The sequence below is a fragment of the Crinia signifera genome, chromosome 11 (genome assembly GCF_055691185.1).
Source record: "Crinia signifera chromosome 11, ASM5569118v1, whole genome shotgun sequence".
Classification (NCBI taxonomy): domain Eukaryota; kingdom Metazoa; phylum Chordata; class Amphibia; order Anura; family Myobatrachidae; genus Crinia; species Crinia signifera.
The window spans coordinates 91612303-91900660 of record NC_139227.1 but is presented as its reverse complement, the minus strand read 5'-3'; the positions used below and the strand labels follow the sequence as shown (position 1 = coordinate 91900660).

Below are 288358 nucleotides of genomic sequence, written 5' to 3'. Positions count from 1 at the left end.
GCGCTGAACAATGTGCAACTAACTTTCAAGGTTTTAAGTTTATCACATGCACCCTAGATTGAAATGAAAAAGTATTTGAGTTTACACTAAAAAAAAAAAAAAAAGAAGGGTTAACATAAAATGTTCCAGAGTTCAAATTTATAAGTTAGGAATAATGGTTTACACCATAGTTCTTAAGTTTGATGTTTTTGTTTTTTTCCCTATGCTAAAACAATATTTACCATATTGGGGGAAATGTGTTTTTAAATGATTACCAATAAAGTTTGAAGGTTTTACTATTTGGGAATAAAAGAAATACGTACCAAAGTTTTAATACCATAACCCATGATGAGTTGAAAGGAGTCTTTTCACAGGTTAATACTACAGTTTAAAAGACTTTATTCCGGCTATAAGGAAATATATTCCATTTATCGATTCTCAAGTACAAATCATATGGATACCACCTTGGCAAATATCTATACGTATGGAAATGGTGGTTATTTGGACAATCAACAAGAGATTATTGACTTTGCACAATTTCTGGACAATGTTACTAAACTTTACAGGACATTTTTATATATGATGGACATGATCTAAATGCTAAAAGCAATTGACTATTTAACAATACAATCCGGAGAATATTGTTTAAATGTTTGAAAGTAAATGTTGTTGTAACTATTTGACTGATAATGTTACAAGTTCCTGATATGAAGGAGAAACATAGAAAATGATATAATGATAGAATACTATAAATGATACATGATAGTCATGGGTAGATCATAGGCCATGTTTCCCAAGAATAGAATAATGATGTTCAGTGACAAAGTTTATTCTTGTGATAAAATACCAATTTTGATAGTGATAGGGAACATGTACACTATAATGTCCCTGATCAAAGGGTGGAATTGTTAAAGGTATATGATTCAAGCCATTCTATAATCATGTATCTCCCCAGCTCTGGATCCTGGTGGACCAGATGACATGCATCTTTTAGTTATCTAATGAAATCCAGATGTTCTGTTGAAAACAACAGGATATGTTATGTAATACTTCTAGAACTTTCTTGGGAACTTAGCCTTTTGCACACATACAGATAAAATGGACAAATATCCATAATCTGTGCCAAACTTCTCTACACGCAGTTAAAATTACCTTACATGGACATGCATGACGAGCTAGCTGTAAGAGTGTCCACCCATATCCTCAACTTATAAAACTAGTCACAACTGCACCCAAGGTTCAGCTTGTCGTATGGTGGTCGTGGGTGTCACATAAGGAGAGGAGTTGAGCTGTGATGGGGAAGCCAAGACGTGAAGATGTCTTGTTATGTGGTATTGTATTGAATTACATTCTTGTGTATGATGATGAATAAATATTTATATCTTTTATAATACTTCTGGTAAATGTCCTTCTTGCATGGGGATGGCAAGAGCACTATGTGGGTTAAAACCACGCTTCAACAGTTTTAGGGTATATGAAGGGAAGGACCCAAGAATTGAACCGCCAGAATGCCCCCCCTCCCTCGTAGGTGTTAGTGGAAAGATTGTCTGGGATTTGGTTCAAGAGGTACAGCAGCTTGCGGTACTGTGCGCAAGAACCAAAGAGGCCTCCCAAAAACGCACGTTGCCCAATTACTGAGAAAGGGTGAAAGCAGGGGAATATGCACCGAAAATATGTTGTTGGTCAAATATAAGGACAAGAGGGATGTCCTTATACTGACAACAATTCACGGAGACAGTACCACCTCCGTCCCTGTACGAGGTACCAGTACCCACACCTCAAAACCTATTTGTATCCTAGATTACAATAAGTACATGGGCGGAGTGGATCTTTCAGATCAGGTACTGAAGCCGTACAGTGCCCTGCGGAAAACAAAAATATGGTACAAGAAGCTGGCCGTGTATATCATCCAGATGGCACTGTATTACGCTTACGTACTATTCCGTTCTACCAGCCAGACGGGGACATTTATGCACTTTCAAGAGGAAGTCATAAAGGGCCTAATATTTGGGAACCAGCAGGCAGAGGGCCCCAGTACTTCTAGTACTGGCCCCAGTACTTCTAGTACTGGCCCCCGTATTGTATCAGGGCAGCATTTTCCAAACGAAATCCCCTCCACTGGAAAAAAGGGCAGGACACAAAAAAGGTGCAAAGTTTGCTATAAAAAGGGAATACGAAAGCAAACTATTTTCCACTGTGAAACTTGCCCTGACAAACCCGGCCTATGTATGAAGGAGTGCTTTAAAATATACCACACATCTATGGATTATTAGGTTCATAATTTCACCGTGCTTCGGGGGTCTTGCTAATGCGACATAGCACCCACCATTCATTCCACCAGAATCTGTGCTGCAAAATCCAAATATCACTCCTTCCCTTCTGAGTCCTGCCATGCACCCAAATGGTATTTTTTGGTCACATATGAGGCATTGCCGTACTCAGGAGAAATTGGGGCACAGATTTTGGGGTGCTTTGTCTCCTTCATTCCTTGTGAAAATGAAAACTTTTGAGCCAGAACTGCATTTTTGTGTAAAAAAATGTAATTTTTCATTTTCACAGCCCAGTTGTACCACAATTGGTGAAACCCCTGGGGGTTTGAAATGTACACTATACCCCTAGATGAATTCCCTGAGGGGTGTAGTTTGCAAAATGGGGTCACTTGTGGGGTGGTTCCACTGTATTGGTGCTTCGGGGGTCTTGCTAATGCAACATAGCACCCACCATTCATTCCACCAGAATGTGTGCTGCAAAATCCAAATATCACTCCTTCCCTTCTGAGTCCTGCCATTTTTGGTCACATATGAGGCATTGCCGTACTCTGGAGAAATTGGGGCACAGATTTTGGGGTGCTTTGTCTCCTTCATTCCTTGTGAAAATGAAAAATTTCGAGCCAGAACTGCATTTTTCTGTAAAAAAATGTAATTTTTCATTTTCGCAGCCCAGTTGTACCACAATTGGTGAAACCCCTGGGGGTTTGAAATGTACACTATACCCCTAGATGAATTCCCTGAGGGTGTAGTTTGCAAAATGGGGTCACTTGTGGGGGGTTCCACTGTATTGGTGCTTCGGGGGTCTTGCTAATGCGACATAGCACCAACCATTCATTCCACCAGAATCTGTGCTGCAAAATCCAAAAATCACTCCTTCCCTTCTGAGTCCTGCCATGCACCCAAATGGTATTTTTTGGTCACATATGAGGCATTGCCGTACTCGGGAGAAATTGGGGCACAGATTTTGGGGTGCTTTGTCTCCTTCATTCCTTGTGAAAATGAAAAATTTTGAGCCAGAACTGCATTTTTGTGTAAAAAATGTAATTTTTCATTTTCACAGACCAGTTGTACCACAATTGGTGAAACCCCTGGGGGTTTGAAATGTACACTATACCCCTAGATGAATTCCCTGAGGGGTGTAGTTTGCAAAATGGGGTCACTTGTGGGGGGGTTCCACTGTATTGGTGCTTCGGGGGTCTTGCTAATGCGACATAGCACCCACCATTCATTCCACCAGAATCTGTGCTGCAAAATCCAAAAATCACTCCTTCTCTTCTGAGTCCTGCCATGCACCCAAATGGTATTTTTTGGTCACATATGAGGCATTGCCGTACTCGGGAGAAATTGGGGCACAGATTTTGGGGTGCTTTGTCTCCTTCATTCCTTGTGAAAATGAAAAATTTTGAGCCAGAACTGCATTTTTGTGTAAAAAAATGTAATTTTTCATTTTCACAGCCCAGTTGTACCACAATTGGTGAAACCCCTGGGGGTTAGAAATTTACACTATACCCCTAGATGAATTCCCTGAGGGGTGTAGTTTGCAAAATGGGGTCACTTGTGGGGGGGTTCCACTGTATTGGTGCTTCGGGGGTCTTGCTAATGCGACATAGCACCCACCATTCATTCCACCAGAATCTGTGCTGCAAAATCCAAAAATCACTCCTTCCCTTCTGAGTCCTGCCATGCACCCAAATGGTATTTTTTGGTCACATATGAGGCATTGCCGTACTCGGGAGAAATTGGGGCACAGATTTTGGGGTGCTTTGTCTCCTTCATTCCTTGTGAAAATGAAAAATTTTGAGCCAGAACTGCATTTTTGTGTACAAAATTTAATTTTTCATTTTCACAGCCCAGTTGTACCACAATTGGTAAAACCCCTGGGGGTTTGAAATGTACACTATACCCCTAGATGAATTCCCTGAGGGGTGTAGTTTGCAAAATGGGGTCACTTGTGGGGGGGTTCCACTGTATTGGTGCTTCGGGGGTCTTGCTAATGCGACATAGCACCCACCATTCATTCCACCAGAATCTGTGCTGCAAAATCCAAAAATCACTCCTTCCCTTCTGAGTCCTGCCATGCACCCAAATGGTATTTTTTGGTCACATATGAGGCATTGCCGTACTCGGGAGAAATTAGGGCACAGATTTTGGGGTGCTTTGTCTCCTTCATTCCTTGTGAAAATGAAAAATTTTGAGCCAGAACTGCATTTTTGTGTAAAAAAATGTAATTTTTCATTTTCACAGCCCAGTTGTACCACAATTGGTGAAACCCCTGGGGGTTAGAAATTTACACTATACCCCTAGATGAATTCCCTGAGGGGTGTAGTTTGCAAAATGGGGTCACTTGTGGGGGGGTTCCACTGTATTGGTGCTTCGGGGGTCTTGCTAATGCGACATAGCACCCACCATTCATTCCACCAGAATCTGTGCTGCAAAATCCAAAAATCACTCCTTCCCTTCTGAGTCCTGCCATGCACCCAAATGGTATTTTTTGGTCACATATGAGGCATTGCCGTACTCGGGAGAAATTGGGGCACAGATTTTGGGGTGCTTTGTCTCCTTCATTCCTTGTGAAAATGAAAAATTTTGAGCCAGAACTGCATTTTTGTGTACAAAATTTAATTTTTCATTTTCACAGCCCAGTTGTACCACAATTGGTAAAACCCCTGGGGGTTTGAAATGTACACTATACCCCTAGATGAATTCCCTGAGGGGTGTAGTTTGCAAAATGGGGTCACTTGTGGGGGGGTTCCACTGTATTGGTGCTTCGGGGGTCTTGCTAATGCGACATAGCACCCACCATTCATTCCACCAGAATCTGTGCTGCAAAATCCAAAAATCACTCCTTCCCTTCTGAGTCCTGCCATGCACCCAAATGGTATTTTTTGGTCACATATGAGGCATTGCAGTACTCGGGAGAAATTGGGGCACAGATTTTGGGGTGCTTTGTCTCCTTCATTCCTTGTGAAAATGAAAAATTTTGAGCCAGAACTGCATTTTTGTGTACAAAATTTAATTTTTCATTTTCACAGCCCAGTTGTACCACAATTGGTAAAACCCCTGGGGGTTTGAAATGTACACTATACCCCTAGATGAATTCCCTGAGGGGTGTAGTTTGCAAAATGGGGTCACTTGTGGGGGGGTTCCACTGTATTGGTGCTTCGGGGGTCTTGCTAATGCGACATAGCACCCACCATTCATTCCACCAGAATCTGTGCTGCAAAATCCAAAAATCACTCCTTCCCTTCTGAGTCCTGCCATGCACCCAAATGGTATTTTTTGGTCACATATGAGGCATTGCCGTACTCGGGAGAAATTGGGGCACAGATTTTGGGGTGCTTTGTCTCCTTCATTCCTTGTGAAAATGAAAAATTTTGAGCCAGAACTGCATTTTTGTGTAAAACAATGTAATTTTTCATTTTCACAGCCCAGTTGTACCACAATTGGTGAAACCCCTGGGGGTTAGAAATGTACACTATACCCCTAGATGAATTCCCTGAGGGGTGTAGTTTGCAAAATGGGGTCACTTGTGGGGGGGTTCCACTGTATTGGTGCTTCGGGGGTCTTGCTAATGCGACATAGCACCCACCATTCATTCCACCAGAATCTGTGCTGCAAAATCCAAAAATCACTCCTTCCCTTCTGAGTCCTGCCATGCACCCAAATGGTATTTTTTGGTCACATATGAGGCATTGCCGTACTCGGGAGAAATTGGGGCACAGATTTTGGGGTGCTTTGTCTCCTTCATTCCTTGTGAAAATGAAAAATTTTGAGCCAGGACTGCATTTTTGTGTAAAAAATTTAATTTTTCATTTTCACAGCCCAGTTGTATCACAATTGGTAAAACCCCTGGGGGTTTGAAATGTACACTATACCCCTAGATGAATTCCCTGAGGGGTGTAGTTTGCAAAATGGGGTCACTTGTGGGGGGGTTCCACTGTATTGGTGCTTCGGGGGTCTTGCTAATGCGACATAGCACCCACCATTCATTCCACCAGAATCTGTGCTGCAAAATCCAAAAATCACTCCTTCCCTTCGGAGTCCTGCCATGCACCCAAATGGTATTTTTTGGTCACATATGAGGCATTGCCGTACTCGGGAGAAATTGGGGCACAGATTTTGGGGTGCTTTGTCTCCTTCATTCCTTGTGAAAATGAAAAATTTTGAGCCAGAACTGCATTTTTGTGTAAAACAATGTAATTTTTCATTTTCACAGCCCAGTTGTACCACAATTGGTGAAACCCCTGGGGGTTAGAAATGTACACTATACCCCTAGATGAATTCCCTGAGGGGTGTAGTTTGCAAAATGGGGTCACTTGTGGGGGGGTTCCACTGTATTGGTGCTTCGGGGGTCTTGCTAATGCGACATAGCACCCACCATTCATTCCACCAGAATCTGTGCTGCAAAATCCAAAAATCACTCCTTCCCTTCTGAGTCCTGCCATGCACCCAAATGGTATTTTTTGGTCACATATGAGGCATTGCCGTACTCGAGAGAAATTGGGGCACAGATTTTGGGGTGCTTGTCTCCTTCATTCCTTGTGAAAATGAAAAATTTTGAGCCAGAACTGCATTTTTGTGTAAAAAATGTAATTTTTCATTTTCACAGCCCAGTTGTACCACAATTGGTGAAACCCCTGGGGATTTGAAATGTACACAATACCCCTAGATGAATTCCCTGAGGGGTGTAGTTTGCAAAATGGGGTCACTTGTGGGGGGGTTCCACTGTATTGGTGCTTCGGGGGTCTTGCTAATGCGACATAGCACCCACCATTCATTCCACCAGAATCTGTGCTGCAAAATCCAAAAATCACTCCTTCCCTTCTGAGTCCTGCCATGCACCCAAATGGTATTTTTTGGTCACATATGAGGCATTGCCGTACTCGGGAGAAATTGGGGCACAGATTTTGGGGTGCTTTGTCTCCTTCATTCCTTGTGTAAATGAAAAATTTTGAGCCAGAACTGCATTTTTGTGTAAAAAATGTAATTTTTCATTTTCACAGCCCAGTTGTACCACAATTGGTGAAACCCCTGGGGGTTTGAAATGTACACTATACCCCTAGATGAATTCCCTGAGGGGTGTAGTTTTCAAAATGTGGTCACTTGTGGGGGGGTTCCACTGTATTGGTGCTTCGGGGGTCTTGCTAATGCGACATAGCACCCACCATTCATTCCACCAGAATCTGTGCTGCAAAATCCAAAAATCACTCCTTCCCTTCTGAGTCCTGCCATGCACCCAAATGGTATTTTTTGGTCACATATGAGGCATTGCCGTACTCGGGAGAGATTGGGGCACAGATTTTGGGGTGCTTTGTCTCCTTCATTCCTTGTGAAAATGAAAAATTTTGAGCCAGAACTGCATTTTGTGTAAAAAAATGTAATTTTTCATTTTCACAGCCCAGTTGTACCACAATTGGTGAAACCCCTGGGAGTTAGAAATGTACACTATACCCCTAGATGAATTCCCTGAGGGGTGTAGTTTGCAAAATGGGGTCACTTGTGGGGGGGTTCCACTGTATTGGTGCTTCGGGGGTCTTGCTAATGCGACATAGCACCCACCATTCATTCCACCAGAATCTGTGCTGCAAAATCCAAAAATCACTCCTTCCCTTCTGAGTCCTGCCATGCACCCAAATTGTATTTTTTGGTCACATATGAGGCATTGCCGTACTCGGGAGAAATTGGGGCACAGATTTTGGGTGCTTTGTCTCCTTCATTCCTTGTGAAAATGAAAAATTTTGAGCCAGAACTGCATTTTTGTGTAAAAAATGTAATTTTTCATTTTCACAGCCCAGTTGTACCACAATTGGTGAAACCCCTGCGGGTTTGAAATGTACACTATACCCCTAGATGAATTCCCTGAGGGGTGTAGTTTGCAAAATGGGGTCACTTGTGGGGGGGTTCCTAACTTTTAGCATCTTATGGTGCCTAGAAACCTACATGGTGCCAAAAAAATAATCTCATAAAAAGGAGGCTCCAAAATCAAGTAGGTGCTCCTTCTATTATGAAGCCTGTGGTTTGGTCAACGTGCACACTAGGGCCACATATAGGATATTTATGAAAACAAAAGAATTGGGGGAATCAATTTTTAGTCACATTTCTCTAGTAAAATCTACTGTGTTCCTTAGAAAAATGTATTAAAATTGAAAATCTGCAAAAAAAATGAAATTTTGAAATTTCACCTACACTTTGTTTTAATTCCTGTGAAACACCTAAAGGGTTAACAAACTTCCAAAATGATGTTTTGAATACTGTGAGGGGTGCAGTTTTTGAAATGGCATCATTTATGGGGGTGTCTCACATAAAAGTCCCTCAAAGTCACATCAGAACTGAACTGGTCCCTAAAAAAATCAGTGTTTGAAATTTTCTTGAAAATTTGAGAATTTGCTATTCATATTGTAAGCCTCCTAGTGTCCAAAAAAATTAAAAGGAGGTTGAAATAATGATGGAAACATAAAGTAGACATATGGTCTATGTTAGTTATTAACTATTTTGAGTGGTATGATTATTTGTCTCACAAGCAGAAAATTTAACATTTTGAAAATTGCTAAATTTTCCATTTTTTTACAACATTTTGGTATTTTTCACAAAAAAACACAGACTGTATCGACCAAAATTTACCACTAACTTGAAGTACAATGTGTCACGAGAAAACAATCTCAAAATCACTGGGATAAGTAAAAGCAAAAAAAAGTTATCCCCACTTAAGTGATACATGTCAGATTTGAAAAAAAGGGCTGTGTCAGGAAGGCAAAAACAGGCTGTGTCGGTAAGGGGTTAAATGCCACAAGTGGTGTCGGATTGCTGGGTGCATTGTCAACATGGAGGACGAGGTGGCCGAGTGGTTAAAGCGATTGACTGCTAATCCATTGTGCACTGCATGCATGGGTTCAAATCCCATCCTCGTCGGCTTGATATATTTTTAGAGCTGATATTTTTGTCAAGATCTTAAATTCCTGTCAATCATGTTATAAAGTCTTTCTTTAAATAACAGACATGCACAGCACACTTTTAGTGTAACTCTAGCATTGCTTTTACAGTAGCAGTCGTGCTATTGGCCAGATGTGACTTGCCATCAAGCCTTTGATAGTGATCAGAACACAGTCCAAATGCTAGAAATAATTGACTTTAAAGTAGGACAAGTGGTGTCAGAAAGTCGGGAACAGGAGATAGCAGAAAGACGAGGTGGCCGAGAGGTTAAGGTTATGGACTGCTAATCCATTGTGCTCAGCACGCATAGGTTCATATCCCATCCTTGTCGGTTTAATTTACGTTGTCTGGACATGCTACTTTTGCGAAGAATGCTTGAAGCCAACACTTGAAGCTTGCACATAACTGTAAAAAAATACTTTAAATTAAGAAATCTATTTCAAGATCAGAAAAAGATGCCGAATGAAGCTTAAACAAAAATATCAAGATATAAACCAGTAAAGTCAAGATTATGAACAAGATGCCATTTGAAGACAACACAAAAATTTCAAGAATATACCAGTCAAATCAGGAATTCTACTTCAAGATCATGAACATAATACTCTGTCTTACAATTGGATCTGAAAGTATTTTCATTTTACAAAATCATTTATTATTAAGTAAATAAAGTCTAGAACATTCTCTAGGTATTTGTTAAACTTATATGGGCTGCTGATAGTTATGACAATACAATCCACAGAGGTTTCAATTATTGACTTTTAAATACCACTAGTGGTGTTGGATTGCTGGGTGCATTGTAAACATAGAGGACGAGGTGGCCGAGTGGTTAAGGCGATGGACTGCTAATCCATTGTGCTCTGCACGCATGGGTTCAAATGCCATCATCGTCGGCTTGATATCGTTTTGGAGCTGATATTTTTGTCAAGATCTTAAATTCCTGTCAATCATGTTATAAAGTCTTTCTTTAAATAACAGACATGCACAGCACACTTTTAGTGTAACTTTAGCATTGCTTTTACAGTAGCAGTCGTGCTATTGGCGAGATGTGACTTGCCATCAAGCCTTTGATAGTGATGAGAACACAGTCCAAATGCTAGAAATAATTGACTTTAAAGTAGGAAAAGTGGTGTCAGAAAGCTGGAATTGGGAAATAGCAGAAAGACGAGGTGGCCGTCAGGTTAAGGTTATTTACTGCTAATCCATTGTGCTCAGCACGCATGGGTTCAAATCCCATTCTCGTCGGATTAATTTACGTTGTCTGGACATGCTACTTTTGCGAAGAATGCTTGAAGCCAACACTTGAAGCTTACACATCACAGTAAAAAAATACTTTAAATCAAGAAATCTATTTCAAGACCAGAAAAAGATGCCGATTGAAGCTTAAACAAAAATATCAAGAAATAAACACCAGTAAAGTCAAGATTATGAACAAGATGCCATTTGAAGCCAACACAAAAATTTCAAGAATATACCAGTCAAATCAGGAATTCTACTTCAAGATCATGAACATAATACTCTGTCTTACAATTGGATCTGAAAGTGTTTTCATTTTACAAAATCATTTATTATTAAGTAAATAAAGTCTAGAACATTCTCTAGGTATTTGTCAAACTTATATGGGCTGCTGATAGTTATGACAATACAATCCACAGAGGTTTAAATTATTGACTTTTAAATACCACAAGTGGTGTCGGATTGCTGGGTGCATTGTAAACATGGAAGATGAGGTGGCCGAGTGGTTAAGGCGATGGACTGCTAATCCATTGTGCTCTGCACGCATGGGTTCAAATCCCATCCTTGTCGGCTTGATATATTTTTGGAGATTATATTTTTGTCAAGATCTTAAATTCCTGTCAATCATGTTATAAAGTCTTTCTTTAAATAACAGACATGCACAGCACACTTTTAGTGTAACTCTAGCATTGCTTTTACAGTAGCAGTCGTGCTATTGGCCAGATGTGACTTGCCATCAAGCCTTTGATAGTGATGAGAACAAAGTCCAAATGCTAGAAATAATTGACTTTAAAGTAGGAAAAGTGGTGTCAGAAAGCCGGGATTGGGAGATAGCAGAAAGACCAGGTGGCCGAGAGGTTAAGGTTATCTTTTTGTCAAGATCTTAAATTCCTGTCAATCATGTTATAAAGTCTTTCTTTAAATAACACACATGCACAGCACACTTTTAGTGTAACTCTAGCATTGCTTTTACAGTAGAAGTCATGCTATTGGCGAGATGTGACTTGCCATCAAGCCTTTGATAGTGATGAGAACACAGACCAAATGCTAGAAATAATTGACTTTAAAGTAGAAAAAGTGGTGTCAGAAAGCCGGGATTGGGAGATAGCAGAAAGACGAGATGGCTGAGAGGATAAGGTTATGGACTGCTAATCCATTGTGCTCAGCACGCATGGGTTCAAATCCTATCCTCGTCTATTTAATTTACATTGTCTGGACATGCTACTTTTGCGAAGAATGCTTCATAAGCCAACACTTGAAGCTTACACATCACTGTAAAAAAATACTTTAAATCAAGAAATCTATTTCAAGATCAGAAAAAGATGCCGATTGAAGCTTAAACAAAAATATCAAGAAATAAACCAGTAAAGTCAAGATTATGAACAAGATGCCATTTGAAGACAACACCAAAATTTCAAAAATATACCAGTCAAATCAGGAATTCTCCTTCAAGATCATGAACATAATACTCTGTCTTACAATTGGATCTGAAAGTGTTTTCATTTTACAAAATCATTTATTATTAAGTAAATAAAGTCTAGAACATTCTCTAGGTATTTGTTAAACTTATATGGGCTGCTGATAGTTATGACAACACAATCCACAGAGGTTTCAATTATTGACTTTTAAATACCACAAGTGGTGTCGGATTGCTGGGTGCATTGTAAACATGGAGAACGAGGTGGCCGAGTGGTTAAGGTGATGGACTGCTAATCCATTGTGATCTGCACGCATGGGTTCAAATCCCATCATCGTCGGCTTGATATCTTTTTGGAGCTGATATTTTTGTCAAGATCTTAAATTCCTGTCAATCATGTTATAAAATCTTTCTTTAAATAACAGACATACACAGCACACTTTTAGTGTAACTCTAGCATTGCTTTTATAGTAGCAGTCGTGCTATTGGCCAGATGTGACTTGCCATCAAGCCTTTGATAGTGATCAGAACACAGTCCAAATGCTAGAAATAATTGACTTTAAAGTAGGACAAGTGGTGTCAGAAAGCCGGGAACAGGAGATAGCAGAAAGACGAGGTGGCCGAGAGGTTAAGGTTATGGACTGCTAATCCATTGTGCTCAGCACGCATAGGTTCATATCCCATCCTTGTCGGTTTAATTTACGTTGTCTGGACATGCTACTTTTGCGAAGAATGCTTGAAGCCAACACTTGAAGCTTACACATCACTGTAAAAAAATACTTTAAATTAAGAAATCTATTTCAAGATCAGAAAAAGATGCCGATTGAAGCTTAAACAAAAATATCAAGATAAAAACCAGTAAAGTCAAGATTATGAACAAGATGCCATTTGAAGACAAGACAAAAATTTCAAGAATATACCAGTCAAATCAGGAATTCTACTTCAAGATCATGAACATAATACTCTGTCTTACAATTGGATCTGAAAGTGTTTTCATTTTACAAAATCATTTATTATTAAGTAAATAAAGTCTAGAACATTCTCTAGGTATTTGTTAAACTTATATGGGCTGCTGATAGTTATGACAATACAATCCACAGAGGTTTCAATTATTGACTTTTAAATACCACTAGTGGTGTCGGATTGCTGGGTGCATTGTAAACATGGAGGACGAGGTGGCTGAGTGGTTAAGGCGATGGACTGCTAATCCATTGTGCTCTGCACGCACGGGTTCAAATCCCATCATCGTCGGCTTGATATCTCTTTCTAGCTGATATTTTTGTCAAGATCTTAAATTCCTGTCAATCATGTTATAAAGTCTTTCTTTAAATAACAGAGATGCCGATTAAAGCTTAAACAAAAATATCAAGATATAAACCAGTAAAGTCAAGATTATGTACAAGATGCCATTTGAAGACAACACAAAAATTTCAAGAATATACCAGTCAAATCAGGAATTCTACTTCGAGATCGTGCACATAATACTCTGTCTTACAATTGGATCTGAAAGGGTTTTCATTTTACAAAATCATTTATTATTAAGTAAATAAAGTCTAGAACATTCTCTAGGTCAGTGATTTTCAACCTTTTTACCTTGCGGCACACTAAATACGATTTTAAAATTGCCGAGGCACACCATGAGATCCCCACAGGGCAAAACACATTGGCCCCCACAGGAAAAAAACAAACCTATTAGCCCCCATATAAAAAACAAGCACACTGGTAACAAAATAAAATACATTGGCCCTTTACATGAAAAGTAGAGACCAGTAAATAACAGTTGAACTGGTGATTGCTGTAAACTGGGTTGGGCATCTCAAAATCTGGGGGCACACTTCAGAACAGCTCAAGGCACACTAGTGTGCCACGGCATAGTGGTTGAAAAACACTGCTCTAGGTATTTGTTAAACTTATATGGGCTGCTGATAGTTATGACAATACAATCCACAGAGGTTTCAATTATTGACTTTTAAATACCACTAGTGGTGTCGGATTGCTGGGTGCATTGTAAACATGGAGGACGAGGTGGCCGAGTGGTTAAGGCGATGGACTGCTAATCCATTGTGCTCTGCACGCATGGGTTCAAATCCCATCATCGTCGGCTTGATATCTTTTTCTAGCTGATATTTTTGTCAAGATCTTAAATTCCTGTCAATCATGTTATAAAGTCTTTCTTTAAATAACAGACATGCACAGCACACTTTTAGTGTAACTCTAGCATTGCTTTTACAGTAGCAGTCGTGCTATTGGCGAGATGTGACTTGCCATCAAGCCTTTGATAGTGATGAGAACACAGTCCAAATGCTAGAAATAATTTACTTTAAAGTAGGAAAAGTAGTGCCAGAAAGCCGGGATTGGGAGATAGCAGATCATCATCGATTTAATTTACGTTGTCTGGACATGCTACTTTTGCGAAGAATGCTTCATAAGCCAACATTCGAAGCTTACACATCACTGTAAAAAAATACTTTAAATCAAGAAATCTATTTCAAGATCAGAAAAAGATGCCGATTGAAGCTTAAACAAAAATATCAAGAAATAAACCAGTAAAGTCAAGATTATGAACAAGATGCCATTTGAAGCCAGCACAAAAATTTCAAGAATATACCAGTCAAATCAGGAATTCTACTTCAAGATCATGAACATAATACTCTGTCTTACAATTGGATCTGAAAGTGTTTTCATTTTACAAAATAATTTATTATTAAGTAAATAAAGTCTAGAACATTCTCTAGGTATTTGTTAAACATATATGGGCTGGCTGAACGGAGAGGTCGCAGGTCCGTGGAGCTCCCTGTACACGGAGCTTCCGACAGCCTTTGGAGCCTCCCTGCCCACCGCTAAACCCCCAGACTGCCTCTCTTATCTCCCGCCACCCTGTGTAGCGGTGCTGCGGAGCCGGGAGACAATCCGGGAGTCCCCGCGGGTTGCGGCCTACGCACAGGGGTGCAGCCGGGACCTCAATTTTCAGGCCGCTCGCGGCTCTGGTGCCGCGGCTGAAGTAGCGGCGATCGCCAGACAAAAGAAGCTGGGCATTAGGGGAGGCTTCCCCCGTTGGCGGCGGAGCCCCGTTGGTGCCTGGCAGTGACACCTGGAGCCCCTGGAGAGTCGCAGGGGACTCCTGCACGCCGGGACTCTCTACAGGGGAGACGCAGCGGCCATCTTAAGGAGGCGAGATCAGCAGCCTCCCATGATCTGGCTCTATCCCTCACCTGCCTGCCCAGTCAAGACGCCTACATAAGGACACAGTAAGTGGACTTGGGTACTCTATTACAATCCACCTGCCTGTCGAGCCTGCAACACTAGACAGAACTGAAGTTTATTAACTCCTACCTGGGACACTAATATAAATACAGCTTGGAAGGGGCATTTACCCTCAGCTCTCCCTGCTCCCCCAGGGGTAGATGTTCTCCTGGCTCCCCCTTTCTGACATAATGACCTAGGGGTTGCAGACTTTGCAGGACACTTCTGGTGCTAATACTGGTGGGTGCTCTCCTGCAGGAGCCCTGCTGAAACTGGACATTTCTCTCCTCATTGCTTCAACTTTGGTCCTACATCGCCATCTTGCGGCAAACATTGGCTTAACACCCAATTCTCTTATTTAATTACTATACTGCCTAGCACCATATTTCAATAAATAACCCCCACAAGTACATTACATATTATTCCATCTCTGCCACGGTTGGGCAGACGGGATTAGATGGATACAACCCACCTGGTCTGTACAACATTGTCCTGAAATACAGAAGGGGAGGCTGACCTCTGGAGTGTCCATGAGATAACGGCCCCCTCGGCTTGCGGGCCATGACCCCCTAATCACCCACGCAGAATGGGGAGGCGTGGACGTCAATCCCCCACCGGACTCACACCATCATGAAGTATCTGAAATGCACTGTTAACCTTGTTGTGACTATTCATCCACATCTCACTTGCTAATGGGGAGGACCAAGAGGGGCATACAGACGCCGGGGCCCAGACAGTCGGGCGAAAGCCAACCACAGTCCAATATATTTCGCTATCTTACCCAAACCACCGAGACCAACGCCGAAGATATTCAAACTTCCTCTGATTCTTCACAGTCTCCAAAAAATCCTCACCAAATGGAGTCTATTCCGATCTTATCCCCACCATCAAATTCGGAAGTCACGCTAACTGAGGTCCTATCCTACCTCCGTACCCTACCTACCAAAGAAGATCTTCCATCTAAAAAACACTTCCTCGACCTGGAACAATCTCTGCGAGAAACAATTAAGGTGGAGGTTTCTGCGATTCAATCAGAACTGAATCAAACAGCCCAGCGTGTTTCTGAATTAGAGGAACACACCGGAGAGGCGGCGAAATACCAGACCAAGCTGTTTGAAGTTTCATCCATACATGCCCAGGAACTAAAACTCCTTCAACGCCGTATTGAAGATCTCGACAACAGGGGGAGGAGAAACAATTTAAGGATACGTGGCCTCGCTGAGGACATTCAAGGACCTGGCCTTCTCGATGCCCTCACTAAAATCTTTAATGAGATAACTGATGCAGCCCCTGACAACACCATCTTGTTCGACCGGGCTCACCGCGCCCTGCGTCCCAGAGGTCTACAACCAGAAAAGCCAAGGGATGTTATTTGTCGATTACATTATCACAAGGAACATGAGGACATTTTGAGTAAGGCCCGAAAGCTGGAAGCTATTGAATTTAATGGAGAGAGGATCCAAATATTCCCTGATCTCTCCTGGAGTACTCTCCAACAAAGGCGTCTGTTAAAACCCCTCACTGACATTTTGAAACAAAAGAACATAAGATTCCGATGGGGCTTCCCGTTAAGCATCCAAGCGTCTCATGAGGGCAAACTAGTCTCGCTTCAGGACCCAGATGACCTGGACTCATTTTGTTCGACCCTTGCAATAACCAAACCACACCTCGCCGACTGGATTCACCTCACAACGCGCCTTGACCCTCCTCACCCTCCGTCTGGCCCCATGCAGTGGCAAACAGTGGGAAAAAGAACCAATGCCTCGCCCTCTTTCGGAGCGACCCAATCCGCAGCGGTGACCTGAGTCTTGTCTCCTCTTGATAGACAGACCCATAAACAATGAGGAAAAGGGTTTGTCAGGACTGTTGAAATATTTAATAGTCTGTTTAGTTTAAATTGTCTAGATGGGTTTCTTACCCCCACTCAACACCGACTCCCTGAGGAGTTATACCTCCTTTTTCGGGGTCGCATAGTCAATGGGCTGTTGGCCTGGAGGTGGGGACCAATGGGTCCTAAGCAATATTAAGAAGTTAGCTCAAAGATAACAAGACATGGTATGCACAAGTCTAAGTTTCGTTACCTATTATTAATATTGTTGACCATGCCATTTGAATGACTATATTTGGTCTTGTTGTCCTTCCATAGTACATTCTCAGTTTACCTTTTTCTGTTAGGTGTTCTTTTATTTATTTTTTCTTGTTTTCCACTGTAACCTGAGTTTAGCACCTTTTTACAGGCTAGTTTAAATAACTACAGCGCCTAGGTCCAAATAACAACAGCCACTCCCTCACAGGTAAATTAACTTTACCAAAGTCCATTCATCTGAGTAATTATAGTTTAGACAGTAAGGAGAATGGTATAGAGTATTCTATATAAGAGACTTTTTCCCTTTTGTTAAAAGTAACTATAATATCACACCTAGAGATGAATAGTTCCTGTCACACATTGCCCCTCTCATTGGGCGCTTACTCTTACTATAATATGTGTAGGAAACGCATTAGATCACGCTTTTAGTTCCAATTTCTTAGCCCGGTGGCTGGTGACACACGCCAACCCCAGTTAGGGTGATCCACATAGTCTTTGGACGTGATGCACAGTAAGGCATCACTGGCTCCAAAGGTGGTTTAGAATTTTTCTTGTTAAATGTTCGTACCTTGTTAATTTTTCATGATGTTCTTTTCTATATACCCCCCTTCCCTGCTCTTTTCCTCTCCCACCCCTCCTCTCCCCCAACAGGAGATCACGCCCTCTGCATTGGCCCGGACAAGACTTGGTTGTGGCTCTGTCATATTATAGGTAACCTCCTAACACCTCAGACATGACTCCAGCCAACACTGCAACTCTTAACTTTTGCTCTTTGAATGTAAAAGGTCTCAATATACCTGAGAAAAGATCTACGCTATCAAGAGATCTCAGGTCCAAAAGGATAGACGTAGCTTTTCTACAGGAAACACACTTTAAACTGGGAGCCTCACCTAGACTGAGTAGCCATTATTACCCCCTAGTTTACTCTAGTAACAATTCTGAAGGCAAAACTCTGGGAGTAGCCATACTGCTTTCCCGCAGATTACAACCAAGTGACATCTCGCACCACGTTCTGATAGAGGGACGCTGCCATGTTCTTAAATGTTCAATCTTTTCACAAAAATACACATTTGTTAATGTGTATTTTCCTAATACTAAACAACGACAGTTTCTTGGAAGAGTTATGCGCCTTATCGAGCCGCTTAGAGAGGGTTGTATGGTACTGGGAGGGGACCTAAACTGGTCACTGGACCCGCTCCTTGACTGTAATCCTGTTCCAAACTCCCCACGAATACGAGACCACCGCAAAATTAGGCAACTCCTTTATAACCACCAGTTAATAGACTTATGGAGAATTCAGCACCCCTCAGTAAAGGATTATACCTTTTATTCGACACCACACTCCACTTACTCACACCTGGACTACTTTCTAGTAGACCATAGATTCTTACAACACTTCACACATAGTGAAATCGGTCAAGTCACCTGGTCCGATCATGCCCCTGTTTATGCCACAGTGAATATACCCTCCTCCCAACCACGTCCGTGGTCCTGGCGTTTCAACGAACTCCTCCTCTCTGACCCCAGATTTAAAAAAGATCTATCCTTAGCAATCCAAGAATATATTTCCAATAATGACAATGAACAATCCTCTCCAGTAATAGTTTGGGAAGCACATAAATGCGTAATCAGGGGGAAGTGTATACAGCTGGGTTCGATAATGAAAAAAGAAAAGGAGGCTAGGAGGACAAAACTTCTAGAACAGATAGCATCCTTAGAATACTCCCATAAGTCCACCCTCTCACCAGATGTTTTAAAGGAACTAACTGAGGCCAGAGCGGCGCTCAACCTGCTTCTGCGGGATAGAACTAAGCTCGAACTACGTAAATGCAGACACAAATATTACCTCTGGGGAAATAAGCCTAGCTCAATGTTAGCTAGAGCTTTGAGGACACAAAGAGCTCAGACCTATGTCCAAAATGTTGTAGATGCCACGGGAAGACGGGTACATACCTTTACCCAGATAGCAAAAACCTTTGAGGAATATTACACCCGACTCTATAATCTAAAGGGGGACATACCCCCTCCAGATAAGCTCTCACTCAAGCAGGAGATTAATAGTTACTTGGCCTCGGTCAACTTTCCTCGTCTGTCAGAAACAGACTTATCTTTACTCGAACAACCCTTTTCCATATAGGAACTTGAACAGGCCCGGATGGTTTCCCGACAAGTTATTATAAGTCTTTTCAGTCAATATTAATGCCCCTCTTCCTAAAAGCTTGTAATGCGGTTTCTAAAGAGAGGCTATTCTCATCCCAAAGTCTCGATGCCCATATCACCATAATTCCCAAAGAGGGAAAGGACCCGGCCCAGTGTTCAAGTTACAGACCTATCTCACTCTTAAATGTAGACCTGAAACTTTTTGCTAAGCTGCTTGCCATGAGACTAGGACCCCTTCTCCCTGAGCTGGTTCATGGGGACCAGGTGGGCTTTGTTACCGGTAGAGAAGCCAAAGATAATACCACAAGAATAATTGACCTGATCCACTTTACTAAACTCAGGGAAGCCCACGTGGTCCTCCTGTCCACTGACGCAGAGAAGGCCTTTGATAGGATAAATTGGACCTTTATGGAGGCCCTTCTTGAACACATTGGGCTGGGTTCTAATTGCCTTCATCGTATCCTAGCTTTATATAGTACTCCATCAGCCCGAATCCGTGTCAATGGCGCCCTCTCAGATCCTTTCTGCATTCGGAATGGCACGAGACAGGGCTGTCCCTTGTCACCCCTAATATTCGTGTTATGCATGGAGGCCTTAGCTCGTGCGATCCGCATGAATGAGAACATCAAGGGTGTTAAAGTAGGCAGAACTGAGCATAAACTAGCTTTATATGCGGATGATCTTCTGGCATCCATATCTAGCCCTGCCACGTCTTTACCGTCTTTGATGTTGGAATTTGGGAGGTTCGCACACTTATCCAATTTTAAGAATAACTTCACAAAATCTGTTGCCTTAAATGTGTCTGCCCCAGACAACTTAGTAGAGGGACTTAAAAAGGCCTTCCCTTTTCACTGGCACCCATCGCATATTAAATATTTAGGGGTCTTACTATCGAGAGACAACTCAAACCTTTTTCAACTAAATTTTGCACCACTGTTGACTAACTTAAAAGCGGATTTTACAAAATGGTCTTCACTTCGACTTTCCTGGTTGGGCAGAGTCAACACGATTAAGATGAATATCCTCCCTAAGATACTCTACATGCTTCAAGCCCTTCCTATCACGATACCCCTTTCGTTTTTTAAAGAATTACAAAGCTTAGTGGGTAAATTTATTTGGGGGAACCGTAGACCGAGAATATCCCAAAAAATTCTTGTTCAGAGCCGCGAGAGGGGCGGCCTGCAACTTCCCCATTTTCTCAGTTATTATCATTCTGTTCACATTACCAGAATTGTGGAGATGTCCAGACCTGTCCAATATAAGCTATGGCCTTCTGTCGAAGGCCACTCAGTAGGCGTATCTCCCCGGGTCATACCATGGCTCCGGAAGATCCCCTCAATACGGCAACCCACCCTGTCTCCAACACTCAAGTGCTGGGCTAGATTCAGGCATCTCCCCTATCTCGACCCAGGCACCACACTCCTCACACCTTTGATCAACAACCCGGAATTCCCTCCGGGATTCAATTTAAGGAACCTTCCAGGTCTTATCTCAGCGGATGTGTCCTACCTGGGTCGACTGGTGGACAGGTCTGGCCTACGTCCCTTCATGGTTTTACGAGATGACATTGGTCTCCCGGCAAGTTCCTTTTGGTTCTACCTCCAGGTCAGACACTATATTTCTTCCCTCCCCCCGCGGAGGCAGAGTTGGGATCCGACTCCTTTTGAATCTCTACCCCTCTCTCAGGACTGTCCAAAACACCTGATTTCTAAACTCTACCAAATTTGCCTGATTAATTTCTCAAACTCAAAGCCTACTTATACACTGGCCTGGCAGGAGGAACTGGGCCATGAACTGTCGGAAGACCAGTGGAACCAAATATTTAAATTTATATTTGCATCCTCCTCCTCAATTCAGACACTGGAAACTCAGTATAAGGAATTGTCTCGCTGGTACAGATGCCCTTCCACATTACACCAAATGAATACAGCATTACCTAATCGCTGTTGGAGATGCGATCAATCCCCAGGCACCCCCTTGCACATCGGGTGGTCCTGCCCAGTCCTCCAGGGCTACTGGCGCCAGATTCATGCTATCTCCGAGAAGATTACTAGCTCTTCACTCCCCTTCAGCCCTGAGTTCTGGTTATTTAATTTGATGGATATACCCATCTCGCGCTTTAAAAAATCATTACTCAGACACCTGATGAATGCAGCGAGAGCTGTCATACCCTGCCATTGGAGGGCCCCCACACCCCCTCCTCTTTCCCATTGGTTTCGCAGAATAGACCTTTATATGTCCATGGAGGATCTTACATCCTTTCTAAAACACTCCACCCAGACCTTTACTGTTACCTGGCTAAATTGGCTTACTTTTAAAGAATCACCTGATTACTCTATACATGTCTCGTCCGATAGGGCCCTTTCCAACACGCAGTGACTCCTAAACAAATCCTCCCCCACTCCCTCCCCACCACCCCCTCTCTTTTCTTTATCTTCCTCCCTCTCCCCCTTTTTTCTTCTATTAACCTCATGCAATGCCACTCTTATGGTTCTTTCTACGCTCCATAATTTACTAATATGTGTGGTATGAGTATTATGTCCTAGATTTCAGGGTTACGCATAACTACAACCTGATGTTACATTCAAAGATTTGTTGCACTTTAGATAACCATCCTATTATGTTATTTTCTTATTGTACGTGCATTATTTGATTTTACATTGATCTTCTGTAACCCTGCTTTACACTCAATAAAAATTGATTGCATAAAAAAAAAAACATATATGGGCTGCTGATAGTTATGACAATACAATCCACAGAGGTTTAAATTATTGACTTTTAAATACCACAAGTGGTGTCGGATTGCTGGGTGCGTTGTAAACATGGAGGACGAGGTGGCCGAGTGGTTAAGGCGATGGACTGCTAATTCATTGTGCTCTGCACACATGGGTTCAAATCCCATCCTCATCAGCTTGATATCTTTTTGGAGCTGATATCTTTGTCAAGATCTTAAATTCCTGTCAATCATGTTATAAAGTCTTTCTTTAAATAACAGACATGCACAGCACACTTTTAGTGTAACTCTAGCATTGCTTTTACAGTAGCAGTCGTGCTATTGGCGAGATGTGACTTGCCATCAAGCCTTTGATAGTGATGAGAACACAGTCCAAATGCTAGAAATAATTTACTTTAAAGTAGGAAAAGTGGTGCCAGAAAGCCGGGATTGGGAGATAGCAGAAAGATGAGATGGCTGAGAGGTTAAGGTTATGGACTGCTAATCCATTGTGCTCAGCACCATCCTCGTCTATTTAATTTTTTCTTGTCTGGACATGCTACTTTTGCGAAGAATGCTTCATAAGCCAACACTTGAAGCTTACACATCACTGTAAAAAAATACTTTAAATCAAGAAATCTATTTCAAGATCAGAAAAAGATGCCGATTGAAGCTTAAACAAAAATATCAAGAAATAAACCAGTAAAGTCAAGATTATGAACAAGATGCCATTTGAAGACAACACAAAAATTTCAAGAATATACCAGTCAAATCAGGAATTCTACTTCAAGATCATGAACATAATACTCTGTCTTACAATTGGATCTGAAAGTGTTTTCATTTTACAAAATCATTTATTATTAAGTAAATAAAGTCTAGAACATTCTCTAGGTATTTGTTAAACTTATATGGGCTGCTGATAGTTATGACAATACAATCCATAGAGGTTTAAATTATTGACTTTTAAATACCACAAGTGGTGTCGGATTGCTGGGAGCATTGTAAACATGGAGGACGAGGTGGCTGAGTGGTTAAGGCGATGGACTGCTAATCCATTGTGCTCTGCACGCATGGGTTCAATTCCCATCCTTGTTGGCTTGATATCTTTTTGGAGCTGATATTTTTGTCAAGATCCTAAATTCCTGTCAATCATGTTATAAAATCTTTCTTTAAATAACAGACATGCACAGCACACTTTTAGTGTAACTCTAGCATTGATTTTACAGTAGCAGTCGTGCTATTGGCCAGATGTGACTTGCCATCAAGCCTTTGATAGTGATGAGAACACAGTCCAAATGCTAGAAATAATTGACTTTAAAGTAGGACAAGTGGTGTCAGAATGCCGGGATTATGAGATAGCAGAAAGACGAGGTGGACGAGAGTTTAAGGTTATGGACTGCTAATCCATTGTGCTCAACACGCATGGGTTGAAATCCCATCCTCGCCGATTTAATTTACGTTGTCTGGACATGCTACTTTTGCGAAGAATGCTTCATAAGCCAACACTTGAAGCTTACACATCACTGTAAAAAAATACTTTAAATCAAGAAATCTATTTCAAGATCAAAAAAAGATGCCGATTGAAGCTAAAAAAAATATCAAGAAATAAACCAGTAAAGTCAAGATTATGAACAAGATGCCATTTGAAACCAACACAAAAATTTCAAGAATATACCAGTCAAATCAGGAATTCTACTTCAAGATCATGAACATAATACTCTGTCTTACAATTGGATCTGAAAGTGTTTTCATTTTACAAAATCATTTATTATTAAGTAAATAAAGTCTAGAACATTCTCTAGGTATTTGTTAAACTTATATGGGCTGCTGATAGTTATGACAATACAATCCACTGTGGTTTAAATGATTGACTTTTAAATAAGACAAGTGGTGTCGGATTGCTGGGTGTGTGGCAAACATGAAGGACGATGTGGCTGAGTGGTTAAGGCGATGGACTGCTAATCCATTGTGCTCTGCACGCATGGGTTCAAATCACATCCTCGTCGGCTTGATATCTTTTTGGAGCTGATATTTTTGTCAAGATCTTAAATTCCTGTCAATCATGTTATAAAGTCTTTCTTTAAATAACAGACATGCACAGCACACTTTTAGTGTAACTCTAGCATTGCTTTTACAGTAGCAGTCGTGCTATTGGCCAGATGTTACTTGCCATCAAGCCTTTGATAGTGATGAGAACACAGTCCAAATGCTAGAAATAATTGACTTTAAAGTAGGACAAGTGGGAGACTTCCACTTGCGGTTTCATGGGAATGGCTGCCTGAGACCGCAGCTCCGGGCTGATCCCACCAAATGGTCATATAGGGGGACATTCACCTTCCCCCGACCACCATTGCCTGACTACACAGCACCCCCTGAACGAGCAGAACACTCGGCGAACAGTGGACCCTCTCCGTACCCGGTGACGTCACCGCCCTCTCCAGCGCCATTACAGCGTGCTACAAACGGAGACAGATCCGAGTCCCCCCTGGCCTGCGAAACGCAGTGGAAGGAGAACTTGAGTCCCACACCAGCCACCAAGCCGGGGAGACAGCTGGCGCAACTTGGACCAAACGCCTACCCTACCGCAACAGCGACACGCGCCCATCCTTCACCCGGCACCATCTTGGGCCAACACACGCTGGGCTATTAAGCTGCAGAGGTCACAGAAACATCCAGGTACTGCTCAAGCCTCGACCTATCTGCCGCCCCACCGCACTCCCACAGGGCAGTGAGACATTACTATACCCCTTATACAGAGTGGCAGATGGTTCCGCCCTCCCCCCCCCCCCCCTGGGCATTATAACCACAAAGGGTAAAATCAAGGAACTGCGCCTATATTATCATTGGGGATTACCCTTGTCCCTGATTTAGCAGAGAGGACCCTGCCTCCCCCCAGCCTCACCTTGGGGCACAATTTCAAGCAGTGTCACTTGGCTGACTACACAGGCTAAAGCCTAAGTACAAGGGGCTCATTCTCATTCATATACCCCATCCCCAGATGGATCACTCCCACTCAACGGGGAAGCAGACTAGGCATACCCCAACCAGGAATGAGAAACATAGAGCTGAGCACACCATGGCATCAGAAGAGGAAGATGATATTACCCCTCTCTCACCTGCTTCCAAGAAATCCATAGTGAACTCAGGAAACTCTGATACAACACAGATTTCCAAAGACCTTGACTCCCCTGTAACTTACAGAGACATTGAGGATGCTATCCACCATGGCCCCCCTGCTAACCAACGCAGTGCAAGAAATATCTCAACAATTGCAGCAATTAACCACTAGAGTCTCCACTAATGAGAACAGGATAGGAGCTCTCTCTCATGATATGCACACAGTACAAAACGATATGATCAGACTCCAGAAAGACAATTATCATCTTTAGAATAAAATAGACGAGATGGAAAATCGGTCAAGGAGGAATAATATTAGAGTAGTCGGCCTCCCAGAAATCATCAAAGGCCCGGCTCTAACTGACTTTGTCACCAAAAAACTACCTGAGCTCCTGGGAATAACAGGAATGCAAGGACCTAGTGGTGGAGAGGGTACACCGTTTAGGATACACTCCCAAACACAATGACCCGAGACCCAAGCCTATCCTGTTCCGATGTTTAAATTATTTACATAAAGTAGCGATTTGGAGAGCATCACGCAAGATCCAGAATCTTATATGGGAGGGAAAGGATCTACGATTGTTCCAGGACTTCTCGTGGAATTCTCCAAACAGAGGCAAGCCTTCTCCCCTATCTGTACCCAATTAGTTGAAAGAAAACTGAAGTTCGCTCTGATGTATCCAGCCCGTCTGAGGATCTTCATGGATGACACCCAATACGACTTCTCTGACCCTGACAATGCCAAAGGATTCCTCCGAGAGAAACTCTCCTCACCTTCAGCAGATATTACGGATAAATGATATGATTGAGATGCGAAGTACTCTCACCTTTCAGAAGATTCCTAACCTAAAGTGACTTCACTTATTGACTATGATTGTTGGTGATTATAACCTTCTACAAAATCTTATTTACTCCTACCCCCCTACTCCTTTCCGCCTCTTTTCCCTTATGTCATATCACCCCCCCCCCACCCCCCCCTCCCCCATCATCATTCTTCTCTTCCTAGGTCAATATATCACTCAGGTCATAAGGGATCCGTTTTAGTTCTATTAGTAGTTATATGGCAAAAAAAAAACAAAAAAAAAAACATGGGATTATGCCCGGTTATATATTTCCCATGTCTCGTATCTATATTGATATCAGGAACCTTGATATAGGGTTCACTATTCTGTCTTCTAAATTTAATTGTTTTCTGCAGAATGTCTATGTTTTGGATGGCTCATTGAGTGCGTGGATCGCACTAGCTTGCATTATATGTTTGTTCTCTCCCCTGTCTTGTGCATCTATGTCTCCCTCCCCTAGTCCTCCCCCAGTGTTTTCACAGGTTACCAGAAGTACTGATGAGAATATGAGAAACCACGTTGGTCTGATGTTCTTCACCCCAGTCCACCCCGACTCCCATGACTGAAATCAAAATAGGCTCCCTCAAGGTGGGTGGTTTCCATTCGCCGGCTAAACGCCGCAAGGTATTGGTCTATTTGCAAAAGCAGGCTCTAGATGTTGTGTGTCTCCAGGAGACACATCTATTACCCCCAGAAGTGCTAAAACTCCAAATGATGAAATGGAGAGTCTTGGCCTCAGCCCCTTATAATTCTAAATCAAGAGGTATTGTGATCCTGGTCTCTAAGTCCCTTCCGATTGAGGTCACATCGGTACAAGCAGATGCAGAAGGCAGATATCTAATAGTGGAAGTCAAAATCAATGACAAACCATATGTCATATGCTCAATTTATGCTCCCAACACATATTCTAAAGTCTTCTTCAAACAAATTATAGCTCTGCTCACTCCGCACATCGCCTCATCTTGAATTGTTTGTGGAGACTTTAACTTTACAGCTCACCCCACCCTAGACTGATCTAATGCCAATGCCAAAACAAGACATCCCCCCAGGATAAATATACCTTTTCTATTAAACAGCCTCCAACTTACAGATGTATGGAGAGACCTCCACCCAACCCACAGGGAATACACATGTTTGTCGGCTGCGCATCATACCTTTTCGCGCATCGACTATACTGTATCTTTGTCTCTACCAGCCTTCTCCCCCAAACTACTGCAGCGAAAATTTACCCCATTATCATATCAGACCATGCATTGTTACATGTCTCTTTACAGACATCCAAAGAAACCTCCCAGTATAGGTCCTGGAAATTTCCCTCCCACCTCTCTAAATCTCACCCCTTCCGAGAGCACCTAACAAAAGCTTGGGAAGAGTATCATGCCAACCATAAAGAATGCCTAGCAACTAACTCCTCACTCTATTGGATGGCAGCCAAATCTGTCTTGCGTGGCTCAATCATGAGTTTTGAAAAAGAACATAAAAAAAGATTATCTCAATCATACAAATCAGCTCAGAAAGAACTAGAGAAAACATACGCCACTTATCTTACAAACCCTACACATACGCACAAATCTAGGTACTTGCAGGCAAAATCATCATTAGATGACATACTTCAAGCTATGACTGACAAAAGCCAGTTTATCGCTAATTACAAGTATCATAGGACTTCCGTTTCCGGCATCCTGGAGTGAGCAGCTCCTCCGCACAGCTCCTTCACCCGCTCGGTCCCAGATCACCTGCAAGCTGTCTGCTCCACGCAGAACCCGATCCAGATCTCCCCGACATTGTCCTGCAAGTATGGACAAGTTTCTGGGTCCACCTCCATCTGCAAAACCTGCTTCCAAGACGCCGCAGACGCCATTGTCGCAACGCCATGAAAAACGGTGCGGAGAACACAGCTTGGCGCTGGAAGCGGACAACGCCCAAGGCACCCCGGCGGCTAAGAAACCAATTTCAGAGCTGGATCAAGATGGCGACCTCACTAGAAGGGTGGCAAGTAACGTAAATATAGCGTACCCCGACTTGGTAGCTGCTATTAAGGAGACTATATCCCCTTTGCTACATAATGCAGTAACTGAAATAATGACACAGATACAGGGACACTCTGAACGCCTTTCCATAGCTGAAGTTCAGATAGGAGACAATACTGACCAGATACAGGCCTTACAAAAGGAGGTTAAACTCCTCAAAATTGATAACAAAAGACTGACAGACTCAGTTGAGAATATTGAGAACCGCTCGCGCCGTAAAAATATTCGCATAATGGGCCTGCCGGAAACATTAAAAGGCACACAACTTGATCGTTTTGTACATGATACCCTCCCCAAATTACTGCATATTGAGGAAGCATGCAAAGACATTGTACTTGAAAGAGTACATAGAATTGGGGCTTTAAAACCGAATTCAGACACCAGACCGAGAGTGGTCATAATAAAAGTCCTGAACTATTTACATAAAAGCCTAATCTGGTCAGCCTCCAGAAAAATTAACCCCTTGCTATGGGAGGTAAACACACTACGTATCTATCAGGTATATTCACCTGAACTAGCAAAAACCCGACGATCCTTTAATAATGTGTGTTCCATGCTGGTAAAGGATAACAAGAGATTCCACATGATGTTTCCAGCCCGACTGCGAATTTTCACAGCCACGGGATTTTAAGATTTTCTGTCTCCTAATGAAGCAGAATCCTATTTAAAGAATGACCTAACAATGTTGGAGACAGAAAGCATTGCAGATGACCCAAAAAACTAAGATCGGTACTTATGTAGTATCTGGGCTGCCGATTTCTAAATCGGGTCGGATCGGGCACATCGCATCGCATGCGACCATCGGATGCGATGCGATGCGATGACCCGATTTTTCCATAGGAATCAATGTTAAAATGGACTGAGTCCATTTTAACATGGAATTCAATGGGGAAAAGGGGTCCTTTTCATACCCCTACTATCCAAGTGGGCATGGAGTTGGATATAAACCTGTGGCGAGCGTAGCGAGCCACCGAGCCCGAAGCGTGGCGAGCGTAGCGAGCCCCGCGAGGGGACACAGAATACCGTCCCCTCGCGGGGCTCGCTTCGCTCGCCACGCTTCGGGCTCGGTGGCTCGCTACGCTCGCCACAGGTTTATATCCAACTCCATGCCCACTTGGATAGTAGGGGTATGAAAAGGACCCCTTTTTCCCATTGAATTCCATGTTAAAATGGACTCAGTCCATTTTAACATGGATTCCTATGGAAAAATCGGGTCATCGCATCCGATGGTCGCATGCGATGCGATGCGATATCGCATCGCATCGCATCTGATTGTATGCCTCAATGTCTTTGCATGCTTCCTCAATATGCAGTAATTTGGGGAGGGTATCATGTACAAAACGATCAAGTTGTGTGCCTTTTAATGTTTCCGGCAGGCCTATTATGCGAATATTTTTACGGCGCGAGCGGTTCTCAATATTCTCAACTGAGTCTGTCAGTCTTTTGTTATCAATTTTGAGGAGTTTAACCTCCTTTTGTAAGGCCTGTATCTGGTCAGTATTGTCTCCTATCTGAACTTCAGCTATGGAAAGGCGTTCAGAGTGTCCCTGTATCTGTGTCGTTATTTCAGTTACTGCATTATGTAGCAAAGGGGATATAGGGCCTTATTCTGGTTGGTGCGGCCGGGCCGTACGCGTACGTTCCGGGGTTTTTCATGATCTGCGCATGCGTACATTCGCTAATGCGCAGGCGCGAACACTCCACAACGCTTACGGACGGGTCTCTCCGTGCGAAAAAACCTGTACGCGAGAGTACGGGCATTGGGGGCGGCATAGGGGCGTGTTGAGGGGAGCGGCCGAAATAATGAGGGAAAATGGGCGTAAACATGGGCGTACACGGGGGTGTGCACCAAAAATGAACGGTGCTACTACCGCACGATCGCCTAAAGCACCGTTCATTTCGGACACAAAACAGGCGGCCGCCAACCGCCACCTCAGACCACCCCTACAGATACCGCATGCCTGCGTGCGCCTGGGTTTGCTAATTTACGCTGATTACTACTCAAACACATACACCTGAATGTAATAAGCAATGCTGCAGTCTATTAAGTCAAAACCATGATTTCACTACCTGCAAGCCACACACAGCACTCAAACACATTGGAAGCTTATCTTTCTATACTTCTCTACATTTAAAGGTTTGTTTAATTTAAGGTAAGAATCTTTTTAAGACCTGCTTATATATGCTAAGGTAGCTATTTGTTGAACAGTTATACACATTCACTACGTGCTTTCATAGACTTTACACAGTAGCACACTCAATCTACACAAGGCGACATGTGTCAACGTGTTCACTCTAATACAAACATAGGTTTTGTATTTATGATACAATAACATAAACCACATCTAACACCTACAAAGGATGTTTCAGCAATGTTTTAAGCCCATGCCCACTATTTTGCACACAATCTTTGTATAGTACCCAAAATACAGAACTGTACCACTATCTGATCTGCTATGAATTGGATTTTACTACACTCTGGATGTAAGATGCCACCAATCACATTATTGCACTCACATCTCTCTAACAAAGGATTCCTACATCTGCTTATGACACTGTAAAATCATATATATTTAAAAAGTTATACATGTTTGTTCACAAGCAATTTTCTCATGTTTGGCCGATTCACACATCTTTTTTTAGGGAGGACACATATGCATTCCTACACAAATGTACCTTTTGACCCTTGTTTGTCTGCCTCACCCACTCCATGAGGAAAGCATTGTTCTGGACCTGCTTTTACCTACTACTGTAGGAGCTACCTCACCTGCACACAAACTGCTTTCTCACCTATTAAGTTGCTCTGCACATGTGCTGACACAAACTAATTAGCAGGGAAAAGTTGGATAGGAACATGGGAATGGCCATGGAGAGGGTTACACATGGGAAACTTCTACCACACTTCAACAAATGTTCAAAAATACCCTGGTCAGTAAGTACACATAAATGTAGTATTTGTTTCACACAAGAAATTACACATACAACAATTTTGTTTTAATTGGTAAAATAAATGTATTTGCTGTTCAGCATCACAGCTTATTTGACACTTTAATGTCATAAATCAAATAAACAAATAAAATAGACACAAAAATAAAAAAACAGCCAGAACAAGAGGTTGCATATCTCCAAACATGTGTTACCCTGCAAATGCAATGGTGAAAGAAATGGGGACACCAGAATACGTACTGCAACAACCAGGGTGAATACTAAGCAAGATAGACACCACCAAAAATTTATCCTGCATTTGTAGAGGTCAAAATAAGAACTTTAATGCCCATGGCACGAAAATGGATCGATGGCCAACTCAGGAAGTGGATGTCCAGTGCAATTTAAACATTTGGGGTCCAACCACAGAGGAAGTGAACCAGGTCTCATTATTTGGGCCCTTTTTTCCCCCTTTTAGATGGGGCCTTGGGGACAGGGGCCTTTGGCTCAGATGGCTTGCGGCGTCTTCCCCTAGTGGACACAGGAGGGTCAGCAGAGGTGGAAGGTTGGGGAGCAGCTTGGGGTGGGCCAGCAGATGGGGGTTGTCCCTTAGGGACCTGGCGGTGGTCAGCAGCTCCGCAAGAATTTCATTCTGGCGGCTGAGGTGTTGGCCAATGCTTTGCATGCCAGCCGCCAGAGTGTCATTCATGCGGTTGAAGGCCTCACACTGCTGCCTGTTTGTGGCCTTCCAATCTGTCAGAAATTCCCCAACCTGCTGCTGACGGATCGCAGCATCCACCCCTTGCTGCTCGATCCTCTCCAGCATCACCATCACGCTGGCATCCCATGTCTCCTGTGGCTGGGGGTGTCGTCTTGGTGGAGGCTGGACCACTTGCTCCACCTGTGGCTCTGCAGAGGAAGATGCTGCCGGTTCATCCTGGGTTTCTGCTTCTTCTAGGATAATAATTGAAAACAATGTCACCATCACATACGCACAAAAAAATATCTTTCAAAATACAATGCATTACTGTGACTTACCATCAAAAGCAGCAGCAAAGACCTCCGCCGGGAGCTCACTATCCATATTGGATATCCCCCTGACCTCGGCCACATCAATGACATCCAAGGTGTCCTGCTCCAGGGGGGTATACTCCAAATTATCTGGCATAGGCCCTCTCCCGGTGGACATGCTGTGGTTGTACCGGTCAGTCATCTTCCTCTTCAGTGTCGTTTTGAAGTCTGTCCACCTACAAGTTTAAAAATACAAATATCACCATGAGATATGTGCACCACTGTGCTACGTGACATTTCCTAGTGTGGGTGATCTTATGTTTTTTAGCCATATGTGTCCCACACACACATTAATGTCTCCATTAGGAGGCATTTCAGTGTCTCATCTCATTCATTAGGCCACTAAATGCACATACATAGATCACTATGCAGAAATGACATCATCCATGGCCAAATTATGCACCTCCACCTGTTGTGAAACTACACATTCCACCATAGCTTGACAGTGTGGTTATTATGGAGTAATTTAACTATGGGATGGCATACTGGGATGTGTAGTTTCTCACCAGCTACATGTGCACAGTTTGGTCATTCTTGTTTCAGTAGCATCATATGGAACATGTTACAACAACTCTTTCAAAAACACACTTTACATGAGCAGAACTGTGCCCATAACCTCACATCACACCAATGGTGCATGTTTCATATATCAATGTGGGTTATTAGACATGGTTGTGTTCACATGTGACATTGAAGTGTAGCACTATCTACAAACACACCTTTCTATTATTCTCAAAACATACATGTAACATATGTACACACATATGACATTATCAGGGGGACAAACACACTTGCCTTTTCTTCACCGCTAGCCAATCTCTGACCACTGGTGACACCTGGTTCACTTCCTCTGTGATCTTGTCCCAAAGGTTTCTCCTTGCACTGGCACTCGGCTTCCTGGTTGCCAATTCTATCCATTCGCGTGCCCTGGGCACTAAAATTCGCAATTCTGACTCTACAAATGCAGGGTTTCTCTTTTTGGTGGTGGTATCCTGCTCAGTCCTCACCCTAGATGTTGCAGCTCGTTTTCTGGTGGCCCCAGTTCTCTCACCATGCACCTGCTGGGTCACACCTGTTTGGAGAGATGCAACCTCTTGTTCTGGCTGGTTGCTTGGCCCTTGTGGAGCTGGTGCAGTTTGAACAGGGCCTGTTAGTGAGGGGCCCGCTTGGTCTTGCAGGCTACTTCTCTCTTGGGCCCTCCTTCTACGCTCCTGTTCCCTCTTCTGCAAAGCTTCAAGCAGGGATTCTGCTGTAGCTCTCTGTAGAGCGTCCTCAGCTGCGGAATCCTCTGAGCTAGACATGTTTGCAGCAATTCTGGCCTGCATCTGACTGAATATTTATATGGTAATCTCCCGCCATGAACAAGGGGGCGTATATTTTTCCCCGCATTGTAGTTGCTAATTTACGCCGATATTTCCCGCCGATAATTCCCGCTTAAATTACGCAGGTCTCAACGCACCTGATCAATCACCTGTATATGCACATACACAGGTTGTGGAGCATTGTGTACTACATCGTGAAATGTGTGCACCTGTCATTCCAATGATGAGTGTTGTCAGCTGGTATCTGTTGGAGTTCGTGTATGCTTTCTGAGTCACATTTCAAAACATCACGTTATAATGCTTTCCTTACATATGTAATGAGTATGAAATTGTCATACGCCAACATGTTGCATTGTGTCTTTTTTATCAGCGTCTTTATTAGTAGACGGTTGCGTGTATTATTTTCCGCACACTGTATATACAGTACGTCTCTCCATGGAAATCGGTGTATTGTGCCCTTTTATCAGCGTATTTATTAGTAGACGGTTGCGTGTATTATTTTCCGCACACTGTATATACAGTACGTCTCTATACATTGAATGCATGCTGTTGGTTATGGTGTGTGTATATCGGAACGGTCCGCGTAAGTTTATATTCGCATCCAGTTTGTTAATGTAAGAAGGATTAATAAAGTTAATACTAAACAAACAATATTTTACACCAATCAGCAAGCACCAAAAGTGATATATGTACCTGCAATTATTAACTGTGCCATTGCCACTATGACTTCAACCAGGGCTAGGGCGTTTTCGACCCAGGAGCTGGTGGCCTTGGTTGAGGTCATGGACCGTCGGCTGGGGCCCAGGGGCCCATATGTGTCCAACATGGACAAGCGGCGGGCGTATAATGCTGCCCGCCGCCTAATATACACCCGGACCGGCATCCGCAGAAGCCTGGGCCAAGTCGAGCGGCGCTGGTCTGACCTGCGCCGGCGCCAGCCAGTCATGCTGAGTTGCATTCGCCGCCATATTGCCCGATGTAAGTTTTTATTAACTAGTATGTCTGCGTTTTTTTTCAAATGATTTCTGTACTTTTAATAAATATGTTCCTGAGTATGTGGGTGTATATGGGTGTATAGGGGGTGTATAGGGGGTGTATATGGGGTGTATAGGGGGTGTATATGGGGTGTATATGGGGTGTATATGGGGTGTATATGGGGTGTATAGGGGGTGTATAGGGGGTGTATATGGGGTGTATAGGGGGTGTATAGGGGGTGTATATGGGTGTATATGGGGTGTATATGGGGTGTATAGGGGGTGTATATGGGGTGTATATGGGGTGTATATGGGGTGTATATGGGTGTATATGGGGTGTATAGGGGGTGTATATGGGGTGTATAGGGGGGGGTTTAAGTAGTTGCTCAGTTTTTGGGTGTAGCATATCAATTAGTTTGCATGATAAATGTCTGAAATATAACAGCAATGATAATTTGGAAGGTTATGAGCATGACTAATGTGAATTTTTCTTTCCCCCTTTTTTATGAAACCCAATCTTCGATTTCTATGCCATCAACATGAACATTTCAGCACGGGCAAGGGCACGCATAGAAGCCCGGGAGCAGGCAGCCCGGGAGCAGGCAGCCCAGGAGCAGCCAGACGAGGAGGAGGAAGAGGAGGAGGAAGAGGAGGAGGAAGAGGAGGAGACAATGGGTCCAGCTGGGGCCCACCAAATTTCTACATCCCCTTCCACCAGCCACTCCCCTACCCCCTCCCCCTCCCCAACCCCCACCCCCTCCCCAACCCACACCCCTACCCCCACCCACACCCCTACCCCCACCCCCTCCCCAACCCCCACCCCCACCCCCTCCCCAACCCCCACCCCCTCCCCACCCCATTTCCAACCCCCCTACACCTCTCCACCACCCACCCCCAAACCTCTCCAATCCCCACTCCAACCCACTACCAGTATCCCAAGTCCTATCCCATCCCCCTTGCTCCTGACCCCCCCAACCACCGCACACCCAACCAGCGGCGAGCAGGATGGCTCAACTAGCCGTAAGTAAATAATGTGTCTAATGTTTACCTACACATTTCTACACATAAACAATCACAACAACCACATATGTGTATCCAACATCAACATTAGTTGCAACATATCACTGCAGGGCGACCATGAGGTGTGGCCTGTCCTTCTCCAGGAACAAGGGTCCCCTTGGCGTTTTTTTTTTAGTGTGGCCATGCCTCACCCCTTGAATAATTGACATAACAGTACATCCAATGACATATCCGACATTAGTGGTGTTGTAGTTATGTGGATCCAGGTGTTGTGTAACTCCACTTCCCAGCATGATGTGCAACATAAATTTATAGATTGTTTTGTTAATAGTGTGTGAGGCCATGCGGATGCATGCTTTACAAACATAGCTTTAGGCCTATAATTTGTACAGCAATGTCCTAAATTTTAAATAGTAAGGAGTGCTTAAGCCACAACAATGTCATAACCCTTAAATAGCACAGCCTAATTGTGAGGTTAGAGGTGAGTCCCCCAAAACAAAACTACCAATTGGGATACAGCATACATCCATCCAAGAAGGAGTAATTAATTTAATGTTATGTAATATGTACAGTATGTGTGTGTCAACATATACATTTTTAGTACTGTGTTTACAGCAGACCCATCTTCAATGTAGTTGAAAAATGTATGTGGCCTTCACACTTAACTCACAACTTGGTATTATGTTAAAATACAACAAACATTTGTGTATATTATATATTAATTATTTTTTTTTTCCTACACTACAGACACTGAACAGCACCAGGAGGAGGTGGCACAGATTATTAGGGAGATCTTCCTGACCCTCCTCTATTTACATATACTTTTTGCCCAACTGGAGGCCCGCATTTAATTTGTAAAAAAAAGTTTTAATGTTCGTTAAAAAAAAAAAAATTTTATGTACAGTTAGAAGTTGCCTGTGTTGTTAATCATAAATATGTTATAGGGTTTGTAAGGGCAGGTACAAACAGATGTGTAATGTAAGTTATATTTGTAATTTGAGGTGAGGGGTAACGATTGCTGTGTGAATGTGTGTGTTTTTGAGTTAAATAACACATAGTGAAAATGCATGAATGATTAATGTTGTTAGATTAAAACATCACACATAACATCAGGGTAGGTATACATGTTACACATTTTGGACAAACTAATTATGGACATAATTTAGTACATACACACAAACACCAACATAAATTTATTTAAAAGTAAAAGCAATGTGGGGACACATAGATAGTGATTAAAATGCCACATTAGAACATAACAAATATACATGTAATGAGGGTTAAAATGTTGTTTTATTAGGGTCTTTATTAAGGTAAACAATTGAGTTAATAGAAAACAATAATTGAATAACAATTAGAATAATTAATTAATTGTCAGAAGTGTAGTTGAAAGGCAAGATTCGCAGGTCCATATATGTGAAGGGTATGCCAGCGTGCACGGACGTACGCTCACTCTCACGAGCGGTGACATAAGCTGAGTTTTCTATTGAAAACAATAGGGACCCGTCCGTGCAAGCTGGCGTACGCTCAGATAGCCGCAAGAAGTCGGCGGGAAGACGGACGAGAGACGTCCGTAAACGGTGGCGTACGCTCTGTTGTACGCTAGTTGTCGGAGTGTAAGGGCTGGTCCGTCCGTATACGTTGGCGTACGCTCAATTGTACGCCACTCCCCTTCGACGTTGTTTCTGGCCGTACGTATGCAGCTGATTTGTGGGTGGACTTAACCCCAACGGCCGCGTACGGATAGCGTACGTTAATAGCGAACGTACGCACGTTTGGCCGCTCCGATCAGAATAACCTCCATAGTCTCCTTAATAGTAGCTACCAAGTCGGGGTACGCTATATTTACGTTACTTGCCACCCTTCTAGTGAGGTCGCCATCTTGATCCAGCTCTGAAATTGGTTTCTTAGCCGCCGGGGTGCCTTGGGCGTTGTCCGCTTCCAGCGCCAAGCTGTGTTCTCCGCACCGTTTTTCATGGCGTTGCGACAATGGCGTCTGCGGCGTCTTGGAAGCAGGTTTTGCAGATGGAGGTGGACCCAGAAACTTGTCCATACTTGCAGGACAATGTCGGGGAGATCTGGATCGGGTTCTGCGTGGAGCAGACAGCTTGCAGGTGATCTGGGACCGAGCGGGTGAAGGAGCTGTGCGGAGGAGCTGCTCACTCCAGGATGCCGGAAACGGAAGTCCTATGATACTTGTAATTAGCGATAAACTGGCTTTTGTCAGTCATAGCTTGAAGTATGTCATCTAATGATGATTTTGCCTGCAAGTACCTAGATTTGTGCGTAAATCGGGTCGGATCGGGCACATCGCATCGCATGCGACCATCGGATGCGATGCGATGACCCGATTTTTCCATAGGAATCAATGTTAAAATGGACTGAGTCCATTTTAACATGGAATTCAATGGGAAAAAGGGGTCCTTTTCATACCCCTACTATCCAAGTGGGCATGGAGTTGGATATAAACCGAGCACGAAGCGTGGCGAGCGTAGCGAGCCCCGCGAGGGGACACAGAATACCGTCCCCTCGCGGGGCTCGCTTCGCTCGCCACGCTTCGGGCTCGGTGGCTCGCTACGCTCGCCACAGCTTTATATCCAACTCCATGCCCACTTGGATAGTAGGGGTATGAAAAGGACCCCTTTTTCCCATTGAATTCCATGTTAAAATGGACTCAGTCCATTTTAACATTGATTCCTATGGAAAAATCGGGTCATCGCATCCGATGGTCGCATGCGATGCAATATCGCATCGCATCGCATCTGATTGTATGCCTTAACTTAAGGCATACAATCAAAAAATCGGCAGCCCAGATACTACATAAGTACCCTAAGATCTAACTTTAAGGAGTTCTCGTCTTATGCTTCTTTCCTGAGACTGGGAATAGCACATGATGTTTAAATGTGCATGTTGGTTTTTATTCCACAGTTTGCAGTATGGAAGCGGTATTATGCTTCTACATATTGTGGACTAGGTTGGGATTTATATTGTTTTCTAGTAGACGGTTTATAGTTTATTGTTTATAGCATAGTAAAATGCAAATCTTTGGGCCTTATTCTGGTCGGTGCGGCCGGATCCGAATATGCGGCCAGGACCGTGCGTGCGAAACCCCGCCTTCCATACGGATCGCCAACTCCGTCCGTACGCGGTAAGAAGCTGGCCAAACGGACCGCACGTGTATTTTTCATGGAATACGCCTCCCCCATCTCCTTCGCAGACCATCGAATGCAGGACCGAGTGGTCCACCAGCTCCCGCAGCCTCAGACCACATGGACATGTTTCCGTGCAAAAGCAGGGATCTGGGCGGGCAGCTGACATCCGGCGATGTCATATGTCCGCCCCCTACACGTGCGTCACGACTGCATTACCATACGTACGCCCAGCGTTTGCATGGGAACGCCCATGAAACGCGGGGCGTATGCATATGGTAATGAGCCCAAATAGCCCTTCACGCCCCTCTCCACCCCTTGTTCGGAGTGTTCACATTTCATGCGGGATTTGACCGTACTCCCCGCTCGCACATGCGCAGAGACGCCTCTGCACATGCGCAGACACAAAACATCGGCGGCACGAACGCACGCAGATATTACCGCACCAACCAGAATAAGGGCCTTTGTGGGTAACCAAGCGGGAGCCAGGGGCAAAGCCGGCTCTCTTTTGTTAACTTATGAATGTTCTAAATAAGCGTATAGTACAGGTGACATACGCTTCTTTTCAATATCGGAAGTCAGACTATGTAAAGATTATAGCTGCATTATTAGATTTAGATTTGTTTTGCTGTCTTTTATGTCTCCTTATGTGTCTTTCCACCCCCTCCTTTTGCACTGCGAGAATACATGAGAGTACGTACCCCCCTATATTGTTTAACGATGATTTCTATAGGATCTCTTAATATAAGAGGCATACACACTCCTTGTAAGAGACGTAGACTGTTAATGTACTTGGATAAACAAAAAATCGATTTGATATTTCTTCAGGAGACGCACTTGATGAGGGATGAGGTAAAGAAATTAAAAATGTTGAACTGGTCAGTATTAGGATCAGCATCTTTAAATTCAAAATCGTGTGGAGTGGCTATTTTAGCAAAAACCCATCTTAATACTCGAGTTATCTCTGAAAGTGTGGACCCTGAAGGTCGTTTCATTATTCTACAGGTGTAAATTGAAAATAAGGCTTTGACCAATTGCTCTGTTTATGCTCCTACGACCTACGCAGTACAAAAAATCATTTTTTGTTCAGTTGCTGGCCAAGCTACATACATATGACCCGAGTTCCTTGATAATTGGTGGTGATCTTAACTTAATATCTTCACATTATATGGACCGATCTCCCCCTCAAAAACATCAGAGGCCACTTCCGAAGATAGGAGTACCGTATATCCTACAGTCTTTAAATTTGATTTACTTCCTTTCCTTAAAGCCTCTAATATTTACCCACCTTTGTTGTCAGATCATGGATTAATAACTGTTGACATTGTTTTACAGAAGGAACAAAAAGCTCCGGGACATTGGAGATTTCCCTCTCACCTTTCTCAGTCTCGAGACATGTGCGATACACTTCGGAAGGTATGGTCTCAATACGCCACAGAGAATGATCATTGTAAACTGGAAAAGCCCATCCTTTACTGGCAAGCAGCAAAAGCTGTTTTGAGGGGTGAGATGATAGCCTATGTCTCGAGAAGGAAGAAACGTCAGATGTCTAATTATAAAGATCTTCAGGTAAAACTAACAAACTCTTATCAAGACTTCAGACTAAATCCTACCTTAGAAAATAAAAAAATATACCAGTTAACAAAAAATAATTTTAATGAATACCTTAAACTCCAGGGAGATAATTATTTGTTTAATATAAATGCCAAGTTTTACAAATTCGGCAATAGAGTTGGAAAATTACTTACAAATTTACTGCAGGGATCTAGGACACAAAATATAGTCAGACTGCTGAGAACACCTGGTGGTTGCCTCTCTGATATACAGGGGTGGGGTCCTGGGGTGCACACCAATTGAGAGGTGCGACCCTGCGGAGACCTTTCAGTAGAACTGCATACAAAGTCAAAGGTGCAGGTGCACAAATTAAACTCCCAATTCAAAAATTTTTGCAATAAAATTTTGCATTTTTAGCGAGGTTCTTCGCTTATTTATGGCCATAAGTAACGGCTTGCCCACCGCGTCCAGGTGACCTCATTAGTCGGGCAAGTCCCTAACATTTTGGGGGGTACAGATCTAGGGCACAGGGCACCCCAAAATGGTGCAGCCGAGTGACCCCAGGGCAACACAAGACTGAAAGAAATATATAGTGAAACAAAGTGAGGATAGGTTAGTGAGAGAGGCTGCTAAAGATAGCAGGGGTAAGTAAGTGAGAGGTAAAAAAATGAGAGATAAAGTAGTGAGAGGTGAGGTAGTGAGAGGTAAAGGTTAGAAATGAATTACATTGAAATAAAACACACAATAGGGATGAAAGTGAAAAAGAAAATAAGTGTTAATTTGTGTTGCTCCTGAGGCCAAACAGCCACACCAGTCCAGGGGGGAACACAACCCAGAAATGCACCCCCCCCCCCCATCTGATAATCCATTAAACATTTGTGCAGGTCTCACCTTGCTCTGCATGCAGTCTAAGAAATGTCAGGAACCTAATTAAAACCAATATATAGGACAGGTGGGCGTGGGTGCTACCACCAGGCGCAGAAGGGGTCTCTGGCCTTCCAATGTGTATGGAAATACACGGCATTAGATATACAGGGGTGGGGTCCTGGGGTGCACACCAATTGAGAGGTGCGACCCTGCGGAGACCTTTCAGTAGAACTGCATACAAAGTCAAAGGTGCAGGTGCACAAATTAAACTCCCAATTAAAAAATTTTTGCAATAAAATTTTGCATTTTTAGCGAGGTTCTTCGCTTATTTCTGGCCATAAGTAACGGCTTGCCCACCGCGTCCAGGTGACCTCATTAGTCGGGCAAGTCCCTAACATTTTGGGGGGTACAGATCTAGGGCACAGGGCACCCCAAAATGGTGCAGCCGAGTGACCCCAGGGCAACACAAGACTGAAAGAAATATATAGTGAAACAAAGTGAGGATAGGTTAGTGAGAGAGGCTGCTAAAGATAGCAGGGGTAAGTAAGTGAGAGGTAAAAAAATGAGAGATAAAGTAGTGAGAGGTGAGGTAGTGAGAGGTAAAGGATAGAAATGAATTACATTGAAATAAAACACACAATAGGGATGAAAGTGAAAAAGAAAATAAGTGTTAATTTGTGTTGCTCCTGAGGCCAAACAGCCACACCAGTCCAGGGGGGAACACAACCCAGAAATGCACCCCCCCCCCCCCCCATCTGATAATCCATTAAACATTTGTGCAGGTCTCACCTTGCTCTGCATGCAGTCTAAGAAATGTCAGGAACCTAATTAAAACCAATATATAGGACAGGTGGGCGTGGGTGCTACCACCAGGCGCAGAAGGGGTCTCTGGCCTTCCAATGTGTATGGAAATACACGGCATTAGATATACAGGGGTGGGGTCCTGGGGTGCACACCAATTGAGAGGTGCGACCCTGCGGAGACCTTTCAGTAGAACTGCATACAAAGTCAAAGGTGCAGGTGCACAAATTAAACTCCCAATTCAAAAATTTTTGCAATAAAATTTTGCATTTTTAGCGAGGTTCTTCGCTTATTTATGGCCATAAGTAACGGCTTGCCCACCGTGTCCAGGTGACCTCATTAGTCGGGCAAGTCCCTAACATTTTGGGGGGTACAGATCTAGGGCACAGGGCACCCCAAAATGGTGCAGCCGAGTGACCCCAGGGCAACACAAGACTGAAAGAAATATATAGTGAAACAAAGTGAGGATAGGTTAGTGAGAGAGGCTGCTAAAGATAGCAGGGGTAAGTAAGTGAGAGGTAAAAAAATGAGAGATAAAGTAGTGAGAGGTGAGGTAGTGAGAGGTAAAGGTTAGAAATGAATTACATTGAAATAAAACACACAATAGGGATGAAAGTGAAAAAGAAAATAAGTGTTAATTTGTGTTGCTCCTGAGGCCAAACAGCCACACCAGTCCAGGGGGGAACACAACCCAGAAATGCACCCCCCCCCCCCCTCATCTGATAATCCATTAAACATTTGTGCAGGTCTCACCTTGCTCTGCATGCAGTCTAAGAAATGTCAGGAACCTAATTAAAACCAATATATAGGACAGGTGGGCGTGGGTGCTACCACCAGGCGCAGAAGGGGTCTCTGGCCTTCCAATGTGTATGGAAATACACGGCATTAGATATACAGGGGTGGGGTCCTGGGGTGCACACCAATTGAGAGGTGCGACCCTGCGGAGACCTTTCAGTAGAACTGCATACAAAGTCAAAGGTGCAGGTGCACAAATTAAACTCCCAATTCAAAAATTTTTGCAATAAAATTTTGCATTTTTAGCGAGGTTCTTCGCTTATTTATGGCCATAAGTAACGGCTTGCCCACCGCGTCCAGGTGACCTCATTAGTCGGGCAAGTCCCTAACATTTTGGGGGGTACAGATCTAGGGCACAAGGCACCCCAAAATGGTTCCCTCTCTGAGTCTAACCAACAGACCGCGGCAGTTTTAAAAGATTTTTATGAAAAACTTTATGCCCACCCTGGGGGAGCTCTGGAGGACTCGATCTCTCAACCCTCTCTACTCCCTACATCCCACTACTCACAAGATTTTTGGCACTCTTTGACTTTCCCCAAGATTTCGGACTCAGATATATATCCAGACTATAGCCAGAACCCCCCCACACACCCCAGAGTTTAAGGGCCCTAGGCTGAAAGCTGAGGGTCCCCTTTTTCCATGGGTACAAGAATTTTAAAATCCAGCCCTTGGGAACCGGAGATATCTGACTTCAAAGCAGTGGTCCCATCCAAGCCTGTTATTTGCTTTTCCCAGTCAGATATTCCAAAAGCTGGGACTCTCCCCCTTTGAGGGACACTAGTAGCTTGTCTCTACTGTTCCCAGAACCAGAGATATCAGCCTTCCAGCAGCAGGTTACTGCTCCAGCTCCACATACCTGGTATGTCATTTTATATTCTCATTGGCAGATTGCTCTGCCTACTGAATTCTGATCCCTTAGTCCCCAATACCATTTGGTAGGTGGGATTCTCTAGCTTTTAATTCCATTAAAATCTAAGAAATCTATTTCTGGGAACTGGAGATATCTGCAGTCAAGCAAGCTGTCCTCCCACCAGAAAATTATGAATAATAAGCCCACTCCACTATACACCCCTCCTCTGCATATTAGACATCCTCTACCACCCTGGAAGTTATGTATCAGGGCCCTTTCATTCAGCCCAATTTTTATTATTATTTTTATTATTATTATTATTATTTATATACATTTGGTCTATCTATAATACTTTAACTGACCCGGCATATACTGTACTGGGTCACCTAAGTGTCCATCTCTGTGCTTTGCTCCACCCCTCTGGAAACCCCCTTCTGAAAATCCTGCGTTTGCCCCTGGTAGGGTCAGACTTACTCCAGGGTCGCCTACCCTCCTGGATTGGTCAGGAGGGTAACAGAAATTAGGTCACCCTCTCGGATTCCCTGGAAAGGTGGGCAATACTCCAAGGTTCCACCGGACCCCCGCATCTCCACAGCCGCCTCATTAAATTACAGCGATTTGCAGCTTTTTGGGGAGAGGCAAGGCAAAATATGCAAATATTGTCATTTATCATTGCCCCCTCCTCCCCACACAAATTGAACGATTTGCGATACTGGGGATGGGGATTGATGATGTCTACATCAGGCCCCGCCCCTCAAAGTGCTGCTAACATTCTCATGTATGATTCATGAAAGTAGACAAGTACTGTATGGCCCATACACAGTGGGCCATACAGTGGGCAACTTTGAGCTGAAAGTCGCCTATAACAGCATGTTTGAGCGTCTTTCAGCTCAAAGCCGCCCAGTGTGTATGCCCCAGCGATTAAAAGTGAATGCTGCTGCACGCTCTCGCATCATCGCAGGTAAAGCTGTACATCTGCTGCTATTACCAGCAGATGAGCAGCTTTGAGGATCTTTTTGCATAGCGCTGCACTATGCAAAGCCATCCTCTCCCCGCTAACGGCGCAGGGCAGGGTATGCACTGAGTATGTATGCAGTGTGTATGCACTGAGCGACTTCCCCCCCCAGCGATGATAGCAATCATCGCTGTCTATACACGCTGGGCATAGTCGCCAGTGTTTATGGACCTTTACTCACATTTGTACAGAGTGGAAAAATCATTTGATGGTTCGTGAATTGCGTGTGTATATATATATATATATATATATATATAAATAAACAAAATAGATACAAGGGGTTACCAGGTGCAAAGTCCTCTGAGGTTTGTAAAAGTACAAAGTCTGCGAGGAGGACACCGCTGGATACGGCGCCCACGCCGAATAGATCTCAACCTCCAACGCCGACCACACGCAGGATACGCTGGATTCACGCCCAGCGTGCCAGAATCCTGCCAAGTGTGGCTGTCCTGTCAGAGGCTCTCCAGCGTATCCTGCATGTGGTCGGTGTTGGAGGTTGAGATCTACTCGGCGTGGGCGCCGTATCCAGCGGTGTCCTCCTCGCAGTGTCCATCCATTCACCACGCTGATGTGCCCAATTACTTTTATTGCTGCCAAGCTGACAATTCCTTTACTCGATGTATGTGAGCATATATATTTTTCAGTAAAGTGTTACTTTTAAAATACTCACTGGAGCGCTTTTTCTCCTTTCTCTCTTGCAAATATATATATATATATCTGTCTGGGCAGTCGCTATCTATTCGCAGTCAACTTTACAGATGAGTGATCAGCCCTAGGCCCTTTCAGCCTGATTCAGAATTGATCGGACGGGGACGAATTAATCCCCATTTCTGATGGTGGGGGACGGCACATGCTCGGATAGGTGCATGTGCAGACCCCTATGCGAAAGCCTCCGGCGAGTATCACACTTGTCGACGCATTCGCACTGACAGGGGGCAGGCAGGGGCAGACAGAGGACAGCAGCTGGGGAACGCCCAGCATTTAATGAGCATCCCCATACAGACAACCATCAAATAATTTCTCTCCCCTTCGGCTGTGTGCGAGGGGATGTGTTCTCGTATACATCCCCTCGCATGCTAGCCAGGGCATGCAGGCAGCACGGGTGGCGGTTGTTCGGCAGGGCGGCAGCCACACTGAAATGTTTGCTATGCTGCGAGTATACAGGCCTGAATCAGGTCCCTTATGTGATCATAAACTGCTGCATTTTGCCACTAGATGTCAGTGTAACACCCATTATAACTGAGCTGCAAAGGGTCAAGTCAGGTGAAATATTGAGACAGACGCTGAGGGCGATACGTAATAGGGTGAGATTTTTTAGAACAAGACAGAAATCACTTGCGATTTCTGGTGATTTTTTTAGTAATGGGAATGTGCGGCCTTAAGTAAAGGTGCAATTTTGAGTAACGGGAATGTGCGATTTTCGATAAATGTGCGATTTTGGCCATTTTGACCCAAAAAATTGCACATTCTGAAAAAATCTCTCACTAATACATCTCGCCCCAACTGTGTATTCTTTATCATTAACGCACCGCACTGATTACAGGTGTTAGAGTTCCCTCTTTCACCCAAATTCTAAGGCTTTTACAAGCCTAACATTTCAGAGACAAATCTCATATATTTAGCCAGATCTGTCACTCATCCCCTGTGTATATAACGTCAACCTAATGCTTGTGTGGACCTTCTGACCCTGTAGACTATAGCCATGGCAACCTATTTCATGTCGACCTAAGCCTTGATGACCTTTAGTGGTCGACCTAGTGTATGTGGACCTTCATACAGTCAACCCTATGAGCCATACCCCCATAAAGTAGGCAAGTAATGAACCCATACACTACAGTGACTTTACCTATACAATATACTGTATTATATGATGTCCTTTTGTATGTGACATATCGCATGAGATCCAATTGCCTGCTGCCGGGAAGCTGTCCGAGATGGGGGTCAGAAGTGCAAGCAGGTCCGATCTGCATCACCAATCCGTCACTGATGCGTACTGGACCGCGCTTTGGATCTAATGTTGAACACCTGTGATTTTGCCACTTTCCACCTGATTTCTTGGCCCCATCCACTGGAATGTGGTGAAAAGTGGCCAAGTGGATGACCAGCTTAAGGGCCAGATGTATCAAGCTTCAAAAAGTGATGAAGTGGAGAGTGATAAACAATCAGCCAATCAGCTCCTACCTGCCATTTTTTCAAACCCAGCCTGTAACATGGCAGTTAGCAGCTGATTGGCTGGCTGTTTATCACTCTTCATTTCATCACTTTTTGAAGCTTGATACATCTGGCTCTAAGTCTTATTTGGAGTTGATTGACTTGAAGCAACTGTCATTAATGTTGTATCAAGTCATTGTGTCATTTAAAAGTTTGTTTCATTTACAGTAGCTAAATTAGTGAAGCACAAAACAGTATTGCAAGTGGCCATCGATGGTCGCCAATTATGGAATTGATTACTATCAATGTTTTTAACAACTGACGTTGGACCAATCAGAACCTGGTGTTGGTGTCCTTTTCATTGTGGAAATGTTCTGATCCTAACCAAAGTCACTCAAGTCTTTGCTGCATTGGGACAGCCCTGCTAAGTGGAGACTGTCTCGCTCTCCCTCCTGTGGGTGGCAGTGTCCCGCAGGCAATGGGGCAATTGGGGGGAGACAAAGTTTGCTGAAGGGATGCTGTGCGCATGTATGCATGTATGAAAACAGGGGGTCATAGCACTAGGCCACACCCCCATCTGTTCAAGGCCACGCCCACCTGGCATGTAGCTCCACCTCCTCGGACTGGCCTTCTGCGTTGCACATTCCGATTTTTAAAACACAAAAGTTAGAAAGTATGGTCGTAACATTTTGACATGAGTATATCTAGCTAGTTAGCGTTTTCCAGCTGTGATCTTAATAAATAAATGCAAAGTATATTACAGACAGCGTTAAAAAATATTGGTCATTTTAATACTTCTACATGAAGGTAATGTGGAGGATCCGGTCCAGGCTCTAGAGCAGCAGCAGCAGGAAACCTGAAGTGATCAGGGTTAGGATGATTAGCAGCATCTGTGCTTTCCTGATATAAGGGTGTGGACTACAGTAGGGACCACTGGAACATACTGAGGAGTTTGTACTATGCTGTGACACCTGTATGCTGCAATGCTGTTACCATCCTTGCCTATGCTGTTTACCTGGTATGCTGTTTACCTGCTACAAAATAAAGACCAAGACTTCATCTTATCCAGTGTATGTGATTCCTTGTCACAATACATGTGTCATAATGTCATTGGTCCAACATCCTGTTGATTACATTTGCCTGATATTGATGAAATATAAAGGTGACTGTATGACTTTCCCAAGAACTGACCTAATGTCAGGTGACCTATCTTTCTACTGACCTGCGGTTATGGATCAATGAGTTACAGACTTGCTTACAACAAACCAGCTATAAGCTCACAGTCACTCAGCACGCAGGAATAAAGGCTTATACTTGGCCTGTTTAGCCTGTACGCCGTGCTACAAGGAAGTATTCTGGTACCACAATCGGATAAGACTCTCAGCAGGGTGACATGACCAGAGCCGCTTCTGTCTCCTCTGTCTCTGGATTTACAAGAGAGCGACCTTTCCCCTACTTCTGCCAAACCCATGTGACCATTGCCTGTGCTCACAGGGGAGTGTCTGCACTTACACAATGCTATAGTACTCTGCTGCAAACCAAATGCCCTTGGAGTGACACAGCAGGGATTCCACACACATTGTGTAGCTCTCGCTGGCAGACGATGACATTGGAGCTACTGTATTCACTTTCATTTTCATTCTTGCATCACTTTTATTTCCTCTGCCCATTTTCAGATTTTGAGGTTAAGCTCAGCTCTGAGATTTTGCTGAGTGATGTCATGTTTACCAAACATCCTGGTCAGTGGGCTTTAAAGTTGGGGGTTATGTATATAAACAGAAGCTTTCCAGCATATCCCAGGACCCCACAGTACCTACCTACATGCACACCCCTGCCGTGGATACCACCTTATTAACATAAAAACACGATGGTACATTTTATGTAGCATTTTTATGTTATACTGGGCCAGATGTATCAAGCTTCAAAAGTGATAAAATGGAGAGTGATAAACAGCCAGCCAATCAGCTCCTAACTGCCATGTCACAGGCTGGGTTTGAAAATAACAGTTAGGAGCTGATTGGCTGGCTGTTTATCACTCTCCACTTTATCACTTTTTGGAATTTGATACATCTGGCCCAGGGGGAGCTGTACCAAAAGGTGGGGAGAAATAAAGTACCAACCAACTGCCATTTTTCAAACACAGCCTGTAACACGACAGGAGCTGATTAGCTGGTACTTTGGTGATAATTCAGACCTGATCGCAGGACACATTTGTTCCCAAAATGGGCAAAGCCATGCTGAACTGCAGGGGAGCAGATGTAACATGCAGAGAGAGTTAAGGCCCACATATACTAGTCTGGAGAAGTCGGACCAATATGCCCTTGAGCTCCCCCAGCAGCTCCCTGGGAGGCTCACTTGTGATTTGGCACTTGATGTGCCATTTTTACATGCAATAAATCGCATTTGATTTATTGCATGTAATGACTCCCGGCGAGCTGCTGCAGCAGCGGTGAGGGGTGGGATGCGGTCAGCGAGGTCCTGGCAATTGGTAGCGGTGGGGTCCAGCCAGCTGGTAGCTGTGGGCAACGGCAGTTTCGGGCTGCAAAGCCGCTGCTGAATTTAAAAAAAAATATTTTCAAAAGACTGGCCGGCCAGTTATTGGCTGAAAGAATTCTCTTGGCCAATCAGCAGCCTTCCATCAATTCCAGCCATAGCTAGCTCCCCGCTCCTACACTTAGGTGTGTGTCAGCGGTGCTTTACTGCTGGTACACACCTATGGATTGGACCCAACACATCGTAGGTGCTGAAAATGCAATGTGCCACTGATGGGTCCAATCCAACAGTTTGAACCTCTAGCAGGTTCAATCTGTAGGGTCCGACCTGATGTGCACGGTACCGCGCATCGGGTTGGAGGAGATGTCAAATGCATCAGATTTGAGTTGAATTCTTGGCCCGATCCGTTGGGATCGAGTGAAATCATCCCAAATCAGATAAAGTGTATGGGCACCTTTAGATTTGGGTGAGTTATTTTGTTTCTGTGCATGGTAAATACTGGCTGCTTTTTTTTTTACAAGAGATAAACACAAGGGTGATAAAGAGTTATAACATCCAGCCATCAACTGCTAACTGTCATGTTACAGGCTGTGTTGAAAAAATGACATTTAGGAGCTGATGTTTCCCACTATTTATCACCATAGCAGTTATTTCTTTTTAAGGCTTAATATATTTGCCCCACAGTCTGTAACATGGCAATAAGTAGCTGATTGGTTGGAATTTTGGGGTAATTAGGACCTTCTCGCTAGGCTGTGTACAGAGGAAAAATCATTCCACATCACTATGCCAAAATGGCCGTCGCGCCATAGTGTTCAGACTCTACTGCGCTCAGTGTGCTAGGTGGAGGGTGGGCACTGTGGCTGGGAAAGAGGAGGGGGGCTACACATGGGCCTCCTCCTCTCTTAAAGTGCTCCTGTATAGGGCCTAGTGATGATGACTTGGCATATATACAGCAGAAGCAGAGGTTCACGCACATTAATATATGTACATACATTAATATATGTACAGCTCTACATAAGTGCTAAAGGGGTAAATTCAACTGATGCCGAATATATTCCGACATTCTTTTGCCGGAATGGATCCTGCATCCATTGTTCAATCTGATTGATGCTCACCCAGCTAGCGCGGAGACCAGGGGAGCACAGAGACAGGAGAGGGCGGAAGGCAGCGGGAGGCTGGACAGGGCCGGGTGAGCTGCTCTCACCAGGCTCGGCGGCGGGACAGGTGAGTGCGGTGGGCCCAGTTGCACACCCAGGGGGGGTTTCTGAGTACCCAGACACCCCCCCAGGAATCTAAGACTGAAAGCTGAGGGTCCCCTCTTTCCATGGGTACAAGAATTTTAAAAATCGGCCTTGGGGAGCTGGTGGATATCTAACTCCAAAGCAGTGGTCCCCATCCAAGCCTGTTAATTGCTCTTCCCAGTCAGATATTTCAGGTTCTTTATGACTTAGAGTTTTTCTGAGGGTATATTCCAAAAGCTGGGACTCTCCCCCTTTGAGCGACACTAGCAGCTTGTCTCTACTGTGCCCAGAACCAGAGATGTCAGCCTTGCAGCAGCTGGTTACTGCTCCAACTCCACACACCTGGTATGTAGTTTTATATACTCGTTGGTGGATTGCTCTGCCTCCTGAACTCTGATCCCCTCATCCCCAGTAGCATTTGGTAGGTGGGATTCTCTAGTTTTTAATTTTATTAAAAGCTAAGAAATAGTTCCGGGAACTGGAGATACCTGCAGTCAAGCAAGCTGTCCTCCCACCAGAAATTTATGAATAATAAGCCCACTCCACCATACACCCCTCCTCTGCGTATTAAACACCCTCTACCACCCTGGAAGTTATGTATTAGGACCCCTTCATTCAACCCAATGCCTCCTTCTCCCACCTCATCTCCCACCATTTGTGCAGTAATGGGGTAATTAGTGGAAATTACTGATCTAGGCCCTACACGCTGAGCGGTTGATATAATACCCCCTACCACCCACGGGACATCAAAGCTTCCGCTCATAGCACCCACCCAGCATATACTGGGTCACCTAAGTGTCCATCTCCATGCTTTGCTCCGCCCCTCTCTGGAAACACCTTCTGAATATCCTACGTTTGCCCCTGGGGCCGGGAACGGGCAGCGACGGGAGGTGGCGGGAGGATGTGGGTGGCGGTGGACAGGAGGCCAGTGCCATGTAGACTGCTGCTGCTCACCCGGCACTGTCCTCCCTGACTCAATCCGGCATGTTTTCATGTTGGATTGAGATTGCCAGAAACACGGGCAAAACCTTTTCGGTTTTGGCTGTGTTTCTGGCAAAAGCAGGTGGATTAGCGTCTATTCCATCAATCCACCTGGTTATTGGCTGGTCGGAACATTTCAACTTGCCAGAAAAAAAACAGCTAGGATTAAATAGATCGGAAACCTTCTGATCTATTCATATCGAAAACTGACATATTTTCGGTAAGACGGCAGTTTCGACATCAATTGAATATATACCAAAATCCCCTATTTATAGACGAACACTTCTTTAGAGTAATATACTTTCCCCATACTTCCAACTTCCCTTTAAGTTCCAATGTTACATTCATTTTCTATTCCTTTTTTAATAGCAAACCTATATATATAGTTGCTTGTAAACCATCCGCAGGTTCCCGGAGGTTACTTGGTTTCCTTTAATATCTGCTATAAAAACATTTCTTGGAATATAACAAAAGCAGTGCAAGGAGTAGCAGTAACTGAAATACAGGCCTGGCTAACTGCAAACAAATAGCTATGTAGTAGCTGGAATTGTTAAGAGAAAGGTGAAAGTGGGCGGCCGGTCCAACATCTGTTATGCCATATCCAAATATTGTTTTTGGGTTTGTTCTTCTTTCATATGAACTTGAAATGAGGAGATTGTTTGCTGGAGGTTTGACTTGCTTCTGCTTTACTGGGAACTTGGCTGCCACAAATATTAATCCTCTTAATATTTATTTAGCAGATTTATGAATGATAATTTTTAAGAGGCTGAGATGGAATGAGACCATACCGGATGCTCTGCAGGATAACTGGTCAAGCTCTGCCATCAGAAGCAGTATATTAAGAGTTGAACAGGTATGGGGTCTCTGCTCCTCTGCGTGCTTGCTTGCTGGGTGGTCCTGCCGCTGCCGCCCATCGGATCTCATCCAGCCCAACAACAATCCTGCGACTTGCTGCTGGGATGAGATGGCTGCATCACGTGGGGCAGAGCAGCCAGCCTTTCTCCGGACCGCGGGAGCCGCTGTGTGCGCCTGCGTATGTGCACCAGCCCTTCCACAGCCATTTTAACTGTGGGACAATGCAAGGCTGGCCGCGGCCATCTTTAATCAGGGCACGGTGCACGGAGATGCTGCGGCCGGCCCTGTTAAGGAGGGTGGGTGGCCGCTTCCACTCTAAATTATGCCGGCCCACAGGGAAACAGCCCGGTTTCCCGGCAGGGCCAATCCGCCCCTGTGGGGGTGCATCAGGCACTCCCATAACAGTTCCAGTGTACCTGCCCATCATTGCGGCGTCATATTTCCAGTTTCAAATACGGAAAGATTGAGCATGTATAAAAGAAAGGGGTGTGGTATAAATCACCGACAGTCGGGATTCCGACAGACATTACTCAGATGTCAGAATCCCGACTGCACAGCGGGGTGAGCGCAATGAATCCCCTTGCGGGCTCGCTGCGCTCACCACACTGCAGGCACGGTGGTGAGCTGCGCTCGCCACCTATTTTATTCTCCCTTTTGCAAGTGGACCAGAATCAGGCCCTTGGTGTGTTTATACTACATGGAGCTATTGTTATTTTTTTTTTTTTTTACTAATTGTTTCATTATTTATTAAATTCATTATTCATTTTGTGATTATTTCATTTATTTATATAATTAAATTAATATCTTATACCTTTTGGCTCATAATTAGTGCCATGCTGGTTTTTTTCCTTTCACATGGTATGTGAGTGCTGACATCACACTAATGCTGACACATTTAACCTTTGTCCTGTGAGTGAGCTGGAGTTATACAGAAAATGACTTGTAATCGCAGCACAGGGATAACAATTGCATGGGTGCACCTACCTTTGCACTGTGTTGCCACCACAACATTGCCTTTTGCAGTATTTTTTGTGGTGAGAACAGCCCTAATCCAGCAAAGTTTCTTCCAGAGAAAGTCTTCTCTCTATTTAAGAAGCCATTTGGTCATCAAACATCTTCTTTCCACATATATGATCAGATGCTTCCCAGCAGCTGCATCTCACTGCACATGTGACTTCTAAACTGGGCTGTAACCCGGAAGTGCAGCCATTGCAAACTGTCAAGACTGCCATTTGTCTTGTTTGGTCTGCAGTACCTCTGGGTTGCCAGAGGTGCTGCTGTTGTTATATTCAGCTTGCAGTGTGGCCAGAGGTGCTGCTGTCATTTCTTGGTCTGCAGTACCTGTGGGTGGCCAGAAATGCTGCTGTTTCTGAGAGCAGTTCAACTGTGCGAGTCTTTTCTGAGAGGCAGAGGTGTTGGGGGCATAGCCAACAGCTTACACATGCCCCATAGTGAATCAGAATGTAGGAGTGGTCTGTGATCACTGCATCCTCACAAGGCCTCACCCCCTTCAACATAGACCATGCCCCTTTCCTGGGCTACACCGCACAAGCATTCCGATCCTCCATTTTTAAACATTGGGAGTGATGAATTAACTGTTAGCAAATGAGCTGTTCCTGTTGATGTTGTTATGTATGGTTATTTTTGTGCGAAGCTGAACTTTGTGGTGATTTTGAGAGGATTTTTCCTTTAGTAAATAACTGATTGTAAAATGCATCACCAAATCACCTCACAATAGACTAAATATACCCCATGGAGTGTGAAAATGACTCTATTTGGCCCTTTCTGTGCACTTTTGTGAACGTATTTGTGTTTGGAACAAGCCATATTGTAATACAAGCAAACATACTGTATTTATAATTTTTCTATGCAGCATAAATACTGGCTGCTTTTACATGTACATGATTTGATTTGTACCATGTACCTCCACCCCCACTGAATGCAAAGCCTGTATGCTGTACCATCACTGGTTGCTAGGGTTGCCACCTCACTTGACATAGATTCCTGGAGATACACCTTCCTTGACCTAATGCTCCCGGATAAGTGGGCGTGGCCACACAAAGTGGGTGTGACCTGCTCCCAAAAGTGGGCGTGGTCTCTGTACACCAGATTGAAATTATAAGAAATTATAAGATTTATGTATATATACACACACACACACACACATGTATAATATACATATATATATATATATTATACATGTATAATATACACATATATATATATATATATCACATGTATAATATATATATATATATATTTATTATACATGTATTTATAATTATGTATATACATGTATAATATATATATATATGTGTGTTCAATAAATGAGGATGTGGCGACTATTGCTCTTTAGATATATATAATATAGATACTGCAATCTGCACTTAATAAAACAAGGTGTGCTGGTGTTTAAGTAAGGACCTGGAACCACGATAAGTGGCTTCTAGCACTAAAATTAGCAATATTAAAAACTATGAAAAATATGCCAAAGGCGTCGCTATATAAAGGTAAAAATATAGGTAAATTTATTTAGACAGTAAAAAAGGCGATATATAAAAAACAGACAAGTAAAACAGCTCCTATCCTAAAAAAGCAGTGATGAGGCTCTTAAAATGAAATCTAAAAAATGTATTCAAAGTACAAAAAATTTATATAAGGTGCTTATCTTTAGATGAGGCAGGAGGGCTAGAGTGTCCCAACGCGTTTCGTCCTTCTGACTTTATCAAGGGATGCCTATATATATATATATATATATATATATATATATATATTGTATGTACATGCACACTGGACACAAATTGCACTCACAGTGTGGTTTGGCTGGGCAGGGCAGCTGAAAGGTGGCAGGTCGGGCAGAGCAGGACTCGGAGGCGTGTCGGGCAGCCAGATGACACAGGTGCTGGCGTGTGCGTCTGACGCTGCCCGGCACGCACTGGGGGGGGAGAGAGCGGAGGGGGGTAAGCGGAGAAGCTGCGGCGGAGGGGGGGTAGATAGAGAGGCTGCGGTGGGCTTTGGCGCTGCGGCCGGCGGGGGGAATAGAGCGGAGAGGCTTTTCTAGACACTTTGTGTTTGGAACGAGCAATATTGTCATACAAACAAACATATTTATAATTTTTCTATGCAGAGTAAATACTGGCTGCTTTTACATGTAGCCTACAAATGTTTGATAACTTTATTTTGATCCTGCAATTTATATTTCAGTGTGCTCACACCTCACCCAAATGTAAATCTTTCTGCCCCTTCTGCAGTGCACATGGTTTTGCCCCGTTGCTTTTTTACTTTACTTCCCCACATGAATCAGACGGGCCTTAAATTCACAAATACACAGTTAAGGTCCATACGTACACACTATACGTTTTTGCCCAGCATGTATGGATGACGATGATGGGGAAAATTGCTGGTCTGAAAAACGCTCAGTGCAAACACATTGAGCGGTTTTCTGCCATTTTAGTGGCTTTCACCAGAGTGGCCGACTTTCCGTAGCAGTATGCTATGAATAGCCGTCCACTCCGCCACTCACCTGCTTGTTAATAGTATCAGTGGCGTAACTTGGCGGGGGGGAGCAGGCGCCACCGGGCCCAGGTTCACAGTGTTCTTCCCCGTCGGCCGACTGGTACACAGCATTGTACATTCGCCGCCTGGGAGCCCGGAATACACAGCAGCGCTGCGTGCAAGCTGGAAGGGCAGCGGGCATGGTGGAAGGGGGAGCGCTCTCTGGCTGTCTGTGTGAGGGCGCAGTGACAGGTTCACTGAGCAGGACAGCGCTGAGAATTGACAGTTTTTCCGCCTGCCTCACCGCTCCTGGCCACAGCGATCAGATATGCTGTCTGATGATCACTGTGGCCAGGAACAGCGCGGCAGATGGAAAACGGGGTAAGGACCTGGCAGGACGCGCTAAGCAGGGGGGGGGAGAGAGCGCCAAGCCAGAGAAGCGCTCACCTCCGCTGGCTATTATCCCCTGCCGGGGGATGTGTCACACGTGTCAGTGTCTACTCCGCTCAATCCCAGGTGACTGCTAGCATTTAAAAAAAATGGGGGGGGGGGGGGGGGGGGCAAAATTTCTTTTGGCAGGGGGGAGCAAAATTGCTAGTCACGCCACTGAATAGTATACCAGCAGGGTATTCACTGGGTGAATTTTGAGCTGAGATGAAACAGCTGCTTTCAGCTCAAAGTCCCCCAGTGTGTATGGGTCTTTACACTGCCTATCAATGTAAGCTTGTGCAGTTATTCATTGACAATGCTTGTGACTGTTGGATAGCTCCATTTCAGAGCAACTGTCCCAGTATTGGGGCAATACTGAATTGCTCCATTACATTTGCTTGTGAGCTGGATAAACGATTAACCTTGAGCCATTAGTACTTAATAATGAATCGACCCCTCAATCTACAGTATGTACTGTTTGTCCTCCTTCAAGCTTTGTTGCCCTAACACTCTGTAAATATTTGACACTCTAGTTTAATTAGACATGTAGACATGGACATTCCCTATCACTAGAAATACCTGTGCTACAGGTTATAAATTACAACTCATCTGTGAAACCAACAAAACACAAGAGAAAGTCAAGGGTGAGTGTTGTGTTGTGTTTGTGTTGTGTTTGTGTTGTAATAGAAGGGTTGTGAAAAGGCAAAAGGTAAAGCAACAGCTAAAATTACACTGAAGTTGTATAGTAATAAAAACCTCCCTCTACAGTATATAATATTTTTCCATTATAATGTCACACTCAGAACATTTATAATGTAAACTCTGAATAAAGGTATTCATTCTCTTGTATAGCATTCTCGGTACTTGTTTCCTAGCACGGCGCCCGTCGGGTTGATCGCATGCCTTAAGTTTAAGGTACTTAAGGCATGCGATTGACGCGATGGACCCGATTTTATGTCAATCACCAGTGTATTTGCCGGTGAAAGAGAAAATCCCGTTGATCGGGTCCAACGCGGCCCATTATAATGGGCCGCGATGCAACCGACGCGATCAATGCGATTTTCCCATAGAGAATAATGTTAAATGATTTTTAAAGTTAAAATCAGGTTGATCAACCCAATTTTACATAGGGAACAATGGGAAATGGGCCAATATGGCCAATTTCTCATTGTATATGGTTAGAAAGTATGGTTAATGCCCCCCCATTGTTAATGCAACCCCACTATTGACGACAACCTGAAGCATGGCGAGCCTGCGAGGGGCGGCGGTACGCGTCCTCCGACCTTTTCATACACCCACTATCCACGTCGGCGTGGAGTTTATATAGTGTGGCGAGCGCAGCGAGCCACCGAGCCCGGAGCGTGGAGAGCACAGCGAGCTCCGCGAGAGGGCGCGTATACCTGTGAAGTTATGCGCGTCCCCTCGCGGGGCTCGCTGCACTCACCACGCTTCGGGCTCGGTGGCTCGCTGCGCTCGCCACACTATATAAGATCAACTCCACGCCGACGTGGATAGTGGGGGTATGAAGAGGTCGGAGGACGCGTACCGCCGCCCCTCGCGGGCTCGCTGCGTTCGCCACGCTTCAGGTTGGCGTCAATAGTGGGGTGTCGTTAACAATGGAGGGCCATTTCACCCATCAGGGGGGGTTTGCTATTAAAATGGGGGGTTTTGGGGCTCTTTACATTGAATTCAATCTAAAATTGGGTCTCAGGGACCATTGATTCCAATGTAAAAATCGGATGCGATGCGATCGACGCAATTTTTCCAACTCGATCAATACAATCAAAATCGTGGGCGCTGTGCTAGGAAACAAGTACTGCATTCTCTTTAATATACCACCTTTGTTAATTACAAATGTATATATATACATATATATATAGATAGATAGATAGATAGATATATATATATATATATATATATAGATATCTATATATAGATAGATATATACAAGAACTTGAGGAATCCGCACACCTTGCAGGGGTTAATTTGGGTGCCAGGTCAACACAAAAACATAAGAAAACTGTGTATCCAGAGATACATAGAAGACAGCACTCCTTGATCCTTTTTAAAGTCCAGAATGACACAATTTATTGATCCATAAAGTTGAGCATCAGACTTAAATGCAAAATATGGCAATCTTTTGCCTCTTAGTAATAGTGGGGGTCACAAGCATAATCACCCATCCTTGCAGCTTATGATACTTGTACTTGTACCATCCGCCTTGATGTCGAACACCGCTAAACAGGTTGGGCTATAGGTGATCTTTAACATGGACAAATCTGTTCTACTTTCTCTAATTTAGAGATGCGGGAAAAACAATAAACAGACGGTTTGAGAATGTTAACATGTAAAATCATCGTCATCAACATCATGGGGTTTATTCTGGTTCACTCCTTCGGGCAAATTTCTTCTTAAATAGAAAAAAACATGTGCACTGCACAGTGGCAAACGCAGGATTTTCAGAAGGGGGTTTCCAGAGAGGGGCGGAGCAAAGAGCGGAGATGGACACTTAGGTGACCCAGTATATGCCGGGTCAGTTAAAATATTATAGATAGACCAAATGTATATAAATAATAACACACACACACACACATATATATATATATATATATATATATACATATATAACACAGCAGTGTAGACCCCTGGGCATAGCAGTGTATTGGGGCCCCTACCGATCCTCCAGCGGTAGGGGTGCTATTAGCGGAAGCTTCGATGTCCCGCGGGTGGTAGGGGGTATTATATCAACCGCTCAGCATGTAGGGCCTGGATCAGTAATTTCCACTAATTACCCCTTTACTGCACAGATGGTGGGAGATGGGGTGGGAGAAGGGGGCATTGGGCTGAATGAAGGGACCCTGATGCATAACTTCCAGGGTGGTAGAGGTTGTTTAATACGCAGAGGAGGGGTGTATAGTGGAGTGGGCTTATTATTCATAATTTTCTGGTGGGAGGACAGCTTGTTTGACTGCAGATATCTCCAGTTCCCGGAAATAGATTTCTTAGCTTTTAATGGAATTAAAAACTAGAGAATCCCACCTACCAAATGGTATTGGGGACGAGGGGATCAGAGTTCAGGAGGCAGAGCAATCTGCCAATGAGAATATAAAACTACATACCAGGTGTGTGGAGCTGGGGCAGTAACTAGCTGCTGAAAGGCTGATATCTCTGGTTCTGGGATCAGTAGAGACAAACTGCTAGTGTCCTTCAAAGGGGAAGAGTCCCAGCTTTTGGAATATATGCTCAGAAAAACTGTAAGTCAGACAGAACCTGAAATATCTGACTGGGAAGAGCAATTAATGCCCCTTTAAGACCGCACTTTAAAAACGGTATATTGCCGTTTTTTTACCGTTTTAAAACGGTAATGTGTGCGGTCTGAAAGGTGCAGGACCACTTAACCGGTTAGAAAAAAACGTTTTTTCTAACCGGTTAAAATGCAGGGTCCTACCCGTTTCAGAACCGGTATTTTAGGCTCAAAATCGGTTCTGAAACGGTATTTAGGAACCAGCCAATGAGCTGGGTCCTAAATTCAGCACAGTGAATACTTAATGAGCGCTCATTAAGTATTCACAGCACTTAAGCCCCCCCCGCGCGCGTGTCGACACCCCCCCCCGCGCGTGTCGGCGCCCCCCCCCCCGTGTCGACTTACCCCGTGCCGGTATCTCCGTTGTGGTTTCCGGCACTGCAGCTCAGTATGCTCGGAAAGCACTTATGAAAAAAGTGTCTTTCAGAAAATGGCTGCCCCAATACGAAAGACAGTTTTTTTAAACTGGGTTTTCTATGGGGCAGCCATTTTCTGGAAGACACTTTTTTCATAAGTGCTTTCCGAGCATACTGAGCTGCAGTGCCGGGATCCACAACGGAGGTACCGGCACGGGGTAAGTCGACACGGGGGGGGGGGGGGCGCCGACACGCGGGGGGGTCGACGCGCGCGGGGGCGTCGACATGCGCGGGGGGCGTCGACACGCGCGAGGGGGGGGGGAGCTGCACGGAGGGGAGGGCTGAAGGCTGCACTGGCTTTGACCCTGTATTTGGAAAGTTTCCAAAAACGGGTCTGCCAGTGTCAAAAAATCGGCACTTAAACGGTAATATACCGTTTAAGTGCTGCGGTGTGAAAGGGGTTTTATCTGGCAGACCCGTTTTTGGAAACGTTTCCAAATACAGGGTCAAAGCCAGATATGCGGTCTGAAAGCAGCATAACAGGCTTGGATGCGGACCACTGCTTTGAAGTCAGATATCTCCGGTTCCCCATGGCCGATTTTTAAAATTCTTGTACTCATAGAAAGAGGGGACTCTCAGCTTTCAGTCTAGGGCCCTTAGATTCCTGGGGGGGTTTCTGTGTACTCAGAAACCCCCCCTGCGTGCGCTACTGCTGCAGGGGGGCAGGTGTAAAATGTGCAGAGAGAATTCGATTTGGGTGAGTTATTTTGTTTCTGTGCAGGGAAAATACTGACTGCTTTATTTTTACACTGCAATATAGATCTCACTTTGATGTAAAACCCCACCCAAATGTATTTCTCTCTGTACAAGTAACATCTACCCCACCTGCAGTGCATATGGTTTCGTCCATTTGAGAAGGAATTTGCCAGAAAGAGTGAACCAGGATACCCCCCCATATTTCTGGGTGTGCCCGTTTTTGCATTATATCGTTTGTCCAGGAGATCCACGCAGTTTAAGAGAAAATTGTTAACGATATTGTTCAAGGACGAAATTGCCTAATGTGTACCCAGCTTTAGGCAGCAGAAGGGGAAGCAAGTGTTAGGCACTAGGGCTAGAGTTAGGAGCAGTGGTAGTTTTTTCTACGGGCTGCAAGCCCATAAGTAAATTCCGTCACATTAGTGAAGCCAGATGCAGTCCTTGAGACTGCACTGGCTTCACTGTGAATGGCTGTGACTTCCTTTTGGACCTCAGACCTGTCAGTCACCCAAGGCAGTCCCATTGGCCCCTTCGGGGCTGCCTCTTTGGTTTGTATGGGCTACAGCAGAAGCAGCCCATAGAACCTGGGGTATGCACATGTGCAGTACAGAGACTGTTACTGTGCATGCACGGTTTTGGTGCCGGTCACCTGCATTGTACAGATGCCTGGGTCCGTGATTTGACTTCTATGTGCTGCAGCCGAAACAACCCATAGAAGCTGGGGGTATGCGCATGCGCAGTACCAAGGACAATACTGCACATGGTCAGGTCTCTGTGCCTGTCACCTGCACTGTACCAGCTCCTGAACCGTGTTGAGGAGCAGCAGCAGTGGCGGGGGGTTGGGACGGATGCCAGAATCGCGGACAGCTCCCTGCACGGCTGCCAATGGATGTTTTGCATTAACATCCATTCGCAGCCTTGGGTGTGGGGACCAAATCATTTGGTTGTAGCCAACCAATGAATGATTTGGAGAGTACACGCAAAACTAAGGCACTCTCAGATGCCTTCCTTTTTTGTGTTCCCTCTATGGGAACAGGGCGGGCAGCTGACATCTGGCAGTCGCGTCACTGTCGAACGTCCATGGGAAAGCCCAGTGTTTTCATGGGAACTACAATGAAACTCTTGGCGTTCCAATTGGCACCCCCATCACCACCGCCCCACACACCCCGCCCGCAGTGGTGGGTACCAACGGGACAGCGAACTAGCAGTTCACCATGCCCGCTCGCACCTAGCATATGCACATGTACATTAGCAAAACATTGGTCCCCTGTGCGAATGCGTGGGGGACTGAGTAAATCAGAATTACCCCCATAGTGTATTTATAGTTCTGTTTAAGACACAAGCAAGGACATTATAAGATTGAGCTCCCACTTATGCTGACAGTTTGAATGTATCAGGAGTATAAATTATAAGACAAGTACTGCCACCTAAAGTATAGAGGAGGTGTGACCTCCCGAATCTGGAGCACTCTCTCCCTTCTAATAGTGCCCTATGACCTCTCCTCACTGTAATATTAGCCTGGAATCCCTGTGACATCTCCTCAGCTGTGCCTGCTCTGGCCATCATGAAGACTATCTGCATAGAACACAGCATTAGTATAAGAGGAGGGGGGGGGGGGGGGGCAGTCATTCCAGGGTAGGATGCAAAGTCCTTGGATAATTAATATCATAAATTAATAGCAACAGAAATCTGAAATCATATTATAGACATTTCGACTTGTCAAACCTTTCTTCTAGTGGGTGAGAAAATGATGCTGGCACATGAGAAGCCAGCCAGTAATAACTGATCTTCCTGCCTGCTACAGGTTAACATTATTGAAATTCTTCAAATAGGACAACAGAACAGATGATTCCATCAAACTTCCCCTGTGTGACAGTCGTGATTAGAGGCGGAATGGCCGTATACCTTACGGGGAAGATTCCCGGGAGGCCAACGCACCTAGTCGGTCAGTGACCTTCTTTTTTTTTTTTTAAGATGAGGCCCTGTACAGAGTAGTGGCCCCATCCCCCGCCTGTCTTCCACACAAGCAACCTTTGCCTGTTACAGAGCAGAGTACTTAACACGGCAAATGCTTATCTAAGTTTGGCGCCCAGCTATATCCATTTGACATCTGTTAAAGGGACAGGAGTGGGCACTATCTGGGTGTGTAACAATTTCTGGGGTGTTTCTGGGCTGCACTGGGGGAGGGCGTGGATATCGGTAAAATTCAGGGTATTATGGTAATCAGAGCCGGCCCTAGGCATAGGCAAACTAGGCAATTGCCTAGGGTGTCTGCAATGCCTAGGGGCAGCTCATGTTTACATTGGTGGTTTGTGGGGCATCCACTGGCGCTACCTGCCTGAGCTGAGATTTCCTTTCCTCCCGCGATCCCTGAGCAGTCAGCTCCGTCACACTTCCAGCGACCACCCTGCTCTGAGCTACATGATTATTACTGGCAGTGAGTGGAGCCTCTGCACTAACATCTCCCGGAGCTAGTGCCGAGGCTCCACTTGCTGCAGTAATAACCATGTCGATCTGAGCAGGGCGGCCGCCGGTAGTGCAGCCAATACGCTCCTAGACCCAGCAGGAGGCTCCCGGGGAGCAGTAGATGCCTGGCGGCAGGTCAGCAAGAGCCATCCACGGAGCAGCAGAACCCTAGTGGCCTGGGGCGCAGGAACAGCACAGGAATCAGCACACGCTCACCAGCCAGGGAGCAGGAGCTGACCGGCAGGAAGTAGGAGACAGTCATCAGCCAGGGAGCAGGAGACGGCATAAGAGCAGTAGGCGATTGATGGCCAGGGAGCAGGAAAGCATGCCACTGGGGAGCAGGTGTCCCGCCAATGATGGTGAGCAGACCTGCCTCCTCTTGCCACTCTCTCTTCTCATCCTGTCCCCTCACACCCCCGTCAACTTACCCCCTTCCCTCTCTTGCCCCCATCACCTCACTCCCCCTCTCTTGCCCCATCACCTCTCCTGCCCCCTCACCACCCTCTCTGTTGCCCCGTCACCTACTGGGGGGTAGCTCACAAGATTATTATGTGGTGGGACCCAGAAACAGTTCAGTAGAACCCCAAATTTATAAAGTGAGGGTTCCCTGGGATGCACACATTTTTGGTGTGTCAGCATGGCGGGGGACAGCTGGAAGAGTTTACTAGGGGGCACCAGCGAAAAATCTTGCCTAGGGCACCAGATTGGCTAGGGCCGGCTCTGATGGTAATGAACTGTTTGTTTGCTTGATGGAGATTTGGGGTCTATGGTTAATCTCAGTGGGGGATGGAGATTTGCAGTTTGTCACAGCAGCTTAAAGGTCTGGGGACCACTAGACCAAGCATACTGAAACCAACGACTTCCACACAGGTGTAGTGATATATTAATCCCACCTATTTTGGTGTTGGTTCCGCCTATATTTGATTTGGTGCCGCCCAACTGAGGCCAATTCTACAAATTTTTACAGGGCCACTTTTAGTTCCCAATCCGACCGTGGTAGTGATGGATGCATAGGTTCCTTGCAATGGAACCTGGAAAAAAATAGTGACAACCAGTGGTGGTTTATAACTATGGGTGGCAGGCCCCCCAGGTAAAATCCGCTACTGTGTAAAACTGTCTCACTGTCTGCGAGACTGCACTGGTTTCACAGTGACTGGCAGTGACTTCCTATTGGAAGTCGGCCCTGTCAGTCACCCAAGGCTATCCCACTGGGAGGTGTTCCTTCCCTCCAGGAAGCCTCTGCTGTGTGGCAGTCCTTAAAAAATGGATTCTGTGCACACGCAGTACAGAGGACAATAATGCGCATGTGCCGGACCCGGGACCTAGATTATGCATTTGTGGACTGCTGCCGAAGCAGCCCATAGAGGATGGGAGGCAACGCGTGCGCAGTACCGAAGAAACGACTTCACATGTGCCGGTCCCGTGGTGGGGGTTGGGAGCGGAAGGGGTGGGGACCAGCATGCGGTGGCAGCAGTGGGGAAGGCTGGCATCGTGGCAGCCCCCTCCTCCACAGAGGTTAAGGTCACCGATGGTGAGAACTGAAGAACTAGCAAAACATTGATTTTGCATAATTAACACGGAAAACCTGTATTTCTCCTTTTAGTTCCTGTGCTGATTTGAGCAAACTCTTGGGATACAGATGTGGTTGCAAGGGCTGCATGTGACCTCTGCCAACATTCAAATGCATCCTAGGGGTATGGGTCATAGGGTCCACTCAATAAAGGGCGACATTAGGTTGACCACTGAATATCGACAGGGCTTAGGTTGACACCTGAAATAGGTCAACATGGCTAAGGTCGACAGGGTCAGAAGGTGGACACAAGCATTAGGTTGACAATGGTTTTGATTAAATGGACCAATTCTTCCCAGTGCTCTATAATTTCAAGAGCTCAGGACTCCCTTGTTTGTACCTCACCCTGATATCCAATTAGGGATTGGGCTAAATCCCACAGCTTTAGCGTTTTCTCAGGATTCAGTTTAGCGTGGTGTGCTAATGATGGGGAGAAGTGGGTTGGTCTCCAGGATGGATTACCCCGTCAGCTGGCCAGTAAAGGTGCTCAACGCGTTTCCCCGGTTAGGTAAGCATCTGGCTTCCTCAGGAGCAAGTGCTCACCCCTCTTCCCCTGAGCTGGCTGCCCTCTCCTGGAAAGGGCAGCCAGAAAGTCGGTAAGTATGCTCCCTGGCCATCAATCGCCTACTGCTCTTCAGCCGCCTGCTGCTCCCTGGCTGATGACTGTCTCCTACTCCCCGCTGGGCAGCTCCTGCTCCCTGGCTGGCGAGAGCGTGCTGATTCCTGTGCTGTTCCTGCGCCCCAGGCCACTAGGGTTCTGCTGCTCCCTGGGCGGCTCTTGCTGACCTGCCGCCAGGAGCCTCCTGCCGGGTCCAGGAGTGTATTGGCTGCACTACCAGCGGCCGCCCTGCTCAGAGCGACATGGTTATTACTGCAGCAAGTGGAGCCTCTGCGCTAGCTCCGGGAGATGTTAGTGCAGAGGCTCCAATAACTGCCAGTAATAACCATGTTGCTCAGAGCAGAGTGGTCGCCGTAAGTGCGGCGGAGCTGACTGCTCAGGGATCGCAGGAGGAAAGGTGCACAGCTGTGTGTGCTGCGCTGCTGGCTGCCCGCTGATCTCAGCTCAGGCAGGTAGCGCCAGTGGATGCCCCACAAACCACCAATGTAAACATGAGCTGCCCCTAGGCATTGCAGACGACCTAGGCAATTGCCTAGTTTGCCTATGCCTAGGGCCGGCTCTGCAGCTACAGATGCATATGCTCAGGTGAAAATACATGAAATTCTGCACACAAGCCTCATTTCCTTCCCATCAGCAGAATAAAGCAGCAGGGGAACAATACAGGGTTTCATAAGCAACTCCTCAGCTCAGCCCACTTGTTAGTTTGAATGAAATTCCATCCTTGCTGCAAAAGGAAACCTCAGCACTGAGCAGTGAGCACTGCCTGTGTATAGCCAGTGTGTAACAGGAAACAATGCTCGCCCCGCCTTCTAGTAGGAAGGGACTGGGCTGGGCTGGGCCAGTGGGCTGACCCTCCATTCTGTTAGTGTTGCAGGGGAGACTCGAGAGAGGTTGGGGATTTTCAGAGCTCCTGGCTGCAGCTTGTGGAGAGATAAGTAAAGACAGGTAACAATGTCCTTCCTTCCTTACAGTGTATGGTCCTGCATCTATTGCTGGCTGTGCATGTCTGCTGTGAGAGCCAAGGCTGCAGCTTGCTGACACCATGCACTATCTGCAGGTGACAGGGTGACTGACACACTGGGGTCACACTGCAAGAGCAATCTGCATGCTGTACCCACAGCAGATGAATTACAGGCCTCCAGTAATGTCAGGTGTGGGCTATGCCAGCAGTGGTGTTCTGTGTAATGTGTCTGTTATGGGCTCCTCATTATATGCAGATCAGGTTGTAGGTGAGGTGCTTATACTTCATTCTGGGCTTGTGCATGTTGGCATGTCAGGTTGGTGATGCAGGGCACACTACATACCATCATCAGTGCTGGCATGTACTATCCTCACTTATAGTCTATATATCAGAGTATATTGGTTCTGTATTGCTAGGAGATCCTACTGCAAAGACTATAAACTACAGAAGGCTGTCACATGCAGAGACTGCATCCATTACAGCTGCTACATCTGATTGCAAGCTCTTCTGCCTAGCACTTTTTTTTTTAAATTTGCATAAAACATGGTAGAAGGAGTATACTAATGACATGTGAATGGTAGCAGAAGAGTATAATGATGACATGGTGACAGCATTGCCTTTGGGAGTAGCATGTGCCTCACAGGGGGGCATCATATGGTGATTTTGGTGTGACCGTAGATGTGATCTGCAGAAATGCGTGTGGAGTCCATTGAATGAGGTCCACGGATTGTGCTCCCTCCTTGCAGAGCATTGGCGAAGCCAGCACCAGCCTCCTATGGCAGCAGCAGAAGCACACGCTGCAGAGCTGTGACCTTTTACCTACTTTCTCTCAGGCAGCCGTCATGTGGTTTAGTTTGAGGGGGTTGGTAATGTGACGTCACCCCGAGGGCGGGGCCTGTGATAGGAGTACCTCATCATAAGCTGCTGCTGTAGTCAGTGGCAGTGCTGTGTGTGTGTGTGACTGTGTGTCCTTGACTAATAGGAGGAATGTGTGTGCCTGGTATGACATGAGGACATGGGTTGGGATGGGATAATGCAGGAAATATACACATGTCACCTATCAAGGAGTAAAGTCCTTGACTGTCCCAGTGTTTTTATCAATGCATGTCTGCTCCATTCCCCCAGCCTATAGTGCTGCTGTATAATAATGTTGCTGCTCTACAAATGGAATGTATACTGTACATGTTATCCTTATCCATGTTGCAGGGTGGGGGTCCCCTCTGTATTGTATGGTGACAGGGCAATATGGTGGCTGTCTGAACATGAAACTGAAGTTTTTTTTTTAAAATAAAAGAACAGGTGCAATACAGAGCAATTTCTGTCTGGTATATGATGTGACAAGTCACCTCATCTGACCTATCCAGGCTATACTTACCAACCCTGGCCCCTTCTGATGGTGGGTGCCTTCAAGCTCTCCCTGTTCATGATGGAGATGTGACAGACCACTCTCTATTTTATATTTGTATGTCAGTGTAGTGCTCATTCTAGCACCCTGCCTCCTTTCACAACCTGTGCAGTTCTTCTCCCCTGCCTGGGGTGCCAATTTCTGCTGTGATTCTAGCACAGGTCTGGTCTGCAAATCAGTGCTTAAATACAGACCACATTGTGCTAGAAGCACCACAGCAGAGAGTGACACTCCAGGCAGGGAAGAGGAACTGTATGTTTTTTTAAAGAGGCAGGGAGCTAGAATGAGCACTATCGGAGCCTACACATGTAGCGATGTGTGTAGTGAATGAATGCCTGTGTCCAGCATCCATTCACCTGCGCGGATGGGGGGGTGCACGGGAGCTGGGGGCAGCCCAGCAGCTTACCTTGGTCAGCACGTCGATCGTAGGTCCGGGCAGGGTGTTCGGCTGTCCCGGCGCCTGGAGATGATGTCATCTCCAAGCGCCGCCCCCGTTTACACTGTGGTTCGGCACCGCAGTGTAAGTGGTGCAAATCCCGGATCCAACATGGCTTGGAACCGTGTTCCAAATAGCGGGTCAGATCCAGGATTTGTGTGTAAACTGGTTTTATGGGATGTAGTTAAATTAAGTAACAGTTCTCAGAAAATGCCTGTATATCACTGTGTGTAGGGCCGATAACAGTGTACACCCATGTCACATTACATTGCATAGAGTAGTTTTGTTTGGCCCAATTGTATTAGTAGTATTGGGCAATAATCCAGTACACAGGAACAGCTTGTTAGCGTGCCTTGTGTTATGACACATTGCAGTAAATTACACACCCACCCCAATAAAAGCAGATGTGATATCACTTTTCTGTTCTGCAGGAGCTGGCAGGATAGTGTGTTGTATTTACTGTTCTGCAATTCATAAACTTGTGTAAGCGTTCCCGGTCATTGTAGGTTAAGTACAGTGTTTGTGTTAAACACAGTTACAAGCGGTTAATAAAAATAAAACCAAATCGTCCAAACGCCTCTCAGTTGATTTATTACAACTTATTTTGTACATGGCGCAAAGTGTCCCTAGATACATCTTCATTATGCAGGCGCAAAAGTAGTCTGTGACTCCCTTCTCTTCCAGTTCTGGGTTTGTGGCACAATCAAGCCCAAGGGCAACATATATCACGATACTAAAGCTGGGTACGCACTTAGGGCCAGATGTACTAAGATTCAAAAGTGATGGTACTTGTTTCCTAGCACGGCGCCACCGATTATAATTGTATGCCATCGGGTCCGAAAAATTGGTTGCATCGCATGCGACGCGACCGACCCAATTTTTACATTGGAACCAACGTTAAATGCCCCCCAGACCCCATTTTTAATTGTATACCCACCCTGATGGGTAATTATTACGTGAAATGCCCCCCCATTGTTAACGCCACGATCAACGTCAACCTGAAGCGTGGCGAGCACAGCGGTACGTGTCCTCCGACCTTTTCATTCCCCCACTATCCACGTCGGTGTGGAGTTGATTTTAGATCGTGTGACGAGCGTAGCGAGCCAATGAGCCCGAAGCGTGGCGAGCGCACGCGCATTACTTTACACGTCCGCTCGCCTCGCTGCGCTCTCCACACTTTATAAAATCAACTCCACGCCGACGTGGATAGTGGGGGTATGAAAAGGTCGGAGGACGCATACCGCTGCGCTCGCCACGCTTCGGGTTCACGTTGATCGTGGCATTGCATTAACAATGGGGGGCATTTGACATAATAATTAACCATCAGGGTGGGTTTACAATTAAAAATCGGGTCTGGGGGGCATTTAACATTGGGTCCAATGTAAAAATCGGGTCTGTTGCATCGCATGCCATTATAAATGGGTCGGTCGGGTCCCATCGCATACCTTAAGTTAAGGTATGCGATGGGACCCGACGGGCGCCGTGCTAGGAAACAAGTACCGACGTGATAAAATGGAGAGTGATTTAAGGCCCCCATACACTAGGGCGACTTGTCCTTAGGACAAGTCGCCCCCGACTTCCCCCTGAGCTTCCCCGGCTGCTCCCCGGGGGAGCTTGATTAGATTGGCACTTGATGTGCCATTTTTTACATGTGATAAATCGTCTCGATTTATCACATGCAAAAAACCCGGGGAGCAGGGGGGGGGGCCTACAGAGGTGGGAGCAGGGGCGTGGGGACGCTGCGGGGGACGCTGCGGGGGACAGCGTCTGTGCGAGGCGGTAGGGGGGGCTGGGGACGCTGCGGGGGACACGTCTGTGTCCCCCGCTGCTGGGGACAGCGTCTGTGCGGCGAGGCGGTAGAGGGAGCAGGGGGGGCTGGGGACGCTGCGGGGGACACAGGCGGCATAGAGCAGGGCAGGGGGAGCCGGCCGGGAGCTGTCAGTAATGAATAAAAAAAAAAAGCCCATACAATGAATGGGCAGCCTGTGATTGGCTGCTGAGCGCTCTCTCAGCCAATTGCTGACTGGCTGAGAGAGCGCTCAGCCAATCACAGGCCGCCCATTCATTGTATGGGCTTTTTTTTTTATTCATTACTGACAGCTCCCGGCCGGCTCCCCCTGCCCGGCTCTATGCCGCCTGTGTCCCCCGCAGCGTCCCCAGCCCCCCCTGCTCCCTCCACCGCCGCGCCGCCCCACTAGGTCCCAAGTCGGGTGGTCGGACGTGCAGCAGGTCCGACCACCCGACGCAGATCCGATGCGCACGGGACCGCGCATCGGATCTGAGGGGACATCAAAACTAGCCGATTTTGGTCCGATTTCGGCCAGATCCGACTGATCTGGCTGAAATCTGACCAAAATCGGCTAGTGTATGGGGGCCTTAACAGCCAGCCAACCAGCTCCTACCTGTTATGTCACAGACTGTGTTTGAAAAATGTCAGGCAGGAGCTGATTGGTTGGTTGTTTATCACTCTCCATTTTAACACTTTCGATGCATAGTACATCTGGCCCTAAGTGATATATCTTCAACGGTATGGATGAAATCTGTGATGATATTGTGTGTGTGTGTGTTTCAAATACATTGGCAAAACCATTAGGCAGGCAAAAATCCGGATCCAGGAGCATATGCGGAATATAAAAAACAAGGTCAAAATACACAGTCTCCCTAGACATTTCTTGGAGAAACACAACTCGACAGTGACCAAGGACAATTTCTCATTTACAATTCTTGGGAAAAATGTTGTCATTATTAAACCCGGAAGTGATGTCATTCCCCCAGTGCTATATATACTGTACTTGCATAGACACCTATCCATTCATTCACTGTATTGGATTCAAGCTGTATGCACCTATTACCCTGAACACTCTGTAAGTATTTGATTAATTGAAGTGTGTCATTGGACCTGTCTTAGCCTTTCTAAACTTGCATATTCTGAGTGTATACCGCTTGTTTTGCTAAAGTTCAGTCAATTCTATTAATAGATATTTGTGGGTTCCATTCTGCTAATCCTATTTGAAGAAAATCTGAGCTGTTGGTATGTACAAGCTCCGTTTTTTTGAAGTTATATCTGCAATTTTGTGAAAACCATATTCTGATTTTCTTTTAAATTTATGTATAGCATGTTTTTGGATTTTACCGAATTACTTTGAGAATATTACTCTGGATTCCCTTTGTTTGGACACACATAGGTATGTGTCTGTTATTATGTATCTTCTTTATCACCAGTTGGTTATCTGTGACACCAAAGGTTTATTAAGGTGATTCACCAATCTTGTTTTTTTTCCTCCTCTCCATCTCCAACCTGTTCGTGTATTTGTCTTTTTTCTACAATAATTCTTATTTTAAAAGGATGTACTCATTGTTTGGTGTTATGATTTGCAGTTGTATCGGTACTTTATTGCCCCTGATGAAGTCATAACCATGACGAAACGCGTTGGGCCTTCTCTACTGACCGAACTGACCGAACTGATCAACCCACCAGAGTTGTACATGCATTTGTGATCTATCAGAATCTGTATACTTGTAATACCCTAGTAAGGGTTTTTTACTTGATTGTACATTTTTTACTTGTTTTATACATTAAATATCAATTGATAATTTAAATTGATCTATTATATGAGCGCCCTCTAAAACCCCATTCTTTTGTTTCTCTATCCCTTGGATCCTGTCTAACAGAGGATTCCTTAGAGGTGCTGCTCTCTAGAATTTCTGAGCGCAGAGAGGGGAATAAAATTATATATATATTTTAGTATTCTGGAACAACACTCTCATCTGAAGTGAAAACAGTGGCAATGGTGCCCTCACAGCTTCAAAAGAGCAATGACAGGTGCGGCACTCGTCTCAATCCAATGAAATAACGACAATACTGTATCTTTTTCAAGTCAACGTTTCAGTACTCTTTCATCGGCACTATAAGAAGCTATAAAGGTTAAAACAATACATTTCACTTTCAGCCACATGAAGCAACCACTACCAGATCTCCTGGGTCCAAGTGGCCTCTTCCTTTCCCAGAGGCTCATGGATCTTAGGGTCAACATGAATTTCCATATGTTAATTAGTAGGGCCATGTAATTGACCAAGCATGTGCTGAGTAGGGAGTAGTCTGTGCCTTCCCACTCCGGATTCGATGGAATCTGGTCTAAAAAATAATTTAACGTTTTTTTTGCATTGTCTAATCTCCCTTCTATCTCAAGAAGCGAAAAGACTATTTAATACCCGTTTTCCAACAAAAACCGGGGACCAACCTGGGCAATTGAACACTGTTTCAAGGTGTGTCAAAGTGGCTTGAAACTCAATTCACACTGCATGCTGGACCAAGGTTGCTAGAGGGTTTACCCCTGCCGGTGCTAGGAGATGACAACATCCCAAGCCAGCTTTCAGCTTGACCCAGGTTGGATGTCTCGGTCATCTATTTATGCCACAGGCTACTAAGGCATACCCTTCAACATGGCCCATTCCATTAGGTACAAAATGCTCTTTTTCTGGACTTCCCTGCCAGTGGCAGTTACAGATGTGAGCCTGCAGCACAGTATAATATTCAAAAAGGGGAGCCACACCAGCTGCCACCCCAAACATCACTGTCCTGGACTCACTGGCAGTTGATGTGACCCCACTCTTTGAATTCTGGACTGTGGTGGAGTCCAACCTCTGTAACTGCCACTGGCAGGGAAGTCCAGGAACAGAGCAGTTTGTACCTAATGGAATGGGTCATGTTGGAGGGTATGCTAAGGTCCTTCACGGGTTCGACCTTGTTAGCTACCAGGGTCGTATTCCCGGATAACTGGACAACAGTTATCATGCAGATACACTTTTACACCAAACATTGACCTAGGGTGCAGAGGCAATAAGCCGGGTTATTTGTTTGGTGGAAAAGAGTTATAATTGTGCCCATAGCTTTATGCTTAAGTGCAGGGAAACGCCTAGTTCGCCTGTCAAGGCTTCAGGAAATAGCTAAGTAATTATTCTACTGTGGGTTGGCCACCTGTGGCTGTAGCTAGAATTCTTTCTTGGCTGCTCTTGCTAGAGCCATATGCTTCTGGATGAGAAATACTTTATTTGCAGCACATTGATGCTTGTAAGCAGGGCAGGCGCCACCACTAGGCAGCTTTAGGCATTTGCCTGCCGGCCACTGGATTGCAGCACTTTCAAGCAGGTCAGCAGTGGCGCCAGGAGCCTGGTGAGCGGAAGATGCAAATTCCCCCCCCCTCCACTGGAGCAGGTCAGCGGCGTCCCTCGTGCGACTCGGCTGTAGCGCTACATACATACATACACACACCCACACCCACCCCCGGACAGGTCAGCAGCGGCTGCGCCCCCTTCCCCAGTGGGTGAGTGGCGGGGCTCCCCCCCGCCTGGGCGCTGATGTTGTTTGCACCGGCCCTGCTTGTAAGTAGATATGATCATCCCCCTCCCCCCCCCCCCTTATAAATCAGGGGTGACTTCATTTCTTACAATATTTATTACATTAGCCCTTCCTAGTATCATAAAAGTAGTTATTTGAGACCCAGCGGAAGAAACGTATTCCAGTTTATTACGTAGTTTAATTGAGGTTATCTCTACAGTTAATTATCTACACGGAAGAGAACATATTGTATTTGATTACATCTCCTCTCTCCCTATATCAGGTTAGAATCATCCTGTTCAATCTGTTGACGTGGCCTAATCCAAGCAAATTGCTTTGATTGATTTTTGTAGTTATATTTTCCCCAATATCCTGTATATCTATATAAATCTATAAAGGCTAACTACTCCTCACCTCTATGCGGTGACGTTACGCCAGTGACTACTAGAGGCCACTCTAAAAGATGTCCTAACAGAAAGTGAAAGCAATGTTTGCAGGGACACTGCTCTGTTTCAGACTTGCTGGATATGGAGAGAGGGAGTTGTGAAGACAGAGATTGGGGGTAGGAGCAGATAGGGACTGGGGTTGAGAGATTTTGGGATAAAAACAGTCACAGCTCAAAGTGAAAGTACATTGCATTTGACGAGCTTTTAACAAATATTTCAGCACGCTGCGATATTAAATGCAAGATGTGAATGCAGCTAGACTAGCAGGGACGGATTTGTGCCTAGGCCCGTGAGGCACGGGCCTCAGGGCGGCACCAATCAAGGGCGGCACAGCGGGCTGCCATTCTTTTAAATAGCAGCATGGCAGAGCGGGTGGGAAGTGGCAAGTGACAAGCGGCGCCGCCGCTGACACGATTCATCATATGTCAGCGGCGCTCGGTACCCGCCGCTACCTTTCCTGCTCTGCCATGCACACAGTACATTGTTCACACCCGGGCCGACTGACAGCCGCCAGCGCCAAGGGAGGCTATAAAACAGTGCCTGTGTCAGCTGGGCGGGCGGCGTGATAGTAGAGCAGCCTGGGCGCTTCCCGTGATCTGCCTCCCCGGGATCATAGCAGCTTCTTACTGCTTCTGTCCCAGCCAGGGCCGTGCGTAGTGTTCCAGCAGCTGCTGCAGTGTGGCCTGAGCGGCTGCGGCTCCGGGATGTATGTGTGCGCAGTGGCATCAGAACAGGGGAGGTAAGGGGGCAGCTTAGTCGGCGCCCGGAGTTGCAGAAGTGGTACTTGCAGACAGGGACAGCGCAAGCAGCGCGGCTGTCCTGTGACTGTTCATCAGCAGTGTGTGCTCCGGTTCCTGGCTCCAGCATGACTCTACTGACATCCTGTCTCTGTGCCAGCACCAAAGTAAGGGCCTTGCTAAGGCTTACTTTCTTAATTTACTATTACAGTATACTGGCAAGTTAGGACTCATACCTTAATAATGATTACATTCACACTGCAGGGCAATCCTATCGGCAGTTTCTGGATCAAGTGCTGATTAAGCTCACACCTCCATAGGCTGCTGTCTCCTTACCATAATTGGCCATTATAAGCAGGGCAGCCGAGAGGAATGCTGGGCCCCGGTAAAATGTTGGGGGCATGTCCTAATTGCGGGAGGTGTGACCACCTCCTGTGATTAGGCCATGCCCCCAAAACGTTTAGGGGGTGAAAACCCACTTTAAAATTGAGGGGGGGGGGGGGGCAGCTCTGATTATAGCCCTCTCGGCAGCCCTGATTATAAGTGCATATGTCTGCAAACCTTTTTGTTCATTACTTTCATAAATAAGCTCGTTACCAGCCTGTCAAAAGCGGTCAGGAGCTGGCGCTTTGTATACCAACACCGGTATCCCGACTGCCGTCAGAACTCCGGTGCCGGAACGTTGAAAGGGATCATGATGCCGACGCCAGAATTCCGAGAGCTGACATCCCAATGGGTGTGTATGCAGGGAGCGGTAGCATCCGGCTGGCGAAGGGCGGATTAGGTTTGTGGGGAAAATTCGGGTTAGGCTGCATTTTATCTAATCCGGGTCAAGTTATGTATCTAATGGCCTGCTGCAAAGGAGGAGGCAGTGCTTAGAGCTGGCGCTGCTCCAGGCGCTGCCTCCTCCATAGTGTGAACGGGAAATGGGTCGTTTAACCCATTCACACTGCACGGCAACGAACTGGTAAAAACTCTGATTTTTTTTTTTTACCAGTTCTTATTGCCCTGTTTCTACCCGTTTGCGGGACCCGGTAACCCCTTTCACATAGCACTAATTACCGGGTCGAACCGCCAAGAAAATGGCTTGTAACGTAATGAATTGCGATGTGAAAGGGGTATTAGTTTCTTAATATAGTGTAGCACCTGAGCAGCACTGCAAAGTAGTGAAAGTCACATTGCCAGGAAGCAATATGGAGTAATGATGTACTGGATCATTGCAATTGTAATGTAACAAGACCCCAGCGTTGTCCTGTCTGTTGTGCAGCACATCACATGGGACAATGGAACTATCCAATACATCAAATGATAAATTGGGTGGATGTGAGGGTACACACTGTTGCAGATCGAATATGTATAGTGCGTACACAACATTAGTTTCATAGCAGTCATGTCAAGAAGTGGCATAAACGGAAAGAAAGGACAAAGTCATTCTTGGAATGCGGAGAGCCTGATTCAGATATATACGCATACCCTATTTCTTTTGCATTTGAGCAATTTATTGGCTATCTACACAGTCATCTTAACCCCTTCCTGACACAGCCAGTTTTTGCCTTCCTGACAGAGCCCTTTTTTCAAATCTGACATGTATCACTTAAGTGGGGATAACTTTTTTTTGCTTTTACTTATCCCAGTGATTTTGAGATTGTTTTCTCGTGACACATTGTACTTCAAATTAGTGGTAAATTTGGGTCGATACAGTCTGTGTTTTTTTGTGAAAAATACCAAAATGTCGTAAAAAAATGGAAAATTTAGCAATTTGCAAAATGTTAAATTTTCTGCTTGTGAGACAAATAATCATACCACTCAATAGTTAATAACTAACATAGACCATATGTCTACTTTATGTTTCCATCATTATTTCAACTTCCTTTTAATTTTTTTGGACACTAGGAGGCTTACAATATGAATAGCAAATTCTCAAATTTTCAAGAAAATTTCAAACACTGATTTTTTTAGGGACCAGTTCAGTTCTGATGTGACTTTGAGGGACTTGTATGTGAGACACCCCCATAAATGATGCCATTTCAAAAACTGCACCCCTCACAGTATTCAAAACAGCATTTTGGAAGTTTGTTAACCCTTTAGGTGTTTCACAGGAATTAAAACAAAGTGTAGGTGAAATTTCAAAATTTCATTTTTTTTGCAGATTTGCAATTTTAATACATTTTTCTAAGGAACACAGTAGATTTTACTAGAGAAATGTGACTAAAAATTGATTCCCCCAATTCTTTTGTTTTCATAAATATCCTATATGTCGCCCTAGTGTGCACGTTGACCAAACCACAGGCTTCATAATAGAAGGAGCACCTACTTGATTTTGGAGCCTCCTTTTTATGAGATTATTTTTTAGGCACCATGTAGGTTTCTAGGCACCATAAGATGCTAAAATTTAGGAACCCCCCCACAAGTGACCCCATTTTGCAGACTACACCCCTCAGGGAATTCATCTAGGGGTATAGTGTACATTTCAAACCCCCAGGGGTTTCACCAATTGTGGTACAACTGGGCAGTGAAAATGAAAAATTAAATTTTTTACACAAAAATGCAGTTCTGGCTCAAAATTTTTCATTTTCACAAGGAATGAACTAGAAAAAGCACCCCAAAATCTGTGCCCCAATTTCTCCCGAGTACGGCAATGCCTCACATGTGACCAAAAAATACCATTTGGGTGCATGGAAGGACTCAGAAGGGAAGGAGTGATTTTTGGATTTTGCAGCTCAGATTCTGGTGGAATGTTGGTGGGTGCTATGTCGCATTAGCAAGACCCCCCAAGCACCAATACAGTGGAACCCCCCCACAAGTGACCCCATTTTGCAAACTACACCCCTCAGGGAATTCATCTAGGGGTATAGTGTACATTTCAAACCCCCAGGGGTTTCACCAATTTTGATACAACTGGGCAGTGAAAATGAAAAATTACATTTTTTTACACAAAAATGCAGTTCTGGCTCAAAATTTTTCATTTTCAGAAGGTATGAAGGAGAAAAAGCACCCCAAAATCTGTGCCCCAATTTCTCCCGAGTACGGCAATGCCTCACATGTGACCAAAAAATACCATTTGGGTGCATGGCAGGACTCAGAAGGGAAGGAGTGATTTTTGGATTTTGCAGCTCAGATTCTGGTGGAATGTTGGTGGGTGCTATGTCGCATTAGCAAGACCCCCCAAGCACCAATACAGTGGAACCCCCCCACAAGTGACCCCATTTTGCAAACTACACCCCTCAGGGAATTCATCTAGGGGTATAGTGTACATTTCAAACCCCCAGGGGTTTCACCAATTTTGATACAACTGGGCAGTGAAAATGAAAAATTACATTTTTTTACACAAAAATGCAGTTCTGGCTCAAAATTTTTCATTTTCAGAAGGTATGAAGGAGAAAAAGCACCCCAAAATCTGTGCCCCAATTTCTCCCGAGTACGGCAATGCCTCATGTGTGACCAAAAAGTGGCGAGACTCAGAAGGGAAGGAGTGATATTTGGATTTTGCAGCACAGATTCTGGTGGAATGTTGGTGGGTGCTATGTCGCATTAGCAAGACCCCCAAAGCACCAATACAGTGGAACCCCCCCACAAGTGACCCCATTTTGCAAACTACACCCCTCAGGGAATTCATCTAGGGGTATAGTGTACATTTCAAACCCCCAGGGGTTTCACCAATTTTTAAAAACTGGGCAGTGAAAATGAAAAATTACATTTTTTTACACAAAAATGCAGTTCTGGCTCAAAATTTTTCATTTTCAGAAGGTATGAAGGAGAAAAAGCACCCCAAAATCTGTGCCCCAATTTCTCCCGAGTATGGCAATGCCTCACATGTGACCAAAAAATACCAGTTGGGTGCATGGCAGGACTCAGAAGGGAAGGAGTGATTTTTGGATTTTGCGGCTCAGATCCTGGTGGAATGAATGGTGGGTGCTATGTGGCATTAGCAAGACCCCCGAAGCACGGTGAAATGATGAACCTAATAATCCATAGATGTGTGGTATATTTTAAAACACTCCTTTATACATAGGCCGGGTTTGTCGGGGCAAGTGTCACACTGGAAAATAGTTTGCTTTCTTATTCCCTTTTTATAGCAAACTTTGCACCTTTTTTGTGTCCTGCCCTTTTTTCCAGTGGAGGGGATTTCATCAGGAAAATGCTGCCCTGGTACAATACGGGGGCCAGTACTAGAAGTACTGGGGCCCTCTGCCTGCTGGTTCCCAAATATTAGGCCCTTTATGACTTCCTCTTGAAAGTGCATAAATGTCCCCCTCTGGCTGGTAGAACGGAATAGCACGTAAGCGTTATACAGTGCCATCTGGATGATATACACGGCCAGCTTCTTGTACCAGATTTTTGTTTTCCGCAGGGCACTGTACGGCTTCAGTACCTGATCTGAAAGATCCACTCCGCCCATGTACCTATTGTAATCTAGGATACAATTAGGTTTTGAGGTGTGGGTACTGGTACCTCGTACAGGGATGGAGGTGGTACTGTCTCCATGAATTGTTGTCAGTATAAGGACATCCCTCTTGTCCTTATATTTGACCAACAACATATTTTCGGTGCATATTCCCCTGCTTTCACCCCTTCTCAGTACTTGGGCAATGTGCGTTTTTGGGAGGCCTCTTTGGTTCTTGCGCACAGTACCGCAAGCTGCTGTACCTCTTGAACCAAGGGCCTTAAACAGGGGGATGCTAGTGTAAAAGTTATCCACATAGAGGTGATAACCTTTATCCAGGAAGGGGTGCACTAAATCCCAGACAATTTTTCCACTAACACCTACGAGGGAGGGGGGGCATTCTGGCGGTTCAATTCTTGAATCCTTCCCTTCATATACCCTAAACCTGTGGGTGTACCCTGAGGTGCTCTCACACAGCTTATACATTTTTATGCCATACCTTGCCCTCTTACTGGGAAGGTACTGGCGGAATTTAACCCTTCCTTTAAAATGTATAAGGGACTCGTCTATGCAAATGAATTTATCTGGGATGTACATCTCAGCAAATTTGGCGCTGAAATGATCAATGACCGGCCTGACTTTAAATAGCCGGTCAAAGGTGGGATCATCTCTGGGTGGGCACTGTGCATTATCGTTGTAATGCAAAAATTTAAGGATTAACTCAAAACGAGTCCGGGTCATGGCCATACGGTAAAGTGGGGTGCTGTACAGAACATCTGTACTCCAATATTGCCTAATTTCTGGCTTTTTTACTATGCCCATATGAAACACCAGACCCCAAAACGTCATCATCTCTACTGCATCTACAGGGGTCCACCTAGCAAATGATGACGTGGGGTTTTGAGCAATAAACTGCTGGGCATATAAATTAGTTTGGTCCACCATTAAATTTATAAAATCATCAGAGAAAAATAATTTGAAAAAGTCAATTTCTCTGAGACCTGTGGAATCAAATTGGATTCCTGGGATGGCCAAAAACTCAGGAACCTGGGGCTCAAAATTGTCTGGTGGTGGGGTCCATACGAGATCAATTATTGGGGGGGGGGTCTCAGCTGCTCTACGGGGGCGTCTTTGAGGGGGTCCCTCATCACTAGAGGAGGAAGAGGAGCTTAAGATGAATCCTTCAAATTCCCCGCTTGCCTCACTGGCTGTGTCAGAGTCAGAGGCAAGCATGGCATATGCCTCCTCCGCTGAATACATTCTTCTGGATGACTGGGATGACATTTGGGATGACATTTGGGATGTCATTTTTATTTTTGTGTTTCTGGTAGTGAAATGTTTCAACACGTGTATAGTGTAGGGGGGGTACAACCTTTATTTCAACACGGGGGGTGTGTATGTAGTGCAGAAAAAAAAATACTTTATACAGGAATTTGATCCCAATAAAAAAAAAAAAAATTGAAGGGGTTAAAAAAAAAAAAAAAAAAAAGGTCCTGCGCCAAAAATTGAGCACAGATGTTGGTCAGTAACGTCCGTCACTGAACAGCGCTCAAAGGCAACAGGAATTTGATCAAAAAAAAAAAAAAAATAGATCAACCCTGTGCCGAAAAAGCTGATCAGTGATGTACGTCACTGATCAGCGCACAGTGGCCACAGGACACCCACAAAATCACAGTGTGTGCAAAAAAAAAAATTAAAAAAAGACCCCACAGCACCCTCAAAAAAAAAAAAAAAGGTGATCAGTGATGCGACACTGATTACCAGTGAGGGGCAGCAGGTGCACAACCTTTGGTGCAACTGACAGTGCAACTGGCAGCAACTGACAGGTATATATAAAAAAAAAAAAACCCTGCACCCCCAAAAAGTTGCTGATCAGCACAGATATACTGATCAGCACAAAAGGGGGGGTAGCAGACACAAAATATAGCACTCTCTATCACTCTCTGTCACTATCTCTCTATCTCTCACTATATATCACTAGCTATCACTCTATGACACTGCAGCAGCAGCACTGACAGTTATATATATAAAAAAAAAACCCTGCACCCCCAAAAAGGGGGGGTAGCAGACACAAAATATAGCACACTCTATCACTCTCTATCTCTCTCTATCTCTCACTATCTATCACTATCTATCACTCTATGACACTGCAGCAGCAGCACTGACAGTTATATATATATATAAAAAAAAAAACCTGCACCCCCAAAAAGGGGGGGGTAGCAGACACAAAATATAGCACTCTCTATCACTCTCTGTCACTATCTCTCTCTATCTATCTCTCTCTATCTCTCTCTATCTCTCTATCACACTGCAGCAGCAGCAGGAAGTCACAAGAAGTCAGATCCAGGAAGCATCCAGCACGCTACAAGCAGTGATCAGGTGATCAGGTAAGTATTTTGCAAGGATCAGGTCAGTATATCACGGCAGATAGGTACGGTGACCGCACTGCACGCAATTCCAGACCGGAATGGCGTCTGCAGTGCAGTCACCGTTAGTTTAAATCACCCTCCATGGCTGTGATTGGTCCGTCGGTCCGGCGAACCAATCACGGCCTTTGGGGGCGGGTGGGGTGAGGTGGGGTGACACCAGTGTCACCCTTACACCCCGTGGTGATTGGTGCTGTACTTTACAGCACCAATCACCACCGATCCCTGTGTCACCGGCGAACGTTATTCGCCGGTACACAGAAAACGCTGTAATTGGCTGTTCACATTTGAACAGCCAATCACATCGATCGCCGACGGGGGGGAGGCATCGCCACCCCCCCTGGGCATGCAGGGACATGTCTGCTGTCAGGGACAGCAGACATGTTTAAACTGTCACCGCGTCTATAGACGCGGTGACAGTTAAATGGCATGACGTACATTTATGCCATGTGTCGGGAAGTACATCCCGGCCATGACGTAAATGTACGTCAAATGTCGGGAAGGGGTTAAGGCCCCCATAGGTTACGCATATGACACATTGTATGTGGTTCTTTTGTATACAGTGCATCATATGCAATCCCAGTCATGACTAGGGGATACAACAATTCCTTGTGGCAGCCATGACGATCTCCGGATCCAATCCAATGCGCACGGAGCCTTAAGTCGCGCTGCACATGTGCTGCTCTAGTCTTACGCCAACAGGAGCAGAGAGGATTATTCTCAGTGGTTGACAAACAAGGAACATTTGGGGGCATTAAAAGGGAGTGGTTTCAAAACCGCAGGTGTATAGTTACCATGTTGGTGCATGTTATGTGGTTCTAGTGCTTCTTGTGTCTTACATGTCCCGTTATGCTGCGCGGTCATAGGGATACTTAGAACTTCCATAATGGAATGATCTGTGACAGATGCTGCGTCTTTGCCCCAGCTGTTGGTGGGGCGTCTGGGAACAAATCCGGTTGCGACATTGGTATATTTTGATAGGGCAGCTTTTACACATCTGCAGCTGTGAAGACATTCTAACTATAACATCCTTAACCCCTTACCTGCCATAGTCATATGGGATGCAACTGCATCCAGCTGGGCATAACGGTACCATCCCATGTGACCGCACCGTCTTGCTGCTTTCCCCATCTGCTATGGTGGAGGTCTGACACCGCTGCCCAAAAAGTGCACACACACTTATCGTCAGTCAGTCCCCACTGCCCAACGCTCTGCAGGATAGGGGGGTGGTAAGTGCCCAAAGGGTGTGCAAAGCTTTTCTAATATAATGGTGTCCTCAAGTAGCAGCGAGACCGTGGAGAGGTTGGGTGTGTTGTCCAGCCCCCAGAAGGACAAAAAGGGTGTGGCATACAGGGACATGACCCCTTCTCAAACAAACGCGTGCCAAAGATCTTTAACAGGGACGGAGGCACGGCGAGCAGGCATGCACGGTGACACGCACACTAGTGACGCCACTTCTGAGTGAGTGTCACTTCTGGCCTAGTCATCTGATGGCTCAACTACAGTCTCCCTAACACTAACCCTTCGGGAGGAAGTACCTAACACCATGGTGACACCATAGTACCTAACACCATGGTGACATTTTGGAAATTTCGGCATTTCCCAGGTCAACATTCTCAGAATGTCACCATCAGAACTTTCAACATTGTCCATGTCAACCATAAAATTAAATCCCCAGAACCCTTAATGTACTGTATTGTCCCACAAAGACTACTTATGCCAACTGCGTTTTCCATGGAGGGCAGAGAAATGTGCTCACATTGTTGTCTGTCTGTGTTGATGTTGTAATACCCTGTTAAGGTGTGTACACACGGGGGCGATAGGGGCTAAAATTGCTGGAAATATGGTCGCTGGCGACCATATTGCCAGCGATTGGAATGCGCACCAGCGATAAATCGCCGGGTGCGCGCTCCCGTTTTTAGCCCCCCTTATGATCGCAAGCTCCTGCGACCAGCTGATTACCTCTGCTGCTCCCCCGGCAGAGGTTCCCTTTCCCATCTCTGGTTGCTGATGAAAAGGGGAAACTGAGCAATATATCTCCCCCGTGTGTACGGGGCTTTATGCTCTACATCAGGCATTCCCAACCACGATCCTCAAGGCACACCAACAGTGCAGGTTTTAGTGATATCCAGGCTTCAGCACAGATGGTTTAATCAGAATCCCTCCGGTACTAATTAAGTTACCTGTGCTCAAGCCTGGATATCTACAAAACCTGCACTGTTGGTGTGCCTTGAGGACCGTGGTTGGGAATACCTGCTCTACCTGCTGCCCTAATTACATTATTGAACTATTTTTATGTAGTTGAAGTTATACGTACACCATAAAGCCAAGAGCAACAAAATATTGCCTTGTGTTGTCCATAGGGTTATTTATACATTGGATAGTCCAGTAATTCAGCTCTAGTTACAGTAACTTGAATTCCAAATGTCTAAGAGGAATTACAGATTTGTTCAGTAAGTGGTATGTCTGTATGAAGTAATGTGAATGACAGAGAAGAGGGACATTTTCTACACATGCCAGCACAAAATCCCGTCTTCCACATTTTTCCATGTGTGGTGGAACTCTGCCTAAAGGTTTCCCAATTCTACCCAGGGGGCAGATTGGGAACTAAAAGTAGCCCTGGAAAATTTTCTAGAAGTGGCCTTACGTGGGCGGCCCCAAATCAAATTTAGGCGGAGCCAACACCAAAATAGGCGGGATTATCACTTCCCTACACCTATGTGGAAGCCGTTGGTTTCAATATGCCTGCCAGTCTAGTTGCCCCCAACCCTTTTAAGCTGCTGTGTTAAACCACAAACCTCCACATTTCACACAATACCCCACCTACAGTCCCCCCCGCCCTACTGAGACTGAGCACAGACCCCCCCCTCCCAAACATCCTTCAAGCAGACAATCCACTCCTTACCATAATCCTATGAATATCACAAATATCCAGAAACACCCCAGAACTTGTTTCACCCCCAGATAACACCCACTTCTGTCCCTAACAAATGTCACAATGGATATCTGTGGGCCTGCGCCTTGATGAACATTTTCAGCATTGGCTACCCTGCTCTGTGAACCGGCAAAGGTTGTTTGAGTGGGACACAGCGGTAGACTTACACAGTAGGTCGATGAACCTGTATCTTCCCTGCGTGGTTTATGACCGATCCATACCGGGGAGGAATACACAGTGCAATGGGTAAAATCAGTGGGCGGAGCTATCTCACATTCCTTGCAGGCTGTTGTGGACAACAAACAAAAAGTTATATATTCCATCCATACCGCCCTCTATGCCGCATTTACTTCATCTATAATGAGCCAGAGCAATATCAATTCTCCGGTACAGATTGATCCTCTGCTACGTTCTCTCTAGTATTCATTTAGCAAAATATATTCATTTTACCCAGGAATATATTCTATCAATGCTTCGTACATTGAGGAATTGCCTTTTTATGTTTTGGAACAATGTATATTTGTTCTAGAGCACTTGACATGTAGCATTTGGGTATTAACAAGTTAGTTCTGCAAAGTTTACATGTTTGGGAAGTTTGTCTCTTTACAGAGAACCGGCTTTGACCACATGCTATATATAGGCTGTCATCCCTGTAAGAGGCCATGCGGTGTGCACACAGGGCCTTCAGTTTGGCAGGAGAAGGTTGTTTTTCTTTTCTTTTTTTACAGTTTTATAGATTTTGCAGAACAGTTGTGGTATGTGTGATCTGTTCTAGAACACACGGGGGATTGTTTTTTAGTCTGATTTTCTGCTACGTGTAAGTGTTCTAGCAATTGCTATAAATAGTTACTATAGGTTACGGCAGGTTGTTTAACAATTACCCATGCAGTGGCTATCCCACGTTCTATACACATACCACCAAGTCATAAACTGAGGTTTATATGTGTGCAAAACGTTTTAAAAATGCTTAAAGGCTTAGTCATGGGTCCTCAAACTGCGGCCCTCCAGATGTGGTGAAACTACAATTCCCAGTATGCCTTGCCACAGTTTTCCTATAAGGGAGTGTTAAAACTGTGGCAAGGCATGCTGGGAATTGTAGTTTCACCACATCTGGAGGGCCGCAGTTTGAGGACCCATGGCTTAGGTGTTCATTGTATCTTAATCCTATTATAAATTGGATAGTTCAATTGCTTGCTTAATCTTGCGCGTGTGTGTATGTATATATTACTCCTCACCTCTATGAGGTGAAGTACCGCCATTGACCAGGCGAGGCCACTCAATGGACTAAATTACTCCTTTTCTGTGCTAAAAGATGCCATTATAGAAAGTGAAAGCAATTTCTGCAGGGACACTGATCTGTTGCAAACTTGCTGGATAGGGAGGTAGGAGCAGATTGGGGGTGAAGAGTTTAGGGTGCCGGACGGGGTCCCAACAGGCATTTACCCAACGTCGGGATCCCGACTGTCAAAACACCGATAGCTGGGTTCCAGACCCCCATAGAGGGAGAATAGAATAGGTGGCTCGTGTAGCGAGCCCGCAAGGGGCTTTGTTGCGCTCACCATGCTGTCTGGTTCTGGCCATTCGGGATAATGACTGTCGGGATCCCGACTGTCGGACCCCTATACCACACCCAAGAGTTTGCGGGCTAAAAACTTTCACAGCTCAAAGTGAAAGTACATCGCAGAACTGTAATTTTGAGACATTTAACTAGTTTAACTAGTCTTTGATTTGCCAACGATCCTCAAAATATCTGCTATAAATGCCAGCGCCGCTCACAGCGACTGGTTTTTTTTTTTTGGTGGAATGTTTAAATAAACTTCAATTCGGTTACTTTTTCAAAGAGAGATTTTGAGGATATCTCACAGCAGCGTTGGCACACAATGGGTTAAAGGGCTATAATTATGCTGGGATGAGACCTATCTCATAGGCAACTATATATTCATTTAGTTTTTATTTCTTAAAATAATCCCAGTTTTTCTCCTGAAATCCGGTTTTGTTACTTTGCATAAACATCCTGCCCTACTGTTTCATTTCAGGGAGTTATGTTCTTGTGCTCCTGATGGGGGTGTGGGTCATAGGGTCGACATGCATCAAGGTCGACACACCTGAAGGTTTACATGGGGTTAGGTTGACAGGTACATTAGGTCAACAACCAAAAGGTTGACATGAGGTATTTCATCTTCCTTTTTTTTTTTTATCCCGAATATCGACATGGACGCTAAAAAGTTCAGTGTCCCCTCGCATGGCTCGCTGCGCTCGGCACCCTCTTTTTTCCCCCACCCTGCCCGAGTGGATGGTAGGGCATGAAATACCGCCTGTCTGCTCAAAAAAAAACCCAGGGAAAAACCCCATTTTGACCTTTTGACTGTCGACCTAATGTCGATCTTCAGGCGTGTCGACTTGTCGCTGTAACGACCGCATACCCCTGCTACTCACTTTATAAATCATAATGTGCATGATTCTAATTGCTTTGGTACCACGGGTGTTTGCACCATGCAGCGATGTTGAGCCTCATGCGGGCGCCTTCGGTGACTTGAACAGTCACAAGGTGTTCGCACAGGAGGGGAGATGGAAGCGGACAGGGGGCTGGCACACAGGGCCCAATGCTGGGCATACCCATGAAATCGCTGGGTGCACCCAGGAAAATGCTGGGTGTCCCTATTTGATTGCAGGCGGGCAGCTGCCTGTCAGGGGCAGGTGGCTGACATCACCCGGATGTCAGCCTCCCGCCCCCTTCTCGGACCAGACGCAGCAAATCTGTCAGATGATTTTCAAACGGGGTAGAAATCATTCGAAGGTCAGAGACCATCGAATGATTTCGGCCCCGTAAGCTTCCCTCCAATGGATGTTTATGCAAAACATCCATTTGCAAAGCGTCGGGGATGTGCGGACTGCGACAGGGGGCGGAGGTACGCTGTTTAGCAAGTCAACCAAAACCACCCCCAATATTACTATTTTACCTGCAGGGCCAGATGAGTCTAGGACTGACAATAACAAGGGTCTATTATTATGCTCAGAGGGGGTGTAGCTAGTGCTATGGGTGTGGCCACAGCCATGTTGGCTTGAGCATCCCTCATCTGTGGTTCTATCTAGACCAGGGGTTCCCAATCTTTTTTGATTCACGGCACCCTAGAGTATAAAAAAAAATTCACGGCACCCCTAGGCCAATTTTTTTTTTATTAGATTGGGTTTATATGCGATTCTTAGGATCAGTTGTGTGGTAAAGGGCAGGATTTGCTTCTGTTTATACACATTTTATAATTGCCAGCCACCAGCACTTGTTTTGCTCATAAATAATTAGCCATTAATAATTTTAATTGGTCCTGGACCACCAACCCAGGGCACCCCTGCAAGTGTCCCAAGGCACACCAGGGAGCCACGGCACACAGTTTGGGAACCACTGATCTAGACCATTCTGCTTTTATGTTATGTTGTTGTGTATAGTTTGTTTTGTTGCCAACCCGGAACCCAACGTTAACTTTTTTTTTTTTTTCCCAGGAGTGTGGTAAGTAAAGATGGCAGAAGCTCACCAGGCTGTAGCATTCCAGTTTACGGTAACTCCAGATGGAATTGACCTAAGATTAAGTCATGAAGCTCTGAGACAGATCTATCTCTCCGGCCTCCACTCCTGGAAGAAGAAGTTCATTAGATTTAAGGTAACCATTGCAAATTATACTTACAGCTTACAAATGTTGACTTTTACTTTTAAAAAAAAAATGTTCTTCTATGAGGATGCAACAAGTTCAGTATATGTTTTGGGCAAGGCCGTAACTAGGTTAGTGCAGGTGGTACCTTGCACAGTGCGCAGTTGTGGGGGCGCACAGACTGCATGTACTCTGTTTGGCCAGCAGTGTAAGTGGTGACAGGTGCAGTGCTGGGTGCTGTCATACATATTCCAGCAGACTGCACCGGCCACGTAGTTGGAGTGTGATGCCCATGGGAAGTGTACTTCTAAATCCCAGAGTGGGGCGTAGACGGCTGCAGTTCTGCAGATGAGGATGCTGTGCACATACACTATGGGCAGTATTCAATGAGAATTTTGATGATGTGCAGCGAATCCTGTTTAGGATTCGCTGCATTCCGGAGCCTCACCAGCTCCAGTATTCAATGAGTCAGGGGCTCACTGCCCCTGACTGGCGAATTTTAACTCCTGCGGCGATGCCGCAGGGATCCTGAGGACGGCGGCAGGCAGGGAGATGGAAGTCTCCCTGCCTGCCCCAGAACGTTTGTGGGGGGAAGGTGGGCTCCCCGGGAGCCAGGCAGCACAGGCTGCCCCCCGGGATAGCCAACAGGGGACCGGGTATTCACTACACCCGATCGTGCATATGTAATGATTGGGTGCAGTGAATATATGAATATCTAATGAGCGGCTCGGCTCCCGGCCCCCTGCTGGCTGCTGAGTAAAAAAAAAAAAATATATATATATATATATATATATATATATATATATATATATATATAATTTTTTTTTTTTTTTTTTTTTTTATTAAATATATATTCATGTGCTTACAGCACATTAATAAAAATAGCATGCCCCTCCTCAGAATAAAATTCCTGATTTTTTTTTACACCAAATGTAAAAAACAAAACACTTTATTTTAAAAGTTCACATTCCACTTCACCATAAAAAGATAGCGATTGCTACTAGGTGAATCATGGCGATAAAAACCTTGAAATGTATTCGCCATCTGGTCATTGAATAGGGGGATTCACCGTTTTAGTCAAAAAATCGCCGTACAGCACGAAAATAGCACAAAATCGCCATAAAACATGGCGAATCAGCCTCATTGAATACTGCCCTATGTGTTGTGGGTAGGGGGCAAGAAGCACACACAAACCACTCCCCCTCTTTTTCCCTGACACTACTGCTGTAGAGGAGAGAATGAGGTGAACAGTCTCTTCTTGGCATATTGTGTTTAAGTGGCTCTACCTGGTGCATTGTGTCCATGGCACTCTGCTGTGGCGTGTAATGTGTATTGGTACTACTCTGTGGTCACGCCCCTATATCTTAGTCTAGTGATGGCTCTGGTTTTGGCTTTCATTCAGATAAGTGTGGATATTGCCGAATAATTTGCCATGCCTTAGAGTTCTATTGGTATCCTTCATGTTGGTAAAGTTGGCAGATCACTGCTTTCAATGTTATTGCCCTGTACACACGGTTCGATTTGGTCTATCTTCTATTATTTGAAATTGAATGTACATCCAACTCGATGCCGATACACAGCCCCACGGCATCGACCTCGAATAGAAAAATAGACTGTGCAGGCAAGACTATATTGTACGGTTTTGTACTATATAATCCAAATCGAATGCGTTTTAGCTTGCCATTCGATTCGATACCAATCAAAATTGTACTGTGTGAACACCCCTTAAGTTCCTGTACATGTTCTGTGACTGCTTGAAACAGTCCCTGGTCACTCTGGATATTTTCAAGCAGACAAAGTTTATGTACGACATGTATTCATGACAAGAACCTGACCTTCTAATCTATTTAGGGTTCGTAGAGTTAATGCTGAAAAGAGTATTTTTACTTTCCTTCAACAGAATGGAATCCTTACAGGAGTCTTCCCTTCAAGCCCCTCCAGCTGGTTGGTCGTGGTAGTGGGTGTGACCTCGGCGTCGATGTACACCAAAGTAGACCCATCTTTTGGTTTAATAGAGAAAATAAACCAGACGATCGCTACAACGTAAGTACTTGTTTATCTTACTTTTTTGTGTAGGTTTGTGATGGATGAACATGAAAATACTGGTAGGTGACTGGAAGACAAATGGTTTTTGGCCCTCATTCTATGTAGATTGCATTTGAAAAGCTGTCTGCAGCAGCTTTGCACATGGGATCCATAGCAATGCAAATGTAGTAGAAGGTGTTAAACAGATCCTCACCGCTTATGCGACCACAGAACTGATGATTGCACCATTCATCGGTGAAGACAAGCTGAGTAAACCTCACCTTACTTAAGCAGAGAAAACTTTCTCTTGACTCAGTCCTTGGCCCTTCTGGAAAATGAGGGCAACAGTACCCAATTTCAGGCAAAGCCGGTCGCCCCGTCCCCAGCCTTCCACCAAATGCCTGTCAATTGCTGAATATATAAGAGCATGTAACAGGATCTTGGGCCAGATGCACTAAGCTTCAAAAGTGATAAAATGGAGAGTGATAAACAACCAACCAATCAGCTCCTGCCAGACATTTTTCAAACACATTGGGCGAGATTCACCAATAATCCCCGGTGCACATCGCCAGCATTCGCATAGTTAATAATCGCATATGCAGTAACATATGTGATTATTAACGCAAAAGCAATGCCCGGCGATGTGCACCGGGTCCCCCCCTCCCTGCCGGAACCCTTACACAGCTGTAAGGGCTCCGCTTCCTCCTCCCCGCACTCAGAAGTGGTGCAGGCAGGAGGAAATCACTGGTCCGCTCTGTGCTGCCCGGACACAGTTGAGGGTGGTGTTGCGCAGATCGGCGCGGGGCGGCGGGGGATGCGAAGGGAAACCCATAGGCTTCCATGGGGTTACGCCAAATAGGAACTGGCGTAACCCCCCCCCGCAGCGAAGCCCCAGCAATGGGGCTTTGCTGCATATGAAAATGCGGTAAAAACCCCGAAGACTGGGTTTTTACGGCATTTTTAGCTTGCTGAATCTCGCCCAGTGACATGACAAGTAGGAGCTGATTGGCTGAATGTTTATCACTCTCCATTTTATCACTCTTGAAGCTTAGTGCATTCTGGCCCATTGCCTGAAAGCCTGACAGAACCACTGAAGGCACTAGGACTAACAATAATAATAATAAACACTAAAGGTTTTTAGGACTAACACACTGTGGTGAATCTGTTATAAGCACTGACTATAAATGGTGGTGGGGGGAGTTCCCAGAATGCCAGCCCCTCACTGCCACCAACATCACCAATTGTGTCTCTGTGCGATGTATTTCATACAGCAGTTCTCCTAATTCCCTAACTAAGTACAAACTGAAGTCTCTCTGACGTGTCCAGTGGTTCCCACATCCATATTTATACTACATTCTGTATTACTGAGCGTTTTGCTCGTCTACAATTCCAGCAAGCTGCAATAACAACAATATGAGAAGGGAAACCAGCAATCAGTGCTATTTTGTAGATGGAAATCAGTAGTTGTTTAGTCAACACTGTAATCCTTGTATTGTACAATAACCTCTAATTATAGTTGGTGTCTTAAAAGGCTGCATCAATGCATACTGACAGATGATGATGTATTGGTAATAAACCTGTACAATATCGCTTCAGGATCTTCTGGCAGTAGTAGATTTGCTTTATAGTCACATGTATGCTGTATTTAAAGTAGTACATATAGAAATATTGTATCTGCATATTGTATTATTATTATCCTATATTTAGGATACGGTCATTGAGTCTACAGCATGTTGGTCGACATGGGGAAAGGTCAACATGTGTCTAGGCCGACAGGGTCTAGGTTGACATGGGGTTTTTCACAGCTCAGTATGTTGCATCTAGGGACTTGTGGATTATCACGGCTCCCATCGCATGCCATATATAGTGGCATGCGATGGGATGCGATTTTTGCCGTTTTTACCGTTTTTGACAAAATGGCATGCGATCGCGTGCGATTTTTAACAGAAAAGCATCCAAATGTATTGAAATTAGTATGAAACATGTTCAATGGCCCCCAAATGGCATTTTTGAGGCTGTACCACCCCCACTATCAACGCGAACCCGAAGCGTGGCGAGCGCAGCGGTACGCGTCCTACGACCTTTTCATACCCCCACTATCCACGTCGGCGTGGAGTTGAGAATAGAAAGTGTGGTGAGCGCAGCGAGCCACCGAGCCCGAAGCGTGGCGAGCGGACATCTGTGAAGCCCGCCAGGGGAGGCGGATACCTGTGAAGGTATCCGCGTCCCCTCGCGGGGCTCGCTGCGCTCGCCACGCTTCGGGGCTCGGTGGCTCGCTGCGCTCACCACACTTTCTATTCTCAACTCCACGCCGACGTGGATAGTGGGGGTATGAAAAGGTCGTAGGACGCGTACTGCTGCGCTCGCCACGCTTCGGGTTCGCGTTGATAGTGGGGGTGGTACAGCCTCAAAAATGCCATTTGGGGGCCATTGAACATGTTTCATACTAATTTCAATACATTTGGATGCTTTTCTGTTAAAAATCGCATGCGATGCGATTTTTTCATGTACGATGGCCATCGTGGGAGCCGTGATACTCCACAAGTACCTGCATCTATAGCCCGACCACGTTCGTAAGAGACCAAGCTTCCTGGCTTCTCTGATGGCTCCCAAGGCCTGCGGGACATCAGCCTGTCAATCCTAGGTCAATGTTTAATGCTTTACTTAGGACCAGGAAATGAATGCTATACCCTGTTTATTAATAGGAACCATTTCCTCTATAAAGTCAGTCCTGCTAATCCATGACTAATCCTACGCAATGTACTTACTGTATCTCTATGGACTGTTGCTGGGCAGTAAATGATCCTCGGATTCCGTGGAAGCTCTGCCGTAGTGATCTATTCCAACTATTTTATGGCCATTTTGTTTTTGTAAACAGGGATTATTTAGCATTTAACAAAGGGCAAGATGTTTGTGCGCTCGTACAAGGCACAGAGAAGATGTATCGAAAAATAAAATGTGTGGTCATATATAGTACTTTTGCCTTAAATCTTCCCGACACATCTATGGCTATTTATTTATTAACAGTTTCTTATATAGCGCAGCAGATTCCGTTGCGCTTTACAATAGTAAACATAGATAAAACAAACTTGGTAACAACAGACAGACTTGGCGGTTAGAGGGCCCTGCTGCAAGCTTACAATCTATAGGGACATAGGAGGGAAACACAAGGACAGGCACCAGTAATAGCATATCAGTCCCACCAAGTTACAGGTCCAGAAGGGAAGCTATATAATACATAAGTGCCTCAGAGGGTTATGCGTGTAGAACTTAAACATGATAGGCTTGCCTGAAGAGGTGAGTTTTCAGGGAACGCTTGAAAGTTTGGAGGCTAGAGGAGAGTCTTACTGTGCGTGGAAGAGCATTCCATAGGGTGGGAGCAGCCCGATGAAAGTCCTGTAATAGTGAATGGGAGCTAGTGATCCGTGCAGAAGAGAGACGGATATCTTGTGCAGAGCGTAGGGGTCGAGATGGGAGATATTTTGTGAAAACTAAAGAGATATAAGCTGGTGCAGTATGGTTAATAGCTTTATATGCAAGTAGAAGTGTTTTATATTGAATAAGGTAAAATACAGGCAACCAATGGAGGGACTGGCAGAGTGGAACAGCAGACGATGAGCGTCTTGCTAGGAAGATCAGCCTAGCAGCAGCATTTAGAAAGGATTGTAGTGGTGAGAGTCTGTTCTTGGGAAGACCAGTTAGGTGACTATTGCAATAATCAATGCAATATATAGTGAGTGCATGGATAAGAGATTTGGTAGTGTCTTGTGTGAGATAGGGTCGTATTTTGGATATGATTTTTAGATGCATGTAACATGATTTTGCGACAGATTGAATGTGGGGAACAAAGGACAGTTCAGAGTAACTATCTCCTTGTGAGGGCGTCCGCCAAATTTATTGCTAGGAGGCTGTGCTAGACCCCCACGGACTATTCTGTATGATATTTATAATCTTCACTATTTTCTATTAATATTCAGTATATCAAAGGCTCTTGGATAATGTCGTATCAAAAGTAGATGACCACTTCCTACCAATTGCCACCTTCCATTTGTGTTTAACGCTAAGAGAAGGCTGCTTCTGCTTATTGTAGTATGTGTATGAAGATCCAGGGTAATAATTTCACAGCAGAACAAATCACTGCACACTCAGCCCTTTGTCCGGTGCCAGATCCAACCCTGACACTGTCCTATGGTACGGTAGAGCATAGGGCCCATGCCAGCTGATAAGGGGGACATCACGCTGCACCTTTTTCTGTCACTGCACATAGGGGCAGATTTATTAAGCTCGGTGAAGTGATAAAGTGTCTGTTTTTTATCATTGGCCAATCAGCTTCTAACTGTGAAGTTACAGGTTTGGTTTGAAAAATGACAGGTAGGAGCTGGTTGGCCAGTGATAAAAACCAAACACTTTATTACTTCACCGAGCATAATAAATCTACCCCATAGTGTTTTATATTTTCCCCGGAGGGGTGTGGTCATGTCTACAGGATTTAGTCACACCCCCTTTAGTACCCAGGTACCGCAGCTGTCTCGATGACCCTACCTAAAGATGTAGGATGGGCTTTACCTGTCTATAGGGAATGGGATTAATACTGCAGTGGAAGTCAGCTAAACCATTTTTTAACCCTAGATTATATATGAAAATGTGAGGTTTGCAGTTTAGTTGTACTGTGTTATAGTGCTTCATGTATATTCTATTTCCTTTTCCAACAGAGGGTACATGACCAGCCAGACTCAGAAGATTGTCAGTGGTGTAATCTTTGGAACAGGCCTATGGGTGGCCCTTATAGCAACAATGCGCTGTACCCTTAAAAAGCTTCTGTCCTATCACGGATGGATGTTTGAGGAACATGGAAAACTCTCCAACTCTACCAGGATATGGATGGTGAGTAGACTTGATATGTAGCAGTGTAAGTAATTTGGGGTGTTATACTGATAATTTGATTTTAACATTTCCAAGTAAGTAATAAGGGTGCAATTCAGTTGCATACACTGTGCCACCGCGTGTAACACAGAAGCCAGTACAGATAACCCCATGTACAGCAGTGTTAATATTGACCTTACCCCTTGCACCACTGTGAGCTGCAATACTGGCAGAAGTGATGTGCTTTTACGGAATTGCACCAAATTGAATATCCACCCTCACACACACACACACACACACACACACGTCGCTGGGGTTTTTCCAGCGACGCGGAAACAGTGTATGCGGCCGCCGAAACAGCGAGGCCCCTGGCTAAATGCAGTGGGCTCCCTGCATTATCCGCGAACCTCACCATTTGGGGGAATCCTCACCATCATCTGACGACGGTGAGTGGCCGGCTCGGTGGTTAAACGGGTCGCTTGTCTTCAGCAGTCCCCACCGTATAACCCCCTCGCCGGCCTCCTTGAATACTTCCCAGTGAATGAGAACCGTGCTCCTAGATCTAATACAAAACAAAAGCCCATTTGTGCACTTGTGCATCGCCTTGTACCTATTACACTTGTTGCATGTTGAAAAACTATTAAAAAAACTAACTTCTTATGTGTTTTTTTTTTTTTTTTTTTTACTGCAACAAAATGAGGCCACGCTTTAATGTGGAAGCAAAAACCCTGTCCTTGACGTTTACTTTTTTGAACATTTTCAAACAGTTGATTTTGATACATTTTAAGGGTTGTGGAATCGTTGAATGTTTAAATGACAGGCTCAGCTTTGCTTGTGTTGTTGTTTGACTTGCAAATCTAAGGTTCCGAACAGGTGAAAGTGTTAATCACGTTGCTAGGTGACATGATGCAGACACAGAACAACACACTGAGGCCATGCACAACACAGTCCAAAGCTGTCAATGACCGTTCACTAATAAGCTGACCACAGGCCCTGTTCCTATGGGAATAGGACATAGGGCCTGATTTCTCATTGGTTTGCAAAAGCAAACTCCTCTTTTTAATGGACAAAACCATGCTGCACTGCAAGTGGGCAGATGTAACATGTGCAGAGTTAAATTTGTGTGGGGTGTGTACTTCAAACTGATATCTATATTGCAGTGTAAAAATAAAGCAGCCAGTATTTACTCTGCACATAAACAAAATACCTCACCCAAATCTAACTCTCTCTGCACATGTTACATCTGCCCCACCTGCAGTGCACATGGATTTGTCCATTAAAGAGTTTGCTCTTGCAAACCAACTAGAATCAGGCTGATCATACCACTACAGCATATTCATCTGAAATGTTCTTCTGTGTTAATATTTGTATTCGATTATGCCAGTGTTATTGTCAGTCTTATGACATTGTAGCAAAATCTTATATATTTGAGCTTTATCATTTGTGAGTGATCAGTGTGTGTAATGATTACACACAGACCTGGACATAAGTCAAACTTGTTTGCTCTCCAGGAAAGAATCTTTTCCCGTACACCCAGAAAAGTGGGCAAAGTCTTCTGAAGGCTGTCTAGTCCACTTACTGGCCGCTTATTCTGGTTCACTCGCAAAAGCAAGTTCCTTCTCAAATGGACAAAACCATGTGCACTGCACGGGGGGGGACGGGGGGGGGGGGGTTAGATTTAACTTGTGCAGAAAGAGTTAGATTTGGGTGGGGTTTTACTTCAAAGTGAGATCTACGGTATATTGCAGTGTAAAAATAAAGTCAGTATTTGGTACTCTTTACCTAGCACGGCGCCCATCGCGGTCATCGCGGGCATTGAATGCACTAAAAAATCGGGTGCGACGCGACCGACGCGATGCCCACGATTTCCCATAGGGACCAATGTTAAATTTCTCAATTGACCCGATTTTTCTGTTCAATGCCTCAATTGACACGATTTTTCCATAGGAATCAATGTTAAATGGCCCACAGAGGCCAAATAGCCACCCTGAAGTGTGAAATGGCCCCCACAATTGTTAACGCCACCCCACGATCAACGTGAACCCGAAGCGTGGCGAGCGCAGCGGTACGCGTCCTACGACCTTTTCATACCCCCCACTATCCACGTCGGCGTGGAGTTGAGAATAGAATAGTGTGGCGAGCGGACGAGGATACCTGTGAAGCCCGCGAAGGGACGCGTTTACCTGTGAAGGTATCCGCGTCCCCTTGCGGGGCTCGCCACGCTTCGGGCGCGGTGGCTCGCTGCGCTCGCCACACTATTCTATTCTCAACTCCACGCCGACGTGGATAGTGGGGGTATGAAAAGGTCGTAGGACGCGTACCGCCGCCCCTCGCGGGCTCGCTGCGCTCGCCACGCTTCGGGTTCACGTTGATCGTGGGGTGGCGTTAACAATTGTGGGGGCCATTTCACACTTCAGGGTGCCTATTTGGCCTCTGTGGGCCATTTAACATTGTTTCCTATGGAAAAATCGTGTCAATTGAGGCATTGAACAGTAAAATCGGGTCAATTGAGAAATTTAACATTGTTCCCTATGGGAAATCGCGGGCATCGCGTCGGTCGCGTCGCACCCAATTTTTAGTGCATTCAATGGTCGCGATGCCCGCGATTTTTTTACCTGCGATGCCCACGATCAAAATCATGGGCGCCGTGCTAGGTAAAGAGTACCCAGTATTTTTCCTGCACAGAAACAAAATGACTAATCTAAATCTTTCTGCACATGTTACATCTGCCCCCCTGCAGTGCAAATGGTATGGTCCATTTGAGAAGGAATTTGCCTTTGATTGTGAACCAGTATAAGGGCCACTGAGGGGGTAGATGTATGAAGCGGTGATAAGGGAGGAGAGGTGATAAAATGCCTGGTACTTTAACATGGGCCAATCAGCTCCTAACTTTCCTTTTTAAAACCAGCCTGTAACTTAACAGTCAGGAGCTGATTGGCCGGTGATAGTCACTGATGCCCTATGCTTGGTGTAGGAGATGAAAATAAAAAAATCTCTGTGTACTCACAACTTCGTTCTCTCAAAATATCCTCCCTTTATATTAGCCTCTGTGCAAACACTTTGATGCTACCCAGTTACATCCATTCAGCCGCGAGTGCATAGGAAACAGAATCTCCCGTGTATGCGTAGAGAACATGCACAGAGCCCTGCATCTCCCCTAAATGTGTAACGGGTATAATACATCTGTGTGTGTTGGACTTTACTGAATTAGAGCATTTTGGTTTTTCAGGGAATGGTGAAATTGTTCTCTGGTCGGAAGCCTATGCTGTACAGTTTCCAAACCTGTCTCCCTCATCTCCCAGTGCCACCTGTGAAGGACACAATGAAAAGGGTAAGTTCTGTGCCTACATTGGAGATTACATTGGGAAGCTCTTATTTATCTTCCAGTATAATATCTACTGTAACAAAGACACAGAGATCACTCTGCAGCCTACACTGTCCCATGGTTCCGCACTGTAGTTTGCTCCTTGCGGTAGCTAATTTGCATAGTTTCTGGATTTCCATATATTTTTGGAAGGATTTCTGGGCTAATTCTTCCACCTGTTTGTTTTTTTTGTCCTTAAAACCTCTTGGAACTATACATTTACAGGCAACGCCTCTTCCCATAGGGTAACAATATCTAGTACTGTAGTTGGCTCTGTCTTTATCAGGATTGTGCCTGTATTAGAATTTACTTATGACACATCTGTCACTTTGCAGTACACCGCCCCAGTAGTCTGGTCAACACGCATTCTGTTGGATTGTGTCATTTTATCAAATGGCATGTTCTTCATCCGTATCCTGGAGAGTCTAATGCAGGGGTGGCCAAACCGGTCCTCGAGATCTACAAACAGTCCACGTTTTCCAGGTTACCTAGCTGGTGCACAGCTGCAGTCATTACTAACTGTCACATTGTAAAACATGCTGCATTCATTCCTACTATAGATCCACAGGTTGCCTGGAAAACATGCACCGTTGGTAGATCTTGAGGACAGGTTTGGCCACCCCTGGTCTAATGACAAAGAGAATGTGGTCTACAAGAAAGTGCCCGCTCTCCAATATACTGATGGCTGCATGAGTGATTGTGTGCCCAAGGATGTGTGATTAAATTACGTGAACCTGGCGGAAAAGAGCGAGATGGGGATCTAGTGGAGAGAAGGATTTTTTTTTTTTTAATGCCGTTACACCTAGAGTAAAACATCTTCATTTACTGTCTTCATGGGCTAAAATGTAGGTTTACCTTACACGTGCAATTATTTGCATATGTGAAATTATTTAATTATTTCTGCAGATATGGGAATGTATATAATATGTATTGATTTTTTTTTTTTTTTGTTACTGTGGTGCCTGCATGCCATTTGTAATTGGAAATACATTGTTTAAAGGACAGCCTCCTATCACATGTGAACCGTACCCCAATTATCTACAGTTGCTGTTCTATAAATTGGGCATTCTAGCTGACTATGTAGAGTTTACATGTGCCAAAGTATTTGCTTTGAGGCTCATTTACAGTTGCGCGCAAGTGAGTTTTAAGGCATGCCGCTTTCACTGTTAAGGTCCATATACACTGCCAGATTTTGCCCAGAGTATATGGACAGCGATGATGCTGAAAATCGTTCAGGGCATACACATCCAAGGTTTTTTTTTTATTACACGGGGGTGGACGTCTTTCCATAGCAGGACACTACGGAAAAGCCATCCACCCTCATCGCTCATCTGTTGGCAATACCAGATGAACAGCTGCGGCCAGCGATGATGCGGGAGCGCACGTCAGCACTCGCCGCTCATTGTCGGCAGCTTTGAGTTGAAAGCTGCTCAGACGGTAACAGTGATTTCCTTTCAATGTGACGTGTATGGGCCGTAACTTCCTGAAATGCATTTTCAAAAGTAGGCAAGTATGAAGTCAGCTCTACGCTTTTAAAACCATTATGGACACTGACGTAGGGCAGTGCTTTTCAAACGGTGTACCTAAACACACTGCGAAACCACAAGTCTTTTGCAGGGGTGCCTCGGGTTGGTGGTCCAGGACCAATTCAAATTATTTATGGTCAATGTAACAGGCTCGTCGCCTCCAGTGCTATGTGGTCAAATGGAAGCAAATCTTTTTTTATTTTTTTCTGAATTTCTAAAAAGGAAATGTTTGGCCTGGGGTGCCTTAAAATAGTTTTGATGCTCTAGGGCACCGTGATTCAAAAAAAAAGTTTGGGAACCACTTATGTACAGTTTAATGTAAGGTCACAGGATACAAAATAAAGATATAGCTCACATATAATAAAATAAGTAATTCACACAAAATCTTTATAAAAGAAAAAAGCTTCCCATTTCTGTACTGGACTACTGCATTACTCGATGCTTTGATATTAGGTGATTTGTAAGATATGAAGGGTCATATGTTATTTTATGTACTTTTTAGGTACATGTGGAGATACAGTAAGTGTTTGAAGCCTTTTCTCAGTGTTCTTATTAATCTAGAAAGCTTCTAACCTGCATCAGGTCATTTATTTTAAATGGTTTGAGCACCAACTTGTGACTTGAAGTATTCTCTAATTCGTAACTTTTAGTAAATACAGTTTTTTTGGCTACATTGTCTTGTACGCGCCCTCCTGCAGCTTCGTCTAAGTGCATTGCTTTGTCATTGGAGAGGGGAACAATAATAACCGCTATTTTAGAACAGTAAAGTTACCGATGAGCATGTGAAGTAGTTGCAGTAAGGTAATTGTCCGTAATGTAGTTGTCTTAAGTTTGAAACCAGCTTTAAGTGGAAAATGCTCCAGATTTATATTGAGGTTTTTTTTTCACTTTATTAATAAGCAGTACCGTCCACATTGGTCTGGCTACAGTCTTATGTTGCGGAATATACAGGGTTACTATAAAAGAAAAATAAACTCCCCATGTAAAAGACCAGATTTGTTAAATCCTAATGCCATCCCGCATCTGAAAGACATTTTGCATCTTTTTGTTTTTTATTCAGATGGGGTATCTCTTTACAATATGCAATATTCATTATTTAAAATTGTATGTTTTTTTAAATGGCCATAGAGTTGCCTGAAAGGGATAACCAGCCACACTATTCAGATGGGCACCATAGATATCTGCATGTTTCTGATTTTATCTCACACTAACAAGTCTAAAGAAGGTTTTTGATTGGTGTCTGGTGCAATATAGGGCTACTTTTTATTTGTGGCGTTATTTATTATGACTGTCTTATTTCACAGAATACTTATATACTTATATAGCATGTCCTCAAATGTAACTGGCCTATTTTGTATGTGGGAAGTACGGGTACAATGCAAAAAGTATGAAAAAGGAGCTTATGATACAAAGTCACGGTTAATTGAAGCCCCGCCCATTCATGTTGGCTTAACCTCTTTTTGTATATGATCAATTTACTGCATGTAATCCCACCCTCTGTGACCATATCCAACCCCCAGGGAGAGATGCCAAGAAGGTGGTGTGGAAGGCGGTGCACATGGCGGCAGAGTGGCCAGTCCAGCCAATGGGGCAGAGCCACATCCCTGTTACTGTGACCACGCCCCCTGCATAATGCTGAATTCCCCTTAGGACCAGTAATGTGAAGGGGAGACGATCATTTGGTTTACAGCATGTTGGTCGACAAGCATTGGGTCGACATGGGTCTAGGTTGACATGGATTTACTTTGACAGGTCAATAGGTCGAAACAAGCATTAGGTGGACAGTGTCTAGGTAGACAGTCAAAAGATCGACATGAGGTTTTTCCACTGTTTTTTCTGGTGCCGACAGGCGGTATTTTATGCCCTACCATCCATGGTGGGAAAATAAAATAGTGTGTTGAGCGCAGTGAGGGGATGCGGTGCACTGGAAACTGTGTCCATGCTGTAGACCAAACGATCCCAACCCATGTGAAGAATAGCCTGTGTACTATGTTTCCTAACACGAGGAGATTGGCATGATATGGCTTTTCTTACAGAGAATTAATAGAATGTCATATTTTATGCCGCAACATCAATAGGCAATTTGGCTGCTTTTATAAATGGAATGTGAAAATTTTGGCAAAAGAAAACTTTTGGAACACACCCGGTCAAAATAAATAGTTATTTCGCCAACACCAAACTCTTTTCCTCGCTCCCTTTAGTACTTGGACTCTGTGAAACCACTAATGGATGATCAGCAGTATAGCAGGATGGAGGGTCTTGCCAAAGATTTTGCCATTAACCTAGGACCAAGACTTCAGTGGTACCTGAAGCTGAAATCATGGTGGGCTACAAATTACGTAAGTGACACATTACATAAATATACCACATTATATGTGTACTTCAGTGCACAATATTGTATTTGTTGGCATGTATTGATGATTTGTTGTGTCCCGATAGGTGAGTGACTGGTGGGAAGAGTACATCTACCTCCGAGGCCGTGGGCCAATCATGGTCAACAGTAATTACTATGCAATGGTAAGTCTACCAAGAAGAACTGTTGTCTCCTCAAACTCTAAAAATAAAAACTTTTGACCGATCCGGAAACAAAAACTTTCTCAGCCTCATTAGGGCTGCACATCTAAGCTGTGATTCCCAATTCTATCCATCCGTGCTCTGAGCTGGAGTAGGATGATCGGTGATCTGTCTGCAGATCAGCAAAATCCTATATGTTAAAAATCATGAATTTTGGATTCTAACCGCAGAATTTTTGAGGGTTTCCAACATTTTACCGATCCTCTGATTCAGCCATCGGTAGAATGGAGATTTGCCCCTATACTGATGTACAGCATGTGCCCCATTTCACTTGAGAACATTATTTCTCTTTCTAGGACTGGTTTGTGTACATTTTAGGCAAGACATTGTTTTGTGTTTTTAATATGTTAGATTCCGCTCTGCTTTTTTGAAGGACCCCAAATCAGATGCACAAATTTAAACATTTTGTTGTTGTTGTTGTTATATACATTTTCACTGACAGGAACCTTCTGATAATATGACAAATTTCATCGTATGAATGTGTGTTAGTGAGTGTTACCAGATACCTCCTTGTGCAGTGTTATTGGTATTACGGATAGTGAGGTGGAATGCAGTCTTGAGTGACTGCAGATAATATATCTTTGTGGTCACATATTTGCACATTTCTAGTCCTATCCTAGTCATCGTATCTGATTGTAAGTGTATAATATCAGGTTTGCATTCAAAAACATAGTGCAGTTATTTAACTAGTACTAGTAACTTACTAGTAAGCCTGCTTAAAGCAAAAGCTTCGAAACCTAGTCTGCTACCTCCTGTGTTTGTGCATGTGTGAGAAAGAGATGTAGATTCACTCTCTCCTAGCAGATGCCAGTGTTTCTGAGACACCCTGAGGCCTTTGTTTGCAATGTGGTAAACATGAACTGCGCGAACAGACTGAAACATAGGGATCATTGATCCCTATGACAACGCTTCTTCTAATACACATTGGTACGTCTTAGTGCAAATGAAAAACGTAGCTGTAAGTTTAGGCCGGGGATATCCAACTCCAGTCTAAAAGAGCTACAAGCAGTTCAAGACTTCCAGACCACCGAGCAGGTGCACAGGTGCATTCATTACTCATAGAATTTGATGGCAGATAAGAACCATTTGGCCCATCTAGTCTGCCCCTTTTTTTACCCTTCAGGTAATCTCAGCCCTTTTTAATCCTTATTTCTTTGTAAGGATATTCATATGCCTATCCCAAGCATGTTTTAAATTGTTCTACTGTCTTAGGCTCTACCGCCTCTGATGGGAGACTATTCCACTTATCCACTACCCTTTCTGTGAAGTAATTCTTTCTAACATTTCCCCTGAACCTATCTCCCTCCAGTTTCAGTGCATGTCCTTGTGTTCTATTACTACTTTTCCTTTGAAGAAAATTTCCCTCCTGTACTATGTTAAAACCCTTGATATATTTGAAGATTTCTATCATGTCCCCCCTTTCCCTTCTCTGCTCCACTCACTGACACATTTTAAAAGTTCCTTAGGTGAAGTTAATTATTTCACTTGTAATTCTGTGAGGAAACCTGGAAAATGTTAACTGTTGGTAGCTCTCGAGGACTGGATTGGCTACCCCAGCTTTAGGCTATCATTAGTTTATCTATGGCAGCGGTTCTCAAACTGTGGGTCCCGACCTTCTCAGCATGGGGTCACTACTCCATGCTGCTGACCATCAGGCTGATGACTTTTCTAATCTCAGTCAGTGATTCAAGGAGTCTGAAAAATCTTTTGAATTGTCTGTTTTCGACTCCTCCCATCATTTTGTGCCTCCACAATGCTGCCATGAATGTGCTGTCTGCTGACTACACATGTGATGCGATGGGTTATGGTATATTAAACTCCTCCCATCACTCTGTGCCTCCACAATGCTGCCATGTATGTGCGGTCTGCTGACTACACACGTGATGTGATGACCTTCTGCAGGGGTCCCAAAGCAAAATAGTTTGAGGATCCCTGATCTATGGTGACTGTGTATATTAGAATGCATTCATCATTGATATCCATGTGTTAACAGCTACTGATGCGGTCATTGGGCAGCAAATGGAATATGTCGCTTCAGACTTGGGTTTCATAGAAACCCTGTCTTAAAAAAAATTATATTCAAAGATGAACATATCATCTAGTTCGTACGCACTATTGTTATTGGTGTGCGCTATAGCGACTCATTAGCGATGTCCTTTGTCATCTGAACATCTGTAGCTCAATCTGAAGATATCATCGATGGCAGCATACTCCTGCATGTGGCCACTGATGATATCCTTTGTAAAAATCGCTTATCTCGTACACACCATATCATTTGTCCAGGAGATCAAGAGAAATCATGAAGGACATTGCTTCGTTTGCAGTCGTCTTATTATGTAGCTTTACACTTTAGCTCAAAATGGCGACTGATGCGGAATCTATTTTATCAATAAATGACAAGTGCTGAAGGCCAGCCTTCATTATGTATCTGTTACCTTTATACTGGGTATCAGCCATGCAGTGTTTGTCCTTATTGATCATTTTGATCTGTGCGCTTATTTTATTGTTTGCTAATTCCTAGTAAGTGGCCTTATCTCCCGCCTTCTATAATTGCTACAAGGTTGTGATAATGCATTTCCAATATGGGGACCAAAGTCCACCCCTGCTCTCCTTTCTGTAGTCAGGAGCCTTTATTACCTTTTTATACCCCGTCATTGTGAGACAGCCCTCACTCAGTACGTCTTCTGATTTTAATACGTTCATTTATGTTGCGCCACAAGGGGTGTACGTTCTAGCGTTAACCTCTTAATTGCCAAGTGGATTTGTCAAAATAGGTGTGAAAATTGGCAAGCAAACCTTTTTATTCATCGTAGTGACCTGTAATGTTTACCTTTTATATAGGAAATCTAATAAGTTTTTTTTTTTTTTTTTTTTGAATTTATATAACAAATGTGAATGATGCTGGCATTTTTAGCGGATATGTTGAACATCTCTCACAGATCTTGTCACTCAAAGGGTTAAGGAACAAAAAAACAATATTGTGAGGAAAAATTACAGATAATTGGGAACATGATTGAAAGAATTTATAATCTCCCTGGGAGTGGGTAATAGAAGTGATTGCAAGGGTTTCATTTATGTTCTAGCTTTGTGCAGATAACCTTCTGTTCATTCTTGTACTATTACCACAAGGACGTGATAAAACAATTTGAAATCCAGAGTACACTGACCCAGTACACAGTCACTTTATTACCTGCGCACACCCCTTGCACCTCCCTGTATGAACAGTCAGGGAGCATTTGTTTTTATGCAATACATTTGTGTTTGTGCATAGTCAATGGCAACTCCTTACAGGAGTACTGAACAGACAATTTATTGGGAGAAATAAGTACAATGAGAGAATGAGAACAAAGGGCCTAATTCAGACATGATCGCACACACTATGGCCCGTAGTATGCATGCATGCGTGAGGCTTTCCCGCCCAGGTGTTTGAGGGGAAGTCATGTGACTTCCGTTCCAGCCCCGAATGGCTGGTTTCTATCGCAACTGATGATTAAGTCCTGGGCTACGCACAGACTGCACATACTGGAAGCTGCGCTAAGCAATTCAAAGGCTTGCACAGGGTGGGATTTTACTCTGGCGGGACGGCGTATTTCTGATCACAGGGCTCTGAAAATTAGCAGCAAAGAGATCAGGTCTGAATTAGTTGTATTAGTATACGGTCATCATTTAGACATTCCGAATGTTCATATTCAACATGTCCATACTGAGGAATGTAGATATTGTCTTAATGGGGCAGTCAATTTTAGGGTTAGACCAGTGGTAGCCAACCCTAGCCCTCGAGAGCTACCCACAGTTCACATTTTCCAGACAACCTAGCTGCTGCACTCATTAATCACTGACACATTTTAAAAGATACACAGATGGAGCTAATTAGCTCACTTGTGATTCTGTGAGGAGACCTGCAAAACATGCACTGTTGGTAGCTCTCGAGGACTAGGGTTGGCTACCCCAGGGTTAGACTGTGGTTAGTGTTGGGTGATCTGTGGAAAACTGAATTGTCAACATTCACAATGTTGTCTCTCAGGCATTGTCGACAACATTGGCCATCCCACCCATGTCGACATTCTGGTGTGGACTTGTACCCTCTCCTTTGAAATGTAACACTTAACATGGTACAAGGTGGACACACCAGTGAGAAGGCCCCACTGCACGCTGCTGTACAAATTGGCTGCGTGGTTTTTCTACTAATGCTCTAACACTGAGGTAGCCAACTCCAGTCCTCGAGAGCTACCAACCCTGCATGTTTTCCAGATCTCCTCACAAAATTGGAAGTGAAGTAATTAGCTCCACCTGTGGATCTTTTAAAATGTGCCAGAGAGTAACAAGTGCACCTTTGCAGCAGCAAGGTTGTCTGGAAATGTGAACGGTTGGAAGCTCTCGAGGACTGGAGTTGGCAACCACTGCTACATATATCCTAAATGTTACATATACCTCATAAAGCACAGCTGGGTGACAAGTATGTGTTGTTTTCATGTATGATCCCAAGTCGTGTTTTCCATCTTCATTGTAGCAGGTGAAATATAGTGCGTAATCTCTAATATCCTGTTATCTCTCCTAGGATTACCTGTATATATTGCCAACGCATATACAAGCGGCAAGAGCCGGAAACGCCATCCACGCCCTTCTGCTCTACCGCCGAAAACTGGACAGAGAGGAAATTAAACCGGTATGTTGTGTCACAGTACTTTGTTTTTTAACTGTAGGAATTAGTTTCTTAAGGGGTGTACACAGTGCGATTGCCTTGCTATTCGATTCCAACTCCCATCAGGATCGAATTGCACAGCTAGGCAAACGCATTGGATTTGGACTCTATAGTCTTGCCTGCACAGTCTGTTTATCTTTTCGATTTCAATGCTGCGCATCGGGATCGAATCGAAATCTTATGCGTTCGATTTCTATTCGATTTGATTTTGCTTAGAAAAGCTAAATTGAATAGAAAAATAGATCAAATTGAACTGTGTGTATGGGGCATTAGGTCTTCTTTTTTTTTTGGTCCCGTGTTCGACCGGCTCGACATCAGCTCGGCAGGCGGGATTCAATCTCCCACCTGCCCAGCGCCGGGGTGGTGGTGGCCCAGAACTGGGCCGACTGCTTGTAAAGTCAGGCCCATTCTGCCGAGATCCCTGTTCAATGCTGTCGGGGAAGACCGCATTGAATAGGGCCCCGCCGCTATTTCCACCCATCGGGAATAGTGGTGGGGGATTGAATACCCCCTAAAACTGTTGCAAGGCATGCTGGGATGCATAGATCAACAACAGCTGAAGGGCCCAAGGGTTCCCCAGCCCTGATTTACACCATTCCAAATTGATGTTCGTCATCTGTATCCAGGTTGTTTACTGAAATGATTCTGCTTACCATAGAGTTTTTATTGTTTTGGGTTTGTTCCTAGTAATAACAGTTTCCATCTGTTCTAGAGCAGGTGGTTAATACTTCTCTTGTTAATCTGCTGTCTTTGTTTTACTGTGCAGTAGAAGTATTATACAGTCTTGTTTTTATTAAATATACAAATATTAGAAAACCTTGTGCACTATCAGGAATAAATCTGGGAGGTTTACAGAGGTGATAATTGACAACTGCTCTATAACCAATGCTTTTTGAAACAATGTATGGAAGCACTAATTTAGATAAAATCCCTTTTTGCTATGGTATTTACCACCATCTAATGATTAATACAGATAATGTATTCAGGTGTTACTAAAACTGAATGATTACAGGTGTCACTTGTGCGACATCTGTGTGCCAGTTGTCCATGCACAAGATCTCGCTGTGTCTGCTAGATCTAACGCATGCACATTTAGTGTTCCTTCTAGGAACAGGGGCGGGCAGGGCGCCACTGCACGGGGGCAGCGTCAAGGGGGCGGACCAGGCCCGCCAACGCCACAAAAGGGGTGTGGCCGCCGCGTGGTGAAAAGGTGCGGGCCCGGACGCCGCCGTCAAGAAAAGGGGCCGGCCGCCGTCGTCACTGAAGGCCCGGCCGCACCGAAGGCTCTCCACTGCTGGGGAAGCACCGGGCACAGCTATATACTGCAGCGCCGGGCTTCCCCGGTATCACCATAGAGGAGGAGGAGGAGGCAGACTGTTTTAGTGGGGCGCTGCCAGAGGGGCAGGGCGCATTTTGCCCTTAAAAAATCAGGCAAAACACCGCTAAAACAATCTTGCGGGAACACTACACATTGGGACCAAACAGGAGTGAAGATGCAATACATCTGCAGTAGATTGATGCCCTGCAGGAATAGGGATTGCCAGTGGATGGGAGTTTTCACTTCGGCACCTTAGATGCTTATACATTAACATCATCCTCTGGGCACTGAGCATGCCGCCTTGTGCATTCCTATAGTTTGAGAACTTTAAGCGAATTCAAATATCCTTACAAGTTAGAGTAGGGAGTAATTACCCTTTGAATGATGTTCAAGGTATCACAACAACAAAAATAACTCCCGTTTTGGACTGGAGAGGGGGGATGCCTGCAGTGGCACATAAAACAAGTTAATAGATTTGGGTTAACACAACATGTAGGAATATTTTGAGTTTGTTTTTAATGGAGCAACATATGGGCCACACCACCTAGCAGTGGTGATATATTGATCAGAAAAAAAGAGCGTACAAGTGGACCAATAGAGAATTTTCCTACAGCAACCAATCAGAATGTACATAAGTGCTTACTCTAAGCTGATTTGCTGATAGTGACAACTTCTCCACTCCTTTTTTTTTTCTCTGCTTATACATAAAGACACAGTCACAGTATCTACTGTATACACTCCTTTTAATGACCTCCTAAAATACTGGGGTCTATGTACTAAACATTGGAGAGAGATTAAATGGATTGAAATAAAGTACCAGCTGCTATCGTCAAACATCGCCTGTAACATGGGAGCTGATGGCTGGTACTTTATTTCTCTCCAAGTCTTGGTACATAGACCACTACATAAAGCAAAGAGACTGCAATATAGTGCCATAACTCGAGGGGTTTGTGCACTTTCTTTGTAGTTGAAGCAAGGTATTGTTGTATGTTAACAGACACTTAAGTCTGTAAGCTGCTCAGTACAAAGACCTTTGGCAGCCTCACAGAGGAAGACAAGTGTGCATACAAGAAGTGCTGGTTTCACAATCACAGACTCAATTACTCCAACAAGCATGAGAACTTTATTATTCTTTTTCATGTTTAGAGGTCATTTAAGAGGACATACAGTGGTACTTGTTTCCTAGCACGGCCACCACGATTTCTATCGTGGTGGTCGTGTCGGATAAAATCGCGTCGGTCGCGTCGGGTGCATACCAAAACGCACATGACGCGACCGACGCGATGTACCCGATTTCTCCATAGGCTTCAATGTTAAAATAATTTAACATTGAAGCCTATGGAGAAATCGGGTCCATCGCGTCTCCATAGGCTTCAATGTTAAATTATTTTAACATTGAGACTGAGTACATTTAACATAGAAAAAAAAGGTAAATGGCCCAATATGTGTGTGTAAAAAATAATGGCCCCCCATTGTGGCCGCCACCCCCACGATTGACGCGAACCCGAAGCGTGGCGAGCGACGGCGGTGCACGTCCTCCGACCTTTTCATTCCCCTACTATCCACGTCGGCGTGGAGTTGAGAATATATAGTGTAGCGAGCCACCGAGCCCGAAGCGTGGCGAGCGGATGTGGATACCTGTCAAGGCCGCGAGGGACGCCCCTCGTGGGCTTGACAGGTATCCGCGTCCCCTCGCTTCGGGCTCGGTGGCTCGCTACGCTCGCCACACTATATATTCTCAACTCCACGCCGACGTGGATAGTAGGGGAATGAAAAGGTCGGAGGACGCGCACCGCCGCCCCTCGCGGGCTCGCTGCGCTCGCCTTGCTTCGGGTTCGCGTCAATCGTGGGGGTGGCGGTCACAATGGGGGGCCATTATTTTTTACACACATATGCCAGGGCCATACCCAATGAGAAATGGCCCATATTGGGCCATTTTCCATTTTTACCTATGTTAAATGCACTCATTTTCAATGTTAAAATATTTTAACATTGAAGCCTATGGACAAATCGGGTCCATCGCATAGGCTTCAATGTTAAAATATTTTAACATTGAAGCCTATGGAGAAATCGGGGGCATCGTGTCGGACGCGCATAGGCTTCAATGTTAAAATATTTTAACATTGAAGCCTATGGGGAAATCGCGGGCATCGTGTGCCTTAAAGTTAAGGCACACGATGCCCGCGATTGTGGCCGTGCTAGGAAACAAGTACCCATAGAGTATACACACTCCGACCTAGCCTAGGTACTCCAACTTAATTCCAACCTTCATTTTCCCATTGAAAAAACCCTTTACGCTACACAAAGTATTTTCCGTTATGGAATATGTATAACTCCTATACCATAAGAACAAATGCCCAGTATATGTTTATTGGAGTAAGTTTATCTGTGACTTTTGTTCAACTTTATGAATCCCCTTGTGACCTGATAATGATTAGTGTTTATTCCAGCACCCGCTATCTTTGAAAACCCATGCAGTTCCTCTTCCCTGCCTGGGGTGTCGCTGTCTGATGTGGTGTTTCTAGCACATGTCTGGTTTGCATATCAGCGCTGATATACAGACCACACTGTGCTAGAAGCACTGCAGTCTGTGTGTGCGTTAGAGATGTGCAGGCTCTGATTTACTCTGATTTCAAAGCAGTATCTTATTGGCTATCAACTGTCATGTGATTTGGGAAAGCCAACAAGATCCTGCTTTGAAATCAGAGTAAATCAGAGCCTGCAAATCTCTAGTTTGCGCACCTTTGGCCAGAACGCAGTAGAGTCAGCTGCACATTTCACAAACTGGCCACCTACACTGTGTGCAAGTGATCCGTCAGACATACCTGAAGACTTTACATGTTAGTACCAAGATTATTTGTTGCTTCCGGGACATATTCGATAAACTACATTCCTGTATCTGGCTTTTGTCCGCACGTTCTAATACCATAATCACTTTAAATATTTTATTTATTACCCCTTTGGCACACTGTTTGGTATGGGGTGAAGATTCAGCTGATGGGATCCACTGTTCCACTATGCTCAGCTCAGTGGGAACGAATGTTTAATACTTCCCGAATCCCTGGAGAGGAGACAGGTAAGAGCAGCCAATGGTCGTGGTCCCGTTCCTTGCTATCTATCAAATATTAACCGTGAGACCGCCTGCCTGTCGCCGCTACCTTCAAAGGACGGTCATTGGAAGACTACGGGCAAGAATCAAGTCTGTTCCATTGCTAGTAATCCTTGCGACAGGACGTGTAAACCTGTGGCTCTTCAGTTATTGTGACTACAAGTTCCAGCACACCCTACCAACAATCAACTGGTAAAGCAAGCTGGGACTTGTAGTTTCACATCAGCAGGAGACCTGCAGGTTGTCCGGGCCTGTCTTGGGAGCGGAGTCTATTATTGATTTGTGTTCTAATCCATCGTATTACTGTATGTATATTGGTTTGCTAAATTTATTGCTGCTTAACGCCAGGCTCCGGGGTCTACTCTAATGGTTGTTATATGTAAGCGACATCGGCTACGCGTTTCGCACGGTCTCATGGGTAATATTTCATCAGATACCTTGATGTTCCTTCCTTCCTCTAGAAGGCTGCTTACTGTATCTTCTGTCTTATTTTGGTATTTTGTTCTAGGTTGATGTGGGTCCTTCCTAATGTTTCGTATTCATTTCATGTCTGTTTTACTTTATGCCTGTTTAATCATCGTTTTTTTCCTTATGCTCCCCTCAATTTTTTATTATCCTTTTTATGTTTCCTTCCAGCTAATGATTAATAATACCATTCCAATGTGTTCCTACCAGTATGAACGAATGTTTAATACTAGCCGTATACCAGGCGTTGAGACAGGTACAGCCCTGGCCCTGTCTGTAATGTTTTTTTTACTCATCGCAATCCTAGCGCTTGTGCAACGACCACATTTAAAGCCTGCACTTGGCCGCATAACATACAATTTACTGTGTTATGATTAATTTTTGTGCAAAGTTTGTTGGCAAATTCTAAAAAGTAAAAAACCTAACATTGCAAGAGTGGACCATTTACAAACTGACCGTCTTATGTTATGTACAAGATCCATAAACATCTACACGACGGGCAATAGTATACGCCAGTGCTAGGTTTTTGTTTGTACGGGGACATTATTTAGGAATGCTGTGGCCAATGGTTTGGCCAGACACCCTCGTTAAAAAAATAATAATAATAATCTAAAAATTGGGTACTTGTGGATTATCACAGCTCCCATCGCATGCCAAATGTAGTGGCATGCGATGGCATGCGATTTGATACGATTTTTGCCGTTTTTAGGCATTTTTTCAAAAATCGAGCGCAGCAAGCCACCGAGCCCGAAGCGTGGCGAGCGGACACCTGTGAAGCCCGCGAGGGGACGCGGATACCTGCGTCCCCTCTCGGGGCTCGCTGCGCTCGCCACGCTTCGGGCTCGGTGGCTCGCTGCGCTCGCCACACTTTCTATTCTTAACTCCACGCCGACGTAGATAGTGGGGGTATGAAAAGGTCGTAGGGCGCGTACCGCTGCGCTCGCCACTCTTCGGGTTCGCGTTGATAGTGGGGGTGGTACAGCCTCAAAAATGCCATTTGGGGGCCATTGAACATGTTTCATACTAATTTCAATACATTTGGATGCTTTTTTGTTAGAAATCGTATGCAATCGCATGCGATGCGATTTTTTTCATGTACGATGGCCATCGTGGGAGCCGTGATACTCCACAAGTACCAAAAATTGTATTTAATGCAGTCACGTAATGGGGAACCATTGTCCGGTCACTTCCCCCACACACGGAGAGACTGGCTGCAGTTGCCTCTCTCCCCCCAGCACACAGCACTGAAGCACTGAGCATGTGCTGGACTGGGGATAGACTGCTTTAGCAGCAGTCAGTTCTCTCTCTCTCTCCCTACCTGAAGGCTGAATCTCTGCAAGGGTAGGATATGGGGGGGGGGGGGGGGGGGGGAGAGAGGGGGTGCACCACCCAGGGCCCCTCCAACAGGCCCGGGGGAATAGTACTATGGATGGCTATTTAGTGAATTACCCAACCATGTACTCCCCTGTATTTGTATTAATGAGTTGTGGGCCAATCAGAGCTCAGGGGCAGGGCTTTGCATGTGTCAGGGGTGGAGCTAAGTTCTGTGTCTCGACATTTGAAGAAAAAAAAATCTTCGGTAGCTTTGGAATATCGATGGTGTTCACCTTTGGTCATGGACCATCCATGATTTCAAATAATCGGTTGTCGATGGCGCTCCCTAAAGAGTACCTGGCACCACTGATGATAGTCAGAGGTGACCCTTGTTCTACAGAAGGTTTGAAGAACCTGTTGATCAGCAGTTGTGGGTCACCCACTTCATACTGTATGATGGCATTCCAAGATTGTCAACCTTGTCCGTTACGGACAGATATGGGCGGGGCTAATGCAGCACCATGCATGTGCTTTAAACTTTGTATTTAATATGTTCTGTAAGGAAGGGCTAGTTCTCTGTATGTAGAATGGGTATACTGTGCTGTCCCCATTTCTGGCTATAGAAAGATTATACTGCTCTGCATTGTATAGGCCTGCAGAAGGTCTTGTTTGTAAATGGATCACACTGTATGCAAGCTTTACAATAATGTCATTATCTGTAGCTAATATTTATATCCTCGTTGCCACGTAATGCTTTTTGCCTCAGAATTGTCACCACATTTTTGCTTAACCAGACATCATAGTATCTTTCTGCCAATAACCGCACACCCTGCTCTCTCTGCATGACCTTTTCTTTCACCGTCTCCGCTTTTACGCTCAGTGTTTCTGCTGACGGTAAAACGCATAGACGCTGTTATTTCCAAAGGAATTATTTGCTTTTTTGATTCCTGGTGTCTGGGTTGTTAAGATTTATACTGTTATTTCAACAAAGCCTAAGAATAATGTAAATTACTCAGGGAACGGTTTTTCATTCCGAGTTATTCTGTTAAATTATCCACGTCCTAGTATTTACTACGGAACAGTATTGAACATAGTGATACTTGTACACTAGATGTGGTGCCTTGTATTGTCGTAGCTTAGCTGCCTGTAGTAGACCAACCCTATTACCCATTATACAGCTTCCTTATTTTCAATCGGATGACATTCCGGACCCATCTCCCAAGCTATCCCCAGCTGTACTATTACATGACTGAAAACTGCATACACAGTATATTTACCTATGCTGCCATATAGAGGCAATAATCTCTTATAATGAATGGCTTTGGGCCAGATACACTAAGCTTCAAAAGTGATAAAATGGAGAGTGATAACCAGCCAGCCAATCAGCTCCCACCTGCCATGTCACAGACTGTGTTTGAAAAATATCAGGTAGGAGCTGATTGGTTGGTTGTTTATAACTCTCCATTTTCTCCATTTTTGAAGCTTAGTGCTCCTGGCCCTTTATCACTTACAGTAGACCACAGGTTCTAAAACTCTGTCCTCAGGACTTCACACAGTACGTGTATTCCACGTTACCTGTGGATTTTTAAAATGTGACCGTTGCTGGCACACAGGGGATCAAGTCACTAGGTCAGTCCTATTTTCGACCGACACGCACTGGGTCAACACCTAAAATAGTTCAACGTGGCTAAGGTTGGAAGGTCGACACAAACATAAGGGTGAAAATGGCAAGGTTGGCAGTCAAAAAGTCGACATGAGTTTTTTCATATTGTTTTTTTTTTTTGGTGCTGACATGCCGACAGACAGTATTTCATGTCCTACCATCCACTACGGCGTGGGGGCAGGATCAAATATTGTGCCGAGCGCAGTGAGGTATCCTGCCCGCAGCACACGTTGACGGTATCCATGTCGACTTTTGGGTAAAATGTAAAACTTCATGTTGACCTTGCCATTGTCTACCTAATGCTTGTGTCGACCTTCCAACCCTGTCGCGCTTAGCCTTGTGGACCTTCAGTGTTCAACCCAATGCATGTCGGCATAAGTAGGTTAGATCCAATGACCCATACCCACATGCAGTGCTTGTATTGGGTGACCTGGAAATGGTGAGGGTCATTTGGACCGATGTTTCAGAACCGCAGCACTAGGGGATACCTAATACAGAACACAAGTGCCAGAAAGTACCAGGCAGTCAGCTCCCTGTCCCTAAAAGTGTCATTTTAGAGGAAGTGTTTGAAAAATGAAAGTTAGCGGCTGATTGGTTGGTACTTCAGTCAGGGCAGATTGTTATAGGTATAATAAAATGGGAAAATAATTGCTTTGGGCTGATTCAGAGGCGGATGCAGCCACTGACCTTGGCAGGTGCAGAAAAGAGGGTCCGCACGCCCCCAGTTTTTGAATACACCCAGTTGAAGCACCCAAATGCCAGCAGCACATCAGTCATACTGCAGCTTTCGGGGCACTGCGGATGACCTCTGAACCCCAGATCTGTAGACGCACAAATCATCAGCCAACTCCGAAATTAATCAAAATGGCGTCCGCCTCTTAATCAGCCCCATTGTTCCCGCACAATGAGAGAAAATAAGAACCTTGACTCTTAGTATAGCAATCAGCGCAGAGTATACCAGGAGACCGTTTGAGTATAACGTCATAACTCGTTTTAATTATAAACCTCCGGCCATTGTAGATACCTTACAACATGTAAGGGACAGCAAGCACATCGTTGTCTACCACAAAGGACGTTACTTCAAAGTGTGGCTGTACCACGATGGAAGGCTACTGAAGCCGAGGGAGATCGAGCAGCAAATGCAACGAATTCTTGAAGACAAATCTGAACCGCAGCCGGGGGAGGAAAAGCTGGCCGCGCTCACTGCCGGAGACAGGTACTCTGCTCTTACTAGATCATCTTCTTAAATCCGGGTCACGCGGGACTAATGGGATAATGCAGGAAAGGCTTAGTCCTCAAGGCACCCTAACAGTCCAGGGGTTAGGGATTTCCATGCACAGATGGTGAAATCAAACTGAATATTCCACAATCCTGATCTTCCACAAATTGGTTAATAATCTACTTATTCCGTTATCAGGCGCTCTGCTGTCTTGGAATGTTCCCGCAGAGCGTGAATAGTAAATCAGATCATTACAGTTCACTTGAATGGCCAAAGATAGGTCACACTAATCCAAGATACCAGAAATTCTTTACTCTAATATTATGGGATCTCACTACATAGCTCACAAATGCCCGTACATTGCTCCATGTGTTGGGGCATAGCGATGCGCGACCCCAAGCGTCGTATATCGCCTGGCGATTAATATCGAGCATGCTGGATAAATCGGGTTGGGCCAGTGTTCTCACCAGAGACCACTGGCCCTGACAGAACACTCAGTACACATCGCTGACACATTGCTGTGTGCTGAGCGATCTAGCATCGCTCAGAACGCTCAGCAGAGTCGCTACGTGTGTAGGCCCCATCAGTCTTGGGCTCCGGATGATAGGTTGACGGTCCTTAGGTCGATCCAGTATGGTCAACATGCAAAATAGGTTGACAGTCAATACGTTGACCACTGTTGGTCAAAACACGAAAACGGTCAACATGCAATAAATCCGCATTAGCAAAAGATTGACGTGAGTTTTTCATGATTTTTTATTTTATTTCTTTTTTTAAACTGACTTGTTCTTCTCCATCTAGGTCGGTATAGAGTGAGATTATAATATTGTGCCAATCCTAGATCGGCATCGAGCCTGAAGCATGGCCAACTAAGGGTTACACTAACTGGGGGGGGGGGGGGGGGGCGCATGTTGACCTACGCCAACATAGATACCAAATTAAACCTGTGAAAAATCATGTCAATCATTTTCATGTTGACTTTATCCACATTGACCTATTGCATGTCAACCTTTGTGTGTGTCGATACTTTGCCTGTCCACCAATAGTGGTCGACCTATTGAATGTCGGCTGAGACACTGTCGACTTTATAATCCACATCCGGTCTACATGTAAGAGGTTAACCGGACAGGTGCAAATGGTCCTCATGACAGTGGTCGACACAAGGCCCACTTCACCTGCTGTACAGGCAGCTTCCTGCTTTGCAACCCAGACCCAGTAACCACTTCCCCCCTGTTAACAGGAAACCCCCTGGAGGAGGAGCCAGGGAGTCCCTGCAGCAGGAGGCTCCAGGGCATAGGAGGTGAGAGGGGACCTGCAAGGACCCTCTCATCCGGTGCCAGCTGCTTTGCAAAGGGCAGATCCTTTTGCAAGAGCTGCCCTTTCCTAATCCCATTTGTCAATACATATGTGATTAGTGTCATTGCGATACAATTTCGCAATGATTATGTATCCCGGCAACAAAATTACATGCCAAAGCCCCCAAAAAACTACTAATGTCGACTTTTTTACTGTTGATCTTTGTGGTTGACCCAATGCTCCACACCCATTAGTCATGGGGTACGGTACACTGCATTGCAATACACTGATTTTAATAAAACTGGAGATTAGGAGATTGCCCTTTAATTTGCTAGAACAGGTGCTCACTGTGATTGTTATACTGAACTATGTACTCGCAGCAAGTTAATATTAACATTCACACAATAAAATACTTTAATGAATCATTTTCACTAGTATTCAGTCATATTTTTATAGCAGGAAGCAACAGTTGTAAAGTACGTCATTATTTTGGTGTTCTACACTGGACTATTTTTAATATGTGTTTTTTTTTTTTTTGGCGTTGAAAATAATTGGCAGGTGGTGAAACCTTTCCATGTACAGAAATGACAACAGTGACACCTAGAGGCTATAAATGAAAGTGTTTTATAAATGGAACTAGAAAACTTACAAACCAAAATGATCTAGTGCCACAGGCGCTAAAGGATAGGCTTAGATTTACCCTTTTAAGTGTAATATTTTAGTCCCAGTATCTCTTTATCCACAAGGGTATATAGTGCTTCCTTTCTGGCGAGTGGTGATTCAACCACCAAACAAATCAATAGGAGTATGAATTAATGGATAAAACATAAAAAAAGCATATAAATCACCAGCCGGTGATAAAATGGGGTAACATCTGCGAATGCACCTTACCACACCGCTTCTGGGGATCCCTCTAAAGCTCCGGTACCTCAAAGGTATGGACCAGGGGTGTGTCCGGTATCAGGCAGATGACAGCAATAACATCAGCGTTCTCCTGCTACCAGCTCAATGCATTTTGTACTCCGTAAGTCCGAAATGCATTGAGCTGGTGTGCCCTTCGTAGGAGGAGCCCCAGGAGCGGTGTGGTGAGGTCCAATCGCAGATCTTACTAACAGTGTTCGGGTCTTGTTTTAATCAGTGGGAATATTCCAGAAGCTTATATATGGTTTCAGTGTCTTATACCCATATCATTTTGTGTGTGATGTAGGGTTCCCTGGGCCAACGCTCGCAAAACTTACTTTGGCAATGGTCGGAACAGGCAGAGCCTGGATGCCGTGGAGAAAGCTGCTTTCTTTGTGACACTAGATGAGACCGAACAAGGGTACAACAAGGAAGACCCAGTGACGTCTCTTGACAAATACGCCAAGTCTCTGTTGCATGGAAAATGCTATGACCGGTAAGGAGCAACTTTCTAGGTGATGAATGTGTTTCATAAAGACGTTCGTGGCCAAGTCCTTTTGTTAATTTGTTATAACCTCATTAATTGATTGATTATTGATGATTAACTTTAACTCGTAATAATAATAAAAAAATTAAAACCCTGCTCAATTAAAAGGTGGGGGCAGATGAGGAGGACCTGTAGGGTTGTTTGTCTGCTGTTGTTCTAATATTTATGTTTCTACGCATCTGTCATTTATGGTGTGTATTTATATGATCGTAGTAACTACATTATGTCTACTGTTCTAGGTGGTTCGATAAAACAATAAGCTTCATTGTTTTCAAGAACGGGAAGATGGGAATGAACTGTGAGCATTCCTGGGCTGATGCCCCGATCCTTGGTCATCTGTGGGAGGTAAATTGTTCTCGTTAATGGGTTATTAAGGTAGAGTCAATGTATGTATTCCCCTTGGTAAAATGACTTCATTTACACATTGGATAGATAAGGGATGATGTACACATTGGACAGATAAGGGATGATGTACACATTGGACAGATAAGGGATGATGTACACGTTGGACAGATAAGGGATGGTGTACACGTTGGACAGATAAGGGATGGTGTACACGTTGGATAGATAAGGGATGGTGTACACGTTGGATAGATAAGGGATGATGTACACCATGGGTCCTCAAACTGCGGCCCTCCAGATGTTGTGAAACTACAAATCCCAGCATGCCTTGCCACAGTTTTAACACTCCCTTATAGCAAAACTGTGGCAAGGCATGCTGGGATTTGTAGTTTCACAACATCTGGAGGGCCGCAGTTTGAGGACCCATGATGTACACGTTGGATAGATAAGGGATGGTGTACACGTTGGATAGATAAGGGATGGTGTACACGTTGGATAGATAAGGGATGGTGTACACGTTGGATAGATAAGGGATGGTGTACACGTTGGATAGATAAGGGATGGTGTACACGTTGGATAGATAAGGGATGGTGTACACGTTGGATAGAGAAGGGATGGTGTACACGTTGGATAGAGAAGGGATGGTGTACACGTTGGATAGAGAAGGGATGGTGTACACGTTGGATAGATAAGGGATGGTGTACACGTTGGATAGATAAGGGATGGTGTACACGTTGGATAGAGAAGGGATGGTGTACACGTTGGATAGAGAAGGGATGGTGTACACGTTGGATAGATAAGGGATGGTGTACACGTTGGATAGATAAGGGATGGTGTACACGTTGGATAGATAAGGGATGGTGTACACGTTGGATAGATAAGGGATGGTGTACACGTTGGATAGATAAGGGATGGTGTACACGTTGGATAGATAAGGGATGGTGTACACGTTGGATAGATAAGGGATGGTGTACACGTTGGATAGATAAGGGATGGTGTACACGTTGGATAGATAAGGGATGGTGTACACGTTGGATAGATAAGGGATGGTGTACACGTTGGATAGAGAAGGGATGGTGTACACGTTGGATAGAGAAGGGATGGTGTACACGTTGGATAGAGAAGGGATGGTGTACACGTTGGATAGATAAGGGATGGTGTACACGTTGGATAGATAAGGGATGGTGTACACGTTGGATAGATAAGGGATGGTGTACACGTTGGATAGAGAAGGGATGGTGTACACGTTGGATAGAGAAGGGATGGTGTACACGTTGGATAGATAAGGGATGGTGTACACGTTGGATAGATAAGGGATGGTGTACACGTTGGATAGATAAGGGATGGTGTACACGTTGGATAGATAAGGGATGGTGTACACGTTGGATAGATAAGGGATGGTGTACACGTTGGATAGATAAGGGATGGTGTACACGTTGGATAGATAAGGGATGGTGTACACGTTGGATAGATAAGGGATGGTGTACACGTTGGATAGATAAGGGATGGTGTACACGTTGGATAGATAAGGGATGGTGTACACGTTGGACAGATAAGGGGTGATGTACACGTTGGACAGATAAGGGGTGATGTACACGTTGGACAGAGAAGGGGTGATGTACACGTTGGACAGAGAAGGGATGATGTACACATTGGATAGATGTACACTTTGACCACAGTAAAGGCATCCAATTTTTTCCCCCCAACTCCTAGACCCGTCTCCTGATGTAAAGGTCTTTATTGTGATATAAAGCCTATGATTGTCTAGTCAGTATACAGATGGAGCGCCTCTCATGCAGCTCCAGGGCTCCCCAGAATGCCCCCACTGACAAAGAGGTGCTCGCATCCCAGTCACTCGGTGGCAGGGAGCGGAAACCCTGATCGTCTCTGCTTCAGGGAGGTGGCTTGCGATACTATCGCCAGCTGCCGGCTGAATGAGCGGCGCTACATCTGTAGGTTTCAATGGCAACTGTAACACCTGGGTCTCATTTAGAAGATGAACTAGGGCAGGCCTGGCCAACCTATAGCTCTCCAGCTTTTGGGAAACTACAAGTCCCAGGATTCCTTGCGACAGTTTTGCTGTTAGGGAATGCTTAAACTGTGGCAAGGCATGCTGGGATATGTAGTTTTGTAACAGCTAGAGAGCGGTTTTCCAGGCCTGGACTAGATGCAAGAATTTCTGCATAAACAATAATTTGTGGTCCATGTTCTGATGTCAATCCTTTATACCATGGATGGTGAATCTTTGGCCCTCCAGCATCCCAGCATGCTTTGCTATTTGGCCATGCTAAAACTGTTGCAGTGCATGCTGGGATGAGTGGTTCAATAACAGCTGGAGAGCCAAAGGTTCCCCATCACTGCTTGATACTATAGCTTATTCCTTGGATACGATTTGGATGAAGCCCTGCAGTTAAACAACTGATTTAATGTGTCACTGGTAAAATGTTTTAGTAAATAACAATGCAATCCTGAGAAAATGATGCAAAGACCAGTTTGTTTCATGCATCGCTTTCAAAGGAAATTTTTATTTTACCATGCGTTTTTGTTTTATCATCTGCACAGTATGTCATGGCGACTGATAAGTTTGACCTGGGATACTCAGAAGATGGGCATTGTTTAGGCGATATCAACGCTAGCATCCTCTCTCCCAACAGACTCCAGTGGGACATCCCAGAAGAGGTAAGACTTCTGGTTTTACGTACACAGATCATGACTGAGTTGTGTGTAAAATGCGAACACTGACGTATCATTACAATGGGCCCTTGTGTTTCTACCTCCGCATTGTGAGGCATATTTAAGATACGCACAACATAAAAGAGGATATAGATGTGGGAGGAGCAAAGATATGCCCATTGTCTTCCTAATTTCAGTGTTAAATATTTAAGTAAAGAATAAAGCGTTTAGAATGGAGATTGTGTTACAGCCGTTTTCCTCTGCACTCGGTGCTAGTGTCTTGTAACTCCTGTGCTCTCTTGATCTTTTTTGGCAGAGTATTTCTTATGTTTTTGTTGTAGTCACCATGATAAGTTGCTCACTGTTTCCCTCGTGCTTCCTTGTTTCAGTGCCAAAACGTGATTGAGAATTCCTTTACTGTTGCCAAAACTCTTGCAGATGATGTTGACTTTCATTCATTCCCTTTCGACGCTTTTGGCAAAGGGCTCATCAAAAAAACAAGGACGAGCCCCGATGCCTTTGTGCAGTTGGCACTGCAGCTGGCACACTTCCGGGTAAGCGCTTAAATGTTTATATTCACATGCGGAAAGTACCTTTTGGTTAAAGTGTAAATGCCACCAGCACGCTCTCGTGCGACAAAATCCTATAGGATGAACTAATGATAATCTACATTGATCAGGACAAAGGCAAGTTCTGTCTGACCTACGAGGCTTCCATGACCAGACTGTTCAGAGAAGGCAGAACTGAGACTGTCCGCTCCTGTACTATTGAATCTAGTGACTTTGCTCTGGCTATGAATGATCCCAAACAAAATGTGAGTATTTCTGGTCCGTTCCAACTTCAGATTACCTTCCTGTATTTGTCACCGCCAACTGTACTCCTAGCTCCGGCATTTTTCCAACTTCCTGCAGTTCCGGTGGCTTGTGTTTGCTTGTGCCAGACCAGGCTTGTTGAATGTTAATTTTTATTTATTCGGAAAAATGTATGGCAGTACGTATGGTGTAATGGTTAACATTACTACCTCACTTTTTTGAGTTCATGGGTTTAATTCGCACCATGGACCTAACTGTGTGGAGTTTGTATATTCTCCCAGTACTTGTGTGGGGTTTCTCCAGTTATTCCGGTTTTCTTCCACATTCTTAAAATAAACAGACAAAAAAATGAACCCTGTTGGTTGCATGGCTTTAGGACAGAGTAGTTGGACCCAGTAGTTGTTTCTATCTTCTCCATACTGTTGTGGTCCGTGCCCATGTGCTATATGAGCCAGATTTAAAAAACTATATGTATTTGTCTTTTTAAAAATTTCTTATTTATTTATTTTATTTGTTTTCTACAGAACGAAACTAGACTTAATTTATTCAAAGCGGCTGCAGAGAAGCACCAGCAGATGTACCGCCTGGCCATGACTGGGTCTGGAATCGATCGTCACATCTTCTGTCTTTACGTTGTGTCAAAGTATCTGGGGGTGGACTCTCCCTTCCTTAAAGAGGTAAAAGATCACTGTTGGACAACCCATTGTTTGTTGTAATTAGTGTGTCAACCTTCAGTATATTTTAGCATCAGGGTATTTAGTTTACGGTGCAATTCAGGTTTGCAACCAGATCCAGAAAGTGCTACAATCCAAATAGAAGTTTTATTTCTTTAAATAAGACCATTGACCGAGATGGTATGCACAAGAGTACTGATGGAACTGAGTTCGTAATTAGCTAGGCCATTGCATTTGATTTTTGCAAATTTAATTTCATCTGGCTTAGTACCAAGGAACTGGAGAAGTAGTAGTACCTATATTTAAAAAGGGAAAGACAAAGGTTCTAGGTAATTTATAGACCAGTTAGTCTTGGGTAGGGAAATTATTAGAGGGAATAATTAGGGATTATATTCGGGAATATTTACTGCAAAATTAGTTAATTAGCGGGAGTCAGGATGGGTTCGTGGGGCATAGGTCATGCCAAACTAACTTTAATTAGTTGCTACAAGGAAGTTAGTGGAAATTTGGACACAGGTGAAGCAGTGGGCGCGTTCTACTTAGACTTGGCTAAGGCGTTCGATACAGTGCCTCAAAAAGAGGTTGATTCACAAAATGGGGCAGTTGCCATATGTACCTGAGTGATGAACTGGCTGTAGAATAGGGAACATAGAGTACCTGTTGAGATTAGAGGAGAGAAGATTTCGAACCCTCTGAATGAAGGGATTCTTTACGGTCAGGGCAGTTTAAAGTTTGGAATTCTCTGTCAGAGGTGTTGGCAGACTCCATACATTCTAGTGGAGAAAATCATACAGGATTACACCCCTCAGGGTAATGTACATATAGGGGACTACTCAGTAATACATTGGCCACTAAATAAGGGGTCATCAAGCTTTAAAATGAGTCCGTTAAGTCACATATATTTAATATAGGTTGAACTCGACGGACAATTGTCTGTTTTCAACCTCATAAACTATGTAACTTTGTAATTGGACTGTCCAGTTGGTGCTCAGACAAATTGGCTGATGTAAACTTAGAAGTAAACCGTGCTCCTGTTGCTCCCAAACTACATGCCACACGCAGCGCTGCACACATCATTTGATTTCACCTTAACCCTTTGATTGCCAACGTTGCTGTGTATTACTCAAAATATCCGCTAAAAATGCCAGCGTCGCTCACAGCGGTTTTAGTATAAATAAATACAAATACAGCCAAGTCAATTAATTGAAGTTTATTTACATATTGCACCCAAAAAAAAAGAACGGTTGCTGTGAGCGGCGCTGGCATTTTTAGTGGATATTTTGAGGATCTCTCACAGGCACTCAAACGGTTAATCACCAAACGGTTGACCTATATGATAATCAGATTTGATTATCTTTGATGGGGCCTCATGCAATGTGGGCTGCGATGTATCCTTTGATTACTTTGGAGATGCCTGCACTTTTTTCTGACACTCTCCCCCCACTCCCTCTTTTTTTGGGGTTGGGGTTCTTTACAGCAGACCTGTTACTTCACACTTCTAGAGATGCTGACTGCTCGCTGTCACAGCTCGCACAGTCAGTATTCAACTGACCCCCTGCACACGCCGTTTCCACCTTGCTGGGTTTTTACAGCGACATGTGCGGCCACCAAAACAGCGAGGCTCGCGGCTAAATGCAGCAGGTTCCCTGCGTTAGCCGCGAACCTCGCCATTTGGGGGAATCCTCGCTGTCCTCTGATGGGTAGGATTCCCCCAAAACTTGAATACGGTGTGCAGCCGGCACGGGGGTTAAACGGCGAGGGTCGATTGTTTCCGGAGATCCTCGCCATTTAACCCAGTCGCCGGTCCCATTGAATACGGACCAGTATGTTTCAGTTTTTGTCATAGGTTACATATGGCGCCTATAACTTTTATTCATTTGGCTTTTCACGTTCCTCCTGAAAAGTAAATTGACTAAAGCTTCTAAAAATGAATAGAGAAAATGTTTCCCATAGCAACCAATCTGATTTGGTCTCTAATTTTCAAGGATGCAGTAGAGAATTAATAGACAGAATCTGATTGGGTGCTAAGGACCGCATTACCTCTCTTCATTATTAGAAACTTCAGTAAATTTAGGCCCATACACACTGGGCGACTTTGAGCTGAAAGCCGCTCAAAACAGCATGTTTGAGCGGCTTTCAGCTCAAAGCCACCCAGTGTGTATGCCCCGGCGATAAGCGGTGAGCACTGCTGCGCGCTCCCGCAACATCGCCGGGAAAGCCGCTGATGGTAATACCAGCAGATGAGCGGCTTTGAGGACGGCTTTGCATAGCACTGTGTGTATGCACTAAGCGGCTTTCCCCCCAGCGTTGAACGCGATCACCAGTGTCCATACACGCGGGGCATAGTCGCCCAGTTTGTATGGACCTTTAGTCTTTGGCTCCTGCTTGCTTATATTCCTATGATGGCCAGGAAGGCCACCTTCCTCTTGGGAAAACAAGTGTTAAGTTATTGTATCGCTGCTCTGTTTCGTATTGATATTTTTCAGTGCGACAGATCTGTGAATAATTTGTATGTACGTGAATGCTTACTAGAGGAATAATGTATCACTATTTCATCCCAATAGGTTCTGTCTGAGCCATGGAGACTGTCAACCAGTCAGACACCCCAGCAACAGGTTCACCTTTTCCAGTTAGAAAAGTTTCCAGAAAATGTTTCAAGCGGCGGTGGTTTTGGTCCTGTAAGTTAAATCTACTTTGTTAACGGACTTTCCATAAAAAAATGCAGTGGTGTAAAAAAGCCACTTAGAGTACAATAATTGTGTTGGCTATAGTATAAACAGCTGTGTTACTATTTATTGGTCTTAAGCAGGCTTAGGTACCATGGCGGCTGGGCAGCGTCTCCCTGCCCGTCTCCGCTTCAGGGAGATGCTGCCCAGATCGGGGCGAGGTCGGGGCGGCGCGGGGGAGGCATCGGGGTGCGCGAGCGTCTCGCGCGCACGCCCCTGGCGGGAGCCAGCCGCTGGTGGTGGATGGCGGTAGAAACGACATCCACTGCCAAGATAAAGCCAGCTCCATCTGTATATTAATGACCTTAATGACCAACGCTTTTCAACTCTTTTTCATGATGGTCTGTTGTGTTTGCAGGTTGCGGATGATGGGTACGGCGTGTCCTATATCATTGTTGGTGAAAACTTGATAAACTTCCACATATCGAGCAAATTCTCCAGCCCAGAGACAGTAAGTACATATGTGATACACTGAAACTACTGGGATCGCTTATATTTCTTTTTTTTTTTCAATTATAAGGTTATTTGTATATAGTATTATCATATGTTATTGAGAGTCCCTCATAGAGGGTATATAATTGTTATCAGAAAGAGATTCCTCCTGAAAAGGGAGTTCAATTATTTCACTGGTTAGGGCCAAATTATAAATGTATAGCACCCAAACTATGTGGGGAGAACAACATGGATTGTTCCAGAAAAGAGGGAACATGGACTCGTGAACAGCTTCTACACCCGCATGCAACCTGTCAGGTGACCTATAAGAGAGGCCATAAAAGGGGGCACCTGCTGGACAAAAGCGGTTGGAGCGGTAGTTGGAGGAGACAACATGGAGGAAGGACTGCAGGGCTAGTGATTAGAAAGTGCATCAGGGCCTTACCTAAAGACTGGCAGCCGACAGAGCCACAAACACCTCCGGTGATCTTGGTGCGGTTTTGGGGAGGCAGAGGCACCGATCCGGCGAAAGGCGTGACCCCGCCAATCAGTCGTTCCCGGAGAGGCGGTCCTAAAAAAGGGGGCTGGCTGTGAGTTGTGGTCGGGCTGCAGCGTTGTGACAGGAGGCAGGCCGTGGGCAGCACAGAAGAAGGAGCGCCTGTACCCAGAAGGCGGGCCGTGAGTAATAACCGGAGCACAGGCTGTAGTGTGAGCAGTAGGGAGGAAGAGTCCAGAAGACAGCAGTAGCAGAGGGCACTAAACCTTACCTGGGCATCGCAGATCCTCACAGGCAGTGGTCCTTGCAATAGGGATTTCTTGTCCGCCCCAGTCCTTGTCCCAGTTTGCATCCACTGAAAGCAGTGGAGACTGCAGTATTAATTCAGAGGAGTATAGGGATCAGACACCTTTAACAGCCTCAGACTAAACTGATACAAAATATGTTCTTCAGTTTATAACAACAAGAGGAAAGGGACCTTTTTAGACTGTTTATTGACTCAAAATGCATGCATCAACATAAGGTATTTTATGTGCACATAAGAGGTATTTCAGAGGTTAGCTGTAAAGGGGAATTGTGCAATAGAAAGCATAAGTTATTTATGGAGGAGTAAATATGGCGTTCTAGACTGTTTAATGTCAAACGTTTTCTCATATTGTTATAAAGTGATATTGTACATTGAAAAAGTATTTTGTTATTAACGTAATGTTACCATGTAACTTCAAAGTAGCGCATGTTCTGGTAATACGTTACTCTATGCAACGGAATACATTTATGTGAAGGTTACCTATTCAGTGCTACACTTGGGGAATCCAGACATTAAAATTATTCCTGTTACACATACATTGCGTACTAATGCTCTAGAGGATTTAACACTTAAATCCCTGTACACACGCCCGTGTTTTTAGTGTGTACAGGGCGATAAATAGCTAGGAACGCGCTCCTGCACCAGCCCTGTACTGGTCTCTGTCGCTCTGTGCACCAGCCCTGTACTGGTCTCTCTGTCGCTCTGTGCACCAGCCCTGTACTGGTCTCTCTGTCGCTCTGTGCACCAGCCCTGTACTGGTCTCTCTGTCGCTCTGTGCACCAGCCCAGTCCTGGTCTCTCTGTCGCTGTGCACCAGCCCCGTCCTGGTCGCTCTGTGCACCAGCCCTCGTCCTGGTCGCTCTGTGCACCAGCCCCGTCCTGGTCGCTCTGTGCACCAGCCCCGTCCTGGTCGCTCTGTGCACCAGCCCCTTCCTGGTCGCTCTGTGCACCAGCCCCGTCCTGGTCGCTCTGTGCACCAGCCCTCGTCCTGGTCGCTCTGTGCACCAGCCCTCGTCCTGGTCGCTCTGTGCACCAGCCCTCGTCCTGGTCGCTCAGCGACTATGTTGCACTGTGTGTACGGACCTTTAGATGGGAGTTATACACAACTTCCGAGTACACACGGGGCGATTCTTATAAGCTATTTTTTTACTACATTGTCAAAATCGCTTAGTAGGTTTGCCTGAATCACCCTGTGTGTACACAGTGGGCAATAGCGATGTGCAGCATCATTATCGCCTGTCCGAATAGACACTGCTGGCAAGAATATTTTCTTGCAGTGTCTATTCGGCTGTACACGCGGGCTGCTGCTGGGGATATACAGGGGGCAGTTTCTCTAGAAGCCCGAAGGGCAAAAGAATCCAGCATACGGACTGAAATCTCAGCTAGCTCCTATCATAGTTACACGCACATACTATGTAATGCATTATAATGCTTTAAATGATTAGTGATCTATTGCGAAGTCGATGCGGCAAGTGTTGGCCATAGCAGGCAGCTTGTTTAGCTGGAATTTGCTTTGTGCGTGACCTGTGGTTGGGTATTTTTAGCCAGAACATGGAGCCAGAGGATTAATTATTTTGTTGTCCTCTCTGCTAACCATAGTGGCACAACTCAATCTAATAAATGTTATATACAACTAGTATTATGGGACAGTCGTTCCCCATGTAGCTAGCGATTGTGACATTTATGTTTTTTTTAATCTTCTATCTTTCTCCACCATCTCATCTGTCACCCCTTCCCCATCTGTGTCTCATCTCTGTTCCTCTTCACCATCTGTATCTCTCATCTCTGTCCTTCCTTCCCCATCAGTCTCCTCTGCGTTTTTTCCTGACTTATCTAATCTCTTTCCCCCCTTCCCTCTCTCTCTAACAACTGTCGTCCCCCCCATTCTGTGATCTCATCTCCACCCCCTCTGTCTCTAATCTAGTTGATCGCCCATCTTTCTTTCATCTGTCCCACTTACCCAGTGTCTTTCTCATAGTTATCCCTCCCCTATCTCTCTTATAACTCCGCCCCCTGATCCCGCCCACCTTTCTACTCCCCTACCCCTCCCAAGGAGTGAGCCTGTTCTCCCCCACTCATATGTACTAAGGACATAACACCAGGGGCAGTGAAAGCAGAATGAAGCGGGCTGTGGGCAGGAGGCTACCCACAGTGGCTAGAATAGCATTTAAGGAGATATTTTATGTAGCTGACCAGATATATGCAATTTGTTACTCTAATTAAAGTAAAAGCAGAATCCAGAAAACACCTTGTATAATGTGTGGCTCACCAAAGAGCAGATTCTTACTGGAAGGTAACTGCACTCGCAGGTTTTCCTAGTTGTATGATCTCTGAAATCTCTCTGCTAGTTGAATCCTTCATTTAGCTTTGCTGACTGTCATTGTACTGGTCTTCCCAGTGAAGTGGTAAAATAGTAGACTGGCTACTGTGTCTAATATACTCAAATTTAGCCATTTTTGTTAAAGGTCACTTATACCCCTTTCAGACATACGTGAAAATCCCGGGTTTTTTCACATGAACGCGCCCAAACCCGGGTCTAGTGTATGTCTGAAAGGGTATACCCGGGATTTCACTCCCGGATACTGAGCACCTGCAATTGACAAGGGTTTTTCCCGGTATTTAACTCCCGGGTATAATACCCGGCTTATGTCTGAATGGGTTTACCCGGGTTTTTCAGTTTTAAACATGTGATGTTGCTTTTTATTTGCTGCTGGGGCGTGTCCCATTTGAATGATGAAACACTGAAATGCTTGAACAGCCTGGCTTATGTGTGAAAGGGGTATACCCGGGTTTTTCCCGGATTTGAGGTGTAGTGTGAAAGGGGGTCTGTTACTAAAATCCTGGGAGTGACCTGGGTTGAAAATCCCGGGTAAACCTGGCCAAAATCCCGGGTAGTATGTCTAAAAGGGGTATTAGAAACTGACTTCAAACGCAAAATTTATTGTAGCATTTGGCAATAGTAAGGGAAGACCAATCTAGACTATAATAATAAGTGATGTATACAAGGTTACAGTTATTTTTATTTTGATATCATTTTGGCATACAGAGATATCGGGATATATTTAAAAAAAACATAATATGGATGTATACTGGAGTATCATGTATCGCATTTCTTTACAGTTCTTTTTTTTTTTTTTTAAATGGTTTTCATTAACAAACAAACATGTTTATTCTTCTGGACACGTCAGAGGCCACAGGCTTTAAAGTGGGTAGTGGAGTGGGAGAGAGTTTCCAGCACCCTAGAGGTTAAACTTCACTGCCCCCCAGGCTCCTCCCCTCCTCTACCCCGTCTCCAGGCCAAGGGACTCAGTTTTTCAAGGTGCTGGCAGGAGCCAGACGCACCTGATAGAGGGTGTATATGTAGGGAAAGGAAAAGTACTCTTCTGTGCATTAGAATTAGCCCCTATCCACCGCATGCTTTATAAACAATAATAACAGCTGACAGCATAAATGGCTCTTGTAAATTTCAGCATGTAATATATTTTGATTTTTAAATCTATTTTTGCAGGATTCCCATCGCTTTGGACAACACATCAGACAAGCAATTCTCGACATCATGGGTTTATTTAACATCAGCACAAACAACTGTAATAAGGGAAAGAAGTAGAAGCCATAAGAGACCAGAAAACTTTCCAAATCCGTTTCCTAGCATTCACAATAACCTATGGCAGCCGCCGTGACTGTACCAAGGTTGTAGCGGCTGCTTGTAGTGACCGCAGACCCTCATCCACACCATTTAGTTCCATTACACATCTGCCAGGTTACTGGATCATTTTATAACTTTTTAAGTGTCAAGGTCTGCGGAAGACATATATACACTTTGTATAGTTACAAGAGCTGCTGGAAAGTCCTCCGAAAACATTACACAAGGGCTTGTTATACACAGCTGGGTAGAACATTCTCTCCATTGAACATTTGTGTTTTTTTTAGTTTTTTTTTTTTTTTAGTTTTTTTTTTTTTTAATTTAACCGCTAACCCCCAAGTGGGGGGTTTATCTCTGGGTCCAGATCTTCATCTCCCTCTCTCCACAGACATGACCAGGACTATCTCCATGCTAATGATTGTACTGTATATTCATCACCTCACCATACAGAACTGTATGGCGTCTTTAAAGAGTCAACTACAGAGAACATATCTTAATGTACATGTTGGGTTCAGCCTGACCTATGACACAATGTAATCTTACTATAATATACTGTAACTGTACTATGATAACAAGTACTTGAATGACATACAGACTTGATGTATGTTATATTTTACAGCTTTAGATTCTGAATTAACTAGAGATGGCATCAAGTTAGCAGTTTTCAATCTACAGCTGAGACTTGTACATCTCAAAAGGTGCGTTATCTTCTCGGTGCAAGTTTTGTAGAGCAACTGGGCACTAAACTGTATGAAGACCCCCAAGCAGCACCGGGGATCGGAAGGAGCCTGAGTTTGGCCAATGAGAACTCTGTAGTCTCCCTGCTCCACACGCTATACTCCTGGTTGTCCCTCCACTGTCCACAAGTGGATGACAGGAGGTTAGAAAATGAATAACCACAACAAAAATGATACTAGCAAACAGCATTATTAAGAGAAACATGGGTGATGCAGATATCCTTTTCATGCTCAATGGGATTTGGACGGACCATGCATGAAAGCTATCCATTCCCAAGTGCAAAAATGTCTGCTAAAGTAAAGATCTTGATCCACTAAGGCTCTCCTCCCAGCCCGGTTGTCTGTGGCATTCTAACAGCACCTCTGCCAAAAAAGCTATCTTACAGTCAAGAGGTACAGGTGCGTATCTCTTAAATATCTGTGCCAGATCTTTAAATCACATTCCTGTTGATATTGGGTTTCGCTGGATCATATCGGTGACTCTTGATGAACTGTCTCCTTACAAAGCTCAGGCATAATGTGCCTCTGCTGTGAGACTGGAGAGCTTATTGTGTGCCAGTGCCTTACGTATAAAAATAGGTCCACACCATATAAGATGTGATGGGGGTGTAAGACCTACATCAGTCATATATAAGGACATTGTAGCTCTGTGATTTATAGGAAATATCTCACTAACTGCTATGGTGGTTTATGTATGACGGAGTGTTTGCACTAACTGCCATGGCGGTTTATGTATAAGGGGTTTTTCTCACTAACTGCCATGGTGATTTATGTATAAGGGGGTGTTCTCACTAACTGCCATGGCGATTTATGTATAAGGGGGTGTTCTCACTAACTGCCATGGCGGTTTATGTATAAGGGGGTGTTCTGAGAAAACTCTTAAGGACCAGTTCTGCATATCACACAGTAACCAATATTAAAGTGTTCATACAGTATACTGTACATGTTTCTAGTTGGCATTATATAGGAAGCATACCACTTCTGTTGGATGATTGAATGTATATAAGAGTACCTTCAAAAGACAGTGGTGGGTGTAAATATATATATATATTAAAAACTGACAGATTTTACACATAGCTTAAGCTCTATTGCAAAAGTCAAACACCGCTTTAGTACATAATATGTGCTTTTTTTTTTTTGACAATTCTATTGTCTGTTTCATAAAAAAGAAAATGAATGTTCATAGAGAATGATTACTTTTTTTGGCTTTGCATTTTACAATTAAACACAGTTAAAAGGTGCATTCCCCCTTCTATTTACAAACGTATGGACCGGTGTTCATGGGCAAAGCCTTGTTAAAGCAAATCCCAGCCTTAATTTTGTTATTTCCTGTAGTGATACTGTTGTTATTATTAATACAATTATTTATGTAGGCCCAATTCTGTTGTATGGTGCTGACCGCTACGTAGACACTGAGACTGTAGCAGACTAATCGCTGGTACAAGAATATAAGCTGTTATGTGGTATTGGACACTTGATTGTACAGTATTACGATGAACAAATGATACAATATTTGGGGAGTTGCACCTTTTAAACGTACGGGGAAAGGTTTATCAAAGGTAGGAGAAAGATAAATGTAACATTAAAGGATACGGGATGCAGTCGAAAGTCAATAGTTCGACCCCTATTGGTTGAATGGCCATAGGTCAACACATGAGTTTTTAATGTTATTTTTTTGATAAAGGTGTTTCTCCATACTATCCCATCCAAGTGGACATACAGTTAGATTACAATAGTGGGCGGCTGGGGTAGCCTATGTCGACAGACATAAAAAAAAAAAGTGAAAAACTCATGTCGGTCTTTTCCTTTGTTGACCTATTGCTTGTGTTGAGCATGTCGACCTAAAGTATCTCGACATTTTACATGTCAAGACCTATGGTCTGTCGACCAATAGTGGCCAACCTTATTTGTGTCGACCCGATCATTCATACCCACAGAAACTGATTGGTACTTTTATTTCTCTCCAAGGCTTGATACATCTACCCCATAATCTCAAACTTTAAACTAGGAAGTTATTGAAGGGAGAGTACATTTCTTTGTACATATTTTCTGGTTAAAAAATATGATATTCATTTAATTGTGGTGCCTCATACTAAGTATAGCTGCTACCCCTAAGAGGCTGGATGATATTTGGACTATTTTTGGAAACGTGATCAACTGTTGTTAAATTACAATTCTATTGGTCATTTCTGGTCTTACATTTAGTGATGTACAGTAGGTAAAATGGGACAAGCTCAGGTTTAGACATGTTAGAATTGCAATCGGCTGCCAATGGAATCTGAAAACAAAAAATGTATTTATATGATTAAATGATAGGTCATCTTCTCACTCTGATCTAATTTGAATGAATTGAATCCTATTGAAGTCCTCTTTATTTTGAACCACTGCATGTACATAACATGTCCTCCTGTAGGTGTAAATCTGGCTAAGTTGTTGGTTTTAGACTGTAATAAAAACATTAATTTAACTTTTCTAATTTTTGTCTTTCTCTTTTTTGAGTTGTGTTGTTGAATGACCAGATTTGTTATGGCTCGTGTCGGCACTTAGCAGGGTACACACATTAAACCAGAAGTGGCCAAATCGGTCCTCGAGATCTACCAACAGTCCACGTTTTCCAGGTTACCTAGCTGCTGCACAGCTGTAATCATTAGTAACTGTCACATTTTCAAACATGCTGCATTCATTCCTAGTATAGATCTTGAGGTCTGGTTTGGCCACCCCGGGGTTAAATGCTCCTGATTGGTTGAGTAGTGAAGGGTTTTTTGGGGGGTTGACTGGTCGCACAGAAAAATATCTGGGATTTGTTTTGAATGGACCCCTTATAGATAAATCTGAGTCAGTAGGACTTGTATACGACCAGGGGTGTGCTACCACGGGACACAGTTAATTCACAGAAACAGGAGAAGGAAAGAATGTCTCTGTGTGGTGCACCCAGGGCCGGTGTAAGGCTTCTCAGCAACCTAGGCAAAGCTTTAACCTCCCCCCCCCCCCCCATACTGCCACCAATACCCACTTTCCAATCCCTTAAGGCATACACGCCTCACATTCCAGAAAAGCAGGGAGGCTCCCAAAAATCGAGTAATCCTCCCAGCGCCTGGGGAGAGAACAAGGAGGCGGGCCAGCAAAGTACGGAATTATGCCTCTAAGGAGGTATGGAGGTGAGGTCTTAGAAGTTCCACACCCACCACCTGCATTAAATACAACAAGGATCCTCAAAGACATCCTTGATTTTTTGATAACCAGATTGGTGGCGCCCCCCCAGATCCCGGCGCCCTAGGGAGCTGCCTAATGGTAGAGCCGGCCCTGGGTGCACCTAAAGAATTATAAAATATAACTTTTATTTGCTTTATTTTAAAATACTGTGAAATATAAAACACATGAATACACATAAGAGACGGACAGTGAAGACTGAAAGGATGGAAATCCTCACACCGTGGGGTCCCAGGATATGTCTCCCTTCTTTATTTCAATTTCCTATACTGGTGCACTGATAGCTTTCTTTATTTCAATTTCCTATACTGGTGCACTGATAGCTGTTTAATGTAAGTGTAATTTAAACTGCTGATTGTTACACTTTAACTCCACGGGTACTTATAGTCATTTTGTATCAAATAAGAGCAACACTGTAATTTACAATGAGGGAATAGTATCCCAGAAATTTATGAACAACAGATGGTCTTTTTCAATACGTGAGTCAGTCAGACAGTATTACACAGTAATAGACCAGAAAAACCTTCCAAATCCGTTTCCTAGCATTCACAATAACCTATGGCAGCCGCCGTGACTGTACCAAGGTTGTAGCGGCTGCTTGTAGTGACCGCAGACCCTCATCCACACCATTTAGTTCCATTACACATCTGCCAGGTTACTGGATCATTTTATAACTTTTTAAGTGTCAAGGTCTGCGGAAGACATATATACACTTTGTATAGTTACAAGTGCTGCTGGAAAGTCCTCAGAAAACATTACACAAGGGCTTGTTATACACAGCTGGGTAGAACATTCTCTCCATTGAACATTTGTGTTTTTTAATGTTTTTTTTTTTTTTATTTAACTGCTAACCCCCAAGTGGGGGGTTTATCTCTGGGTCCAGATCTTCATCTCCCTCTCTCCACAGACATGACCAGGACTATCTCCATGCTAATGATTGTACTGTATATTCATCACCTCACCATACAGAACTGTATGGCGTCTTTAAAGAGTCAACTACAGAGAACATATCTTAATGTACATGTTGGGTTCAGCCTGACCTATGACACAATGTAATCTTACTATAATATACTGTAACTGTACTATGATAACAAGTACTTGAATGACATACAGGCTTGATGTATGTTATATTTTACAGCTTTAGATTCTGAATTAACTAGAGATGGCATCAAGTTAGCTGTTTTCAATCTACAGCTGAGACTTGTACATCTCAAAAGGTGCGTTATCTTCTCGGTGCAAGTTTTGTAGAGCAACTGGGCACTAAACTGTATGAAGACCCCCAAACAGCACCGGGGATCGGAAGGAGCCTGAGTTTGGCCAATGAGAACTCTGTAGTCTCCCTGCTCCACACGCTATACTCCTGGTTGTCCCTCCACTGTCCACAAGTGGATGACAGGAGGTTAGAAAATGAATAACCACAACAAAAATGATACTAGCAAACAGCATTATTAAGAGAAACATGGGTGATGCAGATATCCTTTTCATGCTCAATGGGATTTGGACGGACCATGCATGAAAGCTATCCATTCCCAAGTGCAAAAATGTCTGCTAAAGTAAAGATCTTGATCCACTAAGGCTCTCCTCCCAGCCCGGTTGTCTGTGGCATTCTAACAGCACCTCTGCCAAAAAAGCTATGTTAGAGTCAAGAGGTACAGGTGCGTATCTCTTAAATGTCTGTGCCAGATCTTTAAATCACATTCCTGTTGATATTGGGTTTCGCTGGATCATATCGGTGACTCTTGGTGAACTGTCTCCTTACAAAGCTCAGGCATAATGTGCCTCCGCTGTGAGACTGGAGAGCTTATTGTGTGCCAGTGCCTTACGTATAAAAATAGGTCCACACCATATAAGATGTGATGGGGGTGTAAGACCTACATCAGTCATGTATAAGGCAATTGTAGCTCTGTGATTTATAGGAAATATCTCACTAACTGCTATGGTGGTTTATGTATGATGGAGTGTTTGCACTGACTGTCATGGCGGTTTATGTATAAGGGGGTTTTCTCACTAACTGCCATGGTGATTTATGTATAAGGGGGTGTTCTCACTAACTGCCATGGCGATTTATGTATAAGGGGGTGTTCTCACTAACTGCCATGGCTGTTTATGTATAAGGGGGTGTTCTGAGAAAACTCTTAAGGACCAGTTCTGCATATCACACAGTAACCAATATTAAAGTGTTCATAAAGTATACTGTACATGTTTCTAGTTGGCATTATATAGGAAGCATACCACTTCTGTTGGTTGGATGATTGAATGTATATAAGAGTACCTTCAAAAGACAGTGGTGGGGGTGTATATAATATATATATATATATATTAAAAATTGACAGATTTTACACATAGCTTAAGCTCTATTGCAAAAGTCAAACACCGCTTTAGTACATAATATGTGCAGTTTTTTTTAGACCATTCTATTGTCTGTTTCATGAAAAAGAAAATGAATGTTCATAGAGAATGATTACGTTTTTTGGCTTTGCATTTTACAATTAAACACAGTTAAAAGGTGCATTCCCCCGTCTATTTACAAATGTATGGCCCGGTGTTCATGGGCAAAGCCTTGTTAAAGCAAATCCCAGCCTTAATTTTGTTATTTCCTGTAGTGATACTGTTGTTATTATTAATACAATTATTTATGTAGGCCCAATTCTGTTGTATAGTGCTGACCGCTACGTAGACACTGAGACTGTAGCAGACTAATAGCTGGTACAAGAATATAAGCTGTTATGTGGTATTGGACACTTGATTGTACAGTATTACGATGAACAAATGATACAATATTTTGGGAGTTGCACCTTTTAAACGTACGGGGAAAGGTTTATCAAAGGTAGGAAAAAGATAAATGTAACATTAAAGGATACGGAATGCAGTCGGAAGTCAATAGGTCAACCCCTATTGGTTGAAAGGCCATAGGTCAACACATGAGTTTTTAATGTTATTTTTTTGATAAAGGTGTTTCTCCATACTATCCCATCCAAGTGGACATACAGTTAGATTACAATAGTGGGCGGCTGGGGTAGCCTATGTCGACAGACATAAAAAAAAAAAAGTGAAAAACTCATGTCGGTCTTTTCCTTTGTTGACCTATTGCTTGTGTTGACAATGTCGACCTAAAGTATCTCGACATTTTACATGTCAAGACCTATGGCCTGTCGACCAATAGTGGCCAACCTTATTTGTGTCGACCCAATCATTCATACCCACAGAAACTGATTGGTACTTTTATTTCTCTCCAAGGCTTGATACATCTACCCCATAATCTCAAACTTTAAACTAGGAAGTTATTGAAGGGAGAGTACATTTCTTTGTACATATTTTCTGGTTAAAAAAATATGATATTCATTTAATTGTGGTGCCTCATACTAAGTATAGCTGCTACCCCTAAGAGGCTGGATGATATTTGGACTATTTTTGGAAACGTGATCAACTGTTGTTAAATTACAATTCTATTGGTCATTTCTGGTCTTACATTTAGTGATGTACAGTAGGTAACATGGGACAAGCTCAGGTTTAGACATGTTAGAATTGCAATCGGCTGCCAATGGAATCTGAAAACAAAAAATGTATTTATATGATTAAATGATAGGTCATCTTCTCACTCTGATCTAATTTGAATGAATTGAATCCTATTGAAGTCCTCTTTATTTTGAACCACTGCATGTACATAACATGTCCTCCTGTAGGTGTAAATCTGGCTAAGTTGTTGGTTTTAGACTGTAATAAAAACATTAATTTAACTTTTCTAATTTTTGTCTTTCTCTTTTTTGAGTTGTGTTGTTGAATGACCAGATTTGTTATGGCTCGTGTCGGCACTTAGCAGGGTACACACATTAAACCAGAAGTGGCCAAATCGGTCCTCGAGATCTACCAACAGTCCACGTTTTCCAGGTTACCTAGCTGCTGCACAGCTGTAATCATTAGTAACTGTCACATTTTCAAACATGCTGCATTCATTCCTAGTATAGATCTTGAGGTCTGGTTTGGCCACCCCGGGGTTAAATGCTCCTGATTGGTTGAGTAGTGAAGGGTTTTTTGGGGGGTTGACTGGTCGCACAGAAAAATATCTGGGATTTGTTTTGAATGGACCCCTTATAGATAAATCTGAGTCAGTAGGACTTGTATACGATCAGGGGTGTGCTACCACGGGACACAGTTAATTCACAGAAACAGGAGAAGGAAAGAATGTCTCTGTGTGGTGCACCCAGGGCCGGTGTAAGGCTTCTCAGCAACCTAGGCAAAGCTTTAACCTCCCCCCCCCCCCCCCCCCCCCATACTGCCACCAATACCCACTTTCCAATCCCTTAAGGCATACACGCCTCACATTCCAGAAAAGCAGGGAGGCTCCCAAAAATCGAGTAATCCTCCCAGCGCCTGGGGAGAGAACAAGGAGGCGGGCCAGCAAAGTACGGAATTATGCCTCTAAGGAGGTATGGAGGTGAGGTCTTAGAAGTTCCACACCCACCACCTGCATTAAATACAACAAGGATCCTCAAAGACATCCTTGATTTTTTGATAACCAGATTGGTGGCGCCCCCCCAGATCCTGGCGCCCTAGGGAGCTGCCTAATGGTAGAGCCGGCCCTGGGTGCACCTAAAGAATTATAAAATATAACTTTTATTTGCTTTATTTTAAAATACTGTGAAATATAAAACACATGAATACACATAAGAGATGGACAGTGAAGACTGAAAGGATGGAAATCCTCACACCGTGGGGTCCCAGGATATGTCTCCCTTCTTTATTTCAATTTCCTATACTGGTCCACTGATAGCTGTTTAATGTAAGTGTAATTTAAACTGCTGATTGTTACACTTTAACTCCACGGGTACTTATAGTCATTTTGTATCAAATAAGAGCAACACTGTAATTTACAATGAGGGAATAGTATCCCAGAAATTTATGAACAACAGATGGTCTTTTTCAATACGTGAGTCAGTCAGACAGTATTACACAGTAGATATATATGTCCCGGAGAGAGGCTAATCCCCAATGTGGGTATACACTGAGTATAAATCAGGTTAACAGTAACCTTTCAATAAATGCAGCAGTGGCTATAACAAGCTGCCCCGTTCTCCTTGTAGCTGAGAGTCTATAGTACTCATCAGTCAGCAGGGAGGGCAGCGATAAGTTGCAGCCGCGGCTTGCCTGCTTGAAATGAGAGCGATAGAGGTGCGCTGCTTCACTCCCAAGAATCCGTCTGCTTGGGGGTATGTACAGCGCGGTATTTAACGTGATACACCGCGTCCCAGACTAGATGGATGGGCAGCAACCCCGGCTTGCTTGTTTGAAGTGACAGCGGTAGAGGTGTGCTGCTTCACTCACAGAAATCCGTCTGCCTGCAGGTATGTATGGCGCACTGTTCAGCAAGACACACATGCCTCAGGCTACGACGGCTGTGGTAGCAGAGACCAGGAAGCACCAATAGTTTAAGCTAAACAGATCAACATAAATAAATAAAGATAAAATAACATAAATCTAATAAAGCTTTGAAGCTCTTGTCTGCGAAGCGTACGCAGACCTCAGACACTGTGGGGCAGATTTATTAAGCTTGGAGAAGAGATAAACTGGAGATAAGGTAAAAGGAGAAAAAGCTCCAGCCAATCAACTCCCAACTGTCATTTTCAAACACAGTTCATTGGCTGGCACTTTATCTCCTTTTGCCTTATCTCCAGTTTATCTCTTCTCCAAGCTTAATAAATCTGCCCCCGTGTGTGTTCCCAGCAGTCCCCTTCCCTTTGAAATGTATTTATGTTGATCTGTTTAGCAGCTTAAAATATTGGTGCTCCCTGGTCTCGGCTACCCCAGCCGTCTCAGCCGGAGACGTGTGTGTCATGCTGAACAGCGCGCCATACATACCTGCAGGCAGACAGATTTCTGTGAGTGAAGCGGCGCACCTCTACCGCTGTCACTCCAAACAAGCAAGCTACAACTGCTGCTTATCGCTGCCCTCCCTGCTGACTGATGAGTACTATAGACTCTCAGCTACAAGGAGAACGGGGCAGCTTGTTATAGCCACTGCTGCATTTATTGAAAGGTTACTGTTAACCTGATTTATACTCAGTGTATACCCACATTGGGGATCAGCCTCTCTCCGGGACATATATATCTACTGTGTAATACTGTCTGACTGACTCGCGTATTAAAAAAGACCATCTGTTGTTCATAAACTTCTGGGATACTATTCCCTCATTGTTAATTACAGTGTTGCTCTTATTTGATACAAAATTACTATAAGTACCCGTGGAGTTAAAGCGTAACAATCAGCAGTTTAAATTGCACGTACATTAAACCGCTATCAGTGCACCAGTATAGGAAATTGAAATAAAGAAGGGAGACATATCCTGGGACCCCACGGTGTGAGGATTCCCATCCTTTTATTCTTCACTGTCCATCTCTTATGTGTATTCATGTGTTTTATATTTCACAGTATTTTAAAATAAAGCAAATAAAACTAATATTTTATAATTCTTTAGGTGCACCACTCCGAGACATTCTTTCCTTCTCCTGTTTCTATTGGTTGAGTATTGTATCCAGCATGACTCCCTGCAAGAGCCAGGAGTGAAGGGGAGACTCTCACTTGGCTCTCTATGGGGTCCGAGGGTCGCCTGTGGAGTAGTTATGGATGTTTGAAAGGCTGTACAAGCACTAATTTACAAATTAAGGCAAACTCCTAAAGCAGTGACATTTATCTTGGCACCGAGTATTTGATTGTATTTTGTGGTAGACGGAATACACTTTCAGACAAATGGCCAGATTGTATTTTTCCCAATTACTCAACCAATAAAATATACAAATACCATACCTTATTTATTTTACATGTTTGGTTTTATTGTGCTATATTGTATAAAAGGGATACAGTAAAATAACTAAAAGGTGTTTTTATACAGCTTATATGACAAGAGCCTAGTAAATTTATAAATGAGGAATAATACACCAAAAGCTTATACATAAGTACATCTTAGGGTAGGGATGGGGAACCTTTGGCCATCCAGCTGTTGTGGAACTACACATTCCAGCATGCCCTGCAATAATTGTAGCATGGCCACATAGCTAGGTTCCCCATCCCTGTCTTAGGGGAAAGTCTGAGACGTGAGGGGCATGAAGCAGTGATAAGGGAGAAGTGAGCCAGTGGAGAAGAAGTCCATGGCAACCTGTCATAACTGAAGTTACATCTATAATTTGCAAAATATAAAATGATACAGAGCAGCTGATTGGTTGTCATGGGCCACTGATCCTCTGGCTCACTTCTCTCTTATCACTGCTTCATACATCTTCCCTTGTGTTTCTTAGAGGAGAAGGATTAAAAGTTGGGGGAGGAGAGGTCTTCTGTTTGTCTTCTAATGGCATTTTCCCCATGCCAGCCATATTTTCCTACCTAAGTTGATCAATGGCAGATCACAACTTGTGATTTGGCCATAGCTGGACTTACAGAATTGCTTGATAGCTAAGAAGTACTGCACAGGGGTTGTCTAATATATAAAATTCATGTTTACCCCCTGCTCCTTAACACTTGTGGTTGAACTATGTAACCTGCATGAGATCACAATGTCCATTCTCTGATGAATGCATCTAGAGATGTAGCATATTATTCAGTGATATGACCAGCTAGCGATGGCTGTGCTTTAGGTCCGCTCACCAGAAGTAGCAGAGTTAAATATTTGTGAGGGCAATGGGAAATCAAATTGTAATGTTATTACACCAAGGATGATTGTATAGTCATCTACTGATGCCATCTTCGTTTAGGTTTGATTGATGTCAGCCGGCATTGCTGATTCTCTCTCCTTTGGGACTTCAGCTACTTCTTTGGCAGCATCAGAACCCGTTTCTACCAGTGAGCAGAATCTACATAAGTATAATTAAACAATGTGTGTATGGATGGATGTTCCACGATAACGCTCAAACTCTTTAACTAATTGTCTTCAAACTTTGCACACTACCTTATCTTCCTAAGGGACGATCTAAATTCAAAGATGGGTTTAATCGGACGAGCCCTTAAGGGTACTGTCATAAAGTTCTGCTGTTTTCATGCATTGTGATATATCGTTGGAAAGCTTATGACTTGCTGAATACAACACAATAAACAGGCTCACTTAAGTGTACCCGTAAAAAGTCCTAGAGGGGTCCATTAAATGAAAAACATTTCACTTTACAACATTTTTGACAAACTGAAATCAATAAGCCACTCATCGGCAGAGTGGTCTGTGACTTGAACACTGTAGATATCATTGTGAAATCCATGTGAGATTGATTCCCAGTCAGTTCTTTTTTTCTCTTGATTGCTTATACATTGAGGGTTTTTGGGATCTTCTGTACCTGCTCCAGCAGCTTCTGCCCTGCTGTGGTTGGGAAAGGAAGGTGAATAGTTGGAGACTTTCTGTTCCTGCTGCAGCAGCTCCTGCTCTGCTGCGGTTGAGTAGGGTAGGTGCATAGTTGGCGAAATGCTCTGGGTGCTGCTGCAGCAGCTTCTCTCCTGCTGTGGTTGGGAAGGGTAGGTGGACAGTTGGAGACTTGCTGTGCCTGCTGCAGCAGCTTCTGCCCTGCTGTGGTTGGGAAGGTGGACAGTTGGAGACTTGGTCTGGCTGCTCCAGCAGCTTCTGCCCTGCTGTGGTTGGGAAGGAAAGGTGGAACAAGAATTGTATAAGCATAAACGTTGGCCGGGCCTTAAGACCTAGTGCTAAAGAAATTCATTGGACTTCAGAGTTGCACCCTGTACTACTAAGGTGGCAGTGGGGTAGTTCTGGTCAGCAGCTGAGTATTTCCAGTTCTGCAGCCATTACTACTTGTTTCCACATCACACTACTTTCCTTCATTCCAGCATTATATCATAACTGGTGGCTACCCAGACATATCAGTCACAGGCTGATAATTCTACTGCCTTTTGGGGAACATACATTAGCAATCAATCACAGCGGTGTATAGGGTTCACCGATTGCCAATTCCAGCCCAACTGTGACCAAAGTTGGCGAATAAAGTTGGCTGGTGAAATCCAACATGTTGGACATTCAGGACAGTAGCGTTCATTTGTGGTGCGAGATGCTGGCAAAACAGACTTTATTTAAAAAAAAATGCCAATTATTACAAGTAGGGAAGCCACTCCCAGGATCAGGCATTTGTGGCCGATTTCGGGATTGAAGTGCGCATGTGCATTTCATCCCTTTCTGCTGGGCAACGCTGAGCACCAGCAACTCGTGGCTCAGCTACTGGCTGGAAAACATGCTGTATGGCTGTGCAATGTGATGTTAGAGGTCACTCTGTGCAGCGGCCCACCCTCACCAGTACCAGTATGCCCCAGCCCATCTGTTTCCTGCATACCCGCTCCGCCTTCAGGAAACCAATCTCAGAATTGACAGTTTTTCAATCCTGAAACCCGGGATTGAAAAAAAAAAAAGGCACAGGATTAGCATCACTAATTACAAGGCATGGTTTTGCTTTGTAAATGATGATGATTGCCCGGTACTCTTTACCTAGCACGGCGCCCATGATGTCCATCGCGGTCATCGGGTGTAAAAAATCGCGGGCATCGCATGCACTACAGTAACGGGTGCGACGCGTCCAACGCGATGCCCGCGATTTCCCATAGGGATCAATGTTAAATTTTTCAATGGACCCGATTTTTCAGTTCAATGCCTCAATGCCCGCGATTTTGCCATAGGAAACAATGTTAAATGGGCCACAGAGCCCAAATAGGCACCCTTAGCAGTGAAATGTCCCCCACAATTGTTAACGACAGCCCACGATCCACGCGAACCCGAAGCGTGGCGAGCGCAGCGGTACGCGTCCTCCGACCTTTTCATACCCCCACTATCCACGTCGGCGTGGAGTTGAGAATAGAATAGTGTGGCAAGCGCAGCGAGCCACCGAAGCGTGGCGAGCCCCGCGAGGGGACGCGGATACCTTCACAGGTAAACGCGGCCCTACGCGGGCTTCACAGGTATCCGCGTGCGCTCGCCACGCTTCGGTGGCTCGCCACACTATTCTATTCTCAACTCCACGCCGACGTGGATAGTGGGGGTATGAAAAGGTCGGAGGACGCGTACCGCCGCCCCTCGCGGGCTCGCTGCGCTCACCACGCTTCGGGTTCGCGTGGATCGTGGGGTGTCGTTAACAATTGTGGGGGACATTTCATTGCTAAGGGTGCCTATTTGGGCTCTGTGGCCCATTTAACATTGTTTCCTATGGCTAAATCGCAGGCATTGAGGCATTGAACTGAAAAATCGGGTCAATTGAAAAATTTAACATTGATCCCTATGGGAAATCGCGGGCATCGCATCGGTCGCGTCGCACCCGTTACTTTAGTGCATACGATGGACGCGATGCCGCGATGGGCGCCGTCCTAGGTAAAGAGTACCGCCCTTTTAAATAAATATGTCCAAATACATCAGCATCCTATATGCCCCAGAATCTGTGATTTTTTTTCTTTTAATTGCTGATATCTAGACCCCTTCAAAAAAGGTATACTATCCCCAGCAGCTACATTATGTAACAAGTGATCACCTTTTGGTTCATGACATTGTACAAAATATGTTTGTGTGACTAGTTTCCTCAAAATAGAGTTATATAATATGTCAGGACTTTATAATTAATTCTTAATGATCATAAAATGGTATTTTAGAATTGATGCTGAGAATAGAAGTGGAGTATTAAAGAGACGGCGTTAAATCAAGGCTGCGCCAGCTACTTTAGATCCCAATCCAGTTCTTGAAGGCTGCTCTCAAGTAAAGGTAATTGATGTAAATGATTGTCATTGAGATTAGGCAACCCATTATTGTCAATACCGTGGAGGAAATATTTAAAGAACGGGAAATAGCACCATATTTTCTAGCTTTACTTTGGTTTCCAATCAGCTTCTGGTCCCGGGACTGCCGAGTAAAAGAACAAGACATAGTTAATGATATATTATCATAAAGCAAAGTGGCCATTTCCTAATTTTAGTCATTAAGGTTCATATTTAAGCAGAACGTGTAACATAACCTGGACATGTCCATACTATTACATGAGGTGGCTTTCTGGAGGAAAAATAATTTCTGCAGAATCCTGGCCAGGCTACCCAATGTTTTAAAGTTGCGTTCAGTTAAAGGGCAAAAATCAACCTGGTTTTGCCTTTCAGATTATTACCGCTTAAAAAATTGTGTATACTGGTCAGGATTTTGCAAGCTATTAACATTTCCCTCTCTATATATGCAGTAACTTGGTCCCGCACACTTGGGTGCGTGTTCATGGCGAACACCCTGTTCGTTGTGGCCGCATTCACCCAGCGTATGCACATGTGCAGAAATGGCCCTGCGCACGCGCCCACCATTGAAGTCCGTGCGAATATTCTGGTCCATGCAAATGGACCAGAATATAGCCCTAAGACTCTCTGCTAACCTCCAAACTTTAAAGTACTCCCTGAAAACGCACCTCTGCAGGCAAACCTATCATATTCCGGAATATTATTCTGGTCCACACGCAAAGCTACAAAATTTGCAGCTTTGTGTGTGGATTAAACACCACCCAAACCCCACACAATGAGATCCCCTGCAATTGAATGTTTAGAATAAACATCCATTTGCAGCTTGCGTGGGGAAGAAATAATTTGATGGATGACGACCATCTAATGATTTCTCCAACGCTCGCAGATGTAAGACACCTCTCTAGTGTCTTACATCTGCAGACACCCTGTGTGGGAAGTGGGTGACATCAGCTGACCACCCCATTGCCGAATTACCGTGGGTACACCCATGAAACACTAGACGTTCCTATGGGCGCAGCCTGTTGCACCATGCCTGCATTGCTAGATGCAAACTGGACGGCGAGCAGACAGTTTGAAATCCCGCTCACACCAAGCGTCTGCAGGGGACCAAGGCAATCAGAATAGGCAGGGCCAGTGCTAGGCACCGGAGCGCCCCAGGCGAGTGGGGGCGCCCCGGTGCCGGGGGGTACCTGATGCACCGTCTGGGGATCGGGCAGGGGGGTCCATGCCGGCGTCTGACAGGAGCCTGCAGTGGTGTCCTTGCCGCGCGGATACCTGCGGCGCTGTGTATAAAGCTGGCGGCAGCGGGGGTTCCCTGCAGTGAATAAGAAATAACTAGTGCTATGCGGCGGCACGGGAAGCGCTTCTGTTTTGAAAACACTGGCCGCACGCTGACTGGCTGAATCTCAGCCAATCAGCGTGCGGCCAGTGTTTTCAAACCCGGCAGCGCTTCCCGCGCCGCTGCATAGCCCGGCAGATAGCGCTAGTTATTTCTTATTCACTGCAGGGACCCCCCCACTGCCGCCAGCTTTATACACAGCGCCACAGGTACCCGCGCGGCAAGGACACCACTGCAGGCTCCTGTCAGAAGCCGGCATGGACCCCCCCCCCCCCCCCCCCAGACGGCGCAGCAGGTACCCCCTTTGCACGGGGGGCGAGGGGCGAATTGCCACCCTCCAGTGGCCGGCACCCTAGGCAAATGCCTAGACCTGCCTAGTGGTGGCGCCGGCCCTGAGAATAGGGACCATAACCTCCAGTAGCATTCATTTCATCTCATCAGGACTGCCATGCTTTAGATTCACTTCCTTATGTATCCCTCTTATTAGTCCTATAGATTGCACGCTTACGGGCAGGGCCCTCCTACCTCTACATATGTCTGTTACTACCCAGTTTGTTTTATTACTCTTGCTTCCAATTGTAAAGCGCAACAGAATATGCTGTATCCATTTGGGTGATGTCACAGATGACATAATATTGGTATATGAATCATGTAACTGTATACTGCATCATTGCACAATGTGTTGTGTAGTGTGTACAGCTATGCGATCTATCGTTACATTACATCACCACAATGAATAATCCTTTGGTGTGTACCCAGCTTAAGAGAGTATCCTGCAGTTATTAAATGCCAAACTCAGGTGCCTGAACAAGTTGACAGGCAGCAATATTTATTGTGGTCATTTTGAACCTTGTACTCTGTTCTGTTTTTTTTTGACCAGCCATAATGTTTGGAAGCCTAAAATTGTGCTTGCACTTTAGCAATGAGCCCTCAAAACAACTGAAGCAGAATTAGGCCCTTCGTTCTGTGCAAACAGTGCAGCTGCAGTTGTAACCAAATTGCATTCAAATCCATATTGGCCCCATAATGAATTAGATGAATATTTGGAATCTATTTATGTAGGTATTGACGGTCCCTGAGTCTTTGAAAACGGAAAAAGCGTACGAATTTCCACTGACCATCCTCGGAGTTTAATTTAGTCCCAGAAAGTCTTTATGCATGTCTGTCAATATAGTCACATTTTCTATGCAGTTAATGTCCATTAAATTGACAATGGGCCTGATTCAGCCCTATTAGCAAGGCTGCAATTTTTGCAGATGGACAAAACCATACTGTACTGCAGATGGGGCAAATGTAACATGTGCAGAGAGTTAGATTTGGAGTTATTTTGTTTCTGTGCAGGGTAAATACTGGCTGCTTTATTCTTACACTGCAATTTAGATTTCAGTTTGAACTCACCCCACCCAAATCTCAGCACATTGCATCTGCCGCACCTGCAGTGAAGCATGGTTTTGTCCATCTGCAAAGTTTGCAGCCTCGTTAACAGGTCTGAATGAGGCCCAAAATACAATAAATACAGTATGCCATAAGGACTAACTGCATTTGTATGTGCTATGCAGAAAACCTGGAAACCAGCATTTCATTAGTCTTGAAACATTTTGAAAAAACCCAGGACAAATGGTTCTCTACTGTTTGTTCTTTCATCCCTTTGACTTGATCGCTTAAGCTGGGTACACACTAGCCATTGTCTGTGCCCGGCAATTAGCGGTGGTGGGGACCTGGCTTTGGCAAGTGCATACACAATTGCCAATACCAGCAAGGGGGAGCTGAAGCCACAATGTTGAGAGTACACACTAGACAGGGAGGGGGCGGGGGGGGGGGGGGGGCGGGGGGCGGGGGCGGCCTTCTGAGCTATATCTTTTACTTGCTTTTCCAGTGTGGATGGGGCTTTACTTACATAAGATATGAATGATGTAACAAAAAATCTTGCTTATTAAGCCTTGGAGAGAGAGTGTAAGGAAGGAAAAGTACCAGCCAGGGGTGTATCAAGCCATGGTAACGAATGGTTGGGGTAGGGTGCACTGTGTCCACTTCATATCTTTACTTGGCATCACTTTCCCAGTGTTTTTTGGGAAGATGGTCCATGTGGACTAGAGAGCAAAGCCACAGTCTTAGCTTTGAGAAGATGGTGCCCACATATTAGAAACAAGGACCAGCAAGATTGCCTTGGTCTTACGTACAAGTATACTCGAGAAGGTGGAAAGTGGACCTGGTTGGTACTTTATCTCTCTCCAAGATTTAGTAAATAGACCCCTATATAATTATTTTCCAATCATTATTTTTAGTGTTGACAATCATTGATCAGAACCTGAACCTGAGCACACGCAAGCAGGTGTATTGCCAGTTTACTTAACAACCAGATTTATGGTTCCCCATTGGACACAGACTACAGATTAGCAAACTTTCACAGCAATCAGTGACCCACACAAACACCTCAAAAGAGGATTGGCTATTATGACTGTAAATCCTGACCAATCAAACTAGAAACGCACCCAATCTGAACAAAATTAGGTAGGACTATATTGTCCTGTCGGGAGCCATCAACAAGTCAAAAACACAAGTTGTTGTACATTCTCACCTTGATTGAGAAGAGCAGTGCAATAAGTCCCAGGCAGCAGAAATTCATATAAATGGTGTTAAACAAGGACCAGATTATACGATCTCGTACAGGTGGATCAGACATTATTGTCACCGCAGTCGATTCGCCTACAATAAAGTTATCTTGCAATGGTGTCATCTCTACATTTAGCTGTTCATTAAATTCATTCTTGGAGCAATAAAGCGATGACTTAGGCAATGTCTCTGTCTCTTGCGGAGTAGAATAGTCATTGTTGATATTGATCATATTTCAGGAGAAGCTGATGGCTTGATGCGAGTGATATAGTCTACAGGGCTGTGGAAGAATTGTTATACGTAAGGGTAAAAGAGGGAGGAACAAAAGTACGGAACATAATAAGGCTGGCTTACTCAACTAACGTATTACATTTTAGGTTTTTAAATTCCAGCAATTGCCAAATTCAGTTCATCTTTGTTTATCTGTGGCAGATGTAGCCGTCCCTAGCTGCCAGAGCAAGATAATTGCGAAATGGTGTAAAGAGCAAAGATAACGGAGAACGAGCTACAAAGGCAGCAAAAGATAAATAGAAAGTAGATTATTAATAAAACAGGCACTAAGGGCAGTGTAATGTATTTTTAGTGTAGCAGAGGCCCTGGGCAAAGCCATGACCTGGAGCCACTACCCACACACTCACTGGAACAAGTCTTCCACCAATCAGCATGCTCATAGCCATTATAGCGCAACATTAAGGTTATGGATCTGAGGGGAAGATGTATTAATCCCAAAGTGTTAAAATGGACGGTGATAACGAAGCAGCCAATCAGCTCCTGTCATTTTGCACCTGGGCAGTTGGGAGCTAATTGGCTGGGCATTAGCACCAGCCACTTTATCACTTCACCAAGTTTAATACGTTTGCACCGGAACCTTGGGTTATCCAAGCATATATTACCAATACTGACAGCTGGGAGAGGGGAAAGCCTACACTTTCCAAACTGGGTAGGATATTCAAACTGCTGACTGGACACTAGTCAATACAACCAGGAATCGTAATTACTGCATATTAATGGATTTAGTCTTCAGAAACAGATGAGGCTGTGCAAAAAAAATCAATTCAGTATATCAGATCTTTCTCCCAAGTAAAATAATGCAATTAAAAAGTGAAATCTGAAAATTATGTATAGCTGTGGCTCCCTGGGGTGCATCAGGACACCCATCTATACCCCAGATATTTCAGCATCCCCTATGGATGAAAGAGAAAAGCTAGTTTTGTATGTAAGACAGCTCAGTCATTATGAAATACAGGTACACCACCGATTTTCCGGCACCTGATGACCCAGAACCTCTTTTAATCCAGACACATCAGGTGCCGGAGGAATTTAGTCTACGGGAGGGTTTAGAGGAGCAGCGGTAGGGGGAAGAAACTATGCTTCATGGGGACAGGGGATGCTCTGGGTCGGGGTACCACTGATAATACAGCAAAATGAATAATCCAGAACAGTGCTGGAACTAGGCGTGCTAGATTATCGTGTTGTACAATACCTGTACTAGAAAAGGTGATTAGGGCACAAACAGATGATAGTAGCTCTAAGATTACCAGATCTTGCCCAATAAGGAAGAAAATAGAGATACAAATAGAAAAACAGAAATAGGATCATTTAAAACAAAGCTCTGTCTGTTGAATGGATTTCTCCTCATGGGATGATCATGCGCAGAACAAAAAAAAAAAGGAGAAAACTGCATGTTTAGCATTGTAGGAGAACGTACATCTCAAAATGTTGAATTGTAAATGAGCATCAGGTGGTGATTAGACGTACCATACATTGTGTATGCATTATACAACCCGTAGAGATGTATTACATCCACTTACTAAGCTCACATAAAATGTACCAAAAAAGGTATCTTTCTGTACAGTGTATCCAACTCACTAATTAAGAGACAATCATATTAGAGTGTCTTTTGTTGTCCTTCCAACAGACCACAGGAGTGTATCAATTATCAACAAGTCAAAAACGATCTTCTGGAAGGCCTCAGTTCTGGTACTAGCAGATGAGAATGATTGTCCCTAGTAGTGCTCATTAAGGGGTTTATTCTAGTTCATTCTTTCTGACAAAATCCTTCTTAGATGGACAAAACCATGTGCACTGCAGGGGGGCAGATGTAACATGTGCATAGACAATTCGATTTGGGTGAGTTATTTTGTTTCTGTGCAGGGAAAATACTGACTGCATGATTTTACACTTCAATATAGATCTCACTTTGAAGAAAAACCCCACCCAAATCTAATTCTCTCTGCACATGTTACATCTGCCCCACCCGCAGTGCACATGGTTTTGTCCATCTAAGAAGGATTTTGTCAGAAAGAATGGACTAGAATAACCCCCTAAGATGGCTAGTGCCTACTTAGGTGAAGCAGTTATTGACATGGGGGTCTTTACTTCAAAAGTGGCAGCATCCATAGAAGGGCTCTTTGGATGCATTCTTGGGTGCGGACTCAGATTACAATGTCATTGAAGGAGCTCCCTTAAGCAGGGAACATCTTATTTGAACACAAATTAAACAATATAAAATCACCCCAGTCCTCCATCTTGGAGAGATACAGGTTTTTAAAGACCTTTACCTACGGAATAGGTATCTGCAGATTCCAGATGGAGTTATTTTATTTCATTAAGTGGTCTCTGGAGACAGGAGATTCATGGCATCCTTGGGTATTTGCAAATACATGTTTTTGATATCCATTTGTACCAGGCACCTCAGGTTTGCAGATTGGTCTGATCATTACAAGTTTTATGATTTACCATTTGGACTGTCCACAGCAACTTGGTCAGGTCATGACCGTACTCCGCCGCCACAAGGTAATCAGGGTATCTAGATAATCTTCTTCGGTACTTGTTTCCTATCTGGGCGCCCGCTAAGTTAATTGCGCACCATGCTATTCTCCGTAAAAATAATCAGATCGCATCGGATACCACAAATACACATACACGATATTGAACGATGCGATGCGATCCGATTTCCCATAGGAAACAATGTTAAATGGATCAATTTACCCAAATCAGCATAGGGAAGAATGGTAAATGAGCCAGAAACCCCAAAAAAAACCAGAGCAGTGGAATGTCCCCCCAAAAGTAGTTGACGCCACCCCGCCATCAACGTGAACCCGAAGCGTGGCGAGCGCAGCGGTACGCGTCCTCCGACCTTTTCATGCCCTACTATCCACTAGGGCGTGGAGTGAGAATAGAATAGTGTGGCGAGCGCAGCGAGCCACCGAGCCCGAAGCGTGGCGAGCGCACGCGGATACCTTCACAGGTAAACGCGTCCCTTCGCGGGCTTCCCAGGTGTCTGCGGCGCCATGGACACCTGGGAAGCCCGCGAAGGAAATCGTTTACCTGTGAAGGTATCCGCGTGCGCTCGCTGCGCTCGCCACACTATTCTATTCTCAATCCACGCCCTAGTGGATAGTAGGGCATGAAAAGGTCGGAGGAGGCGTGCCGCTGCGCTCGCCACGCTTCGGGTTCACGTTGATGGCGGGGTGGCGTCAACTACTTTTGGGGGGACATTTCAATGTTCAGGGGTGTTTTTGGCCCATTTACTATTGTTCCTATGATAATTTGGCTAAATTGAGCCATTTCACATTGTTTCCTATGGGAAATCGAATCGGATCGCATCGTATACCATCGTACATCATCAAGTACCGGATCCGATGCGATGCGATCGGATTTCATTACGGTGCCGTACGTAGAAAACCTGGGCGCCCAGATAGGAAACAAGTACCTCTTCTTCCGACCCATTCTCAAGGAGTCTTGGTAGACCACATTCAAATGACTATGGATCTTTTACATGTGGCTTATTAACTGTCAAAATTCTACTTTGATATCTTGATAAGGAGTCAAAGAATCTTCCCTCTGCCAGTCTAAGTTTCACACATTTCTTTGTCATAGAGGTAAATTTGCTAAAGCTTCTAAAAGTATATATTGATGTTGCCCATAGCATCATATTCTGTCTAACATTCTCTAGGATGCAATAGAGACACTTTATTACACTCCTTAATCCGCTAAAAATGCTAGCATCACTTAATTTGTTATATGAATTCAATGGCAATTTTTCACACCTATTTTGACAAATCTTACAGTTATGCAGTTGTGGTTGAACCCATTGAGTGCAATGTGATTATTAGCATATAAAGGCCATGTGAAAAGCATGGTACATTTCTATTATACAGTACCACATTTGGTGATGTGACATCTGGAAAGTTCTAATCTTCTAACAGTGAATGTCAGCACTCTGAGCATGTCGATAGGCATTCATTGGATGGAATCATGTGGAAAGACTGCAACTGCCCGGAAGAGGAGCATGTCTTGATTGTTATAAAAATAAATATAATTCTACCCACATTAATGGATATCCAGAACCTACTAAATTGTTAAAGCAGCCCCCGCTCCTTCACAAAAATAAAAAAGCAAAAGCTTTACATGGTTTATAAAACAGGATTTATGGTAAATCTACCTTCGGTTAACTCCCTTTCTTCGAGGTTCTTGGGCCCACAGGGTTAACAGGTGTTGTAGGTGGATCCAGAGGACTGGGCACCAATTCTACAAAGTTTTAGACATCCCAGAATGCCTAGCTCCCCCTCCCCTAGAACCACGTCGCCATGCTAGGTCACTCTGTTCAGTTATCAAGCCCCAGCAGGAACCAGAAAAAGGACAGAAGACAGATTATAGACACAGTAATAGATTCACTCATGCAGAACGGAAAGGGTCACATATGCCCCAATCACATCAGGCATGTCAGGGTGGGCACAGGAACCTCGAAGAAATGGTAAACCGACCTTCAGGTTAATTCCCTAACATTTTCTTCTTCAGGGTTCCTGGGGCCCACAGGGTTAACATCAGAGATGTCCCAAAGTTATACATTTTAAAGGGAGGGCCAGAAGAACCTGAGGACTGAACGCAGCATTTTTGGAAGCTAATGCGTCAAAGGCATAGAACCTCAGAAACGTAAGGAGCATGTTGCCACCTTGCACAACTGTTTAGCAGAAAGGTCACGACATACAGCCCACGAGGAACCAACAGACTGGTGGAATGTGCTGAAATTGAAGTAGGTAAAAGGTAAGTTAGCCTTCTCATATGCATGAGCAATGACCAGTCTAATCCAGCAAGCCAAAGTTTGCTTATGAGCTGGCCATACCCTTTTGTGGAAATCAAACAACAAAAACAGTGAATCTGATTGTCGGATAAATTAAGTGCAATTTACATAGATTTTAAGAGCCCACACCACTTCCAAAGATTTCTCATTGTGGTACCAGCATTTCTTTCTTCGAAATAGACAACCAATTTCCCTGATTCACATGAAATAGTGAGACTACTTTTAAATGTGACAGTTTTGTCCGCAGGACAGCCCTATCCTGATACACAGAATGGGACACGACAGGATAAAGCACCCAAAATCTGACACCCTCCTAGCTGAGGTTATAATCAGCAAAATCAACACCTTAGCTGTAAGCCATTTAAAATCCACCAATGACAAAGGCTCAAACAGGGCCTCAAGGGCCACCGAAAGTACATAGGGAGCAACTGGAGGAGTGTACAGTGGTTGGATTCTGAGTACCCCCTGAAAGAAAGTATGCCGAAATTATGCAATTTGTCTCTGAAACCATACAGACAGAACAGAGACCTGTACCCTAAGGGATGCTAGATGCAAGACCATATCAAGGCCAGGCTATAAGAAGGCCAACAGTCTCGCAACGGTAAACGGTTTGGTATCATAGCCTTTAGCGATACGCCAAGAGAAATATTTGTGCCATACCCTATAGTAGATTATCCCATTCCATTGCCAACACTATGGCCCTAAAAGTTTCTGTGCAGAATTTTTGACACCTTCACAAATTTGTTTAGATATTTCAAGTTCATCGTGGGTCTGTAGGATAAGTTTGGTTTGGGTACTAAAAATAGGGTCGAGTAATACCCTTGTCTTTGCTGTTGCACAGGCACCAGTATAAATCACCCTTGACTGTAGTATTGCACCACCTGCTGTAAGTAAGCATTCTTTTGCGGATTTTTTGGAAGGTTTGGCTATAAGAACTGTTGAGGCGGGGGATGTCCCTTGAAGGACACAACTTCTCTCCATTCCTGTGCATAAAAGGGAAGGCTGCCTCCCACCCTAGTGTCCCCCAGAGGGTTTGACAGGTTTAGAAGTTGGCGGTGTAGCTGCCCAGGTTTGTTTAGGCTTAGCTGTTTTTGCAGGCCAGCTTGTCAGCCAAACACCTGTCTCTCACTTTTTCCGGAGGGGCGAAAAGTATTACTTTTTGCCGGGTTATAGTAGCAGAGGGTAAATAAGCAGTCTTGGCCGCTTGAGAAGGGTAACACCTCTAAAGCACACTTGGATTCTACATCCACTTTCTACAAACTTAACAAAAGCATCCGTCTAGCCAGTACAGAGACTGCGGAGGCCTTGGCCGCCAATTGACCAGCATCCATCATTTCTCAGTGATGTATGCAACAGCCTCTTTAACGTGTTTGATATACATTTTGCATTCCTCTGACACATCCTTCTGTAGTTCAGCCTGAATTCCACAACCAAGCTGAATATTTTCATTGCTAGCAATCAATAAGATTTAATCTATACCTAAAATACTTCTGCATATCTTCAAATAGCAATCGCTACACACAAAAAATGCATTAAGAAAAGGCATTAAAGATCCAGAGCTGTAATAGAAGTGGCGGTATTCAATGCAGCTGGCAAGGGGGTTTGTACGGTAAGGATACCCTTTTTCACACTAAAAATGCAACAAGTTCATCATTTGCGGCCACACTTGCCGCTGCCACCTTGCACCAGGGACCAGGGACCAGGCGGGGCGGCAGACAGTGAGTGAACATCCCCTCAGTGAACAGGTGAGGATGCATTGACTGCACTGATGGCGAGTTATCGGCACTTCTATGTTACTTCTACCCCTTTCCGACCAAATTTTTCACCTGGTATTTTGCAGGGTTTTTTTACCGTTTCGGAACGGTAATATGTGCAGAATGAATTTACTGGTATTTCTAAATGGTAATAAAAAGCAGTGTTTTACCCGTTTCAAACCTGGCTTTTTTCATCCACTGGTTTTTATGGGTTTAAAACGGGTTCAATGTTGTGAAGGGACAAAAATGGCATTAAAAGGGGATTTTGGTCCTACCTGTAAAATCCTTTTTTCTGAATCCATGGTGGACACTGGGACAGTGGGGTGTGGGTGGAGCTTCAGCTACAGGCACCAAGTAGAATAGAGTTCTTCAAGTGCAGCCCAGGCTCCTCCTCCTCCACGCCCCTACAGGCTTCAGTTTGTTCAACAGCTTACCCGCAAGGTACAGGAAAAGGAAGAGAAATAGGAAAGAAACCAGCAACCCAAAGGAAGAATAAGTTTCAGGAAGGTGTAAGCCGACCCCCATTACTGTAGATCAGTGTGCGAGGGCGGGCGCCCAGTGTCCACCATGGATTCAGAAAAAAGGATTTTACAGGTAGGACCAAAATCCCCTTTTTTCATTCATGCCAATGGTGGTCACTGGGACAGTGGGACGTCCCAAAGCTGTCCCTTTTACGGGAGGGAACGCACCTGAGCTGCACTGATGACGCGTTGCCCAAAAGCAGAATCTGCCCTGGCGAACGTGTCAAAATGGTAAAATTTTAAAAAGGTGTGTGGAGAGGACCAAGTGGCCGCGCGACACAACTGTTCTGCTGAGGCTCCCTGATGAGCCGCCCAAGAGGCTGCTACCGAACGCGTGGAGTGGGCTCTGACAGAGGATGGAACTGGCTTATTAGAAGATACATAAGCCTGTTTTATTGTTAGCCGCAACCATCGAGCCAATGTCTGCTTCGTTGCCGGCCAACCTCTCTTGTTTGCATCATAGAGCACGAACAGGGCCTCTGTCTTGCGCAAGGATTGAGTCCTATTAACGTAAACTTTTAAAGCTCTTGAAACATCCAAAGAGCGTAACTCTGGGGAGTCCTCCAACTGGGAGAAGGCAGGGACAACAATATCCTGGTTTATGTGAAAACTGGAAATAACTTTGGGCAGGAACTCCTTTTTAGTTCTTAAGACTGCCCTGTCCGGGTGGAACACCAGATACGGAGATGCACTGGATAATGCTGACAGGTCGGAAACTCTTCTGGCTGAAGAAATAGCCAGTAGGAACACCGTTTTCCATGTTAGCCACCTGAGCTCTGCAGATTCTAGGGGCTCAAACGGTGGTTTTTGCAGTGCTGAGAGTACCACTGTGAGGTCCCAAGGCTGGATTGGGGGCACAAAGGGAGGTTGTATGTGAAGGACGCCTTGTAAAAAGGTCTGTATAGCCATCCTCTTCGCTAATTTCCGCTGAAACAAAATAGAGAGAGCGGAAACTTGGACCTTTAAGGAGGACAACCTAAGGCCCAAATCCAGGCCCGCCTGCAAGAAGGCCAGGATCCTGGAAAGACGAAACTCCCTAGGCGGAAGGTTTTTCTTTGCACACCAGGCGAAAAAGGCATTCCAGATTCTATAGTAGATCCGGGAAGAAGCCGGTTTCCTTGCTGCTATCATGGTTTTTATGACCGGTAAAGAAAAACCTTTCTCTCTTAAAAACTTCCGTTTCAAGAGCCACGCCGTCAAAGCTAGCCTGCCTAGATTCGGATGAAGGCATGGTCCTTGTACTAGCAAGTCCGGACGAGCTGGCAGCCTCCAAGGTGGCTGCAGAGACATCTCCCGAAGGTCCGAGTACCAGGCTCTGCGGGGCCAGTCTGGGGCTAGAAGGATTGCTGTGGTTCCTTCTTGTTTGAGGCGCCTGAGGACTCTTGGAAGCAGTGCTACTGGGGGAAAGATGTAGACCAGGGAGAATGGCCATGGAGCCGACAGGGCGTCCACCAGATATGCCTGCGGGTCCCTTGAGCGAGCCCCGTAGCGGGGTAACTTTTTGTTGACGCTTGAGGCCATTAGGTCTATTTGCGGGAGACCCCATTTGTTGACTAGTTCCTGGAACACGTCCTCGTGGAGCCCCCATTCGCCTGACTGTACCTCCTGGCGGCTCAGAAAGTCGGCCTCCCAGTTCTGAACCCCTGGGATGTGTACCGCTGACAGAGCTAACAGGTGATGTTCTGCCCACTGCAGAATGGATGTTACCTCCCTCATGGCAGCTAGGCTCCTGGTCCCCCCCTGGTGGTTGACGTATGCCACCGCAGTGGCATTGTCCGATTGTATTTTCACCGGTTTGGAGTGAATCAGAGGGCCTGCCGACTTGAGGGCTAGCAGGATGGCTCTTAGCTCCAGTATGTTTATTGGGAGCAGCGCCTCCTCCCTTGACCAACGGCCTTGGAAGGAGTGTTCTGCCAGAACAGCTCCCCACCCTCGGAGGCTGGCGTCCGTCGTTAACATTACCCACTGAGGAATGATAAACTGGCGCCCTTTTTGAAGGTTTAGAGGACTGAGCCACCATGTGAGCGATAGACGTGTCTGCCTGGACAGGACAAAGGTCTGTGACTTTAGGCCTGGTTGGGAACGGTTCCAGTGCCGCAGCATTTCCCTTTGCAGTGGCCTGGAATGGAACTGCGCAAATTCCGCCATGTCGTAACAAGAGACCATCTTGCCTAGGACTTTCATGCACAAGTGCACCGAGACTCTGTGCTGCTTCAGGAAGAGCTTGATGAGGTCTCTGAGAAGTATCCACTTGTCCTCCGGCAGGTAAACCCTGAGGGTTTTGGAGTCTATCACAGCTCCGAGATGCACCATCCGCTGTGATGGGGTTGTTGAGGACTTTTTCCAATTTATGAGCCAGCCGTGTGTCTGCAGGAGGGAAACCGTTAGCTCCAGATGCCCCTGGAGTGTCTGTGCGGATTGAGCCAGTATCAAAAGGTCGTCCAGATATGGTAGTAGACGAACGCCCTGGGCCCTCAGGGCCGCTGCCATGGTGGCCATAATCTTTGTAAAGATTCGTGGCGCGGTTGACAGCCCGAAGGGGAGGGCTATAAACTGGTAGTGGTTGCTCTTGACCGCAAACCTGAGGTAGCACTGGCTGTCCGTCCGAATTGGCACATGGAGGTAGGCATCCTGGATGTCCAGGGATGCCATGAAGTCCCCCGGCTCCAGAGCTTGCAGGATAGACCTGAGGGACTCCATCCTGAACTTGGGAATGCAGAGGTGTTTGTTCAGGCCTTTCAAGTTGAGGATGGGCCGGAATGACCCGTCCGGCTTTGTCACCAGGAACAGGCTTGAGTAGAAACCTGCTCCTCGCTGAGAAAGCGGGACAGGCACTATGACCCCTGCTGCCAGCAGGGAGTGAATGGAGCTGGTCAGAGCAGCCGCTCTGTCCTTCTCCCTGGGCATGCTTGTTGTGAAAAACCGAGATGGCGGACGTCCCTGAAAGGAGAGGGAGTAACCCTGGGTCACTATGGTGTTTACCCACCTGTCGGTGGTAGTGGCCTGCCAAACCCCGGCAAATGACAACAGGCGACCGCCCACCTGATGTGGTTGGTGGGCCGCCTGATCCTCATGCTGAGGGCTTGTCGGCCTGTTTTGGGGCCTGACGGCGACCCGCCCAGGACTGTTTGGTCTTGGGAGCGGATGGACGCCTTGTGGCGGGCTGCGCCCTTGATGAAGGCTGACCCCTGGGTCTCCCCTGTGGACGGAAGGTCCGAAAGGACTGAGATCTAGGCCTAGCTGGTGCCGAAGGCAGAAAAGCTGTCTTGGACGTTGCAATGGTGGCTACAATCTTGTCCAGCTCAGAGCCGAACAGTACCTCCCCTGAAAATGGAAGGGCCTCTAATGCCTTTTTGGAATCAGAATCTGCGTTCCAAGTGCGCAGCCACAGTGCACGTCGGGCAGCAATTGAAGAGGCAGAAATTTTTGAGGAGAGTGCCGCTGCATCTATCGCTGCCTCTTCCAGGTATGTGGCCCCTACCCTAATGAGGTCCACCGTTGATAACAATTCAGAGCGACGTGTACCTGAGGATATCTGCTCCTGTAGGGAGTCAGCCCAAGCTGCAATCGCCTTTGCCACCCAGGCTGAAGCCATAGCCGGTCTTGCTGACACGCCAGCATTGGAAAACACAGACTTTAGGCAGTGCTCAATCTTCCTATCAGTAGGATCCTTAAGAGAGGCCACTGTAGGGATGGGAAGGGTAGTAGCCTTAACTAGGCGGGCCACGTGAGCATCAACCTGTGGAGGCTCCTCCCATTTCTTACGGTCCGCTGGCGCGAACGGAAAGAAGGAAATCAGGCGTTTGGACACTAAAAACTTTTTGTTAGGGTGTTGCCACGCTTCAGATAAAACCTCATTTAAGTCTGAATTTGAGGGAAAAAGAGCCAACTCCTTCTTTTTCTTTTTAAAAAGAAGTGTGTCAGGTGTTGTGGCCTGGGTGTCCTGAATATTGAGAGACATCCTAACAGCCTTAACTAAGGAGTCTACTCTGGACTGGGTCATCCTTTCCTCCTTGTCAGGTTCATCTATGTCGACATCATCTATGTCAGGATCATCGTCTGTGTCGACCCCCACCTGGTCGTCCAGGTCATCCCCAGCATCTGATTGATTAGAAGCTAAAGGGGCCTGTGCTTTGCGTTTAGGTGGAGCCCTCAATGCAGACTGCAGAGAAGCAGACACTTGGACTAAATCCTGAACAGAGGAGGATAAACCCTGTACCCAGGATGGCTCTGATGCAGCAACAGCAGGCTGAGCTGGCAATGGCTGCGCAGCAGACTCTCTGTTTGCAGCTAACTGAGTTGCTAACTCCTTCATGGCTGCTGAGAGAGTGGAAGCCCAACTTGGTTCCCCATGTGTTGGGACTGAGGGGCCCCCCAGGGAGTCCTGTGCAGAACAGCGTTCACACAAACCAGCTTGCTCCTGTATGGAGGAATAATTCTCCTTACAGTTTGCGCATGTATAAGCATGCAGTTTAGGTGTATCCCTAGCTGGCTTTGCTTTGGGGTTTTTCTGTGACATGTTAACACAGACAGGCCCCGTGTGCACTGAGTAACAATAATACAGTGGACAGCAACACCCTCTGAAACTATAAAGGTATACAGATGGATGACAGTAGAAAAGACACTATACTCTCTGACTCTCAGCTAAATACTGAGGTACAGAGGGCTGCTGAAAAACCTGTTCCTGTAGCGTGTAGAGGAGCAGGGATTCTGGTGCACTTCTCCCACCGTGTAGTCCCGCGTAATGGCGTCTTCAGTACGCTGCTGGGGCGTGGGGAAGCTAAGCTCAGGCGGGAAACCAGCGTTATGCCGCTCTGAGCGTGGAGGCGGGGAGCTGTGGATCAAGGTCCCGCCTCCCCTGGAACCATCAGTGCCCTGCGCCATTAACAAAAATGGCGCTCCACAGTACGGCTCCCTGATGGTCTAGTGGCCGCGCAGAAAGGACTGGGTGCCACTGCCAGGGTCACCCGGGCTGCACCCCGCCCGGTGACTCGACCGCTAGCGGTGCGCACTTAAAAGGTGTGCGCGTCACCTCACATGGAGGGCCCGCTTACCTGTGGTGGAGCGCGGCGTCCTCCGTGTCATGAGGAGAGCGGCGGGTCTGGCTATGGAAGTCAGCGCGCCGCTGCCAGCCACAGGGGAGCAGCGTAACGCTGTCTCCGTGTAAAAATAGAAAAAAAAAATTAAAAAATAAAGATATCAGACAGGGCACGGAGCCCTGTCCCATGGTACCTGTGCCTTGAGGCACCAAGAAACAACTGAAGCCTGTAGGGGCGTGGAGGAGGAGGAGCCTGGGCTGCACTTGAAGAACTCTATTCTACTTGGTGCCTGTAGCTGAAGCTCCACCCACACCCCACTGTCCCAGTGACCACCATTGGCATGAATGAAAAAATACCTTTAAAGATATGCGGTGAGAAAGGGGTTTAACTTGCTCAGACCCGTTTTAAGAAACTTTTCAAATTCTGGGTCTAAACAGGTTTTGCGATGTGAAAGCTGTAATATACCCCTTTCACACTGCAGCTCTTAAATGCAGTGGCTCTTTTAAAATGGGTAAAGGTGTAGTGTGAAAGCTCCAGGGTGCTTAAACCGTTTAACAAACACCGGTATTTGTTAAACAGTTAAAAAGCAGTGTCCTACCAGTTTGAGCCGTTTTTTTTAGCAGTGTGAAGGGTTCTATTTCTATGGCTTGAAACATGTTCCTTTGGGGTTAAACTGGTTGATTGTGTGAATGGTATTACAAGCTATTTGAAACAGTTTTTACCTGCATTGTGAAAGGGTTTTAAAAGGGGTTTAATGGCTCAGACCAGTTTTAAATACAGTTTCGAAATACAGGGTCTTAAAGTTTAGGCAATGTGAAAGCAGCAATAGTTATAGTATTTAAGGTTGTCCATCCAGTTTAACCTTGGTGTATTTAGCTTCATCCCTGGTTAAACTGATATATTTAAGGACAGAATATTGTTAGTACCCCTGGATGTTTTTAACCAACAGATGCTTGTCCAACCTTATTTTAAACGTTCTTATTGTGTCTGCCAATACCACATCTCCAGGAAGAGAGCCATAGTTTGGCTGCCCTTAGCGTAAAAAAAGGCTTTCTTCTAAGGGAACAAAATCTTCTTTCCTGCAGTCTAAACTTTTGTCCTCTTGTCCTTAAGACCTTCCTTACAGTAAAAAGGGCGTCTGACAGTTCCTTATATTGGCCCCTGATATATTTCTACATGTTAAGCATGTCCCCCCTTAATAGTCTCTATTCTAGCATAAACAGTGCTAAATGGTTCAATCTATATGTGCCGATAACTTGCTGTCAGGGCATTTAATAAATACATACATACAATGACTTAATGGACACCTCAAAGAATCTTGATAGGAATGCGCCACTGACCTTGAGGCCAACATTTAAAACCATACAAGTTATTTTTAGTCAGTGTAACATTCAGTAAAACCTTAATTTCTATTTAAATTACTTCACCCTAGGGGTTCATTTGCATGCTCATAAAATGTTTAATCCATTCCTATTTTGCTCTATCGATGTACCACAAATGAAAGTTGCAAATTATTGTGAAATATCCCAGTAGTTGTTGACAACCTGTATCCTAATATCTGCAATTCCTCAGACTGTACTGTATACCTTTCAACCAAAAAGCCTTTTCCCAGACCCAAAAAAATTAAGATCAGTGAATAGGATCAAATATTCATATAAATCATTAAGTACAGTTGTGCAATGCTTAAATTAACTAGACTTCATAAAGAAGTGGTAAAAAGCAGTGTTCGTTATATAGTACCAAGTACAAAAATAAACAAACAGTATGGCCTTGGCAAATATAAAACTTGCAAGCATTTACATTGCTAGGATTCCAGGATTAACAAAAAGTTTGAAAATATATACAATCTTTCCTTTGCAAATGTTCAATTTACAACTATAAATATATTCTAATAGAACATACAGAATTACAAGAGTTACCATACTACCCCTTTAAAGCAGTACACATGAATTACACTTGTTTTGTGGCTGGCTTAAGTCTGCATTTTACTTGTTTTAATCGGCTACAGAACCTGTGTAATTCATGTTCACTGCTTTAAAAAGGTATAGTACTGTAAGCCTACATTTAACTCCTCTTTACTTGCAGCCACTATGGACATGTGCTCAGGTTGGCATGAAGCTTTATAGCAACCCTAAGGCCAAACAGGAAAAATGGAAAGCCTACTGCACAACCCTCAATCATCAGTTCCTAGCTTCACTTTCTCCCTTTCAGAGCAATAGTTCTCAATTCTAATAGAAAAGTACCTCCAACAGGCCATGTTTTGTAGATTTCTTTAATGACCCACAGTTAAGAATCTACTCTGCTAGAACATTAATGATCACGCCTATTCCAGACAGAAGGCCTCAAGACATGACCTGTGGAATAGTTTAGGGTTTTGCAGAACCCCCTTGATCAGAGTAAGGATTTTTGTGCGCTCACAAATTGGATCGCCACATTGAAAGGGATATTACGAGATAGAGAGAAAATAAAAAAAAAAGAGATCCAAATGGCTCTTAACATTTTAAAAGACAGCATGTAAAATGACAGTCAGGAGCATCACCAGCTTCCAATTACAGCCAAATTATAAACAGAGTAATTGAGCGAGCTTAAGAATTCAAAAATGATGTAACTGTTGGTAGATCCTGTTGCATCTTCCTCTACAGTCTTGAGGTATATATGTGCATTAGCAAAGAGTGGGGATGAGGATTTAAAATCAAAGAAGATATTTGGAGAGTACAACCTGAGTGAGTGTCAAGATTTCTCCACAAATGGTTGTCCGATAGATAGACCAGGACCCACTGGCTGCGCTGCTTCAAGGGCTGTACACCAATAGCTTGGTACATATTAAACACTTTGTAGAATTCTGAGGCTCCAAATAATCATGTTACAGGTTAAAGTTTTACATAAATACATGAACAAAGGCCCTCTCTTGCCAAACGCTGGTACATGTTGGTCAATACTGAATATCCCACAATCCCAGTAAGTGTTCAGCATTGAATGGCTTGGCTCCAGAATGCCATTTAAGTGCACAGACCAATTCCAAATCCTGTACAGAGTTCAGACTATGAATTACAAAACTAAAACCCGATGAGAATTTCAAAATCATGCAGCCCAAATTGTGTAAATGAGGTAAAAGAAAGCAAAATCTGTATTTTCTTTTTTTTTATTGTAGTATGCAATGTAATGCTTAGGCACGTTGCACGGGAGACTACGCCTAAAAACTCTTGGGCTCAGTCTAGAGATTCATTTCTCTCTCAAAATACCTGTCTAGGAGAGGTCTCTGAAACCATAAGAATCTATTCATGAAATTAGACAGATTTACATCTACAAAAAAAGTGTGTAAGGAGGTGGACAACCCTTGTATCAAGACTGGCAACATAACATTGCTTTTTCCTGCTTCAAGAAGGCGGACTGGAGTTTACAGGAATATAGAAACATTATAAATTACATAGAATTAGCTTTTATAATCACTAACTATGTACAAACCAGTTGTAGACAAAAAAAATAAAATAAAATAAACAAAAACAAGCTGGTTTTGAACTTGTATATAAAAATAATTCACAGATCGGCACAGAAAAGAGCTGACATGCAAATTGAAAATGGATTTGGATATTACAAAGTACAAAATTGATCATAAAATGCATGCCCTGTTGTCTCCAAAAAGGACATGCATTTTATTTTATACTTTAAAAGAAAATAAAACCCTAATGTGCGTTAAAAAAAAATATATCTAAAAATGGGTAAAAATTTACAGGCGAGTAATTCTTAATATTAAGATATCACCTGCTACTGAAGACTAAAATGAGTGTATGGCTTTACATTAACAATTTGCCAGAACTGTAGTAATAAATACTTAAATCTCTACCAATAGACATTTGATTTGAATAGCTAGGAGAAACAAAAAACTTGCTGCAAATTAGGAACACTGGAACAAAAATATCAATGTCTGAATCACTTTTGGAAACCTAAATACAATTATAACATTTACAGGAAGATTTTATCAAAGAATAGTTCTGTCTCAAAGGAAAAAAAAAAAAAAAGGGACTATTGTACAAATTGGAGGGGAAAAAAAAAATGCATGAACTGGTAAATACTTTGGTCACACGAATTGTCAAATAGTTATGCTTTTCAAATACATTAGATTTTTTTGTGTATACACTTTATAAAAACTATTTTTACAACCATTTTAACCATAGTATTACTATTTACTGAAGTGGTGAGTTCTTATGTCATTGGGCACCAGTTTTGTTTTAGAATACAATACAATATAAACATACACAAAAAGTCTTCTCAATGTGCAATATTTTTACACTTTCAAGTCTGTACAACACCTTAAAATCTAAGAAAAATAAAATAAAATGTTGCTGGTCCTGATCCCTTGCAAAGTTAGTGCAGCAGTGACTGGCGTCAGCGGGCTCTCGCCCCGAAACCTCAAGTAACACCACTTAAAATCCCAAATGGATAATTAGTTTGCGATCTTCACCTAGCAGTAGGCATCACGCATCATACTGGGCCATTTGCTGAAGTGCCATCCAAAACAATTTGCTCAGGCGTCCTAAAGATGGAAGGGGATAAAAACATTTTGTGGGGTTAAGATGGGCTTATACAGAATATAATTGCAGTGTCAATGCATGCAACAGGAACACCCTAAACCCACTGACTAAGGCCTGTTTTTTTGTTCGCCACAAGAAGACTGCATATCTTTGTTGAGAACAAAACAAAAAAGTTAAATTTTTTGAATGGAATTAAAGGCACATGCAAAGATGGAAACACAATCAGCCTACTTGAGCATATAAATCCCAGTTATCGCTGATTGCAAGAATTGATTTCTTGCAGGCAACAAAAGTGGCCTTCAAGATATCAATTCTTGCAACGTTTTCCTTTGCAAAAGCAAAAACTGCACTGAAGAGTTCATAGAAGTACAGGCTCCGGCTGCTTTATGAGCCTTGTCTAGTCTTCCATAAATCAGTGAGCCTTTCGATTCAGTCGTAAAAAGGTCAGTCATCCCTGAGACCCCTAAGTGGAAATCAACATGCTCAAACCATCATTTTGTTCCTAATTTATCCCAATAATGGATGAGGGGGGGGGGGGGGAACCCCACACACGAGAAGCAACCCTTAACCAAAAAGTATTCTGTAATATCATCATCATACCACAGATGACGGGAAATGTGCCCGGCTGTCTTGCACCTTTTTTTTTTTTAACCCTACAATTCAATGCTCAGATAATCTCCTAATTTACTGTAGATTAATATAATAGCTGCTAGACATCCTTTATTCTATGGGCCAATGTTGTTCTGGAGCATAGTTAGGAGGCTATCGGTACATGCTATTACTACTAAATGCATTTAGAGTTTAGTCAAAGTAATAGAACTATTAAAAGTTGATTACAGATGGAGCAGGGCTTGTTATTGCTGGCGGAGCGCCAGGACCGTGTCCCTGGCGATCCGCCAGCAATCTGGCGCTCTGGCTGAATGAGACGCTCGTGCGTCTCCCACGCACGAGCGTCTCAATAGCCGGGCGGCGAGGCGGCGCGGCGGGTGCAGTCCTGCCCGTCTCCAGCTTCAGGGAGACGGGCAGGGCTGCGGGGGGGCGGTGTGGACCGGCGGGGACCCGGGGAAGCCGGCGGGGACCCGGGCAAAAGCTCCGTCGGAACGGGACGCGCGTGCACCTCGTGCACGCGCGTCCCCTTCCGACATACAGATGGCGCGGGGCGGGGGATGGCGGGTGGCGAGTCCTCCGCCATCCCCAGCAAAGACAAGCCCTGCGCTATCTGTATATGGCAAAATCAAAAATCTTTACTGTGTTCATTGCAAATATACAAGTAAAACACTAAGTTGACTAGTAAAAGATATATTTTGCATTGTACCGGTTGCGGATCTCTAGTCTATGGGACAACCGTAAAGGCCATGTTTCACTGAATGCCAGCTCTTCAGAGGAATCGAAGCACAAAATACAACAGGAGCATTTGACATGTGGCCCTTCAGCTACTGTAGTACTACACACCACAGCATACCCTGCCAATGCTATTAGGTCACACAAAAACTGTGCCAAGGCGTGCTAGGATGTGTACCTCCACAGCAGCCAGAGCTGCATATTGAGTACCTCTGCAACAGATAATACATCTTTAAAAGTGTATATACTGTATTAAGCCTTAGGGGAGTATTCAATGTCAGGAGCACGGCTGTCGAGCTAGCGCGACAGCCGTGCCCCTGTCCCGTTCTCGGTCAGCTCGCCTGGAGTTTGGCAGTCAGGATTCAATGTCCCGGCCACTGAGAAGGGGGCGTGGCCACGAGTTGATGGAAATAGACGAGCTCCGGCCGGGAGCTCGCCTATTTCCGGCTTTTCTCGGCAGAACGAGTCCGACAGCTTGTGATGTCGGGCTCGTTCTGCGGAGAAACCCTGTTCAATGCGGTCGGGGAAGACAGCATTGAATAGGGCCCCGCAGCCATCTCCCCTGTAGGGAGATGGCTGCGGGAGGTCGACAAAGATTGAATACCCCCCTTAAGCTGGGTAAGTCTATTTAAGGCTTTTCACCCCATGTATTGAGCCTACTTTTTTAGTTTTCAGGCAGGTCACATTCAAACATCAGTATCAGCTTAACTATTAAGTAAACTCCCAACCCCCACCCCCAGAAGATTTTGATTACAGAATATATCAGTTTTCTTATAACTCTGATGGGGGGCGATGTCAGGATAAAGGACATATGAAAACCGTATCGTACGTACTTCTGTTCTTGGCTGCTACTGTTTGGCTGTAAAACTGGGGGATTTTCCATAGAGGAATCGCAGTTCTCCACAACATATTTACAGGCTGAGTCATTAGAGGTAGACAATTTCCCTTCCTCACTGCAAAAAACACAGAAAAAACATTGAGAATATTAAAATGTGCGCTGCTCTTCGATGCACTATTAGAACAAAAGTGATTTCATGCAATGGGTGCCAATGGTAGGAATTGGGAATGAGAACAGTTACACATTCTGTACATTGCAGCATGTACAAAACATAAAAAAAAAAAAATCACAAAAGGAGATTTCGGCATACGGGGAAATGTACGGAAAACCTGTACAGAAGAGATCCTGAAGTTTAAAGATACATACCAATAGGATTTCAACACTCTGAAGCCATTAGTGCGCAATGGAGAGGGAAAGGAGGAGAAGCAGGCATAAAAAGAATGCTACTTAGAAGTTGTATTGTGTGGTGCGGACATAGCTGCATAAATAAAAAACATTCAATCTTAGTAACTTTAGTTGCTAGGCAAAACCTTTAAAAAAAAAAATCTAATCTGAGCATACTTCTAAATATCTTTGCAAAGTAGCACAGAGCTGCAGAACGCATACAATAAAGAGGCAAGATTTAGATAACAGGTTAATGCCACCAAAAAAAGAATACTCATCTAGAACTATGGCTGTACCCTAGGTCAGAGATACGCCATTCACGTCTGCTAATCCCTAACAGCTCTAATGACAATACAATACAAGCCACCACCTCACAGGGAGATTTATCAAGCCTTGGAAAGAGAAGTGGAGAAATTGCAGTTTTTAAAAGGAGTATGAAACTTTGGTAATTTCTCCTCTCTAATACGGTATACACTATACAGTCAATATTGCAAAGCACCTACTGCAAATCGCATTGTGCTATTCCGCACCAGATACCATTTCGAACCCGATTGAGTGCCAACATTGCTGTGAGATTGTTGCCACGCAAAGTGTTAAGACAGAGTGTTAAGACCCAGATATGGCACTTGACAATGAAGAAAATAACTTCTCTATGATCTGGGATGGCTGTTCAAACAATATGGGTGCCCTTGGTTGCTTACCAAGTGTAGACCCTATGACCCTTCTTCCTGCGTGTTGGACCAATTATTTATTTATTAACAATTTCTTATATAGAGCACATTCCGCAGCGCTTTACAGAGCATATTTGTACATTCACATCAGTCCCTGCCCCATTGGAGCTTACAATCTATATTTCCTACCACATGTATACGCACACATTCATTCTAGGGTTAATTTGTTGGGAGCCAATTAAAGTATATTTTTGGATTGTGGGAGGAAACCCATGTAAATACGGGGAAAATATACAAACTCTGCACAGTTACAGCCATGGTGGGAATCAGTGCTGTGAGGCAGTAATGCTAACCATTACACCGTCCATACTGTCAGGTGGCTACTGATTATCTTTGGGTCAACCCACATCTATTTGGGACAACAACCATTCCGATACAGTTTGTGGTCCCCCTCCCTACCATAATTCTCCCAACATTCCATTAGCCACCTGTCTTTTAAAGGACAATGGGAGGACAGCTTTTCAATGGTGTTCAAATGAAATAGGCTAGCCAGAGAGGGGAGTCTAGTCTTTCAAATAAGATTGCCTTACAGCTTGAGGAAAATAGACTTTTTCCGTATATGGGTGGACGAGCACTACATGCCCTACCACATCTGTAATTACACCTGTAAACAGGGGTCAATCACATAAAAGCCGGGAGCCCTCTCTTCCAAACAATGCGGCCCCATTTGCAGCTATTGACTGACCATGCAATATCCCCAGTTAAGGACATATTATGCTTCATCTCTCTTCTACTCGCATGGGTCACCATGTGCTGATGGAGGGGAATCGCCTCTGTCAAACGGCGAACCCCCATTCATAATTGTTGCATGGTGATCAACTACATAAATGGGACAGCAATTCAGACACGTCTAGCTAAAGAGATGACCAAACAAAATCCACCACACATACACCACCAAGGGAGGTAACTTAATACCACCTAATTAGGTCAAAGGTAGGCTTTTCCAATGCAGAAAGAAACAACAATGTCCCGAAGACAATAGCAGTGGAACAAGCAAAATTATTGTACAGACCTAGCACCATGCACGGCAGTCTCCGCAGCACTATTTCAGGGCTGACAACCGCATATCTCTGTACATTAAGGTAATTCCCAGTCTTCCCCTCTCTATTTCGAAAGGCAGCCCCGCAACACGGACTAACCGATATTCGGCACCTTTACCTCCACTATAACGCAGCTACTTGTTACCCTGACCTGGTGCAGCTCACCACCCACGAATGCGCTTGATCTGTATTTGGGTGGCAGCAGCGTAACCGAGCCAGCGGTGAGACTGCTCTTCCTTTTCTATGTACTATATTTCACTGTGAACTCTCATCCCACCAGCGGGACAGAGAACATCCTTGCACTGTTTAATATACCAGGGTGTCTCTCCTTGCTAAGGAGACAGTAGATAGCAGTTTATGCTTATATCCCTAAATGTTACCACTTAACCAGACTCGCTCACTCACAATACCCACCAGCCCATTCCCATGTCATGGCAGCCGGCAGTGATTGATTATAGGTAATAGAAAGGGTTACCTATTCTGGAACACTTGCCATGTTTGAACGCAGTACCTGAAAACTATTTTGGTTTCAAAAACGTCGCTGGCTATCCATACTGTATATATTTTTTGTGATATCTATAAGCTTGATCAAATGTTTCTGACCCAATAGGAATTTGTATTATTATGGTTCAACACAGTGATTGACCACCTTGTTAACAAAATAAGACTTTGTAGTAATTTGGCACCATAAATAAATCAATTAACAGGCACTGTGGTATTAATGCAATGTTTATGGGTATATGTCCGAACACATGATGTAACAAGTGTCAAACTACTCTGACTTTCCCAGTCTGCAGAAATATCAGTACCATGTTCTACATTATCTAAAGAAAATATTGTAATAACTCATTAACTGCCAAAACATACTGACGTTGACATAGTATTACAATTTCTTGGCACATGGTTATACTTCTAATTGGCAGTCAGTATTTGCCTCACATCACTTCGTATTATAGGATATTTTCTAGATGAAAGGTCCCTAAAGGCTGTGTACATATTTGTATACTGTATATTATATGTTGTGTCTTTATGTGTGTGTGTTTGTAAGCCTATTTTAATAAAAAAAAATTAAAAAGTCTTAATCTAAAAAAAAAAAAAAAACTGGGCTTTATCCCAATGACTCCTAGATAGCATGTATTCCAAAGTGTGCAAAGTCTTATAGTACACAATACAAACCTTCTATTGCTAAATTAACAGCTATTTTCAAGAGTGCCCCAACAATAAGAGTCCATTTTTTCCTCTTTATTTTGTTTCTGTGCAGGGTAAATACAGACTGCTTTTTTATTACACTGCAAAATAGATATCAGTTTGTAGTATACACCCCACCCAAATCTAACACTCTGCAGCTCTTATGCATTTGTTTGGTTTTCAATACTTATTACAGCAGAGATCATGATCTAGGTTACAAAAGATATATTACTTAGACATGTTCGTGGATCAGGATGCCAGAAAGGCAAAAATCAAACTATATAAAAATATATTATTTAAAATAAAAATCTCCAAGTGTCTGACTTGTGCAAATGGACAAAAGCTTTGTTGTTATTCTAGTGGCTGATCCCATAAGAGGAGGTTCGCACAGGAGCTTTAAATTGTTGGCACCAAATTAGGAAACTTATTGGTTCAGTTCGAGGGGTACTTTTGTAGTTTCGTGGCGCCAGACTGTTTAACTGTGCGCGTGCCGTTCTAGCTGTTCTCAGGACGTGCCTGCTTTACATATGTAATCTACGTTATTAGCGTAGTGCTGGGCAGCAGCAGCGCGCGCTGCCCAGCGCTGACAGGTCACTGTGGTACTTGTAGTTCCACAGTGAAATAGAGTCCTGCACACCACTGACAATGGGGGCATGTAAACTGGATACCCCGGCACACCGCTAACGTACGGGGCTTCTAAACTAGACACCCCGGCACACGCAAAAATGTAGACGCTAAAGCATCTAAATCCAGACTCCCTGCACCCCGGCACACGCTAAAATTAAGACGCTAAAGCGTCTAAATCCAGTCTCCCTGGAAACCGCTAAGAAGGCAGCATCTAAATGTAGACGCTAAAGCGTCTGAATTTAGTTGGATCTAGCGGTACACTGTGCAAAACAGTGTTCACAATGACACTAGTCGACGTAGCAGCTGTCAACCTTGTTAATTCCACTATCCACGCCACCCCGAAGCGCAGAAAGCCCCGCGAGGGGACGCGGTACGCGTCCGACCGACCTTTTCATACCCCCACTATCCACGTCAGCGTGGAGTTGATTTTATAAAGTGTGGCGAGCGCAGCGAGCCTGAAGCGCGGCAAGCCCCGTGAGGGGACGAGGATTACTTCACAGGTATACGCGTCCACACTTTATAAAATCAACTCCACGCCGACGTGGATAGTGGGGGTATGAAAAGGTCGGTCAGACGCGTACCGCGTCCCCTCGCCACACTGGCGCCGTGAAACTACACAAGTACCGTTCGAGGAGTCACAGGACAGCCATTAGCAATAATCGGTACCAAATACCCTAGGGGTTTTTTTCCACTTAAATTTCATCCCATTGATAATTGATTTCTTGTCAAATGGTCTTCTATAATAGCGAGTAGGTAATCACCCCTGTTCCAGCAATTACGGTTCATAGACCTACTACATATGACTATATAGTTTTTTCATTGGATCACTTCATCTGTGATACACAAAGATTACAAAGATTGTAAACTGTTCCCCTGATTAAGTCTTTGTAAGACGAAACGCGTCGGGACACTTATACTACTGTTGAAGAATCGAATAAAATACAATATTGGAAAATCACCACTTTATTCATTATTTGGATCTATGGAACTTGTGGACATTTTAATACTATAGGTGCTATACCACTATTGGGGAGACATTTGTGGGTATTGTTTCCTAGCCCTCAGGAAACACTGTGGTGAAGCTTCCTAAATTGTGTTATATACAATTGTGTCACATATAATTTGTCATAATTTGTGATACTAGCATATAAGCGCGTGAGAAGTATTGGGATATGCATATCTATATCATTTCTATGTTACAGCTCTTATGCATTGGTTTCATTTTCAATAGTTATTACAGCAGAGATCATGATCTAGGTTACAAAAGATATATTAGACATGTTCGCGGATCAAGATGCTCAGAAAGGCAAAAATCAAACTATATAAAAATATATTATTTAAATAAAAATCTCCAAGTGTCTGACCTGTGCAAATGGACAAAAGCTTTGTTGTAAGCTTGCTTTTTTCACGCATGCATTTAACCCAGGTAACCATCACCACCTCCACTGCAAAATAGATTCTACAACCTTCAACCTGCCATTACCTAAAGCCCCAAATATAACACTATGGCACAAATCATGAAATACTGCTCAGAATTATAATATGTGTGGCGCAAGCTGCATTATGTTCATAAGCAATAAAGGAGAACCCATTACTAAACACAATAAATGGTATTCGATTTAGAAACATAAATAAACAGCACTCCAGTTATTTCACCTTTTAAAGACTGCAGTCTCTGTTTTTGCATCTACGGTAAGGCTGAGCGTTTCCTTCATACTGCCATTCATCACAGTTTCCGTCATCTGATCAGCGTTCTCCACCTCCTCTTCTCCATCAGAGACCGCATCCATAGCAACAGTAACTGGAACAGGAAATAAAGTTTTTACAATTAGATAAAAAAAGTTATGATTTTCAAAAGGTACCCTGAACAACTGATAGCATCATTTCCAATTCCAAATATATGCATAGCAGCACAGGAAAGGTTTCCGGTATTGGCCTCCCCAAAAAAAAACAAAAAAAAACACGAGGGGGAGTGCTCAAATGCTGTCCGGCATTAAACTGCGCATATGTGCAGGCTAATCAGGAAATTCCAGGATGGAGTTTTCAATCCCAGAATTTCCAGATAAGCCGGCACATGCGCAGTTTAAATCCAGGTAATTTTGGCCACCCTAGGGCTACATCATGGCAGAGGGTATGGGAGACTGAGGAAACAGGGTATCTCACCCACTGATGCAGCAATCTTTGGAGAAGTTTGTAAATTTCCCTAATTTAGCTCCGGTTCACATCCATTAAAACACTACCCTAATAACTAGTTAAAGTGTTTGTAGATACAAGTGTCATAATATATAACTTTGATTTTGGTTCAGCTACTTATAGGTTTTTCTGAAAGCTTAGCCAATTGTTTATAACCAGTAAGCCCAACTCGGGCGCGGACTGTGACACTAGTCTCGCGTTGCAACAACCCTGAAGTCACGTCCTGACCAAGCCGCGGCTGGAGCAAGAAGATCTGCAACCAGCGTGGTACTACCAGGACCATCGAGAGGACGCCGACAGGGAACACAAGTGAGGTGCACTACGGAGGGGACGGGACGCCAGCCCCCCCGCACCACCACCCTGTGTCTTCACCCGACAGACTGTGCTTTCCATAGACTCTTGTATTATCACTCAAGACAACCCAACAGCATTTCCCCTAGCGGTTACTATAGCCCTGTTAAAGCCATTTACACACCTAATCCTTTATCCCTCATCCCTTCAACTCCCCCAACCCCCGTATTCATTCTGCAATCTGCATTTGATTCTTAATGTGAGGTTTAATAAATTGATGTTTTGCACCCAATCCATCTTTCAATTTATTGGTAGAATATTGGCAACCCATTTAGTGGGGACATATCGGTTAACCCTTTGACAACCAGTCATACCAATTATCCAACACAAACTGTCATATGTCCTAATGAGCGCAGGTTACAAAACCCTATATATTGCATACACACATAAATCTGCATGGGGAATTTGTGTATGCATATTTTAGATGCAATTCCTTACTACGATAAATGGATGCAATTCATACGGGCAAAGTTACAAGCCAAACCGTTGAGTAATTACTTTCAGTTTGTGCAGATGCATTAACACTTAGTGGATCCATTGGCTCAGTGCTGGTTTCCATTTCAACAGGAGAGTTACTTCTTGCGGTGTCCTTCGCACTGTGGATTAGAAGGATGCCATTATGACAAGGTGTGATGTGAATTACAGTGCATTAGAAACAGAATGCCCCCAAATCCCTCCATGTTTGATGTGTAGTGACCTGATTGAGGATGTGATTTCTGTAAACGACGCCCAGCCAGTTTCTTTCGACGACAACGGCTCATCTGTGCTCCACACATCCGATCCCATGGAATCCATGTTGGCTACGTGTGCAGTTTCCATTGGGATATCGAAGCTTGCTGGCCAATTGCTTGCTGAAAAGTTAAGAGGAACCTGATCAAAGGAGAGCAATGGCTATAACAGATTGCCAGGTTTAGTCCCGAAATTAAACAGTAAAGCCAAAGTAAAAGGATGGTAAAACATTTCTATTTAGCCTCATGCAGTGAGCTGCGCTTCGCAAGCTTCTGGTCAATGACAAGTCCTAGCATTTAACACTACAGTCTACAACTTAAGGCCCCCATACACTACGCCGACTTGTCCTAAGGACAAGTCGGCCTAATGTCGGCCCCGACTTCCCCTGAGCTCCCCCGGCAGCTCCTGATATTGACTTGATGTGCCATTTTTCATGTGATAAATCGGATCGATTATCACATGTAAATCCGGGGGAGCTGTGGAAGAGCAGGGTCTGGGGGAGCGGGGACCAGAGAGCAGGGTCCGGTCCATGTGTGATGAGAGAGGGTAGTCACCTAGCGGCAGGAGAGGTGGCGGGAAGCGGGGTCCAGCTGCAGGAGGGGAGCACGTCCAGCTGAGACTAGGTAGCGGCAGCTGCAGGCGGGGAGCACACGGCGCAAATTAACAGAGTCCGGGTAGCGGCGAGTGGGAGAATAGGAAACATCCTATTCAAAAGACTGGGCGGGCAGGGCGGACGCTGATTGGCTGAGCTCTCGGCCAATCAGCGTCCGCCCAGTCTTTTGAATAGGATGTTTCCTATTCTCCCGCTCGCCGCTACCCGGACTCTGTTAATTTGCGCCGTGTGCTCCCCGCCTGCAGCTGCCGCTACCTAGTCTCCAGTCCACACACTATCTCACTACCCCTCCTGCAGCTGGACAGGACCCCGCTCCCTGCCGCTAGGTGACTACCCTCTCTCATCACACATGGACCGGTCCCTGCTCTCCGGTCCCCACGCCCACAGACCAGCTCAATGCCGGCTGCACATAAGATTTATCTTACGTGCAGACTGTCCGACATCCAGATCTGATCCGATGCGTACGGGACCGCGCATCGGATCAGATTGGATGTCATACCCTACACGATTTGGGCAATTTCACCCGATTTCTCAGCCCGATCCTCCAGAATCGGGTGAAATCGGGCCCAAATCGTGTAGTGTATGGGGGCCTTTACTGTATCTACCTATTCTTCACAGCAGGGATTCCCTGCTCCAGATTAAATACCACCAACAGGTTAAAGCTGAGTACACATATATACAATCCCTGTTTCTTGCAACCATTCAGCCAACCGTACTCCCGTCGGACCGTCCACAAACAGCCGACACGCGCGTACACACCTGTACAATTTTACTTGCGACGTCTGATGTACTCCCGTCCAAACAGTTGCAAGAAAAAGATTGTACCACCGTACACACTGTCTCGATTTGGGCTATTGGCATGTCACATGTGACCAAAATTATCATAATGGGCTGGGTTAGTAATTTTAGTCACCCTTTTACCGATTTAAAAAAAAAAAAAAAAAAAAAAATCAGGAAACCTGACAAATAGGGCTTCGCTGATTTTTTAAAACCAGCCCCAGGCTCCAGGTCCGGGGCTGGTTCCCAAAATACGGGGGACAAAATGACCAGGGGTCCCCCGTATTTTAAGAACCAGCCCCAGGCCAAACCAGCCAGCAGGGTAATGCTACAGCCGGGGGACACTTATTATATAAGGTCCCGAGGCCAAAGCATTTAGCCCTCTGACCGGTCAGCCTGGCCAGGGGTCCTGGGGGAGTGGGGACCCCCCAATAAAGGGGTCCCCCCCCCCACCAGGACTTACCTGACCAGGCTGAAGCCTGGTGCTGTTCCCCGGTGGCCCTGTGCGGTGGCCACCGGGCTGATTCAGTGTAAAAAATAGATGAAAAACCTATTGTCTTTTCCTGTGGAACTATGAGTCCCAGCAAGCCTCCCCGCATGCTGGGACTTGGAGAACAACAAGTCCCAGCATGCGGGGCATTAAAGGGCCCGCTGGCACTTGTAGCTCCACAGAAAAAAAAAATAGTTAAATAAATACACACTGACATTAGAAAAATAAAAGTTTAATGCATACATTACACAAACACACTGATACTTACCTATCTTGATCCCGTAGGTAGGTCCCTGGGTCCGGTGGCTTGGTTCTGGGGCTCCAGGGCTGAAGAGTCCGGGGTCCTGGATCCATAGTAATCCAAAGGGGTACCTGGGGAAGGAAATCCTACTCACCTGCTCCTGTGGCGACCACCTCGGCATCTTCTGTTGAAGTCCCGCTGCTCCCGGCTGCTGTGGTACCCGCTCTGCCTCCGCTATACACTAGAGACTCTCATCTCCTGATTGGCCAGAAATCATTCTGAGCAGAGACGCCGAGGAAGAAGGATCTCTGCGTCTCTAGTATACAGCAGAGGCAGAGCGGGTACCACAGCAGCCGGGAGCAGCGGGACTTCAACAGCAGATGCCAAGGTAGTCGCCACAGGAGCAGGTGAGTAGGATTTCCTTCCCCAGGTACCCCTTTGGATTACTATGGATCCAGGACCCCGGACTCTTCAGCCCTGGAGCCCCGGACCCTGGGATCTACCTACGGGATCAAGGTATGTATGTATGTATGTATGTATGTATGTATGTATGTATGTATGTATGTATGTATGTATGTATGTATGTATGTATGCATCTTTTATTTTTCTAATGTGTCAGTGCGTATTTAACAATTTTTTTTACTGTGGAACTACAAGACCCAGCGGGCCCTTTAAGACCCCGCAGGCTGGGACTTGTGGTTCTCCAAGTCCCAGCTTGCAGGGTAGGCTTGCTGGGACTCATAGTTCCACAGTTTAAAACAATAGTTTATTCATCTATTTTTTACACTGAAATCAGCACGATGCCCACCGCCCAGGGGCATCGAGGACAGCACCAGGCTTCAGCCTGGTCAGGTAAGTCCTGGAGGGGGGGGGGACCCCTTAATTGGGGGGGTCCCCACTCCCCCAGGACCCTTGGCCAGGCTGACCGGTCAGAGGGCTGAATGCTTTGGTCGGGGGGACTTGTATAAAAAGTCTCCCCCCGGCTGTGGCATTACAATGCTGGCTGGTTCTTAAAATACGGCGGACCCCCAGTCATTTTGTCCCCCGTATTTTGGGAACCAGCCCCGGACCTGGAGCTGGTTTTAAAAAAAATCAGCGAAGCCCTATCTGGTTGGTTTCCTGATTTTTTAATACCAGCCCCGGCTCTTCAGCCTGGTGCTGGTTGCAGACGTGGGGGGGGGGACCCCACGTCTTTTTTTTAATGAGTAAAAGGGTGACTAAAATGTAGACGCAGTAACCAGTCTATATAGAAGTTTAGTCAGTCACCCTTTTACTCATTAAAAAAAAAAACACACACACGACGATGAATAAACTATTGTTTTAAACTGTGGAACTATGAGTCCCAGCAAGCCTACCCTGCAAGCTGGGACTTTGAGAACCACAAGTCCCAGCCTGCGGGGTATTAAAGGGCCCGGCTGGGTCTTGTAGTTCCACAGTAAAAAAAATAGTTAAATACACACTGACACATTAGAAAAATAAAAGTTTCATTCATACATACATACCAAACACACTGATACTTACCTATCTTGATCCTGTAGGTAGGTCCCAGGGTCCAGGGCTCCAGGGCTGAAGAGTCCGGGGTCCTGGATCCGTAGTAATCCAAAGGGGTACCTGGGGAAGGAAATCCTACTCACCTGCTCCTGTGGCGACCACCTCGGCATCTTCTGTTGAAGTCCCGCTGCTTCCTCTGCGTATCTGCTCAGAATGATTTCTGGCCAATCAGGAGCCGAGAGTCTAAGTGTATAGCGGAGGCAGAGCGGGTACGACAGCAGCCCCACTTCCCCAGGACCCCTGGCCAGGCTGACCGGTCAGAGGGCTAAATGCTTTGGCCGCGGAACCTTATATAATAAGTGTCCCCCGGCTGTGGCATTACCCTGCTGGCTGGTTTGGCCTGGTTCTTAAAATACGGGGGACCCCTGGTCATTTTGTCCCCCGGACCTGGAGCTGGTTTTAAAAAAAATCAGCGAAGCCCTATTTGTCGGGTTTCCCGATTTTTTAATACCAGCCTGGTTACGGCTGTGGGGGGGACCCCACGCCGTTTTTTGTTTTTTTGTAGTCAAAGCTGGAATGCCCACATGGGCGTTCCAGCTTTGGCAGTATAGTCACAAGGATGGCAGCATATCGGTCGAACGTGCGTACACACTGCACTTTTGTACCGATATGGGGCCGTCCTGTCGGATGAAAATTGAACAGCAAAGAAACGTCGAACGACCGAGTATGGACGGTCAAGACAGCTTTTTGCCGTTTATCGCTCGTACGGGACAGTGTACACACATATACAATTGAACGGCTGTCCGACCCAGAACGGAAGAACAGCCCGACAATTGTATATATGTGTACCCAGCTTTAGGTGTGTGGATTTCTTTACCCATGCACAGGTGAGTTCATCTATTTGGCTGGGTCAGTAATTATCACACCTGCTGGCTCAAACAGGCCTTGTTGGGAAAAACGTCACCTTAAACGCTGAGAGCCACTATGCTTTCTATATGCATCACTACACCTTTGTGTGTTCCAGTATTAAATATAGACTTGCCTTCATTGGCGTCCACCTCCATTTTGTCTTCTTGGTTGGCTGTGCTCGATTCGAATAATCCTTGTTTAACGGAGTCCTCCTCCTCAGAATCTGTGCTCTCTTCACTGTCTGTGCTTCCTGAGCTATAGGAATAATTGTTATATTTAGACATAGGGGAATGGAAGTTAGAAAAAAAGAAAAAAATACATATAAAGGGGGGTAACTTTCAGCTCTTTACAGCTCAGACTGGGCATTAAATAAAAACTAAGCTACCACCTATATAGGACGGCTTGATAGTTTCAATTTTGCACAGAGGCCATTATAGAAAACAAAGGGTGAAATATAATAGGATGAGAGATTCAGAAGGTGAGATTTACTAAGCAATTTCCAGGTTTTTTTTTTTAATTGGCAATCATGTACACTTCAAACTGATTTTGCAGTGTAAATAATCGCCGCTTTAGAAAAAAAAAAAAAACCCTGGAGACTTCTTACCAAATCTCTCACTTTTCTTAACGTCTCATTAAATTTCACCCAAGATATTCAAAATAGATTGTATCACACACCAGGTCTCAGCTTCCGCTTTCTAACCCCATACTGTGCTGTTCTCTGCAGTTTGCTCAGACAGACAAAGGTGCCTGATTCAGACCTGCAAGCGTTTAAAGCCCTGTGAGAAGGAAGCTGGCAAAAGCACGCCACTCCGCCCCTGTGCACAGCTGTGAATACGTACGCAGCCGTGCACACAGGGGGGAAATCATTCACCATCAAATGATTTTTCCCCAGATCGCAGTGATGAGTGAGCCAGGACTCACTCAGTGCTGCAAAGGCTGTGGAGAAAATCCGCTCCCAACAGCCGTAGCACACCCAGAAACCACAGGCGGCACTCCTTCATACAGCTGCCCGCTGCCACAGCCTGTGATGACAGAGGGCTTGTGCATGCACAGCCCTCCGATGGTTGCCACAGCTGCAAATTTTCAGACCTGAGATCAGTGCTGAATAGGACCCAAGGTCTCTTTGCGGACAGCATTTAAGCCCCTGCAAAGCAGAATGTGCTGGTTTTATCAGTAAAGTCAGACATGCTGATGTGGCTCTAAATTCGAAACCCCTCCCTTACTTAAACCTCACTCTGGCAGTAAGAGACTAAGCCGGGCACACACCAGAGAGATGTGGATTATTGCTAGTGATCGCAGAAGTGCGCATACACTCAGATATATGCCAGTCCTGGCTTGAGGCTCTTCTCCCTTTTCTCTAGCATTACTTCTGGTGGATGTACTTAAGTTCTGACCTGGCCTTTTAGTGACTTCACTTCCCAATTGCTCTTTGGGTATCCTTCACTGGGGATTCTGGCACTTAACGTCTGACTCCTAATAAGAGATTATCCCTGTTGCTCCTCTGGCATTTCCCCTGCACCATTTTGGCTATCATACTATCACCCTAGGTGCCCAGAGGACCACTAACGAATTAAGACACATCATCTCTGGTTTGGGTAGGACTAAACTAGTTGGCAGCAAGGTATCCATTTATACAGGATTGATACAGATGGATTGCAGATTGGGCCAATTCTGAGGCCTACAGACCCGATAGTTAGACAGGTGCCCTTCCTAAAGTACCACTTCCATCTAATCATCAGGAATACCTGGCCCCGTGTCTGCCATTATGAAAGCAATTCTGAAACACACTGGAAAGATCAACCAGATTCCCAATGACAATGTATTCTATATACCTGGATCTTCTTTGTGTATCCTGTGTGAAGGCAAGATTTTTCTCCTCCCAAATATCCTCCTCGTCTGACCCTCCATCATCAAACTGTTGTATCCTTTCTTTACAGCAGGCTTCAAACAAAGCGATGTTTGCCTAAAAAGTAATCGAATACAAAAATAAATAAAATGGATAAAAGAATGTAAAATCTTTTAATGTATAAAATCTTAAGGTCCTTTAACTATACTCAAAATCGACAGCAGGGGTGTTCCACATGGGATGCGGTCATTTGGTCTACTGCATTATGGTAGACAGTCATTAGGTCGAATCCATTAGGTCGACATGCTAAAAGGTCGACATGACTCTAGGTCGACATGGGAAAAGGTCGACATGATTCTAGTTCGAAAGGTCATTAGTTCGACAAGGTCATTAGTTCGACAAGGTCATTAGTTCGACAAGGTCATTAGTTCGACAAGGTCATTAGTTCGACAAGGTCATTAGTTCGACAAGGTCATTAGTTCGACAAGGTCATTAGTTCGACAAGGTCATTAGTTCGACATTGTCTATGTCGACATTCACAAGGTCGACATGGAGTTTTTCACTGTTTTTTGAGCCAACATGTGCCGACAGGCGGTATTTCATGCCCTACCATCCACTAGGGCGTGGTGGGAGAATAAAATAGTGTGCCGAGCGTAGCGAGGCACCGTGCCCGACGCATTGCGAGCGCAGCGAGCGATGCGAGGGGATGCAGTGCACTTTAAACTGTGTCCATGTCGACTGTGTTGACATTCAGGTAAAAAAAACAGTGAAAAACCCCATGTCGACCTTGTGAATGTCGACATAGACAATGTCGAACTAATGACCTTGTCGAACTAATGACCTGTCGAACTAATGACCTTTCGACCTAGTATCATGTCGACCTTTTCCCATGTCGACCTAGAATCATGTCGACCTTTTAGCATGTCGACCTAATGGATTCGACCTAATGACTTTCTACCATAATGCAATAGACCAAATGATCCCAACCCTTCCACATGTGGTGGCCCTCTGGTTGCTGTAGAACGTTAAATCCCAGGAAGCCCTGGAAGCCCTGCCACAATTACAGCATATTTAGATAACATAGTTGCATTTGATTACGTTTTATAATTTAATTAGTAGATAAATAGCTATAAATATCGTGCTACGGTGCAAAAGAAATAAGCGACCATGGGGATGTATTTTCTGTCTGGTACATTCTCAGTACGCTTTATCTCCAAACACCTGTCATTATTTTACACATAGCAAATCAGGAATTTATCAGCTGCTACTTTATCTCCATACATGGCTGAGGAAATCCATCCCACAAAAAGCTAAATACCCCTTTCACAAAGTAAAAATACCTGGGAGAAGCAGTTCCACCTGGGAATTTCATGAAATACATGGATCCGTTTTCAGTGTGAAAGGATCAATCCGGATATTAAACCCGTGTAATAGAGCAAGTCTCCAGGTCTAAATCTTAAAACCAAGATTTTCTCTCCTGTGTGAATGGGGTTTGACAGCAGGCAGACGAATAACCCGGCACTTCAAAAGCCGCGTAATTGCTGGGGTATTCTGCCGCTGCTGTCTGAAAGGGAAACGGTCATCTATTAGAATGAACTTAGGTCTACAGTCATAAGGTCGACCCCACTAGGTCGACCTGACAAGGTCGACATGGGCCAAGGTCGACATGACTTAAGGTCGAATTTGCATAAAGGTCGACATGAGGAAGGTCGACTGGTCATAGGGTCGACATGGGTTTTTCACTGTTTTTTGAGCCTACATGTGCCGACAGGCGGTATTTCATGCCCTACCATCCACTAGGGAATGGAGGAGGTTATTAAAGCTGTGGCGAGCGAAGCGAGCAATGCGAGGGTCCGATTCTCATTGCCAACTGTGTCCATGTCGACATTCGGATAAAAAAAGTGAAAAACCCATGTCGACCTTATGACCAGTCGACCTCCCTCATGTCGACCTTTATGCAAATTCGACCTTAACTCATGTCGACCTTGGCCCATGTCGACCTTAAATCAGGTCGACCTTCCTGCCAGTCGACCTAGTGGGGTCGACCTAATGACTGTAGACCTAAGTTCATTCTGACAGATGTACTGATTCCGTCTGAAAAGGGTATTTGTGGTTCTTCTCTGTAAAATCTTTTCGTAGGCCAATGTGGATGCTGGGAATGGTAAGGTATTCCTGGACCGGAGAACTGGGCACCAAGGAGAACAACTTCTTTAAAATTGTGCAGCCTGTAGCTCCTCCCCCTTATACCCCTTCCTGTCCTCAGACACCAGTTTTAACTGAACAAGCCAAGGAATAGGGAGAGAAGAGAAGAACCATTCAACAGAACAGAAAGAAAGGGCAGAAACAACTGCTAACATAAAACCTAACTGCTGAACTGGAGCGCAAGAGTGGGAGCCCAGCATCCACCTTTACTGTAAAAAATCCTTTTTTTCGTAGGCCAAGAACCAAAAAAATTTTTTTTTTTTCTCATGGCCTGTGGTGGATGCTGGGAATTGTGGGATGTCCAAAAGCTATGTCACTTATGGGTGGGAAGGCTGCAGAGCCGCATCTGCCGAGGAGAAGGTGTCAAAACGATAGACTTTGATAAACGTATGAGCAGAAGACCACGTGGCCACCCTACAGATGTTCTAAGCCGAGACACCAACCCACACAGCCCAAGAGGCTCCGACAGCCCTTGAGGAAAGTGCCTGCACAGAAGGTGACTGGAGTACCAGTCAACAAATATGCCTGTCGTATCATGGATCGGGCTATGGTCCGTTTAGACACCAGCCAACAAAGCTTCCGAACATCCTAGAGGACAAACAGAGAATCAGATTTTCTGATTGCCGTCGTCCTAAAAAACAAAGGCTCAAGGTCCTAACAACGTCCAAGGACTCATCCACCACTGAGAGGTTCTCCGCATCCAATGAGAAAGGAGACTTAGAATAAATAGGGACCACAATCTCCTGGTTAATGTGGAATCTAGAAACCACTTTGGGAAGATACTCTGTTACCAGACTGGATTATCTTCATGGAATTTTAAAAATGGAGTTCTACAAAAGCGCCTAAGTCCGAGACTCTGCGAGCCAAATCGATAGCCAATAGGAATGTGCCACTGACTCTAGCAGTTCAAACAGAGGTTTGTTCAAATATCTTAAGACCAAAGATAAGTCCCATGGATTTGCAGGGTCTAATCGAGGGTTGCAGGTGTAGAACCCCCTGTAAGAAGGTATGAACCTTAAAAGACAGATATCTTCCGCTGAAACAAGACTGAAGAGAGCAGACAAACTTTCAAGGAGGCATAAAACGAGGCCCAGATCAAGGCCTGATTGTAGGAATGCTAGAATTATGGCTAGACGATAGATTTGAGGATTACATTTTCTAGTTTCACAACAAATATATATGCAAAACACAATGGTTATCCCTCGCAGATGCCGATTTCCTGGCTGTCAGCATGGTTTTGATAACCAGGCTCGAAAGAACCCTAGCTCTCAGGACCAACTGCTCAACAGCCATCCCATCAAAGCCAAACTGAATGTCAGGATGGTGGCAAGGGCCCTGGGACAGTTATAGAAGGTCCGTGTACCACAACTGCCTTAACCAATTGGGCGTGATCTAGTTTGCTACCACTGGCTCCAGTTTGAGGAGCCGAATGAAGCGTGGAAGAGCAGCTACCGGAGGAAACACATACTTTCTGAAATGGCCATGGGGCAGACAGCATCTACTAGGGTCTCTTGTGCTTGAGGGGAGTTTAATGTTGTGTTGGGAGGCCATGAGGTCCACCTGTAGAGGACCCAAATGATCCGACAAAAGAAAAGAAAACAGATGGAGAGACCACTCCCCGGAGTGGACTTTTTGCCGACTCAAATTCAGCCTCCCAATTCAACAACCCTGGGAATGTATACTGCCAACAAGGCTAGTAGATACCTCTCAGCTCACAGCAGGATGGGAGTCACCTCTTCCTGGTGGTTTACGTATGCAACTGCTATTGTGTTGTCCAACTGGATGCGTACAGACTTTCCGTGAAGAAGTGTCCCCGACCGGCAGAACGTTCGGTGGATGGCTCTCAGTTCTAGGACATTTATCGGAAGGGTGGTCTCTTGACCCGTTGAAAGTCCCTGAAAAGGAGTGATGCTCTACCACTGCGCCCCACCAGTGCAGGCTGACATCTGTGGTCACTATCACCCAATCGTGAATGGCAAACGAACGACCCTTCGTAACATTTGCTGACTGCAGCCACCATAAAAAGGGAAATCCGAACGCCCCTTGACAATACCAGAAACTGTTTTCAGGTGCAGATGTGAGCGATTCCAGCGACCTAATAGTGGTAGCTGGAGGATGCGAGAATGGAATTGTCCGAACTCCACCATGGGAAAACTGGACACCAGTTTCCCGACCACTTTAATGCATAGGTGGATCGATACCCTGCAATGTTTTAGAAAGAATCAAACTGTAATTCCATCATAATTGTCTCGGGGTAAAAAGACAGTCTGTGAGATTGCATCTATGAGAGCCCCCAGGTGTATCATGGAGGTCTAGGAAAACAGCCCGGACGTTTTCAAGTTGATTATCCAACCGTGAGACTGGAGGAGGCCCATCGTCAATCGCAAATGAGACTGGAGAACTTCTGTGGAGGTGGTCATCGAGGTACGGAAGAATCCATATACCTTGTAGGTGGAGGTGAGCTGCCATTACTGCCATGATTTTCGTGAAGACACGGGGTGCTGTTGAAAAGCCAAACAGCAGGGCCTGAAACTGAAAGTGGTGCTCTAGCACTGCGAACCAGAGAAAAATCATTGCTGCGCTAATTTTATGTGTATGTGAAGGTAGGCCTCCTGGATGTCCAAGGATGCCATAAAGTCTCCAGGTTCGATTGGAGTGTAGAAATGACCTGAGGGATTCCATCCTGAATTTTGGCATTCGGAGAAAAAAAAAAAAAAGTTTAATGTCTTTAGATTGAGTATCTGGCTGAATGAACAGCCCAGTTTGTTGACTAATAAAAGATTTGAGAGGAAGCCTGCTTTTTTTGTTGGAATCACAAGTGAACATTCCAGAGTTGAGACAGCTGTCTCGAGGGCAGCGTTCAGGGGAAATCTGAGGCAAAATTACCTCACAAGGGTAGTGGACAAGTGGAATAGCCTCCTTCAGGATAAGATGGTAGAACAATTATGCATGGGATAGAAATAAGGATATAATTACTAAATAAGTAAAAGGATCAAATTGGGTTTGAGTTCAAAATATGGTCAAAAAGGGGCAGACTAAATGGGCCAAATGGTTCTTATGCAACATAGATTTTTTTGTTTCTATAAGTAACTGACTGAGTATTCCACCACTGTCAACATGCCGGTATTCACTTTGTCTGGAACATATGCTGTAAGATTGAGAACAGGTTTGCATAGTTAGAGAAAACCTTATTTACAGATTCTGTATTTCAGATATTGCTGCAGCTTTGGAAATAACCAGGTGAGCACCCAGGAGAATCTCTAATCAAGGTTTTTCTCCTTGCTGATGTCCTGGTGTAAATGGATATCTGAGACTACCTTTGGCTGATAAAGAGGACCACCCTGTATGTGATAAACAAAAATGTACAGGAAAGTACTTTTAAAGTGGAAGCCCTTCCTGAAGTAGAAATTGCTAAAAGAAAACCTGTTTGCCAAATAAGAAACAGAAGATCAGCACTAAGGGTTCTATAGGTGAATGATCCAAAATAGAAGGGATTATATTTAGGCCACATGGAGATGCCAGAGGATGAAGAGGCTAAACCTGCACGAAAGTCTGTACAATCAGGAACCGAAAAAAAAAAAAAAAAAAAAAAAAAGGGTTGCGAAATTAGAAGCTGTAAAGTTATATCTAGACCTTCCTCCAACGGATCACGATAATCCATTATATGGTGTGTACAACTTAATGTTTGATGAACTGTGTGGACACATCTTCCCATCTGACGTACTGTACTTTGGAATCGGATGAGAAGATGCGGTGCAGATAGGAATTCTGAAACATTTTATCACTGTAAAAAGGGATTTTTGTAAGAACTTACCGTTCGAATCCCTTTCTCTGATATGGTCCTGGTGACACAGCTCAACACTGGGATGTAGGAGGGTCCGAAGGAGCCAGGCACCTATCCTAAAGTTTTAGAGGGTAGGCTCCTCCCCTACTGCATCCCTGGACTCTTCAGTTCAATCTTTCAAAGCCACTGGAATACATTAACTCAGTACAAACGCCTGCACATATTATATGCACATTTTATAACAGAAACTGTTAACTTTTAACCATTTTAACATGAACATCATGAAACTTCTGGCATACTTACTGAGCGTAAGGGAGGGATCGCTGTGTCACCAGGACCATATCAGAGAAAGGGATTCGAACGGTAAGTTCTTACAAAAATTCCTTTTTCTCTTTCAATGGTCCTGGTGACACAGCTCAACACTGGGACGTTCCAGAGCCGGTCCTTTGGGAGGGTACGCTCAGGTCTGCAGCTCTCAGCACTGCTCGCCCGAATGATGCGTCCTCCGACGCGAACTCATGGAATCTATAGAATTTGGCAAATGTGTGAACAGATGACCAAGTGGCAGCTCTGCAAACCTGCTCAGCTGTGGCCCCATGTCGAACCGCCCAAGAGGTGGCAACTGACCTGGTGGTATGCGCATTTATTTTGGCCGGTACCGGTCTACCCACTTTGGTGTATGCAAAGGCTATCACAGACCGCAACCACCTAGCAATAGTCTGCTTAGATGCAGGCCAACCAATTTTGTGTACGTCATACAATACCAACAACGTGTCAGTCTTCCTGACACTCTTCACTCTGTCCACATATATGCGTAAGGCACGCACAACATCCAAAGTTCTCAACTTGTCCCTTTTCTTAGAACCCTCTGGGGGTTGAAACACAGGTAGAACTATCTCCTGATTTAAATGGAAGGTAGATACCACCTTCGGTAAAAACTGAGGCACTGTTCTTAAAACAGCCCTGTCATCATGAAAAATTAAGAAGGGAGATTTACATGACAAGGCTCCCAATTCTGAAACTCTTTTAGCAGATGCTACTGCTAACAAAAACACTAGCTTCCACGTGAGAAACTTAAAGTCAGCCGACCTTAAAGGTTCAAATGGTGCCTTTTGAAGGCATTCCAAAACCAGTGATAGATCCCAAGGTGCTACTGGTTGCTTGTATGGAGGTTTCAACCTGGATACTCCTTGTAAAAAGGTTTGAATTTCCGGCAAAATGGCTATCTTTTTCTGGAAATAGATGGACAAGGCCGAAATCTGCACCTTCAGTGACTGAAGGCTTAGACCCGATGAAAAACCATCTTGTAAGAATTCCATCATTCTTGATAGCTTAAAATGAGATGTATGAGCCTTTCTTCTCTCACACCATCGAATGTAAGTCTTCCAGACTCTATAATAATTTGCCGAAGATACAGCTTTTCTGGCTTTTATCATCGTCTGTACTACTGCCTCAGAAAACCCTTTCCTTTTCAAAATGGTGGTTTCAATAGCCAGGCCGTCAAAATCAATCGATCTGAATCCAGGTGATTGAATGGGCCTTGTCTTAGAAGGTCTGGTCTCAGAGGTAGACGCCATGAGTCCACAGACAACCTCTGAAGCCTCGAGTACCAGGACCTCCTTGGCCAATCTGGGGCCACTAAGATCACTGGAACCTTCTGCCCCTGTATTTTCTTCAGAAGTCTCGGTAACATTGGTACTGGTGGGAATGCATAAAGGAGATCTCCCTGCCAATGAATAGTCATGGCATCCACTGCCTCCGCTAGTGGATCCCTTGTTCTGGCATAGAACCTGGGCACTTGACGGTTGACCCTGGATGCCATCAGGTCCACATCCGGAGTTCCCCACATCGAAGTGATCTGGTGAAACACCTGAGGGTGTAAGCTCCATTCCCCTTCCTTGAGCTCCTCCCTGCTCAGGAAGTCGGCTTCTATATTCTCTATTCCTGGAATGAATATAGCCGATACAGCTGGAACATTCTGTTCCGCCCATAGGAAGATTCTGGACACCTCCCACATGGCCAATTCGCTGCGTGTACCTCCCTGGTGATTCAGATACGCCACAGCTGTGGCATTGTCGGTCTGAATCCTCAAAGGGAGGTTCTGTAACCTGTCTCCCGCCAAGGAAATCACTTTCCAGACAGCTCTCAGCTCCAAGATGTTGATTGGTAACGCTGATTCCTCTGCCGTCCACAGGCCCTGAAGCCTGAGATCCAGGACTACTGCCCCCCAGCCCCTGAGACTGGCGTCGGTAGTTACTATCAACCAGTCCCAGGTCTGTAATGACCGACCCCACTGAAGGGAATCTACTTCTGTCCACCATTTCAAGGATTCTCGAGTGTCCGAAGACAGCACTATCATCTCGGATTTCATGGTCAAAGTGTTTCCTGACCAGGCTGACAAAATGTTCCATTGGAACCTCCGAGAGTGGAACCTGGCAAATTGAAGCGTCTCGAATGACGCCACCATCTTCCCCAGGAGCTTGAGGCACCTCCATACTGAAATGCTCTGAGCCCTGAGAATCTCCTGGACTAGGGTGACCAGATCCCTGGCCTTTACCTCCGGGAGGAATACCCGATGAAGATGGGTGTCCAGTATGACTCCCAAGAATTGGAGCCTTTGTGACGGTACCAACTGAGATTTTTGCAAATTTAAAATCCAGCCGTGAGCCTGCAAAAAACTGATGGCCTCTGCCAAGTGACTCTGCAGCATGGCTGCTGACTCTGCTTTGAACAGGAGATCGTCCAAATAGGGTATTACTGTGATTCCCCTGAGCCTCAGCACCGCCGCCATCACTGACATTATCTTTGTGAATACCCTTGGCGCGGTTGCTAGCCCAAAGGGTAACGCCCGGAATTGTAAATGCAGGTCTCCTATGGCAAACCTCAACAAGGTCTGATGCTCCGGGTGTATAGGGACGTGCAAATATGCGTCCTGGACATCCATGGACGCCAAAAATTCTCCCTGGTCCAGACTCAGGAGTACTGACCGTAGGGACTCCATTTTGAAATGGTCTACCCATAAATGAACATTTAGAGACTTCAAATTTAGTATTGGTCTGAAAGACCCGTCTGGTTTGGGCACCAGGAACAGCGTGGAGTAAAAGCCTTTCTTCCACTCTGCCCTGGGGACTGGTGTAACCACCCCTTTTTCCAAAAGGGAGTGAGCTGCTCTCACAAGAGCTGTACGAAGCCGTGCCTCCTTTGGTAAGGATGTGGGGATGAACCTCTTCGGAGGCGGCCCTCTGCAAGGGATTTTGTAACCCTGTGTTATAATATCTAACACCCAGGCATCCTGGCCTAGAGAAGCCCAAGCGTCCCTGAAGAGTGTGAGACGCCCCCCCACTTTTGTCACTGTCGGGCGAAGCCCCTGACAGTCATGCAGAGGGTTTATCCTCTCCTTTTGTGGCAGGCTTCTTGTGAAAAGAGCCAAATTTTGACTTTTGTGTCTTGCCTCTAGAGGACTGAAACCTTCCCCTGAAAGACTGTCCTCGAAAGGACGCACCACCTCTAGGGGAGGGCCGAAAGGACGGCTTAAAAGCAGAAAATCTGGACGTCTGCTTTGCTGAGGAGGCCGGCAGGAATGTACTTTTGCCGCCCGTAGCCTGTTTTATAATCTCCTCTAATTCGGTACCAAAGAGTACCTTTCCTTTGAAGGCTAATGTTTCCAGAGCCTTCTTGGACTCATTGTCTGCTTCCCAGGCTTTAAGCCAAAGCACTCTCCTGGCATTAATGGAGACTGTGGACACTCTGGTTGCCATTTTAATAGCTTCCTCCTCTGCTTCCACTGCATATTCTGCAGCTGCCTTAATCTTTTCTGCAAGCAGTAACGCACCAGGGTCAGCCTGCAGCATGGTGCATAATTCACCAGCCCACTCTATCATGGCCTTAGAGACCCAGGCTGAAGCAATAAGGGGCCGTAAGGTAAACCCCACCCCTTCAAAGATAGCCTTGAGGTTACCCTCCAGCTTTTTATCCACAGAATCTTTGAAAGCTGCACCGCCCTGTACTGGTAATACAGTAGCCTTGGACAAACGTGCCACTGAAGCATCCACAACTGGGACCTTTTCCCAGAGCTCCGCATGAGACTCTGGCATGGGGTACAGACTAAGGAATCGCTTAGGCATCTGTAGCCTCTTATCAGGAGTTTTCCAAGCCCCTTCTAACAATTCCTGTAACCCCTCATCTGAAGGAAAAGTAACAGCCTCCTTCCGCTGTCGCTTAAAAACACCTTTAACAGGAGTCTTATCCTCCACAGACAGCTTTAAAGCCTGCTTCACAGCTACAATGAGATCCTCTATACCAGCAGCAGAGTTCTCTTCCACATCATCACCCTGATCCCAGGGGATGTCAGTATACTCTCCTTCCTCCTCATCTACCACAGTAGTCAAAGCATAAGACCTTCTAGGGGTCCCTGCCACATCATCCATTTTGTCCAGCATTTCACTGAACCTGTTGATCCCTTTAGCAGTATCCTGCATCACCTGAATCAGCGCAGGATCTGCCTGGGTAAGAGGCAAGGAGCCAGACGACTGCTGAGATGATGGCATAGGTCTCTGTGATTCTACCAGCCCATCACTCTGCCTGTCCAAAAGCTGCACCAAAGCGTTAACTGACCTGCCTAGGGCCCTGGCCCACGCAGGTTCCATCTGCTCTGCCCTATGGGGTTCACTGCCCATGGGTCTCACATCAGCGCAAGTAATACATAAGCCCCCCTTGGCCATCTGCTCAGGGACAAACTTTTGTGTGCAAACATTGCACGCGCTCAGTGCACTAAGGGCTCCCTCCCCCAAAACCACAGCCTGATGCTCAGACATGATGCAAGTGATAAATGTATATCTATCAGTATACACAGTGCAAACAATGTACAAGCGTTTATACAGAGGCAATGCACCCAATCACTTATCTGTCTGTTGGTTTCAACTGCGGGGAAGCGATGCCCAGGAAATCCAAGTCACTCTGCCAGGATCAGTAAGCCAGCTCAGCTCCGCTGCAAGCGTTCTGAAAGGCGCCAAAGTCAGAGTGAAGGAAGAGACCACAGGTCCCTGCTGCTGCGGGGTCCGTGACCTTTTGGCGCCAACCACCCCCAGCTAGCCGCTCCTCAGGTAGGATTTCCTAGTTCCAGTGTCTCCCCCTCAACTGGGGATCACTTGGAACATGCCTGTCACAACGCTGCTGTCCTCTCATCTAGGAGCTCAGCGTGTAAGCTCCGCATAAAATGGCCGCCGCCATCACGGAGCGCCTGTCCCCCATGATCCCCACCTAAATGTGGAGCCGGTTTCAGGGTACTCCGGAGCCCAGGCAGCCTTTTAGAAAAGGCTATAAGCGCTGCACAGGGAGACCAGACAGTGTCTCCCCTGTGCACAGTGAGCTGACAGGACGCGCTTCTGTCAGCTCCTGCTGCGCTAGCAGTGTGAGGATTCACTATGAGAATCCTCACACTGTGCCTACCTAGCTAGGGTAAAAGTTAATAAAACAATAAAAATCCCCTAACTACTCTAATTCTTCGGCTGCTCCTGCAGCCCTTTAGAATAGCACCCACTCCAGTGGGCACCTAACACGAACTGAAGAGTCCAGGGATGCAGTAGGGGAGGAGTCTACCCTCTAAAACTTTAGGATAGGTGCCTGGCTCCTTCGGACCCTCCTACATCCCAGTGTTGAGCTGTGTCACCAGGACCATTGAAAGAGAAAGTGGATTGTGTACGTGGACACAATATATTGTTTTTTTACAGTCACAGCTTTGTTAGATCGTTCAAACACGTACCCAACTTAAGGGTTTTCAATGCAGCTGCAGTGTCCCACTGGATTTTAAAGCGTCAGTTAAATTAAAATACAATTTTTGTATTTCATAGGATTACTAAATTCGAATACAAAAGCCGAAACTGCAGCTCTAGCATCGCTCAGCACACAGTGCTGCACCATGATGTGTGCTAAGCAATCTGTCAGAGCCTGTGTTCTATCCTGTCAAGGTCGATGACCAGATATTTCAAGCATGTTTGAAATATCTAGCTAGCGATAGTGCTGCGCATTGCTATGGGGCATACACACAGCAATTTGTACTCAGTTTTTAAGCAGTCTATTCAGATCGCTTACAAAATATACAAAAAAAATAATAAATCGCTGCGTGTGTATGCCCCATAAGACTAACAGCACAGCTCTCGTAACCATGACTTTATACCAGGGACCATCATTTTCTGAAAACGTAGTTTTGGCTTTAAACTATCCTATCTAACTGGAAGAAACAAAGCCTGACTGCTTCAGTCTATATAACAAAATCTTTGCCAATCTGGGGCGAGAAGAAACCTGTGCATAACGTGTCTATAACATACAGTGGGTTCTAGAGTAGATAAAGGAACCAGAGGTTAAGGGGGGAAATATTCAATCCCGCACCGCTATATCTGAAGGGGGATATAGCATCAGGCACCTATTCAATGCAGTCTTTCCCAACAGCATTGAGGGGCAGAACAGATCTGACTTTAAAAGCCATCGGGCCCGCTTTGCCGAGAGCAGCCGTGGATTGACCAGATCAATTTATGCCCCTTTTCGGCCATCGCCAGATGGGACATTGCATCCCATCTGAGCGGGCCCTTTGTCTCAATTAACTCCTAGTGGCCATCAACACTGCTTTTGTTTCTGAATAACTTGGTGCTCGACTGAGACATCATATTAACACCAGAATCAATCCTACTATTGGACAAATTATTAAATATGTCTAGATGAGAAGAACCTCTTCTAAGACTAAACGGAGTCCAATTCTGAGAATACATCTGTTCTGCTCAGAGCTGGGCAAGATGGTTCCTCAGGAGGAAAGATAATGCTGGCACACCAAGGAGATCTAGTTTTCAATCGTTGGAAACTTCCAAAGACAGACAAATCTCTTATGGAGAACAAAGAAACACAGATTAAAGTTTCTTCTATTCTCAGGCCAGTGACTGGATTCCACTTCCCTATAAAATGTGATATCTAGGAACAAATCATACATTTAAATTAACTGGTTTATTTAAACCTTCTCCTCCTTCTGAAGCGCCCACACACTCACTGTGCGATGGTCGGATGAATTTTAAACTTTAGTTCAAAACGCATCGCATGCAGTTCATGTCGCACCAGGTTCATTTTGGCTTGCTCGCTCTCACGCATCACGGATCGCAAGTCAAAAACATTATGTGCAGACAGTCCTTTCTTTACTAAATCGCATCACATCTAGTTCAAATCACACGCTGTTGAGATTTGAACTAGATGCAATCTAGTACAAAAAGAATCAAGCACATCCCAAATATAAAATAAACAGCATTACAATGTCCATCTCAGTAGAGGTACACCATGTTATAAAGTAACCCACACCCATTAAGAACAAAGCATTTACAGCAGACTTTTCAGTTATAGTAAGGAGACCATATATACTCACGCTCTCATTGGCATTGAGAGAGAAGTTAATGTCAGAGACACGGTCAAACGAGACGCTGAAAGGACAAAAGAATTGTAGGATATAGTGAACAAATATGTGAAAAACTGAAGATTTATAGAATTAGGAATTTTAATGTAGAATGTTTTATACCCATTTCATAAATCTACAACCCCCCCCCCCCCCCCATCCAGATCGGATTAGGTTAATTGGCCCCGTGCTCAGTATCAAGAAACTGGCCCAAAGATATATGGCAAGATTAGGTGGGCCCATGCCTTTGGAATAACTAGGCCTTTGAACTAGTAGCTTCATCTTACCATACAGGAGGGCTGGTACATGTGCAATGTCAAATCTCACTAAAGCACCACTAAAGGCTTCTTCATTTATAGATTTTTTTCATAAATGAACATAGAAAACAAGCAAGCTCATTAAAGTCAGTAGTTCTATTCAAAGTTATTCGGGGAAAAAAACATATACATACACAAGGACATTAATGTTCTTACCTGTTAAGATCCTTTTCTTCAATAGGAAAACACAGGGATAACACCGAGTATAGGCTGATGACATGGAGTCTGGGCTGTAAAATGTCTGTCCAAGCAGCCTAGACACCCTCTGCCCTAATCCTTGCCACAAGCCACATTTATCCAGCTAGTTAAGCCCAAGGTGAGAAGGAGGCAAGGGAAAACTGGCACACTATTCAAAAGACAGTGGATGTGAAAAGAGGAACTGTTAACAGTGCAAAATCCCTGGAAGATAAGAGGTTATGGTGGGTGCCCTGTGTTCCCTATAGAATTGAAGAAAGGGATTTAACAGTTAAGAACATAAAATATTGTTTTCTTCAGCCATAGGGAGCACAAAATAACACTGGGAGGTCCCAAAGCCATCACGCTAAGGCAGTGGTTCCCAAACTGTGTGCCTAGGCACCCTGGGGTGCCTCAGGACACTTGCAGGGGTGGCTTGGGTTGGTGGACCAGGATCAATTCATATTTATGGTCAATGTAACAGGCAAAACCAGTGCTTGTGGCTGCCAATCATAATATATGTGGACAAACAGAAGCAAATCCTGTCCCTCACCAGATAACTGACAAAAACACAATGCATTTCATTTAATATTTTTTTTCTGAATTTCTCGATAAGAAGCATTTGGCCTAGGGGTGCCTTGAAAATATTTTGATGCTCTAGGGTGCCGTGATTCAAAAAAGTTTGGGAACCACTGCGCTAAGGGATGGAATGCTTCCGTGCTGCAGAACTGGTCACTCACAGGCCAAATCTAGAGATGAAGGTGTCAAAGGATATAACCTGATGAATTCATATGTAAAGTCCATGTCTGCTTTACAAATCTGTTCCTCATAAGCACCACATTCTGCTGCCCAATAATTCTCCACTGACCTGGTGGAATGAGCTATAACCATGGAAGGGGCAATAGATAGACACAGAATAAGGTTTGGGGATGAACAACCAAAGCGTTCTGGCTAAATTCTGCGCAGTAGCCGGCCAGCCTCGTTTATGAAAGTCTTATGACTTTCATAAACAAGGATGGCCGGCTACTGAGCAGAATTTAGCCAGAAGGCTTTGGTTGTTCATAAAGACAAAGAAAAATGTTGTATGGAGAGATCCTGTCCTGTCCACATAAATCCAGAGGGCCTCCACAGCATCCAAGAAAGCTGCCTCAGGCAAGAATCTGGTAGTTTAGAAAAGTGATCACAGTCTCCTGGATAATGCAAAATGCAGAAACTAGTTTGGAGAGGCAACTTAAACCCATCCCATGAACAGCCTGGTCTGAATAAAAAAAAAAGTCACCCGTCAGTCATCATAGGCTTAGAATACTGTTTTCCATGCAAGCCAGTGGATGTCTACAGTGTCCAAAAGCTCATAGAAGGACAACTGGACAATCTGAGAAACTAAATAAGTTTCATGGAACCACCAGGGTTACAAACTGGAGGTCACACATGAAGACACCATGAAAACAATTAATAAAAAAAGCTGTACATCAGGCAACATAGCAATGTACTTTAAACGGGTAACCGTACCAATGGAGAAGCCTGAAAAGGTGCCCGTACACGGTGCGGTGATTGCACCAGTTATGGGCTGGACCGAATCGCTTGGCAACGCATGCGATTTGCGTACAATGCGATCCTAGGGCAGTACAAAAAGTATGTGCAGCACACACACCTGTGGAATCCACCAGGAGAGCTTCAGGATACCTGGTGTGTGAGCTGAAAGACACTTGGGTGTAGGCCTCACTCACCCAAGTTAACATCCTGGTGGCCTAGGAAGTCCACCTACCAATTGTGGACCCAGAAATGTAGACTGCATATAGAGCTGAAAATTTACGCTCTGCACACTGAAGAAAGCAACCCCCTCTTATCAGGCGACAACTGGATTATTTATGTATTCAATGGCTTTCGCATTGTTGGACTCCAACTGGACCAGTTGGTGCTGGAGAAAATGGCAGAGCTAGGTAAAGTGCTCTGTAAACCACTCAAAGCTCCAGAACAAGGAGGAACATTGCCAATATTGATGTGTCCGGTGTCTGCTCTTCCCTACAGTGTGCTGAAGCCCAGCCACCAGTGTTACGGCTGCAGTTGTTGGGGGATTGCTGGATTGTCAATGACTGTGCCTCTGGTAAGGACTCACTTCCTACTCAAGTAAAACAGAAGTTAAAATAAAATAAATATAAGAAGCTCCTTAAAATCGGTCCCTGTAAAAACTGTTCCATTTTCCATGAGGCACCTAGCTGAAAGAGGACGCCTAGAGCTGGGGACGGTGTACGGAGCAGAGAGAGCCTGGGCAGCTTAGAAAAGAAACCTTAAATCGAATAGACTCAAGCTCACCAGTCTATACCCTTGGTTGTCCATGTGTTCCCCTTTGTCTGAAGAACAGGTTAGGATTTAAAGATTTTAGCTAGCTTAATAAATGTGACCATCATCCACCAGGAGTCACCCACAGAAAAGGTTAGCAGAAATACCATTCATACCATTGACCAGTAAAAGTTGTGCATCATCAGAAATAGCATGTATTGAGTCACAGCTAATTCATGAGTGGAATCCCTTAATATAAGCCATCACCACAAGCTTAGTAGTAAGTGTATTTGATAACAGGTGGGAATCAGTACAAAAGTAAATGTCTTGTTAGGTTTTGAAAAAAAAAAAAAAAAATCACCAGAAGACACCAAAAACCACAAAAAAAAAAGCTAATACTCACTTCCCAATGTCATCCTGGTCAGCAAACTTCTCATCGTTGAAGCCGAACTGGTCAATAAAATTGGACGTCATTTGTTGCATCTGATAATCAGAAAAGGCCTGGCAACCCCAGGACCAACGAAAGTGGTATAACATACATTCTAAACTGCTCCTGAAACAAGCTATTTATCATGCTTGTACATATAAAAACAGCATTGGTGTTATAATGATAATACTCAATATGTGAATGAACACAGTATTTTCATGTATAATGAAGTGTGTCACTACAAACAAGAACAGATAGCTTCCATTTTAAATCAATCGCATTAGTGGATAACACCGCTTAGAATAGTAGTGCACCACATCCACATGCCGCAGATGTGTTCAACAAAAATACTTGCTGCTTGAGACATCAGGTGCGATTCCCATTTTGAGTTCTAAGGTGGGCACACACTGTATGACGCTCACCATGCAATTGGGACCAGATCGCATCGCATCTAGTGCAGTAGAGTCCGCACAGTATGTGCATCACATACTTTTGGTGCTACTGTATGTGTGATGTGAATGGGAGCGCGCGCATCACAAGCCCAAAATGCTTTGTGTTGGTACCTTTAAGGCCCATACACACTAGTCGATTGTGAGCTGAAAGCAGCTCACTTTTTGCCAATTGAGAGGCCTTTACCTGAAAATATGGCTAGTGTATACATTACTGGCACCACTGCCCACCAATGTTTTTCTTAAATATAAGCCCATAACAGGCACAGCGGTGTGGCACTTGTAGAAAATAATCAGAAGAAGACGCCAGTTGATAACAGTTTCAATTTATGTAAATTTTCATCAGGTTAACTTTAAATTTACATAAATTGAAACGTTATCAACTGGCGTCTTCTTCTGAAGATTGATTATTGGCTACGAGTGCCACACCACTGTGCCACTATCAATTCCCCTGTGTGGGCACTGGCCGCAGTTACTACGTTCTAGGGCAGGGCAATTGCGGCCCTCCAGATGTTGAGGAACTACACATCCCCGGATGCTTTGCATTAGTTTTGCTATGTGGCCATGCCCACTTTGCTAGCCGTCAATCACTCAGGCATACACACTGGTTGATTTTCAGCGCAAAATCGCTCAAAAAAAAAAAACAGTTTTGAGCGATTTTGCGCTGAAAATCAGCAAGTGTGTATGGGCCTTTTATTTACACCATACAATACTAAGTAGCTAGTATATTCTATGATCGTAAAGGAATTGATAAAAATTCTCAGATAAAAGGGGGGATGCAATGCTCCGCTGCTATCCCTGACGGGGGAAATAGTGGCGGGTCCATATTCAATACAGACTTCACCAACAGCATTGAAGAGGGATCACTGCAGAACGAGCCCGCCTTCAGAAACTATCAGGACCATTCTTCCTATAACGGCCCTGGATTGTAGTGATCCCAGCCAAACAATCCATGTCAGCTTACGCGGACAAGCCCACTTTCCTCCAATCGGCAGGTGGGACATTGAATCCCGACTGCCGATTTGCTGTTGGGCAAAACGTAAATGGGCCTGGATCACGGCTGTCGGAAGGGATCAACAGCGTGATCCAGGATTGAATACACCCCAAAGCCTAATGATGCATGGCCCACGCCACTCGCATCTGATGTGTCTTGCCTTATTACCCTAGATTGTGCTACTATATATTAGATCATATGTACTAGGTACTTAGGAATAGCATCTTGTCATGGCTAAGTGGCAAAATCGCAGTGTGGTGGGGCGATTTGAGGAGAACTGTATAAACTTCATTAGCTCACAAACTAAGACCACGCACCAGGAGACTACGCAATTTAAACTAATGTTAAAGCTTGAACATCTGCTGTGCTAATAAAAACTCTGTTTTGGGCCCTTATCTTTAAAAAGCAAAGCGGACCCTCAAATGGGACAATTTCTCATATCCACAGATTCATACAAACAAGTTTACTTGGTAATGCAATGAATTGCATGTTACCAAAACGAGCCTCGTATAGTCTATTACTACATCATTGTGCCAACAAACATTTCTTGAACATCCACCTATACAAGTAATACTGAATGTATGTAAAATATGCATGCCTAACCTGCTGTATGGAAGAATCTTGCGAGAAGCCTGGTTCTTTGAACTCAATCTCATCGTCGCTGGAGGAGTGGATGTGTCGCGTTGTTAGCTGTGAAGAAAAGAAGAAGAAGTCATTACAACACTGAACTTCATCCATTACTCTCCAACAGGCTTAAGTACTGAAAACTACTAATCATATGCTCTTTAAGACCAGCAAAAAAATAAATTATTACATTAAGATATGTTTGGAAAGGTAGAGAACTAGGTTACACTCCTATTATCACTTGTCATTCACAAAGCTCATCCAAACTGCACGGTGCTTTACAGAGAATATTTGGCCATTCACATTAGCTCTGGCCTCAAAGCTTACAAATTAAAAATATTCCCTTCTACAGGAGCAATATTTACTGGGAGCCAATTAAAATAGTAATTTCTGGCTCTGTACAATTCGATTACAGTAGATACATTGCCAGCAGTAGTAACAGGTTAGTATCAATTTGGTTGGAATACAGTAATTTGTGGCCTGGATGACACCTAATTGGTTCAAACATTCCAGGATATACCAAGTAAGCAAAACACAGCAAAAATGTAAACATGACAGGCCCGGGATGGGCTGGGGGTGGTGTATCTAATCACAGCTGCAAGCCCATTGTTTAAACAGCTAAACATACACCAAATGTAAACCAATAGGATTGCAGCAAAAAAGGTAGAAGCAAAGATCAGGTCAAATGCCACTTATGCACTCATTTTGTGGCAGCAGCTAGGACAGACCAACTCACTCTCAAAAGAAAGGGCAGGGCAATAGGACCAGCAAGAAACCAAAAGGTAATTTGTAGCATTGGCTACCTGTAATTTTTTTCCATTCATGCACTAAGAAACCTTAAAAAGGTAAAGTTTTCAAGCAGTCTTATTAATACCCCATTTACACCACCGCAAAAAACACGTTTCTTTCTTCGTTGACCAGGGTCAGCAATGGTGTAAATGGGGTACCTGACCAGGGAAGACCTGGGTGGTGGGGCAGTGTAAACGGGTATCGGGGTAGTATGGAGGTTGGGTGGGGGGCGCACACAGAGCCTCTGCTGCTGTTTGCTGTACTGTGCAGACAGCAGCAGAGTCTGGGAGGAGGTGAATGGATGCCTGTGAGCAGCATTCAGTCACTTAGGACGGGGGCTAGGGGTGCATGATGGCTTGCCTCCAGCGTGGTGATTGGCAGTCCCGGCGCTTGGAGATGTTGTCATCTCCAAATGCTGCCCCCTGCACCTGTGTGCAGTGCAAGAGGTGCCGGCCCGGGAATATTCCGGGTCAGCACCGCAGTGTCAACTGTGTAAATACCTGATCCGACCCAGATTGGAAAAGTGTTCCAAATATCAGGTCAGTTAGGGTATTTGGGTGTAAAAGTGGTATTAGACACCTTTCACACTGGACCTTGGACGGCAATAATTAGGGATTTTGCTGTAAAAGTGGTATTTGAGTCACTGCTTCAGAGTTAGATGCAAAAAGTGAGTGAACGGAGTCTGCATCAGTGATGAAGTATAAATGTAATATTGAAACTCCTCATGTAAAATGTTTTAGCAAAATGAATTATCATATATGTAGGAAGATAGTTCGCTTTAGTGCTTGTGGCAAATAGGCTTACAATACAAGTCTCTGTAAAACCACCCTCCCTGCTTTCATTTCTGCAAAAGCAGCCAGTGTTTAGTACATATACACCCAGCACTAAAGTAGTTAAGCTGTAAGATAGCAAGTCACATGAGAAGGCTAGAGGGCTGCTAGCTACTGACTTAGGGGTCGGGTCAAAGTACTCCCCAGGAAAGGAAGGTGGGGAAATAAAATGGACTGCAGCTAAAGGTCTCCTCAATGTATCAGGAAATCAATAATTCTACAACAAATAATTTTGGTGTTTGAATATATACATACTATAATAAAGACTTGTGTTAAATCAGGGGGGAGATTATCACTACGGCGACAGACATATTTCATATTTTTTTTGGAGCCAACATGCAGTATTTCATGCCCTACCATGCACTAGTGTGTGGTGGGAGAATGAAGTCGTGTGCCGAGCGCAACGAGCCATGCAAGGGGACGAGGTGCATACGTTTCAGTGTCCATGTTGACTGTTGATAGTCGGGACAAAAAAAAAATGTGAAAAACTCCATGTCGACCTACATTGTGGTGACCTAATGATCCATACGCAATCAGGTATACACCTGGAATTGCAAGTTCTGTCATGTGTACAGGATTCCACAAGGTCTGGCCTGTAGTAACAATATGCACAGAGCATTCCAGACCAAAAAAAAAAAAAAAAAGTAATCTGCATAACCCTACATTCCTGATTCATGAAATTATTGCTTTATTTGACAATAGCACCTTGAAAAAAACTGGTTGTTCCACCGGATCGTTTGCAGATCTGTGACCATGGTCTATACTCAAAATCTAAGGTCCCCATACACTAGTCCGATTTTTAAGACAAGTCTGCCCTTGAGCTCGCTGGGAGGCTCACTCACCATTTGGCACTTGAATTTTTATTTTATTTTTTTATATGCAATAAAATCGCATGTAAAGTCCCGGGGAGTTGCAGCGAAATATTGGAACGCCGGACCCAGGATATTCTTTCAGGACCCTTTCACACTGACAGATTTCCCCGGGTTGTTGCTTGTTCATGTACAATAACCTGGGAAATATTGGTTGGTGTGACAGGGGTACAGGAGTGAGCAGATCAGAAAAATTTTTTGCCAAGTACCCGCCCATACTAAAGCCGTGTACACACTGCAGCGATATGGGCTGAAATAGCTGGCAATATGGTCGCTGCATATTGCCAGTGATGGGAGTGTGTGTGCGCTCCTGTTTTCAGCACTGTTCTAATCGCAGGAGCTTGCTCCTGCGACCAGCTGATTACCTCTGCGGCTCTGCCGGCAGAGGTTTCTTTTCGTCAGCGACCAGCTCTGGTTGCCGATGAAAAGGAGACATTGAGCGATATATCGCCCCGTGTGTACGCACCTTTACAGGACTACAGGGAACTATGCAAAATCGCTCATCACACACAGTGCCGTACAAAGACGCGCCTGTGATGTGTGACGAGCGATCTGCCGGAGCCATTGTTCTCGGGAGAGAACACTTACCCTGACTGGCGACCTAACTAGATTTATCCAGCATGCTGGATCTTAATCACCTGGCGATTGCTTAGAAAATGCCCCGTGTATAGGCCTCACATATAACCCTTTATTGATATTGTGGTCAAATGTTTTATTGCCATCTCCCTGTAAATCTGTAGAAATGTAGACATCAGACCGACCATTACTATATGGGGGTGAAACTGGAGTACTGCAGCCACGAGGAAACTTGAAGTGGAGTGAGAAAGGGTGTTACGGAAAGATTGAAAGAGAGGGAGAGGGGTGGTCGAGGAGAGACTGCTTCAGGGAATGAGAGAAAGGTATGATAAAGAGGTTGTCTGAGAACGGAGGAGGAGCAAGCATGAGTGGTGAGACCAGGAGTAAGAGAATGTCAGAAAGATGGGATCAAGTAATACCCCTTTTACACCGCCGAAAAATCTGGGGCAGCGGCGGGTCAGACCCGGATCTTCGGCGGTGTAAATCCCTAACGCCGTGTCCCTTTACACGGGACTTCTACCCAGGTCCTGACCTGGATAGAACACGGCTAGGACCTGGGTAGAGGGCGGTGTAAATGGGAACGCCGGGTCGGATGACCCGGCTCCCATTTACATGAATGGGGAACATCCAACCTGCGGACCGCAGTGTCCGCAGGTTGGACGGATTGTCAGTCTGACACTGACAGCCGGCGCTGCTGTCTGCTATACTCTGCAGACAGCAGCGGTGGCGGGGGAGGGAGGTGAACGGATGCATGTGTGCGGCATCCATTCACCTCCTGTCCAATGGCGGGGGGGTGCGCGCAGGGACTGGGGGCAGCCTAGCAGCTTACCTTAGTGCTGGGCTGCCCCCAGCAGCATTCCGGGTACAGCGGCTTCGATCGGCGCTTGAAGATGACATCGCACTGTCATCTTCAAGCGCCGGGAGGGGGGTGCGGGCGTTTAAGCCCGTCCGGTGTAAATGCCCCTAAACGCCGGGTCGCACCCGGCTTCAACCAGGGTCCAAAAAGCCGGGTGCGACCCGGCGTTTTGGTCTAAAAGGGGTATTAGGGAGTCAGACAAGGAAGTATCTGGGAAAGAACAGGTGTTTCATGGAGAGAAAGGGAGGAAAGAAAGAAGGAAGGGAGGAAAGTGGGGAGAAAAGAAAGACAGGCACAAACAGATAAAGAGGTAAGAAGCTCAGGGAGGGAAAGAGAGCAAGAGAGAAAGGGGTAAATTGAGAGGGAAAGGGGAGTGGGTAAAGAGCTAGAAAAAAAAAAAAAAAGAGGAGACAGCAGGTTATAAAGGATGACCGTTGTGGGTGGGGGGAGGGAGCAAGGGATAGAGAAAACGAAGAGTGAGAAAAGAGGACGGAGAGCAGAAAAATAAAAAATTATAGGGTGCCTACTCCCTGGCAAAGCTGCAGTGCGAGGTGAGGAGGAGAGAAATGGTGAAGTGCTCTGCTCCTCGGCTAAGCTGCAGTAGATATCATTTTGTGAAACAGAGTTCCAGGCCCCCCAATTTTATCTATCATATCGCTATTCCGACAATATGAGTTAATTGTATATTTTTTGTAACCTACACTACTAATGTAACGCTCCTTTTTGTGCGAGGATGCATCTATTCACATTCCGCAGGAATCCAGATGGGTTAACATGAAGGAGAAAGGTCGTACATGGTGATCACGGTGATCACAAGGAGAGGCCCAAGGGAAAGGTCTGGCAGAAAAAATCACCAATAGACTAGGAGGATGTTGAATAGCATGCACGCAATGCAGAGGTGGTCTCTTGCAAGATGTAATCAGACCAGTGCAACAATAACTGCCCCATTTGGACTGGACACAGAATGACCAGATGTGGCTCAATAATAAAAAAAATAAAAAAATAAAAAATTTGCTGTCTTCCTGCTTTTACATTAGATGAGCGAACAGCATGACCAAGCTGCTGAAAACACACCAGGCTAGTAGCACAAAGCTCCTTCCCCAGTGCAAAGTGTAAGGTGGTAAGGTGCACGCAGAATGGAGAGTAAATGATGTTCACCCAAATCATTAAGTTTAGCTGGCAGCTACAGGTGCAAGAACTAAAATATGCCATCAACTCATTTTTGGAGCCAATTTACTAGGTTTAATTACAGGTATACACCACACCTTACACTAGAAATACCACTTAAATCGTTCAGCAGATTTGCACACAAAGCTGAACCAACTGGCATGGTAATAGATCAGAAACACACACACAGACAACGCAGACAAACGGATCCAAAAAAAGGGCAAGGCAGAGAATAAAATATCACAAAAAACACTAAGCCCGATTCAGATGTGGTGGGTAGGTGCAACTTAGCTGTATGCATGGAAGCAGCAGCACTGCGCACGTACGGCAATGCAGCAGGAGGATGTAGATGGCTCCATTGGTGATACGTCTTAGGGGAGTATTCAATGATTTTTTTATCCATGTGGATTGTGCAGTGAATCCTGTTTAGGATTCGCTGCACATTCGCAGGGTTCCACTATTCAATGCAGCAGGGGCTCGCTGCCCCTGCTGGCGAATTTTAACTCCTGTGGCGAATGCCGCAGGGAGCCAGAGGCAGGCAGGGAGATGTAAGCCTCCCTCCCTGCCTGTCCCAGAATTTGTGGGGGAGGGCTCCCGGGGCACAGGCAGCAGAGGCTACCCCCCGGGAATGCTGGCACGGGACAGGGGGTTGGGAGCCGCTTCTCTGGTCCCGCACGTAACAAGCCGGGACCAGAGTGAAGTGAATATATGAATATCTAATGAGCGGCTCCCTGCTGGTGAAAGTATAACAAAAAATAAATAAAAAAGTTTAAAAAAAATTAAATCTGTATTAATGCGCTTCAAATAGCATGCCACTTACATAAAAAAAAATCTGATTTTTTTTAACAAAACAAAAAAAAAACCTTTATTTTAATTGATCACTTTCCAGTTCACCTTAAAAAGACGGCAATGCAAAATGGTGAATCATGGTAAAAATCATGGAGAAAGCAGTTCTCCATCCTAGCATTGAATACACTCTTGGCAAATTCCAGTGAAAACCCCATTGAAATACACCAGCGAATTGCAGCGAGCATGAAACGGAGAACTGGCCGGCATTCACTGTTCGCTTTTGGCTAACAGTGAACATTGAATAGGGTGAATCAAATTTTCAGTGAAAAAAATAATAATTCACTGCAAGGAGTGAAAACAGCCTGAGTCGCCGAAAAAAGGTGAATCGGGAGCTTGGAATACTGGCCTTAGAATGAAGATTCCGATCAGCTGCAACGCAATCAGCCAACTGCATGACCAACGGGAACGCTCATGTCAGACACTAGATTCCTACCAAGAGGCCAGGAAATCAGTCTTCCAATGCAGCTCCTGACCTCGGTACTTCCCAAACAGAAGGGGCACATTGCTAGCTACGCAACGCACCAAGGACTCTTTACTGCAAATAAGCAGTACGCATACCGAACATCAGTACTTCGTGTTCTCTAAGCTTCTTTTGCAGAACCTCAAATTGCACCATGCCCTTTTTGTGTGTGCCACTGTGCACGTAGTGAGCCATGCCAGGGAACGCGGTGCAATTCTTTAATGTCCATTTTGACATTTGGGACAAAAAACCACTTCAACCTTTTTTTTGACTGTAGAATGTCCCAATATCGGCCTAATTAGGTAAAGCCATGTCAACTCTTTTCATGTTACTACCTAAGGTCTGTCGACCTTAGTTAGTTAGTTAATGACCCATACCCCAGCAATACTATGCAGTAAATATATTCTTGTCATTCATTATGTTTAAACGTAAGATTCACATTGCACGATTGTATCTAGTATTTTAATTGTACCCAGTACGTCTATAGTAGCCCTTTCATCAACATTTGGTTAAACACACAATTGCAGCTGCTATTTCTTAGAGGATATAGCCCCCGCCACCTATACAATGCTGTCAGTTCCGATAAAAAAACAGAGGTACTCTTTACCTAGAACGTCGCCCATCGCGGGCATCGCATGCAATTATAATGGCATGCGATGCGACCGATGCCCGCAATTTTACATAGAAATGCATGATAAAATGTAAATCGCGTCGGTCGCATCGCATGCGACCCAAAAAAAAATCGCATGCGATGTGACCGACGCGATTACCGCGATTTTACATAGGAAAAAATTTTAAATGGCCCAATTTACCCAATTTTACATAGGGAACAATGTTAAATGGCCCACAGACCCCAAATAGCCACCCTGAAGTGTGAAATGGCCCCCCCAATTGTTAAACCCACCCCACGATCAACGTCAACCCGAAGCATGGCGAGCGCAGCGAGCCTGCGAGGGGCGGCGGTACGCGTCCTCTGACCTTTTCATACCCCCACTATCCACGTCGGCGTGGAGTTGAGAATAGAAAGTGTGGCGAGCCCCGCGAGGGGACGCGGATACCTTCACAGGTATCCGCGTCCCCTCAAGGCTTCACAGGTATCCGCTGCGCTCGCCATGCTTCGGGCTCGGTGCGCTCGCCACACTTTCTATTCTCAACTCCACGCCGACGTGGATAGTGGGGGTATGAAAAGGTCGGAGGACGCGTACCGCCACCGCTCGCCACGCTTCGGGTTGACGTTGATCGCGGGGTGGCGTTAACAATTTGGGGGGCCATTTCACACTTCAGGGTGGCTATTTGTGGTCTGTGGGCCATTTAACATTGTTCCCTATGTAAAATCGCGGTAATCGCGTCGGTCGCATCGCATGCGATTTTTTTGGTCGTATGCGATGCGACCGACGCGATTTTTTACCTTGCGATGCCTAAGATCAAAATCGTGGGCGCCGTTCTAGGTAAAGAGTACCAAAACAGATTCCACTTTAAGGGGGGTATTGAATGTGAGGGTCATCTCGACCGAGAACATGCAGGCGGGATTTAATGTCCCGCCTGCCGGGGAGCGAGAAGGGGGCTTGGCCACGAGTTGCAGTCGGGAAGACGCAAGCTGCAACCGGCAGCTCGTCACTTCGTGGCTAGTGCTGTCGGGCTCGTTCTGCAGAGATACCCTGCTCAATGCTGTTGGGGAAGACAGCATTGAATAGGGCCCGGCGATCATCTCCCCGACGGGAGGTGCTCGCCGGAGATTGAATATCCCCCTAAAACCAGTTGGATCTGTCTTGACGAATTGGCTGCATATCATCAAATTTTCTGCGGTTTTTCAACAACCTTCAATTTTTGCCAACACGTCCACCTTTCAACAATCGGAACATTGAATTCAATGTCAAGCGGGACGATAATGACACCTCGTACCCTTTGCAATGCATAGGTTTGACCCCAATGTTTTTCAACATTGACAAAGATAACCTGCAGGACATTAAGTGACTAGAGAACCGCTAAAAACAAGTACGACACCCTAACCAATTTGTGTGTGACTTTCTGTATGAGCAGACAACAGGAAACACTAGCATCGTGCTACCAACTCCTCAATGACTTCTCCTTGTGTACCATAGTTAGAGATGGAAAGCTTGCGCTTTTCAGTAGAGTGCACGTTATTGCATAAATTGCAAAGCTTCTAGAGTCAACACCAGACTCCACCACTTTGTGTCCAATAGTAGTGACTGTGGGATGCCTTCGGTCCCGGAGCAGGTGAATCCTGGGGAAGCATAGCTCCGAAACGCTGCATAAAACCCAAAGTCTGCAACTATTTGGGCCTCAATTATAACCTCTGTACTACTTTCGCAGCTTTATAGTCTGGTCTTGATGAATATCCACCATGTGGAGAATAAAGGGTCACCTAAAACTGAACACCCTGGAAACCAAAACAGGTGGACCTAGAATATGATATGTATCCTTTAAGTCCAGGAATACCAAGAACTCACCCTTCCCACGTGGTCGGATTTGTTGATTTTAAAATCGAAACTGTTAATAAAAAACGTTTTTTCTTATAAAACAATTCTAATTTCTACCTCAAAGAATTGTCAAAAACCCATGGTCACAGAAAATAGTGAGGAAAACCGCATGCGTCTAGACCTCAAAACTAGAACGGTAAAACTAGAAGAAAAAAAGCCTTCTGCTGGTATAGAACAGGAAAAAGGTCTCAAACTCAGTTTAAAGTTGGGACAAGGGGGCTCATGTTGGAAAGTGCCCTCTCTCTCCCTCCCTCCCCAAAATGATGTGCAAGGCATTTTGAACTTGTTTTAATTCACATAAAAGATCTACAAAAAACAGGTTTCCAAAATAAGAGAATCCTTTTTTTAAATTCAAGTAACTGGAGAATATGAGATTTCAGAACACGCAGAAGGAAATCCTTACTTTGTGCTATTCATTTTTTTTTAAAATCATTAAACCTCTAAATATATTTAAAAAATAAAAATAAAAAATCAGGAGAAAATTGTAAGCCCTGACTAATGCAATGACCAACACTGACTAAAGTTTATTCACCTCTGAGATTGCACTTAATTTAAAAAAAATGCACTTAATTTAAAAAAAAAAAAAAAAAAAAAAAAAAAAAAAAATTAAAAAAAAAAAAAAAAAAAAAAAAGGTAATCTTTACTTAGTTGGGCGCCCATCGTGGGGATCGCGGGAATCGTGGGAATCGTGGCCAGTACATTAACGGCCACGACGCCCGCGATCCCCACGATTTCCCATAGGGTTCAATGTTAAATTTAGTGCTGCCCGCGATTTTACATTCAATGCTTCAATGGCCGCGATTTGGCCATAGGAATCAATGTTAAATGGGCCACAGAGCCCAAATAGGCACAATTAACACTTAAATGTCCCCCCAAATTTGTAACGCCACCCCACAATCCACGCCAACCCAAAGCGTGGCGAGCGCAGCGAGCCCGCGAGGGGCGGCGGTACGCGTCCTCCGACCTTTTCATACCCCCACTATCCACGTCGGCGTGGAGTTGAGAATAGAATAGTGTGGCGAGCCACTGAGTCCGAAGCGTGGCGAGCGCAGCGAGCCCCGCGAGGGGACGCGGATACCTGTGAAGCCCGCGTAGGGCCACGTTTACCTGTGAAGGTATCCGCGTGCGCTCGCCACGCTTCGGGCTCGCCACACTATTCTATTCTCAACTCCACACCGACGTGTATAGTGGGGGTATGAAAAGGTCGGAGGACGCGTACTGCCGCCCCTCGCGGGCTCGCTGCGCTCGCCACGCTTCGGGTTGGCGTGGATCGTGGGGTGACGTTACAAATTTGGGGGGACATTTAAGTGTTAATTGTGCCTATTTGGGCTCTGTGGCCCATTTAACATTGATTTCTATGGCCAAATCGCGGCCATTGAAGCATTGAATGTAAAATCGCGGGCAGCACTAAATTTAACATTGAACCCTATGGGAAATCGTGGGGATCGCGGGCATCGCGTCGCTGCCGTTAATGTACTGGCCGCGATGCCCGCGATCCCCACGATTTCTTTACCCGCGACGCCCGCGATGGAGATCGTGGGCGCCGTGATAGGTAAAGAGTACCAAAAAAAAAAATACAGAGATCTTAGCAATAGACAAAGGGCAACAGTCTGGTTCACTCGCAAAAGCAAATTCTCTCTCTAATGGACAAAACCATGTGCACTGCAGGTGGGGCTGATGTAATATGTGCAGAGAGAGAGAGAGAGTTGGGTGGGGTTTGTACTTCAAACTGATATCTATATTGCACAGAAACAAAATAACCCCCCTGCAGTACAACATGGTTTTGCCCATTAGAGAGAATGTGCTTTTGCGAGTGAACCAGAATCAGGCGCAAAGTGTATCACATTATGTAGCTTCACAACGTGCAGATGTTTTGTAGAGCTTAAAGGCGACTGCGAGTAATCATACACATAGTACAGTAACCTACTAGATCTACTGTGTTCCTCTTGTTGGTTTCGCCTAAGGAACTTGTGCAGAAGGTCTCCCATTTTTCCTGAGCTTCATTTGGCAGTTCTGCAGTTCAAAACAAAAATGATATTAACACAACACAAGTGCCCACTTATGAATATACATTTAGAAACCCCTGCGGTGTGCTACTGTGCATTCATCTGCAAAGAGAATGCAACATTAAGTACAGAGGATGCCAGCACACACAGATTTGTGAGGAGCCATAATGCAAGAAATGCTAATGCTGTACTTACTCTGTATAGGTGAATGCAGTGCAACACCCCAATGTCAAACAACTGTACATAAGCTTAAATCTTTTTACCACTTAACGACTAGTCTAATGCTGGCCACACATCAGACCAACTTTCCTCCAACCAGCCAAACTAGTTGCTTGGATGGAATAAAAATCTGGTACTTGATTGGAGCAAAGGACAATCAGAAATGTGCTCACAAACCCAGGAAAATGGTCAAAAACATTTAGTCAAATTGTTTAAATGAAAAAGGTTCAACTACACTGCCGTGTCTGAGACACAGCTTTTGGCCTTTTCCAGATTTTGGGAGCAAATTTCTGAAGTAAATATTACATTTGCTCCTATCCAGTACCATATTTTTATTCCATCCAAGCAACTAGTTGGATGGTTGGAGGAAAGTTGGTCTGATGTGTGGCCAGCATAAGTGCTGGTCAAAACCAAAACATATATAGCAGAAAGGGCCGTTATTTTTATTATAATCATTAAAAAAGCTACATGGTAGATAAAACTTTATTGAACATTTAAGTTGTTTACAGAGCGATTGTTAGATTTTGACTATATAGTCAAAATCAAATGGACATCAAATTGTTTTCAGCCGTATTCGATCATGATGTGCGCTCCCGTTTTGTGTAAAACTAATGGTGTGTACCAAAATCTGCATGATAATTTGACTACATAGTTAAAATCTCATCGGGATCGCATTGGTTTTTAACCCTTGCGATCCCGATGCACGTTCACACATAGCAAGCAGAAATTATTGGCTTCCTTGACTATATAGTCAAAGTTGTATGCAGATCGCATGCATGCCGTGTGATGCGATCGCACCGTGTGTACACACCCTAAGGGCTGTTTCACACAGTACGGTTCCTGCCGCACGGTGAAATCCCGTACGGCCAGGGAGCCGTGCTGCACTCAGCAGTTGTGAATGGACACTATTGTGTCCATTCACACGGGACGGCCACGGCCCGGCCGCACGGCTGCAGCCGGATCCCCCCACTGGAAGGGACGGCTGCCGGGCTGTGGCCATCCCTGCCATTATAAAATTCTGAGTGCGGCGCGGCTCCCTGACCGTACGGGATTTCACCGTGCGGCAGGAACCGTACTGTGTGAAACAGCCCTAACAGTAAAAGTCTGTGCAGGCAAGACCATATAGTATAGATCTGTACTATATAGTCCAAATCTAATGAGTTTTGTTCGCCAGTTCGATTCAATCCCAATTGAATTGGTGTTGAATCACAAGCAAAATTGTGGTTTACGTTAGAAAAAAAAACGCAAATGGTTTGAAAAGTTAGGTCGATTTTCAAAGTACACACCTAATGCCACAGCCTAGCTTACCCATACAAATAAACAAAGTGTACATACCTTTAATAAGTTGATGTGCTAGTGTACTGTTTGGCCCCTTTTCGATGCTGTGCACTATACAGTTTGCGATTCTCGTTAAGTGGCCCATGTATCCGTACCGCTGTCCACCTTCAGACCTGAAATGCATCTGAACATGTAACAGAGATCGGCTAACTTTCCAAACGATGGCAGTTTCTGTAAATGACCATGTAGCTGCTATCTACAAATGTAATTCACTTAAACAAAAAGATTGTCTCAATGTGGAGGAGAAAAAAAAAGCCCAAACATCTACTGGACAGTGGGGGAGAGGTCACTCCTGTGTCTGGGCCCACCTAGGGTGATAGTACATCACCCAGGAGCCAGAAAGCCTGTAGTGGGAGGACGTTCCCTCCAAAACAGACTTCAAGGATTATAGTAAATGGAATCTAGGAGCGGTGTCTCAGACACCCATCTGTTGGAAAATGACCATCGCAGATGATTAGAAGTGATTTGCGATTGTGCACTGGAGAGGTCCCCAGGAACAAGGCATGGGCGCCATGTTCCCGGAGACCTGCACAGTAGACTCTGGCCCTTTGCCAGAGTTGACCCACTATCAGAGAGAAAAAGGGCCTGCAGCGGAGGCTTCACACTACTGCCTAGACCATGGGTCTTCAAACTGAGTGCACCTATTCATCTGCCAGGTGACCTGGAAACCTGTTGGGGGGTCCTTGAGGACCGAGGTTGAGAACCACTGGCCTAAACTATTAGGGAAAGTGCATCGATACCTTAAGAAGTACATTTTGTTAAAGCAGGTTTCTAACACTTTAAATACAGTGAAATACTTCTGCAGCCTGTGCCTAGTGTTCCACAGCACCAGGTGTTTACATATCCAGGTACTGCTATATAGCATTTACTTTAATGCATATTGACTTTAGAATATTCATTTGTTTCTACATACGGTGTCCAGCGCTGGGCTTTTGCCACCACACACCTACGCGTAGGAGGCTATAGCACTAAGGAGCCACTGCAGCCAAGACTGACGGAATTCTTGCGACATTTTGGAGCAGACGTTTTGCTTGTTGCAGCCAAGCACCATAGAGACCATAAAACATCGCTAATATAAAGCAATTCCACCTTCAAAATAAGTTCTGTAAACCTCATCAATAAGTTTAATAGGGGTCTCTTGCAAGACCCTCACCATCTGCTGTATTTGCCAATGGGCCACTACTTTATTACAGCCAGAATCTTTGCCTCTCATTCACTGTTAATCCGTGCTCTATAGCAAGCTGCTGGACCAAATCTCTACCATAGTGTGCCAGTGCACCTCAGGTAATCGGCAGAAGCATTTCACTCTAGCAGTGTATCCAGGAGACGCCAAAAGATCCTTAACTTCCACTGGCTTCTACCTTTAATACAGCAGTTAAACCGTCCTTATTAACAGATACTTACTGTCTTTTTTCATTCAAGGACCATGCTTCAAGTATTCTGTCTATTAAGTGGCATTTCAAGAAAAGCTAGAAAAAAAAAAGAAGCAAACAAATGAGGGGGAAAAAAAAAACCAACAACAAAAAAAATATTCATACTAAGTGAAAATCAAGGCTATAACCGATAGATACTTACATGTTTTAATAAGATATGATCCCCTGCAGCGTTCTGCTCATTAATCGTGCATTCCGTATTCTCACCAGGACTAGCAAGAATCAATGCAATGCAGATTTCTACTTGTGTGTGAAGAAAGTTGTTCCACGTGTATTTGAAAAACATGTCCTAAGGAAATGAAACCACTCATTATATATGCAAAACCACACGTAGCAATTGTCTGTATTGGTCTGACTAGATGAACCATGAAGACCTTAACCGCTCTGCCCAGGATTCTCCTTATTTTGAGGGCTGCAGAATACGCCAGGCCAGGATCTGCACATTTCATTAGTATAACACTATTTTAACAGGGCTTAATTTGTATTTTTTTTCCCCCAGCATGACCTTGCTGGCTGAGCTGCTTAAAATCCACAATTCTACCTAATTCTCCACATCACTCAACATGCAGTTACCACCCCATGCCTGCCCCCTGGTATCTTGTAGGGGACATTTAAGACCACGGTCCCTCTATTCGGATTTATTTTACGAATCATCTCCACAAAAATGGCTGTCAGTGCAGTTATATCTAATATCAAGATGCAAGAGAACAAATTGATAGGCTAAAGCAGGGATGGGTAACCTTCGGCCCTCCAGCTGTTGTGGAACTACACATCCCAGCATGCCTTGTTACAGTTTTCCTATGTGGCCATGCTGGGATGTGTAGTTCCACAACAGCTGGAGGGCCGAAGGTTACCCATCCCTGGGCTAAAGGATAGATGGGCCAATTTGTAACAGGCAGAGATGGCTTTGACGGGACTGGACATTATCGCACTAGGACGTCTCCTTATTTTCAGTTAACAGCAGGACATTTGGGAGCATTCAAACTTCGATGATCTCGCAGAGTTTACCAAGGCTCTATTTGAATAGTTACCAATTTCTGCTCAACAAACCACTACTTACCAAGATGACGCCTATAGTGTTCAGCTCTATTAACTCCACATTGATACTGTGCGTGTTAGTTTGCAGAAGACTTGCTATTAGTCTGATCACATTTAACCGAGTATTTCCTACAGGTGGATCTAGTATTCCCCATGTTGTCTTCATGACATCAGTCTATTAAACAAATAAAATGGAAAGATCAAAAAAAGGCAGAATACAAAACAAAACCACAACATGGTTCTCTGCTTGGTAGGGCACAAACATGGGTTAAGGCCACATCCACTAGTGCGATTTGGGACCTCATCATCTGATGAATTAGATGAAAAGGGCAGAAACCGTATAGGTTTAATCTCCGATTCAATGCACGGTCAAGTGTGCATCAGATCTAAGATAGTCACTGATGCTCCAAGGATCCATCAGATCCCGCAGCCAGAAAAGGGGAGATACATCTGTATGCGGTTCTTTTGCATACAACGTACTGTAAGCGATCCTGCAACCCAGGAGCTGCCAGGTGCGATGGCGGGGTATCTACGTGAAGCCTTGCCGTAGTGAATGGGGGCCTTAAATATATTCAACAATGACCAGTAAGACACAATGGTCACTCAACTAATGCATGAATGGCTTGTTACATTATAGCTATACTGTAAGAGGAGAGATTACTTTTGGAGGGTCCAGGAGGAGCTGGTGAAAGGATGGAAGCTTTTCCTGAATAGCAGTCAAAACGGTTTTGTTAACTGAAAAAACAGAATGGTTGATACCAGGAGGACAAAGGTCTATGTGCCCTTCAAATCTGAAACCATAACAAAAGAAAAAAAGGGTCAGTCACCACTGAAATTAAACAGCTGAAACATGCAGAACAGATGGATAATTATCCCTTCCCTCCAATTGTATGTGGAAATTCATTAGCCTACAATCACTTGTTGCACAGTGTTGTCTTCTGGAGAAGGGAAGAACATTTGGGAGTCTGAAAACACTTTATCATTGCTACAAACAAAAAAATGTAATTAAGACTAATGGGGTGTAATAAAATAATCCATTCTTTTTGTGACCCTCACCCACCCTATATGAACACTAACCTGTATTTTGTCTGCAAAATAATGGTCTTGCCATGTTTGGATAAGTCCTCAAAAAGTGTGTGTGTGTGAGATATATATAGAGATTGATAGATATATAATTAATGACCCGAGACTTAGCCATTAACAACTATTCAACCACTTAGCGGGACTCACAGGAACAAACACAAATGCCTCAAAACTAGGCCGTAACATTTTCACTTACGCTGGTCGTCGTGTCTCAAGCAGAGTGAGCAGTATTTGGATTGCACTGACTATTGCAGATTCATTCTTCTCTTTCAAAAATATATTTGATAACAGCTGTTCTAGAATTTCTGGCCTAAATATATATATATAAAAAAAAAGTTAAGTTCTGTAACTAGAGCTTGTGGTATATCAGCAAGTGGGAAAATAGAACTACAACAATATAATTGCATTAAACAGGTTTGAATAATTGCTGAGCATGCAATCCTCCTGAAATATAGGTTTTCAAACGCACATCTGTAATTTTTAGCTATGCATCAAAACAGGGAACACTATCTATTTAAAAAGTATCAATATACACCTTAAGGTCCCATAGCTGCCTACCCTCCTGCATGAGACTCCCTTAAAGAACATCAATCTCTCATTAGTCTAGCAATCTCCCTCATTTCACCTAACTCACATTACATGGTTACATTGGATCATCAGCACAATTTCCCAACAATTTACAGAGTATACTATCTCTTACTAACTGCTTTGGGGCTCATCTACATTTGGATACAAGTCATTTTAGAAGATTCCTCTCAGATGTAGCAGTATACCCCCACACTTCTAGGTGCCACATTCACAATCTCTCCATGTATAGATCTATATACACACCCTTTGGGTGGAGCATGACATCCCCTCAATGGGGCGCTGTGCAAAATTCTACCACCAACTATAATCTCCCTGAAACTAGTTTTTAAAAGTAGGCAAGTATGGCCTTACTAAGTACCACTCATGTTTGATTAACAGTTGTCCATGGTCGACAGCTCTTATTACAAAGAGTAGCTGACCCTCAACTAAACAGTAGAGCTCTGTATCTAAAAAAAAATAATTGTAAGCATTTATCATAAGTGACTAACAAATTTACCAGCTTCAAAACTGACATCTATGCCTAAATTGCACTGAGCAGTTCAAAAGCACTAGCCATTAAATATACATATACTTATAGTGGCATTCTTCAAACGCTGTATTGTTACAGTATCTTCATGCACTTCTCTTGAGGTGGTATAAGTATATTTAGAGGATGGTGCTTTGAACAAAACCCAAAAGGGTTACATTTTTAAGTTTTCCTTGGTTTGTATTGGGTGAGAGCGGGTTGTATTTGAGCTGCTGTTTTCCTGCTTGCTCCTGAATTGTTACATACTTTTCTTTTTCCCAGCACAATACAGTTGTGGGATACTTAAGTGACGACTACTGTAGTCTCTGAGTTTGGCAATATGCCTCTATATTCCACTTATTTATATGCAGAGGGTGGAGCCAACTTACAGTCCCATTATAGGTGTTCATACACCAGACAGTGTTGGCAAACCAATGTTAAAGCACCTCTGTCACTAAACTGCCTTCAGATCTGCAGCTTTTGCATACACTGTAAGCCAATAATAGGTCACACCAAACAGTATAAGCTGCTCTTTAAGCACTTGCTGGCATGGCGGCATAGTTTGAAACCACCTAGCAATTGCACATGGCGTGTGAAGCTGCAGAAACAATCTGCTCTCAGGAGGCATCTCCTGCTACCTCTGCTTCCGTGCAACCTCCCTCAATGTCTGCTGTGCTGCCAGTCAGCACAGCAGGACCCACACACTAGTGACTGCAGATATTAGCTGCTGGAGAAATGTTCATTCTCCTTGCCTCAGTCTTGCTATAGTCTCAGCCCAGGGTCACATTGCTGGACAGAGACTATAGCAAGACCCTCTTTAAGGATTAGTGCAGTTAATGTTTAGATGCACTGTTACTTAGGGAGATCTTCAATCCCCGGCAAGCACCTCCCGGGCCCTATTCAATGCTGTCTTCCCCAACAGCATGGAGCAGGGTTTCTCGGCAGAACGAGCCCGACATCACTAGCTGTCGGGCTCGTTCTGCCAAGAACGTCCGGGAAGTGACGAGCTGCAGGCTGCAGCTCGCCTCTTCCCGTCCGCAACTCCCGGCCACGCCCCCTTTTCGCTCCCCACCAGGCGGGATATTGAATCCCGCCTGCATGTTCTCGTTCGAGCTGACCGAGAACGGGACCGGGTCACGGCAGTCGAGCAAGCTCGACTGCCGTGACCCTCAGATTGAATACCCCCCTTAAAGTTTGTAAAGTGGTTTGTGTTTATTTATGGCAAATCCTTACAATTGATCCTTAATAAAAGGTGCCCACACACTGTACGTTTTGTGATAGATACATTTTTTACTAGGATGCATGGCATCTAGTTCAAATCGCATGCGATACACGAAAACAGCGTGCGATTTAAACTAGATGCGATGCAATCTAGAACAAAGTACTGCCTACACAGTGAACACTGAATAGTGTGAAAAAGATTTTCAGTGAAAAAGATTCACCGCAAGGAGTAAAAGCCGTATTCGCCGGAAAAAAACAGTGAATCGGGAGCATTGAATATTGCCCAAGGACTAGGCAGCAACAACCTTCTCCAAGCACAACACAGCGCTCCTGAGTTCCAACACAACCCAATAAGCGATACTACAATTAAACTGTGGCACACTGAGCAACAAAGGCCTACTTTTCAAGGGTAGCAAGTAGTGGGTCCGGTTCCAAACTGTTCTGAACTTGTAACATCTGATCTCTGCTCAGACGTATGATCTCACAAAGGGACTGTGAGGCATTTGAATGTCTCTGTGAAGGCAGAAAAGAGGTTCAAAGAAGATTTATAACCGATACAGTTTAAACAGATCTTGTGAAAAAAAAAAAAAAAAAAGGACAAATGGAGCAAAATGAAGTTGCATTATAGGACACGCCTTGTGCCCTATAATGCAACTTCATTTTGCTCCATTTGATACGTCAAAATGGATTTGATACAATCCATCTCAGAGGTCAATAAACAAGAAGGGCTGATTTCTCAGGTCACCTTCTTGCAGCTTAAAATGTAATAAATAGATTCTCTTAAAATCAAACTTGGGGCATGCTAAATGATGCTAATCGCACTCAAATCATTCTCTATTATATATAGACTTAATTGGAAAAAAAAAAAAAAAAAAAACTTTAAAACTACAAGAGGTTAGGAAACATCCCTGAGGAGGGCAAAATAAATAAATAAATAAAAAGCACAAAAAAAAAAGGAATGGTGTTTAACATCACATACAGCTCTAACGGCATACTTACATCTTCATCCTGAGAGGGGTGCACTAACTCCACAAGCCTCTGGATTATCTTCTCTTCATTTAGCCACTAAGAGAGAAGCACCACATTAGACAGGGAGAGGAACGCTGCCAAATATCCGCCCCCTATAACGGCCTATTACACACCCCAGTACAAAGCTCTCCCACTTTTAATCACTTGTGAAATCAGTCACAATAAATCCTACATTGGCTGCAGGATCAGCTAAAATATGGAGTACCTCACCAATAAGGGGATTTTTGGTCCTTACCTGTAAAAATTTTCGTAGGCCAAGGTGGATGCTGGGAAAATGGGGTATACCTGGTCAGGAGGACCGGGCACCAAAGAGTACTGTCTTTGAGATAGTGCAGCCCAGTGCAGCCCATAGCTCCTCCCCCTTATCCCCCCTTACTGTCCTCAGAGACCAGTTTTAAACTTAAGCCGATGAATAGGGATAGAAAAACAGCCGTTCAACAGAACTCACAACTTAAACAGAATAGCTAACTAAGGCAGGGTTCAACTGCCAACGTAATAACTGCTGATCTGGAGCGCAAAGGTGGGTGCCCAGCAGCCACCTTGACCTTACAGGTAAGGACCAAAAATCCCCTTTTTTCTAATGGCCTTGGTGGATGCTGGTAAAATGGGACGTCCAAAAGCTGTGTCCCCTAAAGGCTAATTTCACACACCCCAGCTCTTGCTGGGTGGCGAAAACCCATACGAAGCCATGCAGCACACAGCAGTTTAGAATGGAGGGGGATGGCCACAGCCCGGCAGCCGTCCCTTCCAGTGGTGGGATCCGGCAGCAGCCGGGCGGCCAGGCCATGGCCGCATCGTGTGAATGGACACAATAGTGTCCATGAACAACTACTGTGCACGGCACGGCTTTTGGCCATGCGGGATTTCGCCGCCCAGCAGGAGTGTGTGAAATAGCCTTAAGGGTGGGCACACTGCCGATCTGCACTAAGTACACCTCTGCCAAAGGCCATATCAGCCGAGGTGAAGTTGTCAAAACGATAGAATTTTATGAACGTGTGAGTAGAAGACCACGTGGCCGCCCTACAGATTCACTCAGCCAAGGAACCCGCCCGCACAGCCCAGGAGGTACCAACTGACCTGGTGGAATGTGCCCGCATCGAAAGAGGGACCTGCTCATAAATACGCCTGACTTATTGCAGCCCTTATCCAACGGGCTAAGGTTCGTTTCGAAGCCGGCCAGCCCAGCTTTTGGATATCGTAAAGGATAAACAGAATTAGTTTTTCTGACGGTTCCCGTCCTAGAGACGTAAAAAGACGCAAAGCCCTAACAACGTCCAAAGACTCATCCACTCCTAAAGTGTTATCCTCGCCTGATGAAGGAGAATAAACCGGAACCACAATTTCCTGGTCCAGTCTTGTACTAAGTACCGCTCTATCTTCATGGAAGATCAGAAAGGGTGATCTACATGAGCGAGCACTTCAGTCTGATACCCTAGGAGCAATGTCCAATAAGAAAAGGGTCTTAAGTATGAGCCACGATAGAGCTACTGAGTGTAACAGTTCAAATGAAGGTTTAGCAAGACCAAGGATAAATCCCATGGATTAGTAGGCCTAACCAGGGGTTGAAGATTTAAAAACCCCTGTAAGTAGGTATTTATAGTTGTAGATGCAGCTATCTTCCTCTGAAATAAGACAGAGTGGAAACTTGCCCTTTTAGGGAGTCATGACTGAGACCCAGGTTAAGACCTGATTGCAGAAAAGCCAGGATCCTAGATAGGAGATCAATGCAAGGAATGAACTTTCTAAGCTCGCACCACAGGAAGTATGTGCGCCAAATTCGATGGTAAACCTTTGCGGATGACGGTTTCCTGGCTGCCAACATGGTTTTGATAACCATATATTAAATAAATAAATATAATAAAATAAAATAAAAAAAAAAAACACCTCAAGACAGACTGCTCAACAGCCACCCCCGTCAAAGCCACCCTGGCAATGTTGGGACGATGCAGGGTCCCTGAGACAGGAGGTCCGGACATATCGGAAGGTGAAATGGAGGGGCCTTGGATAGACGTAGAAGGTCCGGGTACCACGACCGCCTCGACCAGTTGGGTGCAACCACGATTGCCAACACTGGTTCCAGCTTGAGACGTCGAATGAGGCGTAGTAGAAGGGGTACCAGAGGAAATGCATAAAACCTTCTGAAAGGAACACAGAGCGGGCAGAGCATCTACTAGACAGGCTTGAGGGTCTTTTGTCCTTGAACCGTAATTTGGAAGCTTCGGGTGTGTCGGGAGGCCATTAGTTCCATCTGTGGGGGGGACCCCAAAGATTGACCAGAAGAGCAAATACTTCGGAATGGAGGGAGCACTCCCCGGAGTGGATTGTTTGACTGCTTAGGAAGTTCGCCTCCCAATTCAGTACCCTGGGAATGTATACTGCCGACAGGGCCAGGAGATGCATTTCTACCCACCGCAGTATGTGAGATGACTCGTTCATTGCTGCTTTGCTTTTTGTGCCGCCCTGGTGGTTTATATACGCGACTGCCGTCGTGTTGTCCGACTGGACGAGCACGGCTTTTCCGTGAAGGGCCCCCAACTGCAGAAATGTTTGGTGGACGGCTCTTAGCTCCAGGATGTTTATGGAAAGAGTCACCTCCTGAGGCTCCCAGAATCCTGGGAAGGAGTGATGTTGGGCAACAGCTCCCCACCCTAGCAGGCTGGAGGCCGTGGTCACCATCACACATTCCTGGCTGGCAAATGAACAGCCCTTCGAGAGATTCGTCTACCGCAGCCACCACAGCAGGGAAACCCGAACCTCCCTTGTTAGTACCAGAAATTGAGTCTTCAAATGCAGGTGTGAACGATTCCAGCAACTCAGTAGTGCTGTTTGAAGGCGGCGCAAATGGAACTGTGCAAATTCCACCAATGGCAAGGTGGACACCATCTTCCCGACCACTTTCATGCACAGGTGTATTGACACCCTCCGATGTGCCAAGAAGGATTGAATCAGCGCCTGTAATTCCAACAGCTTGTCCTTGTTGAGGGCTCCCAGGTGCATCATGGAAGTCGAGGGAGTTAGGCTGGACTTCCTCCAGTTGATGATCCAACCATGAGACCTGAGGATGTCTGTAGTTACCTGCAAGTGTTTCACGGTGGGAGAAAGGAAAAAGGTTGGAGAATTCTGGGGTGTACTCTGAAAATATGTCTGGAGGGCGTTTGGAGTACTCAGTGCAGAATTAAAAAACCCTTCCCTCTAGTCAACTGCAAGTGTGACTGGAGGAGTTCCGCCGAGTTGGCCAACAGAAGGAGGTCTACATAAGGAAGGATTCATATCCCCTGCAGATGCAGGCGAGCTGCCATCACTGCCATTAATTTTGTGAAAACTCGAGGCACATTTGGAAAGGCCAAATGGTAGGGCCTGAAACTGGAAGTGGCACTCCAACACTGCAAACCGCAGAAAACGGTGTTCCAAGCTTATGGGTATGTGAAGATAGCCATCATGGAAGTCTTAGGGAGGCCGGGCTGAAACCTTGTGGAGGTTTGAGCTCTTGCCTTACTCTGTGGTCTTAAAACAGAAAGGACTGCTGCCTCTGCTTTGACACTCCTGAAGGAGGATGCGCATGTCAGAGGCAGAGCTGCCGCTGCACTGACACTGTACTGAAAAAAAAAATAACACAATAAAGAGAAAATAAAGAAAGTTAAGGGCTGAACCAGCCCTCTCTTTAGTAATAGCACCCTGTTCCTCAGAGCACCAAGGGGGAAAAAAACTGGTCTCTGAGGACAGGAAGGGGGTATAAGGGGGAGGAGCTACGGGCTGCACGATCTCAAAGACATAGTACTCCTTGGGTCCCGGGTCCTCCTGACCGGGTATACCCCATTTTCCCAGCATCCACCAAGGCAGTTAGAAAAACAGTGAAGTGTTGGAGACTCAAATAACACATGGAATGTGGTGTTCGCCATTTACAAAAGGGACAAAAAGCACTCTGTACAACAAGCTGCAAATAGCAAAGCAATAAGGCAGAGGCCTATGGCAAGAAGGCATAGTGTTTTCCAAGCATTACTAGAATGCAGGTATACTTACATTTAGGACATCTTGTCTTAGCTGTGGTGGCTCAATGCATGTGAGAAGTCTTAGCAGCAAATCCATAATTGCAGAGGTTCCTATGTGTTTTATTATCAAGTCGACAAAATCATCTTTTTTCTTTAAAAATGCTACAATCTGCAAAACAAAGAAAAGGTCTTAGTCATGGTTTTATATGGAACTATGGTGGTCTACAGTTGCAGACAAGAGACCAAAGCATGGGTGCGAGACCAGTGGTTTTATTGGCAGCATTACTAGTGTGACAGGAAGTGGGAGGAGACACCTCTCAGCATCAAATACTGCCTCTCCCTCATTCCCAGAATGACTTCCACAGCTACCACCAGTTACCGCAACATCTAATCTGCCTAGTGGACAGACTGGCACAAACCACTCTATGCACAAAACAAGGGTACAGAAAGAGTCAGTCAGTCTATGGTAGGGCAGATAATCTGGAAGAGCCAGCATGGGCAAATTTTAGCCTAGCAAAGCTTCTTCTGCAAACTACTTGTTTCTGGTAGAAAGCGATGACTAGTTACAGAAAATGGTTAAGTGTGGAAGCCAGGCTCCCTGCACCACTTCCACAAAAGGAGCATGTTTGTTCTGTGTGTCTGATTAGAGAGAAAGACTAGCTCTACAACAAGACCAAGCAAACACGCCAGCCTTGCAGTGGTCCAGTCCTGGGAAGTTCAGACAGCGTCTTCTTTCACTCAGTAAATGGGTGTGGTACAGCTCAGTGGCCAAGTCGACAGAGGGTAAAGGTCAACACTGGCAGAAAGTCAACATATGGAGTTTTTCACTATTTTCTGGTGCCAATGTAAAAAGTAAAAATAAAAACACTTAAATAACTCATGTCGACCTAGTCATGTGTCAACCACCTAGATATCGTCTACAACAGGAGAAGCGATGAAAGAGTCAAACACTGGGGGATTAATTGAGGACTTCTGATAGTGTGTACACACGGTTCGATATGGCTTCCGATGTTGACGATATCGTCAACATCGGAAGCCATATCGCATACATATCGCATACTGATTGTATGCATTGTAAGGGCTTCCTAGCCCGATGCGCGCTCCCGTTTAAGGAGAGATCGGAGGGGAGATAGAGTGGGCAGCACACTCTATCTAGCACAAATCGCAAGCATATCGCATGCATCGTATATGCCTTGCGATATTGCTTAAGATGCGATGTGCTATACGATTTCCAGGGCCCTGTCAGTCATCCTGTTGTTAAGTCAAAATCGCTTAGTCAAAATCTTAAGCAAATCTTAAGGCATATCTTAAGGAGTAGAGAAAAAAAAAAAAAAAAAAAAGGGAAAAGTAAAAATCGGACAAAACATCGAATCGTACATCGGATCGCACAGAACATCGAACCGTGTGTACACACTCTTAGAGGTTTAGAGGTGTAGATGACTTCTGTTGGGCCAAACGGATCCTTGTCAGTCACAACAGGGACAAGCCATTCCTCTCGTCACTTGTAACCTTTGCTTTGTCACATTTACTAAACCAGTTGACATATAGAAAGTCCAATAAGAACTCAACCATTATAACCTTTCCCTAGGAGGATAGGGACAAACGGGAGACTCAAACTGTCCCGACATCATGTAACTCTGGGGTAAACCTATGAAGCTTGGAGAAGTGGAATCTATCCTCAAAGAATGTTATGGAGTTTGTATATTTTCCACGTGCTTAAGTGGGTTTCCTCCAGGTACTCCGGTTTCCTCCCACAATCCAAAAATATACTGGTAGGTTAATTGGCTGCCAACAAAATTAACCCTAGAATGAATGTGTGTGCGTGTACATTAGGTAGGGAATATAGATAACGCAGGTCGATCTTTTAACTGTCGCCTTACTTTCTCAAACATTTTTTATTTTAATCTATATAATAAAATGTGAGCAACGCTGGCATTTTTAGCAGATATTTGCACATCTCAAGGATGTTGGCAAAGGGCTAAACAATACGGCACAGGTAAGGTTCTAAGCGAATGCAGTGATTTCCGGCACAGAACTGCTTTGATGACCTAGCCGCAGAAATATAACTTTATTCGTCTGTTTCAGCAAACAAGCATTAATACACTGCACATCAGAAAAATAACCATTAGAACAAGAACCTGCAAGCTCCTGGGTCTGTAAGAGAAGATTCTTCACGTACCTGTTCTGGTTTCCGGCTGATTAAAATGCTCAACACTTTGCTGAAGAAACTGGCAAGCAGTGGATTCAATGGTGAATCATTTAAAAGAAATCCATAAAGTCTTTTTAGTAGAGATTCATCTTCTCCTAGTCTGTCGTTTATCTGTGACACATCGGACGTCAGTAACTCACAAGATAAATTGGGGTACCTGAAGTAAAAAATAAAAAAGTTGGGGAAATCATAAAAGAACATTAGACTACATTTGTTTCCAAATGGACTAAACTGGGTCAGTGTGTACTGGTTGCTGTTCTCCGAAGGGGAGCACAGACAGTCATAACAGAAAACGATAGACAATTTGGTGCAATCAGACATGCACCAATTCAGTGGCTATACTGGCTCAGTTCTGCTCACAACACACTGGAGAGCTCAATACAGTGCAGTGCGTCTCCTTAAAAATGGATTAGAGGCATGCCACATATAACTCCAAATTTCCCTTTGAACCCTCTGAGCAGCTAAAAATGTATATTCTGTAATCTGTAGTAATGCATGTAGCTGTAAAATCCAAGGAATTGGCTCCCACCACCAAGCACCATGCTTCCAAGAAGACAGATTACCAGGAGACCTTTTAAATTGCAGCTACATCACTATAAGAGACCACACGTCAACATATTGCAGCCCTCCTCCTTATAGCAGAGTTCTTACACAAATCTGGCATAAAACAAGACTAAAGTGCTAAAACATAGCTCATTTTATATTATAGTGTTCTACTATTCAGTCAGAGGTCCAAAAAGCAAAATTGCAGTGTTTGTACGCTCAATTCAAGCTATTCTTCAATTGTCCTGTTGTCCAGGTGTAGCGAGTAGAAAAAAAAATGTGTCCCGTTTGGGTGCCCAAATGTGACTGCTTGAAGTCCACTCATTTTAGATGGTATCTGCTTTGTGTGGCTAAACCATGTGATTTTATGTGCTAAAGCAGCGGTTCTCAAACTGTGGGTCCTGACCCCAAAGTGGGTCCCCACCTGCTTAGCATGGGGTCGCGACTCCATGTTGGTGGCCATCAGACTGATGACTTTAATAACAGTCAGTGATTCAAGAAATCTGATAAATCTGTTGAATTGTCTGTTATATTAGACGTCTCATCACTTTGTGCTTCCACAATGCTGCCATGTATGTGCTGTCTGCTGACTACACATGTGAGGTGATGACCTTATGCAAAAACTTGCTGGGGTCCTGTATATATTTTTATTGTCTGATGGGGTCCCAGAGCAAAATAGTTTGAGGAACCCTGTGCTAAAGTATTGGGTGCTCGATACAAGCGACAATTAAATTGCTCTGGTGGGTGCTCCAACAAACATTTAAAATTGCCCTCTTAAAATGCTCCGTAAGAATGATTTTTATATTACCGGCTACAGTTTTCTTTATCCCAAAAATCATCAATAAGTAATACGTACATAGGAGTCTATCTTAACAAAATTAGGATATCACAAATTTACCGCTCTTACTTGTAACGAATCTTCTCATCCATATCTTGGGGTGGTTCCTCTGTGATGAAAGTCACCAAGTCTTCCAAGCATTCAGATTTTAATAAAAACTCCACAAGCTTACGATTCTGAGCCTTGCATTCTTGCAGTATATCCTCCTCATCCATCAGTTCCTTTAGGGTCACCTCATCTCTTTCTAAGAGGGTGTCTATGTGAGATGAAGAATGCAGGTCGAACTTCCAAAACATACTTGTCTGATGAGAAAAAGCTACATTTCAACATTTGCTTGTTGCACACTGCCTATACAGTTGCCTAAATGAAAGCTAGGGAATAAGTGATGCCTCTTTGTATCACTAGACAGGGGTCTAAAGCTGGGTACACAGACAATATGGTCCATGTTAATGATTTTCTCTTGAACTGGCTGGAACTCCTGGACAAATTATATAGTGCATACACACTGAACAAAATCGTTCTCCAGCCACAACCAGGAGCATGCTATTGACGATATAGAGGGGCTCTATAAGGAACAGAGAGCACACATGGTTAAAAGATAGTGTTTGCACACTAAACGATATGTACAAAAACATTGTAAACGATATTATAGTCATTAAGCACATCGTTTAACAAAGTCAGAAAGATCTTGGAAAGACTTTAAAATGTGCAAAGTGTAAGATTTGTAACAATCCCTTTCTGGTACAAAATAGGAAGTTATGCAGAATCTTTTTTTTTTATTATTAAAAATAAAAACCACAAGAACCAAAAAAAATAATATAAAAATAGATCTAGGAAAATTAAAACCCTGAAAAAAACACCTTTAAGCAGTGTACACACTGTGCAATTTACGTTCTATTCAATCCCGATCGAATCACATGGCGCCATGTACACATTCAGTTTTAGACTACGGTATATAGTGCAGATCTTTACTATTTAGGTGGGTATTCAATCGTTGTCGTGCACCCGCAGCCATCTCCCGACGGGGGAGATGGCTGCGGGGGCCCTATTCAATGCTGTCTTCCCCGACAGCATTGAACAGGGTTTCTCCGCAGAACGAGCCCGACATCACAAGCTGTCGGGCTCGTTCTGCCGAGAAAAGCCGGAAAAAGGTGAGCTCCTGGCCGGAGATCGCCTATTTCCGTCATCAACTCGCGGCCACGCCCCCTTCTCGCCGCTCGGGACATCGAATCCCGACTGCCGAGCTGACCGAGAACGGGACACGGCTGTCGAGCTTGCCGTTCCCCTAACATTGAATACCCCCTAATGCTGTGTACACACGGGGGAGATATATTGCTCAGCCATATATGGCTGAGCAATATATTGCTCAGTTTTTTTTTTACATCAGCGACCAGAGATGGTCGCTGATTAAAAAGAAACTGCCGGGGGGAGCCCGGCAGTGGAATCAGCTGGTCGCAGGCGCATGTTCCTGCGACCAGCGATCACCATAGGGACAAAAACGGGAGCGCGCACCTGGCAATATATCGCCGGTGCACACTCCCATTGCGGGCAATATGGTCGCTCAGCGACCATATTTCCCGCGATTTTGCACTAAATCGCCCCCGTGTGTACGTACCTTAAGTCTTGCCTGCAATGTCTATTTTTTCTATTCAATACCACGGGGCCACACATCGGGATTAAGTTAGTTTGATTTGATTTTCCTTTTATAAGCAAAATAGAATAGTCAAAATCGAAGTGTGTGCACTACATGAGATTTCTACCGTCTACTTATTTTCAGTTAGATTGAGCTTCTAGACCAATTCAGACTTACAATTTATGAAAGGAGACTTGCACTTGCATTTTGTTTTGTTGCCATTCATATATATATTTTTATTAAACATGACTGTGCCACAGAACTAAAATCTAGTATATTGTATATTGCCAATTTAAATACAAATGGTCTTCTTTCTTTAAAGCAGGGAAGACCGGGTGATGTAGGGCTGAATGAAAGGGATTTCTATAAATCTATCAGTGGTGTTTCTGCATCTGGGTGCATTACTTTCACAGCAGAAAAGGGTCACCACATGCAGCAGTAAAGAGACTGGAGCGCTAGACGAATATCCCATATTTCTGGAGGCAAAATGAGCCAAATAGCATTGAAAACTAGATTTTCAAGTTGGTTAAAGGCTAGTACCACCTGAAAAGGAAAATAGGTTTATAGTTCAGTTGTCAGTGGACAATGCAGGAGATAAGAAGCTAGATAACCAACTGCTGTGTTAAAATAGTAGTGTTCAAGAAGTATTTTTTTTGTAATATATAAAAAAGTGAGGTCCCCTTCCCACAGCTTGTGTGCCACCTACCAGGAGACAACCATTACTGGATTGGTAGGAAGCACAGAAGAAAAAAGAAAAATCAGTTAATGCCATAAAAAGTATTCAACACATACATCCCTAAACCATTGTATGTGTGCTTACATGACAATGCTGCCAAGCCACCAGTACAGTGATGCGGTATTCCGTTCAATTATTGTACTAATAAATGAGATGACATGGGTGGCCCTGTAACTTCATCTTTCTTTTATTCTCAGTAACTGTTTAAACCATATGTTACATCAATATAAATGTAATATAGCTGGTTACAAAATGCTAAAGGATAACAAATCTGAGTCAGGAATTAATTAATTCCTTTTATCATGGAATTAATTAGTGGGCACCCAACTGAGAAATCCAATTATGCTGCAGATGGACACCTTTCTGATTGCAGCCTCCTAAGGTGGTGGGGGGAAAGGTGCTGGAAGTCCTTGGTTTGGGCACCCTGATCAGGACTTTACATGGGTACAGTCACTGTTTAGCGAGTACTAGAATTACTGGGTGCACAAAACTATTTGGATTGCTCAGTTGGGCGCCAGGATACAAACTGCCTGCGTTATTCATTTACTTGAGAATTTTGGGATGTGGTATAGCTCTCAGGCGTAGATGTATGAAACAGTGATTAGAGAGGAGAAGTGATAAAGTACCTGGTACTTTATAACCAGCCAATCAGCTCCTGACTGTTAAGTTACAGGCTGGGTTTAAAAACAGTTCATCACTTCTCCCTGATCACTGCTTCATAAATCAACCCCTCAATGTCTAAATGAGGGGTAGATGTATAAAGCAGTGATCAGGGAGGAGAAGTGAGCCAGAGGAGAAGTGGCCCATGGCAACCAATCAGCACTGAAGTAACATCTATAATTAGCATAATGTAAAATTATACAGAGCAGCTGATTGGTTGCCATGGGCCACTTCTCTGGCTCTCTTCTCCTCCCTGATCACTGCTTCATACACCCATGAATCCCTACAGGGTTCGACATGCGCAAGATCAACAAATGGAATGTCAACGCAATCAAAAGTCCACACTGAAAAGGTTGACCTGAAGTTTTTTTTTTACATTTTATGTAAATGATCGCGTCCATCGCATGCCATTATAATGGCATGCGATGAACGCGATTTTACATAGGGAACAATGTTAAATGGGCCGATGGCCCTGATTTTTGATTGTATAGGCACCCTAATGGGTAATGTGTATGTTAAATGCCCCCCATTGTTAACGGCAACCCATGATTAACGCCAACCTGAAGCGTTACTAGCCCGCTAGGGGCGGCGGTACGCGTCCTACGACCTTTTCATACCCCCACTATCCACGTTGGCGTGCAGTTGATATTATATAGTGTGGCGAGCGCAGCCAGCCACCGAGCCCAAAGCGTGGCGAGCCCCGCGAGGAGACGCGTAATACCTGTGAATGCGCGTGCGCTCGCCACGCTTCGGGCTCGGTGGCTCGCTGCGCTCGCCACACTATATAAAACCAACTCCATGCGTAGTTGGATAGTGGCGGTATGAAAAGGTCGCCACGCTTCGGGTTGGCGTTGATCGTGGGGTGGCATTTCACCCATGAGGGTGGGTATACAATAAAAATTGGGGTCTGGGGGGCATTTTACATTGGGGCCAATGTAAAAACCGGGTCTCAGGGACCATTTCACATTGGTTCCAATGTGAAAAAAAAAAAAATCAGGGAGGCCAATTTATATGTAACACTTTACAGGGGCCATTTTATTAGATGCATTTTTTTTTTATTTTTTTAGCGCTACGGAGGCCAATTTGTTGCTGATACAATAACTTGGCATAGAAAGTACACGTAGCTGGAAATGTGCCTTAGATATTCTGGTGCATAATCCTCAAGCAGGCATTGAACGGATACTATTCTAGTACTAAACAGAAAGATGTGTGCCAAGACAGCTCTGCCCACGCAATCAAGCTCGTGTCTGCCCCTCTCATTGCGAGTAGGGATGCCAATCCCGGGGCATTTTTTCAATCCCGGATTTCGGGATTGAAAAATGCTCAATCCCGGGATTGGCATCCCTAAAAGAAAAACATGCCCTGTCCACCCGTATAATCAACATGGCGGGGGGGGGGGTGGACATGGTCATGGGGGGTGGGCGGTTATCGACATGGGCGGGCATCGACGCGGGCGGGTATCGACATGGGCGGGAGGGCGGGCGGGTATCGACATGGGCGGGTATCGACATGGGCGGGAGGGCGGGCGGGTATCGACATGGGCGGGAGGGCGGGCGGGTATCGACATGGGCGGGAGGGCGGGCGGGTATCGACATGGGCGGGCGGTCGGACAGAGCAGCGCTGCGGGGGGTGCCTGCTGCAGCCCCGCAGATTACCTTACATAGGCGGGCTGCAGTGGGGCACATAGCGCTGCGGACGCTGCGGGGAGGTCAGTGCGGCCGGAAGCAGTCACCTGTGATAGGCTGCTGTGGCCTGCGCAGCGTGACAGTCAGAGGTCACGCTGCGCAGGCCGCACGCCGGGGTTGGGAACAGCCGGGCAGCTTCTGAGCGGGTGCTCAGAAGCTGCTCGGCATTAGACTGCGCGTGCGCAGTCTAATCCCGAAATCCCGGGATTGGATACTCCAATCCCGGGATTGAAATCCCGGACATTTTGGGGCCAAATCCCGGGATCCCGCCGATCCCGATCCCGGGATTGGCCACCCTAATTGCGAGTGAGTCAGCTTTCCATAATGGATTGTGTATACGAAACTCAAGTTTCTACTTTATTAGATATAGGCCCCTCCACTGTCCACTAAACAGATTGAATGATTCAAGTCAAGGTTTCAAAGTGAAAAAAAAAAAAATGTAAACCCTTTTATACTGCCTTAAATAGCCTGGGTTATTGCACATTAACACATAGCAGCCCCAGAAACTGTATGGTGTAGAAGTACACAGGCCTAACGACCAAGTATTTTAACCCAGGTAGCAAACAGGGCTGAACTCCGATTCAACACAACCTGCTGTCCAGCGTCAGCTAGTAACTCGGGTGTATTTGACCAACTGACCACTCATCCCAATGATCTCTTCTTCTTAAAGCACCAGCTGGGGACATCGCCCACCCAGGATTATGCCAGTGTAAAAAGGGGTCACAAGCCAGGTCGCACCAGTGTTGGAGCCAGGTACAAAATCCCAGGAGGGGAGCAGTAGCAGGACACTACCTGTAGACAGTTCCTGTCTGTCTATATTATTATTATTGTTAATAGCTTTTAATATTTAGTTCTTTATTTCGATATAGTTACATAATCTAAAACAAAATGGAATGTTCCCTAATGTCCTAATCACACTGGGGCAACTGGAGCAATGTGCTGAGCGATCTAGTTAAGCACAGATCACTCAGCACTGCATCAGCAATATGCGCCAAGTGATCTGTCACGGCCAGTGTTTTAAATTGACAGACCACTAGCTATGATTAGATTTATTCTGATAGCAATATAAATCTAGTCAGGTGATGGAGACACTCGGACTGCACATCACCAAGGGCCATACACTATACAGATTGCTTAGAAATGGGGCTGTAATCTGTTAACATAACTGGTTACTGACAAAACAGATGAGTGATTTTCCACTCAAGGGACTAAAGAAAGCTTAGATGTGCCTTATAAAAGAATAAGGAGCAATACATATATAAAAGGTTGGGAATAAAATGGGAAACAATGTATTCCTTAAGTAGGTGTGGGGAGAAGGAGGAAAGCTGTCCATGGAGCTACCAAATATAGGTTGAGTATCCCTTATCCAAATATCAGTTATCCAAATTATCCATACATTCCAGAAAGTGAAAAATTGTTTTTTCTTGCTATAAGCATTACTGGGGACATCTGTAACAGCCAGGGCCGGTGCTACCCGCTCAGCAGAGGATGCACAGCAGGGAGGCGCCGGGCAGTAGAGTCGCTCTTCCCAACTGTACATCCTCTGCTGTTCTCTGTGGCTGGCTGTCGGATACTGCTGCGCCTGTCACTGCATGACAGGCAGCAGTGACGACACCACAGATTTCCCTCTGGGCAGCTAAACATCAGGTCACTCAGCTCAGCAGCACAGACCGATAAGAGGCGGGGCTACACGGATGGAGGGGGCGTGGCTACATGGAGCAGAGCTACAAGGAGCCAGACTGGTGGAGGATGAACAGCCTGCCAGGAGAGTAAATTGTGAGTGTTCTATTGTCAGCAGCTGGTGTCTGCAAATGTATAGGCAGCAATACTAAGGTCAGCAACTGGTATGGGCATATGGTTACACAATGCTACTAATGTCGGCAACTGGTGTGGGCATATGGTTACACAATGCTACTAATGTCGGCAACTGGTGTGGGCAGTGTATAGGCAGCATTACTAATGTCGGCATATGGTTACACAGTGCTACTAATGATGGCAAATTGTGTGGGCAGTGTATTGGCAGTGCTACTACTGCCGCCAACTGGTGTGGGCATATGGTTACACAGTGCTACTAATGTCAGCAAATGGTGTGGGCACGTCTATAGGCAGTGCTACTACTGTTGGCAACTGGTATGGGCATATGGTCACGCAGTGCTACTAATGTTGGTAACTGGTGTGGGTGTTACATATAGGCAGCGCTACTGGTGTTGACACTACATAAGCAGAGCTACTACTTTTGGCAACTGGTGTCGGAGTTATGAATAAGCAGCGCTACCAATGTGGGCATATGCAGGAGTACTCAGGGCATTATGTGTATCATAATGTGTGTCAATGTCATATGGTCATTAAAGTGCATGGCATATGGTGTATGGGGAATTACAGTGTGTGGAATAATGTGTAATGGGCATTATGGTGTGCTGCATATTGTGTAAGGGGCATCAGGATGTGTGGCATAAAATACTGTATGTGGTAAAATGTGTAATGGGGCGACGGTGTTATTGGTAATTTAATGTGACTACGCCCCTTCCCCATGAAGCCACATCTACATTTTGTGCCTACAGCGCGCACTTTCCCTGTTTTTTGTTGTTGTGGTGAGGTAGTCACCAACTCCCTTTATAACACATGGCACCAAAATGGGTAGTTACGGCACCAGTGCTGTGTAATGTGAATAAGATTGTGCTACTGTGTGGTGTAATTTGGAGTGGGAGTACTATTGTGTGGCCATGCCCCTTCCTTGTGAGATCACACGTCTTTCTTTCGGTATCCCTTTGTAAAGTTTGGGTAGGCGCAAATTTATAGTTTGCAGGAGGGCGCCGAACACCCTAGCACCAGCCCTGGTAACAGCACTACTGAGGACATGATATGTAACTGGCACTACGGGGGACATTTGTAACAGCACTACTACTGGGGACATGGTCTGTAACTGGCATTACTGGGGACATTAACAGCACTACAGAGGATACGATATGTAACTGGCACTAAATATGTGCAAGAAAATGATTGCTTGGCATTCAAATTCAGTGTCTGAGATGGAACAAAGTTTGTGTACTATGTTTTGAAACCTTGTTTCCTGCACAAAAAATATATGTGTGTATTTCATGTGTTTGATGTGTTTGTACAACATAAATGCAAGATACATCATTGAAATAAAAAAAATATTCTGAAATACAGAATAAAATCTTCTGGTCCCGAGCATTTTGGATCAGGTACACTCAACCTGTACTGTAGTATATGATCCTGACTCAAGACTGCAGACCAGTTGATGGCTTTATTTACTAGTGAGATCATTAAATTAATGAGGTTAAGTTTAGTATGGAGGATTCAGGTTACGGCTACTTAATAGGAAGACTTAATTAAGCCAAATGTTTAAACACATGCAGATTTGATGTTAATTTCCCCGATTATATAATAGCAGCAATTACATTTTTAACAAAAGCAGCTGTGCTTGTGCTTCTCTTCCCCTAGCCCCTACCATTACTCTTTATAGCCCAAATATTCCTGTAAATGAAACCCAGCTGCTGTGAAAAAGGTCTAACAAACATTGCTATTTTTATTATTAATAATTTTATATTACCATGAATGCCAATAGGAAAGTTGATCCTAAAAGGTGGTATCAGAATGTTCACACACACACTAAAGGGCCTTATTTTAGTTAACTGACAAAATCCTTCTTAGCTGGACAAAACCATGTGCACTGCAGGTGGGGCAGATGTAAAATGTGCAGAGACAATTAGATTTGGGTGGGGTTTTACTACAAAGTGAGATCTATATTACAGTGTAAAAATAATGCAGCCAGTATTTTCCCTGCACAGAAACAAAATAACTCACCCAAATCTAATTCTCTCTGCACATGTTACATCTGCCCCCCTGCAGTGCACATGTTTTTGTCCATCTAAGAAGGATTTTGTCAGAAAGTGAACTAGAATAAGGCCCTAAATGTTACATAAAAAAAAAAAAAAAAAAGTCTACCTCTGGCCAAGTATAATACAATAGACCTTTACAAGTGACCTGAAGGTGGGATGTGAATGGACTGGTTTCCTTCTATTACTACTACAATAATAAAAAATAAAAAAAAAAAGTGGGACAGAATTTACATACTACGCTCATGTAAGAGATGGGTTGTTTTTAGTTCCAGGAAGGAAGAGGGGGAGAGGATGGGAGGGGAGTACAGCTGGTGACATACAGGCAATCCTGCTGGTCAGAAGGTACAAGACTAACCTTGCAGAGTGACGTTAGGGGAGATCAGAGCCAGCACATTAGCTCCGGACAATCTATATCTATATATCTTGTAACATTTTAGTTAGGAGCTGATAGGTTCTCTCTCTGGATTACCTCTTCACCTTAGTGACCCTGGCAAAGCTCTGCCATTCACATTTTGGTGCCTTTATGCACAATTTGAAGATGCGACACCCCTCCCCCAACCTGGATACGGTCACTAGGACTTAGCCATGTCAACCCATTTCAGGTGTCAGCCTATGTAAGGTCGAAAGTCTGAAGGCAGAGGCAAGCATTAGTCCAACATCAGTTTTTCACTTTTTGCCGACAGGCGGCATTTCATACCCTACCACCCACTACGGCAAGGCGGGAGAATATAATAGTGTGCCTGAAGCATGGCAAGGGGAACACGGCACACAGACATGCCGACATGGACTTAAACTGGGTCCATGTCGTAATTCAGGGGAAAAAAGTGAAAACCTCATGTCATCCTTTTGACTGCTAAACTAATGCGCGTGTCAACCTTCCGAACCTGTCAACCCTATGACCCATAACCCACACCCACACCCCTCAACACACCCAAGACCAGCATCACTGGAGTGTAGCACAGGAGCACAGAATACCTTTCATATTAATGGACACTGCATGAATTTGGGAGATTTTTCTAGAAGTGCAACAAAAACGCATCTTATTAATAAGGGCCTAGAACTGCAGTAGAGGGACACTAACCAGGACTTGTGAACAAAGATTACCAGGGGGGGGGGGGGGAAGGTCAGTAGAATAAATGTTCAGGAACGAAGTGTAATATGGACATTTAAAGGTGTTAGGAAGGCCAAGACATGGAATGGAAACAGGCTAAATCATTCATCTATCAGTTCTATATGTAGGATGAAACGTAATTGAAGCAGTTTTCTTACATTTGAGGCATCAGCTTTTTACAGACATGAAGGAGAGAAAGAAAGAATAAAATGAAACGGACAAATAAATAAGACTCGTACTGCTGCAAACATGTTACTGTGAAATGTCAGAATGTTTCTCCGATGCAAGATGACATTAGGGGTTTCCCATTCAACGGGGGGGCAGGTGAAGGCAAAGATTAGTCCATCAAATTCCAACAGAAAGCAGGGTCCCTTGGAATAAGGAAAAACAAGACTGTGAAAAGTGTCTCGATGAAACTGCATGAGAATGTTGCAAGTCGACTATAAGATTAGTGCCAAATATTGGGCACCCATCACAGCACTGGTACAGGGCCTGATTCAGAGATGGACGCATTAGAACAGCAGCCGCGCCTTTGTTTGCAGCAGCTGTGCTAAAATATGCTAAATACCTGGAGGCGTCTGGTATTAATAGACTCCTCCTGCCAGCTTCTGTGATCCGCTGCTGCACCGGATGGCTCTGCGTGAACATCGGCCACCAGAGTAATACTAAGGATGCTCCAAAAAGCCTGTGTTTTCACGCAACCGCGGCCAGTGAAGCGGCGTCCGAAGATTCAGCCACTGGCCCGAGCACACAAGGTGCCAATTCCTCAGTTTCTGCAAAGCTTGCCGTTTCCACGCCTTTACTGCCACCAAACTGCTGCAACTTAGGAGCCCTGCAAGCGATCGCGCAGACAATCTGCACAGATTGCAAAACGTCGGAGATGTACGCAAACCGTCGGGTTTGCGTACATCTCTGAATCCGGCCCAAAGTTAGTTACATGCAAGGTACAAATAGAACAAGACAAGTGACAGACAGCAGTCATTGTCTACCTAGGTCTAATGATAACAGAAGAAAATGATGTGAAGTGAAAATGCAATGGAGGGGTCCCATAGAGCCTTTAGAAAACAGTGTAAACCATCCGATTAATAGTTTTGTATTGCACTAAAGACTGCGGTGGTGGTTAACATATGCTGCCAGAATTCAATATCAGACTGATAACATGCCACCGAATAATCCCTGCGTGTGTAATGCCTTTATATTTCCCCTTTCAATCATAAAGGCTTTAACTTGGGTGTAAACGTGACTGCTTATTACTATAACAAGGAATACAGTAACTGCATGCTAAAGCAATGTTTGTTAGGGTTTCTTTTTAGTGCACTGAAACAAATGTTATTACATGGGGGGGGGGAGTCATTAAAAAAGTAAATCGTACATACCTGTTAAAATGAATAAGTGTTAAGAAAATAAAACTCCTCTTAGTCTCTTCAAATTCTGGCCCATTACAGGGTATCCCGACTACATTAAAAAGGAAATTTCTAAAAGGAACCTTTAGCAGAGAAATCTTCTGCCTAAAAAAAAAAAAGAAAGAAAAAGATATACTGAATTAGTGTCATTTGGTTAATTTTGGTTTAAAGAAATGCATACTCAGATACCAAATATTGGTACAGGTTAAAGACCTTCCCCTAGTATTGTGTATCATGCAAATACAGAAAAAGGATTTGATCACAGAAACCTGACAAAACAAGGGTGGCCTAGTGCGCTAAAAGCATTGCAGAGGGCACTTAATTTAACCCCTTCATGACAGAGCCAGTTTTTGCCTTCCTGACAGAGCCCTTTTTTTCAAATCTGGCATGTATCACTTAAGTGGGGATAACTTTTTTTTGCTTTTACTTATCCCAGTGATTTTGAGATTGTTTTCTCGTGACACATTGTACTTCAAGTTAGTGGTAAATTTTCGTCGATACAGTCTGTGTTTTTTTGTGAAAAATACCAAAATGTCGTAAAAAAATGGAAAATTTTGCGATTTGCAAAATGTTAAATTTTCTGCTTGTGAGACAAATAATCTTACCACTCAAAATAGTGAATAACTAACATAGACCATATGTCTACTTTATGTTGCCATCATTATTTCAACCTCATTTTCATTTTTTTGGACACTAGGAGGCTTCAAATATGAATAGCAAATTCTCAAATTTTGTACTTCAAGTTAGTGGTAAATTTTCGTCGATACAGTCTGTGTTTTTTTGTGAAAAATACCAAAATGTCGTAAAAAAATGGAAAATTTTGCGATTTGCAAAATGTTAAATTTTCTGCTTGTGAGACAAATAATCTTACCACTCAAAATAGTGAATAACTAACATAGACCATATGTCTACTTTATGTTGCCATCATTATTTCAACCTCATTTTCATTTTTTTGGACACTAGGAGGCTTCAAATATGAATAGCAAATTCTCAAATTTTCAAGAAAATTTCAAACTCTGATTTTTTTAGGGACCAGGTCAGTTATGATGTGACTTTGAGTGACTTGTATGTGAGACACCCCCATAAATGATGCCATTTCAAAAACTGCACCCCTCACAGTATTCAAAACAGCATTTTGGAAGTTTGTTAACCCTTTAGGTGTTTCACAGGAATTAAAAGAAAGTGTAGGTGAAATTTCCAAATTTCATTTTTTTTGCAGATTTGCAATTTTAATACATTTTTCTAAGGAACACAGTAGATTTTACTAGAGAAATGTGACTAAAAATTGATTCCCCCAATTCTTTGGTTTTCATAAATATCCTATATGTGGCCCTAGTGTGCACGGTGACCAAACCACAGGCTTCATAATAGAAGGAGCACCTACTTGATTTTGGAGCCTCCTTTTTATGAGATTATTTTTTAGGCACCATGTAGGTTTCTAGGCACCATAAGATGCTAAAAGTTAGGTACCCCCCCACAAGTGACCCCATTTTGCAAACTACACCCTTCAGGGAATTCATCTAGGGGTATAGTGTACATTTCAAACCCCCAGGGGTTTCACCAATTGTGGTACAACTGGGCAGTGAAAATGAAAAAAAATAATTTTTCATTTTCACAGCTCAGTTGTATCAAAATTGGTGAAACCCCGGGGGGTTTGAAATGTACTCTATACCCCTAGATGAATTCCCTGAGGGGTGTAGTTTGCAAAATGGGGTCACTTGTGGGGGGGTTCCACTGTATGGGTGTTTCGGGGGTCATTCAACCAGAATCTGTGCTGCAAAATCCAAAAATCACTCCTTCCCTTCTGAGTCCTGCCATGCACCCAACTGGTATTTTTTGGTCACATGTGAGGCATTGCCGTACCCGGGAGAAATTGGGGCACAGATTTTGGGGTGCTTTGTCTCCTTCATTCCTTGTGAAAATGAAAAATTTTGAGCCAGATCTGCATTTTTGTGTAAAAAAATGTAATTTTTTACACAAAAATGCAGTTCTGGCTCAAAATTTTTAATTTTCACAAGGAATGAAGGAGACAAAGCACCCCAAAATCTGTGCCCCAATTTCTCCCGGGTACGGCAATGCCTCACATGTGACCAAAAAATACCAGTTGGGTGCATGGCAGGACTCAGAAGGGAAGGAGTGATTTTTGGTGGTGGAATGAATGGCGGGTGCTATGTCGCATTAGCAAGACCCCCGAAGCACCAATACAGTGGAACCCCCCCACAAGTGACCCCATTTTGGTCACCAGCTTTGGGAGGGGGGCTGGCGCTGCGGCTGGCGGGGGGGTGGGAGGGGTGCTGGCGCTGCGGCAGCCGGGTGGGTGGGAGGGAGGGGGGCTGCCGGGTGGGAGGGGGGGGGGGGCTGGCGATCGTTGGTGATCGGTGCGGTATACGCACACACACACACACACACACACACACACACACACACACACACACACACACTTGCACATTTTTTAATTTTAATTTATTTTTAACTTTTCCAGCAGCAGCATGATGCTGCTGCTGCGGGGGGGAGGGGGGAGGAGGGGAGCGCAGCGTGCGCTCCGGACGTAGCGGTTGAGCCGCTGGAGCTGCTGCTGCTGCCGGGTGAGTGCCCGGCGGGTGGGAGGGGGGTGCTGCCGCTCGGTGGTGATCGGTGCTGCACCGATCACCACCGTTTTCTGTGTTACCGAGCGGCTTAGCCGCCGGTAACACAGGAAACGCTGTGATTGACTGTTCAGATTTGAACAGCCAATCACAGCGATCGCCGACCGGGGGGGGCACCCCTGCCCCCCCTGGGCGACGAGGGGGGATGTCTGCTGTCAGGGACAGCAGACATCACCTAACTGTCACTGCGTCTCTAGACGCAGTGACAGTTAGAAGTCATGACGTATATATACGTCAACGGTCGGGAAGTACTTCCCGACCATGACGTATATATACGTCAAATGTCGTGAAGGGGTTAAAAGATGACGGTTCTCCCAGCTAAACACCTGCAAGAACCAGCATTCTCTGACTTGGCAGCACACTCAATTGAATAAATCTACCAGCTCCCTCCCGGTGCTATTCACAATGCTGAGAATTGCAAAAACATGCAACTCACTTGTCCCTAACGCTGGTGCTAAACTCTGAATTTTTATTTTTGGTTCCAAAGAAGGTTCCAGGTTTTCGCAGTCGCAATAACAAAAACAGGTTTGGGAACCTGTTAGTTTCTGAACAGAAACTGGTCTTTAGTTCTTTAAAGGGAGTTAACTTATTTTTCCCCATTGAATTAACTCCCGACCACAAAAAGCCATTTTTTTTAGCCAGAAAATGGATCTGCAATAATTGAATTCCACCCATATAGTCAGAAAAAAAAAAAAAAAAAAGTTTTACAATTTAGGGTAGCATAGCTTTCCCATAAAAACAGTTTGTTTTTAGTAGCAAATTTCCGAACATTTGCTCCCATAGAGTATTTTTTTTAGCACTAATGCATTGTAAAATTTAAGGTGTGAAATACATATTTCCATACTAGCGCCCACAACTTATTTTAAATTTTTTTTGTTGGCAGGGGGGGGGGGGGGGGGGCTGCTACTAGCAAATCAGCCAGTATACTTATAAATTGACAGTGCAGTCAAGGCCATTTAGACTATGCCGTAGTGTTGTGTATTTGGACTAAGCCCAAGTCAGCCATAGTCCAAGTCGCCCATGGCATTAGTCAAATTCTGCTAAATAAAAAATAAAAGAAGGACCCCTTAAATGTAAAATGGGTGCGTGATCAGTAGAGGACAATAGCATGGATGTTGGGGGAGGGGATACGGCTAGGCTGCCTAATCACTGTGGCCATGTGGACATTGGGGAGTATAGCCATGGGTGTGGGAGGGCTCCTCTTATTCTAGCTAGTGCTGAAGATTATCTTCCAGCAGCATCCCAGTGGGTACTTTTGACTGATAAACAAGTCAGTGAAAAGCCCCGCCTAGCTTGGTCACATCTTCTGTGTACGCACCAAGCTCTGGCTAGTTGCGGGTGGAAATTGAATACCACAGGGCAGTTAACCCAGGGAGCTATGACTTACAACTGGGAATAATTGAATAGCTTTGGGCACCTAAAGCTGAGGTAAGTCCAGTGGCTCTTTAGGTTAAGAATGGGTATCCTTAAAATCTGGACCGGTAAGGCACATTTTTGACAGCGTTTGGAAACCATTGATTTTAATAAAAAATATAAATAAATAAAAAATTCAGTGATTTATTGGCCTCACATCGCAAATGCCTCCAAAATTTTATTCTTTTTTTTTTTTTAAACAGGATTCTGAGGTGAATTAGAGAAAACTATTGTACCCCTTTGACACCAAGAACATTTCCCAGGTTATTGTCTGGTCAAACTGGATGTGAATGAATTTCTATGTGCAGAATCTATTCACCTCACACATGGGAGGCAGCCCAGCAGCTCTCCTGGGTGCTGGGCTTGCCCTCCAGTATGTTTGTTGGCGTTCCGAGGGACCCGGCTGGCAGACTTCCCGGCAATTGGAGATGCCGTCTCCAAGTGCCAGCCCAGGACCCGCCTCCGGTGCCTTGTCCCACTCGGCACTATGCCGGGTAGCACCTGGTTTGTATTCGGGTAGAAAAACCTGGGTGTGATCCTGCATTTGGTGTAAAAGGGTATTATTCTTTTGCATAGAAATCAGCTTTGTAACTTTCTCAAAACTTCTCCAGCAGTAACTATCTGCCCAGGGAAACAATTGCGGGTGGGACATTTTTATTAATTTATTTTTTAATACACCCCAAAGCACAGGATTTTACTATTAGTTGCCGGGACAGAAAATTGGATGCGAAGATTTCTATAAAAAGAATTGCTCCTTTTATCCCGCCACACACCTTCAGAGCAAGTCTGATTGTTACTTTCATTTTTTCCCCAAAAAAATATCAGTTTGACTTAAGCAGGGACCACTGTAGCACCAAATATTCCAATGAACTAATTAGACCATAAGTACTTCTGGAACAGCGTCTTCTTGTTCAAACGCCAGGAGCTGGGCGTTCTGCAGCAGCAGGTAGTATGCAAGTAAGTGATCCCTGATTTGTGCAATCCCCAACTGCAATTGCGCCTGCACAGCATTACCATGTTTACACTTGCATAATTTCCGACATGACATTTACTGGGCTTTGCAAACAATAGCCTCATGTAGAAGGTGTCACTGGGAATTTCTATAGCTATGCAATCTAATTAATGGCAACAATTCCTGGTTTCTACTACTATACCACTTCTGTAGTCTTAAAAATAGATAGACAGAAAATTTCTCATTACCATGTGTTGGTAAACCTTGAATCTATATCTCTAAAAGGCTAACTACTGCTCACCGCCATTAGGAGAATTACAGCCACTGACCACAAGAGGTCACTCAACAGACCAAATTACTCCTTTGTGAGCTAAAAGCTTTGCAGGGACACTGATCTGTTTGAAACTTGCTGGATATAGAGAGAGGAAGCAGTGAAGACAGATTGGAGGTAGGAGCCGATAGGGACTATGGCAGGGCTGGGCAACACCAGCCCTCCAGATGTTGATGAACTACACATCCCAGCATGCCTTGCATCTGTTTCAGCATGGCCACATAGCAAAACTAATGCAGAGCATCCTGGGATGTGTAGTTCATTAACAACTGGAGGGCCGGTGTTGCCCAGCCCTGGACTATGGGGTGGAGTGGAGAGTTTGTGGGCTAAAAACTATCACAGCTCCAAGGGAAAGTACATGGACAGACTTTTAACTAGTCCTTTTATGCACAGAAACCATGAACAGATTATATTACTGGCACATTTTAATCCGATTATGGAGCAAACCTATTACAAAACCAGTAAAAAAAAAAACACAATAGTCTAAAAAGTCAAAATGTCCAAGTATAAATGAATAAAGTACTTTTATGCTCCTACATCCAGCATTCATAGGCTACGCAGTGCAAGATGCCTGGTGCAAAAGAGCTGCCAAGTCGTTTACAACTCTCCAGTGTCCGGCTTCCCAAATCTACTGGATTCATTTGATATGTAGCATTTGCACATTGTGTGTGTGACAATCTGTATACGGAACACAACATGTATTGGAAGAACAACTAATAAGTGCCGGGCCAAATTGCCATTTTGGAATAATAGATAGGCTACATCCAGGGCCGCCATTAGTGGGGGTGCTATTGGAACACTTGTCCCGGGCCCTACCACTCTGGATAGAAGGGGGGCCCTGGGAAAAGTGCCTCAACACCCGCTGGTGCCGCTGAATTCTGTGCATACACTGTGGCAGGCCGTGGGTCACTCGCTGGCTGCCGCACACACTCAGACTCTAACCACTGATATTGAGCAAGAAACTCCTGGCAACGAGAATGTAGGTAAGCGGCAGTTATGTGGTCATTACGGTATGCAACGTAGTATGTAATGGGCATTACGGTGTGTGGCGTTATATGTTATGGGCGTTATGGTGGTCAATGCAGTATGCTATTTTTCATTATCCTTAATTGTAAAAAGTATTGATCTTAGACTAGATAAAATAGATGGTCCTGGTTTACAGTTTAATATTTCACCTGTGATTCTGATTCACGTGGATTGCTGGTGTTTTTAACCAAACTCTTTCCCTATTCATGAGTCCTGCTACTGAGCCCACGCTCCAACTGCCACCGCAGCCTGTACCCGCCGCTGCAGCATGGTATGGTCAAAATCTGTCAAGAATATTTTGTGTATCAATAGGGATATAATAAATCTCTATATCTTGCCATTCCCGGCCCCACAGTTTCTGATGGCGGCCCTGGCTACTTTGCTCAATACGCATTGGCAAATTGCACGTCCCTGTGGACATAAGCAATGGACATTCGTAGATACTGTACAGCCAACTAGACGTGCATCACTAGCAACTCATGTTATGCAAATGAAGGAGCAACGATCATTCAGTACCTCGTTAAATCTCTCTAGTGTATATGGGCAATCTGGCTCAAGGGCAGTATTTCCTCAAATGTGACTGATTGCCAGTCGCTACAGAATGAACCAAGCTTTAGTCTTACAGATATCAATTTCATACATGCAGATCAAAATAATCAGGTCTCATGGTCACCCTAAACACATTATTCTGGTTACCAAGATGTGTTTATCCGGCAGGCAAAATGATGTGCAATTCTTCCAGAGTCTCATGGACCAGGGAATGGCAGTTTGGCATGGCTGCATGCATGTATGGAGACAGATAGGTAGGTAAATGTTATATCCATATGGATAAATGGCAGTCTGTCCACATTCCACAAGCGAGGGAATTTTTTTTTTTTTTAAACTCAAGTGAAAAACTACCTAAAATATTGTGGTATATATTCAATTGATGTCGAAACTGCTGTCTTGCCGAGAAGGCGGCAGTTTTCGACATGAATAGACCGGAAGGGGTTACAATTTATTCAATCATAGCTGTTTTTATCCGGCAGGTCGAAATTTTCTGGCCAGCCGAAAACCAAGTGGATTGACTGAATAGTTGCTAATCCACCTGGATTTGGCCATGTTTATGGTAATCTCAATCTGACATGAAAACATGTAGGATTGAGTCAGGGAGGATGGTGCCAGGTGAGCAGCAGCAGCTTACTCTGCACGGCCCTCCTAGCCCCCATCATTTGGGATACCCCCTGTCAGGCAGTCATCTGGCACAACACATGGTGGAAGTGTATTTTGCTATGAACAAAAGGAGATTTGAGGACCTCAAAAGAGTTGTTGATGCTCACCTGGCTGGAAACGAATAGAAAACCATTTCTAAAAAGTTTAGACTCCACCAATCGACAGACAGATTGTGTACAAATGAAGGAACTGACAGACTTTACTCTTCCGAAAAGTGGTAGGCCATCCCAATTTTGATGCCTTGCTATTGGCGTGATTTGTGTTGGTCACAAAACAACCCAAGGTAAACTAAGCAACTGAAGGCCTGTCTCACATAAGCTAGTGTTAATAGTTTATGGTGTGCAATGCAAGGAGAAATCCATCGTTCATCTTCCGGTTGCTAAAGACCACCTGTACAAGCCCGAAGGCTGGGGAAAGGAGAACACTGCAACCAGCATATAAACCTCAGACTATCTTTGAAACACAGTGGTGGTATCATTGTTTAGGACTGTGTTGCTGCATCAGGCCAAGTACAACATGCCATCATTGATGGGATAACAAATTCAGAATTATACCAGAATATTTTAAAAGGAAAAGGTTAGTACATCTGCCCGTGAGCTGCATCTAAACAGAATGGGGGTCATGTAGCAAGCCAAAAACCCAAAGCTTACAAGCTATTTGATCAAAGAATGGATAAAGGCAAAGTTTTGGAATGGCCAAGTCAAAGTCCTGACTATAATCCAATCAAAATGTTGTGGAAGAACCTCAATGAGCAGTTCATGGTGAAACCTACCAACATAACTGAACTTTTACACAGAAGAATGGGGTGAAAGTCCTCCAACCCAATGTTCTGGACTAATCAACAATTACTGGAAGCGTTTAAATGCAGTTATTGCTGCACAAAAGGGGTCATACCAGATACTGGGCCAGATGTATCAAGCTTCAAAAAGTGATAAGATGCAGTGATACACATCCAGCCAATCAGCTCCTACTTGTCATTTTTTAAACCAAGCCTGTAGCACGACCATTACAAGCCGACTGGCTGGCTGTTTATCACTCTGCACTTAGTCACTATTTGCAGCTTGATACATCTGGCCCACTGAAAACAAAAGTTACACACACTTTTGCCACACAGATGTGATTTTGAAATTACCAAGGCTGATCTTTTGGTCTCATTTGTTTTTTGGTTCTTTAGGACTAATTAAGACAAATTAAGATAAAGGTCAGCAGACCTATAGAAAGTGCAGAAGGTTCACAAACTTTTAAGCACCACTGAATGTGATCAGTCCTGAAAAAAACCTGTGTTTTTCCAAGGCGTCTGATTATCAATCTGCTGCGAATGCATTGTAATGTACGAGGCCATTAGGAGAGAAAAAAAAGGTTGTGTCTTTTCTGATCGCAAGCTGTTGGAAAGTTGACAGGAAGTCTGCAAAAGCGCAATGGAATCTGCTGCGCTATATAAGAAACTGTAAACAGATATATTTGGGGGTGATAATTGGATGTTTTTGCGGAGGATCAGGAAAAACTGCAGTCCTGCCCAAGAGTTTTCAGCGATGGGGTAAAATGTCCATCCTCGATCAGCACACAGGCAGAGTAGGTTCTGGGTTACACAAAGATTGGTGTTGCAGCAGCCAATAGACAACTGATGTCCACCCATTAAGCCTAGAATGGGCTGAAAAACTGAGGAAACGCCAAATTTAGGGAGGCCAAACATTTAACACTGGCTCCAATTGAGGCGTTCTCCATATAAGGCACACCACCAGTACAGGCACACCACCAGTACAGTGAGACAACAACTACTGAGCAGCCATGCTATGTGGCCCAAAAAACAACAACACAGGATTTGTAAAGGACGCGGTGCATAATAAGCAAAGGGCTTCTGTAGTAATAACTTGTCCATAGCGGTTTTTAATTAGCTTGTATTGAACATAATATTCCACATAACTAGAGATTACTGAAGTCACTGTATTAATACAAATATGCAAAGCTCTGGCCACTATTTATGTGTTGATCCAGAAATGAAAATTTTGTGGCCAAGCTGCTAAGTGAATCTGCCCCCCAGAAAGATGTTCCTGAAGCACTTTCCAGTGCCAATCCCTTTCCACGTTGGCTGTATAAACCATAGTGGCATTGACGAGAACATTACCATCTAGTTATAACCAGATTCCCCACAAATTACAGTAAGAAAAAAAAAATTCTTAGTTATGTTATGGCCCTTACACAGGGGGTAAGTTAAGGGAGGGGCAATAGGCACCATCAACTGACGATTAATAGCCAGCATGCAGGATAAATCTAGTCAATCTCTGGTCAGGGCCAGTATTGTCACCAGGAACAATGGCCCTGACACATCGCTGACACTACTCAGCAGTGCCGTCCCATGTGAAGGGCCCTTAATACCCCATTCACTCAAGCCTTTTTCCCCGGGAACAACAACATCTCGGGTGTAGTGCTGGAGGGAATGTGCCCCGGGCCAAAATCTCAGGAGCAATGCCCAGGCACTACAACCCTGCTAGCTACCAGGGTTGCTCCCAGGATATTCACAGGGCATGGTGTGGTATGAAGGGGTAACCAGGTCAAGCTCCCCGTTCAATCGCTGCCTCCTCCCAGCCCTTCAACAACGCGCCGTCGCTCCGCCCTTGTATGACGTCACTGACCCAGCAATAAGCCGGATCACACGGGGAGCTTGCAGCCTGCAAATGCCGGGGTCGCTTCTGGAATGGATCCCTGCCCTAATCCTAGGAGCGACCCCAGCATTTGCGGTGTGAATGGGTTATAAGAATGCATCTAACAAACTGATAAAGAACAGTGCAGGTCCACCACCTGCTGAGGTAGCCCTGTTTCATGTGGATTCTAAATATATAGATAGAGAGGGCACATGACTGGAGTTTACATCTTCCATGCTGTGACGGAACAGTAGGCAACAAGTTTCCCAGGACTAAATTACATGGGTTAACTTATTGTAGCCACAAATGGAGATACTCTTGGCTGTTGCCAAGTTAGCCCATGGAGATCAACATTGATCAAAAACAGAATAAAATATAACATTAACTAGATTGGTACAGGAACCAACCCATGCCGAATGTGTCCTGGTTGGAACACATGGGCAAAAATGGACATCAGTAGTTGCCCATCACTCATGTCAAGTTGAATCAGTCACATGTGGCTAAAGGCCCATACACACTGGACGACTGAGCTGAAAGCCGCTCAAAACAGCCTATTTGAGCGGCTTTCAGCTCAAAGCCGCCCAGTGTGTATGCCCTGGTGGTGAGCGCTGCTGTGCGCTCCCGCATCATCTCCGGGAAAGCCGCTCATCTGCTGGTTATAACAACAGGTGAGTGGTGTTGAGGACAGCTTTGCATAGCTCTGCAACGCCGTCCTTCCCCTCCGTCGATGCCAGGCAGGGGGAAAGCTGCTCAGTGTATATGCACTGAGCGGCTTTCCCCGCAGCGATGATGGACATCATCGCTGTCCATACACGCTGGGCATAGTCGCCCAGTGTGTATGGACCTTAAGTTTGCATAAACCAGTGTTTCCCAAACGTTGTGCTGTGGCACCCTGATGTGTCTCAAGACACTTGCAGGGGTGTCAGGGTTTGGTGGTACAGGCCTTATTCAAATTATAAATGGTCAATGTAACAGGCAAAATACATTGCTTGTGGCTGCCAATCAAAATAGGTGGATAAATAAAATAGAATCCTGTCCCTCGCCACTTAAACTAAACCTTAAGGTGCATAGATATTTTGACTATGGGAATAGGTCTATTGTCCTCGCAACACTGACCCCGCAGGGGTGTGCATTGGCATAGAAGACTTACTGTACTATGTTTGTACTGATATGGACTATATAGTCCATATCGTTAGTTAAAATTGCACCATATGTATGCCCCATACGGATTATATTTAAATACAATTAATGTAGTTTAATAACTTTTTCTGATTTATAAATAAAAAACTTTTGGCCATAAAAAAGGAAATTTATACTCTAGGATGCCATGATTCGAAAGTTTGGAAACTTTCTATAGCCTCGCGCACCTGAGATCATGCCGGGAAATTTATGTGATGACCCAGGTCGAGGTGCGGTGTGAAAGCAACAAACTTTATAACCTAGGGTGAGCAACCCGGCAATTTAACCAGATTTATAAGAAAGGCTGATGTGAACATGCTGGACCGTGGTATTATTGAACATAGGGAGGGGGGGCTATCATGAAAAGCTATGAAAAAAAAAAAGAAGCTTGAGGCTCCATATTGTAATACTTCATTTATTGAACTTGTTTATATAAAGAGTCACGCATCTGGGTCTGCAGGCATAGAACAGTTGCGTGTACCATCATACCTTCTCTCGTATACACAGAGCTCCTTTTAGGAGTTTTAGTTTGCACTTTAAATTGAGTATGCATGGACTATTGGCAAACCCAGTGGTTCCCAAACCTTTTTGAATCACTGCAACCCAAAGTATCAGAATTTCATAGTACCCTTGTTCCATAAGTTTCTTTTTGAGAAATTAAGATATTCAATAACTAAATTGTGTTTATAGGTCATCCTTAAGGCTCTCATACACTACGTGACCTCTCCGTATGGAGAAATCACATGCGATGCCCATTAAACTTCCCGGCCAACAGGATCATATACAATATATCGTATGCGGTCATTCTGCATACGATAGATTGTATGTAATCCCACTCCCTGCTGCCGGGAGGCTATCGGACGTGCAGCAGATTCGACGCTGAAGTGCACGGAACTGCGCATCAGATGTCAAACACATGCAATTTGGCCACTTTACACCTGATTTCTTGCCCTGATCCATTAAAATTGGGTAAAAAGTGACCAAATTGCACTATTGTATGTATGGCCAGTTATATGGAGGGTGACAAGATTGGCAGTCAACATCTCTGGATTTCTGGATTTACCTATTAAATAGACCATAAACAATTTTAATATGTCCTGGACCACCAATGCAAGACACCCTTGCAAGTGCCAAGGCAGTTTTGGAACCACTGAGGTAACCATTAAATTTAGATCTCAAAAGAAAAAAAAAAATGTTCTTTAAACTTTTGAATACACAAACCAGTTCTTCATAAAAGATGTATTTTCCAACTAACCAGAATACCTGCTCGCTCTGTCTCCTCTCCTAAGCACAGAAAAACTAGTAGCAACACAGACAGATGAAACAGAAGGAGGTAAATAAACACTAAAACATTTTAGTTGACAGAATACCCGCAAAGGCCACTCTTGGCATCTTGGTATATGCCCAAAAGTACATGGCCCAGAGGAACCTGATCATACACATAACACTGGCACATGACTGTGCTACAGGGCTTGGTGAGGGCACAGCTCCCTGCACACCAGCCGGCACAGATGGGCCCATATCCCTGAAGAAAGACATAAGTCAGGCCAGTCACAGGCTGACCCGAGTCAGGGTAGGCAGGTGACCTGTGACCCGACAGGGTTGGCTAGCAGGAGGTGGTGCGGGACGAGGCCTAGTGGTGATCCAGCTGAGAGGGGACCAGGAAGGGATAGCTCCTAGCTGGCTGCGTGAGAGGAAGCTTTCCCCTCCCTCCCAGCTCCTCCATACCCGGCTGCACCACTACAGAAGAGTGCCCTGCGCCCCTCTCAGAGGACAAGTAACCCGGGCGACGGCGGACACATCCCCTGCGAGCCCCCGGCGGCTTCCGGACACACCGCACGACGCCAGGCACCAACACACACACAATTACTCACCTAAAGCGGGGAACGACCTAATCCAGTCAGGCGGGAAAATTGCTCAGCACTATAGGCGACTTTTCAAGATGGTGGACATATCAACTGTTCCATCCCTCCCCGTCCTCCTTCAGGAGACCCCCGCAGCCAATCGGGCGAGGTAGCCGGGGTTCAGCTTACAAAAATCAGTGGCTACTGGCTGAGACGGCTGCCTGTCAACAGCACCCGCCTTGTTGTGCATTGAAAACGTCCGCAGATTGGGCGCTGCTACTGTCTGTCAGCTAAATTGCGTTACAGCTATTACCACGCCGTGATTGGTCGCTGCTCAGAGGAGTCAAACTTCAACTCTGCCAATGGCCCGGTGTAGCGGGCCCGGCCGCAGCCTGCTAGGCCTTAGTAACAACGTGACGTCATGCAGACTGACAGCCCGCTGGAGCAATGGCTGGTCGTGACCATACCCATCTCGCCAATGGAAGCCAGCGACCCGGCTCTACGTGTTAGCGAATAGCTGCGCTTTCAGGGCGGGCTGCCTGTCACACTGTTTCGGGGCAGAAGTGAGGGGGGATGGGGGGATGGGGGGACGAGTAGGTTCCCTGCCGCTTGAATAGCCGCAGGGAGCGAGGCTTCATGCGCTTACCGTGTACCTTGTCATCATACTCTGTCATTATGTACAGTAGTACGCGGAGCTGCGGCCATAAGCTGTATGTTGGCGTAGTAATTAGCAAAATACGTAATAGCGCACGTTAATGGCGTAGTGACTAATAGTCATGGTCTACTACGTTAATAGAGAGTGCGTAGCTGTGTTACCAGAGTATGCGCTTTAGGGGACGCCGCTAGGTGCAGGGTGTATGTGAAGGGGAATTAGCTCAGATGGTAGAGCGCTCGCTTAGCATGCGAGAGGTAGCGGGATCGATGCCCGCATTCTCCACAGTTTTCCCAAACAGTATATTAATATTTGTTAATACGTCCTCATCACATTTGTTCCCACTTTTAAATTTTATATTTTAATGTCATTTTTTTTGGGGGGGGGGGGGGTTCAAGTCCACCTCATTTGAATCTTCCTCCCTAGCTGTGCTCCCTTCATATTTTGCACACTGGATACGATAGTTTATTATTTTTATCAGTTTATTCAGTCATCAGAAGCTGTACACTGCCCGCGTGTGGTATAGAAGATCTATAGTTGGGATGGACATTGCATCATGATGTTTTACAACCATCGATTTTTTTATTTTATTTTTTACCACTTGATGGCGGCATTATGATGTTTGCCGCCATCAAATGGTAAAAATTCAATGGTCCCGTCCCCCTTATAGACACGCTGCAGTGCTTCTGCGCACCCCAGACATTTGCGCAGGGGCAAATAAAAAGGTATTTTTTGCGCATGCACAAGTCATATGAATATTTTGGGACTATGTAAAAACCGGACTCAGACAAGACCCCGGACCGCCTGTATTAAGGAGCTTGTAGTGTCCGGTAACGGGCATACTTGCCTACTTTTGAAAACTAGTTTCAGGGAGATTATAGTTGGTAGTAGAATTTTGCATAGCGACTCATTGAGGGGGCGTGTCATGCTCCACCCAAAGGGAGAGAGATTGTGAACGTGGCACCCAGTGGCATAACTATAGGGCCGCATCCCCCGCGGGGGCAGGGAGGTGCCGGGGGTCTGCGAAATGAGGGAGATTGGTAGACCAATGAGGGAGAGAGGGATATTGCTGTTCTTACAGGGAGTCTCCTGCAGAATTCAGGAGGGCAAGCAGCTATGGGTAAGGGGAGTGTCTCATCCAGGGCGTGCCTTGTCTGGGGGGGATTCCTGTGATAGCTTTCACCAGGGACATGGGGAAGGGGAGATTACAGCCTCCCCGTGTGGTCTGGACCGTTCTGGTTTTTGCTACATGCTCAGACCATACAGGGAGGCTTTATTCTCCCCCTCCTCCTCTCCCTGGTGACAGCTATCATGTGAAGCCCCCCCGGACAGTACACCCTCCGGACGGACGCTACAAGCTCCGAAATGGTAGCGTCTAGATCCCCTTCAGTTTTGACAATTTTCCCATCATGCCCTGGTTCCACGTATACCTGGAGGGGGAATATAAATCTGTGGCGAGCAAAGCGAGCCACCATGCCCGAAGCATGCAAGCGTAGCGAGCCCGCGAGGGTACAATACAGCTAAAATAAAACAAAATAACTGACACCTACGTGAATTACAGATAAAATAAAAAACCGTTGTAAGGGCATCTAACAACTTCCGCCCTCACTGAACATCACATCCTGTAATCAAAACTGAAGGGGATCTAGTCTCTACCGCTCCGGAATGCAGAGTTTGATGTCCGATCCAGAGTTTTGTCCGGGTCCGGTTTTTACCCATACCCGAATATTTTTTCTATGAATTCTGTTGATGCGATGGTCAGTGACCATCACATCCAAATATTTAATATCAGATGCCCAGCCATCATTTGATGGTGGGCTTCCAATGTCCATCCCTAATCTATAATGTCTGGGTAGTTATTGGGTCAACACAACAATGATTGACAAGGTCACACGGGGAACATGACAATGGTCAATACAAGATTTTTTTGTTTTTGAGTATTGTATTGAATGTTTGGTGGTCACAATCCGTGAAAACGTGTACCCTCACGAGCTCACTCTGCTCACCATGCCTCAGGGAAGGCAGCTTTCTCCAGTACCCCTGTTCTAGGTAACTCACCCTCTAATATAGTGACAATGTATGAATTACTTTACAATCTGAAACCTGACTCATAGAGGAGGGTAATGCATGATGGCCTACTGGGATTTTTCTTATGGGACAGTCCGATTATCAAACGACAAGACATGCATACGGATCGTAACGCGCACGAGTGTGGCCAAACAGCAATACAAAAATCAGTGACTTTTTTTTAATCGCAATCCCCTCGCAACTTGACTGACAGGAAGTCGGCCTGTTTTAGTGGTATCCTGACATTTTCTGGGAATATCAGGAAAAACAGAGGTGTGCCCAAGCTTTTTCATGGAGGGTGTGTGATGTCCGCTCCGGTCTAGATCAGCCTGTTTCTATTGCTGGGTTGTGGAAGAGTTAAGGTTACACACTGTCTGCACACACTGGAAAATTCATTTAATGGTGAGGTATGGGGCCTGTGAGGTATCAGTCTTTCTCTCTCTCCTCTTATGGGCCCCATACATCAGCAATCACAATTAATGGTTTTCCAGATCCAGTGATTTTTTGACCAGATAAATGGTTTCTACAATCTATTTGACTTGCCCACACATTACAGATTTATTTCAGTGATCGGCAGATTTTTCCCATCTAAAGATTGCATCTTCATATCTGGAAAGTGCCCATACATCAGCTCAATCGATTGTCATTTCAGATGTTACTTCTTTTCATAATGTAAATAGAAGAAGAAGACGAAACGGGAACGCCCACACATATAAAAAACAACCGCAGATAATACCAGATTATTAAACATGTTTAAAAATCTGATTCAGCAATCGATTGGCGATCCCTATTAATTGTTGATTGGGATTGCCAAAAGGGGGAGCCCACACATTAAAGATTAATTGTGACAATCATCTCCAGATCTGAGGATTGTCACAATTAATTGCTGATGTATGGGGCCCATTAGTTAATTTTGCCGCAGGCTGCAGATTGGCAATATTTTCGCAAGCGACTGAAAGACTTTCACAGGGTGGGTTTACACTCTGGGTGGCGACTATATGATCGCGGGGCTCTGCAATTTTGCACAGCAGTGATCAGGTCTGTATAACCCCCAATTTACCATAACTCTGAGCTTGACAAATATTTTAAATATCTAGGAGCCAAGATCAAGGTGTAGGGACCAAACCACTGTCATCAAAAACATAAAAATGACCCATCCCCTTAATCTAGCTATGAGAAGATGTATTATAGCCGTTCCTGCTTCACATCTTATAAGCAGAGAGCAATATTGACGGGATGTGTTTACATATTTGCCACTGAACTCCCCCTGATCACGATACAATGCAAAGAGCATCAGCATAACTACCAACCTTTGCCATTATAGCGTCAGGACCTGCCGTGTCAAAGGCTCGACCCACCCTAAAAGGGGTGGAACTAAGGGGAGGATGGGCATGGCCTAGCATTGCAACCCTCCTGTTTTCATCATTTTCGAGGGTGTACCCAACTCTCTCCTAGCAGCTGGGCAGCCTCCGGCTTCCTCCCTGCACTCCCTCCCCCTACTTGCGCATTGCATCTCTTCAGAGATCACCAGAGCAGAGCAGCGGTGATCACCGCCCCCCCCGCCCAACTGCTCTCCCCACCTGCGGGACATTGCCAGCTGCGGGAGGGACAGCGGGACAGTCTCCAAATAGCGGGACTGTCCCACTGTAATCTAAACAGTTGGGAGGTATGCATCAGCATAGTCATGGTGCTTTGTGTCTCACCTCCCGGCTAGCTCGACATAATGTAATCTCCAGTGTGCAGCCATGACCCTCTGCATCCGGTATCACAGATACTGTAAAGAAAAGGGATTTTTCACTACGTTATCTGCTTTTATACATACCATGGCTGTTTGCAAGGGTCAAATAAGGCTTACAGTGCTCTATGGGAGGAATTCAACGGTTTTGTGTGCTGGCAGCCACTAGATGGAGTCTGATATAGCAATTCAAGTGATGCTCCATTCGGCCATGCAAAGACGCTGGTGCTGAAATTACTAGGGGGTAATTCAGACCTGCTCGCTAGGCTGTGTATATTCGCTGCCTAGCTCCCCAGGTTAACGCCACCCCGCCAAACGCACGCCCCCCTCCCGCCCTAATCCCTGCACTACAGTGAGAGCAGAAGTGTGCGCTTACACATCCACTCGCATGCGTCCGCACTCACCATCAAATGATTTTTCCTCTGCTCGCAGATAAAAGTAAGCCAGGACTTAACCGCTAAGCTGCCCAGTCATCTGCAAATTGGGAGTGGATGCTGACATCATGTGATGTCAGGGGCACGCCCGACGTCACAAAAAATAAACAAAAATGTTCACTGTTCACTGAACGTTTTTGTTTATTTTTTTATTTTTTTTTCAAAACAAGAGAGATGTTGGTTAAAGAAAAATTATTTGTTTAATATGTTATTAGACACATAAATATATAATACAGTATAATAATCAGTGCTCACAGTATTAAGCCTTCATAAGTGATATAAATTATAAAGGAAAATGTCACTCATACTGTTAGTATTGTGCCGCAAATTAATAGTTGTTAATATACTGAAGAATCGACTTGCACACCAGGACTAAATGAAACTAGAATAAATGTTCCGGATATTTTAGAAACCATCGTTATTTGCTGTGCTAAATTAGGCAGTTATTAATATAGCAAATCCTTAGGAACACTTGCCTTAGGAAATAAAGTTCTATACAAATTAGTGCCATGATTTCCTACATCTATTTCATAGCTGCCTACACTCCTGCATTCTGCAGGAGACTCCCTGAAATAGCAGCAATCTCCCTCTCTCCCTCATTAGTCTAGCAATCTCCCTCATTTCACCTAGCCCACATTACACTTACATTTTTTGGTAAAAAAAAGAATGAGAGACCGATACAGTTACATTGAATCATCAGCGCCATTTCCCAGCACTTTACCAAGTATAATAGCTCTTACTAACTGCTTTGGGGCTCATATAAATTTTGATATGTCATTTTAAAATATTCTTCTCAGATGTAGTAGTACACACGCTTCTAGGGGACATGTTCACAATCTCTCCATATATGGAACTAGACACACCTTTTGAGTGGAGCATGACACGCCCCCTCAATGGGGCACAGTGCAAAATTCTACTACCGACTATAATCTCCGTGAAACTAGTTTTCAAAAGTAGGCAGATATGATCTATTTCTGTTGTTTTGATTAAAATCTTCTCGCGTTGCTTTTGACTAAAAAATATTTTTCAATGACAAATCAAACTGCTTCTGGTGTAATGGAGACAATGGAAGGTGCATATAATACTTCTATCATTTTTTTATGCTAATAATCTTTGAATAAATAATAAAAAAATATAGCAATAATGATTAACACAATAAAATCCTTTTGGCAATACTACACAGGGGCAAATGCAGGCATTTTATGGGGGGGGGGGGGGTTCTCGTATTTCACAAAAATACACTCAGTGTATTTGACTCATTCAAGCCCTTTGGGGCGATGGTGTCCAACCTCATAATCCATTTTGCCTCTTTTCTCAAAAGCAAGAGGCCACGGTCCCCTCCTCGTTCCAGAGGTGGTACCCAGTCTATTATCATGTAGGACATAGCTGATATTTGATGCTTCAGTCTGAGGAAATGGGCAGCAACCGGTTTATCAGTCCCAGACATAGCATACGCCAATCGAATAGAGGACCGGTGTTGATTCATCCTCTCTCTGAAGGTCCGTATGGTCTTGCCCACATGCATGAGCCCACACGGACATTTGAGGATATATACCACATGGTCCATTGTACATACAAGGTGATGTTGAATTTGTATCTTGAGACCAGAATGTGGGTGGCAGAAAGTACTCCCCGTAATGAGTGCCCTGCATGTGGTGCATTTCAGGCACCTAAAGCAACCATTCTTGCGCTGAAGCCAACTGCCCGTATCACTTGTATGGCGCATATTTGGGCGCATCAGGATATCCTTGAGGTTTTGACCCCTCTTGGCTCCTATCAGTGGTGGAGTATGACTCACTGACTTGAAAGCAGGGTCAGTCGCCAATAACGGACAGTGTTTTCGTATTGATATATGTATATATATATATATATATATATATATATATATATATATATAGTCCATAGAGCGAACGCACACGCTGACTGTTAATAGAGGGACCGTGCCAGGTCATGGACACACACACACACACAGTTGGCAGTGCCTACAATTGAATGCACCCAAGTGAGTTGCTTGTACCTTACAGGCCGTGGCCAGAGTTCCTCCAGGATGGTAGCTTCTCTTTAGGGGCTACCTGAGGCAGCAATCTTCTTTTGTGCAGGTTGATTTAATCTGTACACACAAGAGAACTCCATCCTTGTATGCAGTGGGGGATTTCCCACTAGGCACATTAGGCATGTAACTAGGGGGTGACACTTGCATGGGGGCAGCACAGCATGTTCATTTGCATGGGAGCCCTGCTAGGCCAATGACAAATGACGCCGATTGATTCTTTTTTGTTTATACCAGTATGACACATTTTTTTTATTTTGTAACTGGTGAGGAATGAGGAGGCAATGGTCATTAATTCCCTACATGTGTGCATTTCTGATCTGGCGCAAGTTGTTTTTGATGTTTAATGCACACAGTTCGATTTGGTCTATTTTTCTATTCAAATTTTGCTTATATAAGCAAAATCAAATGGAAATTGAATGCATATCAAACGGTTTTCAGCCGCATTCGATCTCGATTCGATCCCGATGCGCAGCCCCGTGGCATTGAAATCAGATAGAAAAATAGACTATGCAGGCAAGACTATATAGTACAGATCTGTACTATATAGTCCAAATCGAATGCGCGTTTTGCTTGCCATCCAATTCGATCCCGATTCGATCCCAATCAAATCAGCATCGAATGGCGAGCAAACTCGCACTGTGTGAACACCCCTTAAATCAAATAAATTTAAACTTTTGGTACTTATATGTTATTTGGGCGCCCACAAAGCTATTTGCTTAGTTTTGCGCTGCGCTCACCACGCTTCGGGCTCGGTGGCTCGCTGCGCTCGCCACACTAGAAAATCAACTCCATGCCGACATGGATAGTGGGGGTATGAGCGTAGTAACTATAGTGGGCGCCCAAACTTTTATATCAAACACTTGCCAAAAACATGTCAAATCTTTCTTTAATGGCAGTATTTCTAACTAAAAATACTATCTTTTTTTATTTTATTTGCCCCTTTTTTGCAGTTATACTTAAAATATACTTACTAACGGCTTTTTCAGATGGTTGAAATAGCAAGAATTATGGGTTGCGCAGAAATCTCGTGAGAGATTTGGGAAGTAATCTCTAGTTTTGTTTTGAAGCGGCAATCATTTACACTGCAAAACCAGTTTGATTTTGAAGTGTAAATGATTGCCGCTTTAAAAAAATAATGGAGATTTCACCTCTCTTGTTTGGTATATTTGTATGTGCTACAATAGTGTCAGATGACCACAGACAAATTATCCTTACTCTAAGTTGTATTATTATTACAATTACATGATGTTCACAAACATCCTTCATCAGATATAACCCTGCCAAACTAATTAAATATCAAACCATGCTAACACTGTGTTAAATCATATCAGTTTATATTTTGTTAGTTGCCATTTCCTGTAGTGGGATTAAGGACCATTGCAATATGCTGTTTACAATGTGAGTTTGTTTATACGGTTGCTAACTAAACGCATTAGATCATTGTTGTTGGTCTACTGTTGCCTGGTTACCTTTTAAGTTTGTAGTCTGCTGTCATGGTAAACTATGATATAAGAAGTGTGAGTTCACATTCCACTATCTGTGCACCATTTCCTGGCCCTGAAAAGATGTATTAAACAATTTTCAGATGTTTCAGTTTTATTAAAATGACATACATAAGTATCCGTATCATTTATTTATATAAAGGCTGCCTTATATTTGGCCATAAGATAGAGAAATAGGTTTACAGTTTTATGGACAGATTTAAACTGTAATCTGTAATCTTTGGAGAGGAAAGCAAATTGAAGATATTGTCAGTTGCATCTGTGACATTCAGAGCCTGGTTCTGAGGTGGGAGGTAAGGCCACCATACACTAGTTTGACTTGTCCTAGGGATAATTCAGACCAAATTCCTCACTGATTGGCTGAGAGAATTCGCGCAGTCAATCAGCTGCCGGCTGGTCTTTTAAAAATATTTATTTAAATTTGGCTGCTGCTCATTTTCAGGAGGCGTGGCCATGGCAGGACGTGAGTAGGGGCGCGAGTTCGAGCTCCCCTGTGTCTGTAGCTGCTTATGAAGCCTTCCCCTATGCTCGGATGAGCCTCCCCGAATACGAGTGACCCAGCCTGGGGAACATTTCCACTATCCCCCGAGCCCTTGGAGAAACCTTACCGTCGCCTGAGAGGAGAGCGGCCACTGGGAGTGTGGAGAGGAACGCTGAGGCCCGGGAGGTACTGCTACTCCAGTAGCCAGTGGACGCGCAGACCAGCAGTGACGGAGTGACCCCCTCCTCTCCCCTGCTTCCTGTCAGCCCGGGCGCTGGTGAGTGACGCGGTGCCGGGCAAAACGATACAGGCGGCGATTCAGGAGAGTCGGCCGGTGGGGAGACTCTCACCGCCGGGTTGGGAGAGAGATGCCACGCCATAATACAGCGCTGATCCAGCAGTCGGAGGACACCTGGAAAAAGGAGTCGGAACGCTCCCCTCCCTTTCTATCTCCTGGTAGCCCGGGCACAGGTGAGCGACGTGGCCGGACGCTGTGATACAGGCAACGTCCCGGAAAGCTGCTGGGCAAGTGGGCAAGGCGGCAAGTACCCCCATTTCAGCTCCCACAGGATAAAGCAAGTGGGAAAGCGGATAGCAGGTTACTCCCCACTAAGGTATACAGCTGGATACTCCTCTGCATATATATCCGTGTGAGAGACGGCTGGAGAAGGTAAAGCAAAATACCGTTTTCCTTTCTGTTTCATGCTGACTGTGACTGTGTACATAAAAAGCTGTAAGCTCCTTAAGGTGGGCTGTTGAGTAGCACCGGGTGAAAATACTACCTGCCCCTGGACTCTGCAGATAGCAGGGTGTAATACCTGCGCTCCACATAAACATAAACAGTATTGGTGTATAATCAAATTACTGGTGGTAAGCAGTGCCCCTTTAAAGTGTAATCCGAGGATGGGGAAAACGGGGCAAAGTGCTGCAGCTGCTCGGTTAGAGAAATATGCCCGACAGCAAGCAGGCAGCAGCTCGCAGACAAGTACCCCGCACACCACTCCTGTGAAAGAGAGCAAAACCCAGCAGCCCCCTGAGGTGACTCTGCAGCAGGTGCTGGAGGCCGTAAACACTTGTGAGTCTCGTCTCTTAGAACAAATAAATAAAGTGCAAAGCGATATCATGCTCTTAAGCAACGATGCACAAAAAATCCGGGAGAGAGTCACGGAGGTTGAAACCAGGGTAGGGGCAGTGGAAGATATTGTTGCACCCCTGCAGATTCAAGTTAAAGCCCTATCCGGACAAATGACTGATATGCGCCAAAAAATGTCCGATATTGAAGGAAGGCTCAGGCGTAATAATGTGCGCTTCATTGGGTTCGAAGAAAAAGCAGAGGGGAATGCCCCAGAGAAATTCTTGGAGGGATGGCTAATACAAAATTTTGGGAACAAGGCCTTTTCGGCAAAATTCTCAATAGAAAGAGCACATTGTATCCCTGGCCGGCCGTCCCCTCCAGGGGGCCCCCCACGCACTCTGATAGCAAAAATCCTGCACTTTAAAGACCAGAACTCAATTCTTAGAATGGCGAAGGACAAAGCAGATCTTGAATATAATGTCAGGAAAATCTTGACCTATCCGGACTTTCCTGTTGAAGTGCAAAAAGATCGGGCAAAGTTTAGAGACATTAAAGTCCGCCTCAGAGAACTTGATCTTAAATATTCTATGCTCTATCCATCTAAATTACGGGTCATTGCGGATGGTGCTACAAAATTCTTTTTCTCTCCAGAAGAGGCAGCGCACTGGCTGGATAGTACATATCCGGGTAGAAAACAAGTGTCAACTAACATGATTGGATAAAATATTGATGGGGCTACAGTATATGTATATTGCTCAGGATTCAAATATTGTTTGTTATATATGCTTAACAATTGATTCCCGTGATGATGAAAGGCTGGGGAACTGGGTCGGGGGGTGGGGGGGCGGGGAAAGTAGCGTAAATTGTATAATATAAAGCAGAAAAACAGGCATGGGGGCAAGGGCGGGCCCCGGTGGTGGCCATTAGATTATTGCCTCTGGTGATAAAATAACGCTATAAGTGGTTGGGGTGGGGGGTTAGGTATGCCTAGGGGGATAGGTTATACAGGGTGGGGGGGGGAGGGGTAAATGTACGTTTGTGTGTAATCTTGTGTATGTTCCTGAAGTATCCATGCCCGGACCAAGGCCCTTAGTAATATCTATAAGAGTTCCTATGATCCCCTACATGTTTAAAATAATGTACATGGAGTCCTCATGAACCATAATAAAAACAACCTGGGTATCTATAGTAACGGATCCGTATGGTTAGGATAATGACCTGGAATGTCAGGGGTCTGAATGAAAAAATAAAAAGAGCCTTGGTACTCAAACAGTGTAAAATAATGGAGGCAGACATTATTTGCCTACAAGAGACCCACTTAAGTAAGGAGAGACTGGTCTCCTTAAAACGGCCATGGATTGGTCCCTCATATCATGCTCCCTTCTCCTCAAATTCAAGAGGGGTATCAATTTTGGTGAAGAGATCTCTGGTATTTTAATGTGGAATGGTTAAGATAGACACAGGGGGTAGATATATCTTCATGGAATGTAGTATAGAACAAACTCGTATATGTCTATCAGTTGTGTATATCCCCCCCCCCATTTTCTTATGAAGTGATAAAAGCGGTATGATAATATGGTAATATGTCTAGGAGATAGTGCTGGTACCTAGATTAGATAGGTGGAATAGATCTGAAGAAGATATTTCCAGGGAGGGAAACAGATTTTCAGAATTTATGAGGGAGGTAGGATGGAAGGATCCTTGGCGGCTTAGAAACCCGGATCTCCAACAATTCTCTTGCTATTCATCTGCACACAAAGTATTTTCCAGAATAGATATGGTTCTTGTCTCTGATGGACTTCTCAATAAAATTACCCATGTTGAATATAAACCCCGCGGGATTTTAGATCATTCCCCCTTGTTATCCAATTAGACCTGGTAGCTCCGGTAGGTTTCCGGTACTGGAAACTTCAGCCCTTCTGGCTGGCACAGATGGGAGAACAGGAAGAGCTGGAAAAAATGATAGAAGGTTTTATGAAAGATAACAAGGGTTCAACACAAGCAGGGTATGTCTGGGATGCCTGTAAAGCTTACATACGAGGGGTCTTTATAAAAAAGATCGCCTTTTTGAAAAAAACACATAGAGCGAGGGCATCAGAGTTGGAGGGAAGGATGATAGCACTAGAAAACGTTTTCCTTGCGAGTAAATCAGATGATGCTAGGACTGAATGGTTAAGGTCACAAAGCGAATGGGTGGAATATCTGCAGGATGTGACCTGCCGCAAGATGGCAATTGGGGCCCATAAATGGTATTCAGAAGCCGACCGGGCGGGGAAATTTATGTCCTACCTAATTAAGCAGGATAAGCCCTCTAATATAATTCCCATAATTAGGCTTGAATCTGGGGAAACGCTGACAGAAACCCCAAAAATAGTGGCAGAATTCGTGACATATTTTAAGGAAATTTATCAATCTAAGTTAAGTTGTAGGGATGAGGAAATAGAGGAATACCTGGGTAAAATTGATATGCCGCGGATGTCCCTAGAAGCAAGGGATTATTTAGATTCATCTATAGTCCAGGAGGAAGTGGACTTACCTATAAAGACACTTAGGGGTTGCAAAGCGCCAGGGTTGGATGGGATCCCTGGAGAAGTCTATCAGAAATATATAAAAACACTAGGACCACAACTGTTGGAGGTTTTTCAGGACATGACGGTAGCAGGGTTAATGCCCCCCTCAATGACAGAGGCCCCAATAATCATGATTCCAAAATGCGGTAAAGATCAAACCCAGGTTGATGAATTTAGACCAATCTCGCTCATAACAACGGATGCAAAAATAGATGCGAAGATCCTTGCGAATAGATTGAGCAGGGTGATCAGCCAGATTATCCATCCCGACCAGACGGGCTTTATGGCGGGTAAATCCACCATGATCAACCTGCGCAGGGTCTTCGCATATATTCAATGCATAGAGCAGAAGAAAATGGATGCAGTGATAGCCTCATTCGATGCGCATAAAGCATTTGATTCCGTGGAATGGATGTTTTTATGGGGTGCATTGAAAGCATTTAGGGTAGGATATGGGTTTATTAATCTAGTTTCCCGGTTATATCAAAATCCGAGTGCTCGGATGTCTATTAATGGGTTTACATCTTCCCCATTCCACCTAACCAGAGGTACACGGCAGGGGTGTCCTCTTTCCCCTCTGCTGTTTGCAGTGGCGATGGAACCCCTGGCGTGTATGCTGAGATATGCCTTGGCTGGGAGAGATTCGGAAGGGGATATGGGGAACAATTTAGTATCACTGTATGCAGACGATCTCCTGGTTGGGATGGTAGATCCTCAGAAAAACCTCCCAGTAGTAACTGAGATTATACGAGTGTATGGGAAATATTCAGGTCTAATTATGAATTGGACAAAGTCCCACCTTCTGCAAATAGGTAACAATGTTCAAGCTGCACTTTATGATAACGCACAGTTGCAGAAGGTGGACAAGTTTAAATATCTAGGGATCTGGGTTGCTAGAGCGCCACTGGACTTTATTCAGGATAATATTGTGCCATTTATGGAAGAACTAAGGGCTAAATGCCGCTGTTGGACTAGGCTGCCCATCTCCCAAATGGGGCGAGTTAGTCTGGTAAAAATGGTTATTCTGCCCAAGTACACTTACATAATTCAACAGTCTCCAGTGTACATAAGGGACGACTATTTAAGGAAAATAAATAGCTTAGTTTCGTCCCTAATATGGCGAGATAAGAGGCCCAGAGTTAGGTTGGAGGTTCTCTGCAGGGATAGAGACAAAGGCGGGCTCGCTCTGCCGGATTTCAAGATATACTATATGGCTGCACAGATTGTCCATTTGTGCTCTTGGATCCGGCATGAGGAAGCGACAATGGAACTGACACACCTAATTGAGACAGTGGACCCGGAGTCGACACCCTTGCAGAGACTGATGGTGAAGGGTCTTCACCGCAAGCTCCCACCAATTATAGTACAGGCCGTTAAAGTTTGGAAATGGGCTAGTAAAATTACCAATTTTGAGGGACTAGATCCAGACACTCCTATTCTTTCGATACAGACAGTAAAGGCCATTAAAGAACAACAGGGGGGGAGGGTCTGGAGTACCTATGGGATAGAAACAATGGGACAGTTATAACAGGGTGGGGTGCTGAAATCCTTTGTCCAGCTACAAACTGAGTACCAGGTTCCAAGAGAAATGTTCTTTAGGTACCTTCAAATACGGAGTGCCCTGAACCAATATGGTAGGGGCGAACCGGTGTGTATTGAAGAGTCTCCATGTAAAAAACTCCTTAAACAATTTGGACAGGGTAAGTGATTATCCAAACTTTATAATTTCCTGCATTCATATATTCAAGCTGAGGAACTGGGGTCTGTACGGGCTAAATGGGTGGAAGATATTCCTCAGCTGGATGAGTTAAGCTGGAGAGTGGCCCTATCCGTTTATAAATCGGCCACCAATTCAATGCGGGTACAGCAGATACAGTTCAATGTTCTGCATAGGATATATATTACCCCAGTAAAGCTAAAAAGATTCAATGGGGCAAAATCCGATAAGTGCCCCAAGTGTGGGGAAGGAGAGGCTACATTTTGGCACCTACTATGGAGGTGTCAGGTGGTGGCCAGATTTTGGGATAAGGTAATTAAAATCATGGTTCGGATAGGAATTCCCAGGAGTCAACTAAGTGAAATCAATGTACTGTTGGGGGTATGGAGGGAGGGTAATATGCCATGTGACATGACGCAAATGGCTAGGAACTTATCCGCCTTAGCAAAAGTAATCACTGCTAGATATTGGATGGCAGCTAAAGGACCAGAGGTTGTAGAATGGCTGAACCTAGTAAACTCTACACATGATCATGAAAAATTTGTATACGCCTCACGGGGGGATATTGGCACAGCTCAATTTACTATAAGGTGACGAATGGTAATTAAGTATAAGAAGTATAAATTGGGGGCAATATATATATATATATATAAAAAAAAAAAATAGTGATAAGCTAGAATCACGTTGTGAGCAACATTATATTCACTATTTAAAATAAGAGTCGGGTAAAAATATTCTACTTATTTTATGTTTTTGCACGGCATGCAGATGTACACAGTATATAATTCTATAAAGAAAACTATATCAATTATTTAAAAAAATTTCACGTAATTATGGATTGTATTTGATTGGAATATATAAAGATGTTGGTAAAATTTTAAATAACACGCAACACTATAAATAATTTACGAGTGTTAGAAGTAGCACTATATTTAATAACGCTGGTTACACTATAGAATAATGTATATTTTTCTTTTTTCTAGCACAGTATGCAGATTTACACAGTATATAATGCTATACAAGGAATTATATTAATTTTTATAAAAAAAAAAAAAATGAGAGCTGCAGTTTATTGCCCTCCTAGAAATAAATGGCATATATAATCAGTATAAAGATGGGTTAAATTTAGGGTAAATCATGATAGGGGTAATATAGGGGTGAGAATTGATAGAGGAACTAGTTTTGGGATAATGGGCATGGTTAGGGATGGGAGGGAGGAATTGCAGGAACGTTTATATTGTGTCTTGTTGTGTTGTGTAGATAAAAGGGTACTTGTGTATTATGACGGCGCCCACGAAATCGGCCGAAAATCGGCCGCAAATCGCATGGAAAAATCGGATGCGATTTTGCGGCCGATTTTCGACCGATTTTTCACTTTTTCCGGCCAATTTGCATGCTGTTCCATTATTGCACACCTTGCACATCCCCCGATTTCCATCGTAGTGCATCGCATGCAATATAGTGGCATGTGATGCATGCCATGCGATGCATGTGAAGCAATTCGATTTGTAATTGTACAATCACCCTGATGGGTGCTTACAATGTTAAATGCACCGCCATTGTTAACGCAGCGAGCCCCGCGAGGGGACGCGGAATACATGTAAAGTAATCCGCGTCCCCTCGCGGGGCTCGCTGCGCTCGCCACGCTTCGGGCTCGGTGGCTCGCTGCGCTCGCCACACTATATAAGATCAACTCCACGCCGACGTGGATAGTGGGGGTATGAAAAGGTCAAAAGGACGCGTACCGCCGCCCCTCGCGGGCTTGCTGCGCTCGCCACGCTTCGGGTTGGCGTTGATAGTGGGGGTGGCGTTAACAATGGGGGTGCATTTAACATTGCAAATCACATCGCATCGCATGCCACTTGCTGGCATGCGTTGCTATGCGATATTTAATTGTACAATCAGGGGCATTTTCCCAAAATCACATCGCATACCATCGCATAGTACCTGGGGGTGTGCAAGGATGGAATAACATGCAAATCATCAGGAAATGGCCGAAAATCGGCAAAAAATCGGCCGAAAATCGGACGCAAATCGGACACAAAATCACATCGCAGATCAAATCGGCCAAAAATCGGCAGAAAATCGGCCGATAAATCGGATGCGATATCGGATGCGATTTGGATGAAATCGGGCGCCGTTATAATACACAAGTACCAATAAAAGTATATGTTATATTTACTGAATTATATGATATTTTTGTATGTTGAATGTTATGAACTTATAAATAAAGACTTAATTAAAAAAAAAAATTTGGCTGCTGCTGCCAGCGACCCGGCACCTGCCCCATTGCTGCCTGGCATCCGCCCTGCCCGGCACCTGCCCCGCTACTACCTGGCACACACTCAGCCGCTGCCCGCCCTTGCACATAGGTATGTGCCAGCGGTGCTTCATCTCTGGCACACACCTACGGATCCATAGCAGGTTCAATCTGTAGGGTCTGACCTGATGCACACGGGACCGCACAGCGGGTCAGATGGGATGTCATACACAAGTGTATGGGGGCCTTAAATCATAAAAGAGCAAGTAACTGTACACATAGACAAGCCATGTTATTTTGTGTATTACATAACATGCATATTTGCAGATTCTGGAAATTGCGGAAGGATCCAGATTATTCAGGAAGTCCCTGGCACCCGCCGGAAGAGCAGACCCAGTGGCGGAACTCCCGGAGTCAATGGAGTCATCTGCCGCCGGGCGCCAGCCTTAAAGGGGGCACTGGCTCCATTGCCTCCTGGGAGTCCGGCCAGAGATTCCACAGCCCCTGTGAGGAAAAGTGCCCCACTCAATAGGTATGATGGTACTGAAGTCGGAGACGCGGCCGTCAGGCAGTGTTACACTGAGCTAGCCCCGGCGCTAGAATAAGAATTTCAGGGGGTGGGAGGGGGGGCGGCTACAGCGGCGGGGAGTGTGTGACAGCCGAGTGCCGATACCTGCTGAGGGGAGAAGGATGGACGGATGATTAGTAGCGCTGCGGAGGACCCGCTCATTCATTATGCACTTCTCCGGTCCCCATCCCCCGCAGCGCTACTAACCATCCGTCCATCCCTCTCCCCTCAGCAGGTATCGGCACTCGTCTGTCACACACTCCCCGCCGCTGTAGCCGCCCCCCCCTCCCTGAAATTCTTATTCTAGCGCCGGGGCTAGCTCAGTGTAACACTGCCCCACGTCCGCGTCTCCGACTTCAGTGCGTGGCGGCAGCGGGAGCAGGGGATTGCTGCAGGGAGAGGGTGCCCAGAAGCAGCCCAGCGTCTGTGGGTGTTCAGCCCCTGAAGGCCGTGCTAGATCTGCAGCGCCGGCAGCTGTCTATCACCACCTAAGCGGACTGCAGCCTGGCTCCATGATGGGACGGCGTGCAGGCCATGAGGCCTTGAAGGCAGCAGAGGCATGGGAGGTCATGCAAATTCCGGCACCGCGGCTCTAGCGGTGTCGCTAAGGTCAGGGGGCTGCTGGTGGCCGGGAGCTATACATGCATGTTACCTAACTGATCCGCCTCTCTCACCCCCCTTGTTCTCTGCCTCACCACCCTCTCTATATGCCTGACCCCTCATCCCTCTCTCTCTACCTTAACCCCCTCTCTTTCTCTCTCTGTCTCTGCCTGACTCCCCTCTCTCTACCTTACACCCCTCTGTCTCTGCCTGAACCCTCTTTGCCTGACACCCCTCTCTCTGCCTGAACCCCCTCTCTCAACTCCCTCTCTCTGCCTGACCCCCTTCATTCTTTCTTTGCCTCACCCCCTCTCTATATATATCACCCTCTGTCACCCCTCTTTATTTAACCATTTCTCTCCTCCCATGCTCTCACCCACCAATCTCTCTATCCATGACGCTGTATCTCACCACCCTCTTCTCTTTCCCTCTCAAACTCAGGCACCCTCTCCTCTGACCCACTCTCTTTCTAGCCCTGACACTCTCTCGCTTTACCCTTTCATTTCCTCACTTTCCCTGACTCCCCCTCCCTCCCTGACATTCTCTCTCTCACTCTGACACTTGTTTCAATCTTTCTCCATGATTCCCTATCTATCATTCTCCTCCTCTATCTCCATTGCTCTCCCTGGGGGCACCAGCTTATATCTTGCCTCCGGGCTATATGGATGAACTTACGCCACTGAGCAGACATATCTCCCATATTCTAACCGCACCTCAGTAAAGTCAGTATTTGCATGACGGCTGGGAAGGCTAGGCTAAAATGACATCATTTTACCTGTAGAACCATGAATCGTGAAGTGGGGTGGAGTTTGAGGTCCGGCCCCACCCCTGAAGTTCCCTGAAGGTTGCCTCTCTGAGCTTCTCTTGAAGAGGAAAACTCAAAAATAGGTAAGTATTGGCAGATGTATAATCTGAATTTGATTTGAGAGTGTGTTTGTGCCTGTTATACCAAAGTTAAATCTAAACTGCAGGGAACAAACAAAGCTGTCCAGCATTAATGGGCTGCACGGAAAAGCAGCCAGTATTTACACAATATACTGTAAATTAATATATTTGCACCTACATCGCAAAATGGCTTGTCCTGGAGCACAGAATTAGCGGGTACACACTGGGCTATATGCCATGCTGCACATCAACACTAGTGACATCACTAGCAAATCCGATCGACAAAATCCTGACTGGTGCCAGAAGGCGTTGGAACTCTGACATGGATTGCAAAGCCGACACCAGAATCCCAATAGCCAGCATACTGAGTCTGGCATTGTGGGTGTGTGTGTGTTCGGTTTAGGCACTAGGGAGAGTACTTAAGGTTGTGGAGGGGGGCTAGGGTTAGGTTACAGGGAAGGGGGGTTAGATTTAGGCTGCAGGACTGGAGGTTAGGTTTAAGCCAATGGGTAGGAGGGTTAGTCACTAAATGGGAGAGTTAAAGTTAGGTTGGGGAGGAGGGAGGGTTAAGGTTAGTTTTCAACCACTGAGGGGGAGAGAGTAAGCCCCCTTTGGGATCCTCCATATCGGGATGCCAGTGTCTATCTTTTGACCGCCGTCAACCCAAATGTCAGGAACATGTATGTATTCCGATTATGAATGTCATGTGTTTGTGATTGTAGATTTCTGAGATGATTTATATTTTGAAAACAATGCTTAGTAGAGATTTGCAACTTGCACCCCACCTGCGAACCCACATCAGCTGTTTAATATTATTTCCCCCACACTAAGCTACTATAATTTGAAGTCATAAACCATATCAAATATGATATACCTTTAATCTGGTGTAGGTTCCAATATGTGAGAGTAAATACACAAAATGTGTTTTGATTACCCCCTAACAGGTGCTTCCGTAGTTGTAAAAGGAACAAAGGTTTGTGTCCTGTCAAGTAAATGGTCTCTTCCCGCAGACCCACTTGCACATCAGATCTGACAATCTGCTCTTGATTTCCAGAGTTCATTACCATTCTAAAAACAAAGCTTCCTATTTCTGTATGGACAGACTAATACATCAAAAGAACGTAACAAAAGGTATTCATATACTGGGATCAAAGTTACCCTGTGAATGTACATTTAAATTGGACATCCTGTAATAAGATTCTTCTGACTGTTATTAACCAACCTAGGATCTAATGAAAACAATAACTTTTGATATCATAATATCAGTAATCTTTACATACAATAATACATATGATTCTTCACAGACGTGTTATGGGAGTGTCAGAAGTGTGTCATTAAAAGCAGCTGCATTCTCAGATGCATAGACGCTTACACCGAGTTCAGAAACTGCACCTTATTGGTGTATGCCTACAAGTTGGTAGGTGCATAGCGTGTATAAGCAAAGAGGTAAGTCTACACATTGACTATAAACCAGATAAGGTTTTATTGAAGATAACAGGATACAGGTGATAGAACATAAATATCAATCAATATGGTAAGGCATCAATCTCTTTAAGGATAAGTACTCTACAGCACTGTGATGCTCCAATTACACAATGACAGACTTAGGCATATGCAGACCCTTTTATAGAGTAAGTAAACAACAGGCACCTGCAGTCTAATCAGCCTGACTTTTAAGCCTGGTGACTCCTGAATGTAATATTATTATTGGTGATAAGTAATGGAAAATAACACAGGCATGTGATGTTATTGTGGCTGACGATTTGTACACAATAACTTTCATATCAGAGACAGCTTATAGCATTTAACCCTTTATGTACATGGTGATACCCCCCCCCCCCTTGTTAAAGATTTTATATGACAGCAAGTAGAAGACCTTACACAAAAAAATCTTACAGAGCACAATAAGCATAATGCATGGTTAGTATAGTCATCTTGGGTAATAAACTCCATGTGTTATATATTACTCCCATGAATGGTACCAGATGAGGGAGCCATCTTGGGCACACTATAGAGCAGTGGTTCCCAAACTTTTTAAATCATGGCACCCATGAGTTTATTACTGCGAATTTCAGAAAAATATATTAAATAAATAAGTTGTGATTACATTTTTTCCTTAGGTCCAGTTATATGGTGAAGAACATGATTCATATCTGTTTACGCACATACTGTATTTTATAATTGGAAGCCACAAGCACTGATTTTGCCTATTTCATTGACTAGAAATAATTAAAATTGGTTCTGGACCACCAACCTGAGGCACCCCTGAAAGTTGTCCGAGGTCCTAGGCGCACAGTTTGGGAACCACTGCTTTAGAGGATTACCCTGGGTGGAATAGGTGATGGCTTGAGTAGAGTGTTGGTTGCCGCCTCCTAACCCTCATAGTAGTGTCCTGACATAACAGTCAAGTCGATGTAGTTTTCATCCCATACACAAGTACACCAGCCGAGGCAGCCATGTTGTGCACACTACAAAAGTTACACTGTGGGAGATATATATGGGACTGACAATTGTGCAATATGATATACTCTATATTACACGGCCTCAGTTCCCAAGGCATATAAACATCCCAGGCCCCAGTGATATTCATACTTCATGACAGGTGCCTCAGTTATTTTGATATAACTATCTGTAACAGTGAGGTAACTACTGAGGGTGCATTTGTTGCAGCTGCTACGGGGCCCGAGCTGTCCCCAGGGCCCGTAGATTCCCCCCTGCACCCAGTCACACCACTATCAGTCACTGACCTCAGGCAATTATATCTCATACTGGCTGGGGACCGCAGCAGCAGCACAACTAGAGGATGCGAGTGCTCAGTGCCTTAGGGAGGAGGTAGAACTATAAACAAAACATTACTCATAAGACCAAAGCCCCTCCCATTTGTGTTGTCGCATAAGCCCCGCCCACCCACTGCCATGAAGCCCCGTCCACCCGCTGCCCTGAAGCCCTGCCCACCCACGGACCGCAAGGTCCCGCCCACCTGCTGCCCATTAAGCCCCGCCCACCCACGGTTCGTGAAGCCTCAACTCCATGAAGTCCTCCATCCCATCATGTGCTTTAAGATAGCCTTGTATTGAGAATTTAAGCGAAGAGCCACAGAGGCTGAGCTGCCTAGCATGAGTATAGAGGAAATGCAGGCAGGGCCGAGGAAGACAGGGCAGCTGTCACCAACTATCAGATGAAGTCTGCATGCATCCCACAGGTCAGTAATCTTGGCTGGTTTTGGACAAATTTCCTTTGCCTGCACCCCCCCAATCATGCACGCGGTCCCCATAGCCACACTTGTGGAATACACGGTCCGGGGTAAGATCGTTACTCCAGGGCATTGGTACACAATGGATGAGTATGGATTTACGGAGACAGATGCAGTTGAACGAGGTTGATTTTATTGATTATCGCTAAACAAAGCACACAGCTTCCAACTTTCGGGCCTACAATTGAATGGTTTCCATAAGGTAAACCCTGCAAATTACCATAACCAGTAGTAACTATCGTAGCATAGAAGACTCAAAATAATAATGGTGTCCTATTTAACACACGTTAGCCTAAATCAGAATCTTGGCATAAATTGGGCTATATTAGCCAGATAACTAATACAGGTTTAACTCACACTGAGGTCACCTTTAACCTATCGAGCAATCAGGGAAATACTCTGAAGAACCTCTTCCTTCCTTCGTGACTTACTCTATCAACCAACATACAGGTATCAGTACGTGGTTACTGTCCTGGAACCGAATCTAGGCCTGTGCACAGGAATACTGTACCACTCCCCGGGGAAGGTGTCTCTAATACTGCTTTCACATTGCAGAAATGGGTAATGACACGGTATTCTTAAATGGGACTTTAAAACGTGTCTGAGCCTTGAGACCTTTCACATTGCAGGTGAAAACCGTTTTAAAAATCATTTAATACCATTCAAACATTCAACCCGTTTAACCCCCAAGGGACACGTTTCAAGCCATTGAAATAGAGCTGTTCAAACTGCCCAAAAAACGGCTTTAAAACGTGTAGGACTCTGCTTTTTAACCATGTTGAAATACCGGTTAACTTTAACCGGTAAATCAACTCTGGCACTTTCACATTGCAGCCTTAAACGTTTTAAAATGGAAAAAAATGGCAATATACCGTTTTAAAAGTGTGATGTGAAAGGGGTATCATGGAGCACCCTGGCCTTCCTACGGATCAGTAGCCTGGGGAGTACTTGGCCCGGCCTTCCTACGGATCAATAGCCTGGGTCTCACTTGCTGCAGGCCTTCCTACGGATAAATAGCCTAGGGAGTACCTACACCCGGATATGGGGTAAATCTGTAAAATGCAGGGTATTATTCAGTCCGGCCATAAGGTGGCACTGTTCCCTCACAAATCAATGGGTCTATCAGTAAAGGGGTTCTGATGTATGGAACCTGGTGAAATTAGCAATCCTTAAATGCATACCTCCCAACAGTCCCGATTTTATCGGGACAGTCCCGATTGTCAGGGCCTGTCCCGCTGTCCCACCCGTGGGCGGCAGTGTCCCGCGGTGTGGGGGGGCTGTTGGGAGTCCCCCCTGTCAGCTGCTAAGCAGCGGGGAATAAACGCTGTGCGCATGCGCACAGCGTCTATTCCCGCAGCCAGGGGGCACGGGGCATGGCTAGAGGCTCACAGAGCCTCTGGGTCATGCCCCCATAGCGGCAACATGGGGGCGTGGCCTCGTGGGGGAGCCGCGAGTATAGACCACACCCCCAAATTAGGCCACACCCCCCGAAAATTTTGGCGCGCCGAATGATGTGAGAGAGATTAACCCCTTCCCTGCTGGGGGGTTTATCATCAGGGGTTTTCTTAGTGGCACCCGCTGCAGGGTGCCACATTCTATCCCATAGCCACATACGCACACTGTCCCCATAGCCGCACATGCACACTGTCCCCATAGCTGCACAAGCACACTGTCCTACATAGCCACACACTGTCCCCATAGCCACACACTATCCCCATAGCCACACACTGTCCCCATAGCCACATATGCACACTGTCCCCATAGCTGCACATTGTCCCCATAGCCACACACGCACACTTTTCCCATAGCCACACACTGTCCCAATTCCAGCATATGCAAACTGTCCCCATAGCCGCACATTCACACTATCCCCATAGCCACACACTGTCCCCATAGCCACATATGCACACTGTCCCCATAGCTGCACACTGTCCCCATAGCTGCATACACACACTGTCCCCATAGCCTCACGGCCATCTCAGCCTGGATGACCCAACGCTTCCTGAAACTAAACATGGCTAAAACTGAACTTCTAATCTTCCATCCCCCGAACATCCCCTCTTCTCCCACTATCTCCATCAGCATTGGTGAAACCGAGATCACGTCCACCGACCAAACGCGCTGCCTCGGTGTCATCATTGACTCCTCCCTCTCTTTCACCCCCACATTCGTGCTCTCTCACAGTCTTGCCGCTTTCACCTACGCAACATCTCACGCATCAGACCATTCCTCTCCACTGACGCGACCAAAATTCTCATTCACTCTCTTGTCATCTCCCGCCTTGACTACTGCAACATCCTTCTCTCTGGGCTACCTCTCACCCGCCTCGCACCTCTCCAATCCATTCTTAACGCTGCTGCTAGGCTCATCTTCCTCTCCCGCCGCTCTACCTCCGCCTCCCCCCTCTGTTTATCTCTTCACTGGCTCCCCATTCCTTTCCGAGTTCTCTTTAAACTCCTCACCACCACCTACAAGGCTCTCTCCTCCTCCACAGCTCCCTACCTCTCTTCACTGATCTCTATCCACACTCCCTCCCGTCCTCTTCGCTCCATCGCTGACCGCCGACTGACCTCTCACCTAATCACCTCCTCTCACTCCCGTGTCCAAGATTTCTCTCGCGCTGCCCCCCTGCACTGGAACAACCTCCCGCCACCCATCAGGCTATCTGATTCCCTTACCTCCTTCTAGCGCTCCCTCAAAACCCACTTTTTTCGACTAGCCTATCCCTCCTCCTAACCTCTTTTGATCCTCCTATCCTGCCTCCGTTCCCCTCCGTTCCTACTTATCCTATTGTATTTCGTTCGTCCACCCACCTATTTTTAGTATGTTAACTCTTATGAGCAGGGCCCTCCTTCCTCACGTACTCACCCTACCTCATTACCTCACCTGTGCTCCTGTCCTGTTCTTCCCTTCCTCTACTTCATCTTCGGTCTCCTTGACTATTTTGACACCTACTTCTGAACTGATGCTGATTTTAGTTCTACCAGCTATACCCCTATTTATACTGTATCTTTCTACACACCCTGTACGTTACCTTGTAATTTGTTTTTTTTTGTTTGCTATGTACGGCGCTGCGGACACTTTGTGGCGCCTTATAAATAAACGTACTACTACTACTGTCCCCATAGCCGCACACTGTCCCAATAGCCGCATATGCAAACTGTCCCCATAGCCGCACACGCACACTATCCTCATATACACACACTGTCCCCATAGCCACATACGCACACTGTCCCCATAGCCACACACTGTTCCCTTAGCCACACAAATGGGGGGGTGGGGGGGCCTTTCAATATTTTGCTATGGGGCCCACAAAGATCTAGTTATGCCCCTGTCTGTACTGAAGCCTTGATATCACAAATACCTACACTGGTAGTATGCCCAGAGGACTAAGGTCAGGTATGCCTAAATGTCTAAGTGAATAAATCCACATGTAGTACCTCCAGCCCTTGAAAAAACCTTCTGAGGCTGCCACCTGGGGCTCACTTCAGAAGTTGCTGCTGGCAGTGTGCGCAGGTAGCGAAGGTTTAGTATACAGTGGTGGGCTACAGGAAGAACAGATAAGAGAAAGGAAAAACACAGTGACACAAAAGGCAGAATGAAAACAGCAGTGAGGTCAATATAAAATGAATGGAATTGAATCGGTCAGGACCAGTGTTCTCACCGGAAAACACTGGCCCTGGCAGATCGCTCAGCACACAGCGATGACACAGCTTTCTGATGTCTCCTTGTGTAGGCCCCTTAAGTCATGTGGGAGATTATCCAGAGGGAGTAGTAAACCTTTGAGCGTCTGATGCTCCTGCCATTCTTTTACCCTTGAAACCTAACCCTTAAAGCTTGGGGGGGATTGGATCAATACACCGCTGGTCTCTTACATATTTGTTGTCTGTTATTTCGGACATCCGGTATTCATTCGGACACTGTAAACCAATTTGGATGAAACCAAGGCAGGGTGGCTTGATTGGGTCCAGACCCTGTGGGGGTCCTGCGGGCCCAAAAAGGGGTCCCACTACTACACAAAGTGGGTCAAAATATGACAAAGTTGCATAACATAGAGGGGGTGGAGGACATGGGGTTTAGGAAACAAAATATGGCCAGATCCGGGAACTGAACAGGTGTATGCCAGGCACACCATGGGTATGGGGAGCATGTTCCAGGCCTTCTGCTGGACGGATTTGGATGAGAGCTTCAGAAAGGGACGGCAAATGGTCTGGGATCCCTATTGGAGTGGCCAGGACCTCTGTCCGTTGTCAAGTTGGTGGAAGCTGGCCAGACATTTGACCCAGGGAGCATGTTCTGGGCCTTGCACTAGATGGACTTTGATGGAAATGTCACGGACGGATGTCAAATGATCTGAGATGCCAAACTGTGCTTGGGTTCTTAAAAAAAATTGATTGCGGCTCACGCCTGAGGGTGACGCTGACCCAGGGAAGCCTCAGGCATTGGAGCAGGCATGTGGATGAACCTGGGTGCCTGTATAGGATTCCTAGACATACACAACCAAGAAAGTCTGAGCTTGAAGGCATGACCAGGACAACAAGGTAAGTATGGTTAAATAAGTCTCTCTTGGTAAATATGAACAATTGATGGTGAAGATGAACCATCGATGATGAGCTGATGATAAGAATGTTGTTGAAGACAATGGTCCTTATTCAGACCTATTCACTAGGCAATGATTATACGCATTAGGGGCCTAAATCAGACCCATTCTGATTGGGCATATTTGCGCATGTGCAGTCCCCACTCACATGGTGAGTGAGACGGGGGCAGACACTGGGCCAGAGCAGGGGGAACGCCCAGCGTATTAAGGACGTCCCAATGAAAATGCTGGGAGTTCCTTGCTCAGGGCAGGCACCTGATGTCACATGACGTCAGTGCCCGCCCCATTTTTGTCCATCTCTGGCTGAAATAAAAGTCAGTTTTCACTTACTTTCCGAAGTAAGCCGCATACGAGGGGATGTGTTCTCGGGCAACGCTGACCTGTTTACTAGGCTGTGAGTGGTCTGAATTAGGCCCTATTATCCCTTGCTCTCAGGACAATATCCAAGAAAAATACAGTATTGTGATGTGTAGACCAATTTACAACTTCTGTCTTTTAGAACAAGAGACATCAATATTTACAACCAAATACTATGCCCCTTTCCCACTGCAGGTCTAAAATGGTAAATTGCCGATTTTTCAGCGCAATTTACCGTTTACGGCTGCAGTGGGAAAGTGCCAGAGTTAAAATATCGGTTAAAGATAACCGGTATTTCAACCCGTTTTAAAAGCCCTACACGGTTAAATACCGTTTTTGAGGCAGTGGGAATGCCTCTGAAACGGTATTTAGTTAAAAAAAAATCGGCGTGGGGTCCCCCCCACTGCCGTAACCAGCACCAGGCTGAAGAGCCAGGGCTGGCATTAAAAAATCAGGAAACCCGACAAATAGGGCTTCGCTGATTTTTTAAAACCAGCCCCAGGCACAAGGGCCGGGGCTGGTTCCCAAAATACGGGGAACAAAATGAGTAGGGGTCCCCCGTATTTTAAGAACCAGCCCCAGGCACAACCAGCCAGCAGGGTAATGCCACAGCCAGGGGACACTTATTATATAAGGTCCCGCGGCCAAAGCATTAACCCTACCGACCAGTCAGCCTGGCCAGGGGCCCTGGGGGAGTGGGGACCCCCCCAATAAAGGGGTCCCCCCCTCCAGGACTTACCTGAGCAGGCTGAAGCCTGGTGCTGTCCCCGGTGGCCCTGTGCGGTGGCCACCGGGCTGATCATTGTGTAAAAAAATAGATGGAAAACCTATTGTTTTAAACTGTGGAACTATGAATCCCAGCAAGCCTCCCCCGCAAGCTGGCACTTGGAGAACCACAAGTCCCAGCCTGCGGGGCATTAAAGGGCCCGCTGGGTCTTGTAGTTCCACAGTAAAAAAAAAAGATAAATAAATACACACTGACACATTAGAAAAATAAAAGTTTAATACATACAGTACACACACATACTGATACTTACCTATCTTGAGCCCGTAGGTAGGTCCCAGGGTCCGGTCCGGTAGCTTGGATCCGTAGTAATCCAAAGGGGTACCTGGGGAAGCAAATCCTACTCACCTGCTCCTGTGGCGACCACCCCGGCATCTGCTGTTGAAGTACCGCTGCTCCCGGCTGCAGTGGTACCCGCTCTGCCTCCGCTATACAGATCCTTCTTCCTCTGCGTCTCTGCTCAAAATGAGTCGTAAAAAGTTTTGAGAAAAAGTTTTGAGCCGAGAGTCGAGAAAGTTTTGTAACATGTGCAGAGAGAATTAGATTTGGGTGGGGTTTTTCTTCAAAGTGAGATCTATATTGCAGTGTAGAAATAAAGCAGTCATGGCCCTGCACCAAAACAAAATAACTCACTTAGAGGCAAATTCCTTCTCAGATGGATAAAACCATGTGCACTGCAGAGGGGAAGATGTAGCAGATGCAGATAGAATTTGGGTGAGTAATCTAATTCTATCTGTATCTGCTACATCTTCCCCTCTGCAGTGCACATGGTTTTATCCATCTGAGAAGGAATTTGCCTCTAAAGGCCCCCATACATTAGGCCGACTTGTCCTAGGGACAAGTCGGACCCAATTTACCTGCGAGCCGCCCGGCAGCTCCCCGAGAGGCTCACATACAATTTGGCACTTGATGTGCCATTTTTACATGGGATAAATCGCATGCGATTTATCCCATGTAAAAAAAAACCCGGGGAGCTGCAGGGCGGTGAGCAGTAGTGGGGGCGGGCAGCGGCAGTAGTGGGGATGGGCAGCGGTGGTGGGGGCGGCCAGCGGCGGTAGTGGGGGCGGGGGGCGGTCAGCGGCAGCGTTTGCGGTGAGCGCAGTGTACTTACACATAGCAGCAGCGGAGGGGACGGGAAGCGCAGTGGCGGCTATTATATTTTTAAAATACTTGTCAAATGACCGGCCGCTCTCTGATTGGCTGAGAGCTCTCCGGCCAATCAGAGAGCGGCCGGTCATTTGACAAGTATTTTAAAAATATAATAGCCGCCACTGCGCGTCCCGTCCCCGCCGCTGCTGCTATGTGTAAGTAGTACTACACTGCGCTCACCGCACACGCCGCCCATCCCCACCGCCGCTGGCCGCCCCCACCACCGCTGCCGCTGGCCGCCCCCACCACCGCTGCCGCTGGCCGCCCCCACTACTCCCCCGGTGTCTGTATGCATATGCCTGTCAGGTGGCAGGCATATGCATACAGGGAGGTCGGACGTGATCGTATGTACAGACCGTCCGACCTCCCTGATCCGGTCCGATGCGCACGGGACCGCGCATCGGATCGGATCAAATGTCACATACCTACGATTTTGGGCCGATTTCATCCGATTATCGGCACAAAGTGCCGAAATCGGATGAAATCGTCCCAAAATCGCATAGTGTATGGGGGCCTTAAGAGTGAACTAGATTAAGGCCCTAAAAAACAATTATACATGTGTACTTTTGCCCCTGTATAAATCTTTGGTACAGCCTAATCTAGAATACTGTGCAAAACACCAGGTAGGGGGGTTGTGCAGGAATCAGTTTTGCACAAGGTTAAGCAAGGTAAATAATACCCTTAGGTACCTTGGGTGAGATTTAATAGGATGAGAGATTCAAAAAGTTTATTTAAAGTGGCAATCATTTACACTGCAAAACCAGTTTGATTTTAAAGTGTAAATGATTGCCGCTTTAAAAAAAACCTGGAGATTTCATCCCAAATCTCACACTTTCTGAATATCTCATCCTTTTAAATCTCACCCCTTGTGTCCAATTCATGGGTATGTGGGCCACTATTACCTGCGATAACCAATTTTTAAAAATGTTGACATCTCTTTTCATTTCACAGCTGAAAACCCAGTGATGAAAATAAAAACAAAATGTTACCTGTCCAGTGGTTTGCTGCATCGATAAGGTGTAGCTATTATGTTGGTTCTGAGCTGATGTTACACGCCTTCTCCTCAAATGCATGATCATGCATGCGTTTTTCCTGACACTTGGCCAGTTATCACCCCACCCATTGAGTTAAACCATTTTTTTATTGTAACTAAAATTTCTAGTTTCCCCCAGTCCTTAAGGACACCTTATACTATCAGTCTCTCCTATGATTGTCTTCTACGTTCAAAGCAGACTTTTGTCATAATGCTTTTTCTGTGCACCAATTTTGTCGTTTAGTTTGCAATCTGAAGCCTTGGGTGAAATGTACAGGGCCGGCGCCACCACTAGGCAGCTCTAGGCATTTGCCTAGGGCGCTGGCCACTGGAGGGCGCCACTTGGGACGGAGCAGGTGTACCTGGAGCCAGGTGAGGTGAGCTGCAGCAGTGCCCGAACCCGCACCCCAGTAGAGTGACCTGGCTGCGGTCTCTCCTCACGACGCTGGGTAGACTGTCACCCAGCCCCCCCGTGGAGTGACCCGGCGGCGCAATGCGCTGCATCATATGATGCATCATATGATGCTATGATGGTGCCATGATCATCCGGCTGACGGCGGTCTCCCCCCCCGTGGAGTGACCTGGCAGCACTGACCCGGCGGCGCATGACCCCCCCAGCGTGAGAGTGGTGGCGGGGCGCCCCTCCCCCCAGCGGGTGAGCAGCGCCTAGGGCACCGCAATGACTAGCACCGGCCCTGGAAATGTAATAGGGTTTTGCAGTGTAAATGATTGCCGCTTTAAAAAAACTGGAGATTTCTTACCAAATCGCTCACTTTCTGATTCTCTCACCCTATTACATTTCTCCCGTGGTGTCCCACTTGTGGCAAATAAAACTTTTATACTTACAGTAGATTAGTGTCTTTAGTATTTGAGGTAGGTTTTCCAGCAATATTGTCCACAGGTATCTGTTTCGGGAATTGCTTTTTCCTTACAATATCAGTAGTTAAATCAGTGGTATTTGATTTCAATGCTACTACCAGAAAATCCAATTTTGGGGTAAGGTTTTGAAACATAGCCATAGCAATCTCTTCATCGTTTATATTGACTAATGTATTCCAATTCCTGCATGTTGGACAACATCATTGAGTTGTAGGCTAGTGCAATTATGATTGTTTAGGCTACAGAACTGTTAATGTTAGCAAGTAAGGCTACCACTTGGGAATGAAAAGAGATGTCCACTGGAGCTATCACAACTCATTCACAATATGTGTACACATTCACAGCCAATATGCAATAATGAGAAAAATTGACGGCTCCAGTGGTTCTATGGCTACGCAGACTGGACGCGGCACTAGTGATGCAGTGATGCAGGTGCCGTGAAATATCTGCATTTTTGTCTCCACACTCTATTCACTCCCAAAAATGGTCACTTCCTGTTAATCACTCTGAGATTATATCCTTAATGAAAGCATGATCCCAAGGAACCTTGAAGTTTACATTTTGAACTTCAATACAAAGTTGTAATCCTTTTCAACATGTAATTTACAGCTGCAGTGCTGGCCCCATAAATGTTGTGAATGTGAGAAAGAAGGTTTATCCTACATTACTCCAAACCAGAATAAGTTTCATTGAGGTTAACAGGGTATAGGTGATAGAAGATAAACAGCAGTCAATATGATAAGGCAGTGGTTCCCAATTTTTTTTTAACCATGGCACCCATGAGTATCAGAATTTTTTTCATGGCACCCCTGGGGCAAAAGTTTCTCATTGATAAAATCAGAATAAAATATAGTAAATTGTGTTTATATCTCATCCTTATGGTCAGTTATGAGGTAATGAACAGGATTCACCTTTGATTGTCCACAATTTGAATATTACATTAGTCATAAGAAATTTTTAATTGGTCATGGACCACCAATCCAGGGCACCCCTGCAAGTCCCCTAAGGCACCCCTGTGTGCCACGGCACACAGTTTGGGGACCACTGTGATAAGGCATCATCAGTATTCATATACACAGTAACAGTGTATACGATAGCTATGGCAGGCACAGTGAAAGGCTTGGGCATATGCAGACCCTTTTATAGAGCCATGTAAACAACATCAGCCTGACCTTTCAGTCTGGTGATTCACGCATGTGTTGTTATTGTGACTGATGAGTCATGCACAATAACACTCAGTTAAGAGACTACTTGTAGCATTTAACTACATGTCAACACACCTAACATAGAGGAGGGGCAAGTGTAAGTGGTTCACACAGTGGTAGTCTATGTGGATTATGCAACCGTTGGTGTTACAGCAGATAATAATGCAGAAAGGCGGCATTTCAGGCCTTGCACATTTAGGCACATGCTACTACACAAGGGGAAGGCTGAAACTAAAGAAAAAAATATGAAGAACAGCGCTTCTGCTATACTTATAGTATGTATACACTGTACATGGCTAGGTAATAAAATTAATATAATATTACAATAATAAAATTGCATGCATTAATAAAAATGAGCCATATCATTAACGCGTTGAGCCTGCTTATGCTTTTCTACCTTTGAGCCTATCTAATTAGGATCAATACTGCACTCCAACCATCATCTATTACTCTGACTGGCATTATTAAACAGGAATGCTTCCAGGTACCGTCAGTCAACTCAGCGAGGGATTGGCTTCCACCTTTCCAGCTTGTGGACCCCTTTCTTAAATATTTACCAATTTCCCAATACAGATACAAAATCTGCCTGGATTAATTTCCATTTGCTGGACATTTGACCGGGGCTTTATATGGGAAACTTATTCAGAGTATATACAGGTTGAGTATCCCTTATCCAAAATGCTCGGGACCAGGAGAATTTTGGATAACGGATTATTCCGTATTTCGGAATATTTTAATATTTCAATGATGTATTTTGAAGTATCTTGCATGTATGCTGTATAAACACATAATATACACACAAATATATTTTATTACCACATAAAATACACACAAATATATTTTAATTGTTCAAAAAACAAGGTTTCAAAACGTGAAACAAAATGTGTGTACTAGCTCAGCACTGAATTTGAATGCCAAGCAATCATTGTCTTGCACATATATAGTGCCAGTTACATATCATGTCCCCAGTGATGCTGTTACAAATGTCCCCAGTGAGTTTTTAGCAAAAAAAAAAAAAAATTTTCACTTTCTGGAATGTCCGTATTTCGGAATAATTCGGATAACGGATATTCGGATACGGGATACTCAACCTGTACCTGATTGACCATCTGGAGGTGCAGTATACAAACCATTAAGACCCAATAGAAATTACCGTATTTGCAGGCGTATAAGATGACTGGGCGTATAAGACGACCCCCCAACATTTCAACTCAAAATATAGAGTTTGTTATATAAGTGCACCCGGCGTATAAGACGACCCTCCCACTTGGAGGCATGTTTTTCAGGGGGAAAAAGTAGTCTTATACGCCAGCAAATACAGTATATGGCTCATTTTTATTAATGCATGCAATTTTTTATTATTGTGATATTATATTAAAATGATCCATTTTATTACCTAGCCGTGTACAGTGTATTCTTACTGTATGTATAGTAGAAGCACTGTTCTTCATACTTTTCTCTTTATCCATTTATTTATATGGGAATAACATACCCTAGTTGGAACAGCTGCTAATTGATAGCGCCTGTTGCTTTTTTCCTATCCTTTCTATATATAAAGGCTGAAACTAGCATTACATATTATTACACTTGCATACCTCCCAACAGTCCCGATTTTATCGGGACAGTCCCGATTTTCAGGGCCTGTCCCGCTGTCCCACCCGCGGGCGGCAGTGTCCCGCGGTGTGGGGGGGCTGTTGGGAGTCCCCCCTTCAGCTGCTAAACAGCGGGGCTGGGGGCATGGCTAGAGGCTCACAGAGCCTCTGGGTCATGCCCCCATAACGGCAAAATGGGGGCATGGCCTCGCGGGGGAGCCGCGAGTATAGGCCACGCCCCCCGAAAATTTCGGCGCGCGGCAGGAGCGTCCCGCATGACGACCTATCAAAGTTGGGAGGTATGCACTTGGGACTATGGTGAATAGACATTAGAGTGGACACTGCAATGTCCACCATTAATAATTGAGTTAAAAATCAGGCCCTATTGGTTCCCGCCAGTTCCTGATGCTTGAACATGACTATAGCCAATGTTCACGCAAGTTTGTGACTAACAACAGACTGCGCATGTGCTGCTGTGATCCTGCTCATGATGAGGATTTCATGGGGAAGTGATTGATGAGGAAGCTTAGTTGCAAAAACTCAGACTTGTCATTGCTCTGTTGGGGGAATGTATCTGCTGTCAGCTGCAGGCTGGTGCGTACAAACACATGGCGCATGCGTAGTTACTGCTGTGTCCATTCTGCCTTGCCATATGCCAACCCTTAGACCTAATGTTACTTGTTTTAGCATATATATGCTTTGTGGGTACTTATGTAGTATCTGGGCTGCCGATTTCTAAATCGGGTCGGATCGGGAGATCGCATCGCATCGCATGCGACCATGCGATTCGATGCGATGCGATGCGATGCGATGACCCGATTTTTCCATAGGAATCAATGTTAAAATGGACTGAGTCCATTTTAACATGGAATTCAATGGGAAAAATGGGTCCTTTTCATACCCCTACTATCCAAGTGGGCATGGAGTTGGATATAAACCTGTGGCGAGCGTAGCGAGCCACCGAGCCCGAAGCGTGGCGAGCGAAGCGAGCCCCGCGAGGGGACGAATACCGTCCCCTCGCGGGGCTCGCTTCGCTCGCCACGCTTCGGGCTCGGTGGCTCGCTACGCTCGCCACAGGTTTATATCCAACTCCATGCCCACTTGGATAGTAGGGGTATGAAAAGGACCCATTTTTCCATAGGAATCATTTTAACATTGATTCCTATGGAAAAATCGGGTCATCGCATCCGATATCGGATGCGATATCGGATGCGATGCGATGCGATATCGCATCGCATCGCATCTGATTGTATGCCTTAACTTAAGGCATACAATCAAAAAATCGGCAGCCCAGATACTACATAAGTACCGCTTTGTGTGTGCGCAATCACGATAGAGTTTGTAATGGCTCCAGTAAACGTCACTTACCAAACCTGGGCAGCAACTTCACTTGTTAATATCAGCGTATGAAGCTGAGAATATGGCACATTCTAAAGCAGGTGCATACAAAGTTATAAACAAGAATAGTTTACACTTAGGGGAGTATTCTGATTCACTCGGAAAGGCACAATCACTCTCTAATGGACAAAACCATGGGGTTTATTCTAGTTCATTCTTTCTGACAAAATCCTTCTTAGATGGACAAAACCATGTGCACTGCAGGGGGGCAGATGTAACATGTGCAGATAGAATTAGATTTGGGTGAGTTATTTTGTTTCTGTGCAGGGAAAATACTGACTGCTTTATTTTACACTGCAATATAGATCTCACTTTGAAGAAAAACCCCACCCAAATCTAATTCTCTCTGCACAAGTTACATCTGCCCCACCCGCAGTGCACATGGTTTTGTCCATCTAAGAAGGATTTTGTCAGAAAGAATGAACTAGAATAACCCCCCATGTGCAATACAGGTGGAGCTGATGTAACATGTGCAGAGAGAGTTAGATATGGGTGGGGTTTTACTTCAAACTGATATCTATATTGCAGTGTAAAAATAAAGCAGTCAGTATTTACCCTGCACAGAAACAATAAAACACCCACATCTAACTCTATCTGCACATGTTACATCAGCCCCAGCCCCCACCTGCAGTGCACATGGTTTTGTCCATTAGAGAGTGATTGTGCCTTTCCGATTGAAACAGAATAATCCCCTTAAGTGTTTTCAGCATGGCTACATATTCTGCATATACACGGTTTCCGGTACATGTTTTTTTTTTTTAAAACCATGTGCAGGGAACGTGTATGCAGGGCCACTGAGAGGTATGCTGGGCCCGGTCACATTGGGGGCGTGGCACAATCGCAGGAGGCGTGACCACATCTGGTGGTACAGGGAGAGTGAAAAAACCCTCTAACGTCAAGGTGGGAGTGTTATTATCCCCCCACCCCTTCAGCAGCAGCACACACCTACAGCATGTGCTGTGCTGACAGCAGGCCCAGCATGAGCTCTTACGCTGTCAGTGAGACGCTTATGCTGAGCCTGCTGTCAGCACACCACATGCTGTAGGTGTGTTTTGCTGCTGCTGCCTGGGAGAAACGGAGGGGGGGGGGGCGGACCAGGGCCCCTGTCGGGCCCCTCCAGCAAGCCATTAATTAGTACCAGCTCCCCCCCTCTTGGCAGCCCTACGTTTATATGTGCGTGCCTGTGTCCAGGACAATATGTGTTTTTTTCTCCCTGTCAGGGGCCTATGAGTTCATTATTCTGTTGTTTTTTTTTATTATCAGGGCTAAGGTTTTTTTTTTTTTTTTTCTTTTAAGGCCAATGTGTTTTACTTTTTCTTTTGAAGGCCAATGGGGGGGCAATTCATTGGAGTGCAATATAAATAGCACTGGGAAAGAGATCATTGACTTTGCTATGAAGTCTTACCAGAGGATTTTTTCCTGCACC

At 44.8% G+C, this 288358-nt stretch overlaps 3 protein-coding genes and 9 non-coding genes across 13 annotated transcripts; 10 read left to right on the top strand and 2 right to left on the bottom strand.

The window, feature by feature from the left end:
- Positions 1 to 9076: 9076 nt before the first annotated feature.
- TRNAS-GCU (transfer RNA serine (anticodon GCU)) lies at positions 9077 to 9158 on the top strand. Its single transcript has one exon. It is a non-coding gene; the product is annotated as a tRNA-Ser (tRNA).
- An 829-nt stretch (positions 9159 to 9987) lies between these two features.
- On the top strand, positions 9988 to 10069 carry TRNAS-GCU (transfer RNA serine (anticodon GCU)). Its single transcript has one exon. It is a non-coding gene; the product is annotated as a tRNA-Ser (tRNA).
- Positions 10070 to 10900: 831 nt separating this feature from the next.
- Positions 10901 to 10982, top strand: TRNAS-GCU (transfer RNA serine (anticodon GCU)). Its single transcript has one exon. It is a non-coding gene; the product is annotated as a tRNA-Ser (tRNA).
- Positions 10983 to 12998: 2016 nt separating this feature from the next.
- Positions 12999 to 13080, top strand: TRNAS-GCU (transfer RNA serine (anticodon GCU)). The gene has a single exon. It is a non-coding gene; the product is annotated as a tRNA-Ser (tRNA).
- Positions 13081 to 13848: 768 nt separating this feature from the next.
- Positions 13849 to 13930, top strand: TRNAS-GCU (transfer RNA serine (anticodon GCU)). The gene has a single exon. It is a non-coding gene; the product is annotated as a tRNA-Ser (tRNA).
- An 8216-nt stretch (positions 13931 to 22146) lies between these two features.
- Positions 22147 to 22228, top strand: TRNAS-GCU (transfer RNA serine (anticodon GCU)). The gene has a single exon. It is a non-coding gene; the product is annotated as a tRNA-Ser (tRNA).
- Positions 22229 to 23044: 816 nt separating this feature from the next.
- Positions 23045 to 23126, top strand: TRNAS-GCU (transfer RNA serine (anticodon GCU)). Its single transcript has one exon. It is a non-coding gene; the product is annotated as a tRNA-Ser (tRNA).
- Positions 23127 to 23955: 829 nt separating this feature from the next.
- TRNAS-GCU (transfer RNA serine (anticodon GCU)) lies at positions 23956 to 24037 on the top strand. The gene has a single exon. It is a non-coding gene; the product is annotated as a tRNA-Ser (tRNA).
- Positions 24038 to 65907: 41870 nt separating this feature from the next.
- LOC146044956 (carnitine O-palmitoyltransferase 1, liver isoform-like) lies at positions 65908 to 133989 on the top strand. 2 transcript variants are annotated; one of them, XM_083163633.1, is made up of 19 exons: positions 65908 to 66024; positions 87646 to 87803; positions 89692 to 89834; positions 94529 to 94700; positions 97909 to 98010; positions 101771 to 101908; positions 102009 to 102086; positions 106702 to 106809; positions 111909 to 111993; positions 115735 to 115930; positions 118437 to 118625; positions 118916 to 119021; positions 121581 to 121697; positions 122081 to 122245; positions 122371 to 122505; positions 123028 to 123180; positions 125742 to 125855; positions 126262 to 126354; positions 130646 to 133989. In XM_083163633.1, exons 2-19 carry the CDS (start codon positions 87663 to 87665, stop codon positions 130742 to 130744), a joined length of 2334 nt encoding a protein of 777 aa, XP_083019759.1. In that variant the 5' UTR covers positions 65908 to 66024; positions 87646 to 87662; the 3' UTR covers positions 130745 to 133989. The 2 variants fall into 2 exon arrangements, with proteins under 2 accessions (XP_083019759.1, XP_083019758.1); XM_083163632.1 differs by lacking the exon at positions 111909 to 111993 and adding an exon at positions 111152 to 111239.
- Positions 133990 to 141098: 7109 nt separating this feature from the next.
- LOC146044953 (uncharacterized) lies at positions 141099 to 149740 on the bottom strand. Its single transcript, XM_083163630.1, has 3 exons — positions 149377 to 149740; positions 145503 to 145586; positions 141099 to 143329 (listed from the first exon to the last, which is right to left on the bottom strand). The coding sequence occupies exons 1-3, from the start codon at positions 149641 to 149643 to the stop codon at positions 142874 to 142876; spliced, it is 807 nt and encodes a 268-aa protein (XP_083019756.1). The 5' UTR covers positions 149644 to 149740; the 3' UTR covers positions 141099 to 142873.
- Positions 149741 to 163868: 14128 nt separating this feature from the next.
- PPP6R3 (protein phosphatase 6 regulatory subunit 3) lies at positions 163869 to 252244 on the bottom strand. The gene is made up of 25 exons (XM_083163631.1): positions 252114 to 252244; positions 238813 to 238944; positions 237676 to 237807; positions 227818 to 228050; positions 226338 to 226524; positions 224190 to 224327; positions 220140 to 220205; positions 219541 to 219653; positions 217023 to 217136; positions 216405 to 216534; positions 215766 to 215918; positions 214848 to 214994; positions 214677 to 214741; positions 213270 to 213385; positions 211637 to 211722; positions 200792 to 200878; positions 198722 to 198819; positions 195521 to 195575; positions 182119 to 182249; positions 180420 to 180541; positions 175734 to 175887; positions 175535 to 175632; positions 174149 to 174293; positions 168518 to 168637; positions 163869 to 166345 (listed from the first exon to the last, which is right to left on the bottom strand). Exons 3-25 carry the CDS (start codon positions 237685 to 237687, stop codon positions 166294 to 166296), a joined length of 2622 nt encoding a protein of 873 aa, XP_083019757.1. The 5' UTR covers positions 237688 to 237807; positions 238813 to 238944; positions 252114 to 252244; the 3' UTR covers positions 163869 to 166293.
- Positions 252245 to 252947: 703 nt separating this feature from the next.
- Positions 252948 to 253020, top strand: TRNAA-AGC (transfer RNA alanine (anticodon AGC)). The gene has a single exon. It is a non-coding gene; the product is annotated as a tRNA-Ala (tRNA).
- Positions 253021 to 288358: the final 35338 nt, after the last annotated feature.

Coding starts and splice junctions, on each gene's coding strand:
- LOC146044956 (XM_083163632.1), top strand. CDS start 87,663: ATGGCAGAAGCTCACCAGGCTGTAGCATTCCAGTTTACGGTAACTCCA. Junction 121,698..122,080: donor AGTGGGACATCCCAGAAGAG/GTAAGACTTCTG, acceptor TCCTTGTTTCAG/TGCCAAAACGTGATTGAGAA. Junction 122,506..123,027: donor TGAATGATCCCAAACAAAAT/GTGAGTATTTCT, acceptor TGTTTTCTACAG/AACGAAACTAGACTTAATTT.
- LOC146044953 (XM_083163630.1), bottom strand. CDS start 149,643: ATGATCAATATCAACAATGACTATTCTACTCCGCAAGAGACAGAGACA. Junction 145,587..149,376: donor CACTGCTCTTCTCAATCAAG/GTGAGAATGTAC, acceptor TTTACTCGGCAG/TCCCGGGACCAGAAGCTGAT. Junction 143,330..145,502: donor CTTTAAATATTTCCTCCACG/GTATTGACAATA, acceptor TCCCAACCACAG/CAGGGCAGAAGCTGCTGGAG.
- PPP6R3 (XM_083163631.1), bottom strand. Junction 226,525..227,817: donor GATGAGAAGATTCGTTACAA/GTAAGAGCGGTA, acceptor TTTTTACTTCAG/GTACCCCAATTTATCTTGTG. Junction 198,820..200,791: donor AAGATTCTTCCATACAGCAG/GTTAGGCATGCA, acceptor TGGGGTTGCCAG/GCCTTTTCTGATTATCAGAT.